This window comes from Nothobranchius furzeri, chromosome 19 (genome assembly GCF_043380555.1).
Source record: "Nothobranchius furzeri strain GRZ-AD chromosome 19, NfurGRZ-RIMD1, whole genome shotgun sequence".
Classification (NCBI taxonomy): domain Eukaryota; kingdom Metazoa; phylum Chordata; class Actinopteri; order Cyprinodontiformes; family Nothobranchiidae; genus Nothobranchius; species Nothobranchius furzeri.
Genome location: NC_091759.1, coordinates 6,655,478 through 6,876,276, shown reverse-complemented (window position 1 = coordinate 6,876,276; position 220,799 = coordinate 6,655,478). Strand labels below are relative to the sequence as shown.

General features: G+C 38.0%; 12 protein-coding genes and 1 non-coding gene across 22 annotated transcripts; 9 read left to right on the top strand and 4 right to left on the bottom strand.

Annotated features, from left to right (window-relative positions):
* Window positions 1–2,936: 2,936 nt before the first annotated feature.
* rnf115b (ring finger protein 115b) lies at window positions 2,937–10,300 on the bottom strand. 2 transcript variants are annotated; one of them, XM_015973558.3, is made up of 9 exons: window positions 10,001–10,300; window positions 7,978–8,036; window positions 7,787–7,847; window positions 7,483–7,697; window positions 5,913–5,954; window positions 5,722–5,800; window positions 5,541–5,634; window positions 5,050–5,165; window positions 2,937–3,522 (listed from the first exon to the last, which is right to left on the bottom strand). In XM_015973558.3, exons 1-9 carry the CDS (start codon window positions 10,169–10,171, stop codon window positions 3,442–3,444), a joined length of 918 nt encoding a protein of 305 aa, XP_015829044.3. In that variant the 5' UTR covers window positions 10,172–10,300; the 3' UTR covers window positions 2,937–3,441. The 2 variants fall into 2 exon arrangements, with proteins under 2 accessions (XP_015829044.3, XP_015829043.3); XM_015973557.3 differs by having other exon boundaries at window positions 5,913–5,981; window positions 10,001–10,298.
* Window positions 10,301–10,622: 322 nt separating this feature from the next.
* Window positions 10,623–20,446, bottom strand: scamp3 (secretory carrier membrane protein 3). Its single transcript, XM_015973556.3, has 10 exons — window positions 20,309–20,446; window positions 20,062–20,143; window positions 19,477–19,557; window positions 15,435–15,545; window positions 14,821–14,941; window positions 14,608–14,736; window positions 13,761–13,920; window positions 13,579–13,680; window positions 13,249–13,366; window positions 10,623–11,344 (listed from the first exon to the last, which is right to left on the bottom strand). The coding sequence occupies exons 2-10, from the start codon at window positions 20,113–20,115 to the stop codon at window positions 11,210–11,212; spliced, it is 1,011 nt and encodes a 336-aa protein (XP_015829042.3). The 5' UTR covers window positions 20,116–20,143; window positions 20,309–20,446; the 3' UTR covers window positions 10,623–11,209.
* Window positions 20,447–24,487: 4,041 nt separating this feature from the next.
* On the bottom strand, window positions 24,488–35,765 carry crabp2b (cellular retinoic acid binding protein 2, b). 3 transcript variants are annotated; one of them, XM_054745098.2, is made up of 6 exons: window positions 35,679–35,765; window positions 34,433–34,787; window positions 28,961–29,139; window positions 28,507–28,623; window positions 28,120–28,174; window positions 24,488–24,951 (listed from the first exon to the last, which is right to left on the bottom strand). In XM_054745098.2, exons 2-5 carry the CDS (start codon window positions 34,608–34,610, stop codon window positions 28,124–28,126), a joined length of 525 nt encoding a protein of 174 aa, XP_054601073.1. In that variant the 5' UTR covers window positions 34,611–34,787; window positions 35,679–35,765; the 3' UTR covers window positions 24,488–24,951; window positions 28,120–28,123. The 3 variants fall into 3 exon arrangements, with proteins under 3 accessions (XP_054601073.1, XP_054601074.1, XP_054601072.1); XM_054745099.2 differs by lacking the exon at window positions 28,120–28,174; XM_054745097.2 differs by lacking the exon at window positions 24,488–24,951 and having other exon boundaries at window positions 27,286–28,174; window positions 35,679–35,758.
* A 2,491-nt stretch (window positions 35,766–38,256) lies between these two features.
* On the top strand, window positions 38,257–39,741 carry mrps21 (mitochondrial ribosomal protein S21). The gene is made up of 2 exons (XM_015973560.3): window positions 38,257–38,396; window positions 39,031–39,741. The coding sequence occupies exons 1-2, from the start codon at window positions 38,314–38,316 to the stop codon at window positions 39,209–39,211; spliced, it is 264 nt and encodes an 87-aa protein (XP_015829046.1). The 5' UTR covers window positions 38,257–38,313; the 3' UTR covers window positions 39,212–39,741.
* A 1,603-nt stretch (window positions 39,742–41,344) lies between these two features.
* ciarta (circadian associated repressor of transcription a) lies at window positions 41,345–48,850 on the top strand. Of its 2 annotated transcripts, none has more exons than XM_015973562.3 (6): window positions 41,345–41,558; window positions 42,966–43,295; window positions 43,402–43,460; window positions 43,536–43,614; window positions 43,721–43,874; window positions 46,301–48,850. In XM_015973562.3, exons 2-6 carry the CDS (start codon window positions 43,003–43,005, stop codon window positions 46,655–46,657), a joined length of 942 nt encoding a protein of 313 aa, XP_015829048.3. In that variant the 5' UTR covers window positions 41,345–41,558; window positions 42,966–43,002; the 3' UTR covers window positions 46,658–48,850. The 2 variants fall into 2 exon arrangements, with proteins under 2 accessions (XP_015829048.3, XP_015829047.3); XM_015973561.3 differs by having other exon boundaries at window positions 41,348–41,558; window positions 43,385–43,460.
* A 939-nt stretch (window positions 48,851–49,789) lies between these two features.
* rprd2a (regulation of nuclear pre-mRNA domain containing 2a) lies at window positions 49,790–80,285 on the top strand. 2 transcript variants are annotated; one of them, XR_008564118.2, is made up of 11 exons: window positions 49,790–50,297; window positions 69,540–69,669; window positions 69,833–69,984; window positions 70,106–70,158; window positions 70,261–70,387; window positions 70,506–70,681; window positions 73,140–73,482; window positions 73,597–73,878; window positions 73,998–74,174; window positions 74,255–76,149; window positions 78,579–80,285. XR_008564118.2 is itself a non-coding variant. In XM_015973563.3 (10 exons), the coding sequence occupies exons 1-10, from the start codon at window positions 50,123–50,125 to the stop codon at window positions 75,940–75,942; spliced, it is 3,303 nt and encodes a 1,100-aa protein (XP_015829049.3). In that variant the 5' UTR covers window positions 49,790–50,122; the 3' UTR covers window positions 75,943–76,808. The 2 variants fall into 2 exon arrangements, 1 of the variants encoding a protein (XP_015829049.3); XM_015973563.3 differs by lacking the exon at window positions 78,579–80,285 and having other exon boundaries at window positions 74,255–76,808.
* A 944-nt stretch (window positions 80,286–81,229) lies between these two features.
* Window positions 81,230–129,602, top strand: celf3a (cugbp, Elav-like family member 3a). Of its 5 annotated transcripts, none has more exons than XR_011517303.1 (15): window positions 81,230–86,194; window positions 87,239–87,391; window positions 90,852–90,934; window positions 106,743–106,791; window positions 110,944–111,072; window positions 113,428–113,507; window positions 117,943–118,086; window positions 118,989–119,133; window positions 120,437–120,586; window positions 120,899–120,958; window positions 122,605–122,709; window positions 125,021–125,164; window positions 125,257–125,389; window positions 125,812–125,955; window positions 128,682–129,602. XR_011517303.1 is itself a non-coding variant. In XM_054745095.2 (15 exons), the coding sequence occupies exons 1-13, from the start codon at window positions 86,014–86,016 to the stop codon at window positions 125,382–125,384; spliced, it is 1,551 nt and encodes a 516-aa protein (XP_054601070.1). In that variant the 5' UTR covers window positions 81,230–86,013; the 3' UTR covers window positions 125,385–125,389; window positions 126,390–126,411; window positions 128,682–129,602. The 5 variants fall into 5 exon arrangements, 4 of the variants coding, with proteins under 4 accessions (XP_054601070.1, XP_015829050.1, XP_015829051.1 ...); XM_054745095.2 differs by lacking the exon at window positions 125,812–125,955 and adding an exon at window positions 126,390–126,411; XM_015973564.3 differs by lacking the exon at window positions 125,812–125,955 and having other exon boundaries at window positions 81,712–86,194.
* A 794-nt stretch (window positions 129,603–130,396) lies between these two features.
* Window positions 130,397–150,122, top strand: cers2a (ceramide synthase 2a). Its single transcript, XM_015973570.3, has 11 exons — window positions 130,397–131,189; window positions 138,128–138,301; window positions 139,441–139,558; window positions 139,666–139,784; window positions 140,489–140,546; window positions 141,274–141,324; window positions 141,429–141,521; window positions 142,056–142,184; window positions 147,171–147,277; window positions 148,483–148,636; window positions 148,725–150,122. The coding sequence occupies exons 2-11, from the start codon at window positions 138,129–138,131 to the stop codon at window positions 148,869–148,871; spliced, it is 1,149 nt and encodes a 382-aa protein (XP_015829056.1). The 5' UTR covers window positions 130,397–131,189; window position 138,128; the 3' UTR covers window positions 148,872–150,122.
* A 110-nt stretch (window positions 150,123–150,232) lies between these two features.
* On the top strand, window positions 150,233–153,679 carry LOC129164580 (cortexin domain-containing 1 protein). The gene has a single exon (XM_054745100.2). It carries the CDS (start codon window positions 152,505–152,507, stop codon window positions 152,685–152,687), a length of 183 nt encoding a protein of 60 aa, XP_054601075.1. The 5' UTR covers window positions 150,233–152,504; the 3' UTR covers window positions 152,688–153,679.
* Window positions 153,680–153,760: 81 nt separating this feature from the next.
* Window positions 153,761–163,690, top strand: LOC107394571 (histone-lysine N-methyltransferase SETDB1-B). Its single transcript, XM_015973567.3, has 8 exons — window positions 153,761–153,847; window positions 155,726–155,844; window positions 156,009–156,377; window positions 156,454–156,588; window positions 159,270–159,471; window positions 159,613–159,686; window positions 161,233–161,426; window positions 162,205–163,690. Exons 2-8 carry the CDS (start codon window positions 155,745–155,747, stop codon window positions 162,316–162,318), a joined length of 1,188 nt encoding a protein of 395 aa, XP_015829053.1. The 5' UTR covers window positions 153,761–153,847; window positions 155,726–155,744; the 3' UTR covers window positions 162,319–163,690.
* Window positions 163,691–166,521: 2,831 nt separating this feature from the next.
* rps27.1 (ribosomal protein S27, isoform 1) lies at window positions 166,522–168,166 on the top strand. Its single transcript, XM_015973573.2, has 4 exons — window positions 166,522–166,631; window positions 167,179–167,287; window positions 167,372–167,482; window positions 167,929–168,166. Exons 1-4 carry the CDS (start codon window positions 166,626–166,628, stop codon window positions 167,955–167,957), a joined length of 255 nt encoding a protein of 84 aa, XP_015829059.1. The 5' UTR covers window positions 166,522–166,625; the 3' UTR covers window positions 167,958–168,166.
* On the top strand, window positions 167,645–167,774 carry LOC129164668 (small nucleolar RNA SNORA35). The gene has a single exon (XR_008564192.1). It is a non-coding gene; the product is annotated as a small nucleolar RNA SNORA35 (small nucleolar RNA).
* Window positions 168,167–168,587: 421 nt separating the features above from the next.
* Window positions 168,588–178,093, bottom strand: LOC107394574 (small conductance calcium-activated potassium channel protein 1). The gene is made up of 10 exons (XM_015973574.3): window positions 177,669–178,093; window positions 176,492–177,370; window positions 176,280–176,375; window positions 175,908–176,195; window positions 175,269–175,390; window positions 172,174–172,315; window positions 171,981–172,091; window positions 169,531–169,658; window positions 168,938–169,007; window positions 168,588–168,859 (listed from the first exon to the last, which is right to left on the bottom strand). Exons 2-10 carry the CDS (start codon window positions 177,356–177,358, stop codon window positions 168,629–168,631), a joined length of 2,055 nt encoding a protein of 684 aa, XP_015829060.1. The 5' UTR covers window positions 177,359–177,370; window positions 177,669–178,093; the 3' UTR covers window positions 168,588–168,628.
* Between the last annotated feature and the right edge of the window lie 42,706 nt (window positions 178,094–220,799).

The following is a 220,799-nucleotide window of genomic DNA, read 5'->3' as shown; positions in this document are numbered from 1 at the left end:
ACGTACAATTTTTATAACCTATAGGGCATGTTGTGATCTGTGGGGGAAACCGGAGTACCCGGAGGAAACCCACGCATGCATGGGGAGAACACGCAACTCCACGCAGAAAGGCCGCAGCCGAGTTTTGAACCTGCAACCTTCGTGTTGCGAGGCAACAGTGCTAACCACTGCGCCACCATGCAGCCAATTTAAAGACATTAGTTGACATACAAATTTCAAAAGTGCAAATTGCCTTTTGGTTTGGGCTCTTTGCAATAGATGATAGATATCAGGGGCAGACTGCCCCCCCCCCCCCCCACCCATGCTCTTTCACGCTCCAGCACTCTAGGTGGCAGCACTGCACCTCTAATTTGGAGGCCAGCTATTGGCTGTGGCCGCCAGGCAAGGAGAAAAAGAAGCTGAAGCGGAGAGGAGGCAAAGGCAGTAGAAAAAACCATGCAAAGCCCAACTAGTAAAAAAGGAAAGAAAAGGGTGGGGCTGAGAAGGTAAGAGAAAAAAATTGCGGGCATGGACGTAATTTTTTTGGGGGGGGGGGGGGGGGGCAGGGGGGACATGTCCCCCCCACTTTTTCCAAAGTCAAGTTTTGACCCCTGCACTTTTTACCATCCAAAAACAATATTACGCTATATTAAATTGATACTGGTTGAGCTCTAGGACCAAGCAAACAACCGTTTGTGTTGAAGCCAGTTTCCCATTAGAACATACTGTAAAGATACCCCCCCCCCCCCCCCGTGTCCCCCCCACTTCTAAAGTGAAAATTACGTCCTTGATTGCGGGCATTAGATGCTGAAGCCTCTAAGTGTCACAAATTAACCGACATATTTAGCAGCACGGCCAGCAGCAGCACTCCGCAGCAGGTTCACAGCAGTGAAGAAGTCAGGCAGATAGCTACACAGCAACATGCCAGCAGTAACGAGGGACAGAAAGATGTGCTGGTTCCACAGGCAGATCCAGGGGAAGTAAGCATGGAATGTAAGGAGAAACATTTGCAAGGTTTGATGTTAGGAATTCATGTTTAGGTTGCAATTTTATTTTATGATTACAGCTAAATTTCAACATTTTAGCTGTAAAAGGCCACATGCAGTGGGTAATAAGAAATACGTTGTGGTTTTACGTAAAAAGGTTGGTAGTAGTGTTATAGTTAATGCTCACAAACTTTGAAAATCTTAAATACAGAAGTTACATTTGTAATGTTGCATTTTCATTTAGATGTGGTATTATTTGAGAAGATTAATTACTGCATAAATTATTAAGCTTATCAGGAATACAGCTTTTAATACAACATAGTCAACATTAGCTCTGTTGCTATAATTTTGATGGTTTGACCACATATTTTTGCTGCCGCGAATTTCCGCGCGCCGATTACTTTGGGCCGGGCCTAGTCAAAGTCCAGGGCTGTTTTTTAGTCCCAGTCTGTTCCTGATAGATATAGTTCAATTTCATGTATCACTACAGCGGAAAACGGATATGATGATGAAAATTTGCAATTGTGTACATATCACTTACTAGAAATAATAATTAAATTAATTACAATTTCTTATCACATAATATCCAGCTGGCTGAAGTGCACTGCGGGTTGAATGTGACATCACCACATGTTGATCAATTGGCTATGTCTAACACGTTCATTGCGGATAGGAAGAATGACATTCTAAATGGTTGAAAAATTTCGTTTGGTTGGAAAACTTTTAGAACAATTTGTGTTGAATTAAAATATAAGTTGGACATTATATGATACGTTTGCTTGCCAAAAAAGGGAAGAGAGGAGGGTGGAGGAGACGGGAGAGGAGGAGAGGTGAAGGGAGGAGAGGAGAGGAAATATCCACCTTGAGCGTTCCTTGAGCGGTTCCTGTGGTTTTTGTTCACTTACAAAAATGCCTGTGCCTTCTTATTTGGCCATTTTGGTGGCCGTGTAGAGCAGTACTATACGGACCGGTTCTGGGTGTGTTCGCTGGGGCGCAACTAGGCTCGGTGTTTGGTTAGCGGCCAGTCAGCATGACGTTAGTCAGTGGGCTTGGGAGGGAACCACTGGTCTTTACTCTGCTGGAATTATATCAGAAACATAAAATAAACAAATATAATCGCAGATATTGTAGGCAGAATTAGTCCTTGGTTGAGTTATTGTTGTTTTGTTATCAGATAAATAAAAAAATGAATGAAGATGTTTGTTCTGTTTTCCCTAAATGATTTGTTTTTGACTGCTTTTGATTTGATTTTTTTTTATTCAGGGACCTTGAGCTCCCTGGAAGGCACTAAATAAAATGTATTATTATTATTATTATTATTATTATTATTATTATTATTAGACTGTTTTTGAATAAAATTAAATAAATCCTATTTTATTCAGGGAAAGTAGAACTGGAACTGAAGCTATATTAAAGAGTTACAAACTATGGGACAAACCAGTGTAAATGTTGAAATGGGATTATTAGGCCCTTGTTTTAGCAGCCTATCAGAAATAAAGAATTTGTTCAAACATAACTTAAAGTAGTATTTAAGCCACCAGACGACTCTCAGGGAGCTGCAAACCTGCAGTAAAACTTGATGTATTATCTCTCAGGTCAGGTTCATGCAGTCAGGTACCAGAGAGAAAACAGGTGAAAAGACGACAAAGATTTCAGAAAACATAAAGAACTCAAAATGTTACAGAATAGAAACAAAAGCTGGAGAAGTGAAGGATGGCTTCAGACTTTTGCCTTTGTTTGCCTCTAAGGGTCGTTTTATATGAGCAGCTCTCAGTGCAAAATATACTGTTTCTCCATTTAGAAGGTTGGTTGATTAGTTATTTTTATGACGTTTCTGTTCAAATCAGATACCTTTTTATATAAATTTGACTTTAAATCTTTTTTGTTGACTTATTCTGTTTCATTAAATTGTACTTTCCTGAATGAAGAGACCTTTATTCTATTTCTGGTAATTAGAAAGACAAACATATGTACAGAAGGTGTGTGTGAAGCTTTATTAGCAGCTTTATGTTGATGAAAAGTCAACAAAAACACCAACACTGTCTTACTAAGACAATAATCAAAAGATGTTTCTTCATAACTGAGGGATTCTGTCATTTTGACAGCCCCTTGCACCTCAGTGGAGATTACATTACGGCTTAAAGGCCAGTCATTCAGAAAACTGCTTTAGAGGGTGGCATAGTGGGGGAAAAAAGCGCAAATCTCTTCTGAATCTTGCTAGCAATCCATCTGAGTGGTTTGGCGTGAAGTACTGGTTAGGTTGTAGCAGAAAACACGAGCGTCCTTTGCAGAGACAAGTGACCGACATGAGCTCTGAAGGTGATCGTAATGACAGTGTGAGGCATTTTATCTAAAAGCTGCTGATCTGACATGAGTGGCTGTTAGAAAAAAAGAAAAGAAAAGAAAAAACATTCAAGAAGATGAAGTCAATGACTCTTCCCGTATCGCCTGCCTCTCCTGTTGCTCTGACAGATCACTATTCTGGGGGCTCCGATGTGGGTGGGAGGCTGTTGTCAACGCCATCAAGACTTTTGCGGCACACTGGGCAAGAATTGTGCTGTGAGGGGGAAGGAATTGTGTTAATCAGCTTCAAAATATAACCAACAAAGGATTTAAAGAGCAAGTCACCCCCTACAAGACACTTACTTCACTCCCTCTTCATGTTTGAAAAATGTAACAAATGCTGTTGCCTAGCAGACCGAGAGGGCGGAGCCGCTAACAAATACACACACACACACAGGCTCACAACGGCATTGTGACATCATAAGGACCAGTTTACATCATAGCATACCTCTTAGCCAATAGCGGTGGCAGATTCAAATTCTAATGCAGTGCAGAGTTTTCACCTGACAATGGCACAACACTGACAGTTTTAGGCAGAAAATTACAATTTTAACTAAAATGCACTAAAGTACAAAACTATTTTCTACGATGAGAATGAACTAGGGGGCTCGCGCTTGCCCTCACGGGACACACGCAGCGGTATATATGCTCGATTCCTGGAAGAAGTGGAATGTCATCTGTCTCTCTCAGCTGTCCATTGAGGACGTCGAAGATGTGTGGATATTTGGCCTGATGATCACTGGATTTCTACTGATTGGAGTGGGAGGATATCTGGTTTTCCGAAAAATTGGGATGACGGGAGCGATTGGAGGGCGACCCGCAACCATGGACAGCACCGTCCGGGCGGAGACCTCACAGACTGGGACATTACTCGAGGTGAATCGCAAGCTGGACGTCTTAGCTGCGTTACCGGTCTTAGTGCGCAAAATGGATGTCATCTCGGAGAGGGTCAGCGGACGGTGTGGAGATGTTTAATCACCGAATTGGCTTCACTGGAGGATTTGAATGATCAATACAGACTTTAAGGCAGAGAGGAAAATTATCTCTGCCTGACCCAAACAAAGTTCTGTTATCCAATCTGACGCCATAAGCAGCCTTGGAGTTGCGTGCAAAAAAACCCCACGATGGAAGGAATGCAGACAAATGCTGTGAAACCCTACCTACCCTCCCGCCTTCAGATTGTGGTCTCCACATCGAGGTCATCAAGTTGAAGGCATTCACTGTGCTCTGTGCTTTCCCATGATCTCCCACCCACCTGTGGATTCAGTTGGACGAGCGCCACACAGGCTGCTCCCGCTGAGGAAACCAGGGTCCCAGCCCCTCCCCCCTACCTACTGGGTCTCATGTTGTGAACTGTGACGTTCGTGCTTATATGTAGAGGTGGTTTTTTGCATAGTAGAGCTACACCCAGCCGGTGTAACTCTGTTAATGCCTTTTTCTCCCTCCCCGAACTCTCCTCATGTAATCCCCTCTTCATCTATTGAAATGAGCGCCGTTATGGCTGCTCTCGTGGTCTGCCTGTATCTGTCCTGTCTATATGTGTGTGTGTAATCTTGGTCAGGCTGTTCTGTGGAGTCTAGTTCCTATGCTCTGGATCGCTGGAGCGCTGGCAATAAAATTCTTTCTGATTCTGATTAACTACACGTGTCTGCAGCACGATTAGACACACATTTATATAGTTTATCAAAAAAAACAAGTTGATTTGGGGGTGACTTGCTCTTTAATGATTTCTAATGCTTACCAGCTTCAGCCAAGGCACTATACATTCATCGTGGAAGAAATGGAGGCAGGGAAGCTTCCTGACAGATTCTCCTGAAGAATATTCCTCCCTGCAAACTGGACATCCTAGTCGGCAGTCTGAAAGAGAAGAAAATAATCTTTTACACACAAATGGTCTCCTTTTTATTAGTAGTTTGCTTTGTCCAAATTCATGATTTTTATGCAAACCCATGGCTCATAGATGTGGTTTTAATGTGGCCTGGGGTTAGGACGAGTTGAGATGAAGCAAAACAACAAACCATACATTTACAGCATGTTTTCCTGGCTAATACTTTTATAATGATTCATGGGTCAGAGTAAAGAAAACAGCTCAAGAATGCCCAAAAATTTAAAAAAAATTCTTTAGAATAAAAACTATAAAGTATTAAAGAACGATTCAAATTAGTCTCTAAGAGACATATATTTCAGTGGTCACAGGACAACATTTACTACATGACCCACTAGGATTCCCACCTATCTGTTCTTGAGAGATGCAAACTGTTGGCAGGGAAGAGATCTCCTCCTGCGTTGCTGGGGCCGGGCCTGTGTTCTCCAACTGTCCAAGTAACTGAACGAGTGAAAAAAGGCATCACGTGGAACAAAAATGAGTCTGTAAACAGAATTCTTCATGATCAGTACTCCTGCTACCGCTGACCTCAGTGACGACCGTGTCGAGACCTCCCAGACCCCACGCGTAGTCTTCTGGGTTTGAGTACATCTGTAGCATGCTGGATCTGAGAGGCAAACCGACGACAGCAGAGGGAAAGAGAAGATGGGTTCCACGTACCATCAGAGTCAAAAGAAAAGTAAATGACATGAGTCATATATTTTTAAAGATGTGCTTACAGTGAAGTTGGTCCAGCACCAGGACTTCCGTTGTTCGCAAAACTGTCAGATAAAAACTGATGCATGATGCTTGGAAAGAATGAGAAACCCAAAACAACTGTGTTAGATTTAAAGCCCCATTCACTCGTTATTTACATTATTTGCTCTGGTGTCTAATAGGGATCTAAGAAATTATTGATACATTTAAAAATCGAGATATTTCTTTATCGCGCAAACATTTACTATATTTGGAAATGTTGTCTGGCTTTTAGTATTGCAATATATCATATAATCTCCCCTGTAATGTGATATATGTTGTAGTAATGTAAGAAAATATCGATATAGCAATATATCGCAATATATTTTCCTGCGATATATCGATGTTCAAAAGCTGTGTATCAATTTTTTTGGAAGAAATTACGTGCAAACATTTGTGTATTTTCTTTTTTTTGTGCAAATCAAATGCCGTCCTCTAGTCAGCAGTAGTGTGCAATGGAGTTTGTTTCCACCACTGAAATGTAAATCCCTCTGTTATGGTTCAGATATCTCATGTTAATCATGTTAAGTACCAGTTTGGACCGTTTATTGAATTTTCCTACAAAATTTTCCTAAAAAAAATCGCTAACATCGTCCGACTGAATGTATCGCAATATATCGTGATATATCGTATCGTCTCCCCTGTATCGTGATAAGAATCTTATCGCCAGAATTTCACCAATACACATCCCTAATATATTGTATTTTTGCCAATACACACCCTAGTTTCTAATGTGAATGAATGCCTTGAGAATTGCTTTCCATGGAAAAGAAGCTCTCATGCTCCTCTTACAGGGGGGATAAGTTTATCGGGGGAATGTGTGTGGGGTGATGGGATTACAAGTCTTACTCCTTATTATTTATGATATGCAAACACCTTGCCTCTGATTGACTAACAGCAATGCAACTCTTCCCCTGCCTTCCTTTGTTCTTCTTTCTTGAGTAAAAAATGCTAATTTGATGTGTTATCCCTGCAAATAACACAAGCCCAAACGCGTTCTGCCATGTTGTGGAGTTGCTAATGGTTAGCTTCTACTAGCTGAGACTTGCTCTGCCCTCTCCTTCCCGTGGGCGATCGCAAGTCAAGGTGGGCAAGGCTGTGAATGCTAATTTTCCCTGTGACGTGGAAAAGACTGGCTTTTTCTGACCTGATCATTTTCTCATCTACAGGTTCATTTAGTTCAGTAATTCCTCTTGGACTGCGAGACCATTTAAAGGCTCAGGAACCCTTTGCGGATGTTTTGGATTCATTATCAGATTAGATCGTGACACCTTTGAGTCTAGGTTATGAATTTGGGGTTTTCATAAACTGTGAGACATAATCATCACAATTATAACAAAGCTTAAAATTTGTCGCCTTGCGTGTAACGAGTCTACCTGATGTATTAGTTTCACCTTTTAAGTGGAACTACTGAAATAAATGAACTTTTTCACCATATTCAAATTTTTAGAGTTTCACCTGTAATTCCTTTCTGTGGCTAATAGGACAAAAATTCATGGCTGTAATGAACTCTAGATAGATAGAATTTTTTTTTACTGTTTAATAAACACACACCCATCCATTGAGTTGTTTTCCTCAGGACTAGAGGCAGTCTCCCCCTCAGAGACGGAGGATGACTCCTCCTGCTCTTCTCGCTCTGTGGCGACTGCAGACGGTGAAAAAGTATCGTTCTGACCCGCATATTCCTCCTCAGCATCAGTCCAATCAGACTCGGTGGAGGACGGACTCGACAGCCGAGCAGAATTCTCTATGAACAGCAGCTGAAATAACTTGGACAGAGATCGGAGAACATTAGTTGTCCAACACTGACCTGAGAGACAGAAGAGTGTTTTATTAAAGTGGGATTAGTTTCACATACATCTGAGAGCAACGAGCTTGAATTGTCACTCTCTACTGATGCCGTGCTGTCCCGCAGAAGGCTAGAGAAGTAAATGAATAAATCAGATAAATATGAAAATGTTTTTTTTAGAAACAACATAACCTTAAATAGATTAAACAGTTTTAGATTTAGATGCATCCTCTGATTTTATTATAAAGAATGATCTGTACCTGGAATTGGCTGGCACCTCCTCAATAAAGCCAGACTTGCATGCAGGACAAACCAAATCCTGTAGGGGGAGGGGGGGGAATCACCTTTAGAAATATTTTCATTGCGTTTCATTACTTTTTTGTGAGAGATGCAGTCATTTTCGTGAGTTTGAAATTCATTATTTTTATTTTATTGGCATTCGAAACCACAATACCGGGGTTTAAAATAATTTATATGATTTCCAATGTCATATGGTCTTCTATATGCGTGGCAAGGTGGAGAGGCGAGGGCCCAGGCGGGATTTGATCCCCAGACTCATCGGTGAGAGTCACGCTCGCTAACCCAGTCAGCCAAAGGGATATCCCCGTGGCCAAGTGGTCAGGGCGCATGATTGGGGTGCAGTGACAGGACACTCATCCTGTCACACGTCTTTTATTATACAAACTGTGATCATTAGGACCCTCATATACATAAAAATGTGATACAGATAGCCATTTATTCTTAAAATTACAACCAGAAAATAGTCGTATTGAATTAAAAAATATTTCGATAATTTACTATCTTTTAAATATGAATTTGAAAATCACAATTATGACTTTCCATTGCATAATTATAACTGACTTTCAAAGTAGGAGTCAAGACCTTTATTATGATTAGAGTTTGACTGATATTGGTTTTTCCATAGCCAATATCAATGCTGATAGGTAGGAAATATGGTGAGCCAATGGCTGCTATGCAATGGTGATTTTTTATGGGCCAATTTTTGTGGCTGATATCGAGACATTTATCACCTTATTTTCATGCTAAAATGTCACTAATAACATTAGTTGATGCACAAAATTTCTAAAGCTGAATCAGTTTTTGAACTCTAAAGTTAACTAACTGTTAAAGGGATACTATTCAACTTTTTCACTTTTTAAAATTATTTTCATGAGCCAGTATGTGCTAAAATGACCCTTTACAGGGTTAATGAAATGTCACTCCCACCGCCCTCTGTGGCCAGAATATTGCACTTGCAACTTCAGAGTACCAGCACCTGTTACACTTAGAAAAAATTGGGCTTACATACCTGGCACTGCAGTCTGTTTCCAGTACGTTTCCTGCTTGTTTTACACTGTAAACACAGCTGATTTTTTTTATTTTGGTGAGGAATGACTCTTGTAGACACTAATGAAGGCTGAGGAGGAATTTCATCAGTTTGATTAAGGTGTTAAAAAGACGAACGCATGGTGAGGAGATAGGTTTCAGTTTTGCTTTGACCACAGATTATTAAAACTGGACACTAGGGGGTGCTAAAAGAAAGCAAAACTGCTAACTGTGCCTTTAAATCTTAACATGCACTTCTCAGTGTTAAAGTCGGACACCTAAATAAAGTTAGTTATGAGTATTTATTTTGCAGATGTTATTAATGTAAAAATACATTTAACTTAAATTCTGCAACTGCACCAGGCTACTCGAGGATATGCCTGACTTTAAATCAGCTTTACAAAGGACACATATTGGCTGATATCGATGTATAAAAAAATACGGTAAATACCAGCATGATATATCGGTCTACCCCTAATTATGACTTTTGAAGATATGATTATATTCATAACCTTTCAAGTCATAATTAGGATTTTGAGTCTCATAATCACAACTTGGGGTCATAAATATGAATATCTTTAGCGGCAATCTCATAACTCAAACAGTACTTTTGACAAAAAAAGAATGTTAACCACTTGTTTTATGATGAATCGGCTTGCCATACACTTGATCCACTCACACAGTTGACAGCAGACAACTGGAACCAGAAGTGGTGTTTCTAAAAATGGCCAAGTGAATTGCCAAAGTTTTACTCGCAGTCTTTAACTTAACAGTTTAGCACATGCTGCTCATACGATCAAAAACATAAAGCCCATAAATACGACTTAAAGAATCCCCGGTACTACAAATGTGGTAATAAGTAACGATATTATATAGACGACAGCGTTGTGAAATGTGTAATTCCTCGCTGTAGTTGTCTGATCACGTGAGTAAATAACACTCTCCAAAAACACTCACCGGTAGTTTGGGATTAGTCTCACATTTACAATAGTGACAGTAAAACTGGTGTTGTGGTGCGTTCCCAGCCTCCGCCATCTTCACGGTGAAAAGCAGTCCGACAAAGCTGCGGCAGCCCATAAAAGTCTCAAGGAGGGTTTGACAAGTCAGGAAATCAAACCAATGAACCATGAGTAATCCCAGGGCTGTCTGATAAAGCTACTCAAAATAGTCGATGGAAGCGTCACGTGATAAACTATCACGTTAGCATAGCTCTTTAAACAGTCCTAATCAAAATTAGATAAAATAAAAATAAAAAACTTAACCCTCAGCAAGAATTATATAATTTCCAACGTTTTAGTCGTCACCAAAAACAAAAAAAAGACATTTTTAATCGTTTAAAGCTATTATTTTTAGCATTAGCATTCAGCTAAAGTTAGATAAGCGTTCCAAATCTAAAAATCCAATCAACTCCGTTTCCTAGCAACTCACTCCCAGGTCACGTGACAGCGATGTAATGGGATTTAGCCTTTAAAAAGGAATAAGATTTCCATTTTTAAAGCACACGCACAACAAAATTCATAAATAATCTTAAAAAACATTGTTTTGCCACTCAGATAAACCAACGACATCGGCAGCAAACTGCGAAAGCATGACTGTATTTCTTTAATTCTTCTAACCAAGATAGATATTTGTTATTACTCTTAACAACCACAAGAAATACAAACAAAACTGTCATGGATACTGGAAAAAAACAAACATTTGTTCATAATCTTTACAGCATGAGATTTGACATTACAGTAAATACGGGTGCTCATTTGTATGGATGAAATAACTGGTTAGTTCACAGATTAGCAAAAAGCAAAAACAACGTGCTTTCTTAGGTTAAGCCTCTCGATTATGGGCCAAATGTTACATTAGCATTACTTCAGAGTGAAGATCCCATTTTTTGCATTTTTCCTTCAACACAGGATCAAAGTTAATTTAAAAAGTGGTGTACGAATAATACAAAATAACAAGGTTTTCCCTGCATTCACAGACACTTTTTACAGCTACACCAATGCAAAGGCTTTTTGATTTGGTTATTTCCATTTGGCAAATTCGGCATCTTGTCATGTACACTTTTCAAAGTTAGACATGCCTAGAAGGTAATTAAGTAAGACTTGGCTCCTCCCATAAAGCATACTTAATCAAGCGGACAGCCCCCTCCCCATCCTTCATCTGTCCCCATCAAGGTTTGGTGAAGGCCCCCTGGGCAGCAGAGGCAGCTGCTTGACGCACAGCCTGATTGGACATGAAATCGGTGGCAAACTCAGCCTGGGCCTTCTGAAAGCTGGCATCTGTTTGCCTGTACATACTGTGGATCTGGAGCAGAGAGCAGAATAGTGTGTTACCATTGAAATACGTGAAGTAATTCATTTTCATTTTCCGAACACCGATAGCAAAAAAAAAATACCCACAACCTGACGTTCAGTTTTTTTTAAGCAGTTCTTTAATGAGTATTTGATCACAAGACAAAGATTGGAGCCTCTTAGGGGAAAAATAAATATATACCTTAAAAATATGCCTACATTTATGATGCAACATTTACATAAATACAACTTTATTCACACGAGGGCATCTTTAATTGACTTAACATGTATTTTTAATCATGAGGACTGTTTATTTTATGATATAAATCTAATTATCCTGTTAATTTAAGTGGCACACTGGTTCTTCTACAATGACTTTTAATCTCTTTGGCTATCCATGAGAAATAAACCAACTCACATCTTTCTAAATATAGATGTAACTTTTGAAAGCATGCAGGTTTATGCAGCTTTTCAGTTTTTTTCATGGAATAATTGTATTGACTGACACTAAAATACTACTAATGTTTTTAGATCCATTTGTTTTAGGTTTTTTTCCATTATCTTCTACAAACATCAACATCCCACTGAAATACATCCATACTCTTTTTGATTTTAAACCCCAAAACTAAAATTTTGACCCATTGATTAAACCAACATACAGAATAGTAAAAATATAATTGAGTTATATGACTCTTTTCTCAAAAAAGGTCACAATCATGATTTTATTCTCACAATTCTGATTTCTTTCTCAGAATTTTCAAATTATTCTTAGAAATATGTGTGTGTGTGTGTGTGTGGGGGGGGGGGGGGGGAACTTATTTTCAGTGGCCCTGATCCTCTTCTTTGGAATTTCAAAAATTTTTTAAATCAAAACAGATGCAGATTTATCCTATTTTAACTTCAAGGGCCTGAGAGCTTTTTGGATCGCAGTGGCGCCACCAAGAGGTGGCCAAAGGTGGCAATGGCCACTTCTGGAAAATTGCTGGCCACCCCACTGGCCTCCAGGTAACCCCCCCCCCCCCCCCCCCCTTAATAATTTGTGTTCATGTTCACACAACCCATACATTCATCTTCTTTAATCAAGACATTAATATTAAAGCCAATAAATAATTTTAGTTTAATAAAATTTGAATAATTTGTTTTAATGAATCACATTTTAACCTCCTAGGGCTGTGTCCACTTGGGAGATTGGCCCCTTTCACTACAACATTTTTTTCCCTTCAAATTAGACCTTTTTGTTATTTACAGACACTTGATGTTGGACTTAATTTGAACACTTTTTTGTTTACTTTTATTTTTTTGGAAATTTGACAACATTTAATTTAAATTTTTATTTTATTTAAAATTTGTAATTGTGTTTCCAGTAATGAGAGTCAACTACTCTGTAACAGCACACCAAAGGTCTCAGGGGGTGAAATATTTAAATGTATGTAACTGAGGCTCAACATTTAAAAACAAATAGAAACCCTAATAGTTTTTGTGGATATTTTTTCAGCTGCTTATCCAATCCGGATAAGCGGCTGAAAATGGATGGATTTTTGTTGAAACAGAAACATGCTGATTAAACCATTTTAAAATTCTTAAACAATAACCAAAATAACTTTTTGAACTTTTGTCTTTTTTCTGAAATGTTTGTGTTTCTCATTTTTGATGCAAACGTGTTGCATGCATAGGTCTTTTTTTATTGAAAAAGAATAAAAGGCGCAAAGGAGTAAAAACTCCCAAAGTTGCAACACGGACCAATTTGATAGGCCACCTCAAAATTGCCACTGGCCCCCCTATGAAAAATTTCTGGCCGCGCCACTGTTGGACTTGTAAAGGCTGCAGGCTTCTGATGTAGGACTTACAATAGGACTGATGTGGCACATACAGCGCTAAACTGGCAACACCAGCTGTGAGTTTGCACCAAAAACTGACCTTCTTCATCAGGACCACCCCCATAGCAGCCTGAGCGGTAAGGAGGATGGAATTTAAAATCATGATGATACCAACAGCTTTACTGTTACGAAGAGCAGCCAGGCTCACAATCCAACCACTAAAGGAAAGGAGAGAGGGTAATGTAAAAGAACACAATTTAAATAGACTTGGTTTACTTGGAATGCTGCATGGAAACAATAAATACAAACATAGCAACAAAAATGTCTATTAAATAAAGAAAACCATATTTACCAACATTATTCTGACAAAAAGAGTTAGCAACAACAACAGTCTAAATCTAGTTTTTGATGTTTTATTCATCAGTCATACCTGAATCCCGATCCAGGAATGCCGATGGTCATGATGATAAAGATGCCCACTTGGACAAAGAAAATGAAGAAGAAGACGAAGAAGTTGAAGGAGCTGTCACTCCTACCAGAGGGGAGAAAATATTGCTGAATGAAGTGACCTTCTTACGTTTAATCAGCAGAGAATGAGACGGAGGTATTCACCTGAAGGCCTTGTACACGGGTCGATACCAGCAGACGAAAGAGCAGGGCGTGAAGAGGAGGGCCCAGAGGATGGCGAGGCCAAAACCAGAACCAGAAGTGCTGTCCACACAGAACAAGGCCAAGGAGGAGATCAGGTTGATGCCAAGTGTGAAGGTGCAGACTACGTGTTGGAAAAAATAACAAACATATATCAGAAACAGTTATTAAAGAGATACAGTTTTAAAAGAGAGGATGAAAACACAGATAAACTAAAACCAAGTCACTCATCTGACCCAAGAAAGAAAACTAGATGTTGCCATCAGACATTATTTATTAGCTTTTGTTGTCCTCGGGTCAGATCTCAACCAGAACAAAGTCTTTTTGATAACAATTCCTGTGCGTTTTAAACTATTTTAGTAAAAATAAATAAATAAATAAATAAAAATTTACATTTATAAGGTGGGAAAAATATTTGTCATCATTATTATTCACAACTATAAAAGTATCCTCCAAAGTTGGTGCTGACGAGTGTTTGAATTAGCAATGAAACATTAGATTTGTAGAAAAAAGGACAGCGTATGACTTTAAGCACCTTCAAATGTGCTTTAAATGAAGACAAGAGAAGAAAATCTTCCTTTTAATCAATTCTAGTGATTCTTTTCCTAAAGTAAGATGGCCTCCAAGAGCTCAGCCTTGCGGTGAAGTAAGAGTTTTGTACAAATGGACTCTGGCAATGGCAGGGAGGAACAAACACCCCCTCCTAACTCTCTGAGTGAAAATCGCTTTCACTTCTGATAACACCCCCACCCCCCACCGCCGCCGAAGAGCTGCAGCATGATGCTGATGCTCCAGGAACTTTGGGACTCACACAACCAAAAGTAGTACATGAAGGTGACGATCCGCTGGAAGCGCTGACTGATCTCCACACTGATGTCCTGGTAGAAGCAGGGACCCACGGGGCAGAAGGAAGGCAGCGGGGGCCAGTTATTCTGTCGAGCTGAAGAAAGAGATAGGTGGATTTTTCAGCCTACAGTTCACTCTGATTACTGATTAATGCCGTTCTCTTCACTCCAGCTCTTACTGGCTCCGGGTCCGAGGCTGTGGGATTGCAGCTCCCGCTCTCTCCTCTCCAGCTCCTGGGCTTTCCTCTCCAGCTCCTCCTGCTTCCTCAGGAGCTCAGCTGTGGTTGCACTGACTGCAGGCTTACACAATTAAAGAGCAGACAGATGAGAGTACATTCAGATAAAGGAGAGCCACCCCAGATATATACATAGGGTTAAAAAGGTACCTATAGTCATTTGTTCTCTAGGGTATTTTATGCAGTTCATTTTATTTTGAAATCCTACCAGAAGGGGCACCTCCTGTTACTTCCTGGCCACCGACAGAAGTAAAGCGATGTATTTTAACAATTCTATGTTTAATTCTATGTTGACCCATCCCTGTGGGGAGCAGTGAGCTGCAGCGGTGGCTGCGCTCGGGAACTATTTGGTGCTTTGAATAGTTGGAATGCCAGGGGGTGGAAGCAAAAGGAAAACCAGTTTAGGCCCTGAAAATGGCTTGGGCTGGCCCTGTTGTGAGATGATGGTTATCTAATCAATATGAGGGCAGAATAATCTAATACCATCTTTAGCTGCATATTAAAATCTATTCCAGAAGGATGAACACTTGTTGACCTCAACTTTGCGGCAAAAATACCTGGGAGTTATAGGAGCCATAGTTGCGGGGCTCGGTGGGGGTGGTTCTGCTAGGTGGTGTTAGTGCAGGTGGAGGTGGAGGTGGAGAAGAGGATTCATACGGAGGCGGTGGCTGTAAAACGGTTCAGTTGAAAAACATTAATTAGTTTAATGAATGACCTGAAACAAAAATAAATTAAGGAATTCATTAACATTTGGGGATGAAAATGAACGAGAAAGCTACAAACGTTTGTGGAGAATTCCATTAGGAGTCATTTCACAAATTCAAATAAGAAAAATGTATTTTCACATAAATATTATGGTATTTCTGTCTGGTTACACAAAAAAACCTGACTAAACCCGATTATGTTAAATAAATTATTATTTATACACTTATGGACTGAATTCTCGTTTTGGTTTTAAGTATTTAAAACAAAAAACACTTATAAAACACTAGCAAGCATTTTTTCTGTTTTATTAAAAATCGTCTTTCTGTCCAACATCACAGGTTCTGTAACACATTTTTTCTCCTCCTGTGTGATTTTGACACCTAACTGTGAAACGTAGCAGTTCAAGACAAGCACTAACACCAAACCAGCACCCGTGTGGATCCTTATGTCAAAGCAAGATTAAATATGAACTAAAAACAAAGTCGTGCATTGAGCATTGTGCTTCAGATCCACAAAGACCTAGTTTGTGTTGCTGCAGCTTTCACTAATAAACAGGCAGGAAAGACATGATGTGGACCTGAACTGTTTCCTAGCAACAAAAACCCTAAACTCAGTCACATGAAAGTGAGATGTGTGGCATGTTTTTTGAATCATTTTTGAAGAAATGCTTTGTGGTGCCAATTATTCATTTTTAAAATAAATCAGAAAACATATTAAAGGGTTCTATTTCATCTAGTCTTAGCCCTTAAGCTAGCTGCTATTGGAAGGGTGATCTCAGCATTAGCCAATCATGAAGAGCTTAAATGTACGCCCACCAATGGTGGGCACCCCTGTGGGTATATAAGTGGTGCGACTCCACTGTTCGCCTCCGTTATCTCTTCAAGCCAAGCTTAAGAGCTTTCATTAAAGAACAATTATCCAAGAGCATTAGGCCCTGTCCACACGTAGCCGGGGATCTGCCAAAACGTAGATATTTTTCTACATTTTGGCCTGTCATCCACACAAAAACGGATCTTTTTAAAAACTCCGGCCAAAGTGAAGATCTGTGTTTTCTCCGTTTTGGGTGTCTGCGTTTGGACAGACAAAACCGGAGTTTTAGGGTCCACAACGTCACTTTCCGCGACAAAAAAATGCTGACATCACGTGTGCGACCTGTGTTTACACTAGCCGACAGCATGGATGCCCTCAGAGCTGCGCTCGCTTTATCAATTGTCCAAGCGCTTCTTACTCATTTGTTTTTGCAAGCGGAATTACTGCTCCTTGCAGAAGACCACAAACGAAGGACGAGGTTAAGAACGGGGGAAGTACTTCCGCCTACAGGTCTGGCATGTCCTTAACAACGTATTTATCCGGGTACGTGTGGACAGAGTTTTTTTTTTAAACGAGGTGGTGTGGATGCAAGTTTTTGGAGGGGCGGATATTCGTTTTAAAAAAAAAAACGGCTACGTGTGAACTAGGCCTAAGTCTATTCACTGACCATGTCCAGCAACGTCAGGACCTGCCTGGCCTGCCAGATGGGCTGCATCTCCAGCGGTGACCTGCACGTCAAATGTGAGGTCTGTCTCGGGGCTCATCACGCTGGCCTGGCCTTGACCCCCCAGGCCTCGTGCCCGTTTTGTGCCGCTCTGCCCGTGGCTGAAAAGACCAGCCGGGTTGAGTACTTCACCTCCGCCGCCGAGGAATTTCCGGTGGCTGACACGTACTCGCTGGACAAGGCATTACAGTTTTTCAACGTCGGCCAGGAGCCGGCTGGCTCCAACCGACTGGACGATGACATCAACCGTGAGGAGTACGAGGAGGCTGGCTGCCATAGCCCTTCTTCCCTCCTGGACAACATGGAGGTCAACGAGCCTCCCTCAGCAGGTTCCTCTGCTCCTTCTCGCTGCTCCCTGCCAGCAGTTAGAGCACTGTTCCAGGAGCTACCTGCCATCATCTCCACGGCTGCGGTCCGCAAAGGGCTAGCCGTGCCAGAACCGACTCCGCCTGAAACAGATGATTTGGCGGGAATTTTCGGGGCAACACACACGCTGTCCAGACCCCATCGGGCCGTGCTTCCCCGCTGCCATGAGCTGCTGGTCCGCCGCCTTCTCCATGCCTGCTAAGCTCAAAGCGCCAATTTCCACATATGCGCCCATTACCAAAGTCGAGGGCTTCTCCGACCAGGGCTGGCCATCCGTTCCTCCACTGGAGCCGGACCTGGCCTCATTGTTTGGCGCGAAGAACCACCTCGCTGGCCAGTGAGCAGTTCCCGCTTCTAAGCATGACCATCTGCTGGCGCGGCTCACCGATCGCGCACACCAGTGTGCCTTCCAGACCGGCGCTGCAGGAAATAACATCGCCCTTCTTGCCTTTGGCGCCTCCAAAATGGTGGAAGAGCTTGACGCTCCTGACGAGTCGAAAACCATCATTACTAAAACTGCTGATGCCATTCTCAATCTGTGCGCTGCTGTACTCAATGGTTCTGCTTGCATTGCTGCCTGGCAGACCCTTATCCAGCGGGCCTTGTGACTCAAGGCCCTGCCCTCCATTCCCGAACACCTGCACAGGGAGATGCTGGAAGGCCCCATCACCTCTGACGTTCTGTTTGGTCCCCATTTTTGGGAGTGCCATCGAGAGGGCTCAGAAGACAGCACAACGGTCAGCCACGGTTCGAGACCTGGTCCACCCCCGGTCTACCTCTCACTCAGGCCGTTCCTCCAGAGGATGGGATGAACGGCGCGGAAACTACAGACGCCCAGCTGCACCGCCCGCCCCGCAGAGCTGGCCTCCCGCTTCGGTTCCACCTCAGCAGGATCAGAGAGTTGGCAGCCAACTGTTTCGAAAGGGCCAGCAGACACTGTCTTGGCCGTCACAGTCGCAAGAACCTCGCCGAAAGCAACCATGAAAATGACTCGTTGGGGGGATGTGTGTGTTTATGACTGTAATGTTAACTCTGATTTTGGTTTTGAAATAAAACCCAAAAAATGTCACATTGAGAGCACAATCCTACAGTCCTCTGCAGAATCTTCTGCGGAATCCTCACACGTTCCCCACACCAAGCACTACGACACACCTGCATGTTCACGCAGTCAATCATATGACACATCCACAGCCAGCTGTAAGGGTGTGCTCCATTTGCGCACCGGCCCTAGCTTTTTGCCAGGCCCAACACATCCTGCTCCCCCCACAACGTAGGGTGGCACGGGATGTCATGGCGCTATCGCGACCATGCGCAGCTCCATCCACTGGCACTTTGTCGTCCCCGTGCACGAGTCCGGCTCCCACTCGTCCTTCATCTTTGGACACCACGCTCCGCGGTGCGGATCAGCCTTTCCAGCCCCTCGAGCGCAGCCCTCCATGGGTCGCTCCCAGTTCTCTGGTGCGAGCGACGGCGGTAAGGGCGCAAACCCAGTCCTCAGATGTCATTCACGTGACCTCGAATATGCGTCCGCTGTTGGAACGCGCACAAGAATGGCGCCGCCTTTGTCTCATGAGCAAATGGATATTGGACACCATTCAGTATGGTCACCACACCTTTTAAGACCACGCACCTTCATAGGAAGACATTGGTTTCTTCCACTATAGGGCGGCTGCTCTTTTCAACTTAGACAAATTTTTATTATTAAAGACCCTCAATTATGATTTTTTATTTATTTCGGCATTTAACTTTATTTAATTAAGGAAATGTGTCCACATTCTTTTATTTAATGAATAAGCAAGTATCAGGATCTCAGACTGCGTTTATCACAATCGTCACTCTCATGCGCCTGTCTGCTTCAAGAGCTATCAATAAAAACCTTTCTGATTCTGGTCATTCATGGAACATGTTATTCAAACAAGAATAAGCCCATCAAGATAAACATTGAAACAGAATGACAAGTTTCTATTTAAAAGTGTGTTTTATACGTCACTTACCCCGGCCGGTTTGTCAAATGGGTTATACAGGTCGAGGGTGGCATATCCTGTGTTGTTGCTATGCTGAGTCACTGCAGGGTCCTAGACAAAGAAATGCAGTATTGTTCAGTTAGTGGTAGTAAACAATAGTAACATTCATTTAGCAAGCAGCCAAAAGTGTCAAAACTGAGTTCATTTATATTGTCAGTAAATGCCACAAGTGGGTTTGTTGTGTAAAATTGATGTGACTAAAATAAATAATGCCCATCTTCTACGTATTTTTGACTGGGCCTGAAATCAGTCCTGAAAGGGAATTTGTTCTTTTATGTTTCATTTGTTTTGTGTATTTATTTATTTTGTTGAATAATTTATTTTCTTGTTTAGACCCAAACTTGCTTTGTTTTCATAGAATAAATAATGACATAAAATGTTTAAATGGATATTGTGTTATTTTGTTGGAGATTTTCAGTCATTTCAATGAGGGGGTCCAGCACTGCCACCCTGCATCGCCCCCGATGATCGCCCCCTCCTGTACAACTTCCTAGATCCGCCTCTGTAAGTTTATTTCTATCACATCGGACATGTTGGTTGGTACAAGTCACCCACCTGAAAGGGATTCTGGTCCTCCGTCGGTTCGGGAAAGCTTGTGTATTGTGACATGTCGGTGGAAGTTCCCAGGAGACCACCACTAACAGAGAAGCAGATGTTAGCTTACTTCTAACAAACAGACAGTTTCTGGTTCAGAAATCGAACAGGGCGGCTGCTGTTTGCAGTACGCTAGCTAAAAGTAGCTCCCGCTGCTCGGTGCTCATCCCTCCACGGTCAAAATAACGCAGCGACTGAACAAACCCACCTTTTCTGTCAGCACTGAAGGCCAAAAATCTAGTCAGAAGTCTATGAAGCCACCCGCAAAGCAGAAGAGATTTATTATTTTTCTCGTGGAACAGGAAGTGTCAATGAGGAGGCAACCACGTGACTTTTGCTGCAGCACAAAGTCATGTGAGAAAAGAATCAAGGGATGGGAGGGATGTGGTCATCAGTTTCTCCTAAATATTAAAGGATGTTTTTTTAAAACTGCTTTTACTTATGAAATAGTTTTGGCTTTGTGCAAGCGGTTACAAGCCACGAAGCCCATAAGGGAACATGTAAGGTAATAGTGTTAATGTAGTAAATAGTAAACAAATAAATTACTTTTTAAGGTTTTTTTTTTTTACTGTGCCCTTATATTGCAAAAAATGATGTTTCCTCATGTTTGAATTTACAATTGTTTCTGCAAGATTTGCATTTAAAAAACGTTCTTATCACATAATGTGTTTTACACAGATCTTTCAAAAGTGCTTTTACTAAAGGTTCTGGTTGTGGGAAATGCAATGATCTTTTTAATGATCACCCTAACAAAAAATACAACTACGAAAGTTTTAACATCTTACTCCAGGTTACATCATAAAAGAAAATGTCTGCTTAGAGCTCTTATGCGACAGTGTTACATGAAGCTCATTTGTCCCGTTACAACAGATGTGTCCAACCCTGGTGGTCCTCCAGAGCCCCTATCCGACAAGTTTTAGTTGCACCTGCTCCAACACACCTGATCAATTACTCACAAATTAAAATCAGGTGTGGTGAAGCTGAGAAACCTTTAAAATATGTTGGCTGCCTTATGCCAATGTAACAAATTTAGAGGACACCTCAGATCCTGATGACAAGAAGGTAATTAAAACTTTGTCCAGCAGATGTCCCACTTTTTCATTTTGGGATCTTCAAAAATAAAAAATGAAAACTGTTTTTCTAGAAAATGCAATTGTGTGAAGCTCAGCAAGAACACCTTAGTGTTTTAGTGTTTTATTGAAAATATGGGTATCAACAAAAACCTCTAACATAGTCACAGGAAATTTTAACATTTCACCATACTGGTACAAGTCTATAAATAGTTTTAAGTGTATAAATTTGACAGTAAATGTAAATTATTGCACACGTGTCTCCTCTGAACACAACTCGTTTGCAGCTTTAAGTTTCTCATCTGTGACCCCAGAGCTGCAGGTTAAACAGAAGATGGATAGATTTACATCTTTACCTTTACCAGTTTACGCACATTTCAAAATCCGGTCTGGTCCCTTTTCATTCTCTTCCCCTACAAGTCACATGGGGTCACATGGGTGAGGACAGTCATGAGTTTTCATCAAAAACACACCAAACTGCTAAACCTTCTGACCTGTTCATCAGTTTTCTCTTACAGGTCATATCCTAAATCGGGGTCAAATTAAGGCATCACAGAAGACAAATAGCTTGTTTTCCATGGGTTTAATTTAATAAAAATGAATTTTTAGATGTGTAATGCTGGTGTGACAATTAAATCCTTCTGGAGACATTGGTTTGTCTTCCATAAAATGTACCCAACAATTATCAAACAAATATATTGCTGAAAATGTCCTTTGTTCTATAAAATAATTTATTTTGATAACTCTTTATCTGTTTTTACGATGAACCACAAGGACGCAAAAGCCAGCTTGAGCCGTCTTCATAAACTTCTGCTTTGTTTGTCTTTATGGTCTCAATTAGTAGCTTTTGTCTGACTCCCGTGACTCATCGTTTTCTTTTATTGTGCCTTTTAAAGATCTGTCCAGATGGCCTAAAATTAAACTGGAATCAAGTGCCTCTGTGGTCCTAAAACCGCAGCATTCCTCCTCAGCCAATCGAGCATCTTCATGCTCCATGGCATCACTGCTTGAGGAATGAACTGGCATAACAGTTGTGTGCGGAAAATGAGCCACCTCAATGGGAACAGTCATACTCTGCTCAAATGAGGCTTACAACCATTTGTCAAAGAGGTAATTAAGGTAGAATCTTGCATCCTGTGTGTTTGAATGTGAACGAAAGTGTGCAAAAGTGATTTTCTTATTGCGCAAAGAGGAGGAAACATTCAAAACCCTTCCTGAAAGCAAAAGGGAGCTGTGGTTTTGAAACTTACACAATGACATGGATTTCTGTAAGGCCACAAAACATGCCCTCTGGTGACAAGACTAGCACGTTCAGCTCTGTGCAAAAGTTACGAGTTACGCCTTGTTTTTCCTCAAATATTTTTGCAAGGAAGGAGCCAGACTTTCTTGTAATCTTTAAAAATGATCTGAAACAGTTCACGAGACTTTTGATGATCTTTGAGTGTATTTTCTGGCTGTTTTCCCATTTATTTTTCAGTCTACTTGTTGGCATTCTAGTTCCTTAAGATTGTCTAGAGAATATGTTTTGTTTCATGTATAGTTGTGTTGTATCATATCTTATGGTATTGTATCATATCATACCATATATCGTCATATTGTATCATATTCTTCCATATCACTTTGTGCTAAATTGGTGTATCGTATCACATCGATACGAGTGTTGCGTCACATCATATCGTACTGAATTATTTTGTACTGTATTTCATCACATTGCATTGTATTGTATTACACTGTGTCATTTTCTATCATGTCAAATCGTATTGTATCACTTTGTGTTGTATTGTATCGTGTCATGTTGTATCATGTCATGCTGTATTGCATTATGTCATTCAATGTCGTCACATATAATTTGGTGTTATATTGTATAAGCCTAAGGTTATCATGTGATTCCTACTTTTAAAAAAATTGTTCAGTATTCTTTTGCATTTTCACTTTTTCTGCCTCATAACTTGACTTAAACTAAATCACATATTAAAGCAACAATCTGGAGTATTTTATATCTGACAGCACCATCTAGTGGTTAGACAACTGAACTGCTAATAATCCAAAATTCCTTTTCAGTATGGTTGCCAAACTTACACAGAATTATAGCTCTGAACCATCTATTCCCTTAGCCCTCAGCAGCAACGACTTTATGGGATTTTTCACAGGTAAAATTAATTCTATTAGAAGCAAAATCATTAGCATCCTCACTAATGAGATTTCTTCTTCCTCAGTAAGTGAGGCAGCATCAGAGGTAACTGAAGAACCTCATCTGTGTTTGAACCATTTTGATTCAGTTGAGCTTTCAGAGTTATAAAAAATATTAGCTTCTTCTAAATCTTCAACTTGCATTTTAGATCCAGTCCCAACCAAATTATATATATATAAAATTATATATATATATAAATTTATATAAATATAAATAAATATATATATATATAAATTATATATATACATATATATATCAGGGTTAATGGATAGATATAACTGAGTATCGTCAGCATAACAGTGAGAGTTTATCCCAAAGACTTACCTGTCCATGAGAAAGGACAGACTCCGGCGTGTGTCTAGAAATATCCTCAAAGGCTGGCAAATACTCTTTGATTGACAGCTGTATGTATGCTGATGTCTAATTTTATTGGTCAATGCTGAATGGAGCTCAGTTCAAATTACTTGGGGCTATACAAGAAGGGCTTAGCAAAAATAAAGAAAATGACGTATTGCACTTATTATATCACTTTTACAAATAAAAAAAAATCATACATAAATCTTGAAAGGGGAAAACTCCGGATTGCAGCTTTAACATAAATTTATTTTCCATGGATCTTTTTTTTTATAAACAGATATTTTTGAGAGCATTGAGTGTGAGCTCTATCTGCTTGCTCAGCACTGTATTAAAACTGGGAAGCAGACCAGACAAATGCTGGCCTGTATGCCGTTTGAAAACCTGGAAAAACCATCATCGCCCATGAACCGTGGAAGCACTCTAACTAGGAAGGGCCTAACAGGCCCAGTGGTTCGCTTTTCATGGTAACAGCCACAAACTGAGCAAGGGTGTTATTTTTTTGTTGGTTAAAATCAATAATTCGAAAAGATGGCCTGGCATTCTTCATACCGGTGTGAAAAATCTGAGTGGAGTGAAAAAGATTTCTTAACTTCTCCTGATGCTTTGAAGTCCTGTTCTCATGGTCAAACTCTCCGTTTCTCTTACTCATTTTCCTTTCCACTCCCTTTTTCCCTCTTGTCCATGCCAAGTGTCTCTCATTACGGAGTCCAGAAAACATGAACCGTCTTGGGGAGTTTTTTTTTTAAAGTAATAAACCACATATTGTAGTGAGCTTTGATGACAGAGATCACTCAGAGGACAAGAAATTGTACTGGAAATGGAACATTTTTAAAGGAAAGGGTGTGGAGAATGAGACTGACAGACATTTGCAAAAAGCAACTAATAATTTCCAAAAAGAAGCTTGGGAAGAAACAAGCAAACAGGATTTCATATAAAATTGTTTATTATAATCTTAAAAAATAAGATACATACTGCTGAAAGAGATTTATACGGAATGTAAAATTTGACTAAATCAGTCATCTAGAGTGAAACTGATGACTAAGGCAGCTTGCTCCCTGCAGAGTTCACCGTTTGAGAAAGACCAATCAGTTCTTGGTAGGAGCATGAAGATGACGAAAGCAAACCAAGTACATGTAAACCATGCAAAAAGTACTGTGTAACGGTACAATGAAACATACGTCCTCATTCCCTCTCATAAACCCTGGTGCAGACCACATCCCCAGCAGTCATTGTCTGAAAGAAAACAGCAACAACAAGAAAAAGAACGGACTTAACTTTTGGAACCACTTTGCGACGGGACTTCCTTTACAGAAAGTTTTAAAACTGTAAACAAGCATTTAACAGTCATGTGCAACACTTTAGTAGAGAATGATGAAAACATTGTTTGGGTTTAATATGAGAAGGAACAGTTAGGGACACTTAGTAGAGCGGTGTCAGATGCGTCTGTTTCAGGAAGTACAAGTCAGCTGGGGGAGAAAGTAGCTCCAGATGCAGGATTTGGACTCTTATTTCCTGATATTTGGACATCTAACCTCTGATTGGCTACTAACTACACAACTCTACCACTGACTCCATTTGCTTTGCAATGTTGATGTTTTATCTCCACAAACAACAAAAGCCAGGAGGACTTCTGCTGTGTTGTGGAGTTACTAAGGATAATAGCTTTTACTAGCCTAGATTTTCTCTGCTGTCTCCTGGATGCTAAGTAAACAACAGCCTTCCCCATCGCGAGCCAAAATGGGCAACGCCACGAATGTTAAGTGACAGTGTGTAGATCTGTCAGGCTTTTCAAATCCTAGCTTTTTACCATCTATTTTACATCAGAAGCTAATGCAGGAGATAGGTAGTCTGGCAAGCCAGACTAAATAAATGTATTATTTAGTCTGGCAACGCTCCATTGACGGCTCTCGGTTGTGGGGCGGGTTCTACCGTTGTCTTTCAAATGATCTCCGCATTCCACTGGACAAAGAATGTGACATACTCTTGTTTCACTCTGTTGCATCATCCCACCCACCAGGCTTATAGAGTGCCCTGATTGGCCCACAAAGTGGATAAAGCTTTGTGATTTGTTCACTAAGCAGATAGAGCACTATGATTGGCCCACCATTATGGACCAATCACAGCTCTTTATGTGTTTGAAACCCCTCTAGAGAGCTGTGATTGGCTAGCCAGAGGCCTGGTAGGAGCTGCTGAGGTTCCAATGGAGCATGCCTAGACCATTCATTGCAAAGCAAGAATTTGGTCTAGTTCACTAGGCTAGGAGATAGGTGTAGGAGACTATTTTCATGCTCAGCCGGCATGTTAAACTCAGAGTGACTGATTATAGTCAGAAATAATAATTTAATGAAGTTTTTTTTTAGTGAACCACACCTTAAAGATGGCAGCAATCCACTTGTGCCGAAATGGCAAAAAGAGCTCTTTAAATAAATAATTTAATTGGGCTATTCCCCTCAAACAGCAATTTAGCATGCTAAGAACTGAGCATGGTGCTTGTTATGTACCAAAGGGGTTCAAAGCTCTTTGTAAGTGAGAGTTTTTTATTACCTGGGAATTCATTAACCCTCTCAGGCTCAAAATAAGTTTTAATAAAAGGACGAACAACTAAATCCTTCAGGGGTACTTCTGAGTTAAAAAATGCTCAAGAAATAGGTGTGTGGTAGGTAGGTTTTAACGTTGCAAACTGTCACGTTCCCCACTCATGTGTGGCCGTAAATGTGCTGTTTTCTTTTTATTATTATTATTGTGTTTGTTTAAAATGGCGCATTTAAGTTCTAAACAGTTAAGGACACACCGGCGCAAGACATCGCTGGAGGGTGGCGTCCCCGTTGCTGTGGAGACGTGCCGGGATTCCCTCGCTGCGGACGTTCTCTCCGATGACGTCACGGGGAAATCTCCGCTCCGAATTGCTGCAGTCACACCTGCAGCTCATCTTGGACTGAGTGTGTTTGTTCCCGAGAGGGGATAAAAGGAACGCTGGATACACGCCCGGGGAGCTACTCCTAACCCATGAGTAGTCTCCATTTCTGCTCCGTTCTGAACACCCTGACTTTAGAATACAATTGTGCGCGCGTTTAGAGGAAAGCCTCTGCATGGTATTCTGTTTAAGCTTGAGTCAGTGGTTTGTAGCCAATTGCTTCACTCTAGTATATGTGCCTGGACAGAAAACTAAGTATTCTCTGTTCTTTAAAAGGTTCTTTTGTTTGGCTTCAGAGAGCCGTTTGGGTTACAGAAACTCTTACCAGCCCAAGTAACTATTTCATTTTAAAAGCTACCTGAGACCTGTTGATTAGTCTGTTTTCCAGCTTTTAATTAAAAGCTGTGATTTTTCTTTATTAACTGTTTATTTGACTCAGGCGTTTTCTTTGTTGGGCTGTGTCTAGTAGATTGTGTTAGAACCTCCAGCCCCAAGAACATGTGTAAGTTGTGTAACAAAAATAAGGTGTGTTTTGATTAAATAAGGAACATATTTTTATACCCAGGTTTCTTTCTCATCTGTTCTCATCTTTTCTCTGTCCTCTTAGCTTCAAAAAGGGGTAAAGCATAAGTAAAAACCTAACACAAACAGTATTTCATGTAAAATTGTTTATTATTATCTTAAAAAAGAAGATACATACTGCTGAAAGAGATTTATACGGAATGTAAAACTTGGCTAAATCAATCATCTAGAGTGAAACTGATGACTAATGGGCTCGAAACACGGGAGGCGACAAACGACCGCGATCAGCGAAATTTGTCGCTGTCGCTTTTATTACCTGACACACGGGAGGCATTCCGCGGCAGCGGCCAGCGGCAAAACCGTCTAGGCGTTCTGTTCCATGGCGAAATCGAAAATTCCGATGTTTTGTTTGGCTGTGTCAGGTTGGAGGGAATTAAGGTTATTTAAGCGGTTCAGAGTTAAAAAAGCGGTAGATATGATGTTTCACTAAGTGCTGCTAGAGTTATGTGAAATCTTACTCCTGATTTTACTATATAAAACATAATAATCAACTTCTCCATGTTTGCTCATTGGTCAGTGAATGAAACCTCCGTTGATTGGTCCTCGTCCGAGCGACAGCGATGAAAAGTTGAAAATGTTTCAAATTTCTGGGATTGCGTCGCTGGGTCGCCTGTGCACGACACGTGCACGAGCGCAAAATTTCACACGCACGTTTTTCGCGTTTCGCTTGGTAGGAGGGAGACCCGCGATTATCGCTTTGTCGCGCATGTCTCATTGAAAATGAATGGAGGAGAGGCGATGTCGCCTCCCGTGTGTCGAGCCCATAAGGCAGCTTGCTCCCTGCAGAGTTCACCTTTGAGAAAGACCAATCAGTTCTTGGTAGGAGCATGAAGATGAAGAAAGCAAACCAAGTCAATGTAAGCCATGCAAAAAGAAGTACTGTGTAACGGTACAATGAAACATACGTCCTCATTCCCTCTCATAAACCCTGGTGCAGACCACATCCCCAGCAGTCATTGTCTGAAAGAAAACAGCAACAACAAGAAAAAGAACAGACTTAACTTTTGGAACCACTTTGCGACGGGACTTCCTTTACAGAAAGTTTTAAAACTGTAAGATTTATCCGGAATGTAAAATCTGCAACGCCTGCCTCCAGAGGGTTAAAATAATAAAGACAAGGTGTTTCATTTGCAGTAAGCATTACGCCCTTGGGAACCCTAAATTTTAAAGACTCGAACAAAAAAAGTTTTCTAGAAACATAAGACCCTACGCAACCAGAAATGTGGAAACATTACACTGTAATTCCTAAAGTTGTCCTAAGGTTGTGTTAATGCTTTCTACAGAATGATTACCAGTATGAGCTCTCCATTGGTGGTCAGTTCTCGGGTCCAGGATGTCTTTGGCCCGTCACCTTTCAGTAAAGTCTGTTCACAGCTGATCTTTTGATCCGTTTCCCACTTTGGAAAACTCTACAAGGATTCAAATGAAAAGAACAATCTGCATTACTGAAGTGATTTTCACACTTAATTTTTTATCAAAGTTAAGATATGGTTGTAACTGGAGTTCTGACTGCCAATAGCTAGTACGTGAGAAAAACTTTATGGCCTGTCATGAACCATGAACATCACTTGTTCAGCACGAAGAAATGCAAAACAGATCTCTGTGTTATGACTCCGGAGTTGCACTAAAATCATTCCCATATGTTGCCTTTGTGCAGAACTGTGTCCAGTTACACTGTTCTTGGATAAACTGTGGTATGCATGTCGTAACGTCACAAAGAAATGAGGACAAAGAAAGGTCGCGTACCGTGCAGGGCCGGCCGTCTACGGTGGTCTCGTCGAACGACTGACCCACAGTGAAGGACACATGGGTAGTGCGAACGCTGGTGGATGTCTTTATGGAGAGCATTTCTTCTTGCTGGGTGATTTCTACAGTCGGACTGGAAGCAGCCGCCACTGCAATCTTCCTTAGGAACACGTTCACACCTAACGATTCACAAACACTGAAGTCAAACTGGCAGCTGTGGAAAGATGATCTGCAGCGAGTGGAATGAATGTAATCACAGCTGTGTATGCCACGCCAGTGGTTTGGAGTTTTATTTTGGTAGGCAGTCCATCATGGTGAATCTTTCACTACCTTTAGTTAGTTGAAAGTTATACAGGTAAAAAAAAGAAAGCACTGTATGGTAATTCGGCCGCGATCGATGAATGGCTGGAATTTTCTGTCTTGCTTGAGGCTCATTGCACTTAAGTCAACAGAAGCTACAATCTTCAGTTCATCTTTTAACCCTTTGATGCATGAATTATGAAATCTTCAACCATAATTTTTTAAACAAGTTTTTTCATTCATCTTTAGGTGTGAATGAAACAAATTTCAACAAATATTTTTTGTAAACTTTTATAATTTACAAATAATTTATTACATGTCCACCTCAGTGGACAGCGTGCATTCTGAGCATCAAATATGTTGGCTTGGCTTACTGAAGTCGAAATGGAGGGGCTCAAATGCAATAAAGTCTTCAACAGCTGTGCTTAATAGGAAAAACAAATAAATAACAATTTTGAGTACCTGTCCACTGTAGTGACCATTATGCATCAAAGGGTTAAGTTTCGTCGTTCCCTTAACAACAAGCCTTTTTAACATTTTCTGCTTCGTGGTGTACACGTTTGATGAAAAAAAGAGCAACAATAACAACAGTGAGTCATGTTTGGAAGTCTAAATGAACCTAAACCCAAGAATGTTAATCTAAAGAACACATGCATGCTTCAGAGAAGGCTTGTTGACCCATAACATTTGTGCTTAATGAAACATAGCACAAACAACCGGTGTGGTCCCTAGAAACCACTAATTACAGAGACTGTTAAACTTGTACTTTGCCTCAAAATTAACCCAAAACCTCCTCTGAAGATGGTAAAATTCTTAATTCCTGTAACTAAGCATCATTTAAACAATGGGTGTAAGTTTTAACATAGTCATAAACTACTTTTTGGTTTTGTTTTGACAGCCACGAAGAAATGTGTGCGTGGTCAAGAACATTAAAAGAAAACCTCAAAGTTGTTTATACTTTCCTGTTTGAAATTTCTAGTAAAGTCGTTTAAAGCCATAAACCGCGATTAGTTCTTTAACCCTCCCACTGTTCTAATGGGTGTGACCCCGCGAGGAAAGTTGACCATTGAGCAGGGTTGATGGTTTATCCCTTGGGTCCATGTGGCAGGGGTGAGGATTGAGCACCACCTCACCCCTGCCACATGGACCTCAAGGACCATCATTCCTGCTCAATGGTCAACCTTCCTCGCGGGGTTACCCATAAAGACAGTGGGAGGGTTAAATGTCATTTCTGATGGTTTACAGCAGTGGCTCTCAAACTGGGGCACCTGGGCTCCCAGTGGTCTGCGAGCCATAATTTGGGGTTCCATGAAACATATGTAGTGGGACGTAAAGACACACTGTGTTTGCGTACTCAGGGTAGCGCTAATTCATACAGTTGACATAATCTAAAGTCCGTCCGCTTCACCAAGTATGGTAAAAATGGTAAATGGTGCCTTCTTAGGGTTCTATAACACCCCAAGGCGCTTCGCAACACAATCAGTCATCCACCCATTCACACACACATTCACACGCTGGTGATGAAAAGCTACGATGTAGCCACAGCTCTCCTGGGTGCACTGAGGGAAGTGAGACTGCCAAACACTGGTGCCACCGGTCCCTCCGACCATCACGAGCCAGCAAGGTGGGTTAAGTGTCCCAAGGCCCAAGGACACAACAGCAGCTTTCTCTGGTGGAAGCCAGGATCGAACCTACAACTTTCCAATTGCTGGACAACCCGCTCTACCTCCTGCGCTACTGCTGCCTAATGCAAAAACCAAACCAGCTGAAATTAGTTTCATCGAAAACAACAATGAAAAAGACAAAGCATGAAGCATGAAACTGGCCGGGTTAAGGAGACATCTCAACAAAGCAACCTTGATGAGTTTTTCCAGCATACGGGTGGGGATTACACGACCCTGGCTACAACATATAGGAAGGTCCTTGGAAAACATTACCCCCTAAAAAGAGCCTCTTGACCCAAAATGTTTGTTAACTCCTGGTCTACAGAGACACAGTCCTCCCTGCATCAACTTTGATCATAATTTTAGTTCCTAGATTTTTTGTAAGCCTCTGAACCTTATCAACCAGTTATTCTCACCTGCACCAGTTCGATTATCTCCACCTGTGCTACTCAAAAGCTTCCAAGCAGCTCACAAGCCTGCTCTGGTTCCAATTTGTACACAGCCAAACCAAAACAAGTCAGTCTGTCAAGCCAAGGCTGTGTTGTTAAAGACCAAGTTCTCTGAGACACTTTTTTTTTACTTGTCATTTTTTAAATATGATTGATCACTTTAAGTTCAATACGTAAGCTGAAAGTGAAAATACTCTTCTACCACTATTTCCTGCTTTAGTCAATGATAGAAGATAGATGGGGAAGCGTTCGGATTTGAAAAGCCACGCAGATTTATGTCACACAGAAAATTAGCCTTTATAGACTCATCCACCTTGGCTCGCAACGAGGAAAACTGTTGTTAATTTAGCCTCCAGGAAACAGCAGAGAACGTCTCAACTAGTAGAAGATAACCATTGGCATTAGCAACTCCACAACATGGTGGAACACATTCAGGCTTGTGTTATTTGTGGAGATAAAACATCAACATGCAAAGCAAATGGAGTCAGTGGTAGAATCTCCTTGGTGTTAGCCAATCAGAGGTAAGATGCTCCATAGAAGCCTGAGAAGGTCTAGCATTGGCCTGAGTAGTGTTGTGTTATGCCAATCACAGCGCTCTATTGTGGTAGGTGGCATGGTACAACACAGAAGAACAACTTAGATGGAAGCGGCTCATTTGAATCGGCTTTGGCATCCACTTTGGACTATTCAGACTCGAGCTTTTCTTTGAGTCAAGATTAGATATAGGTACTTGAGTCCTTTATTTAGAAAAATTATGTATTTTTGTCTTCTTTGACAGAGTATGGTGGACTGCCAGGTTGACTGACATCCGTAGTGGTGAGTATATCACGTTGTTCATCGTCTAATGGCATTTAGACAGCTTGAAAGACAACTGTAGTTTCCACCCCACGACTGAGATCTGTTTATGGGTAATAGTGAGACTGTCTATACATATTTAGAATGGCTTGCCAGGGTAGAGATATCTGAATGTCAAGAAATAATAATGAGTAAGGCCCAGTCCCAATACTCGTACTTTCAACTTTGTGCCCCTCAATTCCCCGTGGGTGTCCCAAATCCCAAGTGTGGACCTTGGCCCCGCTCTTTTTGCAATCCTTGATCTGCACTTTGCTGATAACAATTATGGGAGTGGATGGTGAGTTTAAAAGGCTAATAATATAAAAGAAGTTAGCATAAAATGTCAATTCTCCCATCATTTTGTGATCTTGCAAATCCAACTATACGGAGCCGCTCGGCGTCTGACACACTCCTAGTATGAACTGATGCGCTGTGGAGCTTATATGGGTGTGTGTGGGTAGACTAAGGCCTAGTCCACACGTAGCCGGGGTTTTTTAAAAACAAATATCCGCCCCTCCAAAAACTTGCATCCACACCACCGCGTTTTAAAAATAAACTCTGTCCACACGTACCCGGATAAATACGTTGTTAAGGACATGCCAGACCTGTAGGCGGCAGCACTTCCCCCGTTCTTAACCTCGTCCTTCGTCTGTGGTCTTCCGCAAGGAGCAGTAATTCCGCTTGCAAAAACAAACAAGCAAAAAGCGCTTGGACAATTGATGGATCGGGTAGTGACAGAGCGCAGCTCTGAGGGCATCCATGCTGTCGGCTAGTGTAAACACAGGTCGCACACGTGATGTCAGCATTTATTTGTCGCGGAAAGTGACGTTGCGGACCTTAAAACTCCGGTTATGTCCGTCCACACGCAGACACCCAAAACGGAGAAAACGCAGATCTTCACTTTGGCCGGAGTTTTTAAAAAGATTCGTTTTCGTGTGAAAAAACTCCGTTTTCGTGTGGATGACAGGCCAAAACGTAGAAAAATATCTACGTTTTGACAGATCCCCGGCTACGTGTGGACAGGGCCTAAGCCTAAGACTCCAAATCCTGCCGTCTTCTGCTCCCCTTTGCTCCGGCTTAACTCTACTTCCTGAAACAGGAGCGTGAATGTTATTTTCTGACAGAGATCAACTCACAAGACTTTCATTTACACTAGAGACCACTGCTAATATATAAAAACAAGTGAATTTGATCTTTAACTCCAGTCATGTCACAACCTGTTTTACAAACACCACCTTGAACCAAATCTAGAGTTCTTTCCCTCTTTAACCCTGAAGCACCAGGACAGGACCTCTAGATGTGCAGAAAGACAAAGTTCTACAGAAATGTTTAGCCAAAGGAAATAGCTACCGACTGAATAAATAACTCACGTGATTAGGCCAAGAAAGTTCCGACGTATGATTTAGTTCAGACCATATTTGCTCATGCTGTGATGCTTTGAGAAAGAACACACACACACACACACACACACACACACACACACACACACACACACACACACACACACACACACACACACACACACTAAAAGAGAGAGTTCTCCAGATTGCCCTGGGCACTGGAGAGCTGGTGAAGGAAAGTCAGACTCAGAGTTGGCTGGCTGCTGGGGCCCATGTCGAGGCTTAGTTCAGTTTACATTGGCTGTAATTACAACCGTATGAGAAGGACGCTGCTTTAGATGAGTCTAATCGAACGTTTATCCACAGGCTATTTGTCTTTAGATTATTTAGGGATGCCACTGGATGGCCTTTGCTCGACCCCTTATTCCTAAAATAATGACCTAAACCTGAGTTTTAAGACACTTTGTGCTGCTAAAGAAGAACAAAGCAGCAAAACGGAAAAACAATTCTTGGTTTACTTAAAAGAAAATGTGGATTTTCACTTAATAATCTCTTGACACAATGAGAAAAGGTAGGAGTCTATTCCTTCTTTTGGTGTTTTCTGTTGTTTTTAAAATTTAAATAATGATACAAATTGCACACATCAGAAGTCATTTTGGGACTCGGTGTAAAAAAGAAAACCAATTAATCATCTAAGCTGGCTTAGTCTAGTGCATTCCACTCACAACTCTAATGAAATAATTTATTTCAATGCAGCTGCAACAGATTATTAGACATTTTGTTCATGAATGAGATAACAGCATTCAACATTTTCCAAACTCTAATTTGCATGGGTGGGTTTGACTGGTAGTTGATCAAAAAGAACCTAACAATTCCCAAACTCACCCAGCGCTTTCAAAAGTTCCTCAAAGTTTTCAGAAGACTTCATTTTCCATTTTCCACAGAAGTTTGTCATTTTATTCTCCATTTTTGTCTGATGCAGATTAGCAGTGGATTCTGATTGTAATCCCTCTGGTCGGAATGTGTCTGTCCCAGTTTGCAGAGCCGTCTTCTCTGCTTGCATCTGCAGCTCTGCTCATTGGCTGACAGCGCGCCCGAATCTGATGATGCTCCAGGGGCCGGAGGCAAGGCGGGACTTTCCGCCACCCCCACCACCCCAGCTCTGGCAGGGGGGTGAAAGATTTGGATGCCAGCTGGAGAATGTGCTTCCAGTTAGACTTAGATGTTGTTGAGCAGCCAGCTGAAGGAAATAAAAGTGTTAATTGTTTTGAGATTCTCATTTATCCAAACAAGTTCAACTCCAAACCTTAATAAATGGTGCAAAGATTTTAAAGAGTTAGAATGTGAAATCAGATATGGGGATAATGTTTTCAGCTCCAGGGTGGGAGGTGGGGAAGATGGCAATAGATGAGCAAAAGATAAGATATCCAGCAGGAGGTATCCCTCCATCACCACTGTCACCAGAAAGAGGACATCTTATCTTATGTCTCCATTAAGAACAACACTCACACACAATCACCATCCTGTTTAAATAAATTATCTTCTCTTTATCTGGAATACATTTTTTTTACATTGCCTCAATTGAATAAGTGAACTGAAATATTTGGTAATACATTCATGACTTTAAACAGAGATGGATCTGCAACAGCACAAGATTACTTATACACGAACTACAACTCACAAACTAAGAAAGAGAACTTTTCTGTTGTGTTTCTGAACAAAGTTTAGATTAAGCTGCTGTGATCTGAAGCTAAAAAGCCAACGTATATGCACGGGCATTAGCTTACCAAATACAGCACAAGCAAACAAAACATTAGACACTATATTGAAAAAAAAAAACAAATGCATTTTATGTGCTGCATTAAAAACAGCAATGTTGCCTGCATGGATGTAAGGATTTACTGAAACTTTCAAAAAACAAACATTAAAGATTCACAGAGAAACTGTTTTTACTAATTTAAAAAATAAAACGATCGGTCACTCTGAGTTTAACATTCAGGCTAAACGTGAAAACAGGCTTCTTCCCCTTTTTTCTGAATTAGCCGCCGATAGAAAAAAGACAGGGTAACATTCGGATTAGAAAAACCACTCAGATCTGTGTCACACAGAAAATTTGCATAAATGGACTTACCCATTTTGGCTCACAATGGAGAAGGCTGTTGTTGGTTTAGCGTCCTGGAAAGAGCAAATCACGTCTTGGCTAGTAGAAGCTAACTGTTAGCATTAGCAACTCCACAACATGGCAAAAGTCCTTCAAGCTTGTGTTATTTGTGGCAATTTAAAAAATAATCATTGTTGCAAAGCAAATCGTCAGTGGTAGAGTCACGTTGCTGTTATCCAATCAGACTCCAAATCCTCCCATCTTCAGCTCCCCTTTCCTCTGGCCAACTTCTACTTCCTGGAATAGGAAGGTCAGAGCTTTTCCCTCCACTGAGATTGACTAAAAGACATTTATTTTTACTGGAGTCCATTGCAAGTCCATTGAAAAATGAGTATTGGTTTTTAATAAAAGCTAAATATGTAACAAGTTTGACACAAATTTTAAATTTAAAGCACACAGATTTTGTTCATTTAAAATAATTCCAAAAAGCATATTTTACAGGCAATGTTAACAAAAATAAATCACTAACAACATTATTTTAATGTTGAGGATGTTCTGTCATCCTGCAAGGCTTCAATCATGAATGTTGCACAACTTTCTATTTAAATCGGCATGAATGAATAATTAGCGTACCAAAAGTTAAAGCTGCTTTCCATTAGCATCTTCCCACTCCGTGCTGCACAAAACATCTGCTCACACTTTTCTGCATTCACAATTCTATCATTTTTGAAAATATTATCAAAAATTCTCAAAACATTGCAAATAAGTTTTTAGTAATTTCTGTGGGACTCACCAAATTAACAATTTAACAGCACTGTAGCATTTTAGCTGCAGGCTCGGTCCATGGGGGGCATAATTTTCAAACTAGATCTGTCCAAATTGCCTCCAAGCATAGTTTTGGTAAGTGTGCATTATTGTTTAAATGATAGTGCATGACAGTAGTCACATAAACACTTAGCAAACTCTTCTTTTCTGTTAGGAACTGAAGCGAGCTGCAATGACTAATCCTCCAGATAAACATCAGGTTGCTATAGAAACAAAGGGAAGGATCAGATGAAAGTGTTTGTTTGAGGTAAATAAAGGAATTTGTTGTTTAGATCTGTTCTAAGACTTTCTCAAACGGATGTGTGTGTGATTATAGATGCATATGTTCAAACTGTTGAAGGAAACAAAATTCAAACTTAGCTTTTAGCCCCATTATGGGATTTTTGTCTCAGAAACAGAATCACACAGTACCAGGAATACGTCGTCAGGTCTGGGTCAGATGGGACGCCCGTGGAAACATGAGGAACAGAATTCAGCCAACAAAAGGAGTCATGATGTTATTTATTCAGGTTGTGTAAGCGTCTCTCCCAGTGGCACTGTGCAGTTACAGTACACCCTTTGGAGTTCTGGTCGAATGGGAATTCAACTCATCTGTGTTTCAGGAAGACAAAGGGTGCATAAAACACACTTTGGAATGCAAATTAGATTAACCTACCATGACAGCGCTCACCACTGCCTGACCTGCAGGACTCAGATGAAGAGGCAACAGCAGCTCAGGGCTGAAGGAGGAGAACGGACACGATGATAGCATCACACTGGACACTAAAGTTGCTGCTAAGGAGAAAAAATGTAGTTTAATCTGCGATTTTTCTGTCCAAATTTATATAGAAAATAATTGTTTTCCTTTCTGTTTTTCTCTTGAGGAATCGCCACAACAAATCATCTGTTTCCATTTATTCCTGTCTTCTGCCTCCTCTATCCTCACACCATCTAACTTCGTGTCCTCTTTCATCGCATAAATCTCTTTTTTGGGGGGCTTTTCCTCTCAGCCTAGTTGCTCCAGCATCAGCATCCTTCTACCTATGTAATCTCTTCCCTAGACAAGCTCAAACCATCTGATTCTGGCCTTTCTGACTTTATCTCCAATACATCTAACATGAGCTGTCTCTGTTGTTGACTTATTCCTGATCCTATCCTCATCACTCGAGAACCTCAACAGCAGCCTCCAGGTCTGCTTCCTGTCTTTTCCTCATTGACACTGTCTCTAAATCTTATTTGATTTGGCTTAAGTTTTACATTTATCCCTACATGGGTCCAATATAAGGAATCACCAGCTTGTGACCCCTTACAGATGTATGTTTATGCAGATTATAATAACACACACTTAGTTTTCTGATCTGAAAAGATCTGAGTCTCTGAATTACATATTAGAAGATATTAGTTCACCTAATGACATGCTGCACACCAGCTGTTATGAACAAAATTAGGATGATTTTAGAAAAATGTTAAAAGGTGTGGAATTTTTCAACAATAAGATCATTGTTAAGATAATGTGTTATTATGATAGTTCTTGCACAATCCTTACATTTTGCAATAACATCCACAGAAGTATCTGGTTTTATTTATTTATTTAATGCCTGAAGAATAATTCCTACAAATGCGAGTTAATTATTATTTTATTTCTTATTAGCAACACAATTACTTAATAAATGAAATGCAACTAGATTTGAGTAACTTTTCTGGATTTTTTCAACCAAAGGGCAACTAAGTTTGGGAATATATTTTATATTAGTTGAGTGAAGCGTCACCTAGCGATTGCAAAGTTTATTTTTCGACCCGGAACCGTTATACCGTTACGTGTTCCCTTACGGTAAAAATTAAAAGATACTCCCATCCGAAAATGTCGAGGCACCTTCGTTTCATCGCTCGGACGGTCATGGTTCCAGATGGAAATATCGATGCAGCGTACAAGGCTTTAAACAGGTTAAAATCAATAACATTTCACATGATTTCTTTACTGGTTTTGTTGTTATTGTTGGAAGGATTAGCCACGTTAGCTTTAGCCTTTAGCTTAATGTCACAGCGTTGCGGCTGCGCAGTGGACGCCTGCGTAAAGAACAATCCCGATTCCCAATTTAAAAAAATGCATAAATATGAATTTAAACAGGTTGAAGTGTGTTGATCGTGGACACAACTTAATAATTTCTTTGGATTTTTTTTAGCTTTCAGTTGAGTGGTTTTCTTATTTCTAAAGATGTCAATTTATTTTGACCTTGACTTGAATGATTTCTAAGTGAAATTACACGATGTGTTTATTAAAACACTTCTTTTCTATATGCAGGGACTAGATATGTATTGTTGCTTTTAGCCGAATTGTGTAGGTCTGTCATGTATGTAAATGTAAATGATTAAATATATTTCCATTTGCATTTGTTGTTAAAACATTACTAAACAAACAAAAATGAGTAGTTTAGGTACATTTTAAATTGGTAAATATATAAATAATATAGAACAAGTACCACAAACTAAAGATCTATTCTCTCAGTACTATTTTTCTCTGTATTTGTTGAACGGAGAGTTTTCACAACCAGATTATTTTTCTTCCCATTCTCTGCAGGGTCCTGACCCAGGATGGGATCATCGACACAGTAAAGCGCAAACGCTACTATGAGAAGCCCTGCAGAGAGAGGCAACGAAAGAACTTTGAGAGATGCAGGCGCATATACCACTCGGAAATGGCCCGAAAACTAGCCTTCATCTCTAAGACAGACAGAGAGGATCCCTGGCTTGGCTGCTAGTGAAAGGAAAGTTGTTGAGGCAAGACAACAACGAACAAACTAAGCAAAGTGGAAAGAGGAAACAAATCCAGCATAATTTTTGTTACAACTATTGGGGAAAGAGTGGCTGTGAGAATGTCAGATTTGAATTTAAGAGGAAATTACTGATTCATTCTTTGTAAACTTTCTTCTCTAAATGCTAAGTAATATGTGCACATGCTCATGATTCTACTTAATTTTTGCCCTCAAAAGATTTGTTCATTTATTTAGTAACAAAAAAATCAATCCAGGATTTTATTTAGTTTCATCTCCAGAGTATTTTGCACATTTCCTGCAAAGTGTAAAATAAAACTGGAATGTTTTGAAAATTCCTGCTAACTGTGAACTTCAGGAATTGCATTTTGATTACTACAGCATGCGATAAAAGGAAACAAATAAAACCTGCTAAAATATAGCCAACTACTATGTTTTACTCATTAGGGTGTCAAATTTTGGAATTTTGTTTAAAGCTACGTTGTTTTGGATTAATAAAAGCAGTTTAAGTCATTTAATTTGTATTGGCTTATTTAATGTTTGCAAAGTAGAAACACAAAATAATTGTTAAATATTATTTTTTCTTTCATTACACATGCCACTAAGGTACGGCAACAATTATGGACATTTCACATCTTTGGCAAAATGCTGCAATGTAATGAAATTAACTACCGGTACATAGCCTCTAAAATAAATATATGGCTAGTGGGAATATGTATCTGGATGCCTCAAACTTTTGTTTCCTCGTGTGATTTCCTTTACCATCACCAAAGACTGAAAATGTGTAGATATATTTGAATAAATCAAAAGTTTAATAACTAGCGCTGCTCTGTTTTGTTAGCAGAGATGTCATCCGCTCTTGTTTCCACGTTTAGCACTGAAGCTTGAATGAAACACTGCATAGTTTAGGTTTGATGCTAATTGAAACTGTAGGATATAATCTATAATAAAATCTGTTGACAGCCACTTAGCAGCACAGTACAAAATCACTATGTAGCATACATGCTAACAGCCATATTATTTATTTTCATGATGTGTTCTGAATATCTATCTGCATATGCCTTAAAATAACCATGGTTTATCAGTTTGAGTAGCTCTTTGCTGTTTGAATCTGCATGGTAACAGTATCTGCTGTGTTGCAATCAAAGAAAGAACTGAATGTGCCTTTAAACATGTGTCATGCCGTTCACTGTTGCAGACTCGTTTTATTTTCATAGGAATCCTGAAACATCAGGAAACGTGAGTCCATCTGTTATCTTAATGTTGTCTCAACTAAGAAGACACTGTGGTATGATCTAAATCATCTCCCTTCTCTTGTTACTTCCTGTTTAATGTCATTCATTGATTGCAAACAGTAATAGACAAACTGTTACCCTCTTTCATGTAGCATTCCATTTTGCACGTGACTTAAGTTGTGATCCACTCCTCCAGTCTATATCTTATTATGGAATTATGTAAGACTGCTATCCAAGCCTTCTTTGTGAAGGTCTGCAAAAATCCATAATCCTGTCTATATATCTTGTTGACAATAAATTCAACAGTGTGGGAAATTAAGATGGAGTGATTGGCATTTCCTCCCTTTTCTACTGTTCTAGTAGAATAATTACCCCCACAGAGCATCTAATGACGGATTGACGCTTATATATCAAACTGAGTTGACTTAGTCACAAAACAAGAATGCCATAAGTCAAATTCCTAGATATACAAAAACATATAAGCGTTTTTGTTTACATTTCTTTTCCTGTTTTCATCACAATTTGTATTATTTAAGGCACGTTACTGATTTGAGTGATTTTAAAAAAATATTTGTATTCAAAGGATTTGTTTTTCCCGTTATGTGTCTCATAACAGATTAAATGTGACCTGTTATGAAAAGCAAAAATGTAAGCAGATGCGAGCACGAGTAGCCGCGTGCTGTCCCACTCCTCCTCGAGCCACACCGCCCACACGTGCTGCTCGTGGAGGTGCGTTGACACGTGCTGCATGAGCAGCACGTCGATCCGCGCGTGTTCAAGCAACCAACGCTCTGGAGGCTTCCTATTGGTCGGCTTTCAGCCAATCAGAACGGAGCCCTTCTTCCTCTTGGCCAATCACAGCAACAACGTAACTGAAGAGCACGCGCAGCAGCTGTAGTTGAGCTTGGCTGGTACCTCGTGTTGGGCTCGGAAGGTTCCCAACAGCGAACAAAACACAAACACCGATCAGAGGAGAAGCAGAACCGGACTGTGAGTTAACGGGAGAGCAGGACTCCTAAGTGTGCTCGCCGTTTGCTCTGGCGAGGCTTTTTCTCTGGAACAAGAATAGTTTATCTACCGGAATTCGAGTTAGCAAAAAGGTAAGAACTTCTCTTTTAAAAACGGTCTTTTCCAAACAGGACTTCAGCGCATTAAACGCAACATCATAAACAGCCGCTGTTACGTCACCTCATACACGTCGAGAATTATGAATATTGTGAATTCACCTAAGAATCACACACGTGTGCTAGAAAACAGGGTTTTGTGTCAAGTAATCGCACACATAGGATGTTTAGTGTCACAGGTTAAAGGCTGTAGAAGAATATCAAAGTGAGCTGCAGACGGATCTGTTATCAGACACTTTCTGTTGAAACACTAAACGTGTGGAAACCATCGACATAGAAATAAGTGGAAACTCACTGACCGATGCACTCAGGTTTCATAGGAACAGCAGCGTCTTAATTGGTTCCAGGCTGTTCGTTTTCAGCTTTCTGATGATCTTTTGCCTCCTTAAAATAAAAACGCGATCCTGCAGGCACTATAGGTTTTATGTGATCTTGTCATCACTCATGTCTGGTTTGTGGTGTTACCTGTTTCAGTGATTCTTGCACCTAACTTGTAAAACTTCGTTACAACTTTTTACATGTTTAAAAATGTCTCTATGTTGTTTTTCACATTTATGCTTGTTGATCAGCAGTAACATTACAACCATAAAGAATAAATATAATGATTTTATGTGCAATTTGGACACGAAATGAACCTTAAATGGTCTTTTATTTAATTTAATTGTAATTTTTAGCTCTTTATGGTTGAAAATTGTAGGTATTAACAGTATTTTAGAGATATAATAAGAAAAAAATGTAGATTATTATGTTAATTCAAATAAACATGTAGTATGAAGGCAGTAATGAGCAATTAGAGCTGATTATTTTTTCAGGGAAGATTTTTTGAACCAGTTTCTGTATTTTTATATAAACATTTTAATCTACAATGGAAGAATAGCAAAATTGTGCTTTTAACGCAAACACTTTTTTTTTTTTTACTTTTGAGGGTGTACGCAGAAGCATTTCTCCAAAATGTAGAGAGAGGAATGGCCCAAAACTAACTCATCTGTTGCCATAATTAAACCTAAATAATCATTAAACCCCAACAAGCTCCCTGGCTTGATTCCTATTTTCTGTGGCACCTTTATGAGTTGGTTCATGTCAGGTGAGGGGCCAAAGTTTGCTCTGTTTCAGTGTGATAATCTACCAATGTTGATCACCGACCGTGTCCTTATCTTGATTACATTATACTTGCTCAGACATGACTCACAACTCACCTAAGGTCATATACTCTAATATGTTCCATATTAAGCCCACAACAATCTAGCTTTTGTTGTGTTGTTTTGCTTTGTAATGAGACGTCAACATAATCGAGGCTGAAACTCATTCACTCCAGTTTTCCGTTCAGTTTATTGGTGAAGCTGCAGTGACGAGTTGGCGGTTCCTGACTGTTTGCCTCCACAGATGAATTCGTTGGGCAGTTCTTCCAAATGGCCGTCCTATGACTCGCTGCCCTCCACCTCCAGCTTCCTCCACAGCGAGAGCGAGCAGACCGAGGACGAAGCAGACGTCTTCTCAGATGGAGAGGGGGACAGTGGGATCAAGAGATCCCCCTCAGCTGATGAAGGAATCACGCTTTCAGAGAATTACCTCCGCGTGCCGCCTCATTGGGACTCAAGATTCGTCCGAGATCAGTCGGAGCTCTGCCCTGACAAAACCAAACGTCCGGATGGAGCGTCTTCACTCACTACACCAACCTCTTCATCACCAGGGGATCTGGCCTTCGCTCAGAAAGTGAGCAGCTTTGAACTAAAGTTCTAGATTGAAGCATTTGTTTCGACCAAATAGCAGATTGGCAGCATAAACCTGTCTTTATCTTTCAGTGTGCTGATTTGCACAGGTTTATCCATCCGCTGCTTGGGCTTTTGCGTGGACTGAAGAATGGGCGGTTTGAGAAAGGTGAGGAATAATAAAGTTTTTATTAATATGATTAGTGGCACATAATACGATGCTTATAACTGTTTGTGTTGTCAGGTTTGACCAGTTTCCAGCAGAGTGTTGCCGTAGACAGATTACAGAGGATTCTTGGAATCTTACAGAAACCTGAAATGGGGTAGGACAATCCAAAGTTTTTATAGATCATGTGACCTAAGTAGCAAAGTTTTGATAGCATATACACGTGTCCCAGCATCGATATCACTCCTCTTGTATTTCTGCAGTGAGAAGTACCTTCAGATCCTGGTGCAGATCGAGATGCTGCTGAAAATGTGGTTTCCCCAGAAAGCGTTTGAGTGTAAAGACACGTCCAGCCCGGCCACCGCGCCAACTCTCGTCTCACACTGGCGTCAGAATCAGCTTCACATCCCCGTCAAGGTGAGCTTCTTCTTGTATCTGACATACGCGTGTGTCTTTAGAGACGGTATTCCAAAACATCGCAACAAAGGTTCTTTAGAACGAAGAGGTGACGAGAAACCGAGAACATCGTTCGGTTTGAGTGTTCAGGGTTTGCTTCAGTCGTTAGGAAGAGCGCTGTTCTCCTAAAGGTTGGTTTATGCTTGACGCGTCCGTGAGGTCCGCGTGGCGAAATGGCGTCATTTTAACAACCACGCCCCTCCACCGCGTCTCCGCACGGCCCAAAATTTCCGCAACGCGCACCTAGGGCAATTTCTAACCACGCGGACGGTCGGACGCGGAAAAACATGGCGGACCGGCAAGAGCTAGTATGGCAGAGGTTTGTAAATACAGACATTTGTATGATTCAGCTCTCAAAGATCACCGTGATCAACATGCTGTTAATAATTCTTGGAGAGAAATAGCTCGCACTGTCGGAAAAGACGAGGACGCTGTTAAAAATGCTGGAATGCCATGTTGTAAACAGTAATTTTTACTTCTACTATGGTGTAGTGTTGGATGCATGCCGCAGAGCTCCTTGCTGCCCCCTACAGTTTGGGAGAATATTGGCTCACCGCAGAGACGAGCCGCATGAACCATAAACGCTGCGAGTTGTGAAGCGCGTTCCATCCGCGAGCCGCATCACCAAGTGGAAAGTGAATGCGTCAGGCATAAACCAAGCTTTAAGCAGCTCCAACCTCATAAATTTCACTTAACATGGTTATTTTGGTAGAAATGTTTGTAAAAGTCCCCGCTGAACTTGACCCCTGGATGTACCAGAATGTTTTATTACTGCCGGTGACGTTTTTGCTTTTAGATAATCGTGTAATTCAGAATTAAAAGCCTCTTTTATAAAACAATGCCACCTATTTGCTGCAAAGCTGAGCCGGCATGGAGCCTGAAGTAATTTCTAAGCGATCAGACCACGGCGTTAATGTGGCACAATCGTTTCTTTTTTTCAAATGATGGGAGTAAAAAGGGGGTTCGGGGGCGGTCTCTGCGCTGCCACAGACTTCCTTTTATCTTAGACGTAACTTGCTTTTCATTATGATCGAAGACGTGCTCCTTACGTTCTTTTGACAAGCCGCTCCTAAAGACGTCTGTCCTCCCCCGGCCCCATGAACGGTCTGATGATCTGAGCTCCAGCTCTGGCGGCGAGAAGCTCCTGGAGCTCTGCATCACTCCAGTTTGCCATCTCAGCTGTTAAAAAGTAAAACTTACGGCCGTGTTTACTTTCATTTTAAATATAGTTGCCGTCCCCAAGTGGAGGAGTTTAAGTATCTCGGGGTCTTGTTTACGAGTGAGGGAAAACTGGAGCGTGAGATCGATAGGCGGATTAGTGCTGCATCTGCAGTGATGTGGGCGTTGTACCGGTCTGTCGTGGTGAAGAGAGAGCTGAGTCAGAAGGCGAAGCTCTCAATTTACCGGTCGATCTACGTTCCTACCCTCACCTATGGGCATGAGCTTTGGGTAGTGACCGAAAGAACGACATTGCGGATACAAGCGACCGAAATGAGTTTTCTCCGAAGAGTGGCTGGGCTCTCCCTAAGAGATAGGGTGAGAAGCTCGGTCATTCAGGAGGGGCTCGGATTAGACCCGCTGCTCCTCCACATCGAGAGGAGCCAGTTGAGGTGGCTCGGGCATCTGGTCAGGATGCCTCCTGGACGCCTCCCTGGTGAGGTTTTCCGGGCACGTCCAACCGGGAGGAGACCTAAAGGTAGACCCAGGACACGGTGGAGGGACTATGTCTCTCACCTGGCCAGGGAACGCCTTGGGATTCCCCCGGAGGAGCTGGCTCAAGTGGCTGGGGAGAGGGAAGTCTGGGCCTCTCGCCTTAGGCTACTGCCCCCGCGACCCGACTCCGGATAAGCGGATGAAAATGGATGGATGGAAATAGTTGCTGGCCGGAGCTCGGCAGTAACTCCCTACATGATCAGGACTCCTCCTTCTATTGCGCCAAGACATGCATTCACAAGTCAGTCGTTGCGGTAATGTTGCTACAAATATAAAGTCTTCAGTATTGGAGCCATTTTAAGATGGCAGCAGTTTTATTGGGACTTTTTGCTGCCGCACCTTACATTTCTTGTGTTTTACTGTTTTTTGCTGCTTCCCATGCTGAGTAACCGAAGCCAAATTCCTAGATTGTGTAACAATTTTGGACAATAAAACCGATTCTGTACTCTGATTTTAGCGGTGCTAGAACTATTTCTTTAAAAAAGACATTTATTCGAACTGAGGCCTTTCGGGAAGCTTTCTATGCGTCTGCTTTTTTTACTTTCTCACAGAAATTCCCCTTTTAAAGCTTTTGTTTGTTGCTTTTTGTTTTCTTCTACATTAGGACTTATTTCATGCCTTTTTTCTCAGAGACCTTAGTCACCGCTGTTATTTTTGGTCTGCTTCCATTGCAGAAGAGAAAACTGAGCTGGTCTGACCTCGATGTCGATGACAGAGTCCCAACCAAGCACAGCCACCATCAACAAGAAAAACACGAGTGCTGCCACGCGGCCACTTCACTCGACACCGTCTCTACGCGTCTTCCCCCGTCTCCTCAGAGTCACGCCGTTCAATGGGCTGAGGACGACTGCGCGGCCAGGCTGAAGTTTACCGACAGGACCGGCCTTTTGAGCAGATTGTCGTGTAGCGGGAGAAAAGACGAGAATCAGACGCCTCCTGAGACTCCTCTGCCCTTCTTGTGTGGCAGCCCGGCCACGCAGGACTGCTCGGTGTCTTCAAGCAGCAGCGTTACTCCAGCTGACTCACCTTAATTGGCAGTGGCTGACATTGCGATCACATGGAGGTACCGCAGCACGTCAGCCAGAGTAAAGGCAGGGGGCGGGGCCTGATTACATAAGCATGGAGTACGGCTTTGAGCCAGTCTGTGATGCCTGCGAGGCACATTAAACCAGAGGAGGAGGAACACACACACACGCACACACACGCATGCACGCACGCACACACACACACACTTATTAACCCTTAACCGCCTGGAGTGGGTTTGATCAGGTGTTGCACTAAAATTCTACAAGGAATGATTGTTTGTAGGAAGTTTACTTCTGCATAAGTAGCTAACTTGATACTTTACAACCATTAAAGCAGTCTTTGCACTGTTATTTTTATCTTTTTATATCATGAAAGGAAGTCCTTCTGTAGCAGCATGGCTTTATTACTTCTATTGATGTGAAAAAGCACAAAAGATTTGTTGTCCTATTTCATTTTGACGTTTTAAATTTAATTTGCAGTTACTTCAAATGAGCGACATCACTAATTTCTTGCATTTTATGAACAAAATAGTTTTATTTTTCAGCTTGTGTTGGTAAAGTTGTTGTTAGAAGCACATTTCCTCCAGATGTTTTACAGCTGCCAGAACCTGGAGCCCAATTCAAAACGATTACCTCTCCACCGGTTTGTGTAATTAAAGACTTAGAGGCAGACTAAATAATCCCCTCCTACTGGACTTTAACCTGTCAATAATGTTAAAGGAAAACTATCATACAGATGATTAAAAATAGAAATCAGAATATCAAAAACATTTTTTTATTTACCTGATTGAAGGATATAACGGACTTAAGGTGGAGCTGCTGCCGAAATGTGCCAACCGAAACCATTTTTGCTTTATCTTATTTTCACCGAGCTTTGTTTCTGTCGGCACTAATTAGGAGATTAGTTGATTGACTATTAATATTTGACTTGTTTGAATGTTTTTCTGTCTCTAGCTCTTTTAGCCACTTTATTTTCAGTTTGAAAATCCACAATTCTAAGGAGAATATTTAAGTTTGAAAAGATCTATTTAAGCGTTTGTGAATTTGATCTGATGCCTCTGCACTTTGGATGAAAATGAGGAAATGTTACACATCTGAGATATTATTTATGAAACAGTACTTGATATTTTTGATTTCATCAGCTGACCAGTGGTGCCGGTTGTTGTTGACGGGCATCAGAATGAGAGATTTTTCTTTAATGACTTATTTTTTGGCACTATCACGGGAATCTGTTTAAATCAGGATATGAAAAACAAATTCAGACTATAAAACTGTTGCTTTTGTAAAATTTGTTAACTTTTGAGGAAGCAATAAGAACTTAGCTTGGTGAAAAGATCCACTTTTTCCATTCCTGAACTCGTTTTTCTCATACTTTTTTAATATTTGGGTTTTCGTGTTTTAAGTCCGGTATCATTCATGTTGAATGGCTTCTCATCTCTGGTGGTTTGTCACCGTTCAGCCTTAGAAACACAAACAAAACCACATAACTGCCCGACTTTATGAAACAGAATTTTTAAAAGTGTACAATTACATAAGTGATGTAAAATACCACAGTGTGTTATTGCAAACCGAATGTGCTTCCGTGCAGATGTTTCTCAGGCTTTGTCATGACTCATTTATGTTATTTAACGTGAGAATTGTGGGCAGAGAACGGGACAAGTGTTGCATTGTTTTGGGAAATAAAAGGAATAGAGATGCCTGGTGTTGATCGGGAACGGCAACTATTTAGCAAAAACATAAAATTCTGTTTTTTAGGTTTTTTTTTAAATCTGTGAATGAACAATTCCCAAGTAGCAATAACAAAAATCTGACATTTCCCACAGTCTATAAAAGCACCATTACTAAGTGCTAATTTCCATTTGCATCACCAGATCTTCCATGTGAAGTTTTCACCTCCACAATCCTAAATCTTATATCCTTTTAATTCCAGCCCTTTGGGGTAAATGTGAGTCGGCAAGCCAATACTGTACATAAGTTGGAATTCTGTATAAACTCACATAACCAGAATGGTTCATTTATAAAACAAACAGTTCTAAAGGGTTCTGCCCATTTTAGAAACAACAGTAAATTTCATTTCACACTTGTATGTGTACAGTTTGTCCTATTGTTGTTTGTAGGGCTTTTTTGTGTTTCACAAGACATTGTCCTGCTTGATAAATGTATTTTTATATATAATAAAAGACTGAAATGAAATATTAATCCTACCTTGTTTGAAGTCTTTCTGTGAAACATTGATGTTGCAAGCTTCTGTAAAATGTTCCGTTTCTTCTTTTCTCCATCCATGCTGTCTCTTTGTAGTTGGCAGGGATTCTGGCTCATTTTCAACAAAAATTGTGAGGTTTTTTTTTCAACTAATCTAATAACTGTTAATATATTGTGGACAAACCCTCCGCCCATAAGTACTCATAATTTCAAGGTTACATTATGTCTAAATGGGCTGGTTAGAAAGAAATTCACCCCCTCCAGATTGGTCATGATGGAAAACTTGACCTGTTAAACCAAAAATATTTTTTAGTTTAAAAAGAGGCTGTAGGAGGTGAGCATGTTTATTTCTGCTGTGAAGTTGGCATTTTTAACATGGAACTTGCTCCTTTCTTGATCCAGCCTCCTAGTGGACGAGAGGGGAGCTGCAACACCATTTATGTTTAAAGATTTTGTAACTCTGGTACTGACTGTCATTTGTCATCGTGCTTTTGTTGTAACGTGTGACTACCTCTGTATTGTTCTTGTGCTGCCTTCCCGGACCAGGTCACTCTTGCAAATGGTTAAATACAGAAAATAATAATAAAAAGTGGAAACAAGGTAAAGCATTGTAACCCAAATGTGAAAAAAGCTCCAACTAGTGGAAAGGTTCTATAGATTATACTGTTTATAAATACGTTTTATCAAAATAGGCAATAAAAATGTTCAAATACATTATTACAGCATTTATTAACAGATAATGTATTAATGTATTTTCAAATTTATCCCCTCATATATTTACATATTTATTTGTTTACTTATTCATATTTACGTTTTGTTTACTTTCATATTTATTTCTTCATTTGTTCACGAGTCTATTTTGACAGGAAGAGCGTTCCACAAACGCCTCAACAGAAACGGAGATGGCTGGTATGACATTCCACGTCGCTAGGGGGCGAAAGCGTCGTAAGGTCGCCGTGATTGTGGAAGTGTCTAACTCCGCACCAGGATGTTATAGGGCGCTAAGTTTTAACCATAAGTGGTAAATGATATTAACAGTTATCTGTGACAAATACCCTCACACGGGACAACTTATAATTACAGAGCAGAAAAAGCAAAGAGAAACCAAAGTTACTAGCAGTTTCCGCCGGTGTGAGAACACAGTTGAAGCTGAACCGCTGTTGGTAAGCCTTGGTGTCAATTTAGCGTCAAGTTAGCATGCTAAGCTAGGTGCTAGCCCCGGATAAATTGATTTTGGAATGAGAGAGTGCAGCATAAACTCCTGTGGACATGGCAGCGGGAGCTGGAACCGCGTCCGGTACATCTCTGGAGGCAACACTAGAGAAGAGGTTTCGAAATGTGACCAACACGATGGACTCAATTCAAGGACTGTCAACATGGTGCCTAGACAACAAGAAGTACCACAGTCTCATTGTGCGACACTGGATGAAGTGTTTAAGAAAATGTAAGTACCTGTAATCGGTCGTTCATCGACAGTTGGGGTGATCGGAACAGCTTGTTGATCAACAATGTTTTAATTATTTTCACTCCTCAGAGTATGAACCCCCAGAAAACGAGTTTGAAACCTGCTGTTCAGCTCGCGGGTTTTAGTGTATATGGACAGAAGCTAATTTATACACACAGCCTAAGAGTGAACACAGTTTTATTAAATGTATATTACTTTGTACTAGAAGTCTTGGGTCAACCAATATTGGTTTTTCCATTGCCGATACCAATATGTAGGATTTGGTTAGCCAATGGCCAATATGCACTGCCGATTTTTATGGCCTGAAATCTAGACTAATGTCACTTATAACATCAACTTATGCACACCATTTCTGAAGCTGAATCAGATGTTTATCTTCTAATTTAACTTATTGTTAAACCTTACCTTTGTGCACTTCTCAGTTTTAAAAGCAGACACCTAAGTAAAATTGATTTAAAGTATTTATTATGCTGATGTTATTACTGAATGTGAAAAAAAAACCATTTAAATTAAATTCTGCAACATCTCTGGGCTGCCTGAGAATGCGCCTGACTTCAAGTTGACTTTAGGACAAAAATTGACTGATACCAATGTATAAAAATGGTGAATATCCCCCGTTTAATTGGTCTACTCCTATTTTGTACTCTGAGGACTGAGTCAGCTGGGTTACAAAATGATAATTTGCCTTTAAATAATGTCTGAATCAAATCAAAAGAACCACTATGAACGTCCTTTGATGGTACACATGAACCAGGGTTGTAACGGTAACCGGTGTAGCGGTAAACCCCAGTAAAAAAGTTGACAATAATAATAATCGTCTTGTTTTAAAAATATATATATATATCGGTGGATTACCATAGACGCGGTGACCCATACCAGCCTCCGTATCATCTGCTGAAGTTGCCGGCGGCACATGCGCACTTTATTGTTTACAACAAAAACTTTCTTGAAGCTAAAGCTGAAATAATGGCCAAAGGAGGAGACGGCAGCGCTCAGGACATTTATTATCCCTCAAAGAAGACAAAGTCAGAAGTATGGGCGTTTTTTGGATATTTGAAAAATGCCAAGGGACAGTTGATAGAAGACAGCTATCCTGTTTGCAGTATGTGCAGAAAAAGTGTCTGTGAAAGGCAGCAACGCTTCAAATCTCATGACACATCTGCGTGACCATCACCCACAACTCTACAGTCAACGCAAGGCAAGCTAACATTAGCATTTTAGCTAAAATGCGTGATCCGAGGATTTGGGTTGAGGGAGAAGGCAACGAGTCGCTACATAAAGCAGCCGCAGTGCCGCTACCTGCATATAAACCGTGTCGCGGACACCCCCATGTTGAAATGACGCTATGCATTACGGGGCTCCCAGGGGCAGATAAGAGTTGGTCTCTCTCCGAGAATAATTATGAATTTAACAATGATTACTGCCTGATGACATTTTCCCACATCTGCAAAGCTCACTGGAAGGACACAAACCGAGGACAATATTTTCCTGATATAGGTTTTATTACTCAAGTAAGGGTAAAAATGTATCTGATTAGAAGGCTACTTGAGTACCGAGTATCATCTGGTCTAATATTTTTTAAATGACGACATCAAACAGACAAAAAATAAGAAGTTATGGGCAAATATTGCTATTTTAATGACTAAAGGGAAAAAATGTAAACAAATAAACAACATAATTATAAAATAACAAATTTTAGGCAAAATTTAGACACAAACTGAGAACAATATTTTCCTGATATACAGGGTTTATTTAGTTGTCTGAAAATGTAACACATTTAAAAAAATACTGCGATAATACTGAAAACCGTGATCATTTTGGTCACAATAACCGTGAGGTTAAAATTTCACACTGTGACAACCCTAATACCAGCTCAGTGACCAAGTGGTAGAGTGTCCGCCCTGGGACTGGGAGATCGGGGATCGATTCCCGGTCAGATCATACCAAAGACTCTAAAAAAGGGACCCAGTGCCTCCCTGCTTGACACTCAGCTTTAAGGGGTTGGATTGCTGGGTTAAACCACCAAATAGTTCCCGAGCGCAGCCACTGCTGCAGCTCACCACTCCTCATGGGGATGGGTCAAACCTTTATTTACCTTAAAATGTCATTAATGAAACTGTTTATTTTTTAGTCAAGAGATTAGGGCTGCAACAAACGATTATTTGGATAATCGATTAATCGGATGGGGTCTCGACACGATTAATCGATTAATCGGATTACATGGGGAAATTTTTAAAAACTGCTAGGGAAATGTTATTTCTCTCCTTCCTTCACTTTATTTAACACAACATTATTAGAAAACAGTTCAATAGCAGAAAAACAACATGCCATCACCTAAATTGTCTTATAAGGTGTATAGACAGAGACCCTAAGCTACATCTATCTGTGACCTAAAATGCTTGGTCCAAGTTAAACAGCTTAAGGGCAATTCTCATCTGTTTTGTTTGATCTCATCTGTTGACATTTATTTTAAATGTAATTAAACATAGGCTGTGAATTAATCAAAATTGATCACTATTTCCAAAAATGACTGAAAAAATACCAAATAAAACAAAAGTAAATGAATGCCATTCTCCTTGCGATGATGCCCTGGGCAACTGCCATAAAGTCACATCAAGAAATGCTGCTGATCATTCCAATGATCCCAAATAGACTCACATTAGGCCACATGAAAGCAACTGAACCCAAAAATATATTAACCAGTATATAACTGCACTCTCACACAACACGCCTGCAGCAACAGTTAGGACTCCTCCCTCCCTTTTAAAAGCGTTTTTGCTTCCGAGGACATTGTGGTTGTAAAACCACATGCTAGTAGTCTGGCCCCGGTGTGATCAACCAGTTTCTGCGGGAATGTGACGGCGGAACCAGGGCCAGATTAACACTTTGTTGTACCCTGGGCAACAATATTCAAGGGCTCCATCATCACGACCCGAGGATCACCATAATGTGGTCACATACAGAATATTTTACTGTAATATGCAGTAAATATACTCAATACTTGAATGCCTGACAACACGTAACCCGCCCAGAGTAACCTTTGACCCACCTCGTGTGGACTGACCAATGAGGAGAGGGTCTTAACTTGAGGCCCTCTCTTCATTGGTCAGTCTGCATGAGACTGACTCTCAACTGACATTCGAAGTCATAGGCAGCGAAGCGTCTCTGTGCAGTGCAAAAGCCCGGGTGGACAGTTTGTTTAATGTAGGGTGACCATATTTCCATTTCCAAACAAGAGGACAGGGATCTGTGCCTATGACGTCACACTATGGCAACGCCACACAAACCATGTTGGGACCCATTTTTTGTAAGAACTAAATTAATATCAGAATCTGCCAATAAAAGGGCTCTAAAACAATTCATATGTAAATATTTTGCATATTTAATGCAAAATCTAATTTTTCTGCTTTAGTGCTGCAACAAGGTTTTATTAATAATAAATTATTATACCTTTTGTTTTACTACAGCATCGGTAAGCTTCCTGTGCACAGATTATTAAGGATGCTTGTTTCAGCTGTGAGATTAGACGATAGGATCAATGAAAAAAATAAGTTGTCACACACTCCATGGAAACTTTCAGATAATCCACAAATAGTGGCTTTCAAATGGTTTTGTTACTTTTTGCAAGTTTAGAAAAGAAGCAGATGAGACAGCATGTCTGATAATTTAGTTTTTCATCTGATAATATTAGAACATGTCAGTAATGTCTGAGGGACTTTTACAAACACTGTATAACTAATACTCCTGGAGAGGGCATGAATTACACAGAGGCTTCTGGGGAGCCCAGTTATTGGGGGGGGGGGGGGGAAGACATTTTGCCTTGGCCCCAAAATGTCTTGAAACGGCCCTGGGTGTGTGACTGAGTTTTGAAGGTTATCTGAATTGTATCAGATGTATAACTATGACATGTGTATAACTTATTGTTTTTTACTGGTAAAAACGTGTAGTGGAGATAAATCTACCTACATTTTACTTTGTTTTCTTGTTTTTATTTAACTATTTTCCTGTCCTGTCTGTCTCTCATCTTCCTGCATCTCCTCATAATTCTCCAGAAAATCTGTTGCCTGGATTCTTACTTTTTCACCTCATCAGTTACTTTTGAGCAGATCAAAGAGATCTCCTGACCGCAAAGCGGAGAGCGAGTTTTCGATGCTGCGTGAGGTGAAATCACCACAGCACAGGTGATGAGCTCCGCAGCAGAGCGCTTCAGGCACAAATAAGACAGAAAATAGAGAACATGTGCAGACAAGAACGATCGTGTGCTAATTATAGTTTTTTGGTTGCGCCACTTTGAGAATGGACCGTGCGCTGGAAGCAGCTGCCTGGATCGCTGTGCAACAATGTGGAACCGGTTCGCAGCAGCGCAAGTCTGCAGGCTCTCCCTCGCGCTGATCTGCCTGTACCGGCTCTCCCTCGCGCTGATCTGCGGCTCTCCCTCGCGCTGATCTGCGGCTCTCCCTCGAGCTGATCTGCGGCTCTCCCTCGCGCTGATCTGCGGCTCTCCCTCGAGCTGATCTGCAGCTCTCCCTCGAGCTGATCTGACTTGCTCTGGTCTGCGCGCAACGGTGGGCGGGAAGGGGGGGGGGGGGCGCTTTTGGAAGAGTTGTGCGACACAACGAATCGATGACGCAATTCGTTGCCAACGCTTTTAGTAATCGATTTTCATCGAATTCATCGATTCGTTGTTGCAGCCCTACAAGAGATGACTATCTTTCAGTACATACATGTTAAATATTTAGACATTACCAGTTTATTTTCTATTCTGTATCCAAAGATTCAGACTTTAAAACAATATTGGGTTCTACTTCTCTGGATGTTCAGAGGGTTAGGGTTGGGTAAGGTTTTCAGAAGTTGTCTTGAAACTTTGAAACATTTACCCATTTTTCGCTTCCTTGCAGTTGGGTGCACCGATATGAAATGTTGGACTAATACAGATATTCGATAATAATATCGCTGTTATGGCCAATACCCGATATTTGCTGATACCGATATAAATCTGTTTATGCTTATGAAATAGCAGATTTTGTGTAAACTAAACGTGATGTAATCTGAATTTTTGAATGTCTTGCTTTATTTCTATAAAGCGCAAACTAGATTTTGTGTGTGTGTGTGTGTGTGTGAGTGTGTGTGTGTGTGTGTTATACAGGGTGGGCCATTTATATGGATACACCTTAATAAAATTGGAATGGTTGGTGATATTAACGTCCTGTTTGTGGCACATTAGTATATGTGAGGGGGGCAAACTTTTCAAGATGGGTGGTGACCATGGTGGCCATTTTGAAGTCGGCCATCTTGGATCCAACTTTTGTTTTTTCAATATGAAGAGGGTTATGTGACACATCAAACTTATTGGGAATTTCACAAGAAAAACAATGGTGTGCTTGGTTTGAACGTTACTTTATTCTTTCATGACTTATTTACCAGTTTCTGACCACTTATAAAATGTGTTCAATGTGCCACCCATTGTGTTGGATTGTCAATGCAACCCTCCTCTCCCACTCTTCACACACTGATAGCAACACCACAGAAGAATTGCCATCACAGGCTTCCAGTATCCATAGTTTCAGGTGCTGCACATTGCGTATCTCCTTCAGATGACCTCAAAGATAGAAGTCTAAGGGGTCAGATCAGGAGACCTTGGGGGCCATTCAACTGGCCCATGACGACCAATCCACTTTCCAGGAAACTGTTCTTCTAGGAATGCTTGGACCTGACACCCATTATGTGGTGGTGCACCATCTTGCTGGAAAAACTCAAGGAACATGCCAGCTTCATTGCATAAAGAGGGAAACCCATCATCATGTAGCAATTTCAAATATCTAGTGGCCTTGAGGTTTTCATTGATGAAGAATGGCCCCACTATCTTTGTACACCATATACCACACCATTCATCACATTTTTTGCTCCAACAGTCTTGGAGGGATCTATCCAATGTGGGTTAGTGTCAGACCAATAGCGGTGGTTTTGTGTGTTAACTTCACCATTCACATAAAAGTTTGTCTCATCACTGAACAAACTCTTCTGCGTGAACTGAGGGTTCTGTTCCAGTTCTTGTTTTTCCCATTTTTCAATTTCTGTGTGCCGATCTAGGTCATCCTCGTTGAGATGCTGCAGTTGCTGGAGTTTGTAAGGGTGCCATTTGTGAGTTGCTAATATCCGCCGAAGGGATGTTCGACTAATGGCACTCTCCAGTGACATGCGGCAAGTGCTTCGCTGTGGGCTCTTGCTGAATGAAGCTAGGACAGCCACTGATGTTTCTTCATTAGTGACAATTTTCATGCGTCCACATTTTGGCAAATCCAACACTGAACGAATTTCACAAAACTTAGCAAACAGTTTGCTAACTGTAGCATGGGAGATGGATGGTCTCGTAGGGTGTCTTGCATTGAAATCTGCTGCAATGACCCGGTTGCTGCGTTCACCAGATATCAACACAATTTCGATCCACTCCTCACGTGTTAACCTCGTTGACATGTCAATGGCTGTGAACAAAGAGAAACTTATAAATAACTCATGAAAAAATAAAGTTACGTTCAAACCAAGCACACCATTGTTTTTCTTGTGAAATTCCCAATAAGTTTGATGTGTCACATGACCCTCTTCCTATTGAAAAAACAAAAGTTGGATCCAAAATGGCTGACTTCAAAATGGCCACCATGGTCACCTCCCCTCACCACCCATCTTGAAAAGTTTGCCTCCCTCACATATACTAATGTGCCACAAACAGGACGTTAATATCACCAACCATTCCCATTTTATCAAGGTGTATCCATATAAATGGCCCACCCTTTATACACACACACATTTACACGTTCTGAGATGATTACCCATTAGTCATTGTCCCATGACTAAGCAATTACACATCATCATCATCATCACCCCCCCCCCCCCCCCCCCCCAAAAGCAGATACACAAACAGAATCAAGATGGAAAAAATATTGGTTGTTAATATCAGCCCAGTTTTACTTATCTTGCTGATTTGTTGAAAAGTGACCAACATCGGCTGATACTATCCCCAAGGGATGTGCTAGTGTTCTCTCACTGAAAAAGGTTTTCTGGATTTTCAAAGTAGATGATTATTCAGATTAATGTTAATCTGTCATTACAATTTTTAGCAAATAGCTCAGAAATATTTACAGTAATCATCCAGGGAGGATTAAGATAAGATAAGATAAGATAAGATAAGATAAGATAAGATAAGAAAAGATAAGATGACCTTTATTAGTCCCACAAGTGGGAAATTTGTTTCATTTACAGCCAAGTAAAGTAAAAGTAAAAGTTATGCTGCAGAGGGAGAAAAACATTAAAATACAATAAGACCGACCGCAATGAGATAAAATAAACTCAATACAATAGACAGTTTATACCTTAAGAATGGGTTAAAAATAATAAATGATAACCATACTAGATACAGCTAGAAATACAGAGTACACTTCATCCGACAGATTTGTTGCAGAGTCTGACAGCAGTGGGGAGGAAAGACCTACGGAATCTCTCTGTCCCACACCTTGGGATTAATGTTGATGGCAAGCTATTAAAACACTTAAATATTATATAGAATCTCTAGAATTTTCATGTTAAACAGTTTTACTATGTGCTTCTTTTTAAGATAATTGATATTTGTATCATTGAATTAGTTGATAGAGTGCTGTGTTAGAGATCCTCCATATGTGAGCGTTTGAGTCTCAAACAGCTGTCATGCTGAGTTAGTGTTTTATGTATGTGAGACTGATTTAATCCTGATTGTGTCCAGTAGTTAGCTTCTTTTATTGGATGGATTATCTGAACTTTCCGTTTCTTGTCGGCTGTGTGTTGAGCCTGTTTCCCATGATCCAACAAAATAATATTGACAGGATTGGCCAAAACATAGATATTTTAATATCTATTGACATGTATTAATGCATCTAATTCTGTCAGTGGAAGAAGGATCAGACATAGCTTCAGTCATATTTCAGAAGGTGATGATGCGTTGGCTTGGAAGTGTAAGGGAATGAAATGACTGTTTTCCACCAAAAGTCATTTCCCCCTCTCCTCTGACACAGAACTAGTCTGTATGAGATATGGCCTCAGTGTCTCATGCATTTGCTCTAAACTGCTTCTTTCCAGCTCAAGAGAAGAATGAAGAAAAGGACTTTTTAATAAATTAAAGAACTCTATTTTTAATAAGGCTAATCAATTCAATTCAATTCAAAAATACTTTATTAATCCCAGAGGGAAATTGAAAAGTGTTAGTCAATAATAAGATGTGACCAATCTGTGAAACCAAAATATTAATGACATTATTATAATCCTATAGAATATAATAAGTAATATGACTAAATGTTTCCACTAGGACTGATCTCACGTAGCATTAAGACATGACACATTGCTTTTACTGATCCAATCAGAATCTGCCAGATCTGACGGAGGCGTGGTTTTGGTGGTGTTTGGTAAATCTGTCACCTTTTCATTCGACCATAAACCAAAACATCTGAAGTATAAAACTATGCCCATGTCATCTTAAACGTCAGTTCAAAGTGTTCTAGAGAAGTTGTCGGAGTGGCCAATCCGTAACTTTCCTCTTCAGCCGAAAGAACCAACGACAAGCTGGATAAAATTTGTTGCCGTTCCACCTGCTTCAACGGTTCCTTTCAGAATAAAAGCTGAACCATCACGACCTAGTTTTGGGTCTCGCTAGATGCCAACAAAACTGTCGTGACCCGGAAGTATCTCAAAGACTGGTCTGGTTGGCAAATGCTGCTTTTCCTACCGGCTTCAGTTCCAGAAAGGGTCCAGCTGGACCTCGACAATCCTGATCTAAAGGGAACTTCCAAAAGGGTATTTAGGCCGACAGAATGGCGTCGAATGTGTTTATGAATCTCCTAACCAAAGCTTAGCGCGAAGACATCACCTTCATTTCCCACCAGAACTAATCGTTTCTTCGGCTGGTTCTGAGCAACATTCCACACTACACCATTCTCCCTCTCAATTCACCATACATTTAGTGTTTAAGTTGGTCTAGTTTTAATTTGTTTAGTAATAAATCTTTAAACTTTTAAACTTGACTCTTCTGTTGTCTCCGAGTTAATACGAAGCTGTTACGTAATCCCTGCAATAAAAAGTTCCAATCTTCTGGTTAAACAATACCCACAGATCCATAAGGTTGATTTCATATTTACTATGGAATCTTATGTCTTATGGCTTATTAAATAACATGTAAATAAACTCATTACAGAAGTGTGAAGTCGATCATAAGATTAGCTTCCATTCTACTGATCTCTTTCATTTCTGTTGATTAACTTCATTTTTCTAGCGTTTAGTTAACATTTTTTCTAGGGATGCACCGATGGATCGGCATTTGATCGTAATCGGCCGATAGCGCCCCTATCGGTTTTGATCGGAATTTTCAAAATAGATCAAAGCAAACCGATCAGGTAGGGTTGTCACGGTAACCAGTGTAGCACTAAACCCCGGTAAAAAAAAAAGTTGACAATAATAACCGTCTTGTTTTTAAAAAACTATATTATCTTGGTGGGTTTACCGTGGCTGCGGTGTAGGCGCGGTGACCCTTACCAGCCACCGTATCACCTGCTGAAGTTGCCGGCGGCACATGCACGCTTTGTTTACAACAAAACTTTCTTGAAGCTAAAGCTGAAATAATGGTCAAAGGAGGAGACGGCAGCGCTCAGGAGGACATTTATTATCCCTCAAAGAAGACAAAGTCGGAAGTACGGGCATATTTTAGATATTTGAAGAATGCCGAGGAAGTTTATAGAAGACGGGCGGCTATCCTGTTTGCAGCACGAGCAGAAAAAGTGTCTGTGAAAGGCAGAAACGCTTCAAATCTCATGACACATCTGCGTGACCATCACCCACAACTCTACAGTCAACGCAAGGCAAGCTAACATTAGCGTTTTAGCTAAAATGCGTGATCCGAGGATTTGGGTTGAGGGAGAACGCAACGAGTCGCTATATAAAGCAGCCGCAGCGCCGCTACCTGCATATAAACCGTGTCGCGGACACCCCCATGTTGAAATGACGCTATGCATTACGGGGCTTCCAGGGGCAGATAAGAGTTGGTCTCTCTCCGAGAATAATTATGAATTTAACAATGATTACTGCCTGATGACATTTTCCCACATCTGCAAAGCTCACAGGACACAAACCGAGGACAATATTTTCCTGAAATACGGATTGCTCAAGTAAGGGTAAAAAAAAAGTATCTGATTAGAAGGCTACTTGAGTACTGAGTATCATCTGATCTAATATTTTTAAATGATGACATCAAACAGACATAAAATACGAAGTTATGGGCAAATATTGGTATTTTAAAGACTAAAGGGGAAAAATGTAAACAAATAAACAACATAATTACAAAATAACACATTTTAGGCTAAATTTAGACACAAACTGAGGACAATATTTCCTGATATACAGTGTTCATTTAATTGTGTGAAAATGTAGCACGTTTAAAAAAAATACCGCGATAATACCGAAAACCGTGGTAATTTTGGTCACAGTAACCGTGAGGTTAAATTTTCACACCGTGACGACCCTAATACAGACCATTTTAGATTAGGTTACATTTCCTTTATTCCCAGATTATGTAGTTTGTAGCACTCATTATAATGTTGTAGAAAATTTTTGGCCAATCCACGTGATCGGTATCGGTGATCGGTATCGGTGATCAGCATTCTTTGATATCGGTATCGGTGATCGGCAGCAAAAAAACCTGATCGGTGCATCCCTAATTTTTTCCTTTTGCAAAATCCTTCCTGTCTGTATGTTTTCCTTTATTGCAAAAGTCCTATTTTATTATTATTAACATTTTAGCCACATCTGGTTGTAATAATTGACATCTTTTGCCACTCTTTGTGCTTAATTACCTATTCTAATCCTTACCAATTACTAATATCTGTCAGGTTTTTGGTACGGTCTGGTTTCATTTAGAAGAGTAGAATAAGAAAATAGAGCTGAAACGACAGAAATCTATGAAATTAATTTCATTTATATCTTGGGGAGGGATCTATAATCCAAGACCATGGTTTTGAATCGGAAAAGGGTTGATTTATTTCTCTGGGTCAGGAATGAGGTTGTGTCTCAAGTGGAGGAGTTTAAAGAGCAAGTAACCCCCTACCAGAGTCTTACTCCACTCCCACTTCCTGTTTGAAAAATGCAACAAATGTTGTTGCCAGGCAGACTGAGAGGGCGGAGCCGCTAATACTCACACACACACACACACACACACACACACACACACACACACACACACACACACACACACACACACACACACACACACACACACACACACACACACACACACACACACACACACACACACACACAGGCTCACAACGACATTGTGACATGCTGTACCAGATAACATCACAGCGTACCTCTTAGCCAATAGCGATGGCAAATTTAAATTCAAATACAGTGCAGAGTTTTTACCTGAAGATAGTACAACACTATATATATAAAACACAATATTTAAATGTTAACTAAGATGCACTAAAGCGCCAAATTATTGATTACACGTGTCTTCAGCAGATTTATATAGTTCATCAGCAAAAAAAGTTGATTTGGGGTGACTTGCTCTTTAAGTATCTCAGAGGCTTGTTCACGAGTGAGGGAAAGATGGATCTCAAGATCGATAGGCGTCTGCAGTGATGCAGGCATTGTATTGGTCTGTCGTGGTCAAGCGTGAGCGGAGATGGGAGGCAAAGCTCTCAATTTACCAGTCGATCTACGTTCCTACCCTTACCTATGGTCACGAGCTTTGGGTAGTGACTAAAAGAAGGAGATTACGGATAAAAGCCGAAATGAGTTTTCTTCACAGAGTGGCCGGGCTCTCCCTTAGAGATGGGGTGAGAAGCTCGGTCATCTGGGAGGGGCTTGGAGTGGACCCGCTGCTCCTCCACATCGAGAGGAGCCAGTCGAGGTGGCTCGGGCATCTGGTTAGGATGCGTCCTGGTTAGGGTCGTGCGATCTGACGATATAAGATCGTTTAGGATTATGAAGTGATGACAATCTACCAAAGCTTGAAGATCGTAGAACCATCTATTTGTGTTCTGTCACTTGTGCCATTATTTCTGGGTTTGTCTTCTTCTGGCTCTTGGAGGGTGCAGATGCTTTTTTCCTCCTCTCCTCCATATCTTATCCTCAAGGTCCTTTGTCTGTGTGTGCTGGGTGCACGGCTGCTTCTGCATTTTTTCTGGAAACTGAAATTCACTAAAATGGATCTCGTTGGTTGGTCTCTCAATGTGATTGATAAAATTTTGTCAACAATGAGAACGGGAGAAGGGGCTCCCGGATGCCCCTCCGCGACAGACCCAGTTGGACACATCATGGACTCCTGGAAACAGTTGAACTTGATTTGTTTATCTCAGCTGTCTGTGGAGGACTCTGAAGACGTGTGGGTATTCGTGTTGTTGGTGTCAGGTTTCCTGCTCATTGGCCTTGGAGGCTACCTGGCTTACCGGAAAATTAACGAGCTGTCGAGGAATATTGGCCTGATCCCGGAGCTCAGAGATGGTATGCACCGCGCTGTGAATTCACAGACTCACATAATTGTCGAGATGAATCATAAGCTTGGAACTTTGTCCGAGATTCATTATTGGCACAAAAGATGGATGCCATCAAGGAGAGAGTGGACGAATCAGCACAGATTGGGATAGATTAATGTCCATTATTGGGATTTTGAGAGGTTGAGGACCAACAAACTGTAAGACAGAGAGGAAATTATATCTTTCTGGCCCCAAAACAATTTCTAATCGGAATCTGGCAGGCTTGAGCCTGCAAGGCTCCAACGAAAACTCCCCCCTCAGAAGATATGTGGAATGTGCCTTTGCTATGGCAACTCAACTCTGTCTCCTATCCCTGCCTGGGCGGGACTGTGGGAAGGCCGCTGAAACGTTCCAGGGTCACTGCAACCCTCCAACCCTCAATGCTCCTCCCCTATCCACACTGAGGTGATATGCGCTGCTTATCGTGGCTGCAGGAACTGAAGTGGGGATAGTCCCAACCCACCACCCCACCTAGTGGACACTTATGTTGTGTTGTCTGGAGTCTGTTGCATATCTGTCTGAGGTGGGGTTTTTTTTGCAGATCAAAGCTGCCCTCTCGGTGGAGGGTAGCTCTGAAGTGCCTTTTTTTTCCCTCCACCTGAACCAACCCTCATGTAACCCTCTTATCTCTATTAAGGTAGCGTGACTCAGGGTTGCGAATGACCACAGTCACCAATTCTTGTCATGTGTCTTGCCCGTGTATGTCTGATCTCTGAATTGTGTGTACTAAAACTCTAATTTCCCTCTGGGATTAATAAAGTATCTTTGATTTGATTGATTTGATTTGTCTACTGGCACATTTTTTCTCAGCCGAGTCACGCTAGTCTGCTTCTGTCGGCACAACAGACACACCAAGAGCAAGTGTAAGGCAGTGTGTTGGTTTGTTTTGCTGGGGTGCTCAGTAGAGCTGAGGAAAATAATCTAAAAATCGATGCATTATGATGCAGACATAAACGATTATGAATCTTTGAAGAAGCACACCGTACTCGATTATAATAGCTAGCTGCTAGCATTAGCCACTAGCTTGCTCTTTCTCTAAGCAGTCATTAAGTGTATTCTCACGTGCCTGCTCAATTAGGGAATCTCTGGGTCAATGTTGTGCTCCAAACGTTGCGTTTAGCTTTGTGACTTTTATTATTTGGAGACGTCTGTGTGTGTTTTAGCTAGGGGTGTAACGGTTCACGGGGGTTATTCGAACCGTTTCAGTTCGGGCTGATCAGTTCAGTCCACTTGTGTACCGTTTCGGTTTATTTTTTTCCGTTAAATAATGAATTTTTCACACATTTGCGTGATTTAAGTGCTCCTCACTCTCCAAAGTCATTGCAGAGTGAGCAACTATGCCCCTTTCTGTGCAGCCTACAGTTACAACCAGCATACAATTGAATACAGGTCACATGGGATTACTAGTGACTTTTCAAGCGTACCTGATAGGATTTTATATTTAATATTTATTTTTATTTAATTATATTTTATTTATCATGCCGTACCTTGTGTTTGAGTTTGTGAAAAAGCATGATAAATCATGTTTTTTAGTTGGGTAAGCACCTTCCTCAGTAGAAATGAATGCACTGTGGGCTAATCTATCTAAAATGGCGGTCGGCCATTATGGTATCTCCAATAGACAGCGACAGTCGACGGGGCATCTATGTATATATGTCTGTGGCGCAAATAGCCTGTGAAATAATTAAATACCTCATGCTAGATCAGCAGCTTGTGATGACACCTGGTTCTGCTCACTATAGGAGCCGCTTCAGATATTAAATAAATAAATGAATAAATAAATATAATAACAATATACCGAAAATTAATTGAACCCGAGCCCTTCAAACCACTGAACCGAACCGAATACGAGTTTAGCGTACTTTTAAACCCCTATGTAACACGAGTTACGTTAAATAACATGAGCTATGTGTTTAACTATGTTTGGGTTAATTCTGGACCAGTGTCAGAAAGCTCTAGATTGAACTACTGAGCCTCGGAACGATCAGCAGAGAAAGGAACAACTCAAGGATAGTGTGAATTCAAATTGTATTGAAAAAAAAAATTTAAATAAAACTTACAACCCTGCCTACCTAAAGTTGGCTTCCTGTAGTGCACAAGCACACCTTAATTGGGCCCCAAATGAAATAAAACAAAATTAGGAGACCAATCAAAATCCCCATAAAGGATTTATCAGAGCGAAAGAGTATCTGCTTCTGGTGTTCAGTTCACTCTCCCTTGGTGGGAGAAATCAGAGTCCCTTGTGTGTGTGTTTGTAATTTGTTTGTGTGTTTGTAATTTGTTTCCACTGGTTCCAACACCACCCGGGTAGATTTTAAAGTGTTAGTCTTATCTGTGTCAAAGTGAAATTATGTTTCTGAAGTCTTCTGGAGGCAGATTCCACGGCTGATCAATCCGTATTCTGGTCCGTCTACAGTCGCTCTCCTTTGGGTTGGCTCACCACTGAACCCTCAAGGTTCAGATCTTGAATGATCCAGTCCTGATCAAAAACCAATCTGTGCACACAGTGCAGAATGCATACATTACTCTGTTATCTATGCTTCTTCCATCACTCATGTGCCAAATATCAAATATAACTAATTATTTCAGTTATACAAAATCTCAATCATTGTAAAGTTAATTGAGTTGCATCACAAGGTATCTTAGATTACTCAGTCAAGAATAAAATAAAATTAAACCATATACTCTTCACCATTTATCCTTTTAAAGCTCTTTCTTAACTGTTTTTAAATATATTTATAACTGAAATTATTTATCAAACATGTACTCCTTTTTAAAGCATTACTACTTTGACATATTTATATGAACCATCACATTTATAACTTCAACTATCAACAAAAACATTGAGCTTTCAATATGTATCCAATTAACTGACTTTCTAAGTCAATAGAGCTAAAAGTAGTCCATTTAAGTAGTGCATACCAATATTACTGCCTTTCTATAGCTCCGAAAAGGTAACTTAACTAAATCAACCGTAATGTTCAAACACTTAATAAATAACACAGAAAAGCTGAGCATTAACTCATGCTAGCAGTTTAGCTGGATGCTACTAGCTCAAACATGTTTAGAATCATTCTCAAAACTCACAACATTAATATCTGTACCACCGTGGTGTTACAGTTTTTAAACACAAATATAATAACTCTGACTGTTTTTGTAAACAGGAAATATGTTAACAGCAATCAATTTCATGTCTTTCTGATGTCAACGTTCATGTAGCATCTCTTACCGGAGATTGTGGTGAGACGGCTTGCTACACCGACGCAGCTTCTCACGGCCGAATTTTACTCAAGAGTGCAGATCCTAATGAACAGCAGTCCATTAATCACTGGTATGTGAAGATTAGCTGTGAATTTAAGCTTTTATTGTAGCTTTTCATATCAGGATCATTCATTTAGTTTGGCAGTTGTTTCCCGGGCAACGGCTACCAGAACAGGAAAAGGTGACCAAACTGAAATAGCCGTCCCAAAACGTGTACGCCGCTTGCTGGCGGAGTGGGGAATTGCAACTCTAAACCACATATTCAACATCAGAACCCATAATTTTAACAAGCCTTTTCACTGTGGCTGCCAACCAGAGCGTTGTTCATGCCAAACCCCGCCCCCGCGTAATCAGAAAACAGCTAAGGAGAGTAGGGACAAATTTGAGGGACAAATAGTGAGTGTAATAGGGAGTGTTATCCTAACTAGAGAATGCATGGGATAAGGATATATCATGAATTTAGCTTAACATGATAGATTTGAAATGTATGTATTTTAATTAGGGATGGACAATATATCGGCATCAATTCAATTCAAAAATACTTTATTAATCCCAGAGGGAAATTGATTGCTGTAGTAGCTCATAATAATAATCAATCAATATCGGTATCGACCGATGTTAGCCGTTTTTTAACATATTGGTATCGGTTCGATTAATAAAACCGAGCCGATATTAACAACCGATATTTTTTTCCATCTGGTCTCCATTTGATTGCCTGTTTCAGAGAGTGAGGGGGTGATGTGTAATTGTTTAGTCAGTGAACAGTGAATGAAATAATCTCAGAACCGTAAATGTGTGTGTTGTGTGGACATAATAACGTAAATTCAGCTTTAATAATTTTTCATTCTAAACAAAATCTGCAGATTTTAGAAGCATTAATGTCAGTATATCAGTATTGGCAAATATCGGTTATCAGCCATAAATAACAGTGATCTTAATATCGGCCCAAAAATTTCATGTCGGCACATCACTAATTTTAATGGTAAATAACTTCCAAAAACTGCAGATATAAGTGGTCTGCTAAGGTTCACATTTTTGCAACCAATGGTTAAAAAAAATTGTCATTTTTTCATACTTACTGTTGTTGGCTTTTGTTCTCCAATTGAGTAATATCATTTGATTGAGCCTTTCATACATTCTACACACCACAAAATAGGTAAAAGTATGCATGATTTGTGCTGATATCATGTCAGATCGATATCGGTATCAGTCAATACTGAATGGTGCAATATCTGTATCGTATCAGAGGTGAAAAAGTTGTATCGGGACATCCCTACATTAAAATTATGTAATATTAATGATTAGTGCATTGTGTTTTTTTTTCTTTTCTTATGAATCCGTTTTTTTCCCTAAACTGTCAGGAGAGGAAAAAATAGAAATGTTTTGATGAATTTGAATTTGTGTTTATGAAAGTAGATGGCTTTGGTAGGTAACATTCAGTAGAAGCTTACAGCTGTGCTTTGTCATTAAGTAGTCTCAAGCCTAAAATGGCCCCTTTTATTTCCATTGTGTTACCTATTATTTTCACTTGCAGTTAGTATGATTATTGAGGTCAGCAAGCAGAATCAAAATCACTAAGCTTTTCACACACAAGGCTAGTTGTTACCATTAACTTACATTGTTTATTGCTAAGCTGAAACTAAAGATAATCAGGAGAATGACTGTGCTGGTTACAAATAGTTTTACCTACGTATCTAACTCTGGGGAATATGGCAACAATTTAATTTTCTTTAGTTCTTTGTTGTACACAGAGTGATAAGGGTTTGTTGTTACCTTTGCTGATATGTTTTGATGGTCACTGCCGCCTTCCTCAGAGCAACCGCGAACAAAGATGTTAAAAAATATGGCAACAATATCCCTTTAAAACAAATAAGATTAGCTACAAAGCAAGATTAAATCTCAAAAGTTATCAGTACCAATGTAGCTGTAATAAAAAGTTATTTATCAAATAGACAACAATATGTGCAAATAAATCAACATAAATCAGGACTAAGAGATACAATGTGGGGTACCTCAAGGATCAGTCTTAGGACCTAAACTATTCATAATGTACATAAATGACATTTGTAGGGCTTCACAAGTATTGAAGTTTGTATTGTTTGCAGATGACACAAATGTTTTTTGCTCAGGTGTGGAATTGCAACAGGTCCTGGGTGTGGTCACACAGGAAATAAATAAATTTTAAAAAATGGTTTGATGTAAATAAACTGTCACTAAATTTAGAGAAAACAAAATTTATGTTGTTTGGTAATGAAAGCAGATAAAATGAATTAGATATAGTAATTAATAATGTAAAAAATTGAGAGAGTATATGAAATAAAATTTCTTGGGGTGGTCAAAGACAGCAGAATCTTTTGGAAGCCACACATCAAATATGTTAGGGGGAAGCTTGCACGGGGCATTGCTATATTGGGGAAAGCTAAGTATATTTTTAATCAGGAAGCACTTTATATATTATACAATAGGATGCTACTGCCATATTTGAGCTATTGTGTAGAGGTCTGGGGAAACACGTACAAAAGTAATTTACAAACAATAACGACAAAGCAGAAAAGGGCTATCAGATTAATAAATGCAGGATATTTGGATCACACAAATGAACTTTTTAATTAAAACGCGGACAATGAAGTTCCAGGACTTGGTTAAATACAAAACAGCACAAATAATGTATAAAGTAAGAAATAAATTAATGCCTGATAAAATACAGAAACTGTTCACAGAGAGAGGAGGATATAACCTGAGAGGGACACTAAACTTAAAGATACATAAGTTTAGAACAACATTAAAACAGATGTGTATCACAATAATAGGGGTTAAATTATGGAACAATTTAGAAGAAGAAATCAAAGTAAGTACAAATATAAATGTGTTTAAAATGAATTATAAAAAACATATTCTGAACAAGTATATAGTGGAAAATAGATGATTTATGTGGGTGTCCTTTATTCTAAGGAAAAGTAAATATGAGCATCAATTGTAAAAAGATGTTTTTTCTTCCACATGGTTTGGTGGTTTTTGGTGACTTGTACCATTTTGTTTGTTAGTAAACAAGTAAAAATTACTTGTATACAGGGGTAGGGACATATAAGTTTCGACTTCAGCCTACTCCTTTTCAGACAGAGAAGAAGAAAAAAGGATGAGGATATGTATTTTTTCTGTTTGTGTTTATTTTTTAATTATGTATGTTTTCTTTGTTTGTTGTAAAAAGGCCATCACTTTGAGGTGATGTAAATGATGCCATCCCATAATATTATAATTAACATAAGTTTAAAAGAACAAACTACATAAGATTTAATTAATTGACGTCCAGAGTTGTATTCAGAGTTGTCTTGCAGGACAAACCTTGTCCCCGGATGTTTGGACTCCATATGTCTCCTCATTCAAACATGTCCCCTTTTCCCGTCCTCTACAGCTAACGCCCCCCACAGGCTCAACCTGCTGTACCTCGCCAATGATGTCATTCAGAACTGCAAACGGAAAAACGCCATTGTTTATCGCACCGCGTTTGCCGAAGTGTTGCCAGACGCCTTCTTGCTGGTTAAGTGAGTAACTAGTAGGGGTTTATTTAGCTGTTTTCAACCAAAATGTTAGAGATGTTTTTGCCTCCTCCACTGCTATGAGATTTGTTCTATTCATAGGCATCATGCATAAATAAATAAATAAAAGAAGTTTATGCATTTCTAATGTCCTTCACTTTCTTTCCAGTCAAGAGGGTGACCCCAAGGTGATCCGATCTGTGGAGAGAATTCTGTCCATTTGGGAAGAGAGGGATGTGTATTCAGGAACACTGATTACAGATCTTAGGAACACCTTGGTTAAAGAGGAGTCCCCCCCTGAGACGCCTGTGGAGCAGAACAGTGAGTCCTGCTCAGGGAATAATTAAGAAAATTAAATTTGTGCTAAAATTCTGCGGTTTTGTGCAAAAAAAAAACTAAATACTGAATACTTGGTGTGATGTTCTTCTCGTATTTTCTGAAGCTCCAGTTGAGTCCAAAGCAGATCTGCAGTCCAAGATTGTTGCTGAGTTTGTGGTAAGAATTTAAAAAGAGCCAGTCTGACGTGTAATAAGTTCGAGCGTCTTTACTGTGTCTTTAACTCAAACGTTTGTTGACTGAACCCTCCTTCTGATTTAGCCGCAGGCATTCATAGACCAGCTGTCCAAGTACAAGAGATCTCTGGAGGAGGTTGATCTCAGAGAAAAACAGCTGGCTGCTATGAGGGTTGACATCTTCAGTTCTGAAGCTCTCAAGAAACTCAAAGGTAGACTAGGTCATTCTGTCTAACACAACACCTTTACTACCTCTATTCCCTTTGTTTTGCCTCTTACAGATTCTTGCAGTTTTTTCAGATTATGCTCACATCCATGACTTTTTAACAGATAAAGCAGGAGGAAAGAAGTTCTCCAAGGACTTTGAGGAGGGAAGTGCACAGATGCAGGAGTTTGTGAAGTTCTTTGACAAACAAAACAAAATCGGTCCTCCGCTTCTAGAAGCACTCAGCAACGCAGACATCTTCTATGAACTGCAGTACAAAGAGGTCAAGATTGTTGCAAATGTACGTATTCAAGGATTTTATATGTCATTTGTTTTGCTTCTTCTTTAAGGGGGCATTATGGAAGTTTGACAGCCAAAACATGTATAGAAATATTAAATTTCTTCTTCATACATTCTCCTGCAATGCCCTGGTTCTGCAGAATGAGCCCTTGCATTTTTACTGTGATTGCCTGTTTTTCTGTAAAATCACAGAAAAAGAGAGATGCTCGGGTCGAGCAGGCTGCTTCATGCGCGTTCACGCTCAGGCATCGCCCATAGCACTTGCTATCCGTAGCTTTAGCAGCAAAGAGAGAGGTAGTGCCAACTCAGCGACTTTGTCGCTGTTCCTAACGCCTAGTGATGAACCTAGCTACATTTCTGAGGACCCTTAGCTACTTTCTTCTAGATATTTCCTGCAAATTAGCAACAAAATATCCATTTTCGCTCCGAACCGATCTAGGATATAAAATTTACAGTTACGAAATATGTTACTGGCGCTTTAGCTCACATAGTTAGGTGTTGGTCTCTCGTGCAGAAGATCCGGGTTCGATTCTTGATCCGAATGTAAATTATGTTGAGTTTACTTTTTACATTAATGGTATATTTTTTTTACAGTAAGATGCCCAAATTTTTATTTGAGACTCGCCGAACGGCATTGAATTCACAGATAAAAAAGATGTGGGTTCAACTTTGATTTTGGAACAATTTTTCAAGCAATGGAAGGGAATGATCTGAACATGCAGGAGGACTGACCCATCTTAAACGTTTGTCGGCTGTGCTGAAGAGAAAGGTACAGAACCAAATTATTTAATTAATTAGCTGCGCGTTCTCCTGTCCTCTGTCCTCCGGGCTACACACACACACACACACACACACACGGGACTGTCTCAGCTGTATTTTTGTTAAGGAGTGTGCACGCACAGCATGCGCGCCTCGTGCACGAGCCTGCTATTGAAGCTGCCGTTACACGTTTGGCCTGAGGGGGCAATCGCAGCATAAAAATTCAAAACTCCGTAAAGTCCCTTTAAATCACTTTCAGAATAAACTTGACTTGTATTTCAGTTTTTTAAGCAGGTTAAGATAGAATATTTATGAGCTGACGTTCTCACAGGAATTGAACTGATCACTGCTGAGAACAAGGCCTAGTTAAAGCAACAACTAAGTTTTCCGCAACTGTTGTAAACAACCCTGTTGCAGCCTGTTGTAGCTATCCCTGACAACAAGCTTTTGCTACCACAAGCCAACTGATATTGAATAAGTTATGAAGTGCAAAGATCCACGCTGTTGGACACATTTTTTATTACTTATTAGTTCAGTAGCAACAAAGCCAGGTCACCATCAGTTCGTGATGAGATAGTAGGGCTGGGCGATATATCAATATTTAGAAAATATTGATATAATTTTTGAACAAGATACAAACTGCTATGCTAGTGATTAGCCGCAATGCTAGTGATTAGATTGTTTGTGTGTGTGTGTGTGTGTGTGTGTGTGTGTGTGTGTGTGTGTGTGTGTGTGTGTGTGTGTGTGTGTGTTAACAGACAGCTGTAACAGTGTTTCTAAAGCGCAGACTTTTAGAGAGTAGGCACTAAGGTTAAAGTTTGACCAGAATCAATACATTTTCATCCATTTAATCTACTGATTTATGTATATAATTTCTCGAGACAGCTTGAAGTGAGTTAACTTGCAAATATTTTACAGGAGGATATCAGAATTCAGCAAAAAGATGTTGAGATATACGTTTTGGTCCATATCGCCCAGCCCTATTAGGCAACATTGTTTAGCTCCCTTAAGTTAGTGTAGGCTGCGCCAATTTTCTCTCTTGTTTTAGCTCTTTGCTTCACCTCCAAAGACATCACTCTCTTACTTTTACTTCCAGGCTCCACCTTGATGCCAACAATAAAAGCAGATTCCTTTTTCTCATTCTTTTTATTGACAGTCAGTGAACTGAAAAAGCTAACTGCTAGCCTTTATATTAGCTACAGTAAATAGCTATTGCCAAAACGCAGGTAGAGACCTCCCACTGTTCCTACCCAAACCACAAAACTGTTTAGTGCAGTTTCTGGTCAGCAGAGTGATGTCCAGTGTGAAGTTGCTAAAGTTTATGGCACAATAATCACTAAAACCAATTTGAAAGCAAAAAATTAAAGTGTTAAACTCTGTATTGTTTCTTTTATCTGTTATCTGGTAATGGCAAATGAGAGTCATATTCATTTTAGTCATATCTGTAGAGGTCACGCTCGGCTACTAACATGAACTTGACATATAGACACATTTGTGTTTGCTAAGTTGGTGTACATGTGGCGGCCATCTTGGATGGGGTCGATCAGTTGTAGATGTTGGTCCAATGATTTCTTGCTGAAAGTTTCATTCATGTCCTTCCAGTGGTTCTAGAAAAACATTCTGAAGTTTTATATTGTAACCATAACCCTTTCATAAAAACAAGTGCAATGCTAACAGTTACTTGACTGTGTTGTCTTCAGGCTTACCAAACGTTTGCAAACCGAGTGTCCCACCTCAAACGTAAGCTGGACGCTCTGAAAGCCACCTTACCAGACCTGGACGAGTCGCCCATCCCATCACCTTCTGCCGATGCGCCCTCTCCCACGGGATCAGAGTCCCCTTTTCATGGCATGGAATTGGCCCATCCTGACCCCGAGCTCGACGGTTCGGCTATGGATGACGATGCAGAACCCCCTGCACCAAGCCCCCTGTCATCACCGGGAGGATCCCCCCAGTATGCGGACACTCTTGGAGAGATTGACAATTGCGAAGTGGAGGACATGGAGCTCTCTGAGGAGGAGACGGGCAATGGTGGTATTATAGGTACGCTGTGCTTGGGTGTAGTTGCTGGGGTGACTGTTTTCCTTGTGCTTTTACTTCGGTCTTCTTGCTGTATCTGGTTAACGATTCTGCCTCACAGCTTTTTTTCTATTTCAGTTGAGGAGCAAATTGAATCCGTATGCCTACCAGAGGTGTCTGGTCCAATTCCTGCCAAAAGTAAGGCATCGGTAACGGAGTCAGCTGTGCTCCAGGCCACACCGTCTGCAGCCGCTCCTGCAGCCATCCCTGCAGCCGTTCCTGCAGTCGCTCCTGCAACCGTTCCTGCAGCCGCTCCTGCAGCCGTTCCTGCAGCCATTCCTGCAGCCGCCATTGAAAGTGTGGACATGAGTAAAATCAGCTCCATACTCAGCAGTATTACTCCAGGCCTGAATAGCACAGGTGGGTGCTGGAAGCTGTTATAAGCCAGGCTAAAGCTGATTAAACACATGTCTCTAGTTGAATCTGAGAAGTTTCCGGGTGATTCCCAGGATAAGTCACAGTCCGGATCTGTTTTCCAGGGTTGGTGGAGTTTCCTGCAGCTGCTCCTGTTATGTCGTCGGTGAAGCCCAAACCCGTGGCTCCGGTCATCCCACAGGATGCCACTTCTTTGGTCAGCCTGCTCTCCAAGGTGGATGTGAGTCCTGCAGACCTCCTCAGCGCTCTGTCTAAAGTTCAGAGCCAAAGCAGTCTGAAGGGTGAGATTAAGGACATTTCCTTTTTAAAACCACACTTACTTGCACTAAATCACCTGTTTTTTGCTTATTTCTTCCTTCAGGAATCACTTCTCTCCTGTCACCAAATGTTGACTCAGACTCACCCCCTGCAGACAAGAGTATGCCCTCATCCTCATCCACATCCTCCTCAGTAGTTCCCTCTCAGACCACGTCTCCCTCCTTCAGAGCGTTTGTGCCTCCTTCAACCAAACCTGCTGTGCAGCAGATCTCCAGCGCTCCAGCAACTCCCGAAACCTTGAATAAAGCCTCCGCCCTGGTCCAGGCTCTTCACAGAGACATGGATCTGACTACAGAGCAGGAGCCGTCTTCTTCTTCCTCCAGTTTAGAGTCTAAAATCCATAACTTCCTGCAGGGAAACCCTGCTTTCAGCGCTTTTGACCTGAAATTTTCAGCAATTCCAGTTCAAGGTGCAGCTAACATCAGCCCAGTAACTGGGACAGAGAACCAAGTTGGGACTCCGGTTAGGGATGAAGGAGGAGGCACTCCGACTCAAGATGAGATCATGGACAAGCCGGTGGCGGTCCCGATCACCTCAGGTCTGAACCAGTCAGCTGCTGGTGAAGCCATCCAGAAAGCGTCCGTTATGTTTGAGAACCCCAACAATCCCTTTCATCCAGCTCCCCCACTGCCGGGTGTGGCTCAGAACGGCCAGCGCTTCCAGGCATTCCCATACAGCAAACAGGAAGTGTTAGATGGAGGGATGGCTGCACCTGTTGCACTTTATCAGCAGCTCTCTGTGCAGGTGGGCGGGAACACGACTGGACACAGAGCTCCAGGCGGCGCCAGCGGCACACCGACAGCTGAAGGCTTTAGAGGAGTGAATGAACTGAGTCGTTTTGGTGATGGTTACCCAGTGGGGGGCTCCCAGCCACCTGGTGGCTACGGTGTGTTGGTGCCTGGAGGGGGTGGAGAAAACAAAACATCCGGACTTTATCCGTACCCAGCAGAGCAAGGTCGGGAGCCTCAGCAGGGCTTCACTGCATCCCCTTCTTTCTTTAAAAACACCCTCCCTCCTGTCCCAAAGTTACCCCCTCCCCCTCCCTTTGATGTCCTGTCTTCATTAACCAGTGGGGTGATGCGTCCCCCAGAGCAGGAATCCGTTCCCAGTCCAGGTATGGGAGGGGTAGTTGGGAACAGAATGGACAGCATCATTAGTGGGATGGTCGTTCATGACCATCAGCACAAGTCCTCTCATCCAGATGACCCGTTCTACGACTCAAATCGCCCGCTGCACCTCGAAGACCCATACCCCCACCCAGATAATGACCTGCAATACCAGGAGGACCTTGAGCGTTACCATGGTGACAACAGGCAGCACGATCCTAATTTCTTTCACAACGACCCTTACTATCCTCCTGACGATGCATTTTTCAGGCCAGGAAGTCCGCCACACCCTCACCAGAGAGTCCGAGGGCAGCTCACCCCCCCGCTTTCACCCTCAGGGGATCCTTACTTTTCTCACGACTATCAGCAGCGCAGCCCCCCTCCTCACCCGCACTACGCACCTCGGCGACCGCCGCCGCCTCATCATGAAATCCACCGTCCTGGTCTGCGGCCCCCACATCGGCCCCCCCGCCCAGGACTGAACCCACACCCCAGAGGACCACCTCGCCAGCCATTCCCTCGGTTCCGCGGCCCTGAACCGAGGCTAAGAGGAAAGCGCGCGGGTCCAAGAGGGGGAGGTCCGATGTTTCTGCCGAAAAGACCGTTTTTACCGCCGAGGTTCTGACAGAATTAAGAACGAGACCACATTCTGCCCCACAAAGCCTCTGAAAGGGTGAAAGTAGCCGGCTAAACTGTTCCAGCGGCCATCGGAGGACTCCCAGAAGGAAAGGAATAATTGAGAAGAATAAAGGAGGTTCAGAGGGTAGACGGCTTCACGTCAGGAAAAACGCCGAGCTGAAGAGTGAAGACCGAAGATTAAAGAAAATAAAAGGTGGATATCTATACATAATTCACTTTATGTGTTATTTTGCTCCAGTGTGAAGCATTTAATATTAAATATGTAACAGAGCATCAGTTTATTAGAGGTCAGAGCGAGTGTGCATCAGACACTTGCAGACGGGTCGTCGTTATTTTGGCCACGAAAGTAAAACGAATGTAGATGCTTTAGTGTTCCTTCTGTGAGTTCGTCCCATGGCGAGCAGTTTTGACTGCTTCTCAAAAAGTAGTAGTTTTTGGTAAAAAAATAAACAAACAAAAAAATATCTAAAGGAATTAAATCAAATTCCAGTTTGAGGACGAGCATCTGAGTGTAATGTTCTAGAATAATTGTTCCTTCTACAATCTAGGTAAATGATTTGTTTTCTTTGTTCAAACGCGGGATGTCGTGTTTGTGATGCGATTCTCTCTCATTAAGTCCGTGTTCGGTGGTAGTTTCACGTCTCCTTAAAGCTTCTGAAAGAAGAACGTCGCGAGCTTTGGAAAAGGTTTGAGTTTTAGTTCCAGCTCTCGGCTTCATCGCAGAAGGAGATGAAGATGTTCGTCTTCAGTTTTATTTCCTTGTACTGATAATAAAAGTCTGAGTTTGAAATGTCTGGTGTTCCTTTTTCCTCTTCTTTTAGTTCCCAATAAAATGTCACCCCAAATGTTTAATTCTCATTTATGTTTGACATATTTTTGTGCTTCAACTCGACATTTATCGCATAAAACAACCACGCATCTATGTGTTAAAGGTAATTAAAATTCAGAATTCTATGCATTCGTAAGAAAGTATAATCCAAGGTTCGTGTTTATTTCCAGCTTCCTTAAAAATAGTTTATTCCAAAGGAAAGGGTGTACCGTAAATTGTGTCGCAACCAGATTATTTAAGAATTTTATTCATTTTAAAGATAAATTTGCAGATTAAAGTGTATTTTTTATAATCCTATGTAGATTACTCATGTTTCTAGTATTCTGTTCACTTTTTTTGTGCAAAGTTTTGATTTAACTCCAGTTTTCTTTTTACATTATGTTTTGAAACTTTACATATTTAATATTAACACAGAGGGTAATCATCTGACTTGTGTTAAATTTTCGATTTATCGATAAAATTACCAACTAGAAATCAACAAATGACCCCCATAGGTTTGCGTCTACTAGCACAATAGTACCTTAACAAAAAGATCAGTATTGTTAGTGATGTGTTTATCCCAGCAGATAATATTTTAAACTTTGGACTCAGTTAAGTGTTTAAGTAATTATTCAAACAGTTTAAAGTTTAGTAGTGCCATCTAAAGTATTTTTAAGATAAATAGGCAAAGAAAATATATAGCGTTCATCAGAATGGGCCAAGATTGTCTGATCGGCAGATTTGAAACAAAAAGATTTAATTTCCCCGGTTTGTTTTTTACAATTTCATCATTTTTCTGCGATGTATGAGCTCCCCATTGGTAGGCGTTAATATTTAGCAATAAGAGATCTCATTTTCATATCTGGAAAAATAAGATTTATACAGAAGTGCTTTCAGATCAATTAAAATTGGTATTAGGTTGGAATTCGGTATCGGGCAGCAGTAGATCAGGAGGTAGAGTGGGTTGTTCAGTAATAGGTTGCAGGTTCGATCCCAACTCCGACCAGTGAATGCTGCTGTTGAGTCCTTGGGCAAGACCCGCCTTGTCTACTGGTGGTTAGAAGGACTGGTGGTGCCAGTGTTCGGCAGTCTTGCTTTCATCAGCTGCAGCTACATTGCAGCTCATCATCACCAGCGTGTGATGGGTGGATGACTGTGTTGTAAGGCACCTTGTTTGTAGAACCCTGAGACAGCGCTATACAAATACAGGCTACTTATCGGCCCTCAAAAGCAAAATCGATGCATATCCGTTAGAAAACGTGAGCAGTAGAAGAGTCCTTAATGACTTCTGAATACTGCTTGAGTTGTCAGGTTAGGGTAAGGGCTACATTTCAAACTTGGTCCACAACTTAAAACATTAAAAGCTATACATTTCATTGGTTTAGCAATAATGAAACCAAATAACCAAACCAGCTATGATGCATTTTCATATTAACCGTCCCTTTAAAAAGCTCTGGAAAAAGGAAACTTACATTAGAAGCATAGATGTGATTTGTTTAATAGTCACAGACACACAGTATTCACTTGAAATCATGTTTTGAAGTTGTAAGAATGATTCTCGTTGAGCAGGTGTTTAATTGGTACAAATGTGTGAGATGAGGTGAGGCAGCCATTATTCTAAGGATCACTTATTAAAGATTATAAAGCAGCTGACTAATCATTAAAGACATTCACCTGTTTCAAAATTCCTTTTGCCTCCTCAGCGCTCATTTATATAATCAGGATGATTGGTCACACAACCTCTACTTATGGCAGGTTACATTTGCACGAATCTGCTTTCCTTGAATTTTAACTCCGCTGCCTCTTGTTCCCAGCCCTCCATCCCCCCCTCCTGCTCTCATCCTCAGGGATCCAGAGCCACTTTGATGTGTCTGATGTGATGGAGGAGCTCTCCCACATGTTGGTCTGATGATGATGGAGGTGGAGAAGGAAAGGAGGGAGGCTCTTTGAATCCTGCCCCGCTCTCGGTGATGGTTCTTCACGGTCTGTTATGAATGCCGTGCACCGTGGCAGCTGAGTAAGCTCCGAGTTTTTAATACTTCACACACCACAGGAAGTGTCACCGGCGGGGAGTCAAAACAATCGATACACACATGGAGGGGGATAAAATGTTGGATCGTGTGTGTCTCCGTTTCCCTGTAGGTGTTAGTTTAGGAGGGAAGGCAGTAAGTTGTTTGTGAAATAAAGTTTTACTACAAATCAGAAAAAACACGATTCTGTTGTGATTTATTTACAACTAGCAGCGTGTCTGACGTTTTTCCAAGTTGGATACATGAGCTAAAGGCTAATAGCTAATTTCCACAGTACATTTCTATTATTGTTCTGAATGCAAAGAAATAATAGGGTCTTGTGTGAACTTAATTCTGTAAAACTTCACTCAAAAAAAAACTTCACTCTTGTTGGTTCACTTTAGACAATTATTTCGTCAGAAAAGTATAGATTTATGACAGGAAGTGTAACGCATCAAACCGGAAGCTATACATATCTAGTTATCCACTAATTTCTAGTACAAGTAATAAAATCCTTTGTAAATGACCATGTGATGTTGATTTATCAACAGCAACTTTGTGTTCATTAACTGCTTTAACTGTTTTGAGATTTTAAAAAGGATAGTAGTTTTAATTTTTGAGCTGGCCCTGCAGTAGCTAGCTGTTAGCTTATCCAATCAGAACTCATGTTTTCTGAATAGAAGATGTTCAAAGCATTAACTCTTAACAGTTAAGGTAATAATTGTTTGTAAACTTTTAAAGGGGCACTATGGAAGTTTGACAGCCAAAACATGTGTAGAAATAATAAATTTCTTCTTCATACATTCTCATGCAATGCCCTGGTCCTGTAGAATGAGCCCTGGCATTTTTACTGTGATTGCCCGTTTTTCTGTAAAATCACAGAAAAAGAGAGATGCTCTGGTCGAGCAGGCTGCTGCATGCGCGTTCACGCTCAGGCATATCCCATAGCACTTGCTATCCGTAGCTTTAGCAGCAGAGAGAGAGGTAGTGCCAACTCAGCGACTTTGTCTCTGTTCCTAACGCCTAGTGATGAACCTAGCTACATTTCTGAGGACCCTTAGCTACTTTCTTCTAGATATTTCCTGCAAATTAGCAACAAAATAGCCATTTTTGCTCCGAACCGTTCTTTGAACATTGTTTCAGCTGTCATCAAGGATATAAATATTACAGATACAGATACTGGTGTTATAGCTCACCTAGTAAAACGTTGGACTCTCGTGCGGAATTCTGGATGTGAACAGAGTGTATTTGTTACATTAATGGTATTTTTTTTACAGTAAGATGTCCAAATTTTTATTTGAGACTTGCTGAACGGCATTGAATTCACAGATAAAAAAGATGTAGGTTCAACTTTCCTTTTGGAACAATTTTTCAAGCAAGGGAAGGGAATTATCTGAGCATGCAGGAGGACTGACCCATCTTAAACCTTTGTCGGCTGTGCTGAAGAGAAAGGTACAGAACCAAATTATTTAATTAATTAGCTGCACATTCTCCTGTCCTCTGTCCTCCCCCCCCCCCCCCCCACACACACACACACGGGACTGTCTCAGCTGTTATTTTCGTTAAGGAGTGTGCACATACAGCACACCTTGTGCACAAGCCTACTATTGAAGCTGCCGTTATGCTTTTGGCCTGAGGGGGGCAGTCGCGAACATAAAATATCAAAACTCCCTAAAGTCCCTTTAATGAATACAATTTTATTTTATAAACTTTGCACCAACATTATATGGTTATAGAATTCGTTGAATACTTGCAGATCAGTTTAGCTGCAAAGCTAAAGTAACACTTCTGGCTTGAACATTATAATTAATCCTAGACTTTGAGGGTTATAAAATAGCATGTTAATAATCTGAAGTGACAATTTTGAGATTATTTACATGCTAACTAACATCTAGCCCAGGGGTGTCAAACTCAAACTCACACGGGGCTGAAATGAGAATCTGGGACGAAGTCGCAGGCCAAACTTAATATTTTTTGAAAAAGTGATGGCACATTTGCACATTTTCTTTATCAACATACATGCAATTTTTATCCTTTTAATTTGGAAACAAACTTATTTTTGCATTAACACTGAATGTGGAATAACCAAGTTACACACGAGCAAGTCAATGTTAAAGAGCAAGTCACCCCTACAAGAAACTTACTTCACTCCCACTTCTTGTTTGAAAAATGCAACAAATGCTGTTGCTTGGCAGACCGAGAGGGCGGAGCCGCTAATAAATACACACACACAGGCTCGCAATGGCATTATGACATCATAATATACCAGATGACATCACAGCATACCTCTTAGCCAATAGCAGTGGCAGATTTAAATTCAAATACAGTGCAGCATTTTTCCCTGACGACGGCGCAACACTGACAGTTTTAGGCAGAATATTTGAATTTTAACCAAGATGCACTGAAGTACCAAATTATTGACTACACGTGTCTGTAGCATGATTAGGCACTCCTTTATATAGTTTATCAGCAAAAAAAAAAAGTGATTTGGGGGTGGCTTGCTCTTTAAATAAAACTCATCGGTGGTATTCGTTACTTGTGGTATATTCAGCATTTTTAAAATCTATTCAGGATTTATGTTTTCTTGTTTATTCATTTTTCTTATTTTTTATTCTCCTTTTTTTCTCCTGTAATAAGTGTCATCGCTGCTGTGACGTCTAGCTTTCCCCACTGAGGAACAATAAAGGGATTCTCTATTCATCTATCTGCAGCCTTTCCACTTCCTGTTTACTGTAGGTTAAATCTTTGCTCACGGGCCAACAACAATATAAAAATATAATTTTATCTTAAATGAAAATGCAACATCTCACCTGTTAACGTTCATGTTTTGCAGCGGAAAAAGAGCAGAAAACCAAAACATTTATAGCTCAGTTTGCTCCACTGGTTTACTGTGATGCTCACCTGTTCCAGCCAGATACCTGCATCATGGGGTTGATCTGAGCTGAGGAGGAGACTCCTGTTGTTTTGTTCATCTTCATCTTAATAATGACAACATTAGATGACAACAGGTGCTCACATAGGTTTGTGCTGATGAACATGTCTGAGCAGCTTGGCCACGTCGTTGTGTGTCAGGGAGGAAAAATAAAAACTACAGCAGCCACAGAGTCATGCTGACTTGAGCGTGTCGCTGCTCGCTGGAGTTATATCAGCTCTGTCTGGAAGTTAGTTGGAAAACTTTCTCTTTCAGTCGTGAACACATTACTGAGCGGTTAAAATGTCTGTTTCTGGGCTTCAACTTCGGCAAATAGCCGAGTAAACTCGGCGCTGAGTGAGAGTAGTGTTTAGTTAGTCCGATACAGCGGAGCCGCAGGCATCGTTAGCAGACGCTGGAAAAAAACACAGAGGGGGTGCTTCGGCTCCGCACTAACGCCGCAAAGCATCATGGGAGTCGCAGTCTTTGTTGTAAAATCGGTCAGCGGGTCACTTTTAATATATTTTTGATATTTATCTCGCGGGCCACATAAAAATGCTCCACAGGCCTTGTGTCTGACACGTGATCTAGCTTATCTATTTGATCACTGTTTGTTTCTATAGCTGTTTCTTCAAACTGAGGTTGTTCAGGGGACTATGTATAAAAGTTAAAATAATTATTTTTAATTATCTTGTCAGAAAACGCTTTCAAATATGTGAATCACTGTTTTAGTAGAAAAATACATCATGGGTTTGCTTTCCCAGTGCAGTGATTGTAATATGATCTAAAACTGATGTTGGACGGGGATAAAATGAAGAGGCTGCTACTGTGTTTGTGTTTTAAGCTGGGTCTAGTACCAATCCACTGCTAATCTAAACAGCCTACTGAGTGAAAACAAGAGTTTGTGAACTCATTGTGACCCCAGACAGAAAAATATAAGCTTCCAAAAACCAAATGGGATTTTGAGTGCTTCAGACCTCAGGTAACAAAAACACAACAATCTTTTTCAGAGGTTTCCAAGCCAGAAAGCCTTTTCCTTTCTCAACCCAGAGAGCAGATACATGTGGACACAATCTTTGCCGCCTATAGTGAAGATACGACCCTGGTCACTGTTATGTGGGCCAAATGTAGCTCAAAGGCTAACAACTGTGCTAAATTTGACTTATGGCCCAAGTTGAGTCACATGTGGAAGAAATGTCAGGAAATAGAATTTATGGTAGATTTAGGTCATTTCTGGTGGATCTTACACATTTACCCTCAAAATGTGTAATTATTTTGATATTCCTTTTTAATTTAGACAAGTTTAAAGCCTACATTATCAAATTCCACCCTCGTTCTGTGATTTTAAAAAAGCAAGACTTAATCTATTAAATGGTGTTGCAACTATTAGATGATAGTTTTACAAGAAACGTTGTATATGTTGCATAAGTAGAAGAGTTTCTTACAAGATTGTGAGCTGTAAGCTATTATAATGTGACCTAATCCAAATGTAATCACATTGTTTATACGTATTGAATTTTGAGTGATGCTAAGTAAAATAAGACTTAAATTTGCTAATAAAATAAAAAGAATACTGTATGTTTATGTATAAATATTCGACCATTATACATCCAACTGTAGTAAAAAAGGGAGATTTAATCCACGTTCTACTTTTATTAAATCCTTTACCATTACTGCATATTTTATATTTGCATTTGCAGAGATTTTCTTTTTTATTTCAGCTCTGAATTAACACATCACTTATAAAACCCACAGGCAGCATCTGTTTTCCAGCCATATATGCAGGATATGAATATTAACAGCCTTTCTGGCGTCATCAAATGTATTTGTAGTTTGTCACCAGATGTCGTTGTTGGTTACAAACTGCCACCCATCGAGAAAATGGCACGAATCACGTTTCTTACGCACCGATATGATCTACTTGTTCTCGAGCAGCACAAAAATAAAAATAATGGAGTTTTTTTTCCCAACAACCGGCTCAGATGGGCTTTAGTGACAGATGGTAGATTTAACCTCGGAGACAAATCAAATAGAAAGTCCGACGATGGAAATAAAGGATCTAATGTTGATCCCACGGAGAGATTTGTGCCCAGAGGTTCGTTTCCATATAATCTCCATCATGCTGAAGCCGAGCGGATCCAGATCGTGACTCCTTTGAAGTGGCAGCGTGTGCGCATGTCGGGTGTGTGCAGCTCGCGCTGTCATGTGGGTTCATTGTTTACATGCTGCACAGATTTCAGAGAGGGCGTGTGTCTGCTCAGCCTGTGAAGGAGCAACTACAATTATTACAAACGACGGTTTTCTATTGTAGCTTGACTCTGGAAGGGTTTATTTCATGCCTGACGGCATGACATGAGTTGAGGAGATACGTTTCAGAACCACGGCCAGCTCCACGGAGAGAACAAAAGGCGGATTTAAAGCGCTTGATGTCAGGGACCGTCGTCTTTTTATCGTCCGCATGAAAAATGAAAATTCATCTGAAACGAATCCTGCCTTTTCCTTTCTGCTGTTTTCCATGTTTTTGTAAAGTCTGCCTCAGAATATTGCTATAGGTATTCTTTACTTAACTTTTCCCAATTACAAGCAAATTATTGTTCAAGCATATTTTTGTTAATTATCCAGAAAATTTACATAAAATTACAAATGTATTATTATAAATAATACATTTATTATTGTTATTATTATTATTGCCTTTATAATAAAACCCTAAATGGCTTAAATAAATTTGAAAAATGGCAAGATGTTTGTTATGTAAATAAGTATGTAAGGTGACACAGGTGTTCAGGTTTTCACAACTCAGGTAATTGCAATGGGGAAAAGTAGAAGATCATTTACTTTACTCAGGCTCACCGAACTGATGTTGGTGCAGGGTATTAGAGCAAACTTTTCTGCAGACCTTAATTTTCCCCCAAATGTTTTTTTCTGTTTAAATGCTCGTTTTGATTGGAGAAAACATTAAATAAAAGATTTAAAAAAGGCAAGCCGGAAGGCAAAGCTCTTGATTTACCAGTCGATTTACGTTTCTAGCCTCAACTATGGTCACAAGCTTTGGGTAGTGCCCGAAAGAATGAGATCATGGATACAAGCGGCCAAAATGATTTTTTTCTCTGCAGGGTGGCTAGGCTCTCCCTTAGATATAGGGTGAGAAGCTCGGTCATGCGAGAGGGGCTTGGAGTAGACCCTCTGCTCCTGCACGTCAAGAGGAGCCAGTTGAGGTGGCTCGGGCATCTGGTCAGGATGCCTCCTGGATGCCTCCATTGTGAGGTTTTCCAGGCACGTCCAACTGGGAGGAGACCCAAGGGAAGACCCGGGACACGTTGGAGGGACTATGTTTCTTGGCTGGCCAGGGAACACCTTGAGATTTCCCCGGAAGAGCTGGCTCAAGTGGCTGGGAAGAGGGAAGTCTGGGCGTCTTGGCTTAGGCTGCTGCCCCCGCAACCCGACTCGGCTGAAAATGGATGGATGGATGGAAGGCAAGTCTCAGTATGGATTATTGGAGATGCGTCACTGAACAAAACCAAACTCCACCTGTGGTGGCTGTATTTGTGGATAGAAGTTGTAACACCTTGCCTTTTTCTTAGTGTACATGAAAGAGTTAAGGAGGAAATACATTACAGGCTTATATTGGATCCTACCAAACCGCTTGACCTCTCAGCATAAGTGGATATAAATAAATAATAGATGTATATGGATTTAAATACAAGCAGGCATAAAAATAACTATCTGTTCAGGCTTGATTATGAATCTGTAAAATGACTCCTGCAATGAGCTAACCCTAACAAGATTATATATACTTTTTTTCTCCATACAACAACATAAATAATGGATATTTGGGGAGTCTAAAGAGGAGCCACACAGCAATGGAGGTAAAGATTAGTGTGCTTGGCCATGATCCCCAAACTTCTCAGCTTCTGACCATTTTCGTATTGGCTGCAAAGATCCATGACCCAAAGTATCGTTGGCTTATTTCTACCACCATTAAAGGCTAAATGAACAAGAACACAACAAACCTAATAAATAATACTTACTGCTTTAGTTCTGCTTTGTGTAATATTATTGTAATGAAAATATTAATCTAAACTTGTTTTTTTCCAATCCTTAGGGACACCCTAAGAAGTTAAAGATATCTGAGACTTTAAGAAAACCAAAACAATAATGTTTCAATATGATGACAGTAATAAAAGTACATTGATGAAAGTGTGTGTGAGATGTGTAATGTTTTATTCGGTTTAAATCAGATGTGGAGCACGTTTTCCTCATGACAAAGGCTGGTAATTTAGCAACGGTCCCTAGCGGCAGACATCACGGCTCAAACAGCCCGGGGGAGGGATGGAGCTGAGATGGACAGGGGGGGAGACACCGGCTTACGACGTCAAAGGAGTACAGACACACACATACACACACGCGCGCGCACACACACTCATACACACGCTCACACAGGGAGAGAAGAGGAGAGACAGACTGCCAATTCCCTCCGGTCCGTCACAAGACTCTCCGCTGAGCCAAGCCAGTAAGAGATTTGTTTATTTTTATTTTAAATCACGGATGATCTGTCAGAAAAGAGTAGTGGAAAAAAACCGAAGAGCCGATCTGTGAAAACACGCTCATGCCGAATAAAGGACCGTCGCTGGATGTTAGTTGTGTTGTTTTAAGGGACGAGCAGGCCTAACTTGTTCCAGGAATCAGACGCTCCGACACACAAATGAACTAACGGCTTTCATTCTAACAATAACAATAAAAATCATCATCGGAGGGAAAAGACGGAAATCCACTGATTGCACCGATTTTCCCCCACCATCACAATCGGCACCACAGGTATGGGTTCTCTAATAAGTCTTTGTTTATTTGCTGTGTTTTTACTCACATGTGTGAAATCGTGTGCAGGTTCATTGTTGTTGTCACTGACAAAGAGAGCGCAGGTCTCCAGCTGTGATGACTGACACTCTGTCATGTTGGGGCTCAAATCTGGCGGCCGAGCGCAGATTGCACAGCAGGAAAATCTTGTTTTGAGATTACAGTCTTATTTGTTTATTTAAAAAAAGGCTCATTTATTCATAAAATATTAGGGTAATGTGATGCAAAGCCTGTTCACATTAGGTGCTGTTCTGAATCTTCATTGTGAATTTGGAATATTAAAAAAATAAGATTTTCTTATATTTTTTAATAACTGAGTAAAAAAATGAATGCTTTTGTGCTTGAATCTTTAACAAAAATGCAGCTTGACTTGTTGAGTCCTTACTAGATTGACCCTATTCCAGGATAAAATGTTCAGATTTAGCTATTAAATGGCAAATACTGAGTTTTACAATGATCTTGGATGACTTTAAAAGCATTTTTGATTAAAAAACATGAAAACATTTACATATAAATGCTTTTTTTGTGAAATATTAAAAACCTACCACATCAAGACGCTATTTTAGCCACCCATTCCAACTGAACGCTCCCATCTGCACTTCCATCCCCAGCCTCCTGTTTGCACCTCCTGTTTAGTGTGAATTTAAGCCTGCAGGCTCCTGATTGCCTCCACTCTGTGTTTGTGTTGCTTTCTCATCAGACTTCTCAATGAAGGAGCCTGACGCAATCAAGCTCTTCATCGGGCAAATACCCCGAAACCTGGAGGAGAAGGACCTGAAGCCCATCTTTGAGCAGTTTGGCAAGATTTATGAGTTGACTGTGATAAAAGACAAATACACGGGGATGCACAAAGGTAAGCGAAGGGTGAGAATGAGTCAGATCAAGTTTTTCCATCTGTAATTTCCAGGTGTAAATGGATTTCCTGTAAATATGATTTGTGTTCAACCACTTCTAATTGAGCTGTTTCCTCTATTGAGCATTTTATAAAGACCCACATGAGACCAAACACCCAATGTGCCCATTGATCTAAACAGGATATCTGATCCTGTTTATTCAGTTTTGAATCTTTAAATTCGATTCTCCTGAGTAAGCTGCTCATGGAAAAAAATATAACAAAAAACAAAGATAAGTAATTTTTTTTAGGTCAGAGAAAATACCTCCGAAGAACTGATATGAGCATGTGTCAGCAAACAAAGCTGTTTCTCTGCTACAATTCTTTGTTTGTACATAGGTAGAAATTTGAATTTCATATCTTGACTCAGAAAAAGAGAACTTCCCCCAAATTTCCCATCAAAGGCCAATGAGCATTATCCTGAGTCCATTTTCTGTGTTCCAATTTAACGCTGAAAATGACTAATTGTAGAATAATGGCGTTGAACACATGAAACGACTATTAGCCTAAGTAGCCTCAGTGCACATTAGCAGGTTTCTCTTTTTATTCGTTTTAAATGGAATTTCAGCCATTGTCAAACATGTTTTTGTGCAAAAGTATAAAATATTCCTGTTGGTCTAGGGCAGGGGTGTCAAACTCATTTTAGCTCAGGGGCCACATTGAGGGAAATTTAGTCCCAAGTGGGTCGGACCGGTAAATAAAAAAAAAATTCAGATTGTTTTCTTTGTTTTAATACAATCAATATAAAACAAGGCTGGAGCCTGAGGACAGTGTAGTACAAGTACAACACCTGAAGTGTACTTGAAAATTTGAAAAAGAAAAAAAATCAACAAATAAATAAAACATTCCTTAGTGATTCAGAGCTTACAGATCACATGGCTAGATCAGTTTCATGCAGCACTTAAAGTATATTTGACTCATTTTACTTTACATCTTTTAGCTTTCACCAGCACATCAATATCAGAAGTCACATCCTGAGTGGCGGCTAACTTCAGGATGTGATTCAAGTTCTTGTGTGAGCCTTGAGCGCAGCTTTGTTTTATTTATACTCATTACAGAGAAAACTTGCTCACAAAGATACGTTTATTTTCACTCTACATTGTAAAGTATGAAAATAAAGTTTACACAACCATCTCGTGGGTCGGATTTAAGCCGCTTGCGGGCCGGATTTGGCCCGCGGGCCGCATATTTGACACCCCTGGTCTAGGGTAACCAAATGTCCTAATTTCCCTGGACAAGTCTGTGGGAAATTCATAGATTGAAGAAACTGTCAGGGTTTTCATGGTTTTTCAAGGGATCCATATTTAAATTACCGGATGTGAAGGGTTGGTTCGAACAAATTACAGTTAAGAAATATTGGTACGTTAATATCAAAGATTTTGGTTGGTCCAAACAAATTGCAGACGTTATGTTGGCTGTGTGACATTGAAGATTGTAGTTGGTCTGAACCAATTATGGAAGCTACATTGGCGCTTTGATGTTGAACATTTTGGTTAGTCCGGACAAATTGTGGTTGTTACTTTCGCAAATAATGCACTCAGATAGCTATATCTACTTGAATTTGTATGAAAATTGGATGACTTTTATAATAAAACACATTATTACCGTGGTAACTGATATTTGGTCCAATAAATAATCTGAGACTGCACACAACAAATAAATACAATTATTTAAATACTTAAATTCATTTCCTAGCATTGGAAAAATATGTTGTGGGGATAAATATGAAATGAGACACTATTTTAAAAATAATCTTTATTGAACAAATTACAACAACATAAGAACAAGTGTAGTATATAAAATAATTCAAAACTTACACACACATCCATTTGATCATTTAAATTCATGCAAAAATTCACATATAAATCGTTTAGAAAGCAGTTTTGTTGGTAGAGTCTGATATTGATTTAAGCATTTAAGCTTGGTAAAAAAAAATGGGGCATCATTTTATTGATCCGGGTGGTGTTGCCATAGTGTGACATCATCAGCAGGTACAGGTTCCCAAGCAGGCCAAGTGTCCTCTGCTTTTAAAAATAAAAATACGGTCACCCTATATCGTTCCCATTGCTGGTGGCTTTCTGAACAGCCTGAGTTTGAAGAAATCAAATTTGGGTCAAATGGGACTGATGAGCTAATAGCAATTCCAAATGCAGCCAACACTCAAGTGTACAGCCAAAATTTCACTGGAGAAATGAATGCAGTTATTTTATAAAATGTTACATTGATGTTAATTTTGCAGTTATTTTAATAGAAGTATAAATAACTTCTTGCCAGACTTGACCCCTGAATCCACCGAAAGAGCTGCTGGCGCTGTTATAATCCTGTCTGTTAGCTCATCAGCCCAGAAGGACATAAACTATATCTCCCTGAGCAGAAGCTGGTCAGGAAGTGATCTACAATAGATACAATAGTAAATATCGTAAATATCTTATTTAACTTTTACACATAAATGCACTTCAAAATGGCTGAAATACCCTTTTAATGTGTGAAATCATACATTCAGTCACAAACAAATGGGTTTTATTGCAGTCATACTTTATTTAATATAATAAATAGCAAAAAGTTAAAGTATAAAATACAAATAAATAATTAAATTTCAAGAATTTGAGATTTTCATGACATAAAAAGTACAAATAAAAGCAATTTTATAAAATTTGTTCCATATAGTAATAGAAGTATTCATATTACTACGCTTCATCACAAGGTGATTAAGCCTTTCATCATTTGAATGAAAATTCAACAGATCTCCTTTGACAGATGGACTGAGACCAGGGAAACTATCTGAACAATGATCCTTGCTGTCATTTCCAATGCAAATCTGAGCGATGAAAACAAAGAGCTTTTAAAACGGAGACGTACGGGCCAGGTGGTATCAGCCTTCGAACACCTATAACACCTATTCTGCATATATTTACATATGCATGACGTGAGGGAGCCTTAAAGGTTAATGAAGGCTTTTTCTGTTATGTGGGACTGCATACATTTGGCTCAAACTGTGATAATAAAGTCTTCGTGTGTCTCCAGACGTTATGATTTAGTAAATCTTAGGTGGAGTCAAATGAACAAAGTGAGAATTGTTTTTGTTTCTGGCATTTACAAAAAAGTTTTCACACGTTTTAAACAGGGGCACACCGATTACTCGGCAAATGCCTGAAGCTGGCCAATTTTCAGCGTGACCTTTTATTTTCCATATTTGTGAGCACACCATAGCTTCGAAGCTAATTTGTGCTTCTAATAGCTCATATTTGAGGTACAGTGAGTGACAAAAACTCAAGTTAGGAAGTGGAAATTGGTCTAGAAAACAGCAATCAGTGCAAAATACAAGTCTAACCTGGAATCGTTTAGAAAACAGGACACTTGCGGTACTTTTAAGTGTTTTATTACATCTTATGGATGATGTTCTACCCGTTGTCTTTCTCAGGATGTGCCTTCCTCACATACTGTGCACGTGAGTCTGCCCTCAAAGCCCAGAATGCACTCCACGAGCAGAAGACCCTACCAGGGGTGAGTGTGTCATTGTCTTTCTGCGTCTAGGGAGCAGATTAGGCAGCATGCCAGGCCATTCAAATGTACAACGCAGACGTACGCGGACACAAGGAATAACAAACCCACTTCGACATGTGGGCTTGGCTTCAGCCTTTAGCCGATGTGCTCCAGTAAAGGTCAGAGGCTGCTTTCCCTCTTATGTTTCCTATGTGATGCATCCAGACACATCCATCTAGCTACAGCACGAGTCATCTTGCTTACATGTCACGGGTCGAGAGAGACGTCTATGAGGCTCATTGCTGGAGTGACTTTTCCAGCTCTTAATCTCATCGATGTTTCTCTTCTTTTCTGCCTCCCCCACCTCTCCCACTGAATTCTAATCAAAGTGAAACCTAGCTTTATTAGCACAGCCAGGCAGCAGGTGTGCTGCCAAATGACATTTCCAGAGCTAAATGTGACATGACAGCCGCGTCTCTGAAATAACCGTCTATATGAGAGACAAAGCGACAAGGCAAGGAATTACTGAGACAGAGTGTGCTCCCTGAGTTGCTGCCACTGCTTCCTCTTTTACTAACAAGGCGTTACCCCCATTTCCTTTGGGTTATTTTTGTTAAATCATTCTCTTCGGTTTTTGTTCCAACACTCCTGAATGTCAGCAGGAGAGATGACTGTAGTTCTTGAGAAATGTGGATTAAAAATTATTTTCAGGTTCATGTATTTTTTTTCTCGCACAAAAACAACAAAATTTGGGCAAATAAATGTAAAAAAATAAAAAATTATGTTATGTTATTTGAAACAGCCTAATGCTGAAAATGTGAATTTTACTTCATATGTTTCTACAGCTGTAAAAATGTAGTGATCTAACGGCTGATTTTAATACGATTTAGCTTATTTTATTTGTTTTTTATTATAAAGATCAGAAAATATTTGAGTTTTTTACTATTTTAAAGTATTTTCTTTAGATTGAACGCTTTACACTGTAGTTAAAGTAGTTACTAGCTCATACAGAAGAATGAAAAGTGATATTTTTGAAGCTTATACCCACAAATGTAAGAATCATTGTCATTTCATTTTCTGGACAGCAGTAGCTCAGGAGGTAGAGCGAATTGTCCAGTAATCAGTAGGTTGCAGGTTCAATCCCGGCTCTGACCAGAGAATTCTGCTGTTGTGTCCTTGGGCAAGACACTTTACCCGCCTTGCCTGCTGGTGGTGGTCGGAGGCACCGGTGGCACCTGTGTTCGGCAGCCTCACCTCTGTCAGTGCGCCCCAGGGCAGCTGTAGCTACCTTGTAGCACATCATCACCAGCGTGTGAATGGGTGAATGACTGATTGTGATGTGAAGTGCCTTGGGGGGTTGTAGAACCCTAAGAAGGTGCTATACAAATACAGACCATTTCCCATTCTGCTATTAGAATAGGCTTATTGTTGTTATTTAGCGTAGGCAACTCCCGTGTACACAACAATCAGTAAACATACGCTCTAGAAATGAAATATTGAATTTATTTGACTAACTTACATTGTCGGGCATCTGGTCAGGATGCCTCCTGGATGCCTCCCTGGTGAGGTTTTCCGGGCACGTCCAACCGAGAGGAGGCCTAAAGGTAGACCCAGGACTCGGTGGAGGGACTATGTCTCTCACCTGGCCAGGGAACGCCTTGGGATTCCCCCGGAGGAGCTGGCACAAGTGGCGGAGAGGGAAGTTTGGGCCTCTCGACTTAGGCTACTGCCCCCGCGACCCGACTCCGGATAAGCGGATGAAAATGGATGGATGGATGGACTTACATTGTCACAAGTTGCTACGTTAAAAGTAAAAGTATATTATTTTTTAAGCAACAAGGTTTAGTGGAACCAGTTGACATAACTTAAATTCAGCATTTGGTTTCTTAAACCCTGTGCACATGTAGCCAGCTTATCCCATACAACCAAGATCTATTTTTTATGTTCTGGCCTGCCATCCACACGAAAGTGAAGATAAATGTCACCATAAACAATTATTTCATAAGACCAAAGTGGAAATTTGCTAATTCTCCGTTGTCAGCATTTTCTTGTGGGAGTAACTAATCTGGGTTTTGGGTTTTTCAGTGTCACTGCCTGAGACAAAAACGCTCCTACACCCTGTGTGCGACTTGTGTTTACATCCGCTTGTTTGTTTTTAAAAGCTCGATGACTGCTCTATGTAGAAGACAACAGGAGAACGACGACATTAACAATGATTATTACCCATCTAGCTATTACATTTACAAGTAATGTTTTTTTTATGGCAAAAATGCAGACGATTTAGGAAACTACTGCCACCTACAGGCTTGGCATGCTTCTGAATGTGCTTCACAATGCAATGGATTGAAATTTTTTTGCTCAAAAAGAGGTCGTGTGGACCCAATTTCTTTTGAACGGGGGAGGATAAATGGTTTTATAAAAAGCTGCGTGTGCACGTGGCATTAGAGGTTTTAACTATAGAATAGATTTCAGCTTGGAAACAACTGGAGGGAAGTTGCACCGTTTTAAGGAGTTAGCTGTGTTTATGATTGGCAATAAAAGAATTCCCATTGTTACCATGACAGTAGTGTGACCTTCCTGACCTCTTGTGCAGGATCAGCAGGGCCCAGCGCCCTCGCTAAAACCCTCTCCCCCGCCTGTGCTTTTCCTCCTCACTACCTCTTACCTCTAAGCCATGTGGAACAAGCTAAACCCTCCTGCGTTTCTCCAATCCTTCCCTGCCCCCTCTCCTTCACCAAAGAAGGAAAAAAAAAAAAAGAACGAAAACCATCTTATTAGCTGCAAACACGCCCACACGGACAAGATCTGCTTCCCACCCCTGCCACCAGCTGTGCTGTAATTGTCATGTAATTGCACCTGCGCTGCCAGAGAATAATTAACTTTGGCATCTCATGGCCAGGGTGATACAAAAGGAATAACATGATAGCAATTATGGGACTGGGAGGAGAGAGCCTAAATGAAAGCACACCTGAAAGCAGAAAAAAGAGAAAAAAAAACTGAAAGATGTCATTAACATTCAGCACTGCTTCTTTTCTTCTTCGAGCATTTCTCAATTCTGGATAGAAAGAGTCACTCTTATGGCTCTTTTGTCTCCGCTGACAATGGGAAAGAATAAAGATGGGGAGAAAGAGGAAGAAAGAGATAGAAGTCAGGCGGGGGGAGCAGATGTATCAGAGTGGCACCTGGTCTTGTGTTTAATTTCAGGTGAGAGAGGCTGTCTCTAAGTGCGAAGAGGAAGAGGAGTGTCAGAGGCAGCTGAAGGCAAAGAAAGACAGTGAGAGGAAGGGAAAAAAGGCAGACAATAAACCAAATTCACTTTACAAAGGAAAAAGAGATTTTCTTCCTGAGTTGTATTCATTTTGTCCCACCTGGTCAGCTTTTGAACATTTTTTTGGCTCGTTGTTGTCACTTATGGCTTCATCCCTGTTCTGTGTCGTGTCCTGGTCAGCTGTTTGGAGGATGCACCGTGCCACGTTAAATTCAAAAAGCCGAATCTAAAATGGAGCAGGCATTTCACCGACTCAGAGCTGGTTAGAGGAGCCTGGAACGTATTTGCATAATTAACACGACCGAAAATGAATCAGCCCCTATTTTTACAACCCATTAACCTTTGAAGACATTTACAAATTAAAATGTAAGTGACAAAAATTCTCCAGTTCCTGCATTTTAAATGTGGGTATTTTCTGGGGAAATTGGGATTTAAATGCCAGTCAGAGAAAACACCACTAGATGTCTTTGATTGCTCTGGATATTTGTGGTTAATCAAGCAGCCAAGAAGCAGATTAAAGGAAAAGTCTGACACTTTGGGATGTAAGCTTGTTTGCTTCCTTGTAAAGAGTTAGATTAAAGGATCAATAACACTCTGGTGTGTCTTTTTAACAGAAACTGCAGCCAAAAGCAGGACGATTTCACTTAGAAGGAGACTCAGAATGTCCTTCGTCTCAGTTTTTATCAAAACTTGTCATGTTTTTTAATTCATTTGCTATTTATGCTGAAATAAACAAAAGAAAAAAACTCAACGCTTTTGTTTTCACAGGCTCCTCACACACTCTCTGTCCTGCTCTCTCACTTATTTACATGAACAACGATAAGAATGTACAAGCATCACTTTGATAAATGTGACCGCAAAGGATTGTGGGATAGAATTATCTCTTCTTCTTGTTTTCCAATGCTAAAAGAGACAATAAGGGAATATTTAAGGCACCATTTTTTCCCCAATCTGGCAATTGTGATACCTCTTGGTTGTTTGAATCAGACTTGCTTAAAAACTATTCAACCAAACAAGGAGAAACAGCAATGTATAATGATGAGTCAACGTTGGTTTTCAACTCGGCATCTATATTTATTTGCAAGAAATTAGGAGGCGAAAAGCTGTGTGTGTTTGGCGTGTATTTACTCGTGCAGCTAGCAGGCGATGGGTGGGCAGGTGTTCACACTGACACAGTTTAATAAAGGGTGTGTGTATGTGCCTTTGTGTGTGTAACTGTCTGTTTGCTTTTGTGTGCACGTGTTTCCGTGGAGAGCACACATCCAAAACGACACGGGTGGATGGATGGATGAAAGTTCAGGTTTTATTATTCACTCCTCTCAGGTTTTCTTCATTCGTAGTGTGTGTGAGGGTGAAGTCTGTGCTTCTGTGTTTAAGCTGTCCATATGAGAGGGAAGAGCTTCCTTTGAGTGGAACATCTGACTAATCCTGACATTTACTCAGACGTAGGGACTCAGGCTGTGCAGACAGAGGGGGTTTTATCAATAGTCAGACCAAAAAGAAGAAGGTATAAACTAAATATAGCTAAAGCTTTTAATGCTCATGATGGGGTAGGAAGTTGTAATGCAGAATGCCTGATGCATAAAATAACAAATATTTAAAAATAATTGATCTATTTATAGGCTAATGTCAATAAAAATATTTTAGAATTATAAAAATAAATGTTATAAAGTAAATATACAATATTAATTCAATTCAATTCAATTCAAGTGTATTTATATAGCGCCAAATCATGACAAGAGTTGTCTCAAGGCGCTTCACATAGTAAACATTCCAATACCGGTCAGTTCTTTAAGCCAATCGGTAAAAGTTTCCTTTATAAGGAACCCAGCAAATTGCATCAAGTACAGCGATCCTCATACTAAGCAAGCATTTAGCGACAGTGGAGAAGAAAACTCCCTTTTAACAGGAAGAAACCTCCAGAGGATCCTGGCTCAGTATAAGCAGCCATCCACCACGACTCACTGGGGATCGAGAAGACAGAGCAGACACACACACACGCACACACACGCATACACACACACACACACACACACACACACACACACACACACACACACACACACACACACACACACACACACACAACATATATTGTATACCAAGTAATGTTTCTATGGTTACATTGTGATTTCTTAATAAATATTCTATTTGGTGAGAGATAAACTTTATTGTATTTATCCTCGTGAAACTATAATTAAACGGGTAAACTAGTAGTAGGACATTCAATGTCAAATGAAGTAAAATGTTATTATCAAGAAAGGGACAATGTTTAAGTGGTTAGCAACAGTGTTCAAGCCGATGGCCCCCTCCATGAGGCCACCACAGCTCTGCAGAACATCATTGTAGCTTCTTCTGGGGAGAAAAACACTTAGAGAGAAAATAAAGTTAACAGCTGAAATAGCAGGAAATAATACAGTTAAAGACCAGATTGTAGAAGAAAGTAGTCGAGTGTGGAAAGTGGTCCGTGTATCCTCCAGCAGTCTAAGCCTATAACAGCATAACTACAGAGATAACTCTTGACAGCCTAGCCTTTTAGATGGAGGCATGTTGGAGGCAGGGCAAGGGGGAGCCATCTTTACCGACTGTACACTCCACCTCCCTCTACCCCCTCACTTGTCCAGATCTAGGCTAACATCAGATTTTAGCCCTATCAAATAAAAATGTTTTTAAGCCTAGTCTTAAAAGTAGACAAGGTGTCTGCTTCACAGACTAAAACTGGGAGTTGGTTCCACGAGAGAGGAGCCTGATAGCTAAAAGATCTGCCTCCCATCCTATTTTTAGATATTCTGGGAACCACCAGTAAACCTGCAGTCTGAGAGCAAAGTACTCGGTTAGGAACATATGGAATAATCAGGTCACTGATGTATGATGGAGCTTGATTGTTAAGAGCTTTATATGTGAGAAGGAGGATCTTAAAATCTATTCTGAATTTAACAGGCAGTCAGTGTAGGGAAGCTAAGACAGGAGAGATATGATCTCTCTTTTAATTCTCATCAGAACTCTAGCTGCAGCATTTTGGACAAGCTGAAGACTTTTAACTACATTCTGTGGACTTCCTGAGAGTAATGAATTACAGTAATCCAGTCTTGATGGAATAAATGCATGAACTAGTTTTTCAGCATCACTCTTGGAAAGGATGCTTCTAATCTTAGCAATTTTCCAAAGGTGGAAAAAGAAAATCCTACAAACCTGTTTAACGTAGGATTTGAATGACATGTCCTGGTCAAAGATAACACCAAGGTTCCTTACTTTGTTCTCGGAGATGAATTTAATGCCATTCAGGTCAGGTTATTGACTAAGCAATTTCCTTTTCTCAATTCAATTCAATTCAATTCAAAAATACTTTATTAATCCCAGAGGGAAATTCAGTTGTTTCAGTACACAATTCCAAGAGCAGACATACATACATAGACACATGACAAGAATTGGTGACTGTGGTCATTCGCAACGCGAGTCGCGCTACCGTTATAGATCAAGAGGGTTTATATGAGGATAGAGTCAGGGGGAGGAAAAAAAGGCACTTCAGAGTTACCCTCAACAGAGAGGATAACTTTGAAATGCAAAAAAAAACACCTCAGATATGCACACAGACTTCAGACGATACACAACGTAAGTGTCCACTAGGTGGGGAGGTAGAGTTGGGACTCTCCTCACTTCAGAGTGTGCAGCTGCAAGAGCAGCGCTCATCACCTCTGCTTGGAAAGGGGAGGGAGATAATGGGTTAGAAAGTACATTGAGTTCCAGATATGGTTCCACGGCCTTCACCGGTCACAGTCCCGCCCAGGCTGGGATAGGGAGAAAGGGTTTCCATGTTTTGGGTACAGACATAGATAATTTTCTCTCTGCCTTAGAGTTCTGTTGGTTTTCGACCCCTCTAGATCCAATAATGGCATTATTAATCTATTCCGATCCGTGCTGATCCGTCAACTCTCTCCTTGATGGAATCCACCTTCTGTGCCAGAGCCTGAATCTCAGCCAAAGTTCCAAGCTTATGACTCATCTCGACAATTATATGAGTTTGTGAGTTTACAGCACGATGCATTCCATCCCTGAGCTCCGGGATTAAGCCAATATTCCTCGAAAGCTCGTTAATTTTTCGGTATGCCAGGTAATCACTCAGGCCAAACTGCAGGAATCCCGACACCAAAACAACGAATATCCAAACATCTTCAGAATCCTCTGCAGACAGTTGAGAGAGGCATATCAGGTTCCACTGTTTCCAGAAGTCCATGATATACCCAGCTAGCTCTGTCCCAGAGGGGCATCCGGGAGCCCCTTCTCCCATTCTCATCGTTGAAAAGATTTTGTCAATCGCGTTGAGAGACCAACTGACCAGATCCATGTTTAATAATTTCCAGTTTCCAGAAAAAATGCAGAGAATCGCAGTGCACAGGCAGACAGGACAGAGAGCCTTGGGAGGAGCAGGGGAGGGAGAGGAGAAAAAAGTGTCTGTACTCTCCAAGAGCCAGAAGAAGAAGAATTTCTGAATTTCAGGTCCAAAGATGAGAACTTCAGTCTTGTCTTGATTTAAAAGCAAAAAGTTTTGAGTCATCCGATTTTTTATGTCTTCAAGACAAGCCTTTAATCTAAATAACCAATTTAGTTCATCAGGGTTAATGGATAGATATAACTGAGTATCGTCAGCATAACAGTGGAAGTTTGTCCCATGCTGTCTAATGATTTTACCAATTGGAAGCATATATATAGTAAAAAGAATCGGTCAAAGCACTGAACCCTGTGGTACTCCACAAGTAACCCTGGAGTATGAAGAAGATTTGTCATGTACATTTACAAAATGACATCTATCAGACAGGTAGGATTTAAACCAGCCTAGCGCTGTTCCTTTGATCCCTACAACAATATTATAACAGTAATAATAAAATATAAATAGCACTTGTGTCCTGCAATACTTAGGTCTTCCACAAGGTGGCAGAAGACTTGTACAGATGTTTTAGGAACATACTAATCCTGTTAAAGAGATAAAGGTCTAAGGAAAGAAAATATGAGTAGTTTTCAAGATGGACAACATCTTGAAATCCTGTTGCAGGGTCACACAATAATAAAAAAAATTTAATCACTAGTATTTTGTTTAACTTTGAAATCACATTTACTCATTAAAGAGAGTTCAGGGTTCTCGTTTTAAGGTGACTGCAGGCACTTATTTACTCTAGAAGGTGGCAGAATTTAGCCCTTTAGGGATGAATGAATCAATGTTTAAAGTTAAAAAGCCTAATGTCAGGCACATTTAAGATAAAAAATACATATTATTTTCAAATTCAAACATTAGTTTTAGACACCAAGTAGACACCAAATAATGAAACTTCATTTTCTACTTGATTGATTAGTGACAAGAGCAAAACATGAACAGACAGAGCTGCTATAAAAGAAGAGAAGAGCTCCAATGGAACCCCGGTTGTTGAAGTGGAGAGTCAGCGCCCCCAAAATGTGATTTCTCAGGATCGTCAATGCTTAGAAATACAATGCCTGTTGATTTTTCTTATCATTGTTTATGTCAACATTAGGAGCTCAAATCAAAACTGAAATACAAATCTGTTTAATTAAGGAGCCCTAATTGTAGACATCTTGTTGCTTGACTTTAGTTTGGTTAGATGTATTTCGACCAGACTGATGAGCTAACAGGTAGTTCAAAATAACTCCAACCTAAAAAGTTTGATTGTGGTTAAATTCCAGTTCAAAAAACAGGATAACCATACCGATTTTTGACCCGATCCTTCCCTTCCTCGCATGATTACCGCAATGATTCCAAAGATAATCTCATCAGATATTCCTGACGTGTGTGGTGTGTTGAGGGAAATTCCGGTCTACTCAAAAGAACTTCGGGACCATTCCAATAACAAAGACATCCATCCATTTTTTGCCGCTTATCCAGGGTCGGGTTGTGGGGGCAGTGGTCTAAGAAGAGAGGCCCAGACTTCCCTCTCCCCGGCCACTTGGGCCAGCTCTTCTGGGGGAATCCTAAGGTGTTCCCTGGCCAGCCGAGGGACATTATCCCTCCAGTGTGTCCTGGGTCTTCCTTTAGGTCTTCTCCCGGCAACCCGCGGCTCTTCCATCCATTTGATGCGGCTCTCTGTGCTTGTAAAATAATGAATGGATATTTAAATAAAATGCTTTATATTTTACTGAATTAATTTTATATCTGTAAGTCAACTCTATGTAAAGATTGTTTGCGTAAACCTGAACAGGCCTAACCCAGTCTTACTGTGAGACCGGGTTGACGGGTCACGCTTGTGTGTAATCATACGCGCTTCCTGAGCTGAAGAGGATGTGAGATTCTGGGCTTCTCCTCAGACGGCTCCTGGATGCGTCGCCACATTGGAGACAGGAACAAGCGCTATTCAGCCAAAGTTTCATAATCAGGGAACATTTTCTAAGTGACAAGTCTCTCTGAGAGACCGGGTTTGGAAAACACTCGCTTCAGTGGGAGGAACCTTCCCGCATGCACTCTGGTTCTGCGACGCGCTCCAAGCCTCTCTCCACAACTTCAGCTCGCTGTGCACATATGCGCTGACAGCGAGCTGCGCTGAGCAGTGTCCAGCTCAGATGTTCAGATGGGAATCTTTTCTTGAGTGATTTAGCTACATCTGCGATATGTGTAACGAATAAAATGTCAGTTCGTCTACATGCGTCTGGGTAATTCTTTCTATTCTTTCTCCGTCAAAATAAACGGTCAAATACGGGAACTATCCGGTCAACACAAGCCCTGCTTTTGACTGTTTTGTTTTCTTGTGAAAATTGTTGGAAAGAGATAAAATTTAAATTGATTACCACCAGAGCGAGTGCGCCGTTTTCTCCGTGACGGTAAATGAGGGAAAAACAAATTGATCGGATCCTGCACGTCTTTTAACACATTGTTCAGGATTGACGCACTTTGTTTTCATTTAGTTGGTTAAAAAAAAGTCGGGCTCAAGTCGGGCCAGAGAATCCTGAAAACCTTTTTGGACCGGGTCGGGCTGGGGCTCCACCCCCTCGGGCCGGGCCGGACACTGACTCAGATTTTAGGCCCGTGCAGGGCTCTACCAGGGAGGCGTCCAAGGGGCATCCTAACTAGATGCCCAAGCCACCTCAACTAGCTCCTCTCAATAAATACAGGTTTTCAAATGTGTTGGATTGTCTTAGGCTGAATTTTAAGGACAAACAAGTATATGGCCTGTTGAACATGACATGTAGCCAATCAGAAACCAAGGTGACTGAAGAATGCCGCATGCTTCTCCTCCGCCATGTTTATTTACTCCAAAGTCACATTGCTCATGTAAGATTTCCTGTCTGGCTGGGGAATGTGTGCGTGAAATCATTTTGTGTGTATTTTTGCCAAACACCACAAAGCGTAGGACCAAAACTAGTATATCAGTAATTTTCTTATTGCCACGTGTGGTCTCTCATATTTGGAAAGTATGACAAGTGAAAAATCCTGCTGGGTGAACCCAGCTTAATTAAAATGTAACTTTATTTAAAATGTATAAACCTTTGCATTATTGCTTTATTTAGTTTAAGCACTTATTCTGGCAGAAATGTTACAGTTTTTTAGGCTGCACTTTCAGTGTGGAACTGGTAGCCATTGGTGCTAACAAATAACTCCGTAATACAATGTAAACTGCCATGTGATGCTAAACTTGACTGTAACATGTAGGTTTCTATAAGTTTTCTAAAAAATTATTGAGATTAAAATTGTTTTAAGACTGCGACAATTCACATTAGAGCACATTGTCTAGCTGTTAGCTTGTCAATCCAGTCACAGCTAATCTCTGCCTCTGGAAATTGAGGTCATTCAAAGAGCTGTGATTTCTTAATTATTCATAGCTTTTGACTTTAATGTCTCTGCAAACATCCTATAGATACCCATTAGCTATTACCGCCAATTAGATTCTTGTTAGCATTGTGTGATTTCAACCTGTCACTTAAAATAACACCAACAATTTATGCAAAACCAAAATCAAATGATATGTGTGCTGAAATGGGCTTTTATGATGTCGACCTGCAGTTCAGTTGTCCGACATATGAAGAGAAAGCAGTGCCTTCACATGTAACCCGTATAGTAACGTCAGTGAGATATGGATGATTATGATGATAGCAATTAGTACGCCCCAGAGTGAAAGTCTTCGCTTGATGGATCTACGTGGAGTTAAGTGTGCATTCGTGCGTTGATTCATTTACATATGCATGCATACCTACTCTCGACGGGGATGACGCAGGACTGAGAACACAAGAAGGGCTCGTCCTCTGTACGTCACTCTGAGGCGACTGTAATGATGAATGCAGATTAGATCCGGAGAGGTGATAAAAGGGTGTGAATTAGAAACAAAATGGATAAATGAAGGAGGGATGGGGGATAATAATGAGGGTGAAGGAAGAAATAATGAAAGTTTGAGATAATGAAGAGTGGGCGGTGGTGAAGGTTGATGCTGCTGGAGGTGCACTGAGGCAGCGTGTTTATCAGCTTAAATACAGACATCTGTTACTCAGAAATGGTGTGTTTTTAGGGGGTTGGGCAGCTGTCACAAAACTCATTAGGCTCTTAGAATTTTAAAAGGTGTAGCGAACATGCAAACACATGCAACGTGTGTACATCACGCTTGAGTTTTTGCTCTATAAAAGTAGGTCACAGATATATAAATCTGTCCGTAATTTAGTTCTTTTCCTCCCCTGCTCCGGTGAATCGAGTCAAACAACACTTGACATCAATATTTAACAGTCGGAGGATAGAAAAACAGTTGTTGGAAATGCACGCTTTGATATTCCGTTGCTTCACTTTGAGGGATTTCTGTCGGCTGCCTGACAAAAGGACTGCGTGTTAAAAGCTGTCAGCGTCTTTGTAGGTACCGGGCAGGCCAGTGAACCTCGTAAGATCTGAGACAACACCAGGAAGCAGCTCTGACACTGAATACTTGGCCATTGATTAAATATTATTGAACTGTAGCAGCGTAGAGCTGTCCGTCTCTTTGTGTTTGATTGATTTTCAAGGGTTGAGTTTGTCTCTGTTTTTTTTTACTGTCTGCTCATGTGTGCACGTGTGGAAAAGCAGTAACAGCTCTCTGCCTTGTTCCATTTAGAACAACATTTTAATTGTTTAGCTGCTTTTATTTAGATTTTGAATCAGCTGATTTCCACCTGTGTTTTTTTCTTTCTTCTCTTGGGGGTTAAACTCACAAGAGCACCTCATTGGCATTAAGACGCAGATCCGCGACGAGGAGGCGGATGCAGACGAGGCGAGGCGAGGGAGCAGAAACAGCAGCAGAGATGGGAGAGACACAGAGCAGGGAGCGGCGGGAGAGGGGGCGGGGGGTGGCAGGTTGATTACGGTCGCAGGTCTCGTTGCCTGGAGACGACGAGGACGAGGGATGCCAGGTTGCTAGGCAACCAACACGATGCAATGACCAGCGCTGTGTGTGATGGAGCGGAGGGGAGGTGAAGACAAAAAATTGTCTTTGTGCCCCCCCCCCCCTTCCCTTTCTTTCTCCCTCACTCTCAACGCCCCACCCAGCTACCCCTCCCTTTTGTCCCCCATCCTACCTCCCATCCCTCCCTTACCCCAGCCACTCCCCCTCCAGCTCAGCCTCCCTGCTGAGGAGCAGGGGTGATGCTCTCTGCTGATTTATTTACCATTCGGAGCGGCTGCTTTTTAGAGCAGGCAAACGAAATGAGCTGAAATCGAAGAGAAAACAGACGGCAGAAATGTGTCAACCTCACACATCAGCCAGAATCCAAAACAGTGGCTGCACCGGGGGAGGAAAAGGGGGGGAGTAATCATGCAATAACAACAGAGAGCAGAAAAATGTCCCTAAAACACATTTATGTTGATGTTGTGATGGAGAACACTGGTGGTGGGGGTCAGGCGCTGCAACGAAGGGGTCTTGCTGTGATTTGATTGGATAATCTATGAGTTTAATATCTCATAATCCCAGCCAAATCCCCAGTAAGCATCACAGAAAGATGTGGAGCGTGATGTGTGCTTGGGAGGAGAAATTGTGCATTTATTCAGAGGATGATTGTATATAATGTGGTGTTTGGAGAGAGAAAAAAATCAAATAGAAAAGAAACTCTGGCGTAATGGGTTTTTGATCAGGCAGGTTGTGCCCGCGTGTTGTCTGCGCACGGTATGGGACTGTTTTTGTAAACAAGCTGAGGGGGAGGGAAAGGGGAGCAACAGGAGGAGGAGGGAGAGAGCAAATTACTGTAAAGTGTGTGTTAGCGGTTAAGGCTTAGAGGGAGATATTTTTCTCCCTGCTTCTGCATCTGCTCTCGAGGCAGCGCCAACATTCAACAGGCACGAACGCACCCTCCATCATCTCATTTATTAAAATATATATTTTTTCTCTCATCTTTGCTTTTCCCCCTTTTTCCTCTTCTTCCCTCAAACATGTCATCCCTCCATCTCTTGACCTAAAAGCACCTTTTGTCCTCCTCATCTGCTTCATCTTTTTTTGTTTCACGCGTCTCTTCCGTACGTTGCTCAGGGTAACCCTGTTTACCTGATGTGAGCCTGTCATTGCTGAGGTTGTCATGACGATGGCCATGTGTGCACGGCCCTCGTCAGAGCTGTGGGAATGGTTGCCGTGCCGATCTGAAGTGGCACAGGCTTTATGGCCTCCACTTCTCACTGTTTTCCCTCTTGTATATTCTAATTCCAATCTCCCGAGCCATCTGCCGCTCCGCTTCTTATCACCGGCTCCACGGCCGTCTCCGTTTGTCTGCCTGCGCTGAAATATGGGCTGTGGCCTTTTTTTTCTCCAAAGCATCCATCAGAGATGGCTCATATGTGTTTTATTGTGGTTTTGACTGGATACTCCACTGTGAAATATCTTGTTTTTCCACTTTGATTTCCTTCTTAAAGAATTTGATCTTTTTATTGTTTTGGAATAATATTTTATCGGAAATCCTCACCAAGCACTTCCATTGTTTAAACGCAATTTTAAAGTAGTTACATTTTCGAAAGTCTTAATTTCAAAGCTGAAATTAAATTGAATGGATTTAATGAAATAAAATGTGAAAAAAAATGCTGAGATCTGACAATTCTGACCAATATAATTTTTTCTCATGCAAATCTGCTTAAAGTGATTCAGAATTGTGAAATTCATATCAAAATAATGTTTTTGTGGCTTAAAACAATAAATTCTGTAACAAACAATATTTTGGAAGGCCTTTACATGGACTAACTAAATCATCTTCACTTAGTTTGTTTCCTGGGTTGACAAATTTCGGCCCTCAGGCCCAGTCAGGAGGAAGTTCTCTTCAGAGGACAAAAACTTTTCCAATAACTAAAATTGTGCGGCTGCAGGAGGACACCTCCATTTGCCTGACTGATTGGAAGATGCTCCCTCCATCATCCCATTAATTGGAGCGATCAATAGGATGCTCTGGATGAAGAGATGCAGGAGCCCTCTGTAGCAGGTGCTGGTGGTATTTCAGCGGGTAGGGTCAGCTCCGTGGAAGCTCGATTGGGGGGTGTTTGGTCATGCGGGTCCCGCCAGCAGGATGGCGCTCGCTGCACCGATCGATCGTGTCTCCCGGTGACCGATCACAGCAGATCAATCAGTGACACGGGATCAGTGACTGGCTGAAATGTCACCAGCTCCATAATTAAGACCTTCATTAAGCCACAGTTAACAGAGTGTCACTCTGTTGCTCTCATCTCAACTTCCCACCCCCTCCTCCCCTTGTCTCTGCTCCTTCGCCTGCATCTCCCCCACCTCCCTCCTTTTGCTCCATATGCTCCTTTCCATTCCCTTCAGTCCCTCTCAATCGCACTCGTCTCCCCTTTCTGCCCTTTCGTGTTCATTCTTTGTCTCCGTCTTTTCCACCGTTTTCACGCTCCATACGTTTGAAGGACAAGCTGTGAAGACGCTGACGTGTGCACACTTTCACACACGGCTTTAGTTAAACAGTAGAATAACGAGGTAAAGAAAGACGCTTCAGCAGCGAGGCTCTTGATGAATTATGAAAAGGTTACTCCTTATCCGTCATTGTTCCCCTTTTTTTTTACAGACATTCTTCCTTTTTTCTCTGCCTCTCCATCAGAATCTCTGTGTATTCTGGTGCTGTGTGCTTCTTTAATCCAGATTAGCTGGCGAGTGTTCTTAATCTTATCACTTCACCAATCCTGCGTGGGTGTGTGCATGTGTGTGTGTGTGTGCTTCTCTTGGTTTGTGTGATGGGGGAGAGGAACCCATAGACGGCTGGATTAGAGCCGATTCAGAGAGAGAGACTCAGAGAGGAGGTGGTTAGGATGAGGAAGAGCGGCCGTATGACACTGCAAATGTAATGTGACACATATCTATGTCAGCTGTGGTCGGCTGGAGTGGTAGGAAGATAAAAAAAAAGGGGAAACAAGAAATATTAGTGAATAAGTAACGCAGAAAATCAATTGGACAAATTTAAAAAGGCACAAATCAAGTCTGCACTAATTGATCAGCTTGAAGGGCTACAGTACATAAAGCGTGTAAAAAAACACATTTTCTTGATTTTTGCTGTTTATTTTTAGTGTTTTTGTCCATAAATGAATGTCAATCCTCCTGTAATTAAAAGGATCATATTCTTTTGCAGATGAACCGCCCGATCCAGGTGAAGCCAGCAGACAGCGAGAGCAGAGGGGGTAAGAGAAACCTGTCCTCCCTCAGAAAACACCACCCAAAATAAGACACCCCTTGCCAAAAACTGTCTAACAGAATCAGATTATCTTTAAAAAAAATGTTTTTTATTGAGATGTCATGTCATAAAATATGTGTAAAATGAGTCTGTATGAATTTAATTCAGAAAGCATTTTATAAACAGACACAAAAGGAGCACCAAATGTGGCGTAAAAAATTAACATTCCACAGAAGAAAGGACAAAGATCCTGAAAAATATGAAAACTGTTTAAAAAGTTGTGTTAAGGTATTTGCTTTTTAGCCAGCCAAGTCATCCTATCTATCTATCTATCTATCTATCTATCTATCTATCTATCTATCTATCTATCTATCTATCTATCTATCTATCTATCTATCTATCTATCTATCTATCTATCTATATCTATATATCTATATATCTCTCTCTCTCTCTCTCTCTCTCTCTCTCTCTCTCTCTCTCTCTCTCTCTCTCTCTCTCTCTCTCTCTCTCTCTCTATATATATATATATATATATATATATATATATATATATATATATATATATATATAAAAGACCCATAAACAGAGGTTAGTAGTTGGGGCAGACCCTATGGTTGTAGAAGTGGTCTCCGCACATAGTTAGGACAGTGCTTGGACCAATCGGAGCAACAACAGGAAATGGGATATACTCACTGTTATGAAAATCAGTCAACAGGGCAGTCCGTCATACACCATTGACGAAGACGAAGAAGAAGCAAATACATCCTTTTTGAAATAAATGTCTTAAGTACCTCTATCTGCTCATGTCTTAAAGAAAAGCCCTCTTGTCCAGAGTTGATGCCAAAACCATTTTAAACAAGCGCTGTCCCTGAGCTGACGCCATCTTTTTAGTTTTTCTCCATCATAGCTCGGGTGCTAAGCCCGCCCAGTGCCTTTCGACAAACATAGAGTGCTGTGATTGGCTAGATGCAAAACAGTTCAGTCTAATGGTATTCCTGCTGATGCCACACTCAGGCGTGGCTAGGCCAACCTGTAGAGCAAAATTTTTAGCTGCTGCTACGGTTTATAGGCTATATCTGCTATCTGCCATTTTTAAAACAACATCTTTCCTGTTTTACCAAATTAGATATTTTTCTCAGTTTTTGCATTTTTATTTGCATAATGCATTACATATTTCAAAATCTGAAGTTCAGATTAATAGCTGTTTGACCAAAATACATGCAGAATGTAGGATTATGTCAGGATAATTCATAGCCTGGAAATCTAGACCAACCGTAGTAGTAGCAAAAGATTTTGCTGTGCAGGTTGGGTCTAGCCACGCTCCATTGTGGCCTCAGCAAGTCTCCCATTGGCTTTGATAAGTGTAGGCCAGGCCAGTCACAGTGCTGTCTCTTTATAACAGAGCTTTTTTTAAGCTCGGGTCCTCTACCAAAGGCCTGGGAGCTTGAGGGTTCTGCGCAGTATATACGCTTTATATCTGGCCTGAGATGTCTGGTGTTTTTCCTGGGATCTGCTTTAGTCACTCCTCCAGTTTGGGGGTTACTTGGCTCTATCATTCTCAACCATCTAAAGGGGTGTGGCCCACTTTGACCTTGAGGCTTCCTGTCCAAACTCTGCACAGATGTATCTGTTCCATCCGTTCCATGTATGCTTTCCCTGCCAGCATCTTACACCCTGCAGTTATGTGGTGGATTGTCTCAGGGGCCTCTTTGCATAGCCTACACCTTGGGTCTTGTCTGGTGTGGTAGATACTGGGCTCTGTTGCTCTTGAGTTCAGGGCCTGTTCCTGTGCAGCCATGATGAGTGCCTCTGTGCTGACCTCCAGACCAGCTCTTTCTAGCCATTGGTAGGATTTCTTGATTTTAGCCACTTCAGTTATATATCTGTGGTACATCCCATGTAGGGGTTTGTCCTCCCACGTTGGTATTTTTCAGCGTCTTGTCTCTGTTCGCCATTGTCTGAGACATCCACTGAGCATATCATCTTTTTGGACCTTATCCTTGATGTATAGATCTTGGATGTTTCATCCTGGACAGCTGCTCTCACACTCTCTAGTCCTTGGCCTCCTTCCTTACAGCTAGTGTACATTCTCAGGGTGCTGGATTTGGGATGGAACCCTCCATGGATGGTTAGGACTTTCTGTGTCTTAACATCTGTGGTCTGTATTTCTTCCTTTGGCCAGCTTATTATTTTTGCAGGATATCTGATTACTGGCAGGGCATTGCTGTTTAATGCCCACATCTTGTTCTTGCCATTGAACTGTCTTCTTAGGTCTTGCCTTACTCATTGTAGGTATTTGGCTGTGGCTCCTTTCTTTGCGTCTTCATCAAGGTTGCCATTTGCTTGTGGGATACCGAGGCCCTTGTAGCTGTCCTCAATGCTGTTGTTCCTCCTGAGAAGGACACCCCTTCTGTTTGGACTAACTTCCCTTTCTTTGTCACCATCCGACCACACTTCTCAAGTCCAGATAGTGCTGTAGATCCTCGTGGTGTGGATCAATGAGTCAGTGTCTCGCTCGCTTTTGGTGTACAGTTAAATGTCATCCATGTAGAGGAGTTGGCCGATTGTGTTTCTATTCTTGAGTTGGTATCCATTGCCAGTCTTGCTGATTATTTGGCTGAGGGGATTCAGACCTATGCAGAAGAGCAGTGGGGACAGGGCATGTCCTTGGTATGTGCCACCTTTGATGGAGACTTGTGCAATTGGCCTCAAAGGTGGTTTTCCACAGCCCCATTGAGTTTGCAATGAGGGCTCTTAAGAGTCCCGTTGATGTTGTACAGCTCCAAGCATTCAGTGATCCATGAGTGTGGCATTGAGTCATAGGCTTTCTTGTAATCAATCCGGGCTATACACAGTTTGGTGTGTCGGGCTTTGCAATTTTGGTCGACTGTTCGGTCTATCAGCAGCTGGTGTTTATTGCTCCATCACTCATTCAGATAGAATTTATTTAGTTTTTTTAAGACATCTTTTGACCATTACGTTGACTAGAACTCCTAAAATCCAAAACAAATTCACCTCAAAGCAGCCAGTCTTTAATTTTAGATTGTTACAAACATCCATGTATTTAAAAAAAATTAATGACAAACTTGACGTGTTGCCTGAATCTCATCAGGCTTGTAGGGTGAAAAACGTGCAGCAGGTCTGAATGTGATACAAACACACTCATATGTTAATGATGCCTTCACAGATGTGCAGATTAAAGCTGCTGAGGGCTCTAAAGCAGACAGTCACAGACGCTGGCATTAGACCTCCATGCTGATGACAGGCTTCTGACCCCCAACTCCATCCAACGTGCCACTGATCATGATTTAGTTTGACTTTTGAGAATCTTTACTTTACAAAGCTTTAACTGACATTTTAGGGATGCTTGATATAATCTCCGCCTTTTTCAAAAATTCAAACTTTGTTTGGTTAACGTCTTTTTTTTCCTTATAGGCCTATAAAATCATAACCAAGCATACACACAGTACCCTATTTTACTTCACCTGATAAGCAGGTATTTCATGTTAGCATAACTGATCAATTTGTCTTTAAAGTTTAAAGTTTTTTTAGTTTAAAGCATGTACTGACTCAACATTTAAAGCATCTACACCCAAGCAGTTGTTTCTAATCAAAGCACATTTTCATCTGCAGCCTTCCTGATTTTTAAGCTGGATGTAAATGAACGACGGCATCTCTGCGCTTTGTAGCGTTCGGTATTTTGTCGGAGAATAGTCTGCAGGAACACGATGATTTGTAGTGAGTGATTTCCAGGATTCAGAAACGTGGGTTTGATCCTCCTGAAACAGACAGAGCAGCTTCTCAGTGGGTGACAAACATTTGAGTCACGGCCAGATGCTGTTTGTTTGTGGAACTGCTCGTGTTACTGCCCTCTGGTGGAGCTCTGGTGTACTTCTGGCTGTTTCCAGTCTGTTTTGATACTGCTCACATTCATGTTGCTCATGCATGTACAGTGACATGACACCTCTCCATTTCACTGTGTGTATTATCTCGCTCACAACCCCTCCCCTTTTTAATATCTCTCTCTCTCTCTCTCTCTCTCTCTCTCTCTCTCTCTCTCTCTCTCTCTCTCTCTCTCTCTCTCTCTCTCTCTCTCTCTCTCTCTCTCATACATGATCCCGCTTTCCCCCCTCCATCTTGGTGACCTCCTTCCCCTCAGAAGACAGGAAGCTGTTTGTGGGTATGCTGGGAAAACAGCAGACGGACGCAGATGTGAGGAAAATGTTCGAGCCGTTCGGCAGCATAGAAGAGTGCACGGTGCTGCGTGGGCCTGATGGCACCAGCAAAGGTAAAATGTCAAATCACATCACGATCCCAAAGAAAAACAGGTGGAAAAATATCTCAAATGAAGCATTAAATCAACATAAAAAGCAGCCACTTTACAGACATGTGTGAATAGATTTTATTTTACAAATCAATAGAACTTTTATGTGAAAAGATGCATTTTTATCTGTTTTAATCTTGTATTTGAAGACTTTTCACCTCTAAGTGATCATTTTAAAATGAATAAATATAACTATGATATGTAACATATTGTTAGTGTAGACCCTCATAGTCATTGTCTTTGTGACACTAAAATAACAGTAAAAGATTTTGCAGGTTTTATCGTGTTTTGCGGTTCTGCAACCTTTAGTCTTCTTCACTATTTTTATAATTTGTGCAGACTTTGGTGTTACCTAATTGGTTGCAGATGTTTATTAGTGCTGCTAGATATCACATGTGACATTTATTTATTTAAACATGAAATATTGCACAGAGAAGTAAAACCTCTATACTGTTAGTGATTAATGTTTTCTTTTCAGAAGCAAGGTCAGATTTGTTTGAATTCACCACACAACATTTTGAGATATTAAGTTTTAAGAACAAATAAAAAAAGTTTTGCTGAACCAATTACAACAAATTGTCATAAAATAATAAATTGATAGTACTAAATGTCCATGTGTTACACTGAAACAACAGAGTTGCTTAATTAAGAAAGAAACCAGCATAACGTTGTAGAAATTGTCCAAAAACATCTTCAACAAGTTGTTGTTGTTGTCTTACGTTGACATTTAGCCAACAGGAATGAATTCGTTTTGTGGTGCAGTGATTTAACTACCTGAAATCAAACAAATTTTGTAGGGATATCCCGTTCTGATATCGATATCGGAAGTAATTCGATATCGGCCCAAAAACACTATCGGATTCTCGGATACTTGCAGTCCATTAATGAATGAATGAATGATCAATTTATTCAGTCAGTCATCTTAAGATAATGTACAATAACATGTCATACAAATAGATACACACTTTTGACACTAATGGTTAAAAAAAATTGTAATTGTAATTTTTTTCATACTAACTGTTATTGGTTATTGTTCTCCAATTGAGTGATATCACATGATCAAGACTTTTCTATACATTCCACACTACGAAACAGGTAAAAGTATGTGTGATTTGTGCTGATATTGTATCGGATTGATGTTGGTCAATACTGAAAGCTGCAATATCGGTATTGTATCGGGAGTGAAAAAGTTGTATCGGGACATCCTTAGCATTTTGCTTATTTACAATAACTTTAAAGTTATATTGAAGCTATTTTAATGCGAGGAGCTGAAAAACTGGGAAATACGTATATTTATGTACAAGTTAACGGCTAGTTTGGGATCAAATTCAAATACTGCATACCATTTGATGCAAATCACTATTTTTAAACTTTTTCATCACTTTAACATTATTTACATATATTTCAAAAGGCGTCCACGGACATTGACATTAAAAGTTTTATCCTGCCAAAGTATGCTGTAATTTAATCTTTTCAAGTGACCGGGAGAGTGACTGTGTGACATAAAAGGTGTTCAATGACCAGAATAATTTTAGTGCTCTGTAAGGGACCACAAATCAGCGCCAGTTGTGGCATTGTGGGAGAATTTCCGTGACATTTTTTGTCATTGGGAGTTTAGAAATGGCGATTTTAAAGCAGTGTTAATGCTGTTAAACAGCAATGCTTCCAATTTTCATAGCAAGTAGCCGCTAGCACTTTTGTCTGGTCAAAACCCTTTATTTCTCTAAAATTAGCCTGTTAAAGAGCTATCTGCAACAAGTGAAGTATTTATGTTCATACCCTTTATGTAGTAACCCAATTCAAAAGATGTGAACTATCCCTCGAAGACAAATATTTGGTAAAACTGTGTTTGATTGTGACGGGTCTCTGGGTTATGGGTGTGAAGTGGTATTGACATTGTTTAACTGTTTGTAACCCTGACAGTGAAGCCTGCAGCGCATTACTACCCCCTGATATAAATTACTGCCGCCACTAACAACAATGCTAATGATATTTGCCGTGTAAATCAAAATGCAGCAACAGCTCAAACACAGATGCCAGATTTTTCCCCGTTTGTTGCATGAGACATGACTAATAGTGCAATAGGTTTTATGGGTCATGGCTAATGATGCGTTTGGTGGTTTACGGGCTATGATTGATGAAGCGATGCATGTTCTGTGAACCATGTTTAACGACGCCACAGTAACTGATGGAGCGCTGGTTCTAAGACAGCTTCTAATATATTTTTAAAGGAAAGTAGTTTTGAAATCCTAAATGTGTGTGTATGTGTGTGTGTGTGTGTGTTGTAGGCCATGTTTAATGGTGTGTCATTTCATGTAGGTTGTGCATTTGTAAAGTTCCAGAGCAACGCAGAGGCCCAGGCCGCCATCAACGCTCTGCACGGGAGTCGCACTTTACCTGTAAGTTCACCCCACACAGATACACCTTGTTGCACAAACACACACACGGGGATAATTCATCAAAGTGACACACTCAGATGCATTAGATAGTCAACGTGGTGAGTCTGAGGGTAGTCACCACTTCTCACTTCTGTCCCCCTCCTCCACACATGCATAAAAGAGTTTTATTTTAAACATCTATTTGCAGTTGGATTTGATTCATGTTAAAATAATAAAAACTGAATCAACATATTAATTTTTGGCATTATGCGTAGATTTTCATCTTTTTTTTCAAGAAAAACACAATGTGCTAAAGCTAATTAAAAAAACATGTTTACTCTTGTGTACTTTTATAAAAAAATATTCTCAAGGAATGAAAATTTTTATTATTCTCCTGGATGTGTTCAGATGTTTTTTGGATGACTCAATCTGGAGTTTCCAGTCGTTCAGGAATTATGTATGATTTTTCGAAATCCGTAAAAGTGTTTGCAGAGGTAGACTGAGACAGAGTTGGCAACATTTTTTATGGAAATGTGTGTGTGTGTATATATATATATATATATATATATTAATAATTGTTAAACGGGAGTGTTTCAATTCTGCTGGTCGGCTACAGGTGTGCGTTCACGATCGAGGGACATTGCATTCAGCCGTAATCATGGAAGCAGAGGGGCATACGGTGCAATACATTTATCCACCTGTAGATGGTGCCCTCTGGGGAAAAATCCTCTAGATTTCAGCTTTAACAAACCATCTCATTTAAATCACGCATTCTTCAAAGTCTTTCCACGGTTCATGTAATGATCCCAGTAAGTGTTAATAGAAACTTTCTAAGTAGGAAAACAGAGAACGGGGATTGACAACAATATCGTTTGTGATAAATCCACATTTTTTTCTGACTCCTCCTTTTCTTCTGCCATCATGATGCTCATCGTGCACTTTCTAAGCACTAAAATTGATTTGTATGCTGATGCATTATTATTGCAATGACAATAACTTCTCAGTATTTCATAGGCTAACCATTTTTTTCTCGGCGCAGGTGGAAGCACAGCTCCATATCATTGTAATCATAAGCTGCACAGTTGTTTTGCATCACGACACCGTCCCTTCTATCCATTTGTGTTGTGTTTTCATTGCAACAAATTTGTGAACAGCTCTTTTAAGTCTTTAGGGTCAAGGTTCTTATAAAGGGAACAGGTGGATCGTTGCCTCCGGGCTGGGTGGGAGTGTCTTCAAGGGGTGGAATTCACACGTCTTGGTGTCTTGTTTACAAGTGAAGGACGGAGTGTGAGACTGAAGCATAGATCAAAACTTTTGTCTGCAGTAGTGAGGGCGTAGAAAAGAAAAAGCAAAGCTCTTGATTTACTGGTCTGTTTACATACCGACTCTCATCTGTGGTCATGGGATTTGGATCATGACCAAAAGAACTGGTTTCGGGATGCAAACAGCTGAAATGAGCTTCCCCTGTAGACTGGGCCAAGAATTGGAATTGGGCATGAGGGAGATCAGAGTACAAATGTTATGGATTGGGATTAGGATGCCTCCTGAATGCATCTTGAGGATTTCTAGGCTCGACCCACTGGGAGAAGACACCAGAACAGATGTAGAACCTACTGGAGAGATGGACACCTTGGTATTCCCTGAGTGTTGCTGAGGAGAAGGATGTGTGGCTTTTCCTCCTGGTCCTGTTTCTTCTGCAACCTGACTTTTGATAAATTGATATTAGTAATGCTAGTAATGCTTTCTGAGAACTTTTCCCCACATTAGTGTCGACATTTTTTTTTGTGAATTTTTTGTAACTTTTGTAAATCTGCAGATAAATAAGACTTTCATTAAATAAGGTTTGCTTTCTATCAGAAAATTTGACAGAGTTTGCAGTTTTATAAACAATCAACAAGGAAATGAGAGAAAGGAGAGATAATTAAAGTCTCTTGATTCACATGAACCAGTGACATTATGAGCACTGGGGTTTATAGTCATGGATTTTTCAAAGATGATGTCGATGCAGCTTATTTAGAGAGCCAGGTGGTTGACTGTAGATCTAAAGTGTCGATATTATGAGACACAAATTTTATTTATGGAACACAGTTATGACTTCTTTAGTCCTGTTTGCTTGTGTAGTCGTACTCTGCTCTAACTGTAGGTGGCAGTATCTGTGGTAAGGCGTTTCCTGTTTTCAGTGTTGCACTACATGTAGCTGTTCAGTGTATGTGGCTCGTTAAAATTAATAAAATTTCTCCACCCACTCCTGCCATCATATATTAGACTTTGTGCTGACTTATGGCATAGAGTGTGAGGAAATAACGATACTTCCACATAATCCAGTCCACTCTGACCACTTTTTAATAACCTTTGAGTTATTTGTAACTGAGTTCTCGAGACACGAAAGTAAATCTCACTATAGTCGGTTTCTATCTGACAACGCTGTTGCATCTTTTAAATCAACTGTTCCATCTTTACTATCTTCAGCATCTCAGAGGAACATAGCAGAGGGCAAGATTTTCATTTTTAGCCCTTCAAAAATTGATGCTTTAGTTCATAATGTTACTTCCTCTTTACGTGTGGCATTAGATGATGTTACCCCTTTCAAAAAGAAGGTAATTAGGGACAGGACAGGAAGTTGGCTCCCTGGTTTAATTCTCATTTACAAACTTTAAAACAAAACTCTGGAAAATTGGAGAGAACATGGCACTCTACACACCAGGAGGAATCCTACTTATCCTGGAAAAATAGTCTTGTGCTTTATAAAAATAAGCTTCAACAAGCTAGAACCGCTTATTTTTCAACGCTAATTGAGGAGAATAAGAATAATCCTAATTCCTTTTCAGTACAGTTGCCAAATTTACACAGAATCATAGCTCTGAACCATTTATTCCCTTAGCCCTCAGCAGCAACGACTTTATGGGATTTTTCACAAGTAAAATTAATTCTATTAGAAACAAAATCATTAGCATCCTCCCTAATGCGATTTATTCTTCCTCAGTAAGTGAGGCAGCATCAGAGGTGACTGTAGAACCTCATCTGTGCTTGAACCGTTTTGATCCAGTTGAGCTTTCAGAGTTATCAAAAATATTAGCTTCATCTAAACCTTCAACTTGCATTTTAGATCCAATCCCAACCAAATTATTTAAAGATGCATTTCCTTTGGTTACTGCCCCCATTCTAGATATAATCAATCTATCCTTAGTAAATGGGTATGAACCACAAGATTTTAAGGTTGCTGTAATCAAACATTTACTTAAGAAATCTTCTCTGGATCCAGGTAACCCAATGAATTATAGACCAATATCTAACCTTCCATTTTTATCCAAAGTCCCTGAGAAAATAGTGGCCATCCAAGTATGTGAGCATTTAAATACTAATGATCTGTTTGAGGAATTTCAGTCTGGTTTTAGAGAGTATCACAGTACTGAAACTGCGTTAGTGAGAGTTACAAATGATATTCTCATGGCCTCAGATAAGAATCTTGTGTCTGTTCTAGTCTTGTTAGATCTCAGTGCTGCCTTTGACACAGTTGATCACAATGTTCTTTTAGAAAGACTTGAACATGTTGTAGGGATCAAAGGAACAGCGTTAGGCTGGTTTAAATCCTACCTGTCTGACAGATTTCATTTTGTAAACGTACATGACAAATCTTCTTCATACTCCAGGGTTACTTGTAGAGTACCACAGGGTTCAGTGCTTGGACCAATTCTTTTTACTATTAGTAAAATCATTAGACAGCATGGGACACACTGACCACTTTCCACACTTCTACTTTCTTCTACAATCTGCTCTTTAACTGTATTATTTCCTGCAATTTCAGCTGTTAACTTTATTTTTTCTCTAAGTGTTTTTCTCCCCAGAAGAAGCTACAATGATGTTCTGCTGAGCTGTGGTAGCCTCATGGAGGGGGCCATCGTCTTGAACACTGTTGCTAACCATTTAATCAATCTCCCTCTCCTGATAATAACACTTTACTTTCCTTGACAGTGAATGGGCTACTAATAGTTTACCCGTTTAATTATAGATTCACTAGGATAAATACACTGTCGCTGCGTGCTTGCTTAGTATGAGGATTGCTGTAAAGTCACTGACACTAGTCAGTGACTCGATGCATTTTGCTGGGTTCCTTATATAGGAAACATTTTTTCTGATTGGCTTAATGAATTGACCTGTATTGGAATGTTTATTATGTGAAGTGCCTTGAGACAACTCTTGTTGTGATTTGGCGCTTTATAAATAAACTTGAATTGAATTGAATATATGTGGTGCATTTAGTTGAGATTGCAGGAATACCGCCTAATAAACATCTAGCAGTAATTAAAAACACACAGCAGCCTGCTCTGCAGATGTGAGCGTTAATGATCATCTTTCTCATAAATTGGTTTGCTTCTTTGTTGTTGGACGACCTAAAAATGTATCTGGCGGTGTTGTGCAGTGATGGGTCTTAAGTCTTTCTGCATCTTCTTTGCAGGGCGCCTCGTCCAGCCTGGTGGTTAAGTTTGCCGACTCGGAGAAGGAGAGAGGGCTCAGGCGGATGCAGCAGGTGGCTTCCCAGCTGGGAGTCATCAGTCCCATGACCCTGCACCTTGGGGCCTACAACGCCTACACGCAGGCTGTGAGGAGCACAAAAAAATGATTTCTGAAAGTTTTGTTTTCTGTTCATTTCCAGGCTTCCGTCTCTGTTTTCTCTTCTGCTTCCATCTTCCTCCTGCCTGATGATGGCTCATTAGGCCTTATTTGATTGTCTGGAGTATAACTAGACACTATGATTTGTTAACATACATAAAGCCCAACAAACAGACGAACAGGAGACATCCTGTGTAACTTTATCCTTCTGAGTGCGCGCTAACTCCCTTTGACGATTGATCAGTTAGAAAGCCCGGCAGTCACGGATGTTTGATTTAAGTAAAAATAAAACAAACTAATGTGTCAAAAAAGGCTAAAGAATTTATCGATGTAATGGTTTTACTCAAAATAGAAACAAATTACTGGTGCAAAATAGCTGCTTCTATGTCTGCAAATCAATTTCGTGCCTCATTTAAGGCTGTTCAATTTTTGATGGTTTAAGAAAATTTATTGGTGTAGAAATGTCTCAGTTTATTGAAAAGAAATCTAGTACACAATAGAAAAACTAAAATAGAAGAGAAATTCTGAAAAAGTCACATTATCCCATAAAAAGGTCACTTTTTTCTTCCTGTGGTGGTCATAATGATTGATTCTGAAGCTCACATGGTGTCTGCACTAGTTTGGAAAAACGAAGCAGGTTACTGTGGAGAGATGTTGTGTTTTTAGATGTGACCTTCAAACACACTGACTGGGAGCAAAGCTGTCAATACCATATCTCATTATCTGACCTTGTTTAACATAAAAAACAAACAAAAAAGATGTTTTTAGAGCTTTAAAATGTGTACCAAAGTGTTTTTTTTTAAAAAGTGCTCTACACTTTCAGACCGTAAACACGGACTCTCGTGACTCCTTTTCTCCCTCCATCTCCACCTGTCTGTGTTCCTCCTCCAGCTGATGCAGCAGCAGGCCTTGGTGGCTCAGTCGGCCTACCTCTCTCCCGTTGCCACGGTGGCGGCTGTTCAGATGCAGCAGCTCGCCGCGCTCAACCCCAGCAGTATCATTGCCACGCCGATTGCATCCATCACCCCGTCCTCAGGTAATGAGGGGCAGAGATGTCAGGCCCTGGCTGGCCTTAATTAGATTTCTGCTTGAAATAGGAGGACAGATACACAAGGAGAGCTGGACCCTGGAGGACAGGATTGCAAACATGGTGATAGTTTATAACTTAAAAAATATTTGTTTATGTGTTAAAATATGTGACTTTTTAGAAAAAAGTTCATGATAAATTCTATTGAGACATTTAAAAAAATATAAATGCAATTTCTGATAAACTACAAAATGTCATGTTACCCAGTCAAAATGCTAAACCACATTGTAAAAATGAAGTCCACCCTCATTTATTTCATTAAAAGAAGGGGAAAGAAGCAGCTGGATGCTGATAATCAGATGCCAATCTGAGCATCTTTAAAAGAAAAAAGAGTTTTGGTGCTTCGACTACTAAAGTTATAGAAATACCACCTAAAGTTGGAGCTGAAAAAAGGTCGCCACCCAGTGACTGGTTTCGGTATATCTTTTAAGTCCCGCCCCCTCCATGTAAACGAATTGGGTATGTTCCCTATTTGAAAGTAAAACTAAACCTTTGATCTTGTTTGTTTGTTTGTTTATTATTTAGCAGATGCTTTTATCCAAAGCGACTTACAATTTATAAACTATAAGGCATGTTGTGACTCCATCTTGACTCCAGTTGATTTATATAGTTCATACATTGCTTCCTGTGACTTTAAAACATATATATTTTAGTTATAATTAGTTATTTTATGCCTAAAAACATCCTGATTATTATTTTTTTTTATTTACTGTAACAGCGTCTGTGAAAAACAGGACTAGAAAAACGTGTCAGTTCAGTCTGTGCTGGTAACACAACGCCAGGGAGGAAATACATCCACAATAGTTTTAGAGAAGTAATTACCGCTGCCTATCAAATCAGGAAGCTATCAGATCATTTCCAAACAGTTCAACGTTCAGCCTTCTACTGAGAGATGGGTCACATGCTGGAAACTCATTCATCTCTGCAAGTTTACAAGGAAGATAATACCACGTAACATGCTGATAAAATATATAAACAGTAAAAACCTCACGAACCACATTTCAGATGAGCTGTAGAAAAAATCTGCAGTAAAATACTTAACAAGTACATAGGGTTTGTACAGGTTTGCACGAGAAAACCAAAAACTGGGGAAAAAAAATAACATTTTAGCAAAGTTAAGAATGTCCAAACACCTCAGCATGGAGGTGGGGGGTTGATGCAACAAGAGTCAGTGAGTTACTGTCATCCAAGCAGCAAATGTCCAGCAAGTTTTAAAAACAAACTTAAACATTTAATTTAAAACTGTCTGCAGGTACTAGCACGCCTCCCTCCATCGCTGCCACACCGGTCCCTGCCCTGCCTCCACCCATCGCAGTGAACAGCTACCCCTCAGTGGCAGCTCCACCTAACGGCCAATCTGCCACGGAAACCCTGTACACTAACGGAGTTCACGCTTACCAAGGTACTCTCAGATTCACGTGTGTGTCACGGGGAGGACCTGATAAAGAGGAATTTACATGTTGTTTAGAGCAGTGATTCTCAACTGGTGGGTCACGGTCCAAAAGTGGGTTCCGGACCCCTTTTTAGTGGGTTGCACACCTTTACCAGGGTTAAATGGTGTAAAAAAAATAATTATGCAGTTTATTTTGAAGGGGACCTTTTTGTGGCTAGTTGAGAATCACTGGTTTGAGCATGTCGGTGTGCTCTAAATGACATTTCTGAGCCATTTTATACACATTGAGCAGTTGGTGACTGTGTGTTTCCTGTGTTGCAGCTCAGAGTCCAGTTCTGGATCCCCTGCAGCAAGCTTACACAGGCATGCAGCATTACACAGGTTAGTCCAATTCCTCCTAAAATTTATACCGTAGGTTATAGAAATGTATAATTATGTTTGTATGTATGTTAGTTGCTACTAGTGATAAGGTTTTGCATGCATTAACAATACTGTTTTTTGTAGAAAAGTCAAAAGTCTATGGAAACTATAGTAACTAGCATTTTTCACACACGTTAGTTATTAGTTATAGTTTTAGTCTTGCACAGTGGAACATTTCTAACATATACAGGAAGCCTAAAGCTTGGTTTATGCTTGACGCATTCACTTTACGCTTGGTGATGCGGCTCGCGGATGGAACGTGCTTCACAACTTGCAGCGTTTATGGTTCATGCGGCTTGTCTCTGCAGTGAGCCAATATTCTCCCAAACTGTAGGGGGCAGCATGGAGCTCTATAGCATGCATCCAACACTACACCATAGTAGAAGTAGAAATTACTGTTGTTTGTATTGGTGGGGTGTTCTTGTTTCCACCAGGATCACCGCTTTTCCATTTGTTCCCCATCCTTGCCTTCACATATCGGTCCCTCATGTTTTTCCAGCATTTTTTAACAGCGACCTTGTCTTTTCCGACAGTGCGAGCTATTTCTCTCCAAGAATTATTAACAACATGTTGATCTTGGTGATCTTTGACTGCTGAATCATACAAATGTCTGTTTTTACGAACCTCTGCCATAACTAGTTGTTGCCAGTCCGCCATGTTTTTCCGTGTTCGACCGTCCGCGTGGTTAAAAAATGTCCTAGGTGCGCAGTGCGGAAAGTTTGGGCCGTGCCGAGGCCAGGTGGAGGGGCATGGTTGTTAAAATGATGCAATTTCGCCGTGCGAACCTCACGGACGCGTCAAGCATAAACCAACCTTAAGTCGTCATCCCTGACCTGCAGAAGGCATTCTACCCTATTTCGATTCAAGACCATGGTCTTGGAATTAGAGGAGCTGATTCTCATCCCAGACGCTTCACACTCGGATGCAAACTGCTCCAGCGAAAGCTGGAGATCATTGTCTGATGAAGCCAACAGTACCACATCATCTGCAAAAAGCAGAGACCTGATCCCCTCAACACCTTGGCTGCAGCTAGAATGGTAAATGGCCTGTATTTGTATAGCGCCTTCTTAGGGTTCTACGACCCTACGAATCATTCACCCATTCGCACGCTGGCGGGGATGAGCTACGATGTAGCTACAGCTGCCCTGGGGCACACTGACAGGGATGAGACTGCCGAGCGCAGGCGCCACCGGTCCCTCCGACCACCACCAGCAGGCAAGGTGGGTTAAGTGTCTTGCCCAAGGTCACAACAGCAGAATTCTCTGGTCGGAGCCGGGATCGAACCTGCAACCTTCCAATTACTGGACAACCCGCTCAACCTACTGCTGTCCCAAGAAATCCTGACCATAAAAGTTATGAACAGAATCGATCATAAAGGGCAGCCTTGGCGGAGTCCATCTCTCACTGGAAACAAGCTTGACTTACTGCCGGCAATGCGGACCAAGCTCTGTGCAGACTCTGACTCAAAAATTACAAAATGGCCGCGGTTGTAACTGTTATATTTTGGTTAGACTTTTTAACAGCAGGAGAAGGCTTTGTCTAGTTGTAGAATGCTGTATGTTGATTATTCCAAACTTAGTTTCTGATGAACTACTACTTTCTCTCAGCCACTTACCCTGCAGCCTACAGCCTGGTGGGACAGCCGTTCCCCCACCAGCCCACCCTGGTGGCTCAGCAGCCGCAGCAGCCACAGCAGCTTCAGCAAAGAGAAGGTAAACACAGAGCTGAACCTTATCTTATCTCAGCGAAACAATCCAGGAATTTGTTATGGCCGACTCAATCACCTTAAGTTACTCTTTGCACAAAAGGCACTATTTCGCATGTCATGTGGTTGATTAAACAAGTTTACTTTAGCCAGTCTAACAATGCTGATTTCACTTATTTCTGTGTGATGTGATTGTAAGTTTGGAAAATTGTAAAAGTAGCTGGTGAAGCACAAGGTTATCCCCCCACCACACCATACTTTACGCTGCTTTGCGATGTCCTATAGTGTGCTGTAAAAATCAGCAATTCCTCTTGTCATTGAACACTTCTTTTTAAGAAATAAAAATAAATACAAAAAAATAAAAATAACACTGATTGACATAATTGGTTAATCTATCAAATATTTATTAGTTACCGTAATGTGATGAATTATTATCATTATTGCTCATTTATAGAGAATAGCAGTGAAACATATAGAAGGTGTTATAAGTAAACGGGGGTGGGATTATATACGTTTTCTTCTTCTCAGGCAAACTGTATTTTTGTTCATCATTTAATTTATTATTATTATTGTTTGTTTATTTATTGCTTGTCTTTTGGGAGGTGGCTTGTCAACTGAGTGGTAAACGCAGGATGCCTGAAAAATAAAATAAAAATAATTAATGTCCGTGGACGCCTTTTGGTGCTGATCAGTGATTTAACTCTCTGGCAAATTGGTCACAACATGCTGACGTCTTATCAAAGTCCTGAATGGGACGATTTTGTATGGAGAAGCAACGGCTGAGAGGACCAAGCCATCACATTTTCTGTATCAGCTTCCACCCTTCGAGATATTTCCCAGAACTCCTGTAGAAGAAACACGGCTAATGACAACAAACTTTAGTTCAGTAACTATAAAATTAACTAACATGTTGCATTTGCTGAGACTGGTAAAAAAAAAAAAGGCCATTGCATTAATATTAGTTCTCTGCGGCCTTTCTGCGTGGAGTTGCGTGTTCTCCCCATGCATGTGTGGGTTTCCTCCGGGTACTCCGGTTTCCCCCACAGGTCACAACATGCCCTATAGGTTATAAATTGTAAGTCGCTTTGGATAAAAGCGTCTGCTAAATAAATAAACATAAACATAGTTCTCTTTAAGGTATTAATTCTGTAACCTTGCCGCTATAAGCTAGGGGTTGTTTGAACTAGTCGACTTCACGGCTCTGTAGTGACTTTTTATGCCTGTCATCAACTAGTCGCTGTCACGTGATAATGACTGACAAGATGCAGTCCTCGGAAAAGACAGCAGGTGATGAGCACCTGCGCGTCGGGAGGCGGAGGCGACGCGCTGTGCCAGAGCGTCGGTACTGACACCGGCGGTAAAACGGACATTTAACCAAACTGTGACCTTTACCCTCTTGCAATTTAACATTCCCCTCACACCCATCCTAATCTTAACCAGTTTGCGCATGCAAAGCTCTGATCGTTGACGCGCTCCAGACATCTGCGTCCTGAGCACCGCCAAATCAGGTGTCACCACCTCAAAAACAAATTAAACACGTGATCGTTCATGTCGGCTCATTTCATTTAATATTTTCAGTCTGTTATTTGTGCCTGATGCGTTTCGCTGCTGCGGAGCGAGGCGCATCACCTGTTTTGTCCTCTGGTGACGCACCCCCAAAATTCCACTACCTCCGCTCCGCTCCGGCACGAACTCCGCAGCAAAAACGGTCCCGTTGTAGTCGGACGGCAAGCAGCGGCACTCCGCTGTTTTTGCGGTCGGTAGATCTTTTAGAACTGCAGTTCAAAGGTCACTCATAAGGTGAATATATATGAACCCAGGTAGCAGTTTTTCTTTAGGATTGAGAGGAGATGCAGGAAGATAATAAACAGAGACAGGACAGAAAAATAGTCAAATAAAAACAAGTTAGTTTTTGTACCTGGTGGTTGCAACAAACAGACACCATTGAAGGTAATCAGAAGTGAGGGACAGAAAATGAAATAATTATTTTAATGTTTAGAGCAGCAGGAAAGGCTGCAGGCGCATCAGTGAGTTTGCAGCTGCTGCGCAGGGGGAGGGGGGAGAGGACTGAAGTAGGATGCAGAAACTACCGTTGTTAAAAGAGATGTGTTGACTTAGAAAATGTGGGCACAATTTTAATTGCAAAAACTCCAGCGAACCTACCGACCCCCCCGCTGCTTCAGGTGTATGACGTCATCAACGACTAGTCGAAGTCGACTCGATTTTCATTACGTCACTGTCGACTTTAAAAAAAAATTAAGTCATGCAACCCCTATTATATGCCAGTGTTTTAACGTCTCTTTTACTTTTGCAAACAGGTCCTGAAGGGTGTAACATCTTCATCTACCACCTGCCGCAGGAATTCACCGACTCTGAGATACTGCAGATGTTCCTCCCCTTTGGAAACGTCATCTCTGCAAAGGTCTTTGTTGACCGAGCCACCAACCAGAGTAAATGCTTTGGTGAGTCACTGTGAATCATCAAATAGAAGATGTAGACTTTTTCCTCTGATGAAAAAACACACAGCCTTTTACGTGTTCATGTTCCTTCACAGGATTTGTGAGCTTTGATAACCCGTCCAGCGCCCAGACTGCCATCCAGGCCATGAACGGCTTCCAGATCGGCATGAAGCGACTGAAGGTGCAGCTGAAGAGGCCCAAGGATGCCAACAGGCCTTACTGAAGGAGGTGAGGGATCTTGATGTGTTTAGGGAGATGGTCATGGAGAGACTGATTGACTGCAGAGAACGTGTGAAACTTAAGACTATCAAGTGGATGCAATCAGGAGCTCAGGCTGTTATTTTTCCTTTGGAACTGAAGAAATCAATAACACCACAGTAGATTAACTTTAATGAGGCTGCAGCACTTCAAGGCATCAATTTAAAATACATTATTAGGACTAAAGGACACTTTTGTTGTATACAAGCGGTTCTTTTTTATTTTAGGGACACTTTTATTGAGATGTAGATTTTTACTCCAGTCAAATGTTCTGTCTAACCAGTGTTCTGTCGCAGGGTTGAACTACTGTTTGTCATTAATTTTTTTCATGTTTTATTTTCGTTTATTGTTTTTGTGCTGTGTCAAATGTCATTTTTCCTGCAAAAAAAAAGAAAGCAAAAAAAAAATTCCAAACCCCCAAACATCATACCACTCAAGACTGTCCCATCCATGCGTATATCGTGGAGACGTGCGTCGCTATGGCTACGGTTGCCTACCAACCGTTAAAACCTACCCCCCTTCCTACTCACAGCGTTGTAAGTTAATTGGCCTGTGTTGGTTGCTGTGGCCATATTTGCCTGTGATGGTTGCCATTAGCAATTTTTTTTTATTTTGGGCCGTTGCCTTGATTCACCATGCTGAACTGCATGGCGGGTTACTGTGGCGACCATGAACTGTGTTTGGTGCGTTGTGAGTTTCCTCTTATTATTATTATTTTGTACTGGTTTTTAATCCTTGCAAACACTGATCAACAATTGTCACTTTACCTCAGCATATGTAAGTAACTGATTATCATGACATGCTGTTTTTTATTTAAATCCTCTAAAAGCTTCAATGTTAAAAGCTAAATTAAAATTTGATGATCAGAAGTTTTTCCCTCTTGACTTTTTTTCCTCTTTATTTTGATTAGTTTCTTTTTTTTTTTTTGTCTGTCATGATTATCATTCTTACACATTCCCTTTGTTTTTAGTTGGTTGGTGTGGTCGTTTTTGGTGAGTGCGGGGTTTCTGTGTGGTTTGTTACTCATTTCCAAGTGACTTTGTGCCTGAGCTTCGTTTGATTTTTGTGAGACTTAAAATGTTCTAAACGTGCCCCCGTAAATGGTTGGCTACAAAGTGTTTGTGTGTGAAAGGCCGTGTGTTTTGTTTTTATAAACGTGAGATAAAGATTAAATATGTGCATTTATCATATCCTGTATAGATGTGTAAAAGCACTGGTGTGAATGTCACTGATTGGATGTGTCACGTTGTCCTGACTGAGACATTAGCCTTGCCCGGCCTTTCCACTGGACGCTCAAGCGTCGCGTAACGTCCACAAAACATAGAATGCAGCGATTAGCCACTGTTACAGTGGATTGGTGTGTTTGGAAGTGTCCCAGATGTGTAGAGATGTGTCACTCACAGTTCGAGTCAAATTTCTTCTGCTATGCATTCAATACGTGTCACACTCAGCAATTCGGACAGGAAGTTAAACATGAAAGCAGTGTAAAACGTCGAAAAACTTTCAAAATAAAAGTCACATGCAGATGTCCTGTAGTCTAATTAGTAAATAATGTACACCATCACATGTGAAACCTCCATAGCCGATGTAATCAGTACAGAAAACAAACCACAGACCTTTTTGGATACATGCTGCCATCTTTTTCCTTGCTTGTTATCATGTAAACTACTTTAATCCTGCGTGGTCCTGAAACTCATCAGTTATTTCGTGGCCTCGCGGGTCCAGGTGTTTGGAACGCTTTCGCTTCTGTTTCACACCTGAAACGCTCCCGATGGGGAAGGGAGCTCGCAAGTAAAACGCGTCTATTATGCTACGCGCCGTTTGCACATCTAGTGGAAAGCTGGGGTTACTTGAAAGAGTTTTGGACATGTGCCTCTGCCTGAGGAACTGCATTCCTCTGTAGGAATTCTGGGATCTAATAGAATAATAAATGATCACCTTATGAATTGTCCAACCACAACTAAAAATTCAAGGTAACTGCAGACTGAAAATGTAAGAAAGTTAGTTATAAATAGGATGAATATGGATTTTTCTTTTGTTTTTTGTTTGTTTTTAAACTACACTATCTACAGGTTTTAGCAATCTGTCTTGCACCAAAAAAACGATATTTTTATACTTTTGCCTTGTGGTTTTACAGTTTTAAAGGGGACAGTTCACATCTTTGCAAGTAGGGTTCTGTTGAAGCTTAAAGAACAGTTAATATCTGACCTGGTGGTTAAACTCAACCGCTGTCATAGTGGGATGTAATTTCCTGACCCTCATACAGAATCAGTCATGGAGACAGACACAGGAAAAGTTATCAATCTTGGTTTTTTAAGAGCAAAATCACAAGAATAATTTAGCACAAGAGGACTGGCTATAGAAGCTACCTAATGTGAGTAATTACCCGGTGGTGGGATTGGAGAGATCCGCCACAGGTGTGCCCTACTCAGAGGAAACTCCCACCTGCAGAGAGACACTGAGTGACTGGTTGGCAGCCACTCATACTGGACCGTGACAACCTCTGTCGGAGAAATATGTTTAGTTCTGAGCTGACTGATGAGCTAGCGGCTGGTACTGTGTTTCTCCTCTGTGACTAGCCGTTAGCTCATCAGTCTGTTGGTAAGATATTATAATTTCTAAACATATCCATAGAACCCCACATGAAAGGATCTGCACTGTTACTTTAAAACACATGATTATTAAACTGAGTTAATGACTAGACGTAATGACAACCCCTGAACTTTCACCTCTAGTTAGAAATATGTCAACAGCTTGAATTTTTCCTGCCAACAAGAAAACCCCACAGTAATGGTGCAGTTATCAGCAAGGCACTAAAATTTACATTTTAAATAGTTTTTTAATGTTAACTTTGCTTATACATATATTAATTTCTCTATTATCTTCAGACGCTCTGCAGAAATTGGCCTTGTATACAATTTGGTGGAAGAAGCTTGAAGAAAAATTTGATGAATTAATTTTAAAATAATTTCCTTGGGCTGTTTTTTAATATTCTCCCCAGAATTCCTACTGTGCATGTTCTGAAATAAGTTGCCTGGCAAGGAATAAATGAAAAAGACAAACTATTTTAAAAGAATATGAGTATATTATGACTTTCACTGCATGGACACTAAGTCACGCGACTCTCTCTGAGCTGCCAGTCAAGTTCTGCAGATGCAACTTTATTTCTCAAGTGTTTATTTTGATTCATCTCTGCAATCTGGTTTTTAAAAAAATCTGTACTACTTTCTCTTTCTTTCTCTTTTTTCCTTCTTCCTTTTAGGAAAACCTAAGAATCCAATCAAGAATACCACTTGGGATGCCCCAGCCTTTTTTTGGTCGTTTGACCAACCGCATAGCACAGGAGCAACACTTCAGAAAAGAAAAAGGGAAAAGATGAATAAAAATAAAAAGCTGTATCCCGTGTATGCGCTTACAAAAACATTGTCCGCGGTAATGCCAGCAACAAACTCATCAACAGAGTCAGCATTCACAATATCCGAAGTGCTCCAGAGTTTCTATCATTCCACAGCTGGATTCATTTATATTGTGTACATATTCTATTGTCGGCAACAAGATATACATGTGAAGAAAAAGCATATCACTGATGTTATTCTACTGAACAGGGTTTTATTGTATAGTGTGATTTGTGGTCTATGGCGCCAACAGAAGGCCAGCCTACACAGTCAGAGGCAGAAGAAAATACTATTCTGTATGATTACATTGGTAATATTGTTATGTAGAGTTAGTTTTATTAATTATACGTAAATGAAAAAAAAACATGGAGTGATTAAAATGGAAGAGAAATGGATTTCCTCTCACTGTACATACTTTGGTTTATAAATGGAGGACTTCAAACTTCACAAATTAACATTCTCTGCTGCCACTACTTAAAAAAAATTGACAAAATAGATGGAAGGGCTGGGAATTTTTCTATCTTGATTTTTTTATGTTTCTTTTATTTGGTAATCTATTTGATTTCACGAGTGATGTGAAAATTCCTTTTTTTTAATTTAAGAAGAATAAAAAAGATGATTCCTGTGCTCTTTACAACGATGAACACACTTAATATAGAGTTTTTAATTGCATAAAATGTACCTATGGAAGTGAAAAAAAACAAACGTTTTTCTTTATTTATTCTCTACAATTGCTGTTTTAAAACATGTCTTTAAAAGAAAATAAAGTACAATTTAGAAAAAAAACATCAAATGTTTGTGAAGTATTTTGTCGTGTCCTAAATAATTTTATGTATTTTTAATTATTTAAGTCTAAATAAACATTTTTTGAGAAGTTGGCTGTTCTCTGTTGGCTTTGAGAAGTATTCAGAGAAGTTGAAAACATCCGGCCATACGATGTTGGTGCACTTAAACTTGTGGAACAAACCAGTTTTAGGTTACATAGTTAGTTTGGTTATTTGCAGAGCACTTACGGTAAGTGGGAGAGGTGTGTGTGTATGTGTGTGTAGCCACACCTCAGGTATGTAGAGATTGTCTGCTGCAGACTTTTGGGTTAGGTCTGATGAGCCTAAACATGCCTTGGGCCTTTATTTCATGCCTCGTGTATGATGGGTGATTAATGCCAGCCAACTACGGTAGTCCAAAAAACTGGGAATTAAATTAAGCACTCTGAACTTTTGACAGATTTGACATAAAATTCGAGATTAGAGGTTAATTATGAAACTGTTGCATCAGCTTCGCTACCAGATCAAAATCTTAGAGATATATCTATTTATCTGAGATCTAAAAGTCATACTGAAGATGTAAGATTATTTTCTTGGTGTGAGAACGTGCTTTCTTTGTCGACTAAAAATCTTCATTTTTATATTGGAATGAATGAATGAAGGACAAATGATTGAATTGGTTAAATTGTACATTAAAAGCTGCTGCAAATGCACTAAATTAAGCAAAAAGGCTATTTGTCATCTGCAGTCCCTGAACACAATAGTCAAAAACATCAAGATAGGATGACACACATATATAAAAGATGCATATATACATATGCATACACATGCACACGTGTATAACACACACACACACACACAGAATACTTGTTATTTGAAATAAATCAAGTATCCGTATTTCTATCTGTAGCAAAGCAGATGCAGCAGTCTCAGATTTAGCTTCTCATGTTGAATCTTTTGTCAAATCTCTTCCATTTAATATACATTTTTTCCATTTCACACAGAATTATAATTTTAACAGCCTTATTTTAAAGGGCCAGCAGGGGGCGACTTGTGTTAAGTCTTTTGGAAAGGTCCTTGTTTACTAAATTATTTGTTTTAAATAGCAAAATTTAATTTTTAATGTTCATCTCCCAAATAACGTCTGGAATTTGTATAAAATCACCTCTAATCACCATAACAAATAAACAAATCAGAACCTAAACAGTGGGGCACCAACCTTCCTTCATACAAACGTCACTTTAAGTAGCCTGCCCCCTAATTATTCTTGTTCAGTAAACTAACCATGAGAAATGCTCATCCTTAAACTAATCTGAATTACTTGAATCTGAATTTACTAGTATCAGGCTGGCGATCAAACGCAGTCTTATATCACAACAAAAGAAAGATAATTTCGCAGGAAAAAGTCCCTCGACACTTCCCCCACCCCCCGTTTTCCAAGAATGAGACGAACCTGAAGTGGGAGGAAAGAAGGCGGATTCATTTATCGAACTATCACTAAGTTTGAGCGTTTCTCGAGGCGAGAATCTTCATGAAATCCTCTGAGCTGCAACAGAAACAGGAGAACGAGGAGCAGCAGCAGAAGTAGTGCCCCACACGGAGAGGATTAAGGTAAGAGGACTACACAGATGCTTCTGCAGCTGTTTAAACATCACTGCTTTCATCTGTAGCCCTCTCCCTCACAATACGCGACTGTTTTTGCATTGAAATTATAGAGTGCTTCTGTTTAGAAGGATTTTTATTAAACTTTGAACCTCCAAACTTTGCTGACACCCCCACTCTTCGATTTTTACTGTCATAAAAAGGTACTTTGGACTTCAGCAAGCTAGCAAACGTTTCCTGTAATTCTAAAACGACATTTTTCATTTAGAACAAACTATCAATGAAATATTTGTTAAATACAAACGCAACAAAACACTTAAAAGCCACTTTGGGGAAGTACAGCAGATGTTCGAGGCGGATGTCGCTAATGCTACGCTAGCTGCAGGAACTACAAACAAAGATGTCGCCAGAGTTTTCACCCCATGGAGGGGTGCAGTTAGTTAGTGCGCTCTGGAGCTTATTCTCTCCAAAAAGCTCGCGTTTACTTTCATTGTTGGGACAACTTTTGGAAATCTCCATCAGAGTCGGACTGTTCCGCTATGTGCGGATACTCCCTGTTGCGCAACGTGTGCGCATTCTGCCACTCCCTGCGCCAGTTTTTGAAACAAGGCTCGTTTTAAGTATGAAGAGGTGATTGACCTACTGTCAGAGGTGTGACCAAGTCACTGCTTTGCAAGTCACAAGTAAGTCACATGCGTTTTCAGTCAAGTCAAAGACAACCAAGTCCAAGTCGAGTCCAAAGTCAATGATGTGGAATTCCAAGTCAAGTCCAAGTCCTTAACTTTTGAATTTTCAAGTCGTAATCAAGTCATCTGTTCAACTTTAATTGAATGACAATGATAATAAATTCCAGAAAAAAAGCTTCTTAAAGCTTAATTTTTTTGCTCAAACAGACAGAAAGTGCAACTGAAACTGATTCTAAACAAAGTGCTGCTGCATTTAGTAGTACAAGATCAAACCCAGAACAAAGAATGGTTTATGATTTATGTCCATGTTGTGCCACTTTTGTGCTAAAATATCAAATATGCTCAAGTCATCATCAAGTCAACAGATGCAAGTCGATTCAAGTTGCAAGTCATTGGCATTCAAGTCCAAGTCAAGTCATACGTCTTTATAGATTTTATCAAGTCAGGTCAGAAGTCATTAAATAATGACTCGAGTCCAAGTCATGTGACTCGAGTCCACACTTCTGCATACTGTGAACAAGTTCTGGTATGTTTTAAAAATGAGCTTACAAAATTAATTAGATATTTTTTCTATGATCATCAGGCTTTTTCCCCTCATTACACTGGCTGCTTTTCTAGCCTAATTTTCAAAGTGAAACCTCTCTCTTACCCCTGTTCTTATTTATGAGTCATTCAATCTTAAAACAAGCAACCAAGTTAATAGATGAGCCAGTGTTTTGTCTTCACTTTTAATTGTTCTCTTTAGACACTTTTTTACTAGCAGACTTGGTTTCCTCCCGTTTCTTTTGAGTGTCAGAAATGACGAAAGATAACAGTTTGGATATGATTGGAAAAGTTATTTGTCTACAAGGCGGTGCTCAGAGAGCTATTAGCAGCAACTTGACATTTCAAGATTAACAGTAGCACGCTGCAGTTTTGTATAGATTGAAACTTTTTTGGCTTTTATATTCTTAAATACATGTGACATTGACTATATTTTATTGTATAAAGGTGTTTCATTTACTGTTTGTGAAACATGTAAGAATAGTTAATTGCAGCTTGGTAGAATTGTGTTGTCTAACATGCATGTGGAACTTTTGAATCCCATTTTGTTGCACCAGCTAGGACTATTATTATTATTATTATTATTATTATTTCTAAAACAATTGGTGTGATTAAATGTTTTTATCGCAAGAACTAATGTTTTGCAGTTGAGTTTGACCCACAGGCACAACTAAAGTCCCGAACTTCACACCACAGATACATTTCGAGTCGACTTATTTTGAAATGAAATAAAAACTAAAGGAGAACAAGTGTTTGAATAAAAGTTGAGAAGAACTATTTCGTGTTATCTTTGATGTCAACAATGTGAAGCCTTAGAGTTGGTTATCAGAAGTGTTGTAACATCTGCACCTCAGATTACTTTCATATGTTTATTATATTTAAAGAGCAGGTTTCCTGAGAAACCATTTTAACTAATTTTTGAAAATGATCTGTCACTCTGAGTGACATGCAGGCTAAAAATAGTCCTACCCATTTCCTGTAACAGCTTCCAAACTTAGATGGAAAACACTCGGTTCAGAAAAGCCTGACAGATCTACGTCACACTGTTAGCCATCTTGGCTTGCAACGAGGTAGCCAGAGAACATCTCAACTAGTAGAAGCTAACCGTTAGCATTAGCAACTCTCCTTCAGGATTGTGTTATTTGAGAAGATAAAAAATCAACGTTGCTAACCAAAAATGAGTGGTAGAGTTGCATTGCTGTTAGCCAATCAGTGGCAAGATGTCCATTAATCAGAAAATAAGACTCCAAATCTATCATCTTCTGCCACCTTCCAGGGTATCCGCGGGTCCTTAAAAAGTCTTAAATTGGCTTTTCCAAATTTAAGGCCTTAAAAATCCTTTAAAAATGACAAATAATCCTTAAATACAGTTTCCAAAGGTCTTAAATTACCAAAGACCCAATAAACAAGATTCTTTTATTTCTATAAAAATTTCATGAATTTCTAGTTAGTGTTCAGCATCTTTTGTGTACGATGTTGGTGTAAGCGGAACCGTACACATTCAGTTGGTTGTTAAAGGGGGCTATTTTTAGATGAGCACATTAGCTGGTTAAGCTAGTGGGAGCTTGTGCCATGGGGAAGTGCAAGTTTAATGTTAACTGGATGGCTAATCCCACGTTTGTGACGTGGTTATCACCGGTTCCAGGCAATAGCTGGAAATTATAGCTTAAATTCAATTTTAAAAATAGCTTAAATTTGGTCAAAGTGGCCTTAAAAAAGTTCTTAAAGTCTTAAATTTGGCTCCCTTAGATCTGCAGATACCCTGATTTTCTCCTCAAGCTGACTTTTATGTCCTCAAACAGGTGCATCAGAGCTTTTTTCCCCCCAGATGATGACTTTCAAGGCATGTAATCTGACTAGAGACCACTGCTAATGTATTAAAAATATGAGTGAAGTTGAACTTTGTTATTTCTGTTCATCATCTTTTCACATTTGCATTCTACTATTAGGCCTAATAATTAAAGTTGAGATAAGAGACGGAAATCCTTCTCACACAGAGAGCCAAGAGATCATATTTTAGCATTGTTAAGTCTTGTGTTTAACCTCTTAACTGTTGTAGGACCTCTGCTTGTTCTAAAGTAATACGAGTGTTGATGTCTGCCAGTCTATGAAGAGATGATTTGAGATACTCTTCTTAATGCACGCTTGCATTTAGCATTTTGGAACAGCAGAAGAAAGAGGAAGTCTGTGAGGGATTTCTTTCCAAATCACAACAAGCTCAATTTGAAACTTCTCTTTTACACCAAACGTCACTTACTGGTATTGTTCAGTCCCTTCAGGAATTAGATGTTGGTGTTTTTGTGATTGTTGCTACCTAACAATTTTCACAAAGCTGAGATCAAAGTTATGGTGTTTATGAAGATTTGTTTCTTTCTATAACAAGATTGAATGAATTCATGAAAATAACCATAAGAGTTACATGAAAAAACTTTTTAAATTTGCATTAATAGATGCAATAATGCAGAGTGCCCCTAAAAATATGTAAGCTTTTAGACTCATTCTTTGAAAAATAATGTCCTCAGTCAGGAAATGTTTATACTTTAAATTCCATCTGCTATAACATAGCTACAGCTGCCGTCATCTGTCACACACATACACAAACACACACACCTACACACGTTTGTTTTTAACTTGATGCATGTCGTGTAATTGCACTTGCTGCCAGTCTTGTGCAGTAAAAGCCAGCTGCTCTGTTTGCATCAGCAAAAGGCAGTGTGTTCTTGCTTTGGGGTGCTATGAAGTGCTCCTTTTTAAAATGACTTATTTATGTAATAATCACTAAATTTTTTTTTGCCCTGTGAGCATGTGATCAAATCTGATGCTAAAATTTCACACAAAGTCCGCATGATTCGCCAACTTGGATTGTTTTATTGTTGTGCAGATATTGTAACTCATTAAAACGAATCCACTTAAACCGTCGGATGCCAGGAATGAATAAAGTCCATTGTGGTTGTAGTCTGGACCAGCCGCTGGTGTTAGTTTGGTGAAAATGTTACTGAGTAAAATCTGCACAACAAACATATAGTTTCAGCTAGAATGGAAGCAATGCATCATGGGTAATATATCTTTGCAGACAGAAAACGGCTAATAAATGCATAATGTATCATTTTTAATCCTTTTTTCATCTCAACATTCTAATTATTATGAAAAGGCTTTATTAATAAAACAATAGAGCAGTTTGCAGCCAAGTGTGAAGCGGCTCGAATGAGAATCGGCTCCTCTAACGCTCCATCTTTCCCTCATTCGTCGTGAACAAGACCCCGAGATAGATCGACAGGCTTATTGGTGCTGTGTCTGCAGTGATGTGGCCGTTGTACCGATCTGTCGTGGTGAAGAGAGAGCTGAGCCGGAAGGCAAAGCTCTCGATTTACCAGTCGATCTACGTTCCTACCCTCACATATGGTCACGAGCTGTGGGTAGTAGGGCCCGACCGATATGCTTTTTTTGGGACCGATACCGATATAAAACTTTTAACAAAGGCCGATAGCCGATATAATGGCCGATAATTCTCCCTCACACAAAAAAAAATAAATACAAATGTTCTTAAGATTTCACCCTTCATTCTCTGCCTTTTTGATGCTAACTTATTTCTATATTACACACCAAAGAACTGTCTCAGTAACTCACTAGGGTTTCCAAGTAATGCAAATAAGATTTATTTTGTAATCTCAAAAACAACAGAACACACAAACGCAGTCAGTATAAATCTAACATTCAAGTTTTTTGTTTTCTGAGTCTGTGGAGTTTTACACTTTTGTGTTTTGATCCTTTCCAAAGCCGACAGTATTAGGAAAATAAAAATAAGATACGTTAAATGACTAGTATATGGCAATGTATAAGCCTTATGTAAAATATAAGGCTGAAAAAATACAATAGATTTATTCTATTGTAGAGGAATGTTTATTTTCTCGTATTACCGCCCCCCTCCTCTCCCAGCTAGGGAGAGGAAGGGGACTCCCTGCACAGCGTTTCATTGCTTTGTTGCCGCCCGTCCTCAGCTGCGACAACGGTCGTGTGCTGCTGAAGCGCCGTGAAACGGGGACCGCCTTCATTCGTCGCCCTTGTTATCCTATTCTATAGGCCACATGGGCGAACCACATGAGTTTGGAAAGACTGCTGAAGAAGAGCGGAGGAAATTGTCTGAGAATATTCCAGAATGTCTACCAGAAAAAGGCCAATGTTACTTACTGTTACTGCCCTGCATGACTAAAGGGGAAGCAGCGTGAGCTCTGCATAGAGCGTAATGCTGCGGCAGTTTTATTTTATTTTTTCAGGTTAACTTTTCAATACGAGGCCACGAGGCACACAGTAAATTTAGGAAGCATGTTGAGGGGAAACATACTTTTGTCATTGCTTATTTTACCGTTCAACTTACCACTGACACAACAAATATGCTTAAAACTGAAGATCTACCTCCTACTTCCTCATCACCGTCCTCTCTGCTTGACTGAATTGCTTCTGCTGCATGTGTGCTGTGACGGTGGCTCCACCCCCCGAGGAGTGGAGCCTCACAACATGAGTTCATAAAGCTGGCGCCATCTGCTGGATAGGTAGCGCAATATCGGCCGTCTTTTTGGCCGATAGTGTTAATGACCCCTGTATTGGCCGATAATATCGGCCGGCCGATATATCGGTCGGGCCCTAGTGGGTAGTGACCAGAAGAACGAGATTGCGGGTACAAGCGGCCGAAACGAGTTTTCTCCACAGGGTGTCTGGGCTCTCCCTTAGAGATAGGGTGAGAAGCTCGGTCATATGGGAGGGGCTCGGAGTAGACCCGCTGCTCCTCCACATTGAGAGGAACCAGTTAAGGTGGCTCGGGCATCTACTGTAGTTAGGATGCTTCTTGGACACCTCCCTAGTGAGGTTTACCAGGCACGTCCAACTGGGAGGAGACCCAAAGGAAGACCCAGGACACGCTGGAGGGACTATGTCTCTCAGCTGGCCAGGGAACAACTTGGGATTTCTCCGGAGGAGCTGGCCCAAGTGGCTGGGGAGAGGGAAGTCTGGGCTTCTTTGTTTAGGCTACTGCCCCCGCGACCCAACTCCGGATAAGTGGCTGAAAATAGATGGATAATTCCAGTATGACCACTTGCTTTATCTAAAATAATCAACACCTGTACTTTTGGAAATGATACGTAATCATATTTAAAATATTTCTTAGATGAGTTATTTTGCTTTTCTTTTTTTCTTTTTTTTAACAAAGAATAAATTGTAGAAATTGTATCACAAGACTTTTTGCTCAAGAGGTTACACACAAGGTGGGATTATTGTGTAATTTCCTCCACTGGTTTTAGTAACGGTTTGTTAAGCAAGCAAACATTTGATTCAAAGGTAGTCTTTTGACAAATAAGCAGCAAAATTCTAATATTTTGGAGTAAATATATTTTCTAGGTGCAGCAAAAGTGATTTTTATTTTTTTTTTAAGGTAAACATATTATAGATACTTGGGTTGAACTGCTTGTTTTTTATTTTGTTGTTTGCTGTCTTTCATCTTTCATGAGGATGTGGTCAGAAATGGAGCCTTCTGCAGATGCACCAAGGGATTATTAACCTCCGTCCCTCCCTGCTGCCTCTGTTTTGTTTTGTTCTTCCTCTCAGGATATTATCAGGGCTCAGAGACGAGCTGGGTCTGTTAGGAAATCTGAGAGGAATTCACCACGAAAGTGAATTTCTGCTTTTTATTTTTTTCAAAATACCTTCAACCTGTTTTATCTGCAGGATGTTATCTCGGCTGAGTGAGCTGATATGGGCTGACTGGATTTGGTTCCCCAAAGGCCACGGCTGGGATGATTTAAAGGATCATGACGGTAAAATCTTTCCTAAAACACGGGACCTTTGGCCCAGCATACCCATCGCCTTCTGCTTCCTGATTGTAAGAAAAATATTTGAAAGGTAAGTCATTTTTCTTTTTATATATCTGTGACTTAAAAGTTCACCTTCAGTATTTGGTCACCTGTTTTATCAGCATAATTCTGTCTTGTAGCTCTAAATATTATTTATCAACTACTTTAACCGGCTCAGTGGCCTAGTGGTAGAGTGTCCGCCCTGAGACTGGGAGATCAGGGGTTCGACTCCTGGTCGGGTCATACCAAAGACTTTGAAAAAATGGGACCCAATGCCTCCCTGCTTGACACTCAGCATTAAGGGGTTGGATTGGGGGGTTAAACCACCAAATAGTTCCCGAGCGCGGCTGTGTCTGCAGCTCACCGCTCCCCCAGGGGATGGGTCAAATGCGGAGAACAAATTTCGCACACACACCTGTGTGTGTGACAACTAATGGGACTTTAACTTTATTAACTAGGGGTGCATATTGGCAAGATTCTGGTAATACGATATTTATCACAATACGGGGAGACAATCTGATAAATTGTGATACTAAAACTGGTTGATATTTGCAATTTTTAAGACTGAGTTTCATTGAAAATCTCAGGCCAGACTCTTCCGAGACACACCCAGAGTTATCACTTGTCATTCCATCAGAATGAATCAGAATCAGAATAGGTTTATTGCCATTGTCAGTGAACAAACAATTCACAAACTAGGAACTTGCTTCGGTACTAATGTGCTACATATAACATGAATAATAAGATTAAAAATAGAATAAAATATAATTAAAAAAAACTAGAATAAAACTTTCAGCGATTAAAAAATGGCAGGTAATGGTAACATGGCCGATAACGTGACGTTGTGTCGAGTACAGAAGACCAGCATGGTTGTGTGTTTATAATCTATTCACAAGTCTAACGGCAGATGGAAAGAAGCTGTTCTTATGGCGGGAGGTTCTGGTCCGGATGGACCGTAACCTCCTGCCTGAGGAAATGAAGGCGGTAAAGCTGCCGCCACCTAGCAGTTGGACTTTGAATTGCACCAAACAAAAGAAATTTAGTACATTTTTGCATGTAAATTCTCTATTTAAAAAAATCAATGCTTTTAAATGTTAATTCAGTATCATAACACAAATATTGTGATGTTTCAGTGCATCAGTGTCTTCCAACATCCCTACTATCAACTGTAATGTTTTTGCTTTTAAGGACAGTAGCACTTCCCCTGGCTTCTCTGCTGGGAGTAACCGATAAACTTCGTGTCCGTGCTCCTCTAAATCCCATTCTGGAATTCCATTTCAGCAACAAATCGAAGCACCTGACACAGGTACGCACTATGCACACATCCAGGCTTTGTAGCCTCTTCTCACACCTTAAACTTTTATATTAAAAAAAATTTTTTTCCTTTGTCCTGCCATTTTTTTTGTTTGTCAGAGCACCGTAGAGAGTTTAAGTAAACAGACGGGTTGTTCAGTGCGACAGGTCCAGAGATGGTTCAGACAGCGGAGGAACCAGGATCGGCCCAGTAAGCTCAAAAAGTTCCAGGAAGCAAGGTGGGCTTGTTTCTTTCCCCAGACAGCTGATAAATATTTTTAAAATTGAGATATTTAGAATTCCTTTGGCATTGTTTGATCAAAGACAGGACTTTAAGCAGACCATGATGTTCTTGCACAGATTGGCATTCTTTTCTGGTGCCACATCAAAGCATTCAGCATGGGGGAAGTTGTATATTAAACTGCTGCTCAAGTCTTCCAGCAGAAACCTCTTTGATTTATCGAGGCTGCTGCTGTAAAGCTCTGACATGAGCTGCTACTGCAGGACATTTAAGTTGTAATTTCACTGTGTTTAGCTGCTTTGCTGATAATAGTCTCGTCATAAGTGGACCCAATTTCATCCCAGACACGCCCACAGAACGGGAGGCAGCATTTCTCAAAAACTGTTGCAAGACGGCAGCGGCTGCTGAAGATAAAACACCAAATCTGACCCAGGTGTTTCCAGCAGCTGCAGGAGGGAGGATTTTGTCTGTTGGATGTTTTCACGGTTTATCTGAGGAAAAATACATGTTTAAAGGAAGTAAATTAAAAATGTCATTCCTGGAACCAACATGAGGCGGATTGAAATCTTTGTATTTTTAATTTTTCATATTTCCCTAAAACCCAAATGATTGTGCTCTTCAGCATCATTGCTAGTTTTATTTTTGCTGTTAAATAAAGTTTTACTACACTTTTTGCTAAAATAGTTGTTTGTTCTCTTACAGTTGGAGGTTTACATTTTACTTTCTTGTTTTCTTTGGTGGTCTGGGAGTCCTTGTTGATGTGAGTAGAAAAGTTACAACTTTCACAAACATTCTGTGAACTAAAGCATCTCATGAAAAATGTGATATAAAAGATGCTGAACAAAAAGCAGGATCCTAACTTATTGTAAGTGATCATGGTGCACCACAGCTGACTTTAAAGCAGAAATCTGGAGTATTTTACTTAGCGCACCATCTAGAGGTGGAAAAATGTACTGCACCTTACGCACCTCTTCTTGCTTCTGATTGCAGCTGGAGGCAACGCCTCTCTTTCATGAACGCACATTTCTAGCCAGGCAGCAGAGCTAAAACGCCACTTAATAATTACTATTCCCACGCTTCCTACTTGTCCATAAGAAATGTGGCCAACTCTGCATCACTTTACTTCCACAAACGCGCACCTGCTCCGTGGTTGACATCTACACATAAGCAAATGTCTTTAACGCTATTGGCTAATGCTAAACAGTGCTTAATTCAAATTGCATGTGGTTAAATCGAATGGGAGGCAGGGTAAGCAAAAAGATTGCGTATATCACAGTACAGATTAAGACATTTTTACGGATTTTTAAAAAATATCTTATATACTTGCTGGAAGGGGAAAAGCTCTGGATTTCTGCTTTAAAACACAGGAGCGTTGTACCTGCAGGGCAACTTGGAATTGTTTTTGCTGCCTTTGGATCTGCTAAATTGCAAAACTTGTGCTGCTTTGACTGTCAGAGCGATCTCTCTAATGATCCATCTCCTCCCAGAAACCATGGTTCCATGATGTGAAGCAGGTGTGGGAAGACTTCCCAAAAATGGTAACAAATTCCTTATTAGAATCCTGTCGTATTTTCCGAGATTTCAGGTACTATGTTTTATGTAAACATACTGAATTGAACAAGGAGTTTTGCTTATTTTTCAGCCACTGCTGCCCTCACAGTATTGGTACTACTTGATCGAACTGGGCTTCTATCTTTCTGTCGTTTTTAGTCTAGCATCAGATGTGAAACGGAAGGTGAGTGAAACCTTGTTGTCTCTGAAGTCTGTGGCTTTTTATGTAGACCTCTCAGAATGTTTCTGTCAGTACAAAGTTGCTCAATAAGCGCCCAAAAATGCTATTTCTTGTGCTGTTTGAGGTTTGATTTTCTCTTAAATCCTGACACGATGTATTGAGTTGAGCTGTTGACTTTCAGAATGTCTTTTAGTTTCACTCATGCCTCCCACTTCGAGTCTGGTTCTTTTTTCGCCAGCTCTGGTTTTCTAACTAGATTTTGAGCTCCTAATCTGTTGAACCAAAAACAAAGAGATTTTGGAGGCTTAGCAAAAAGCCTCCATGTTGAAGTCAGTCTTTTTAAATTCAGGTTTTGTTTTCCAACCCCTACTTTTATTTTCTTTTTACTGTTGTTTCCTTAAAGCTACTTTTTTTTAAAGAGTAAATCATTTATGAAGCCAGGATCATCAGGTACTGTTGATTGGTGACTAATCTGTGCAGCCTGATCAATAAGTGTCCAGATTTTGGGCTTTACAACATCTGTTTGTGTGTCTAAAGGATTTCAAAGAACAAATAGTTCACCATGTGGCCACCATCCTCCTCATCAGTTTCTCCTGGTTGGTGAACTACATCCGGGCTGGGACTTTGATCATGTTGGTGCATGACGCCTCAGACTACTTAATGGAGGTATGACGTGTTGGCACAAAGTAGCTCAAATGTAGTCATTACTGTACTTTGTGCAGATAATTCAGCGTTTTAAAATTCTTATTTAAGCACTTAAAAAATTTGGATGATTAACAGCACAAAAAATTTGCTAAAATAATTTTTATTATTATCTGTACCCAACTAAATAACTTCCTGAACAGCCTCAGTTGGGAGAAATTGTGCTTTGTCCCTCAGACTGATAAGCTACCGGCTAGCTTTAACAAAGCAAAGACCAAGGTGTTTCGTCTCCAAATCTCACAAATTCAAGGTGCTTTATAGCGCTTACACATTAGCGTCGGCACGGTCGGGGTTTGGTCGGGCTGGATGGTGTGAGTTCGGGCGGTGTAGTGTTCACATATAAATCCGAGGGACTTCTCAGGAATGCGGAAATCCCCGAGCCTGTGGGCGGCGTTTAATACGCGCTGGAAAGTCTGCGGTGTCATCCATTATAAGGTAAACAAAGGCAGACATGAGCTGTGTTGATTTTGGACACTCTGAACCACATTATTTTATTAATTTGCTGAGTGCGTCCTCGTAATCTTGTGCCACACACTGATTTCTCCCCTGAGCAGCTGTCTGCTCGCCTCGGCAAGAGCTCTGATGCGGAGAACCAGCGTACACACACACACGCCATCTCTTTCCCTGTTCCCATCGGCAGCTCCGGAATGGCAGCTCCGTGCCACAGACAGAAGTTTACTCAACAGCATCCAGCATCAAAATTAATCGTGCATGACATGTCAAAATCTTTGATGGTTAAAGAGGTTTTGCTACAGATGGCCAGTCTGAGTGATTCTCTAGAACTGTCGAATCTCTCAGCATGATCAAGTTTTAAGGTTTAGCTGTTATGTTTATGTATTTAGCAGACGCTTTTGTCCAAAGCGACTTACAAGTGATAATCGGCATATTGCCCTTGAGGCTAACAACAACAATAACAACAACAACTTGACATCAATCGTGAGGAGGGAACAAGGAGTGGACAGTAGAGCGGGGGGATGGGTGCAGGCAAGGTGCTAGTTAAGAAGATGCTCTCTGAAGAGCAGGGTCTTAAGGAGTTTCTTGAAAATTGAAAAGGAAGCCCCTGTTCTGGTAGTGCTTGGAAGGTCATTCCACATTTGTGGAACGATGCATGAGAAGAGTCTGGATTGTCCTGAGTGTGGTGTAGGCACTGCTAGCCGACGATCCTGTGATGACCGGAGCGGCCGGGCCGAGACGTAAGCCTTTGCAAGAGGATTCAGGTAGATGGGAGCCGTACCATCTCAGACTTTGTATGCTAGTGTTAGCAATTTGAATTTGATGTGTGCGGCTAGCGGTAGCCAGTGGAGCTCAATGAACAGAGGGGTGACGTGTGCTCTTTTTGGCTGATTGAAGACCAGACGCGCCGCTGCGTTCTAGACCATTTGAAGAGGCCTCACAGTACAGGCTGGAAGACCAGTTAGAAGGGCATTGCAGTAATCGAGGCGGGAGATGACAGTAGATTGCACCAGGAGCTGGGTGGTATGTTGTGTTAGGTATGGTCTGATCTTTCGTATGTTATACAGCGCAAAGCGGCATGAACGGGCAACAGAGGCAACATGATCTTTAAAGCTCAGGTGTTCATCAATCACAACACCCAGATTTCGAACTGCCTTTGAAGGAGCCAGAGATAGGAAGTAATTTTGGATTGAGATATTGTGCTGTATGGATGGTTTTGCTGGGATGACAAGTTGTTCAGTTTTAGAGAGTTTGAGTTGGAGATGGTGGGATTTCATCCATTTTGTTATGTCAGAGAGACAGTTTGATATGCGTGCAGAAACAGTGTGGTCGTCCGGTGGAAATGACAGATAGAGCTGGGTGTCGTCTGCATAGCAGTGGTAGGAGAAGCCATGTGATCGAATGATCTCACCCAGTGAGGTGGTGTATATGGCAAAGAGAAGAGGTCCTAGTACTGAGCCCTGGGGGACTCCTGTGGCAAGATGGTGCACGGTAGAGGATTGTCCAAGCCAAGATACACTGAATGATTGTCCTGTGAGGTACGATTCAAACCAGGCATGTGCTTTCTCTGTGTCGCCCATGATAGAGAGTGTGGACAAAAGGAAGCCATGGTTGACAGTGTCAGATGCAGCCGATAAGTCGAGTAGGATAAGCACTGAGGATTTGCCTGTCGCTCTAACTTCTTTTAAGGATTCCGTCACTGCTAACAGAGCAGTTTCAGTGGAGTGGCCCTTTTTGAAACCAGATTGGTAAGGGTCAAGCAGACAGTTTTGTGAGAGGTATTCTGTGATCTGCTTGAAAGCCACCCTTTCAATGATTTTGGACAGAAAAGGGAGGAGAGAGATAGGTCGGTAGTTCTCCACATGATTTGGAGGAAGAGATGTTTTTTTAGCAGCAGTTTAACCTGAGCATGCTTGAGAGAGGTTGCAAATGTACCGGATGTCAGTGAAGCGTTAATCACATGTGTGACTGCTGCGGCTACTGTAGGAGCAATAGCTTGGAGCAGCTTAGTCGGAATGGGGTCAAGTGGGCATGTAGTAGGGCGGCTGCACGTGAGAAGCTTGGACACACAGTTCTCAGTGATGGGGGAAAAAGAGGAAAATGAAGCAGTACGGCCTGAGATGGTTGGGCTTGAATGAGTTTGTGGTAGTGAATGTTCAGGAGTGGCCAGTTGAGTAAACTGTTTGCTTATAGCTGCCACTTTATCAGTGAAGAATGAGGCAAAGGTGTCAGCTGATAGATTGTTGGTAGGAGGTGGAGATGGAGGGTTGAGCAGAGTTTTGAATGTTGAAAATAGTTTCTGTGAGTCAGTAGAGCTGAGAATTTTGTCAGTGTAGAAAGCTTTCTTTGCATCAGTGATGCTGGCAGAGAATGACAGTAATTCCTGAAATTTCAATAGATCACCAGGATCTTTTGTTTTGCGCCTTTTCCGTTCCACAGCTCTAAGATTGGTGCGTAGAGACCGGAGGGTATCATTTAGCCAAGGGTGCGACTGAGAGGATCTAGCAGGTCTAGTGGCTAAAGGGCACAAGTTGTTAAGACAAAAGCAGAGTGACTCGGTGGCTTCATTCACTTCATAAGCAGAGAATGTGCTGGGAGATGGAAGAGTGGAGGCAACAAGAGAGGAGAAGTGGTTGGGTGCCAGATTGCGGAGGTTGCGGCAGAATGAGACCATTGGGGAGGAAGTAGTGGACCTCCCTTGCAGAGTCGTGCTGAAATGGATGAAGTAATGATCCGAAAGATGCAGCGGTGTGACAGATTGTGTCTATGGCACCGTTTCTGGTGAAAATGAGGTCAAATGCTTTTCCAGCTTTGTGAGTTGGAGGACTTTGTACTAGTTTTAAATCAAATGATGACATTAGTGACAGGAAGCCTGATGAGCTGGGATTGTCCAGGTGAATATTCATGTCTCCAAGTTATGATTTGTTATGATTTGCACAGCCAATCAGAGGCTGACAAGTTTGGAGATGTTTTACCTAGACAACTCAGAAACGCACCTTCTTTGATATCGGATGTCCTGACTGGTAAAAGGGCAAGTTATGTGTTGTAGTTTACTTAACCGTACTTATTGTGTGGATGCAGGTGTGAGGACCTCGCCGTCAAAACATGTTGAACACATGGCAGGTTCTAGTAGACACATAATATAACATCTATTCAGTGTTATTATAAGTAGTAATAAACAAATGTTTATTTAATGATTATCTAGATTATAAGTCGTAGAAGAAGTTCGTATTGATTTAGTAAATCATTCTTGAATTTAGCAACTGATTCGAGCTGGAGTTGTTTCTTCTGTGGAGGCAGACCGATGGGACCTTGGGAAAGAAAGTTATTGTTTATCTTTCAGAGCTGCAGAGTCTGTGAATCCCAGCTTGTATGAAGGCAGACTCATTTAAAGGGAACACATGCAGTGTTGTGTCTCCTTTCTGACCAGATGTTGAATAGATGGTGAAAGGTCAAGCTGTACCTAAACTGACCGTTGCTGGACGTTACATTATATATATTCAAAGATCCGTAGGTTTAAAAGGGTAAGAAATAGTGAAAAGATCAAGCGATTTTTCAAGAGGATAGGTATGTAGAGAAGTTGCAAGAGATGGTTGTGGTAAATAAACATTCAACGCATCCAATATTATATGATACACTAGATGCAGCATAGGAGAAATCTAGGCCAAGGTGAAACCTCAGCTGAGCGAGTAATCCAGTCAGTGGCTTTTCGCAGTGCATGCAAGTAAATCATATTTCATAGGAGATCATGCAGATTTCATTTAAGAAATCTAAAGTCTGATTCACACAGACTACAGAATGAATGCAGTCCAGTTTATAAACAGACTGTCGTTCACAACGACTGCTGTTCGTTTGCTGAACCCTGAAAATTTGTTTGTTTATGTATTTAGCAGACGCTTTTGTCCAAAGCGACGTACAAGTGATAAATTTGCTCCTGTAAAAGCAGCAAATTTAAAGATTTCACACGAGTTCAAATTAGTAAAAAAAATAATGTTAATCCTACACTGTGAACTGATGTTATTAATGGAGATAACAAAATCTAGAAAAAAAGAAATGCAACACAGGTTTTATTTTAATAAATCCGGATGCACCTCGCAGTTCCCCATTTCCCTTCCTTTCTGGCTCCGGTCATTTCTTTAACTTCAGGAATATCCACGAGTAGTCCGGAAAAATGGACTCTATGCAGAAACTTTCTGGAGCTTCGTATCCAAATCCGCACTGCAGTCAGTTGTTGTGTTTTCACAAGTACGTTAGAATTAATACAGTATTTTAAATAGTGTACGTGTGAATTGTTCTTTACATACAAATGCATATTCTTCATCCTACAGTTTTTTGTAGGCTGGAGTGACTCACAGATTGAATGCTCATTTTTCAGGGGCATGTTTGAAATGTTTTTGTTCTCTCTTCTAAACCTTTAGTATTCATAAACGGCACAATGGAAAGAATACAAAACTAAAATGGTGATCCCTCCTCTTTCTGATTTTTTTTTCTTTTCAGTCGGCCAAAATGTTCAACTACGCGAGATGGAAAAGAACTTGCAACTTCATCTTCACCGTGTTTGCCGTAGTCTTCATCATCACCCGTCTCATAATCTTACCTTTCTGGTAAACATAAATGTCGACTCACTCATTCCTGATAAGAAGGTTTAGTGATGATTGGAGAGATCTACTCAGCAGCTTGAATTCGAAACATGCAATTTTAGTATTTTTTTTAAGATTAGTATCTTTATGTGTGACAAATGTTAAACTTGGTTGTTGTCAGGAAGTCTAGAACATGTGGCCAGACTTTGGTTTTGAACATTTTATGGTATTTTTGACACTAAGGACACACGAACATTGGCATGATCGTCCAAGTCAGGGGTGTCAAATTCATTTTAGCTCAGGGGCCACATTGAGGGAAATCTAGTCCCAAGTGGGCCGGACCGGTAAATTAAAAACAACTTCAGATTGTTTTCTTTGTTTTAATACAATCAATATAAAACAAGGCTGGAGCCTGAGGACAGTGTATCCAAAATAGTACAAGTACAACACCTGAAGTATACTTGAAAATTTGAAAAAACTAAAAAAATCAATGAATAAAAAAAACATTCGTTAGTGATTCAGAGCTTACAGATCACATGGCTAGATCAGTTTCATGCAGCACTTAAAGTTTATTTGACTCACTTTACTTAACATCTTTTAGCTTTCACCAGCACATCAACATCAGAAGTCACATCCTGAGTGGCATCTAACTTCAGGATGTGATTCAAGTTCTGGTGTGAGCCTTGAGCGCAGCTTTGTTTTATTTATACTCATTACAGAGAAAACTTGCTCACAAAGATAAGTTTATTTTCACTCTACATTGTAAAGTATGAAAATAAAGTTTACACAACCATCTCGCAGGCCGGATTTAACCCGCTTGCGGGCCGGATCCGGCCCGAGGGCCACATATTTGACACCCCTGAAATGTTTCCACTCTGCCTCCCTTAACTCTGAACAAATCGAGTGGGTGTTATTCTTCTCAGGCCACATCCAGCTCTGACAACAAACAGATTCATTCATAAAGAGTGGGAGGCCCCAGGGACATGTCCTGATTTGTTTTTTTTTTTTATTAGAGTTGCATTTATAAATGATTTGTAGTTGTATTGTTTTAAATAGAATATCAGTCGAGCTCACTTAATGATTCTTATGTCATTTATCAAATATTTTTAAACTTTTCAGGCTTTTTACTGTTCAGTAACAGACCCATTGTCTGTGCTCCCGGGTGTCGAGGAGCGTGACTGGAGGTGGATCTGACTAGCCTCTTTGTTCTGCATTGTCCTCTTGTTCAGGATCATTCACACGACCTTGGTGTACCCGTTGACCGTCCACCGTCCCTTCTTTGGCTTCTGCTTCTTCAATGGGCTGATGTTAGTGCTGCAGCTTCTGCACATCTTCTGGGCAATCCTCATCGTGCGCATGGTCATCAAATTCCTCCCAGGCAATGTAAGAGACATGCTTTTCACACAGCAAGTGGCACCGTAGCACATTCACCCTCGACCAGCGGCTGCTGACGTCTTGTTCTGTGTTGCAGGGCATTGTCGAGGACGAGCGGAGCGACAGGGAGGAGACGGAGTCGGATGATGAAAATGACAGCTGCCGGCAAGGAGGGAAGGTTAAAAATGGCCACGTGCTGAACGGTCACGCGCTCATCAACAGCAACTACAATAAGTTTGACTGATGAACACTTGGAGATGAGGAGGTGACCGTGGGCCTGGAAGCCAAAGAACAAGCAGCACACGTTCAGATTTACTCCCATATCAGTTCAGCTGGAACTGTTAGGCCTCTTTGTAGACGACACTACGCAAATGAAAGGAAGTAGGCCAGGTGGAGAGTCACAATGATCTGCTTTGTGTGCGACTAGCAGCAGAGCAGCTTTCCTCTTTGTTCTTTCGCGCCTGCGACGTGTTTAGCTTCCTGCTGTTGACCGGTCTGCCACGCGTCCGACCTGCCCGCTTACAGCTTTGTTTTATTACTGGAAGTCTTTTCAGGAGTTGATGTGATTCTTATGGGTTCTGATCTGCTGTAGTCAGTTAACATTATTGGGTAATGAAGACAAATTTGCCAGCTGCACCATTGTCAAACATATGATAAAGCAATGGTGGGCCATAGTTTCTTCATTTAAATCCAGTTTCTTAAGTACAAAAACTAATTCAAGTACATCAGCTGCAGTTTTGACTCTGGTTGTGTTTCGCCTCTAATCAAGTGGAATTATTGGTGATAAATAATATTTAAAGTGTGTGAGAGATGGTGCTACATGTGCCACACGTACTGAAATGTGCCTATGTGGAAATGTGTAAAATGTGTCGTCTTCTGGGAAGCAGAATGCAAAGAGATTTGTTTTATATTGTTTATTTAGATGAATATCTTATGATTTTTATTTATTTTTTATTCTAGGCCATGGTTTAAATTTGGGATATAGTTGTTTGAGTGAATCAAACCAATCAGCTGTTTTTTTTTCTTTATATATTGAAAGAGAATTTAGCAATTAGATTTATTTTCCATCTATTTTTAGATGCACTTTATGGTCTGTTAGATCAGTATTGGCCGAAAGTCAAGTACATTATTTCAGTTAAAATGTGTAGTTAAAACTAAGAGGTTCTGAATAGAATTTTAGTTTGTCAGAAAAAATTTTAGTTAAAAATACAATTGGTGGAAATCATTTGTAGAAATTTAAAATCAAAGAGCCAATCTTGTTTACATGTTCTGTCCCCTTTATTGTTGGTGAGTGCCTTCATCATTTCAACTGTGGATTGTAAAAATAACGAGATCTGTCATCTGTCGTACCAACACGTCTAACACTTTACTTTCCCACCTTCTAGACCAAATCGCACGCGGCCCAGAGCTTGGCTTTTGCTAAAACGTTTTTATCCTGTCGTTTGTGTCTGAGCTGTAAAATTATAACATTGATTATAAAAAAAATTATTGTCCAGCTTCTTGTTTTTATTAGAAGTGCCGGTGAGGGGTTTGGTGTTAAGCTGACATTTACTTACTTGCACACACACACACACACACACACACACACACACACACACACACACACACACAATTAGATTAACTAAAATGTTATTTTTCACCTAACTGATGGGATTTGTTCCTCCAGTTTGATTCTCTTCAGTTTCATATCTGACGTGATCGTTTGACTTAAACTTGAGGAGAACGATAACTTTAAAATGGGTGGATTTCCCTAAACATCTGGAAAACCAGTAAACATTTTTACTAGTATAATTTTTTTAAAGTTCGTTATTTGGCCTCTTGTGCTAAAAATGATTAAAGTCGAGATAAAACGGAAAATTAATTGAAATGATGATAAATTTAGGAAGAAATCAAATTCCTTCTTGGGGGACGAGCAGCGATGGAGCCTAACACATGTAGCTTTAAGTGGTTTTTACGGTCCCACAGATGTAGCGTGTACCTGAAGGAGTCACATGACCGTCCTTGCTCTGGCAGACACATTTTTATTATATCCAACTTTCTTTTGTTGTGGGACTCCAGGCTGAAATACTTGTTTCCTGGAAAGCTTTCCAACAGGCTCATATTAGTTTCTGTCTTCCTGGTGTCGCCCTCCCCTGCAGCCTTTTTGGATGTGGGCTTGGAACCCTCCCTGCCTAATTGTATATAGAGTAGGATCATTTTACCCTTCTGCTCTGCACTTTATCCTCCACACTGTTCTTGTCACTGGCAGCCTTGATGCAACAATCTCCATTTTAAAACAGCGGGGTCAATTTCCACCTTGCTCCTGCATCTGGCTCTGCAAAAGCGTCTCCTGTTTCTCCGGCTCCAAGTGTTCTGGATCCCCCCCCACACCTTCATCTGCTACTTTATTTAAATATTTGCCTCTTCTCTTCATGTGAAACTATTCCCATCTGCCTGAGTAGGATGCTGTGAAGCCCAGTTTGTGACTGTGATGAAGGACTCCTGACAGGAAAACAAAAGCAGGGGGGTTGATGCACTTGTGAACCGTGTAGACCGTCATTCAATTCCTGCTTATGTATTAATAAAGGCTTTACACCCCAGGGGGAGGTCGTAAGGTGTAAGTGCATGCCTGTGTGTCTTGCATGCATGTCTCCTGAGTGCAGGAGCTAATTTGTGCCACTGCTCATTTTTCCTGTAATGATATCGGAAGGGGAGGACAGCAAAGTCTTTGGTAACAGAGGACTGTCTTGTGTGACCTGTTTTAACAAGGAACCAAAGATGCTACTGGAGCTTATTAAAGGTTTGGGCGTCACTGATGACTGTTCTGGACAGATGGTGAGTTCTTTTTCTTTGTGAAAGTTTGAATGTTTCCACAAACCGTTGCTAAATGCATCTTTTCAAACAGGTTTTTGTTCTGGTGTGGTCAAACGCGGTTTGTGAATTATTTCCCCAGTCGGGTATAAGACCTCTGAAGAGGCCTTGTGTTTAGGGATAAGAACGCGACTTAAATGAGTTTTCTGTCATTTTGAGGTAAGCAGAAAGTGTTTTACTGACTGAGTTGTGTTGATGTTTTCACGTGTGCATTCATATGCTGTCATAGATGTTTGTTTTCATGCTTTTCTTCCAGAGAATGCATAGTTACAATTTTCTCTTATGCCGTCGACGTCTTTATTTCGGTGAGGATAATTATCATCATAATGAAGTTCAACAGTTTAAAGCTACTTTTAAGCCTCTTGCTTTGTTGGTTTCCAGCGTTTCTAAACTTGTTGATTGTTTCAGGTATTGTTGAGGAATTATTCTTACTAAAATGATAAAACAGTTTTTAGAGTAGCAATTTTCTAAAATCATCTGGGATCTTTTAATGAACTGAATCATGTGCATTTCCAGTAAATCAGTTTTGTTAATTTGTTTGTATTTTAAGTTTAAACATTTCTCTATTCTTTTGAAACATGATGCATAATAAGTCCAAAGTACAATTTCTGTGTTTTCAGCATTGGAAATATTGTTTTTGTGCTATTTTCAAGAGTTTACATAATAAATAATTTACAAATACCGTAATTCAATTTTGTAAAAAAATAAAAAATTAAGTGAAAACACGTTTTTCCTATATTTTTATTCTCTTTTATCCTCTCTAACTGTTTATGTAGATTCGAAGATTTTTGTAGCATTTTCTGACTAATTCAGTTTAAATTAACAATCAATTGTGAATTAATTGTATTCAAAAAGGACAATTTTACATTTAAGAAAGCCATTTCTAAACTATTGTCATCCTTTCTCATTTACATCTCTTACAGCAGGTCATCCCCAACATCTCAGCTGCACATGAAGCCACACACATTCCTGAAGTGAACAAAGAGAAGAAACCTTTACTCAAGGATCCGCTGTCACCGTTGTCCTCATGGACCAGCCATCCAACCCTGCGCCTCCCTTTGAGGTGGACGTGGACCTCGGTTTTGCCCTCTTCTTCCTCTTCCTGCTGTGTTTCTTCCTTCTGGCCACAGTCGTGCGTTGTGCTCAGACAGTAGTGGATCCTTATGGCTCGATCTCCACCTCGACCTACCAGGAGGAGCAGATCACCTGAGGCGGAAATGAAGGCCGTCTCATCTCTCATCCACAGGACTTTGCAGGAATTTTTAAAAACACTCGCTGGTGTATGAATGTTGCATTTGTACTAAACTATATTGGATGTTTATAGATATGTTATCCTTTTGATTCCTTTGCATAACCTTAAACGCATTTCGGATAAGACAAAAGAAGCTGAACCCAGAATATTAGTGCAGTTTTATAGTCTAATCTGTACAAATTAAGTTCCTTATTTATTTATGCTTTTATATTGATATATTTTACACTGCTTCCAAAGCAAAGATTTTCTTAATGTTAACACACGTGTCAACATGTGTCAAAGAGATATTTAAAAACAGAAACCATTAAATCAAGAACAGAAGAGATTGATATTTTAAGTCTAAAAAGAGTAAAATAAGAATGAAGGCCACTGGACGTCTCATTAAGTGTCCTTAATTTAAAAACAAAACAAAATTCAATAATTAAACCTGCATTTTATCTTTCTTTGTCTGATTTCAATGTTTTAGAATGTACAAAGGCTTTTAGTTTCATTTCCAAGGTTAGAACTTATAAAGTTTTGGTTCAAATTGATTCAATTGAACATTGAAGCTTCTGATACATTAAATTATTTCGTTAATTTACTCATATGTTTAACCCTTAGATCATTCGGTGGAGCAAATGTCAGACCCTGTATTTTATTCAAGCATGAGCTAAACTTGAATAAATCGATACAATTTTCAAAAGAGAAACCAGAGAGAGATATTGTAGTCTATAATGTCAAATCTTTCACGTCATTGAAAGAGTCTTAAAAATGTTTGACTTAATTTTAATTTTCTCTTCCTTGTATTGTAAATTTCTGAGATGGAGTAAGAGGTAGGGAAGACACTGTTCTCCTGCCCCTTGCGCTTTCAGTCACAGCGTGCAGCATTCATTACTTTCTTTTTTTTTATTTTTTTATTTTTTTTACAAACCTTTCATAATATAATAAAAGCCCCCCAAAATAACGCAGATTGACCTTTTTATTCCTCATTTGTTGACTGGCTAAATAATCAACCATGATTTTAGCTTTACCCACCAGTTAGCGGCAGTGTTGCACAAACCCATTGGTCTTTTGGTTGCCATAAAGCATCAGGAACAGGAAGGAGATGATCAGAAACAACAACAGGAGGAGAGATTAAGGTAGCGCTTTTTGTTTTTGTGTGGTTTAGAACCAACAGAAGCGTTTAATATTTCGCCGTTTCGGTCGATTTTAAATGTTCAACAATAGCATTAATGCTAGTGGCACGATCTTCTTTTAGCTAGCTTTATTTTAAATGTTCAGCAACTGCGTTAATGCTAGTGCCACGATCTTCTTTTAGCTAGCTTAAGCGCCTATCTTAGAAATTTCGACATTTCAAAGGGAGGGATTTGCTTTAGAACACGTGAGTTTTGTCTTTTGTTTGAGTATTACACTTTAAATACTCTTTGAATCTAAAAACGGCACTACGTTTGTTTTTATTTTTTTCGCAATTGAGCTAAATCTAAAACACCGCTAGTTAACCACTCACGAGCTCGTGCTAGGCGTGTTTACAGCTATCACATTTAAGCTACATCCCAAAGATAATCAGTTTAGCTGCCTGGAATTGACATTCTAACTGCGTATGCTCGAATGTCAAAGATCTAACCTGGTCTGGGGTCCAGATTAAGACACGGGTTTGGGTTATTTTGGTCACCTCAACAGCAGACATTGCGGTAGACGTCACAGAGACGCTCGCTTTGGGCTTTAATTTAAAGAAAACTTTTTTTGTAAACTCAAACAACAAAACAGTTAATCTCTGCTGCATGGACGTATTTCTTTTTATTTAGGAGAGAGCCCCCCCCCCCCCTTATTTTTTTAAGTTAATATGATATTGGTCTAGTCATGATTTCTAGCTAATTTTACTGACATTAAGCATTTAATTTTGTTAACAAGTGTGTAATTTGAATCATTAGCCCCCACCCCTCCACACACACACACACAATTTTGAAAACAAAAATTACATCCTTGCTGTGGTGCAAGACTAATAATAATTCACAAACCAACACACTCACATCTGGGAGGGGTCTCCCCTGTATTTCCTGGTGATTTCATGCTGAAACTTGGTTATATGATGGTGGTGGGCTCTCCTGTTATCTGTTTTAGCTGCTTAAGGCCCGGCTGTGACGTGGAGATCATGGAATTAAAGTATTTGGTGAAATACAAAGTAATAAATAAATAAAAATTACACAGAAACAAGGCACATATTTAGTGTTTCTCCTACATATTTTAATTTGACTTTAGAGCAAGAATAGGTACCCATTTCAGATAGGGATGCACCAGTACCGATACTGGTATCGGTAAAAGTTGACCGATACCAGGAACCAATACCAATGCAGTTGCTTGAAAATGGCTTCACTGTAACTTGTCATTTTTGTTCACCTTATATTTTAGTTTTGTGATGATTTCTATTCATATATTTTACTTTTATCTACCTCACAGTCTTTTCCTGTTGAAAGCAGAGAAGAAAATAACATCTGTATTTCAAATGATTGCATTTTTTTGTGTGGTAGAAGTATAGGTATCGGTAATCGGTATCGGCGAGTATTCAGATCCAAGTATCGTATCGGTTTGGAAAAAAGTGGTATCGTTGCATCCCTAATTTCAGATGTTGGTTTGAATCTTAACACTCCTTAATGTGTCACTTTCAAGTACAAACAAGACATTTTAGGGTGACCAAAATAACTATTTTGTTGCTGACTGACACCACACAATACAAGCAAGGGAATGAGATTTAAATTGTTTGAAACTTAATGTTTTGTCTTACATAATTTGTCAATTTCTCTCTTATTATTCAACTGATGTAAAAATGATAAAATTTGCACATAAAGCTCAGAATCTTATAGCACCGCCATATTTAAAAACTGCAGCCATAACACACAAGTGCTCAGAAGCAGAAATATGTACGAGTGTGTTGAAGTGCAGTCCGAGACACACACACACACATAGGCATATAAACAGATAATTTACACATTTTTCCATCATTTGCTGTTTTTTTAAAGTTGTGTGTTTGCAGCGATTATGGAGGATTTGGAGACCAGAACGATGGAGCTTCAGAAGTCGACATTGAAGATAGAAAAAAAGAGAAAAACTGAACCAGATGAAGAAAAAGATGATGATGGTATGAACAAGTTTATGTTATTATGAAAACAATATGAAGAAAACTGGTATAGAAATATTTAAAAGCAGTTCACAATCAACCAAACTGATTCAGTTGTTGCGTTCATTTCATTTGAAGTTGTATTTCTTACTAGTCAGAGTTTTGAGAATACTTTTTTATTGCAGAAAATATGTCTGAATCCTCGTGCGACTCTGTTCCCTCCACACATGGAACCCCCAGCAAGATGCCAAAGTGGGAAAACAACTGTTTTCTAATGAATGACGATTTAATAAAAGATCAAAATCTATTAAAGGAAGCGGTGGTCGTTTTAACTAAATTGCCTGAATATAAGATCAACGCTCTGCGGCCACTGACCCCACCTCAGTTCTACAGCGAAGACGAAACTCTCAGCAGCTCGGATTCAGATATGCCGTGGGAGTCGGAGGAGGATTCCAGCGATTCGGATTTTTCAGTCTTGAACAATAAAGACAAGTATTCCAAATCCATGAAGAGCGATGCAACAGCGGGACCTTCAACGAGTAACGACAATAACAGTAAGGGGGCAACCGAAAATGGTATGAATTTGTTTTTACTTTTTCTGTGCAAGAAATAACGTCTGTGTGCCAACAGCTTACGCCCATTGCTCTCGTGAAAATAATCAGCCGAATTTGCCTGAAGAAGAAATCAAAGTGGACATGATGGTCATTGCCAGGAGAAGACCGATGAGGTGGCAGAAGGGAAAAATTGAAGACATTATTACAAAAGGTAGATGAAACGAAACTGCTTAATGTACTGCAAACAAAGAGGTTAATCAGTGTGAGGCGTGTTTCCATTGTCGGAGCTTCAGAGTAAATTCTGGAAGGGGGAAATTGGAGCGGGACATCGCCCTTTCAGGATTTTGCACAGACGTCAGCATATCGCGATGGCTTTGGCAGGGAAGTATAAGGGATGCACCGATCAGGTTTTTTGCTGCCGATCACCGATACCGATATCAAAGAATGCTGATCACCGATACCGATCACGTGGATTGGTCAGAAATTTTCTACAACATTATAATGAGTGCTACAAACCATAATCTGGGAATAAAGGAAATGTAGCCTAATCTAAAATGGTCTCGGTCTGCTTTGATCTATTTTGAAAACTCAGATCAAAACCGATAGGGGCGCTATCGGCCGATTGGGATCAAATGCCGATCCATCGGTGCATCCCTAGGAAGTATGTCACTGATCAGTGCCAGAAAGCGTCCACAGTAACATCACTAACATTAAAAGTTTTATTCTGTCAAAGTTCAGCATAACTGATTACATTCAGACCACAAGAACAGCTGCGGGATTTAAAATGTGGCGTTCAATGACCAGAAAATGCTCCGTTTTTTTTATGGCGCTCTGTGAGACAACAAATCCCCATGAATTAAGTCGTGGAGGAATTCCACCGTGTTTCCCAATGTTGGGAGTTTAGCAGCGGTGTGACCAAGTAACTGCTTTGCAAGTCACAAGTAAGTCACAAGTCTTTCCAGTCAAGTCTCGAGTCAAGTCCAAGTCAAAGACAATACAAAGTCAATGATGTGGAAGTCCAAGTCTTTAACTTTGAATTTTCAAGTCACAATCAAGTCATCTGTCCAACTTAAATTTAATGACAGTGATAATAAATAAATTCCGTAAATAAAGCTTCATGAAGCTTAATTTATTTGCTCAAACAAGCAGAAAATTCAACCGAAACTGATTATAAACAAAGTGCTGCTGCATTTAGCAGTAAATCAAACCCAGAACGAAGAATGATTCATGATTTTTGTCCATGTCGTTCCACTTTTGTGCTAAAATATCAAATACGCTCAAGTCAACAGATGCAAGTCGATTCAAGTCGCAAGTCATTGGTGTTCAAGTCCGAGTCAAGTCATAAGTCTTTATAGATTTTGTCAAGTCAGAAGTCATTAAAATAATGACATGTGACTCGAGTCCACACCTCTGGAGTTTAGTAACGACAGTTTAAATGCACCACGATCGATGCTTATTTTCTTTAGCTTCCATTCTGCTTCACAAGCAGCTCTTCTAGTTTTACTAATGCTGGTTGGCTTGGACTGCGCCTGCTGAGGTCATTTCCTACTGCGTTACAACCAATCAGTGTGAGTTAACCAAAAGTTCTGCACAGCTACTCCACCGGACCTTTCAGAGTACCTACCCCGATCAGGTACTCCGAAGGTTCCTGATAAAGGCCTGGAAAACCGTCCGGCCCTGTCAAGTGGAGACATGCACATTCCATGAAGTTCCTGTAAATTTACCCCGAAGTCTGGACTAGGGCTGCTCAATTAATCGAATTTTAATCACGATTACGATCTGAGTTTTGAACGATTATAAAAAACAAAACAAGCCGATTATTTGCTCCTCCCGCTTGCGCTGCCCTGAGTTGCAAATGAAGCGCTCCTCCCACAGTGTTGACAACTTAGTGACTGTGACGCTATTTCTAGCAGCTTTTCAGACCCCCTTCTTGACTTTTTAACTTAAAAGTACCTAGCGAACACCTGAGAAACATCTCTGGTAACCCTTAGCTACTTTCTGGATAACTGTCGTCGACGTTTCCTGCAGGTTAGCTAAACACTCCGCCTGCACTCCGGACCGTTCTTCAGGACATTAGGAAAGGGAATGATGTAGTGATGTGTCAGTCGCTAAAGAAACAGCTCTCGGAGCCGGCTCCTTGTTGGATTAACCAGAGTGAGTGACACACACACACCGCACCTGCGGACTCCTGAGCCGCTAAAAATGGCTAAATGTGCGTGTGCGGCGCGCTAAACACACGTGCAGCTTGCCCCGATTGCTGTGAGACCGGTTTGGGGGGTGGGGTTGTGCAGCTGTGGTTGGGACAATTATTACATTAACTGATGGACTTGTAAATAAATAGTTTATAAATAAGGTAGAAATAAGTTCCTCACGCTGATAAATAATAACTAATCTCTCTGAGGACACAGTGTTAGTGCACTCCTACAGCACCTTGACACGACTAAATACGTATTATGCAACATTTTGTGAACATCAATTAATTTGCTTTTATTTGTTATAAATGCCACTGTATAATTCTTGCTGACAGTATTTGCAAGATATTGCTATTTGGGTCTGTACTAGTTAGACTTAAATGAGTTAAACCAAACCCTTGGGTCATAAACTATGAGCTATAAGTATATTGGTCTTTTTATACTGGGAATCAGGAGTTCTTTTAGTGATCATCTTGTTTCTTATTTTTGTCCTGATTGTGCCCTGAGCAATTTATGACTGAATAAAAACAAATAAAATCAACATAAATTGAAAAATCGTCCTAAATAATCGTGATCTCAATTTCAGTCACAATAATCGTGATTATTATTTTTGCCATAATCGAGCAGCCCTAGTCTGGACAGTGGAAACATACCTAATATTGTGATGTTGTTATGAGCTCTGACATTTTGTGCCTTGCAGATGATGGGCGGTTAAAATACAAAGTTAGATTTGAAGATAAAGGCACGTGTCTTGTTTCTGGACACCACATTGCCTACGACACCAGACCGAAGGTTGAGCAGCTGTTCATCGGCACTCGCGTGGTGGTACGCTGTCAAAATAACAAGTTCCGATTCCGACCCGGTGTTTTGTCCGAGCTGCCCAGCAGGAGAAACCAGTTCCGGTGAGCCTTCAAATGAATATTCTCCAAGCAATGAACCAGCAAAGTTGTTGCCGTTATAAAAAGTAATGCTTCTGAATGTCGTGCTGAAAGTTCAGTTGCTCTTCTGTGGTTTGGTTTAGCTAACTCATTTTCATTTTCCAGATTCTTGGTGTTCCTGGATGATCACACTCCGGTGTATGTTGGATTGCCTTTATTTCACCTGGTGTGCAGGCCATGTAAGTTTCCTCCCACATTCAGACCAAATACGGTCTGGAGCCCTTCACAGTTGAAACGATTTTGACTACAGATGTCAGATATTGGCCAATATTGTATTAAATGTATTGTTGAAAATAATCTTTGTTGGTTTTTAATATTTTAATAAGATACATATTCCATACCGTGCACATGTTTTACTTCAGCTACTTCTGCTCTCCCCACCTATTCCACCTTCCTCAGCATCCACTGATTTCCCTCTTTCTTATTCACTCTCTTTCTTTACATTTTTTAATCACAATCGTCTATTTTTTGCTCATTTTAAATATATTTTTAATAATTTTCAAAATTCAGTTTTATAATTTACATTTTTTGTTTTTGTGAAGCTCCTCGTGATTTTTATCTTGAGAGGCGCTATAGTAAAGCTCTTCTTCATCTTCATCATCATCATATGACGGATCCGAGGTTAAGTCTTTGAGGAGGGACCCCACATGTATAGGGAGCAACAGTTACTTTAGGTTTTGTGTGAAATCAGCCTCTGACTGAAGCTGTTTTTCTCTCTCACTGCTGTGAGGAGCACACACACACACAGTGCTGCCAGACACAGCAAAGCAGAATGCAACATCAGATTCTCCAAAAGCAAGACTGCTCAGGCCGATTTTGTTTAATAGTGGAGACCCCGCAGACTTCTCTGCACTCTTTTGCCCCACCCACGTGCTCGGAGATGCACCCATGACATCACATGTGCTCAATCACGTCCGCATTCCTAAGGCAGTGTGGAACGAACGCGGCCAGGCTTGGGCAGGCGGGGCAGAATGAAGCCGATTCTAGGGTGTAAGTGGCAACAGAAGCACCATCATACATTGGTGGTCTTCTCAGTCCCTACACACACAGCAGGTCCCTGAGGTCCAGTGATCAAAAGCCCCATTCCCATCTGTACCGGGCCGGGTAGCGTAGGTTGTTTACATATCTGGGTGGCCTGGAATTTTCCCGGGCCAACCAAGGCTCATTCTCAGCCCTCTTCTCGAGGGGGTCTGCTTCAGACCGACCAGGGCCAACACACCCACTGCTGACAGCAAATTCACTCCTTCCATTAGAGCAAGCCTCTGATTGGTGGGAAGAATCAGCCCACATGGGCTTAAGGCATGCTCAATTCATTATCATTCATTATCATGCTTATTACCCAGAAGCTGAAAGTGTCTCTGACTGCATTCCTTGCATACCTAAGCAAGGATGTGTGGAATCAACCGGGCCAGGCTGGGGCCGACTGGGGCTACCCGGCCTGGGCCGACCCGGTACAGATGGGAATGGCCCAAAAGCCTACTGGTTGTGCAGCGCACCAGGCTAAAGACCAAAGGTGACAGATCATCTGCTGCTGTGGCCCCCAGACTCTTTAACTCTCTCCCCCCTGAGCCTGAGATCAGTGGACTCAGTGGTCTCCTTTAAAAAGCAGCTGAAAACTCACCTGTTCAAGCTGGCTTTGGCGTGAACTGTTCATCATCCTCTTCACTAACTTCCATACGTGCATTTCAGATGACTTTTATTTATTATTTGTTCTTTTCTCAACAGTGGAGGATGTTTTAGACGATGTTCCTGATGGCCCTCACAAGGGTTTTATGAGACTGTACCTAAAGGACGATTGGCTGTACCCTCGTTTAAACAAATACAGGATTGGCCAAACTTTCAATGTGGAGTTAAATGGAGTCCAGCAGATGTGTGAGGTACAGGCAGTCGACTGCAGTTTAATACAAGTCGTTTTTCAGGTTGGTATATCTTTCTCTTTGCACAAGTAAAGAAAAGTGAAGGTTTTAAAGTTTTTTATGTGCAACGTACTGAAGTTCACATGGTAAACCTAAAGAGAAGAGGTCTGTTGATTATTTAAGCAAAATACATTTTGGAATGGGCCAAAACGGCATATTTCAAAAATAGTTTATATTTATTGAATTTTAAAATAAATATGTTTATATCATTATTGCATAAAGCATTTTAGCTGCATTGTCAGTGAATTATGAGTGGAGCAGTTTTTATGAACTGAATTCCTCACATTTATCTTGTATTTAAAGGGATACTGTGCAACTTTTCCATTTTTAAATTCATTTTCGTGAGCCAGTATGTTCTAAAATTACCCTTTACATGCTTAATGAAATGCCTCTCAGAACCCTTCTGTTCCCCCATGGCCAGAATATCACACTTGCAACTTAAGAGTGGCGGGCCACCACCTGTTGACTTAGAAAACATTTAGCTGATATACCAGCTGATTTGTTTAATTTAGTGATGAGTCACTCCTGTAGACACTAATGAAGGCTGAGGAGACATTTCAGCTGTTAGATTAAGGTGTTAAAAGGACAAACGCACACTGAGGAGATATATTAAATTTTCTGTTTAACCACAGAGAATGAGTAACGGACACTAGGGGGTGCCAAAAGTAAGCAAAACTGCCAAGAGTGCCTTTAGACTGATATTAATCCTAAGAAAGACATCATGGTGTTATACTTTCACACTGCTTTTTTTATGTTAACGTTTTTCTGTCATGTTTCTCAGGAAAATCATCGAAGGGAGTGGATCTTCAGAGGCTCCATGCGACTGGAGCACATTGCTAGATTTTGGGGACTGAAAGGGAGGGAAGATGCCAAGGATGACTCTGACTCTGATTAGGTCCTAGATGGAGGAAACAGTTTAACAGTTGTAGAAACTTATGAATAAACAAATAGTGTTTAGTAAAGTCCCTTATAGGAATGTACCCTATGATTTTTTTGGTTTTTGTTCAGTCATATATAGGGTTGGGCATTGTTTTATTTAGAACGATTCCGATTCCAGTTCCGATTCCTGTTCCGATTCCTGTTCCTATCGATTCCCGATTCCGATTCTTTTAAGACATGACATGTTTTACATGAGCCAGCTAACCTCAGGTCCTACTTGATGAAATAATCTTAACTTCCACATGAATTTTAATTCTATGAACAATAACATCACCTTCATTTAGACATAAACATGTTTTGGAGGGAAAAAAAAGACTTGCAGCACAGCCAGTGTGTTTGTTTCTGACCACAATCAAAGTCTGGAAGAAACCTCTGGGATGAGAGGCTAAATGTCTCCAACACATCCAGAAACGTCCAGCTGTTTTCCTACCTGCAGCAGCCATTCAGTCAGAACAGAAAGTGAAACTTAAATGCAGCTGCTGTCAGTAACAATCTAACAGATTTTAAACATTAAAACTCTCAACAGAAATAGTTCAGAAAGGAAATTAAAATATTCACAACCAACTTTGTGTGTGATTTATTATTATTATTATTATTACAATTAATTATTGTGGCAGAAGATGGTGTGGTTCACCACAGAGAAGCTGCTCTAGCATGATGACTTTAATTATTCTACAGGTTATTGTTCAGCCTTCTGATGCTCTCACACACATGCACACACACACACACACACACACACACGAGTGTTGGTGAGCGGCTGCGTCTGACTGCTGGCGCTCTGTGTGTGTTGTTATTTCTGCAGTGAGACAAACTCACCTCACACTGTCCTGTTTGTTCTTTAAAGCTTCTATTAAATCCACCGTGTTGATGAATTTTAACAAGTTTCCTCTACTGGAGTTAAAGTTTACATTACGGAGTAAAAGTTCGGCAGGCGCGTTTGTTTATATTTGGGTTGGGGGAGGGGGGATTCGGTGCTGCACACTGACAGCTGGTGTGATCAGCTCTGAAAAGCGTTGATCACAATTTGCAGATAATGTTTATTTTTCACGGAGATTAGCCGCAGATTCCTCTTCCGGTCGGCATTCTAGAATCGAAATAAAAAACTGAACGATTCCGGGAAAAATGAACAGTCTGAACCGGTTCCAATCGATGCTCGATGCCCAACCCTAGATATAAAAAATGTAATTTCATATAAGACAAATCCTTATGAAACAGTGCTTCTTTAGTGTATCTTGACATGTCTCAACTGAAATGAGTTTTCTTTCTTTTTAATTGTACAAATGATGAATTCAAATGGTGAATTTTAATAAAAAATAAATTGTAAAGCAGTCTCACAAAGTCTCCAGTCAATGTTTGTAACTGCAACCTGACGCCTGTTGTTATTTTAGCTTGGATTGATATTAGAAGACCATCTTTCTCTTAGCTGACCTGTAGGCAGAAGATTTCTGTTTTGGATTTTATCTTGTAACTTGTAGCTGATAACCTGCACCGTCTTATCTGCTCAGAGCACACAAAACCAAAAACTAATTGACACTAAAGTCACACACAAAAAAAACTGTAGCAAACAAGTTCAATCTGAGCCAAAAGAAGGACACAAATATGACGGAATTAACACAAGTACTGATAATTATTCAGTTAGATCTGCACAAATACTTATGAACTGCAGAATCAGTTCTTTCCCTCTTCTTTAAAAGTGAAACTAGAGCTTCTCACAGGTTTTTCCTTACATTTCCTAGACCACTAGGTAACATTGTACACTTGATGGCTCAAAGCACACTGAAACAATGTACAGCATAAAAAACCACGGCTTAATTTTTAATGTGCTATTCTAGTTGACATATTCACCTTTGTTGTGTCCTACATAATTTAGTTTTTGGTTGATTTCGACTTGGTCTGCTAATTTAATTATTCATATTGTATTACATTAATGCAGAATCCTGCAATATATCATCTTTATATTGTTATTAGTGAATGACCCACCTGTGCTTCGAGCATGATTAGCAGCTAAGCAAGGTAACTTCTGCATTATGACGATGGTTCATTTTTTTATCTAGCTCCTAAATGTCAGCAAATTAACATGAAACATCTGTCAAACTTCAATTTAATGACAATGATAAGAAATTCCAGAAATAAATCTTTTTAAAGCTTATTTCATTTGCTCAAAAAAGCAGAAAGTGCAACTGAAATTAATTCTAAACAAAGTGCTGCTGCATTTAGCAGTACAAGATCAAACCCAGAATGATTTTTGTCCATGTCATACCACTTTTGTGCTAAAATATCAAATATGCTCAAGTCAGCAAGTCAACAGATGCAAGTCGATTCAAGTTGCAAGTCATTGGCGTTAAAGTCTGAGTCAAGTCGTAAGTCTTTATAGATTTTATCAAGTCAAGTCAGAAGTCATTAAAATGACTCGAGTCCAAGTCATGTGACACGAGCCCACACCTCTGGTAGTTATGATAAATACATCATAGGAGACACACACAGTGATATTTGAGAAGTGAAATGAAGTTTATAGGATATACAGAAAGTGCAATATTGTTTGAACAATATTAGGGAGGTGCATAAATTTGGGCCCTGTCGTCAGGTTCCAAAACCTTTAGAACTAATTATTTGACGTCATCGGTCCCCTGTCCTCTTTTCTGGAAATGGAAATCTGGTCAGCCTAAGTTAATAACTTGTTGCCAGCTGAAATCAATCAATCAAAGCTTTATTTATAAAGCGCCTTCCGCAACCCTGTCAGGAAGCCCAAGGCACTGAACATGGTACAGTAGAAGTACAAATATAGTGAATAAATCAAAAATAAATTCAAAAATAAAAGCAATTCAAATTACAAAATACAAATTACAAAAAAAAGGTGAAACATTCTAGTACAGGACAGACGGGTAAAACAAGGGATAGAGTGAACCAATGAAAACTGTGAAATAAATTAAACTTAAAAGAGGGCCGAATCAAACATGTTCAGGAAACGCCAAGCGGAGGAGGTGGGTTTTTAGGCGACTCTTAAATGACTGGCAGAGATGGGGACAGCCTAACTGAGGGTGGCAACTGGTTCCAGAGAGACGGTGCTAGGACTGAGAAAGCCCGGTCCCCGCGAGTACGACACCTAGAACGAGGGACAGCGAGCAGGCCTTGGTCAGAGGAGGGCAGAGCGCGCGATGGGGAATGTTTGTTCAGGAGTGTGGCCAGATAGGGAGGACCAGCACCCTGGAAGAAATTGTAAACAAAGACGAGGATTTTGAATTGTGCTCGATAGCAAACCGGAAGACAGTGCAAGGAGGCCAGAACCGGACTGATATGGTCCCGTTTCCTGGTCCCAGTCAGGAACCTTGCTACGCTGTTCTGCACAACCTGTAGGCGACGCAGTGATGACTGACACAACCCTGAATAAAGAGAGTTGCAGTAATCAAGCCTAGAAATTACAAATGCATGCAGTACCCGCTCCAGGTGGGCTCTCGGCAGCATAGGCTTGATTTTTGCAAGGCGTCTCAGGTGAAAGAAACTGGACCGGATCACTTAGTTGATGTGAGCATCAAATTTAAGTCCAGCATCAAGTTTCAACCCAAACTGGTAACAACTGGTTTTGAGAAGGGAGAAAGAAGGCCAAGATCAACATAACGACCCACAGCCCTGCTGTTGGGGTGAAAAACAATGAGCTCTGTCTTTCCCTCATTCAGATGCAGAACGTTGGCCATTAGACAAGACTTCACCTCATTAATGCAGGACACAAAGGACTGGATAGAGTGACCTTTCTCCTGACACAATGGAGAGTAAATCTGGCAATCGTCAGCATACAGATGGAATGATAGGCCATGTTTACGAAAGATTGACCCCAGAGGTAGCAGATAAATGGCAAACAAAAGAGGACCAATGATCGATCCCTGCGGGACCCCCCAGCAGAGCCCCTCCCAAGAAGAAAAAACATCACCCAGTTTAACGCAGAATGTCCTGTTGTGGAGATACGATCTAAACCAATCCAGAGCAGACCCCTTGATCCCAACCCATCGTTCCAAGCGATCGAGTAGAATCGCCAGAAATGATCCAGTAGGAGGCTTGTACCTATGTGCTTAGTTAAATCAAGGTCGCGACTTTTTTGGCCCAGCAGTGTATAAACATGAACCACACAATGGGTTGATGTTTAGACCTGACCAATATGTCCGCCGCTAATTTGTCGTCACTTCCGCTTTTTGCTCCGAGCCATCGCCGATATCAACCCTTTGCTTCCGGTGATGCCTCCTTTTCGGCAGCGGCTATTTCCTCGCCAACATGCCAGTGAGTATTCGCAGACGGGCGGAATGTAAAAATTCAGCTATCTAACGGCGTGTTGGAGGATTTTTAATGACCTCAACACGTTCAGAACGCTTTTGCAAATCTACTGGTACTGCTATTAGCTAGATTTGTGGGAGATAAATAGCGTTTTTAAACAATTACAAGTAGCGAAGCGAGCGTGTGGTAACAAGATGGCTGCGCGCACACCGCAAACATGGAGCCAGTTTAGCGGAGAAGCTAAATGCTTCCTTATGAAACAATAAAAGTCGTAATGTCTTATTTGGAGGTTTGCGTTTTTTGCTAAAAGTCGTAATTGCTTGAAAATGTGTTTCGAACGATCGACCGAGACGTGTTATTTACGTTATGAAACGTAGGCCAACCTATGAGCCTGAGCGGGCCGACGCAGCATCCGAAGCCGAGTTATAAATATCCCGTTTTAGTGCTTAAAGACCACGCAGAATTACACGGTTGTTTATGTTTAGTTACGATGTGTTTATTGACAGGTTCGCTACATTTTCTGATGACGATCACATATTTTTTTGTACCGCAGCTCGCGAAAGACTTGTTGCACCCATCTCCCGAGGAGGAAAAGAGGAGGCACAAGAAGAAACGTCTCGTCCAGAGTCCCAACTCCTACTTCATGGATGTGAAATGTCCAGGTACAGTTAATTTGAGTGTTTTTTTATTTTTTCAAAAAAGCAGATGAATTTCATCCAGTTGCTGACAGTTGTGTTGGTTTGCAGGATGCTACAAGATCACGACGGTGTTCAGCCACGCTCAGACAGTGGTGCTGTGCGTTGGCTGCTCCACAGTCCTGTGTCAGCCCACTGGCGGCAAAGCACGTCTCACAGAGGGTCAGTATTCCGTCTGCATCCGGGGTGCGGAGCCATGTTTGTGCAGAGTTCCTCTTTAAACCTGATTTAATGTTTTCGTTGGAAGGTAATGAATCAGGTAGCAGGCGATGACGTTTTAAGGGTTGATGGGATGTAATACTTGCCACGTTCTGATCTAGCTGGCAGCACCGCTTAGTGACTGGATTTCCTGTCTCGTGGTCTTCCAATCTCATTCCGGTGCCAGATCAACCTCAGTTTGCAGAAGGGTTGAGCTAGATCACTGGCTCCCCCCTTTCGAATGCTGAGAACATATGTGTTAGTCGTGCTGCGTAGTTTGATTTCTCTGCTACGCTAAAATGAAACGCTTGTCTCACCTGTTACACAATAGTCGTGTGCTCACTCAGCAGTTTCCCTGTACACTGATGTTTCTCTTGTCAGCAGCTGACTGTGATTGTTTTCTCTGGCAGGGTGCTCATTCAGGAGGAAGCAGCACTAGTTGTTGTCCTAGAAGCTGAAGGGGGAGAGGGGAATGGACCGGTTGATATCAGCGTCTCCTGCCTTTGAGACGACGGCAGAGCCTGCGGTCAGATTTGAAACGAGACCGGTTGACTCAACTGGACATGAACTGTTCATGTTAGACTGGTTGTTGCTGTAACTCCACCCTCCAACCCCGTCTCTCTAAATAAAATGTTTTGGTTAAAGAAATGGTTTCCTGTCTTTTTATTGATTTATTAAAGCATTTTGCTATCACACGTTAAATAACAAGGCAGCAGTCTTTACAGAGTGTTGCATTTTCTTTCTTTTTTTTTTACACAAACTTTACATATTTGTCACCGGTTCAGTGTTTACATTTAAAGCTCCTCTGTTAAACACACTGCAAACAAAGCTACTCTTCAGATTAGAGGTTTCCTCAGATGTTTTAATTCAAACCAATTTATGCTAATTACTCCTTAATATGTCATCAAATTGTGATTTCAGCTGTTAAAAGTAATTTTCTTGCAGGAGAGAAGCCTTAAGAGCATTGGAACTATTGTTCTACAGTTTCTGCTACAGAAAACGGGTTTACCTGTTTAATTACAGTTTTACAGAAATGTTTACATGGCCTTAATAAAAATAAACTGTCCCATCTTGATTGTGAGCACAAGTAGGAAACTCCTTCCTGAGCACCTATCTGTCTGCTCCGCTCGCACTGGCACACTCCGTCTTCACCTCCCTCTCCCTGAGGAGGTGGCGGATGGAGGAGTTCTGTGTGGACAAGGTGCTGGAGAGGAGAGGCATCAGACTCCTGAAGCCCTCCCTCAGCTCTTCCACGTGCTTCTCCAGGCTGTGGATGTGCGTGTCCAGCTCCCCCCTGCAGCCCTGCACCTCCGTCAGCACGTCGTACATCAAGTTCTGCATCTGTGTTGAATAAAACATTGAGGTGTTTGGTGGTGTGATGCCGAGTTTCAGCATTTAAAAACAAAATTATGCCTTCACCTTGCCTAGGTCTACAAGTGTGTTGCTTTGATCTGCAAGTATCCTCTTCTCCATCTTCACTCTTCGCAGCCTGAAAACAGAATAAGTGATAAACAAAACAATATAAGCAGTTATTTTACAAAATCTGGTTGCAGAAAGAATCTCATTTTATTGAATGTGGCCCCTAAATTAGCAACAAACAATTTCTAGAGTTAAATCTTCCAGGTAGAAATTTTAGATTAGATTAGATGTCATATCCAGGCCTTAGATGTGTCTACTGCCCTCTAGTGGCGCATGTACAGGAGGCATGGGGCAATTTATCAATCCATTTCTATTTTGTTACATAATAAAATAAAACATCAATATAACGTTAGTTTAGTAACATTACACATGTTTTAAAATTATTAATCTGTCATAGTCTCATGGTACATTTCTCCTAAAGTGAGAAGGTAAACAGTCTCCATGGATACAAACTTCTCACATCACATTTTTAAGATTTTGGTTATTTTGTGAGTTTTATTTGTAATAATTCTAATTTCATTGAGCAGAATGACTCACTGTCTTCTGCAATAATAATAAAAACTGCACGATCTAAAAGCAGGGTCACGTCTTACTGGTGAATGGCCAGAAGCAGCTTCCGCTGGTGCATGCGGACTCTGGTGTGGTCTCTTTCTCTTGACAGCTTGGTGTGCTTGTATATGAGCCAAGTCTCTCTCAGCACATTTGCAGCAGCAATTTTTATCTGTTGAAAGGATGCAGAAAATCACCAAGAGTTATTGCAGGTTTATGCACATAACCCCAAAGAGCTGTTTGCACAGGGTATGCTAAAACCAACAAACTGGAATGCATGCAAATACAAATCACTCTGACTTATAACCAACAAATTTAGAAAAGTCTTCCCGCCGAGTCAAACTTTCAGTAAAAATGTCATCATTTTTTATTAAGGGTGTCAGAATTCAAGCAATATAATGTCTTGTTTTGGTTTATTTTTACACTAAAATGCTTTAAAAAACAAACAAAACATGAATACTAATTACACAGCAAAATGCACGGTTTGATCAGGAACAGTGTACTGTGCCATGTGGTAGCAGTGTTGTACAGTGCAGACAAACTTAGCAAAAAACAGCAAAAAATGCCCCAATTTTGTTGGCACAGGTGAGAAACACACCACCTGTTTTGAGCTCAGGTAGATTTCACAGCAAACAGATCATCTAAAGTACAAAAGAGTCACAGAAAATCAGACTTGACAAGAGTTTTATTTTCTTTCTCAGTTATGGAAATCAGTCTTTTCTCTCAAATCCCCACAGAGTGAGGTTAATGCCAGAGGCGCTGCTTGCCAACAGACTAAAGACCAAAGGTGACAGATCATTTGCTGCTGTGGCCCCCAGACTCTGGACCTCTCTCCCCCTGAGCCTGAGATCAGTGGACTCAGGGGTCTCCTTTAAAAAGCAGCTGAAAACTCACCTGTTCAGGCTGGCTTTTGTGTGACCTTCATCACCCTCTCCTTGTTCTGCTCTCCCTATCTATTCCACCTTCCAGGATCCACTGATTTCCCTCTTTCCTATTCACTCTCTCTCTCTTTCTTTACATTTTTAATCACAATTGTCTATTTTTTGCCCATTTTAAATATATTTTTAATCATTTTCTAAATTCTTTTTTATATTTTTACATTTTTGTTTTTGTGAAGTACCTCGTGATTTTTATCTTGAGAGGCGCTTTAGAAATGATCTTTTCTTCTTCTTCTTCTACTTCTTCTTCTTCTTCTTCTTCTTCAGGCAATTGCTTGGGGGCCCTAGGCCACAAGGGGGCCCCAGAGGGCAGATAAACTTTAAGGTCTAAACCAGAAAAGCAGTTAGACGGTGAAAAGCTGTAATTTGACAGCACTACCTAACTGGGCCGTCTTCGCTCCCAACCCCTCTGTCACACATTTCTCTTTCTGTGTCAGTCTCGAGTTCGGCAGTTCATGCGATAGCAAGCTAGGAAAAAGGTGACTGCGTGTATCCATAAAAGTCGGTGGTTTATTTTCTGTTCTGTTTACCCCTGCTACAGAGGTTTGACAGGATGTAGGCCTAATTTTTGAAGCAACAGAAAATCTGCAAGTGAATTTTATTTGAAAAGTTTTCAGATGTTTTTCACTGCTTTCATGTTTGACTTCCTGTCTGGCCTGACACAACTGCTGAGCTACGCCCAGGGCCGCCTCCAGAAAAATTTGATAAGGGTGGCCAGACGGGGCCAAAGAAATTTTTGGGGTGGCACACCAAATTGGTCCTTGTGGTAACTATGGGAGAGTTCACTGCATTGCTCCTTTATTTGTTTTTATAAAAAAAAAAAAAAAAAAAACAGTATATATCCGAAACACCTAACTCAAATTTTACAAACACAAACATTTCAGAAAAATACATTTCAGTTATTTAAAATGTTATTTCAACATTTCTTTTAAAATGTATTATTTGTTTTGTTTTCTTTAATTCACCTGTTACTGTGTTCACAAGAAATTATGGAAATAAATACTTTTTTAAATGGTGAGAAGCAGAAACATGCATTTTTAAAATTCTGATTATTTCTTTTTGCATTAATTGTCAAATTTTTATTGTGTTTTATATTTATGTCTTGAATAAATAAATATAAATAAATAAAATTTATATTTATGTCTTGAATAAATAAGATGAATTTATCGTTTGAGTGAACATTAATATGATTTATTAACGCCGGCTTTTCCTGGGAGGTGGTAATTTTGTAGGCCACCCCTGGCATGGCCACCCCTTGGGGACGCCATTGACTACTCTCCTGGGATTCTTCCAAAATGTGATGCTTCATGGGCAAGGCCTCCACTACAGCCACTAAAATGGCGGCTAATTGCGGTGTACTATGCTTTGCAGACATTACGTAATGCTTATACGTACAGTGCAAATTTGTCATATCTCCTTTAAAACTCATTGTACAATTCTAAAGATGTACACGTGTGACCATCAGAGTCTGGTCAAGTTTCCACACTATCTGACTCTCATTAGCAGGAAATTCAGATAAACATTTAATAAATGCATTCATCGTGTTTAATATTCACCCTTTTAGAGATGTGGGAGTCCATCATGAAATTGTGAACGTGCTTCTCGGCCCTGGTTAACTCCAACTTCCTGGCAACCACCGCCACTACAAGGACCGTGCACCCAGCTCCCTGTTGGTGTCAGAGACAATCGTTAAGAGTTTCATTTGGTCTGAACTTGTTGCAGAGAAAACTATTAAGTCTTTCATCTCACCATTATCCCCGTCAGGAGGCAGATGCTGCGACCACAGTAGGTGTGAGGAACCACATCTCCGTAGCCAATAGACAGGAAGGTGACAGAGACCATCCACAAGGCCTCCATGTAGTTGCTACTCAAGTCTCTGTAGTTGTGATGTCTGGTGGAACAAATTGAAGACAATAGATTTTTTTAAATTACAGGTGGAGTTTTATGACTCTAAATGACATCAACTCACTTCTCTGTTTGAAAATATTATTTTTGAATTTTCTAAGGAGCTTTGAAAGAAAATGACCTGGATGACTGAGAACCTTCACAGACATATTTTTGTTTTTGCTTAAATACCAATTCAGCCCATATTGGTAACTCAGCTTCACTTCCAATTATTTCAGTGTTTGGCACTCAAACCACATTTTTACTAGTAAATATGATTCATCAAGTTTTTAAAGTTTCTACCAGACTTTTATTTACAGAGTTACTCAATACATCCACATGGATAGGCAAGAAGCACTTTCCTCTGCCTACAATCCATCAGGATTAGCATCAAAGCAAGGTCTTGAATAAATCTGGTGGCTTCATTAAGGAAGCCTGTTTGTATAACTTCCCACTTTTGTTTCATACCAATCATTTCATTGTTTTCAGACCTCCAAATAAGGTAGAATGAAACTTTATTTTCAGACCTGTTGGTGCCTAAAGTGATTTATTTTGGAAGATTTAGTAACAAAACAGGATGGGGCTAGCTGCTTTGTTAGAGAGAAAACATTACACGCATTGCCGTTAAAGCTGCAATAGCAAATCTGTCAAATGAGTTAGCTTAAAACATTTTTTAATGCTTCTAACATAGTATAGCTATAAATATATTGTGAAGATTTAAATAAAAAATACAAAAAAAAATTAACAAAGTGATTCTCTAAAAACCTCCACTAATAAAGTGGCTGAAAGCAACGATTGGCTTATCCAGTTGTTGGTCTCATCAAACAACCACCACACTTCCTTGGGTCCTCTATTCATTACTCATTCATTATTCATTACATGTATTTAGCAGCAGAACACCACTGTTGTGAGATTCACGACTCAATAATATCAGAAAAGGAGAAACAGCCGGCTGCTACCACTTCAACTTTAGGACAAACTACTAAACTACTCAAAAGAAAAACATCATTTGAAGTCACGGAAGGCGTTTGAACCTAGAAAATGGTGACTGGTGTTTAGCTCTATTTCGTTTCTTCATGCAACGTGGGTTCCGGTGGATGTGGTGATAGCCAACGGGAGGTTTGAGTGTTTGTGTTTAAAAGCTAGCTTGTTCTGTAGATTTGCCATTGCAGAATTGAGTATTTCAATTTTACTGTGTAATTACAACAATATAATAACTGTAATATAGCAGTTTGGTTACAGTTGTTTTAGATGCACTATACATTTTTAAAAATGTATCAAAATGCAAATATTTAGCAAAAGCACTTTAGTATCTTAATTATCTATCTCAGTGACAACATGAAACAGTATTTGATTCCAAATTAATTTAAAATTTCAGATAAATTAATTCACATGCTTTGATTTCACATCTTGATTTAGGTTAGATTATAACAAAAATATCCAAATGTATTAATGTTTAGGAATTGACCTCAAAAAGGAGGCCACAGAGGGGTCCAAGCTTGCTCCAAGGGTGGCACTGGCCCACCTTAAACCCCCCTAGAACAGCCTCTGGAGAAGTTATCCAGCATGTTCGGAACACAAGATTGTTTAAAAAAGTTTTATAAAAAACAACTTTTAACATACTTATTGTGTTTAGTTTCTGATTTAAAACTAAGTTTTACTGCATCCCAGTTTGTTGATTATAGCGATGATCCCTGGCGATAGGGCAAGCAAGCAGTATTTTTTTTAAGTAAAATCTTTAGACCTAATTTTTATGGTTATATGTTATGAAGCTGCCAATATTTTTCAGCAACTGGGCATCATTTAATTCATTTTCAACAAAATTTCAATAGATAATTCCAGAGATAAATAGTAAAAACTACACTTTGTCTCTTTAAATCTCTTCAACTGTTTTAGCTAAAGTTCTAAAAAACCAGAACTCTGGTTCTATTGAAATCTTGCAATAAAAACATATTTTTTTTTGTGAATATATGCATTTTTTAAATGAACACAATGCTTCATTTTAATTTGTAGATGAATCCGAGTCAGTTACATCAAGGTGCTGCCAAAATCACCCAACAATGAATCATTTAGTGCAAAAAAGTGAAGTCTGTTTCATGTTACCCGTATTCACGTTTATAGTTAATTACTCATATTTCTTGCCATCTGAAGTGGATCATACCAACAATTCATAACCTTGTACGCCCTGTCTCAGTTTTAATAGTTGTATTGCTTTTGAATTTCTTAATCATACATACATGCTTTGAAAGTGCAGTTTAGCTAATTAGCGCTAGCCAAACTATTTAGCTAGTCGTTAGCATAACCAGAAAAGGCCAATCCATGCATGCTAGAAAAACACTGCAAGATGTGTTGAAGATGGTTGAAGACTTATAAAACTTACATGTAAGTCTGTTTTATTCATACTTCAGATAGTTGCCTTGTTCTAGACTTTATTTTCAGAACACTTTTGTTTTTGGTTTTTCCCAGCTCAGGTTACATACTTCCGGTTCTGATTTATTGTTAACGAATTTCTCTAAATCAAAATGTCAAATTATTTGCACTTGTAGCTTTTGTATGCAATTAAGTCTATAAATGATTTTTTTCTACATTAAAATAATTAATGTACACTTGGTAATTTTCAGCCAAGTTTTGAAAATCCACCACATACCCATAAGTACAGTAAGAAGTAGCATCTACCTCTTTATATTTGGATGTGGTACTTTGGGTATTTTCCATCCAAGCTGAAAGTGTTTTCTGGCAGTTTTCCCCAGAATACTTTTTGACTAGTGACAGCCAGCAACCAACATGAATCAGCAAATTTTGTTTATTATAACTGACAAAGATGGCCGACAATATGTTGAACAATCGAAATGCAGAACACATTACAAGAATCTCGATTTATTGGGCGAACATCTATAATTTATGGTATTTCTTTGAAAAAGTTGACCTCATCCGATGACCTCAAGCACTAACTCACATACCTCTCACACACATGTAAGCCCCACGCTGCCACAATCCACAAAGAAACACTGAAAATCATCAGCACAGTCCCAGGGTAGGTAGTCATCAATGTTTTCCCCACAAACCGCGTGTTGAAGTGGATCTGAAGATCAAAAATGGGATGCGTTACGTCATCGTTTTGCCAGAACAGGCCTACTTAGCCAGACTATTTAGGATGGCACCTGTCAGATTATCCTTATATAATACAGAGAGCATGAGGGATAAGAAAACGTGTTCGCAATCTGGCTTGATACATGCACAGTGGGTTCGGTTTTGCAAAGGAAGGTGGAGCAAAGGTCATCACTTTTAAATAGCAATAAGGGATTAGTCAGGTGCATATATTCAGCTGTGGAAAAGAATGCAGACACGCAAAGGACAGCCAATGAAGGACATTGTCAGCATGTGAAGCTAGCAGGGTTCATGAAAGCAGAACTGTGATAATCACACCTCAAGGGTGACACTTTTACAGACCTCTCGGCCCACCTAAACACAAGACACAAACACGTCTTAAAATCAAAAGTGCAGATTGTTCATTTGCTTCTTTCTTTTTTCTATTTAAATATGTTGGGATCTTCGTTCAGCGCCAGATTTCTGAACGAATACATGGAGTGATCTCCCACCTTATTGAGCGCTCCGATGCTTCGGGAGGCGGTGTCGGTGAAGAGGCGGCTGTGCAGCATCATGGCCCGACCCAGCAGGTAGAGCCTTAGAAACATGGGCAGAGCCAACATGACCTCCAGCTCTGTTTCTGAGAGCGTCGTTCTTGTTGTGGTCTTTTGAAAATATGCCTGGAGCCCCACCGGATAAGGATGAATGGCCGCCACTGCTAGCTCCAGGGCAATCAGAGCTATGCGGTCAGTTGTCATGGCAATTCGCCAATCCTCTGCACCAATGTCATGAACATATAACTGCCACAGACATGGGAAATTAATCTATTAGGCAAAATTAGACTTATTTTGGATTGACTGTGTAACAGTGAACCGTTGGGTCACCTGCACTTCACAGCAGTGGTACGCCACGATGAGGCCCAGCAAGATGAGTGTAGACACACTGATGATGGACTTTACTGTCAGGGAGTAAATGGAGCTCTATGGGAGAGATGCACACATACACACATTTAAACTTCTACATTATGACATCAGTTTTAGCTGATGACTGTCAGTATGATGCTCAGTCTACGAACTTAGACCACTAGTACTCTGACCTTGCTGTAGATGCTCCAGGATAGCTCTGTCTCCATGACCATCATGACCACTCCAAATATCCCCACCGCCAGAGCGCTGTCGTTCATCCTCTGCCTCCTCAGAAACAGAGCCCTCCTGTGGACCAGCCGCCACCCAATGTTGTGCGTCCTCCAGTAGGGGTCCATGTTGGCATCCTCCTTGCGTTTTGGGCTGTGCTGAGGACTGGGACTGGGACTGCGGTTCCTCCTGATGCGTTCAAGTCCAGGGAGCGGGCCTTTGGCTTCCCCTGGATGCTGATGATACTGGGAAGCCGTGTTTTGTGGTTGGACGTCGTCATCCTTGCTGGTGATGATTATTTCAGGCAGACTCTGGCGATCGCGCATCTCTAATGAAACATGACCCGTTTTGCGATAACCTCGGCAATCAACATCCCTCACTTCTACGTCTGGCCTGCTGGGACCCTCAAACGGAGATCCACATGGAGAAATGGGAACGTCGGTGAACGACGTGACCTTCTCCTGGAGTTTGTTTGAGCCTGCGCTTTTGGCTTTGCACTGGTGATTTCGCTCCCGGTGCGCTGGGTTTTGTCTGCATTCCCCTGACCTTTTCTCACACTTTTTCTCTTTGCTTTTAGTTTTCTCCCTCCTCCTGGTGGGCCGAGGCGTAGCCGTGACGTAAAGGTGACCGTTGTATAAAGGTGTCGTCGCCAGGGCCTGGGTTCTGTCCAGCCACACAGTGTGATCGATGGATGTTTGGACCGTGTGGTGTATCCCACACTGAGGTGAGTAGGCTTGAGGTGGAGCAATCATTCTAGGTGGGAGGAGGGGTCTGTGCTCTTCTACCTCCTCTCCTACCCCTGATGAGGTCATAGACGGTGAATGCTCCATGGTGAGGGGATTCTTTTAAAGAGGTTTTAGCAGAAAAAGACAGAATAAATGATTAAATAAATAAATAAACAAACAAACAAGCGAGACATTAAATACAGTTTGAACAAATAACAGAAGCGGTGAAGCTGAAGTTTTATTTAGGAGGAGCTTAATGAGCAGAGATTTTCAGCGTTTTTCATGACTGTTGAGTTCACACACGGCTGCTTTTTAGTCCAAAGAGTTTTTCTTTTGTATTGTTTAAAGGCATCAAACAGAACTGTGTCAAGTTCAAAAGACAAAATATTTTCCTTCGACTTTGTTTTATTCCTACCTTATTGTTCCGGCTCAGGTTTGACAGCAGAGGATTAAAACCAGCGTTATCTGGATTTCAGCACCCAGTGTCTCCGTCCCGAAGGTCACATCTGTCCAGTTCTCAAAGATCTTCAAGTAAACTCCTTGAAAAGACTCTGAATTGTCATTTTTAAATAAAAACACAAACGTGATCAAGGCGAACGAGATGCGACTTGCTCACATGAAAACATTCCAAATGCCCGCTCCCGTCGTGAGTGAACTTTCTAGCAATTCATCAGATTCAGCTTCACGGAGCTCCTCCCATGGATTCAAGTGAAGCTTATGAACCTCCCGTGGATGAGCTGTGGCGCGAGGTGAATACACGTCGATATCCATCCCATTTTTAGACATTTATTTATCCGCGTTTCTCGCTTTGTGATTTTCCAGTCAGGCCATCTTCCTTAAAGCTCGAGGGGCTTAATGACTGCAGAGACTCTTGCAGATGTTGCAACGGCAGAGACTCGGTCATCTGTCAGAGTTTTTTTTTTTTTTTTTTTGCCAGGATTGGCAGACTTCATCCCCGCCTATGTGTGTGTCTACGTGCACGGATGTGCATGTGTGGAGGCCTAGGGCCAAAGATCACACTGGGCTGATTCTCAAAGTCAGCACAGAAAGGCTGCTTTACTGAATTTTATTTGTAATATCTTTAATTAGGATCACTTTTTTCCACAAGTGGAGAGTCTTTCACAATTTATTTGTTGGAAAAAAGCCCCCACAATCCTCAATCCCACGTATGAATCCAGTAGATTAGTATGAAAGATTATTAAGGTGAAATAGCAATCGTGTACTTATGAGATTATGAAATATTAAACGTTACCCTATTTGGACAATATGTACAAAGCAGAGTGGCGTATTAAGTGCTGAAGTCATAACAATGACATTAAGCATCATGAATTTATCTAAATCCTTGCGACAGATGGGTCCAAAGATAATAGAGCTCCCTCTAAATGGAAAGAGCCAAGGAGCAAAGGGTGGGTGGAGCGCGGGCGGATAGTAGCCGGATAAAAACAGTATCGTTTAATCCCAAGACAACATGTATTTAAGGATAGATTGAAGGAAGACAGGGGGACGTAACTGCAGGTAGCCTGATCCACCACTCTGATTTTGACTTCCTCCAACATCCCTTCAGATTATTCTAAAATATCAGTGAGATTTAGCCAAATGCTGCCGTTATGATTTTAATTTTTGAATTTCTGCAAACAAGAGGTTTCTCAAGAGAAGAAAATACCATTTTATTTGCTGAAACGGAGCAAAACAAGTGTCAGACTCACCGGGCTCTGGTTACATAGGGCCCCTAATGTTCGTAAATGATGTCCTAAACTACACACATCTGCAAGGACTGAAATTAATTCAAGCCTCTTGCCAAATGCTTGTAAATCCACACTGCCGTAGCTGCTAGCTGAATGTCAATTCTTCTTAGCTGCGTGGCCAGCAGCCAGCCCATCCTCCGTTAGTTTGCTCCACTGCAAATCCTCCCCTTTGACTTTTGACTGTTAAGAAAGTGAAACCAATCGGGGATATTTTGAGTTCACTAATTGCTACGGCTGGTAAATGGCAAATGGGCTCAGTGCTCTAAATCTTCAGCGTGAGCGTGGTTCATCTTCTGGTCAGCTTAATTGCTCCAGTCTAATCTACTGGAGAAAAAAAAAAACAAGTCCTGCTTGGAGGCGGATGGAGGTGAGAATTAAAACAAAATTGTGATCAGAGAACAAAACAACGTTAATAGAAGACCTTTATCAGTCTATAAATACTTTACTATACTATACTATACTACACTACACTATACTACTATACTATACTATACTACACTATAATATACTACTATAATATACTATACTGTACTATACTATACTATATACTATACTATACTATATGCTATACTATACTACATATTATACTATACTATATATTATACTATACTATAATATACTACTATACTATACTATACTATACTATACTATACTATACTATACTATACCAATAGTTTCTTATTATCACTGTTTGGTCTTCTGCCACTTAGAGGTGAATTTTTTTTGCACAAAGAAATTTTAATTTTAAGTAAACTCAACAAATTTTTATTGGACACACATTTAGAAACGGATTGACGTTTGGAGTCAACTTGATTGAATATCACTGCAGCAGATAATCGATCTATTAGGGACATTAAGTTGTAAGTCGCTTTGGACAAAAGCGTCTGCTAAATACATAAACATAAACAGTGAGATAAAAATGTTTTAAAAGTCATTCTGAACACACACTCTGAGATCTAAGTGATCACTGATCACACAAGACTCTTGGACCATCTGATGGTTTTCATTTAAACAGACCAGCATTAGGGTAACATTCAACACAATCAAACATAAAAAAATTTGTCAACGTCAGTTTGGCAAATAGTACGGAAGAGGATTAGGGCCACTGAGAGGAAAAAAAGAGATTTCATATATATATATATATATATATATATATATATATATATATATATATAAGATGGAAACGATTACCCCTCATCTGAGACTGAGAGAAGAAATTTATTTCAAAAAATGGGAGAAATGGACTTTATACTTTTAAGGGTCTTTGGATGTGGATGATAACAATGAACTGTATGAAAATTGGGTAAATAAACCGGTAAAACCCAAAGATACTGCCTTCATTATTTGTTTATTTTTCTTGTTTTTGTCTGCTTTGTTTAATTTTGTTGTATGCATGTTTTATCTGATGATAAAACAGAAAATTTAATAAAAAATAAAAAAGAAGTAAAAAAAAAACAAAAAACAAAACAAAAAAAGAATTCTGACAAAAAAAGTTAGAATTCCCTTTATTTTATTTTCAGTGGCCCTGATCCTCTTCCGTAATACGGTGATCCAGTGGCGGCTGGTGAAAGAATATCTTGGTGGGACTACATGAGAAAAGGTTTCCCCTCTAAGTTCATTATTAGTTTTACAGATAGTCAATTATTAAATTGACTGATTAGACTATAATAATAATAATAATAATAATACTCAGATTAATACACAAGCCTATTCTGTGAGCAACTGCAGCCCAAAATGTCAATTTTTGTTCTTATTCACATTTTATTTTGACATCAGTTTGTTCTCCAACTTGAGTTTTCAGTCTCGCTGTGTCTCAGGCCCAATCCCAGTACTCTCACTGCACCCTGCAGTCTTCAGCGAAGTACACTTGGACAAAGTGCGCAGTAAGGCTTCGAGTGTGAAGTACACTAGTGAAAATAATTGCCAAATTGGGATCGCAACGCATGCTGGGATGAATGCTGGTCACTGTGATACTTTCATGACAACTTTCAAACAAAATTTACATTCATTGCTGTTCACAATAAATCTTTGTCTAAAACATCCATCCATCCATTTTCTTCCACTTATCCGGAGTTGGGTCGTGGGGCCCAGACTTCCCTCTCCCCAGCCACTTGCACCAGCTCCTCCGGGGGAATCCCAAGGTGTTCTCTGACCAGGTGAGAGACATAGTCCCTCCACCGTGTCCTGGGTCTACCTATAGGTGTCCTCCCGGTTGGACGTGCCCAGAAAACCTCACCAGGCAGGCATCCAGGAGGCATCCTGACCAGATGGCCAAGCCACCTCAACTGGCTCCTCTTGATGTGGAGTAGCAGCGGGTCTACTCCGAGCCCCTCCCACATGACCGAGCTTCTCACCCTATCTCTAAGGGAGAGCCCAGACGCCCTGCGGAGAAAACTCATTTTGGCCGCTTGTATCCACGATCTTGTTCTTTCGGTCACTACCCAAAGCTCGTGACCATAGGTGAGGGTAGGAACATAGATCGACCGGTAAATCGAGAGCTTTGCCTTCCGGCTCAGCTCTCCAACATGACAGATCAGTACAACGCCCGCCTCACTGCACATGCAGCACCAATCCACCTGTCGATCTCACGCTCCAGCTTTCCCTCACTCGTGAACAAGACCCCAGGATACTTAAACTCCTCCACTTGGGGCAGGACCGCGTCCCTGACCCGGAGAAGGCATTCTACCCATTTGCGAATCAAGACCATGGTCTCAGATTTAGTGGAGCTGATTCTCATCCCAGCTGCTCCACACTCAGCTGCAAACCGCTCCAACGAGAGCCGGAGATCACATTCTGATGAAGCCAACAGGACCACATCATCTGCAAAAAGCAAAGACAATCCATAGGACTCCAAAATATATGCGCCCCTTTTAAAATTACCAAACATTTAGCAAAAAGAAGATGGAAAAATCCCATTTTATTGGTTTAACTGTCGTATGCCATTATTGTCAGCGGAAGTAAATTTCATTTGTCACTTTACACGTTCCTTCTCCGGGCTAGCCCAAACACCTGAGGCAAAAAGAAACGATACGTAGAGTGAAATATTTAGTCTCGGAGCTGACTTAGTCGCCTATTAGTGGCCACAGAATCTCATTCAGAATCAAAGGCAGCATCATAATAGAAAGGAAATGACATACTGTAGTATGTGTCCTGAAAATGTTTAAAAATACTATAGTATGGGTCCTGAAAAAGTATAAAAATAAACATACTATAGTATGTGTCTTGAAAATGTATTAAGTAACATACTGTGGTATGTGTCCTGAAAAAGTATAAAAAACAACAAACTATAGTATGTGTCATGAAAATGAATAAAAAGCCAAGCTATAGTATGTTTCCTGAAAATGTATAAAAAAACAACATACTAAAGTATGTATCTTGAAAATGTAGAGAAAAAACATACTGTAGTATGTGTCCTGAAAAAGTATAAAAAACAACATACTATAGTATGTGTCCTGAAAATGTGTAAAAAAACATACTTTAGTATGTGTCCTGAAAATGTATTAAAAAGCATACTGTAGTATTTGCCCTGAAAAAGTTTAAAAAACAACATACTTTAGTATGTGTCCTGAAAATGTGTAAAAAACATACTTTAGTATGTGTCCTGAAAATGTATTAAAAAACATACTGTAGTATGTGACCTGAAAAATTATAAAAAACAACATACTTTAGTATGTGTCCTGAAAATGTGTAAAAAAAACATACTTTAGTATGTGTCCTGAAAATGTATTAAAAAACATACTGTAGTATGTGTCCTGAAAAAGTATAAAAAACAACATACTTTAGTATGTATCTTGAAAATGTAGAGAAAAAACATACTGTAGTATTTGCCCTGAAAAAGTATAAAAAACAACATACTTTAGTATGTGTCCTGAAAATGTGTAAAAAACATACTTTAGTATGTGTCCTGAAAATGTATAAAAATACTATAGTATGTGTCCTGAAAAAGTATAAAAAACAACATACTATAGTATGTGTCCTGAAAATGTGTAAAAAAACATACTTTAGTATGTGTCCTGAAAAAGTATAAAAAACAACATACTTTAGTATGTGTCCTGAAAATGTGTAAAAAAACATACTTTAGTATGTGTCCTGAAAATGTATTAAAAAGCATACTGTAGTATTTGCCCTGAAAAAGTTTAAAAAACAACATACTTTAGTATGTGTCCTGAAAATGTGTAAAAAACATACTTTAGTATGTGTCCTGAAAATGTATTAAAAAACATACTGTAGTATGTGACCTGAAAAATTATAAAAAACAACATACTTTAGTATGTGTCCTGAAAATGTGTAAAAAAAACATACTTTAGTATGTGTCCTGAAAATGTATTAAAAACATACTGTAGTATGTGTCCTGAAAAAGTATAAAAAACAACATACTTTAGTATGTATCTTGAAAATGTAGAGAAAAAACATACTGTAGTATTTGCCCTGAAAAAGTATAAAAAACAACATACTTTAGTATGTGTCCTGAAAATGTGTAAAAAACATACTTTAGTATGTGTCCTGAAAATGTATAAAAATACTATAGTATGTGTCCTGAAAAAGTATAAAAAACAACATACTATAGTATGTGTCCTGAAAATGTGTAAAAAAAACATACTTTAGTATGTGTCCTGAAAAAGTATAAAAAACAACATACTTTAGTATGTGTCTTGAAAATGTGTAAAAAAAACATACTTTAGTATGTGTCCTGAAAATGTATAAAATTACTATAGTATGTGTCGTGAAAAAGTATAAAAATAAACATACTATAGTATGTGTCTTGAAAATGTATTAAGTAACATACTGTGGTATGTGTCCTGAAAAAGTATAAAAAACAACATACTATAGTATGTGTAATGAAAATGTATAAAAAGCCAAGCTATAATATGTTTCCTGAAAATGTGTAAAAAAAACCCCCAACATACTATAGTATGTATCTTGAAAATTAGAGAAAAAACATTCTATAGTATTTGCCCTGAAAAAGGATAAAAAACAACATACTTTAGTATGTATCTTGAAAATGTAGAGAAAAAACATACTGTAGTATTTGCCCTGAAAAAGTATAAAAAACAACATACTTTAGTATGTGTCCTGAAAATGTGTAAAAAAACATACTTTAGTATGTGTCCTGAAAATGTATTTAAAAACATACTGTAGTATGTGTCCTGAAAAAGTATAAAAAACAACATACTATAGTATGTGTCTTGAAAATGTATTAAGTAACATACTGTAGTATGTGTCCTGAAAAAGTATAAAAAACAACATACTATAGTATGTGTCTTGAAAATGTATTAAGTAACATACTGTGGTATGTGTCCTGAAAATTATAAAAAACAACATACTATAGTATGTGTCATGAAAATGAATAAAAAGCGTAGCTATAGTATGTTTCCTGAAAATGTATAAAAAAAAACATACTTTAGTATGTATCTTGAAAATGTAGAGAAAAAACATACTGTAGTATTTGCCCTGAAAAAGTATAAAAAAACAACATACTTTAGTATGTGTCCTGAAAATATGTAAAAAACATACTTTAGTATGTGTCCTGAACATGTATAAAAATACTATAGTATGGGTCCTGAAAAAGTATAAAAATAAACATACTATAGTATGTGTCTTGAAAATGTATTAAGTAACATACTGTGGTATGTGTCCTGAAAAAGTATAAAAAACAACATACTATAGTATGTGTCATGAAAATGAATAAAAAGCCAAGCTATAGTATGTTTCCTGAAAATGTATAAAAAAACAACATACTAAAGTATGTATCTTGAAAATGTAGAGAAAAAACATACTGTAGTATGTGTCCTGAAAAAGTATAAAAAACAACATACTATAGTATGTGTCCTGAAAATTTGTAAAAAAAACAAACTTTAGTATGTGTCCTGAAAATGTATTAAAAAGCATACTGTAGTATTTGCCCTGAAAAAGTTTAAAAAACAACATACTTTAGTATGTGTCCTGAAAATGTGTAAAAAACATACTTTAGTATGTGTCCTGAAAATGTATTAAAAAACATACTGTAGTATGTGACCTGAAAAATTATAAAAAACAACATACTTTAGTATGTGTCCTGAAAATGTGTAAAAAAACATACTTTAGTATGTGTCCTGAAAATGTATTAAAAAACATACTGTAGTATGTGTCCTGAAAAGTATAAAAAACAACATACTATAGTATGTGTCATGAAAATGAATAAAAAGCCAAGCTATAGTATGTTTCCTGAAAATGTATAAAAAAACAACATACTTTAGTATGTATCTTGAAAATGTAGAGAAAAAACATAATGTAGTTTTTGCCCTGAAAAAGTATAAAAAAAACATACTTTAGTATGTGTCCTGAAAATGTGTAAAAAAACATACTTTAGTATGTGTCCTGAAAATGTTTAAAAATACTATAGTATGGGTCCTGAAAAAGTATAAAAATAAACATACTATAGTATGTGTCTTGAAAATGTATTAAGTAACATACTGTGGTATGTGTCCTGAAAAAGTATAAAAAACAACATACTATAGTATGTGTCATGAAAATGAATAAAAAGCCAAGCTATAGTATGTTTCCTGAAAATGTATAAAAAACAACATACTTAAGTATGTATCTTGAAAATGTAGAGAAAAAACATACTGTAGTATGTGTCCTGAAAAAGTATAAAAAACAACATACTATAGTATGTGTCCTGAAAATGTGTAAAAAAACATACTTTAGTATGTGTCCTGAAAAAGTATAAAAAACAACATACTTTAGTATGTATCTTGAAAATGTAGAGAAAAAACATACTGTAGTATTTGCCCTGAAAAAGTATAAAAAACAACATACTTTAGTATGTGTCCTGAAAATGTGTAAAAAAACATACTTTAGTATGTGTCCTGAAAATGTATTTAAAAACATACTGTAGTATGTGTCCTGAAAAAGTATAAAAAACAACATACTATAGTATGTGTCTTGAAAATGTATTAAGTGACATACTGTGGTATGTGTCCTGAAAAAGTATAAAAAACAACATACTATAGTATGTGTCATGAAAATGAATAAAAAGCCAAGCTATAGTATGTTTCCTGAAAATGTATAAAAAAACACACTATAGTATGTATCTTGAAAATGTAGAGAAAAAACATACTGTAGTATTTGCCCTGAAAAAGTATAAAAAACAACATACTTTAGTATGTGTCCTGAAAATGTGTAAAAAAAACATACTTTAGTATGTGTCCTGAAAATGCATTAAAAAACATACTGTAGTATGTGTCCTGAAAAAGTATAAAAACAACATACTATAGTATGTGTCCTGAAAATGTGTAAAAAAACATACTTTAGTATGTGTCCTGAAAAAGTATAAAAAACAACATACTATAGTATGTGTCTTGAAAATGTAGTAAGTAACATACTGTGGTATGTGTCCTGAAAAAGTATAAAAAACAACAAACTATAGTATGTGTCATGAAAATGAATAAAAAGCCAAGCTATAGTATGTTTCCTGAAAATGTATTAAAAAACAACATACTAAAGTATGTATCTTGAAAATGTAGAGAAAAAACATACTGTAGTATGTGTCCTGAAAAAGTATAAAAAACAACATACTATAGTATGTGTCCTGAAAATGTGTAAAAAAACATACTTTAGTATGTGTCCTGAAAATGTATTAAAAAGCATACTGTAGTATTTGCCCTGAAAAAGTTTAAAAAACAACATACTTTAGTATGTGTCCTGAAAATGTGTAAAAAACATACTTTAGTATGTGTCCTGAAAATGTATTAAAAAACATACTGTAGTATGTGACCTGAAAAATTATAAAAAACAACATACTTTAGTATGTGTCCTGAAAATGTGTAAACAAAAACATACTTTAGTATGTGTCCTGAAAATGTATTAAAAAACATACTGTAGTATGTGTCCTGAAAAAGTATAAAAAACAACATACTTTAGTATGTATCTTGAAAATGTAGAGAAAAAACATACTGTAGTACTTGCCCTGAAAAAGTATAAAAAACAACATACTTTAGTATGTGTCCTGAAAATGTGTAAAAAACATACTTTAGTATGTGTCCTGAAAATGTATAAAAATACTATAGTATGTGTCCTGAAAAAGTATAAAAAACAACATACTATAGTATGTGTCCTGAAAATGTGTAAAAAAAACATACTTTAGTATGTGGCCTTAAAAAAGTATAAAAAACAACATACTTTAGTATGTGTCCTGAAAATGTGTAAAAAAAAACATACTTTAGTATGTGTCCTGAAAATGTATAAAAATACTATAGTATGTGTCGTGAAAAAGTATAAAAATAAACATACTATAGTATGTGTCTTGAAAATGTATTAAGTAACATACTGTGGTATGTGTCCTGAAAAAGTATCAAAAACAACATACTATAGTATGTGTAATGAAAAGGTATAAAAAGCCAAGCTATAATATGTTTCCTGAAAATGTGTAAAAAAAACCCCAACATACTATAGTATGTATCTTGAAAATTAGAGAAAAAACATTCTATAGTATTTGCCCTGAAAAAGTATAAAAAACAACATACTTTAGTATGTATCTTGAAAATGTAGAGAAAAAACATACTGTAGTATTTGCCCTGAAAAAGTATAAAAAACAACATACTTTAGTATGTGTCCTGAAAATGTGTAAAAAAACATACTTTAGCATGTGTCCTGAAAATGTATTTAAAAACATACTGTAGTATGTGTCCTGAAAAAGTATAAAAAACAACATACTATAGTATGTGTCTTGAAAATGTATTAAGTAACATACTGTAGTATGTGTCCTGAAAAAGTATAAAAAACAACATACTATAGTATGTGTCTTGAAAATGTATTAAGTAACATACTGTGGTATGTGTCCTGAAAATTATAAAAAACAACATACTATAGTATGTGTCATGAAAATGAATAAAAAGCCAAGCTATAGTATGTTTCCTGAAAATGTATAAAAAAACAACATACTTAAGTATGTATCTTGAAAATGTAGAGAAAAAACATACTGTAGTATGTGTCCTGAAAAAGTATAAAAAACAACATACTATAGTATGTGTCCTGAAAATGTGTAAAAAAAACATACTTTAGTATGTGTCCTGAAAATGTATAAAAATACTATAGTATGGGTCCTGAAAAAGTATAAAAATAAACATACTATAGTATGTGTCCTGAAAATGTATTAAGTAACATACTGTGGTATGTGTCCTGAAAAAGTATAAAAAACAACATACTATAGTATGTGTCATGAAAATGAATAAAAAGCCAAGCTATAGTATGTTTCCTGAAAATGTATAAAAAACAACATACTAAAGTATGTATCTTGAAAATGTAGAGAAAAAACATACTGTAGTATGTGTCCTGAAAAAGTATAAAAAACAACATACTATAGTATGTGTCCTGAAAATGTGTAAAAAAAACATACTTTAGTATGTGTCCTGAAAATGTATTAAAAAGCATACTGTAGTATTTGCCCTGAAAAAGTTTAAAAAACAACATACTTTAGTATGTGTCCTGAAAATGTGTAAAAAACATACTTTAGTATGTGTCCTGAAAATGTATCAAAAAACATACTGTAGTATGTGACCTGAAAAATTATAAAAAACAACATACTATAGTATGTGTCCTGAAAATGTGTAAAAAAAACATACTTTAGTATGTGTCCTGAAAATGTATTAAAAACATACTGTAGTATGTGTCCTGAAAAGTATAAAAAACAACATACTATAGTATGTGTCATGAAAATTAATAAAAAGCCAAGCTTTAGTATGTTTCCTGAAAATGTATAAAAAAACAACATACTTTAGTATGTATCTTGAAAATGTAGAGAAAAAACATAATGTAGTTTTTGCCCTGAAAAAGTATAAAAAAAACATCCTTTAGTATGTGTCCTGAAAATGTGTAAAAAAACATACTTTAGTATGTGTCCTGAAAATGTTTAAAAATACTATAGTATGGGTCCTGAAAAAGTATAAAAATAAACATACTATAGTATGTGTCTTGAAAATGTATTAAGTAACATACTGTGGTATGTGTCCTGAAAAAGTATAAAAAACAACATACTATAGTATGTGTCATGAAAATGAATAAAAAGCCAAGCTATAGTATGTTTCCTGAAAATGTATAAAAAAACAACATACTTAAGTATGTATCTTGAAAATGTAGAGAAAAAACATACTGTAGTATGTGTCCTGAAAAAGTATAAAAAACAACATACTATAGTATGTGTCCTGAAAATGTGTAAAAAACATACTTTAGTATGTGTCCTGAAAATGTATTAAAAAACATACTGTAGTATGTGACCTGAAAAATTATAAAAAACAACATACTTTAGTATGTGTCCTGAAAATGTGTAAAAAAACATACTTTAGTATGTGTCCTGAAAATGTATCAAAAAACATACTGTAGTATGTGTCCTGAAAAGTATAAAAAACAACATACTATAGTATGTGTCATGAAAATGAATAAAAAGCCAAGCTATAGTATGTTTCCTGAAAATGTATAAAAAAACAACATACTTTAGTATGTATCTTGAAAATGTAGAGAAAAAACATAATGTAGTTTTTGCCCTGAAAAAGTATAAAAAAAACATACTTTAGTATGTGTCCTGAAAATGTGTAAAAAAACATACTTTAGTATGTGTCCTGAAAATGTTTAAAAATACTATAGTATGGGTCCTGAAAAAGTATAAAAATAAACATACTATAGTATGTGTCTTGAAAATGTATTAAGTAACATACTGTGGTATGTGTCCTGAAAAAGTATAAAAAACAACATACTATAGTATGTGTCATGAAAATGAATAAAAAGCCAAGCTATAGTATGTTTCCTGAAAATGTATAAAAAACAACATACTTAAGTATGTATCTTGAAAATGTAGAGAAAAAACATACTGTAGTATGTGTCCTGAAAAAGTATAAAAAACAACATACTATAGTATGTGTCCTGAAAATGTGTAAAAAAACATACTTTAGTATGTGTCCTGAAAAAGTATAAAAAACAACATACTTTAGTATGTATCTTGAAAATGTAGAGAAAAAACATACTGTAGTATTTGCCCTGAAAAAGTATAAAAAACAACATACTTTAGTATGTGTCCTGAAAATGTGCAAAAAAACATACTTTAGTATGTGTCCTGAAAATGTATTTAAAAACATACTGTAGTATGTGTCCTGAAAAAGTATAAAAAACAACATACTATAGTATGTGTCTTGAAAATGTATTAAGTGACATACTGTGGTATGTGTCCTGAAAAAGTATAAAAAACAACATACTATAGTATGTGTCATGAAAATGAATAAAAAGCCAAGCTATAGTATGTTTCCTGAAAATGTATAAAAAAACATACTATAGTATGTATCTTGAAAATGTAGAGAAAAAACATACTGTAGTATTTGCCCTGAAAAAGTATAAAAAACAACATACTTTAGTATGTGTCCTGAAAATGTGTAAAAAAACATACTTTAGTATGTGTCCTGAAAATGCATTAAAAAACATACTGTAGTATGTGTCCTGAAAAAGTATAAAAACAACATACTATAGTATGTGTCCTGAAAATGTGTAAAAAACATACTTTAGTATGTGTCCTGAAAAAGTATAAAAAACAACATACTATAGTATGTGTCTTGAAAATGTAGTAAGTAACATACTGTGGTATGTGTCCTGAAAAAGTATAAAAAACAACAAACTATAGTATGTGTCATGAAAATGAATAAAAAGCCAAGCTATAGTATGTTTCCTGAAAATGTATTAAAAAACAACATACTAAAGTATGTATCTTGAAAATGTAGAGAAAAAACATACTGTAGTATGTGTCCTGAAAAAGTATAAAAAACAACATACTATAGTATGTGTCCTGAAAATGTGTAAAAAAAACATACTTTAGTATGTGTCCTGAAAATGTATTAAAAAGCATACTGTAGTATTTGCCCTGAAAAAGTTTAAAAAACAACATACTTTAGTATGTGTCCTTAAAATGTGTAAAAAACATACTTTAGTATGTGTCCTGAAAATGTATTAAAAAACATACTGTAGTATGTGACCTGAAAAATTATAAAAAACAACATACTTTAGTATGTGTCCTGAAAATGTGTAAAAAAAACATACTTTAGTATGTGTCCTGAAAATGTATTAAAAAACATACTGTAGTATGTGTCCTGAAAAAGTATAAAAAACAACATACTTTAGTATGTATCTTGAAAATGTAGAGAAAAAACATACTGTAGTACTTGCCCTGAAAAAGTATAAAAAACAACATACTTTAGTATGTGTCCTGAAAATGTGTAAAAAACATACATTAGTATGTGTCCTGAAAATGTATAAAAATACTATAGTATGTGTCCTGAAAAAGTATAAAAAACAACATACTATAGTATGTGTCCTGAAAATGTGTAAAAAAAACATACTTTAGTATGTGTCCTGAAAAAGTATAAAAAACAACATACTTTAGTATGTGTCCTGAAAATGTGTAAAAAAAAACATACTTTAGTATGTGTCCTGAAAATGTATAAAAATACTATAGTATGTGTCGTGAAAAAGTATAAAAATAAACATACTATAGTATGTGTCTTGAAAATGTATTAAGTAACATACTGTGGTATGTGTCCTGAAAAAGTATAAAAAACAACATACTATAGTATGTGTAATGAAAATGTATAAAAAGCCAAGCTATAATATGTTTCCTGAAAATGTGTAAAAAAAACCCCAACATACTATAGTATGTATCTTGAAAATTAGAGAAAAAACATTCTATAGTATTTGCCCTGAAAAAGTATAAAAAACAACATACTTTAGTATGTATCTTGAAAATGTAGAGAAAAAACATACTGTAGTATTTGCCCTGAAAAAGTATAAAAAACAACATACTTTAGTATGTGTCCTGAAAATGTGTAAAAAAACATACTTTAGTATGTGTCCTGAAAATGTATTTAAAAACATACTGTAGTATGTGTCCTGAAAAAGTATAAAAAACAACATACTATAGTATGTGTCTTGAAAATGTATTAAGTAACATACTGTAGTATGTGTCCTGAAAAAGTATAAAAAACAACATACTATAGTATGTGTCTTGAAAATGTATTAAGTAACATACTGTGGTATGTGTCCTGAAAATTATAAAAAACAACATACTATAGTATGTGTCATGAAAATGAATAAAAAGCCAAGCTATAGTATGTTTCCTGAAAATGTATAAAAAAACAACATACTTAAGTATGTATCTTGAAAATGTAGAGAAAAAACATACTGTAGTATGTGTCCTGAAAAAGTATAAAAAACAACATACTATAGTATGTGTCCTGAAAATGTGTAAAAAAAACATACTTTAGTATGTGTCCTGAAAATGTATAAAAATACTATAGTATGGGTCCTGAAAAAGTATAAAAATAAACATACTATAGTATGTGTCCTGAAAATGTATTAAGTAACATACTGTGGTATGTGTCCTGAAAAAGTATAAAAAACAACATACTATAGTATGTGTCATGAAAATGAATAAAAAGCCAAGCTATAGTATGTTTCCTGAAAATGTATAAAAAAACAACATACTAAAGTATGTATCTTGAAAATGTAGAGAAAAAACATACTGTAGTATGTGTCCTGAAAAAGTATAAAAAACAACATACTTTAGTATGTGTCCTGAAAATGTGTAAAAAAAACATACTTTAGTATGTGTCCTGAAAATGTATTAAAAAGCATACTGTAGTATTTGCCCTGAAAAAGTTTAAAAAACAACATACTTTAGTATGTGTCCTGAAAATGTGTAAAAAACATACTTTAGTATGTGTCCTGAAAATGTATTAAAAAACATACTGTAGTATGTGACCTGAAAAATTATAAAAAACAACATACTATAGTATGTGTCCTGAAAATGTGTAAAAAAAACATACTTTAGTATGTGTCCTGAAAATGTATTAAAAAACATACTGTAGTATGTGTCCTGAAAAGTATAAAAAACAACATACTATAGTATGTGTCATGAAAATGAATAAAAAGCCAAGCTATAGTATGTTTCCTGAAAATGTATAAAAAAACAACATACTTTAGTATGTATCTTGAAAATGTAGAGAAAAAACATAATGTAGTTTTTGCCCTGAAAAAGTATAAAAAACATACTTTAGTATGTGTCCTGAAAATGTGTAAAAAACATACTTTAGTATGTGTCCTGAAAATGTTTAAAAATACTATAGTATGGGTCCTGAAAAAGTATAAAAATAAACATACTATAGTATGTGTCTTGAAAATGTATTAAGTAACATACTGTGGTATGTGTCCTGAAAAAGTATAAAAAACAACATACTATAGTATGTGTCATGAAAATGAATAAAAAGCCAAGCTATAGTATGTTCCCTGAAAATGTATAAAAAAACAACATACTTAAGTATGTATCTTGAAAATGTAGAGAAAAAACATACTGTAGTATGTGTCCTGAAAAAGTATAAAAAACAACATACTATTGTATGTGTCCTGAAAATGTGTAAAAAAACATACTTTAGTATGTGTCCTGAAAAAGTATAAAAAACAACATACTTTAGTATGTATCTTGAAAATGTAGAGAAAAAACATACTGTAGTATTTGCCCTGAAAAAGTATAAAAAACAACATACTTTAGTATGTGTCCTGAAAATGTGTAAAAAAACATACTTTAGTATGTGTCCTGAAAATGTATATAAAAACATACTGTAGTATGTGTCCTGAAAAAGTATAAAAAACAACATACTATAGTAAGTGTCTTGAAAATGTATTAAGTGACATACTGTGGTATGTGTCCTGAAAAAGTATAAAAAACAACATACTATAGTATGTGTCATGAAAATGAATAAAAAGCCAAGCTATAGTATGTTTCCTGAAAATGTATAAAAAACATACTATAGTATGTATCTTGAAAATGTAGAGAAAAAACATACTGTAGTATTTGGCCTGAAAAAGTATAAAAAACAACATACTTTAGTATGTGTCCTGAAAATGTGTAAAAAAACATACTTTAGTATGTGTCCTGAAAATGCATTAAAAAACATACTGTAGTATGTGTCCTGAAAAAGTATAAAAACAACATACTATAGTATGTGTCCTGAAAATGTGTAAAAAACATACTTTAGTATGTGTCCTGAAAAAGTATAAAAAACAACATACTATAGTATGTGTCTTGAAAATGTATTAAGTAACATACTGTGGTATGTGTCCTGAAAAAGTATAAAAAACAACAAACTATAGTATGTGTCATGAAAATGAATAAAAAGCCAAGCTATAGTATGTTTCCTGAAAATGTATAAAAAAACAACATACTAAAGTATGTATCTTGAAAATGTAGAGAAAAAACATACTGTAGTATGTGTCCTGAAAAAGTATAAAAAACAACATACTATAGTATGTGTCCTGAAAATGTGTAAAAAAAACATACTTTAGTATGTGTCCTGAAAATGTATTAAAAAGCATACTGTAGTATTTGCCCTGAAAAAGTTTAAAAAACAACATACTTTAGTATGTGTCCTGAAAATGTGTAAAAAACATACTTTAGTATGTGTCCTGAAAATGTATTAAAAAACATACTGTAGTATGTGACCTGAAAAATTATAAAAAACAACATACTATAGTATGTGTCCTGAAAATGTGTAAAAAAAACATACTTTAGTATGTGTCTTGAAAATGTATTAAAAAACATACTGTAGTATGTGTCCTGAAAAGTATAAAAAACAACATACTATAGTATGTGTCATGAAAATGAATAAAAAGCCAAGCTATAGTATGTTTCCTGAAAATGTATAAAAAAACAACATACTTTAGTATGTATCTTGAAAATGTAGAGAAAAAACATAATGTAGTTTTTGCCCTGAAAAAGTATAAAAAAAACATACTTTAGTATGTGTCCTGAAAATGTGTAAAAAAACATACTTTAGTATGTGTCCTGAAAATGTATTAAAAAACATACTGTAGTATGTGTCCTGAAAAGTATAAAAAACAACATACTATAGTATGTGTCATGAAAATGAATAAAAAGCCAAGCTATAGTATGTTTCCTGAAAATGTATAAAAAAACAACATACTTTTGTATGTATCTTGAAAATTTAGAGAAAAAACATAATGTAGTTTTTGCCCTGAAAAAGTATAAAAAAAACATACTTTAGTATGTGTCCTGAAAATGTGTAAAAAAACATACTTTAGTATGTGTCCTGAAAATGTTTAAAAATACTATAGTATGGTTCCTGAAAAAGTATAAAAATAAACATACTATAGTATGTGTCTTGAAAATGTATTAAGTAACATACTGTGGTATGTGTCCTGAAAAAGTATAAAAATCAACATACTATAGTATGTGTCATGAAAATGAATAAAAAGCCAAGCTATAGTATGTTTCCTGAAAATGTATAAAAAAACAACATACTTAAGTATGTATCTTGAAAATGTAGAGAAAAAACATACTGTAGTATGTGTCCTGAAAAAGTATAAAAAACAACATACTATAGTATGTGTCCTGAAAATGTGTAAAAAAAACATACTTTAGTATGTGTCCTGAAAAAGTATAAAAAACAACATACTTTAGTATGTATCTTGAAAATGTAGAGAAAAAACATACTGTAGTATTTGCCCTGAAAAAGTATAAAAAACAACATACTTTAGTATGTGTCCTGAAAATGTGTAAAAAAACATACTTTAGTATGTGTCCTGAAAATGTATTTAAAAACATACTGTAGTATGTGTCCTGAAAAAGTATAAAAAACAACATACTATAGTATGTGTCTTGAAAATGTATTAAGTGACATACTGTGGTATTTGCCCTGAAAAAGTATAAAAAACAACATACTTTAGTATGTGTCCTGAAAATGTGTAAAAAAACATACTTTAGTATGTGTCCTGAAAATGCATTAAAAAACATACTGTAGTATGTGTCCTGAAAAAGTATAAAAACAACATACTATAGTATGTGTCCTGAAAATGTGTAAAAAAACATACTTTAGTATGTGTCCTGAAAAAGTATAAAAAACAACATACTATAGTATGTGTCTTGAAAATGTATTAAGTAACATACTGTGGTATGTGTCCTGAAAAAGTATAAAAAACAACAAACTATAGTATGTGTCATGAAAATGAATAAAAAGCCAAGCTATAGTATGTTTCCTGAAAATGTATAAAAAAACAACATACTAAAGTATGTATCTTGAAAATGTAGAGAAAAAACATACTGTAGTATGTGTCCTGAAAAAGTATAAAAAACAACATACTATAGTATGTGTCCTGAAAATGTGTAAAAAAAACATACTTTAGTATGTGTCCTGAAAATGTATTAAAAAGCATACTGTAGTATTTGCCCTGAAAAAGTTTAAAAAACAACATACTTTAGGATGTGTCCTGAAAATGTGTAAAAAAACATACTTTAGTATGTGTCCTGAAAATGTATTTAAAACATACTGTAGTATGTGACCTGAAAAATTATAAAAAACAACATACTTTAGTATGTGTCCTGAAAATGTGTAAAAAAAAAACATACTTTAGTATGTGTCCTGAAAATGTATTAAAAAACATACTGTAGTATGTGTCCTGAAAAAGTATAAAAAACAACATACTTTAGTATGTATCTTGAAAATGTAGAGAAAAAACATACTGTAGTATTTGCCCTGAAAAAGTATAAAAAACAACATACTTTAGTATGTGTCCTGAAAATGTGTAAAAAACATACTTTAGTATGTGTCCTGAAAATGTATAAAAATACTATAGTATGTGTCCTGAAAAAGTATAAAAAACAACATACTATAGTATGTGTCCTGAAAATGTGTAAAAAAAACATACTTTAGTATGTGTCCTGAAAAAGTATAAAAAACAACATACTTTAGTATGTGTCCTGAAAATGTGTAAAAAAACATACTTTAGTATGTGTCCTGAAAATGTATAAAAATACTATAGTATGTGTCGTGAAAAAGTATAAAAATAAACATACTATAGTATGTGTCTTGAAAATGAATTAAGTAACATACTGTGGTATGTGTCCTGAAAAAGTATAAAAAACAACATACTATAGTATGTGTAATGAAAATGTATAAAAAGCCAAGCTATAATATGTTTCCTGAAAATGTGTAAAAAAAAACCCCAACATACTATAGTATGTATCTTGAAAATTAGAGAAAAAACATTCTATAGTATTTGCCCTGAAAAAGTATAAAAAACAACATACTTTAGTATGTATCTTGAAAATGTAGAGAAAAAACATACTGTAGTATTTGCCCTGAAAAAGTATAAAAAACAACATACTTTAGTATGTGTCCTGAAAATGTATTTAAAAACATACTGTAGTATGTGTCCTGAAAAAGTATAAAAAACAACATACTATAGTATGTGTCTTGAAAATGTATTAAGTAACATACTGTAGTATGTGTCCTGAAAAAGTATAAAAAACAACATACTATAGTATGTGTCTTGAAAATGTATTAAGTAACATACTGTGGTATGTGTCCTGAAAATTATAAAAAACAACATACTATAGTATGTGTCATGAAAATGAATAAAAAGCCAAGCTATAGTATGTTTCCTGAAAATGTATAAAAAAACAACATACTTAAGTATGTATCTTGAAAATGTAGAGAAAAAACATACTGTAGTATGTGTCCTGAAAAAGTATAAAAAACAACATACTATAGTATGTGTCCTGAAAATGTGTAAAAAAAACATACTTTAGTATGTGTCCTGAAAATGTATAAAAATACTATAGTATGGGTCCTGAAAAAGTATAAAAATAAACATACTATAGTATGTGTCTTGAAAATGTATTAAGTAACATACTGTGGTATGTGTCCTGAAAAAGTATAAAAAACAACATACTATAGTATGTGTCATGAAAATGAATAAAAAGCCAAGCTATAGTATGTTTCCTGAAAATGTATAAAAAAACAACATACTAAAGTATGTATCTTGAAAATGTAGAGAAAAAACATACTGTAGTATGTGTCCTGAAAAAGTATAAAAAACATACTGTAGTATTTGCCCTGAAAAAGTTTAAAAAACAACATACTTTAGTATGTGTCCTGAAAATGTGTAAAAAACATACTTTAGTATGTGTCCTGAAAATGTATTAAAAAACATACTGTAGTATGTGACCTGAAAAATTATAAAAAACAACATACTATAGTATGTGTCCTGAAAATGTGTAAAAAAAACATACTTTAGTATGTGTCCTGAAAATGTATTAAAAAACATACTGTAGTATGTGTCCTGAAAAGTATAAAAAACAACAAACTATAGTATGTGTCATGAAAATGAATAAAAAGCCAAGCTATAGTATGTTTCCTGAAAATGTATAAAAAAACAACATACTTTAGTATGTATCTTGAAAATGTAGAGAAAAAACATAATGTATTTTTTGCCCTGAAAAAGTATAAAAAAACATACTTTAGTATGTGTCCTGAAAATGTGTAAAAAAACATACTTTAGTATGTGTCCTGAAAATGTTTAAAAATACTATAGTATGGGTCCTGAAAAAGTATAAAAATAAACATACTATAGTATGTGTCTTGAAAATGTATTAAGTAACATACTGTGGTATGTGTCCTGAAAAAGTATAAAAAACAACATACTATAGTATGTGTAATGAAAATGTATAAAAAGCCAAGCTATAATATGTTTCCTGAAAATGTGTAAAAAAACCCCCAACATACTATAGTATGTATCTTGAAAATTAGAGAAAAAACATTCTATAGTATTTGCCCTGAAAAAGTATAAAAAACAACATACTTTAGTATGTATCTTGAAAATGTAGAGAAAAAACATACTGTAGTATTTGCCCTGAAAAAGTATAAAAAACAACATACTTTAGTATGTGTCCTGAAAATGTGTAAAAAAACATACTTTAGTATGTGTCCTGAAAATGTATTTAAAAACATACTGTAGTATGTGTCCTGAAAAAGTATAAAAAACAACATACTATAGTATGTGTCTTGAAAATGTATTAAGTAACATACTGTAGTATGTGTCCTGAAAAAGTATAAAAAACAACATACTATAGTATGTGTCTTGAAAATGTATTAAGTAACATACTGTGGTATGTGTCCTGAAAAAGTATAAAAAACAACATACTATAGTATGTGTCATGAAAATGAATAAAAAGCCAAGCTATAGTATGTTTCCTGAAAATGTATAAAAAAACAACATACTTTAGTATGTATCTTGAAAATGTAGAGAAAAAACATACTGTAGTATTTGCCCTGAAAAAGTATAAAAAAACAACATACTTTAGTATGTGTCATGAAAATGAATAAAAAGCCAAGCTATAGTATGTTTCCTGAAAATGTATAAAAAAACAACATACTATAGTATGTATCTTGAAAATTAGAGAAAAAACATTCTATAGTATTTGCCCTGAAAAAGTATAAAAAACAACATACTTTAGTATGTATCTTGAAAATGTAGAGAAAAAACATACTGTAGTATTTGCCCTGAAAAAGTATAAAAACAACATACTTTAGTATGTGTCCTGAAAATGTGTAAAAAAACATACTTTAGTATGTGTCCTGAAAATGTATTTAAAAACATACTGTAGTATGTGTCCTGAAAAAGTATAAAAAACAACATACTATAGTATGTGTCTTGAAAATGTATTAAGTAACATACTGTAGTATGTGTCCTGAAAAAGTATAAAAAACAACATACTATAGTATGTGTCTTGAAAATGTATTAAGTAACATACTGTGGTATGTGTCCTGAAAAAGTATAAAAAACAACATACTATAGTATGTGTCATGAAAATGAATAAAAAGCCAAGCTATAGTATGTTTCCTGAAAATGTATAAAAAAACAACATACTTTAGTATGTATCTTGAAATTGTAGAGAAAAAACATACTGTAGTATTTGCCCTGAAAAAGTATAAAAAAACAACATACTTTAGTATGTGTCCTGAAAATATGTAAAAAACATACTTTAGTATGTGTCCTGAAAATGTATAAAAATACTATAGTATGGGTCCTGAAAAAGTATAAAAATAAACATACTATAGTATGTGTCTTGAAAATGTATTAAGTAACATACTGTGGTATGTGTCCTGAAAAAGTATAAAAAACAACATACTATAGTATGTGTCATGAAAATGAATAAAAAGCCAAGCTATAGTATGTTTCCTGAAAATGTATAAAAAAACAACATACTAAAGTATGTATCTTGAAAATGTATTAAAAAGCATACTGTAGTATTTGCCCTGAAAAAGTTTAAAAAACAACATACTTTAGTATGTGTCCTGAAAATGCATTAAAAAACATACTTTAGTATGTGTCCTGAAAATGTATAAAAATACTATTGTATGGGTCCTGAAAAAGTATAAAAATAAACATACTATAGTATGTGTCTTGAAAATGTATTAAGTAACATACTGTGGTATGTGTCCTGAAAAAGTATAAAAAACAACATACTATAGTATGTGTCATGAAAATGAATAAAAAGCCAGGCTATAGTATGTTTCCTGAAAATGTATAAAAAAACAACATACTAAAGTATGTATCTTGAAAATGTAGAGAAAAAACATACTGTAGTATGTGTCCTGAAAAAGTATAAAAAACGACATACTATAGTATGTGTCCTGAAAATGTGTAAAAAAACATACTTTAGTATGTGTCCTGAAAAAGTATAAAAAACAACATACTTTAGTATGTAACTTGAAAATGTAGAGAAAAAACATACTGTAGTATTTGCCCTGAAAAAGTATAAAAAACAACATACTTTAGTATGTGTCCTGAAAATGTGTAAAAAAAAAACATACTTTAGTATGTGTCCTGAAAATGTATAAAAATACTATAGTATGTGTCCTGAAAAAGTATAAAAAACAACATACTATAGTATGTGTCATGAAAATGAATAAAAAGCCAAGCTATAGTATGTTTCCTGAAAATGTATAAAAAAACAACATACTAAAGTATGTATCTTGAAAATGTAGAGAAAAAACATACTGTAGTATGTGTCCTGAAAAAGTATAAAAAACAACATACTATAGTATGTGTCCTGAAAATGTGTAAAAAAACATACTTTAGTATGTGTCCTGAAAATGTATTAAAAAGCATACTGTAGTATTTGCCCTGAAAAAGTATAAAAAACAACATACTTTAGTATGTGTCCTGAAAATGTAAAAAAACATACTTTAGTATGTGTCCTGAAAATGTATTTAAAAACATACTGTAGTATGTGTCCTGAAAAAGTATAAAAAACAACATACTATAGTATGTGTCTTGAAAATGTATTAAGTAACATACTGTAGTATGTGTCCTGAAAAAGTATAAAAAACAACATACTATAGTATGTGTCTTGAAAATGTATTAAGTAACATACTGTGGTATGTGTCCTGAAAAAGTATAAAAAACAACATACTATAGTATGTGTCATGAAAATGAATAAAAAGCCAAGCTATAGTATGTTTCCTGAAAATGTATAAAAAAACAACATACTTTAGTATGTATCTTGAAATTGTAGAGAAAAAACATACTGTAGTATTTGCCCTGAAAAAGTATAAAAAAACAACATACTTTAGTATGTGTCCTGAAAATATGTAAAAAACATACTTTAGTATGTGTCCTGAAAATGTATAAAAATACTATAGTATGGGTCCTGAAAAAGTATAAAAATAAACATACTATAGTATGTGTCTTGAAAATGTATTAAGTAACATACTGTGGTATGTGTCCTGAAAAAGTATAAAAAACAACATACTATAGTATGTGTCATGAAAATGAATAAAAAGCCAAGCTATAGTATGTTTCCTGAAAATGTATAAAAAAACAACATACTAAAGTATGTATCTTGAAAATGTAGAGAAAAAACATACTGTAGTATGTGTCCTGAAAAAGTATAAAAAACAACATACTATAGTATGTGTCCTGAAAATGTGTAAAAAAACATACTTTAGTATGTGTCCTGAAAATGTATTAAAAAGCATACTGTAGTATTTGCCCTGAAAAAGTTTAAAAAACAACATACTTTAGTATGTGTCCTGAAAATGCATTAAAAAACATACTTTAGTATGTGTCCTGAAAATGTATAAAAATACTATTGTATGGGTCCTGAAAAAGTATAAAAATAAACATACTATAGTATGTGTCTTGAAAATGTATTAAGTAACATACTGTGGTATGTGTCCTGAAAAAGTATAAAAAACAACATACTATAGTATGTGTCATGAAAATGAATAAAAAGCCAGGCTATAGTATGTTTCCTGAAAATGTATAAAAAAACAACATACTAAAGTATGTATCTTGAAAATGTAGAGAAAAAACATACTGTAGTATGTGTCCTGAAAAAGTATAAAAAACAACATACTATAGTATGTGTCCTGAAAATGTGTAAAAAAACATACTTTAGTATGTGTCCTGAAAAAGTATAAAAAACAACATACTTTAGTATGTAACTTGAAAATGTAGAGAAAAAACATACTGTAGTATTTGCCCTGAAAAAGTATAAAAAACAATATACTTTAGTATGTGTCCTGAAAATGTGTAAAAAAAAACATACTTTAGTATGTGTCCTGAAAATGTATAAAAATACTATAGTATGTGTCCTGAAAAAGTATAAAAAACAACATACTATAGTATGTGTCATGAAAATGAATAAAAAGCCAAGCTATAGTATGTTTCCTGAAAATGTATAAAAAAACAACATACTAAAGTATGTATCTTGAAAATGTAGAGAAAAAACATACTGTAGTATGTGTCCTGAAAAAGTATAAAAAACAACATACTTTAGTATGTGTCCTGAAAATGTGTAAAAAACCATACTTTAGTATGTGTGCTGAAAATGTATTAAAAAAAAACTGTAGTATGTGTCCTGAAAAAGTATAAAAAACAACATACTTTAGTATGTGTCCTGAAAATGTGTAAAAAAACATACTTTAGTATGTGTCCTGAAAATGTATTAAAAAACATATTGTAGTATGTGTCCTGAAAAATTATAAAAAACAACATACTGTAGTATGTGTCCTGAAAAAGTATAAAAAACAACATACTATAGTATGTGTCATGAAAATGTTTTAAAAGCCAAGCTATAGTATGTTTCCTGAAAATGTATAAAAAAACAACATACTTTAGTATGTATCTTGAAAATGTAGAGAAAAAACATACTGTAGTATTTGCCATGAAAAAGTATAAAAAACAACATACTTTAGTATGTGTCCTGAAAATGTGTAAAAAAACATACTTTAGTATGCGTCCTGAAAATGTATAAAAATACTATAGTATGTGTCCAGAAAAAGTATAAAAATAAACATAATATAGTATGTGTCATGAAAATGTATAAAAAGCCAAGCTATAATATGTTTACTGAAAATGTGTAAAAAAAAACAAGATACTATAGTATGTATCTTAAAAATTAGAGAAAAAACATTCTATAGTATTTGCCCTGAAAAAGTATAAAAAACAACATACTTTAGTATGTATCTTGAAAATGTAGGGAAAAAAACATACTGTAGTATTTGCCCTGAAAAAAGTATAAAAAACAACATACTTTAGTATGTGTCCTGAAAATGTGTAAAAAACATCCTTTAGTATGTGTCCTGAAAATGTTAAAAAATACTATAGTATGTGTCCTGAAAAAGTATAAAAAACTAAATACTTTAGTATGTGTCCTGAAAATGTATAAAAATACTATATTATGTGTCCTGAAAAAGTATAAAAATAAACATACTATAGTATGTGTCTTGAAAATGTATTAAGTAACATAGTGTGGTATGTGTCATGAAAATGTATAAAAAGCCAAATTATAATATGTTTCCTGAAAATGTGTAAAAAAACCAACATACTATAGTGTGTATCTTGAAAATTCGAGAAAAAACATTCTATAGTATTTGCCCTGAAAAAGTATAAAAAACAACATACTTTAGTATGTGTCCTGAAAATGTGTAAAAAAACATACTTTAGTATGTGTCCTGAAAATGTATAAAAATACTATAGTATGTGTCCTGAAAAAGAATAAAAATAAACATACTATAGTATGTGTCTTGAAAATGTATTAAGTAACATACTGTAGTATGTGTCCTGAAAAAGTATAAAAAACAACATACTATAGTATGTGTCATGAAAATGTATAAAAAGCCAAGCTATAATATGTTTCCTGAAAATGTGTAAAAAACAACATACGATAGTATGTATCTTGAAAATGTAGAGAAAAAATATTCTATAGTATTTGCCCTGAAAAAGTATAAAAAACAACAATCTTTAGTATGTGTCCTGAAAATGTGTAAAAAACATACTTTAGTATGTGTCCTGAAATGTATTAAAAAACATACTGTAGTATGTGTCCTGAAAAAGTATAAAAAACAACATACTATAGTATGTGTCATGAAAATGTATAAAAAGCCAAGCTATAGTATGTTTCCTCAAAATGTATAAAAAACAACACACTATAGTATGTATCTTGAAAATGTAGAGAAAAAACATACTGTAGTATTTGCCCTGAAAAAGTATAAAACACAACATACTTTAGTATGAGTCCTGAAAAAGTATAAAAAACAATATACTATAGTATGTGTCATGAAAATGTATAAAAAGTCAAGCTATAGTATGTTTCCTGAAAATGTATAGAAAAACAAACATACTATAGTATGTATCTTGAAAATGTAGAGGAAAACATACTGTAGTATTTGCCCTGAAAAAGTATAAAACACAACATACTTTAGTATGTGTCCTGAAAATGTGTAAAAAAAATATACTTTAGTATGTGTCCTGAAAAAGTATAAAAAACTAAATACTTTAGTATGTGTCCTGAAAATGTATAAAAATACAATAGTATGTGTCCAGAAAAAGTATAAAAATAAACATACTATAGTATGTGCCATGAAAATGTATAAAAAGCCAAGCTAAAATATGTTTACTGAAAATGTGTAAAAAAAAACCAACATACTATAGTATGTATCTTGAAAATTAGAGAAAAAACATTCTATAGTATTTGCCCTGAAAAAGTATAAAAAACAACATACTTTAGTATGTATCTTGAAAATGTAGAGAAAAAACATACTGTAGTATTTGCCCTGAAAAAGTATAAAAAACAACATACTTTATTATGTGTCCTGAAAATGTGTAAAAAAACATACTTTAGTATGAGTCCTGAAAATGTATAAAAATACTATAGTATGTGTCTTGAAAAGTATAAAAAACTAAATACTTTAGTATGTGTCCTTAAAATGTATAAAAATACTATAGTATGTGTCCTGAAAAAGTATAAAAATAAACATGCTATAGTATGTGTCTTGAAAATGTATTAAGTAACATACTGTGGTATGTGTCCTGAAAAAGTATAAAAAACAACATACTATAGTATGTGTCATGAAAATCTATAAAAAGCCAAATTATAATATGTTTCCTGAAAATGTGTAAAAAACCAACATACTATAGTATGTATCTTGAAAATTAGAGAAAAAACATTCTATAGTATTTGCCCTGAAAAAGTATAAAAAACAACATACTTTAGTATGTATCTTGAAAATGTAGAGAAAAAACATACTGTAGTATTTGCCCTGAAAAAGTATAAAAAACAACATACTTTAGTATGTGTCCTGAAAATGTGTAAAAAACATACTTTAGTATGTGTTCTGAAAATGTATAAAAATACTATAGTATGTGTCCTGAAAAAGTATAAAAATAAACATACTATAGTAAATGTCTTGAAAATGTATTAAGTAACATACTGTGGTATGTGTCCTGAAAAAGTATAAAAAACAACATACTATAGTATGTGTCCTGAAAATGTGTATAAAAAGCCAAGCTATAATGTTTCCTGAAAATGTGTAAAAAACAACATACTATAGTATGTATCTTGAAAATGTAGAGAAAAAATATTCTATAGTATTTGCCCTGAAAAAGTATAAAAAACAACATACTTTAGTATGTGTCCTGAAAATGTGTAAAAAACTAAATACTATAGTTGTGTCTTGAAAATGTATTTAAAAAACATACTGCTGTATGTATCCTGAAAATGTATAAAAAACAAAATACTATAGTATGTGACCTGAAAATTTGTATAAAAACAACAACAACATACTACAGTAAGTGTCCTGTTAATGTATAAAAATAAACATACTGTAGTAAGTGTCCTGAAAAAGTATAAAAGACAACAAATTAAAGTATGTCACTTAAAATGCATACAAATCCAAGCTATAGTATGTGTCCTGAAAAAGTATAAAAAAACAACATACTATTGTATGTATCTTGAAAATGTAGAGAAAAACATACTGTAGTATTTGCCCTGAAAAAGTATAAAAAAACAACATACTTTAGTATGTGTCCTGAAAATGTGTAAAAAAACATACTTTAGTATGTGTCCTGAAAATGTATAAAAATACTATAGTATGTGTCCTGAAAAAGTATAAAAATAAAAATACTATAGTATGTGTCCTGAAAATATATTAAGAAACATACTGTAGTATGTGTCCTGAAAACGTATAAAAAACAACATACTATAGTATGTGTCCTGAAAATGTGTAAAAAAACATACTTAAGTATGTGTCCTGAAAATGTATCAAAAAACATACTGTAGTATTTGCCCTGAAAAAGTATTAAAAACAACATACTTTAGTATGTGTCCTGAAAATGTGTAAAAAAACATACTTTAGTATGTGTCCTGAAAATGTATTCAAAAAAACATACTGTTGTATGTGTCCTGAAAAAGTATAAAAAACAACATACTTTAGTATGTGTCCTGAAAATGTGTAAAAAAACCATACTTTAGTATGTGTCTTGAAAATGTATTAAAAAACATACTGTAGTATGTGTCCTGAAAAAGTATAAAAAACAACATACTGTAGTATGTGTCTTGAAAAAGTATAAAAAAACAACATACTATAGTATGTGTCATGAAAATGTATAAAAAGCCAAGCTATAGTATGTTTCCTGACAATGTATAAAAAAACAACATACTATACTATGTATCTTGAAAATGTAGAGAAAAAACATACTGTAGTATTTGCCCTTAAAAAGTATAAAAAACAACATACTTTAGTATGTGTCCTGAAAATGTGTAAAAAAATACTTTAGTATGTGTCCTGAAAATGTATTAAAAAACATATTGTAGTATGTGTCCTGAAAAATTATAAAAAACAACATACTAAAGTATGTGTCCTGAAAAAGTATAAAAAACAACATACTATAGTATGTGTCATGAAAATGTTTTAAAAGCCAAGCTATAGTATGTTTCCTGAAAATGTATAAAAAAACAACATACTATAGTATGCATCTTGAAAATGTAGAGAAAAAAACATACTGTAGTATTTGCCATGAAAAAGTATAAAAAACAACATACTTTAGTATGTGTCCTGAAAATGTGTAAAAAAACATACTTTAGTATGTGTCCTGAAAATGTATTAAAAAACATACTGTAGTATGTGTCCTGAAAAAGTATAAAAAACAACATACTATAGTATGTGTCATGAAAATGTATAAAAAGCCAAGCTATAGTATGTTTCCTGAAAATGTATAAAAAAAACCAACATACTATAGTATGTATCTTGAAAATGTAGAGAAAAAACATACTGTAGTATTTGCCCTGAAAAAGTATAAAACACAACATACTTTAGTATGTGTCCTGAAAATGTGTAAAAAATATACTTTAGTATGTGTCCTGAAAAAGTGTAAAAAACTAAATACTCTAGTATGTGTCCTGAAAATGTATAAAAATACTATAGTATGTGTCCAGAAAAAGTATAAAAATAAACATAATATAGTATGTGTCATGAAAATGTATAAAAAGCCAAGCTATAATATGTTTACTGAAAATGTGTAAAAAAAAACAAGATACTATAGTATGTATCTTAAAAATTAGAGAAAAAACATTCTATAGTATTTGCCCTGAAAAAGTATAAAAAACAACATACTTTAGTATGTATCTTGAAAATGTAGGGAAAAAAACATACTGTAGTATTTGCCCTGAAAAAAGTATAAAAAACAACATACTTTAGTATGTGTCCTGAAAATGTGTAAAAAACATCCTTTAGTATGTGTCCTGAAAATGTTAAAAAATACTATAGTATGTGTCCTGAAAAAGTATAAAAAACTAAATACTTTAGTATGTGTCCTGAAAATGTATAAATATACTATATTATGTGTCCTGAAAAAGTATAAAAATAAACATACTATAGTATGTGTCTTGAAAATGTATTAAGTAACATAGTGTGGTATGTGTCATGAAAATGTATAAAAAGCCAAATTATAATATGTTTCCTGAAAATGTGTAAAAAAACCAACATACTATAGTGTGTATCTTGAAAATTCGAGAAAAAACATTCTATAGTATTTGCCCTGAAAAAGTATAAAAAACAACATACTTTAGTATGTGTCCTGAAAATGTGTAAAAAAACATACTTTAGTATGTGTCCTGAAAATGTATAAAAATACTATAGTATGTGTCCTGAAAAAGAATAAAAATAAACATACTATAGTATGTGTCTTGAAAATGTATTAAGTAACATACTGTAGTATGTGTCCTGAAAAAGTATAAAAAACAACATACTATAGTATGTGTCATGAAAATGTATAAAAAGCCAAGCTATAATATGTTTCCTGAAAATGTGTAAAAAACAACATACGATAGTATGTATCTTGAAAATGTAGAGAAAAAATATTCTATAGTATTTGCCCTGAAAAAGTATAAAAAACAACAATCTTTAGTATGTGTCCTGAAAATGTGTAAAAAACATACTTTAGTATGTGTCCTGAAAATGTATTAAAAAACATACTGTAGTATGTGTCCTGAAAAAGTATAAAAAACAACATACTATAGTATGTGTCATGAAAATGTATAAAAAGCCAAGCTATAGTATGTTTCCTCAAAATGTATAAAAAAACAACATACTATAGTATGTATCTTGAAAATGTAGAGAAAAAACATACTGTAGTATTTGCCCTGAAAAAGTATAAAACACAACATACTTTAGTATGAGTCCTGAAAAAGTATAAAAAACAATATACTATAGTATGTGTCATGAAAATGTATAAAAAGTCAAGCTATAGTATGTTTCCTGAAAATGTATAGAAAAACCAACATACTATAGTATGTATCTTGAAAATGTAGAGGAAAACATACTGTAGTATTTGCCCTGAAAAAGTATAAAACACAACATACTTTAGTATGTGTCCTGAAAATGTGTAAAAAAAATATACTTTAGTATGTGTCCTGAAAAAGTATAAAAAACTAAATACTTTAGTATGTGTCCTGAAAATGTATAAAAATACAATAGTATGTGTCCAGAAAAAGTATAAAAATAAACATACTATAGTATGTGCCATGAAAATGTATAAAAAGCCAAGCTAAAATATGTTTACTGAAAATGTGTAAAAAAAACCCAACATACTATAGTATGTATCTTGAAAATTAGAGAAAAAACATTCTATAGTATTTGCCCTGAAAAAGTATAAAAAACAACATACTTTAGTATGTATCTTGAAAATGTAGAGAAAAAACATACTGTAGTATTTGCCCTGAAAAAGTATAAAAAACAACATACTTTATTATGTGTCCTGAAAATGTGTAAAAAAACATACTTTAGTATGAGTCCTGAAAATGTATAAAAATACTATAGTATGTGTCTTGAAAAGTATAAAAAACTAAATACTTTAGTATGTGTCCTTAAAATGTATAAAAATACTATAGTATGTGTCCTGAAAAAGTATAAAAATAAACATGCTATAGTATGTGTCTTGAAAATGTATTAAGTAACATACTGTGGTATGTGTCCTGAAAAAGTATAAAAAACAACATACTATAGTATGTGTCATGAAAATCTATAAAAAGCCAAATTATAATATGTTTCCTGAAAATGTGTAAAAAACCAACATACTATAGTATGTATCTTGAAAATTAGAGAAAAAACATTCTATAGTATTTGCCCTGAAAAAGTATAAAAAACAACATACTTTAGTATGTATCTTGAAAATGTAGAGAAAAAACATACTGTAGTATTTGACCTGAAAAAGTATAAAAAACAACATACTTTAGTATGTGTCCTGAAAATGTGTAAAAAACATACTTTAGTATGTGTTCTGAAAATGTATAAAAATACTATAGTATGTGTCCTGAAAAAGTATAAAAATAAACATACTATAGTAAATGTCTTGAAAATGTATTAAGTAACATACTGTGGTATGTGTCCTGAAAAAGTATAAAAAACAACATACTATAGTATGTGTCCTGAAAATGTGTATAAAAAGCCAAGCTATAATGTTTCCTGAAAATGTGTAAAAAACAACATACTATAGTATGTATCTTGAAAATGTAGAGAAAAAATATTCTATAGTATTTGCCCTGAAAAAGTATAAAAAACAACATACTTTAGTATGTGTCCTGAAAATGTGTAAAAAACTAAATACTATAGTTGTGTCTTGAAAATGTATTTAAAAAACATACTGCTGTATGTATCCTGAAAATGTATAAAAAACAAAATACTATAGTATGTGACCTGAAAATTTGTATAAAAACAACAACAACATACTACAGTAAGTGTCCTGTTAATGTATAAAAATAAACATACTGTAGTAAGTGTCCTGAAAAAGTATAAAAGACAACAAATTAAAGTATGTCACTTAAAATGCATACAAATCCAAGCTATAGTATGTGTCCTGAAAAAGTATAAAAAAACAACATACTATTGTATGTATCTTGAAAATGTAGAGAAAAACATACTGTAGTATTTGCCCTGAAAAAGTATAAAAAACAACATACTTTAGTATGTGTCCTGAAAATGTGTAAAAAAACATACTTTAGTATGTGTCCTGGAAATGTATAAAAATACTATAGTATGTGTCCTGAAAAAGTATAAAAATAAAAATACTATAGTATGTGTCCTGAAAATATATTAAGAAACATACTGTAGTATGTGTCCTGAAAACGTATAAAAAACAACATACTATAGTATGTGTCCTGAAAATGTGTAAAAAAAACATACTTAAGTATGTGTCCTGAAAATGTATTAAAAAACATACTGTAGTATTTGCCCTGAAAAAGTATTAAAAACAACATACTTTAGTATGTGTCCTGAAAATGTGTAAAAAAACATACTTTAGTATGTGTCCTGAAAATGTATTCAAAAAAACATACTGTAGTATATGTCCTGAAAAAGTATAAAAAAATAACATACTTTAGTATGTGTCCTGAAAATGTGTAAAAAAACCATACTTTAGTATGTGTCTTGAAAATGTATTAAAAAACATACTGTAGTATGTGTCCTGAAAAAGTATAAAATACAACATACTAAAGTATGTGTCATGAAAATGTATAAAAAGCCAAGCTATAGTATGTTTCCTGACAATGTATAAAAAAACAACATACTATACTATGTATCTTGAAAATGTAGAGAAAAAACATACTGTAGTATTTGCCCTTAAAAAGTATAAAAAACAACATACTTTAGTATGTGTCCTGAAAATGTGTAAAAAAACATACTTTAGTATGTGTCCTGAAAATGTATTAAAAAACATACTGTAGTATGTGTCCTGAAAAAGTATAAAAAACAACATACTATAGTATGTGTCATGAAAATGTATAAAAAGCCAAGCTATAGTTTGTTTCCTGAAAATGTATTAAAAAACCAACATACTATAATATGTATCTTGAAAATGTAGAGAAAAAACATACTGTAGTATTTGCCCTGAAAAAGTATAAAACACAACATACTTTAGTATGTGTCCTGAAAAAGTATAAAAAACAATATACTATAGTATGTGTCATGAAAATGTATAAAAAGCCAAGCTATAGTATGTTTCCTGAAAATGTATAAAAAACCAACATACTATAGTATGTATCTTGAAAATGTAGAGAAAAAACATACTGTAGTATTTGCCCTGAAAAAGTATAAAACACAACATACTTTAGTATGTGTCCTGAAAATGTATAAAATACTATAGTATGTGTCCAGAAAAAGTACAAAAATAAACATACTATAGTATGTCTTGAAAATGTATTATGTAACATACTGTAGTATGTGTCCTGAAAAAGTATAAAAAACCAACATACTATAATATGTATCTTGAAAATGTAGAGAAAAAAACATACTGCTATAATATGTTTCCTGAAAATGTGTAAAAAAAAACAACATACTATAGTATGTATCTTGAAAATTAGAGAAAAAACATTCTATAGTATTTGCCCTGAAAAAGTATAAAAAACAACATACTTTAGTATGTATCTTGAAAATGTAGAGCAAAAACATACTGTAGTATTTGCCCTGAAAAAGTAAAAAAAAAACAACATACTTTAGTACGTGTCCTGAAAATGTGTAAAAAAACATACTTTAGTATGTGTCCTGAAAATGTAAAAAAATACTATAGTATGTGTCCTGAAAATGTATAAAAAGCCAATCTATAATATGTTTCCTGAAAATGTGTAAAAAAACCAACATACTATAGTATGTATCTTGAAAATTAGAGAAAAAACATTCTATAGTATTTGCCCTGAAAAAGAATAAAAAAAACATACTTTAGTATGTATCTTGAAAATGTAGAGAAAAAACATACTGTAGTATTTGCCCTGAAAAAGTATAAAAAAACATACTTTAGTATGTATCTTGAAAATGTAGAGAAAAAACATACTGTAGTATTTGCCCTGAAAAAGTATAAAAAAAACATACTTTAGTATGTATCTTGAAAATGTAGAGAAAAAACATACTGTAGTATTTGCCCTGAAAAAGTATAAAAAACAACATACTTTAGTATGTGTCCTGAAAATGTATAAAAATACTATAGTATGTGTCCTGAAAAAGTATAAAAAACTAAATACTTTAGTATGAGTCCTGAAAATGTATAAAACTACTATAGTATGTGTCCTGAAAAAGTGTAAAAATAAACATACTATAGTATGTGTCTTGAAAATGTATAAAAAGCCAAGCTATAATATGTTTCCTGAAAATGTGTAAAAAAAAACCCAACATACTATAGTATGTATCTTGAAAATTAGAGAAAAAACATTCTATAGTATTTGCCCTGAAAAAGTATAAAAAACAACATACTTTAGTATGTATCTTGAAAATGTAGAGAAAAAACATACTGTAGTATTTGCCCTGAAAAAGTAAAAAAACAACATACTTTACTACGTGTCCTGAATATGTGTAAAAAAACATACTTTAGTTTGTGTCCTGAAAATTTGTATAAAACAACAACAACATATTACTTTAAATGTCCAGTTAATGTATAAAAATAAACATACTGTAGTATGTGTCCTGAAAAAGTATAAAAAACAACATACTATAGTATGTGTCATGAAAATTTGTATAAAACAACAACAACATATTACTTTAAATGTCCAGTTAATGTATAAAAATAAACATACTGTAGTATGTGTCCTGAAAAAGTATAAAAAACAACATAATATAGTATGTGTCATGAAAATGTATAAAAAGCCAAGCTATAGTATGTTTCCTGAAAATGTATAAAAAAACAACATACTATAGTATGTATCTTGAAAATGTAGAGAAAAAACATACTGTAGTATTTGCCCTGAAAAAGTATAAAAAACAACATACTTTAGTATGTGTCCTGAAAATGTGTAAAAAAAATACTTTGGTATGTGTCCTGAAAATGTATTAAAAAACATACTGTAGTATGTGTCCTGAAAAAGTATAAAAAACCAACATACTATAGTATGTGTCATGAAAATGTATAAAAAGCCAATCTATAATATGTTTCCTGAAAATGTGTAAAAAAACCAACATACTATAGTATGTATCTTGAAAATTAGAGAAAAAACATTCTATAGTATTTGCCCTGAAAAAGTATAAAAAAACATACTTTAGTATGTATCTTGAAAATGTAGAGAAAAAACATACTGAAGTATTTGCCCTGAAAAAGTATAAAAAACAACATACTTTAGTATGTGTCCTGAAAATGTATAAAAATACTATAGTATGTGTCCTGAAAAAGTATAAAAAACTAAATACTTTAGTATGTGTCCTGAAAATGTATAAAAATACTATAGTATGTGTCCTGAAAAAGTGTAAAAATAAACATACTATAGTATGTGTCTTGAAAATGTATAAAAAGCCAAGCTATAATATGTTTCCTGAAAATGTGTAAAAAAACCAACATACTATAGTATGTATCTTGAAAATGTAGAGAAAAAACATACTGTAGTATTTGCCCTGAAAAAGTAAAAAAAAACAACATACTTTAGTATGTGTCCTGAAAAAGTATAAAAAACTAAATACTTTAGTATGTGTCCTGAAAATGTATAAAAATACTATAGTATGTGTCCTGAAAAAGTATAAAAATAAACATACTATAGTATGTGTCTTGAAAATGTATTAAGTAACATACTGTGGTATGTGTCCTGAAAAAGTATTAAAAACAACATACTTTAGTATGTGTCCTGAAAATGTGTAAAAAAACATACTTTAGTATGTGTCCTGAAAATGTATTCAAAAAAACATACTGTAGTATGTGTCCTGAAAAAGTATAAAAAACAACATACTTTAGTATGTGTCCTGAAAATGTGTAAAAAAAACATACTTAAGTATGTGTCTTGAAAATGTATTAAAAAACATACTGTAGTATGTGTCCTGAAAAAGTATAAAAAACAACATACTGTAGTATGTGTCCTGAAAAAGTATAAAAAAACAACATACTATAGTATATGTCCTGAAAATGTGTAAAAAAACATACTTTAGTATGTGTCCTGAAAATGTATAATAATACTATAGTATGTGTCCTGAAAATGTATAAAAACTAAATACTATAGTATGTGTTTGAAAAATTATTTAAAAACACTGCTGTATGTGTCCTGAAAATGTATAAAAAACAACATACTATAGTATGTGTCCTGAAAATTTGTATAAAACAACAACAACATATTACTTTAAATGTCCAGTTAATGTATAAAAATAAACATACTGTAGTATGTGTCCTGAAAAAGTATAAAAAACAATATACTATAGTATGTGTCATGAAAATGTATAAAAAGCCAAGCTATAGTATGTTTCCTGAAAATGTATAAAAAAAACAACATACTATAGTATGTATCTTGAAAATGTAGAGATAAAACATACTGTAGTATTTGCCCTGAAAAAGTATAAAACACAACATACTTTAGTATGTGTCCTGAAAATGTGTAAAAAAACATACTTTAGTATGTGTCCTGAAAAAGTATAAAAAACTAAATACTTTAGTATGTGTCCTGAAAATGTATAAAAATACTATAGGATGTGTACAGAAAAAGTATAAAAATAAACATACTATGGTATGTGTCTTGAAAATGTATTAAGTAACAGACTGTAGTATGTGTCCTGAAAAAGTATAAAAAACAACATACTATAGTATGTGTCATGAAAATGTATAAAAAGCCAAGCTATATGTTTCCTGAAAATGTGTAAAAAAACAACATACTATAGTATGTATCTTGAAAATGTAGAGAAAAAATATTCTATAGTATTTGCCCTGAAAAAGTATAAAAACAACATACTTTAGTATGTGTCCTGAAAATGTGTAAAAAACATACTATAGTTTGTGTCCTGAAAATGTATAAAAATACTATACTATGTGTCCTGAAAAAGTATAAAAAACTAAATACTATAGTATGTGTCTTGAAAATGTATTTAAAAAACATACTGCTGTATGTATCCTGAAAATGTATAAAAAACAAAATACTATAGTATGTGACCTGAAAATTTGTATAAAAACAACAACAACAACATACTACAGTAAGTGTCCTGTTAATGTATAAAAATAAACATACTGTAGTAAGTGTCCTGAAAAAGTATAAAAGACAACATACTAAAGTATGTCACTTGAAATGCATACAAATCCAAGCTATAGTATGTGTCTTGAAAAAGTATAAAAAAACAACATACTATAGTATATGTGATGAAAATGTATAAAAAGCCAAGCTATAGTATGTTTCCTGAAAATATGTAAAAAAAACAACATACTATAGTATGGATCTTGAAAATGTAGAGAAAAAACATACTGTAGTATTTACCATGAAAAAGTATAAAAAACAACATACTTTAGTATATGTCCTGAAAATGTGTAATAAACCATACTTTAGTATGTGTCCTGAAAATGTATTAAAAAACATACTGTAGTATGTGTCCTGAAAATGTATTAAAAAACATACTGTAGTATGTGTCCTGAAAAAGTATAAAAAACTAAATACTATAGTATGTGTCTTGAAAATGTATTTAAAAAACATACTACTGTATGTGTCCTGAAAATGTATAAAAAACAACATACTATAGTATGTGTCATGAAAATTTATAAAAAGCCAAGCTATAGTATGTTTCCTGAAAATGTATTAAAAAACAACATACTATAGTATGTATCTTGAAAATGTAGAGAAAAAACATACTGTAGTATTTGCCCTGAAAAAGTATAAAAAACAACATACTTTAGTATGTGTCCTGAAAATGTGTAAAAAACATACTTAAGTATGTGTCCTGAAAATGTATAAAAATACTATAGTATGTGTCCTGAAAAAGTATAAAAAACTAAATACTATAGTATGTGTCTTGAAAATGTATTTAAAAAACATACTGCTGTATGTGTCCTGAAAATGTATAAAAAAACAACATACTATAGTATGTGACCTGAAAACATACTATAGTATGTATCTTGAAAATGTAGAGAAAAAACATACTGTAGTATTTGCCCTGAAAAAGTATAAAAAACAACATACTTTAGTATGTGTCCTGAAAATGTGTAAAAAACATACTTTAGTATGTGTCCTGAAAATGTATAAAAATACTATAGTATGTGTCCTGAAAAAGTATAAAAAACTAAATACTATAGTATGTGTCTTGAAAATGTATTTAAAAAACATACTGCTGTATGTGTCCTGAAAATGTATAAAAAACAACATACTATAGTATGTGACCTGAAATTTTTTATAAAAACAACAACAACATACTACAGTAAGTGTCCTGTTAATGTATAAAAATAAACATACTGTAGTATGTGTCTTTAAAATGTAAAAAAGACAACATACTAAAGTATGTCACTTAAAATGCATACAAAGCCAAGCTATAGTATGTGTCATGAAAATGTGTAAAAAACCATAGAATAGTATGTGTCTTAAAATGTATTTTAAAAACATACTGTAGGATGTGCCCTGAAAAAGTATAAAAAACAACATACTATAGTATATGTCACGAAAATGTATAAAAAGCCAAGCTATAGTATGTTTCCTGAAAATATGTAAAAAAAACAACATACTATAGTATGAATCTTGAAAATGTAGAGAAAAAAACATACTGTAGTATTTGCCCTGAAAAAGTATAAAAACAACATACTTTAGTATGTGTCCTGAAAATGTAGTAAAAAATACTGTAGTATGTGTCCTGAAAAAGTATAAAAAACAACATACTATAGTATGTGTCTTGAAAATGTATTAAGTAACGTGCTGTGGTATGTGTCCTGAAAAAGTATAAAAAACAACATACTATAGTATGTGTCATGAAAATGAATAAAAAGCCAAGCTATAGTATGTTTCCTGAAAATGTATAAAAAAACAACATACTATAGTATGTATCTTGAAAATGTAGAGAAAAAACATACTGTAGTATTTGCCCTGAAAAAGTATAAAAAACAACATACTTTAGTATGTGTCCTGAAAATGTGTAAAAAAACATACTTTAGAATGTGTCCTGAAAATGTATTAAAAACATACTGTAGTATGTGTCCTGAAAAAGTATAAAAAACAACATACTATAGTATGTGTCCTGAAAATGTATTAAAAAACATACTGTAGTATTTGCCCTGAAAAAGTATAAAACACAACATACTTTAGTATGTGTCCTGAAACAGTATAAAAACTAAATACTTTAGTATGTGTCCTGGAAATGTATAAAAATACTATAGTATGTGTCCAGAAAAAGTATAAAAATAAACATACTATAGTAAGTGTCTTGAAAATGTATTAAGTAACATACTGTGGTATGTGTCCTGAAAAAGTATAAAAAACAACATACTATAGTATGTGTCATGAAAATGTATAAAAAGCAAAGCTATAGTATGTTTCCTGAAAATGTATAAAAAACATACTATAGTATGTATCTTGAAAATGTAGAGAAAAACATACTGTAGTATTTGCCCTGAAAAAGTATAAAAAACAACATACTTTAGTATGTGTCCTGAAAATGTGTAAAAAAACATACTTTAGTATGTGTCCTGAAAATGTATTAAAAAACATACTGTAGTATGTGTCATGAAAAAGTATAAAAAACAACATACTATAGTATGTGTCTTGAAAATGTATTAAGTAACATACTGTGGTATGTGTCCTGAAAAAGTATAAAATACAACATACTAAAGTATGTGTCATGAAAATGAATAAAAAGCCAAGCTATAGTATGTTTCCTGAAAATGTATAAAAAAACAACATACTATAGTATGTATCTTGAAAATGTAGAGAAAAAACATACTGTAGTATTTGCCCTGAAAAAGTATAAAAAACCACATACTTTAGTATGTGTCATGAAAATGTGTAAAAAACATACTTTAGTATGTGTCCTAAAAATGTATTAAAAAACATACTGTAGTATGTGTCCTGAAAAAGTATAAAAAACAACATACTATAGTATGTGTCCTGAAAATGTGTAAAAAACATACTTTAGTATGTGTCCTGAAAAAGTATAAAAAAAACAACATACTATAGTATGTGTCTTGAAAATGTATTAAGTAACATTTTGTGGTTTGTTTCCTGAAAAAGTATAAAAAACAACATACTATAGTATTTGTCATGAAAATGAATAAAAAGCCAAGCTATAGTATGTTTCCTGAAAATGTATAAAAAAACAACATACTATAGTATGTATCTTGAAAATGTAGAGAAAAAACATACTGTAGTATTTGCCCTGAAAAAGTATAAAAAACAACATACTTTAGTATGTGTCCTGAAAATGTGTAAAAAAACATACTTTAGTATGTGTCCTGAAAATGTATTAAAAAACATACTGTAGTATGTGTCCTGAAAAGTATAAAAAACAACATACTATAGTATGTGTCCTGAAAATTTGTAAAAAAACATACTTCAGTATGTGTCCTGAAAATGTATTAAAAAACATACTGTAGTATTTGCCTTGAAAAAGTATAAAAAACAACATACTTTAGTATGTGTCCTGAAAATGTGTAAAAAACATACTTTAGTATGTGTCCTGAAAATGTATTTAAAAACATACTGTAGTATTTGCCCTGAAAAAGTATAAAACACAACTTACTTTAGTATGTGTCCTGAAACAGTATAAAAACTAAATACTTTAGTATGTGTCCTGAAAATGTATAAAATTACTATAGTATGTGTCCAGAAAAAGTATAAAAATAAACATACTATAATATGTGTCTTGAAAATGTATTAAGTAACATACTGTAGTATGTGTCCTGAAAAAGTATAAAAAACAACATACTATAGTATGTATCTTGAAAATTAGAGAAAAAACATTCTATAGTATTTGCCCTGAAAAAGTATAAAAAACAACATACTTTAGTATGTATCTTGAAAATGTAGAGAAAAAACATACTGTAGTATTTGCCCTGAAAAAGTATCAAAAACAACATACTTTAGTGCGTGTCCTCAAAATGTGTAAAAAACATACTTTAGTATGTGTCCTGAAAATGTATTAAAAACATACTGTAGTATGTGTCCTGAAAATGTATAAAAAACAACATACTATAGTATGTGTCCTGAAAATGTGTTTAAAAAACATACTGCTGTATGTGTCCTGAAAATGTATAAAAAACAAAATACCATAGTATGTGACCTGAAAATTTGTATAAAAACAACAACAACATACTACAGTAAGTGTCCTGTTAATGTATAAAAATAAACATACTGTAGTAAGTGTCCTGAAAAAGTATAAAAGACAACATACTAAAGTATGTCACTTAAAATGCATACAAATCCAAGCTATAGTATGTGTCCTTAAAATGTGTAAAAAAACATACTTTAGTATGTGTCCTAAAAATGTATTAAAAAACATACTGTAGTATTTGCCCTGAAAAAGTATAAAAAACAACATACTTTAGTATGTGTCTTGAAAATGTATTAAGTAACATACTGTGGTATGTGTCCTGAAAAAGTATAAAAAACAACATACTATAGTATGTGTCATGAAAATGTATTAAGTAACATACTGTGGTATGTGTCCTGAAAAAGTATAAAAAACAACATACTATAGTATGAGTCCTAAAAATGTATTAAAAAACATACTGTAGTATTTGCCCTGAAAAAGTGTAAAAAACAACATACTTTAGTATGTGTCCTGAAAATGTGTAAAAAAACATACTTTAGTATGTGTCCTGAAAATGTATAAAAATACTATAGTATGTGTCCTGAAAATGTGTAAAAAAAACATACTTTAGTATGTGTCCTGAAAATGTATTAAAAAACATACTGTAGTATGTGTCCTGAAAAAGTATAAAAAACAACATACTATAGTATGTGTCCTGAAAATGTGTAAAAAAACATACTTTAGTATGTGTCCTGAAAATGTATTAAAAAACATACTGTAGTATTTGCCCTGAAAAAGTATAAAAAACAACATACTTTAGTATGTGTCCTGAAAATGTGTAAAAAAACATACTGTAGTATGTGTCCTGAAAAAGTATAAAAAACAACATTCTTAAGTATGTGTCCTGAAAATGTGTAAAAAAACATACTTTAGTATGTGTCCTGAAAATGTATTAAAAACATACTGTAGTATGTGTCCTGAAAAAGTATAAAAAACAACATACTGTAGTATGTGTCTTGAAAATGTGTTAAGTAACATACTGTGGTATGTGTCCTGAACAAGTATAAAAAACAACATACTATAGTATGTGTCATGAAAATGTATAAAAAGCCAAGCTATAGTATGTTTCCTGAAAATGTATTAAAATAACATACTATAGTATGTATCTTGAAAATGTAGAGAAAAAACATACTGTAGTATTTG

Excerpts from the sequence above, each read along its gene's own strand:
- LOC107394571 (XM_015973567.3), top strand. The coding sequence starts at position 155,745 with ATGGAGGATTTGGAGACCAGAACGATGGAGCTTCAGAAGTCGACATTG. Across the intron at positions 155,845-156,008 it reads TGAAGAAAAAGATGATGATG|AAAATATGTCTGAATCCTCG; the intron begins GTATGAACAAGT and ends TTTTTATTGCAG. Across the intron at positions 156,589-159,269 it reads TGAAGACATTATTACAAAAG|ATGATGGGCGGTTAAAATAC; the intron begins GTAGATGAAACG and ends TGTGCCTTGCAG.
- celf3a (XM_054745095.2), top strand. The coding sequence starts at position 86,014 with ATGGAGCTGAGATGGACAGGGGGGGAGACACCGGCTTACGACGTCAAA. Across the intron at positions 87,392-90,851 it reads ATACACGGGGATGCACAAAG|GATGTGCCTTCCTCACATAC; the intron begins GTAAGCGAAGGG and ends TGTCTTTCTCAG. Across the intron at positions 111,073-113,427 it reads GCCTGATGGCACCAGCAAAG|GTTGTGCATTTGTAAAGTTC; the intron begins GTAAAATGTCAA and ends CATTTCATGTAG.
- scamp3 (XM_015973556.3), bottom strand. The coding sequence starts at position 20,115 with ATGTCACAATACACAAGCTTTCCCGAACCGACGGAGGACCAGAATCCC. Across the intron at positions 19,558-20,061 it reads AGGACCAGAATCCCTTTCAG|GACCCTGCAGTGACTCAGCA; the intron begins GTGGGTGACTTG and ends TTCTTTGTCTAG. Across the intron at positions 15,546-19,476 it reads CATTTGACAAACCGGCCGGG|CCACCGCCTCCGTATGAATC; the intron begins GTAAGTGACGTA and ends ACCGTTTTACAG.
- crabp2b (XM_054745098.2), bottom strand. The coding sequence starts at position 34,610 with ATGCAAGCAGAGAAGACGGCTCTGCAAACTGGGACAGACACATTCCGA. Across the intron at positions 29,140-34,432 it reads GGAACTTTTGAAAGCGCTGG|GTGTGAACGTGTTCCTAAGG; the intron begins GTGAGTTTGGGA and ends GTGAATCGTTAG. Across the intron at positions 28,624-28,960 it reads TAGACGGCCGGCCCTGCACG|AGTTTTCCAAAGTGGGAAAC; the intron begins GTACGCGACCTT and ends GAATCCTTGTAG.
- LOC107394574 (XM_015973574.3), bottom strand. The coding sequence starts at position 177,358 with ATGGAGCATTCACCGTCTATGACCTCATCAGGGGTAGGAGAGGAGGTA. Across the intron at positions 176,196-176,279 it reads ACCACTGCTGTGAAGTGCAG|TTATATGTTCATGACATTGG; the intron begins GTGACCCAACGG and ends TGTCTGTGGCAG. Across the intron at positions 169,008-169,530 it reads CTGCTTCTGGCCATTCACCA|GCTGCGAAGAGTGAAGATGG; the intron begins GTAAGACGTGAC and ends TTCTGTTTTCAG.
- mrps21 (XM_015973560.3), top strand. The coding sequence starts at position 38,314 with ATGTCGAGGCACCTTCGTTTCATCGCTCGGACGGTCATGGTTCCAGAT. Across the intron at positions 38,397-39,030 it reads GCGTACAAGGCTTTAAACAG|GGTCCTGACCCAGGATGGGA; the intron begins GTTAAAATCAAT and ends CATTCTCTGCAG.
- rps27.1 (XM_015973573.2), top strand. Across the intron at positions 167,288-167,371 it reads CATGGATGTGAAATGTCCAG|GATGCTACAAGATCACGACG; the intron begins GTACAGTTAATT and ends GTTGGTTTGCAG. Across the intron at positions 167,483-167,928 it reads CAAAGCACGTCTCACAGAGG|GGTGCTCATTCAGGAGGAAG; the intron begins GTCAGTATTCCG and ends TTTCTCTGGCAG.
- ciarta (XM_015973561.3), top strand. The coding sequence starts at position 42,966 with ATGAATTCGTTGGGCAGTTCTTCCAAATGGCCGTCCTATGACTCGCTG. Across the intron at positions 43,461-43,535 it reads GAATGGGCGGTTTGAGAAAG|GTTTGACCAGTTTCCAGCAG; the intron begins GTGAGGAATAAT and ends TTGTGTTGTCAG. Across the intron at positions 43,615-43,720 it reads TTACAGAAACCTGAAATGGG|TGAGAAGTACCTTCAGATCC; the intron begins GTAGGACAATCC and ends GTATTTCTGCAG.
- LOC129164580 (XM_054745100.2), top strand. The coding sequence starts at position 152,505 with ATGGACCAGCCATCCAACCCTGCGCCTCCCTTTGAGGTGGACGTGGAC.
- rprd2a (XM_015973563.3), top strand. The coding sequence starts at position 50,123 with ATGGCAGCGGGAGCTGGAACCGCGTCCGGTACATCTCTGGAGGCAACA. Across the intron at positions 69,670-69,832 it reads GACGCCTTCTTGCTGGTTAA|TCAAGAGGGTGACCCCAAGG; the intron begins GTGAGTAACTAG and ends CTTTCTTTCCAG. Across the intron at positions 70,159-70,260 it reads AGATTGTTGCTGAGTTTGTG|CCGCAGGCATTCATAGACCA; the intron begins GTAAGAATTTAA and ends CTTCTGATTTAG.
- cers2a (XM_015973570.3), top strand. The coding sequence starts at position 138,129 with ATGTTATCTCGGCTGAGTGAGCTGATATGGGCTGACTGGATTTGGTTC. Across the intron at positions 139,785-140,488 it reads AAAAAGTTCCAGGAAGCAAG|TTGGAGGTTTACATTTTACT; the intron begins GTGGGCTTGTTT and ends GTTCTCTTACAG. Across the intron at positions 148,637-148,724 it reads TCAAATTCCTCCCAGGCAAT|GGCATTGTCGAGGACGAGCG; the intron begins GTAAGAGACATG and ends TCTGTGTTGCAG.
- rnf115b (XM_015973557.3), bottom strand. The coding sequence starts at position 10,171 with ATGGTTCATTGGTTTGATTTCCTGACTTGTCAAACCCTCCTTGAGACT. Across the intron at positions 5,635-5,721 it reads TCGACACGGTCGTCACTGAG|TTACTTGGACAGTTGGAGAA; the intron begins GTCAGCGGTAGC and ends TCACTCGTTCAG. Across the intron at positions 3,523-5,049 it reads TAGTGCCTTGGCTGAAGCTG|CACAATTCTTGCCCAGTGTG; the intron begins GTAAGCATTAGA and ends TCCCCCTCACAG.